This window comes from Dicentrarchus labrax, unplaced genomic scaffold, assembly GCF_905237075.1.
Source record: "Dicentrarchus labrax unplaced genomic scaffold, dlabrax2021, whole genome shotgun sequence".
Classification (NCBI taxonomy): domain Eukaryota; kingdom Metazoa; phylum Chordata; class Actinopteri; family Moronidae; genus Dicentrarchus; species Dicentrarchus labrax.
In genome coordinates this window covers 10,204,148-10,461,757 of record NW_026136711.1, presented here as the reverse complement: position 1 = coordinate 10,461,757, position 257,610 = coordinate 10,204,148, and the positions used below count along the sequence as shown (strand labels likewise).

Sequence of the window (257,610 nt, the reverse complement as noted above, 5' to 3'; positions counted from 1 at the left end):
GGAGAAAAGAGGGATTCTTCTAAAGCTCCAGCAGAGGGATGATGTAAACAGTAGGCTACACAGAGAAACAAATTTTCAAAATGTGGGGGGAAAAAAATAAAACTGCCAACAAAGCTGTTCTACAAACCCCTATTTGGCCTTCATATAGGCTGAATTTAAAAGGATGGAGGCGTCCCACTGAACTGCCTGCGGGTTGCAGGTCCAACGCAATTTGAGTTTTCAATTTCCTGCCAAAAATGAGATTCTACAAAGCCACGGGAGAGCACGAGCACAGAGCAGGGATGATCTTTTTCTCTGAGTCAATGTGAATCAAAGGAATGCTTAATGACGACTTCAAGAGTGGAGCTAGGCTCCACACTGCTGCTAAATCAATAATCACTGTTGATTTCTGAGGGGAGTGGGGGAGTGGGGGGGGACTATAGAAAGAGACTTCTTTCAAAGCCGTGAAAAGCTTTCCGGGAAGTTATGTGGCCTATAAACAACACATAGAATAAGGAAAACACAGGGAACATCAATATGGAAATCAAAAGCAATAGCTTTTCTCATGAAGTACTGCAAACAAGCTAAAGACAAAATGGCACTGGACCAGTAAAGTAAGGATGGAGTAACCTCATCAGCCAACTCAGACCTCAAACCAGTGCCTCAACAGACAGGACAACAGACTCTCCCACACTCTGATGAAGATTATATGTGTGTTACAGATGTCACATTATAGATGCAGATCTTACTGAACTAATAGTAGTATCAAACATAATGCCAGAAAAAAGTATCTTAGAGTAATTATTTAACAAATTTCACAAACAAAAAGAGCCTGTTGTCCATAACAGAACTTAGGCCATAAACAGAGCACCTGCTGGAGTGCCACAGATCATTCTGAGTTACATAATGTGACAGTATAGGCCTACGTGTTTTATATACTGGACACCTGTCTATTATTCTTCCTCCTGTTCATTCCCCAAATCTCAACTGCTTCTCTGTTATTCTCACTGTGTTCACTGTGACTATGTTACTTGTTTGATCTCTCTTTGGTGTTTGGAGAATTGCTATTTTTTTGTCTTTGTACTTGTTTTTAGCGGTTTATTCATAGATGGAGCTCACTTGTAAAATATACTTCAGTCTCAGAGGAATTGCTTTGTCAAGAAAAAGGATGAATAAACAAAAACATCTCTTGGATGTGATGCAACAATGTGACACAGCACTGCAGATTTACTTATTTTAGTTAATATAGTTACCTAATACCTGTGTAATACAGACATGTACTTAATGAAAGCCTTGCACTGACAACCTTCCAGTGGTGAAATATTTATTCTGATTTAAAATATGCCAGAGGTTTCTGTCATCCTTGAAATTGCTCAAACACCAGAAAAGGATTAAAAGAGGATGTAAATGGCATTTTCCCACCCTACCCACCATAACGCCTTTATTTAATATTTATCAAAGTTCCAACCTATCTGTCAAACACTGTGAGGATTGTTTTTACATATTCTTGTGAGCATGAATTTATCTTTGTTGAATCAACCTCCCACTCTTGCCTTCAGTGTGCAATTGTGTTGTTCTTGGCTGGATCCCATCTCCTGGACTGTAAAGTAGTGTAGATAAGAAATGACCAGGAGGCATGACTACGATACCTTGCACGGCACTTCTCTGTGTGGTGCTGTGCCAACAACTGGCCTACTGTGGGATCCAGCAACACGGCTGAACATTTCACCGCGAGAGGGGAAATTCTTCAGGTTGCATTCTATGATTGAGTCATGCAGACAAAATAATTCTTGAAATCTTAAAATTCTGATAATGTGCACAGTTACGGGAAGTTATATCAGACATTGTACGTTCAGGATAGCAACTGTTAAATGTTGTATGAACTGGCTATACTGCCGGGTGAATTGCTCTCATGTGACTAATAGAGAAGAGCTGCAAAACAGACATTTAATAGGATGTATATTTTCATGATTATAACATAACATCATTTTCAGAACCTGGATGGCTAGACATATTTGTAAAATTGCTCAGCAATATATCCATGGCTTTTTTTTCAAAACTCTTTTTATTAGCATTTTTTCAAAAACAGCAATTTTCAGTGCATTTGTGATTTGTGTAGAGGACAAAAAAAAGAGAAAAAAAGGGAGAATGAAGCATGTATAAAAGTAAGACGAGTCCAAGTATGTGCATGGGTACATATATACGCAAACATACATCCACACACACACACACACACAAACCTAAACACACGCATATATTCACTGCACTTACACAAAAATATGATTGTATAAAATCACCTCTCACCCGGGAGAGCGGTTATGTGGGCCTTGCTTTCCCCTCTCTCTCTATCTCTCTACACACCACGAACGTACCTTTCGTGTGTGGGCAATGAGCCAAAGCTGTGAGTCACTCAAAATAGTCCTACGGCTCCCCAAGACTCTGTGCTGCTTCATCTTGTCTTGCCTCTAAGATATCTTTGCGAAAGCATTGGCGTCAGCACAGCACTGAGTAGAGGATGTATCGCCAGAGAGCCACAACGGCAAGCAAATAACACAGCCACAAATGAACCTTGTCCTGGCCTCCAAGGGGCGAGGAAACAGAGAGCTTGAGGTGTCGCTGCTGTCAAAGAACAACCAAAGAACACAAGTGAAAAATACGTATGTAAAGTAGCTGAGAAACACTCTCCTTCCTGCATAGAATTATTTAAATGTGGATCCTAATTAATACCTGGATGTGCACAGTGGATGTGAGGCACCAAGCTGCTACAAGGACTTATCAGCCTTCAGACACTTTTACACCCATTTTAACAATGTCTGTTGGCATTAAATTAAAACTCAATTAAATATTTTAAGCTCCTGACTATCTCAGGAAAAAATCAAGAGGATGTACTAACTGCCTGTCACACGCTACATCTCACCTCAAAAACTTTCCATGATGTGCCACACGATCAGAGCTGATAAAGAGTTTGCACAAATCCACTTAAGTGTTGAACCCAGCCTTACTGAAGCCTCAGTGTCACCAGGGAATAACAATTATATGCTTAAATCTTAATTCTAAGATTTGTCTACATTCATTCAACAATTTTACATTTTTAATAGCATTATACCTCAATAAAAAACAAGGTGACATTTACATTAAATACATTTTTAAACTATGGTTCCAAATGTATTAAAATGGAAGAAATAAACATAGAAATCACTGTATTAAAACACTGTAAAACATCCCATTATGCAGCAGCTGAGACTTTTGATAACAGCTCATGGTCGCAGTAGTCACAGGAACTCGGCACTTTCCGGCACAAGTTTTCCTGACACATAGAGGTTGAAAATAGTGACTGTCAGAGCAAACTATGGAAAGATTTGTCACACAAGAAACACCAGTACATCTCACCACTCAACCACAGTGTGACATGACGAACCTGAGCCAGGCAGCTCGATGCCCCGCACCTGAAAGTCTCACATGCAAGAATAAGCTGTCAAATGCAACAGTGATGCAAAAAGCACTCATATTTCACAGTAAGCGTACTTAATATGTATTTGTTGTTAAGTTTAAGTTAAATAATTACTGTATCTCCAAATTTTCACTGCCACATCAAACATCTGACCTCTGTACCGACTGTATGTTGTTTGATTTAATGTTAATGTTAATTTATAGGTGTCAAATGTGACATGAGGTATAGGGATGTATGGAGGGGTGCCATGATTTTAAAAAGTTTGGGAACCACTGGTCCACAGAATATTAGAATAAACCCTAAAAACCCATTTGTTTTTTCTACAGAATGTTATTTCCTCCTCAGGTGAACAAAACCCCCAGATTTACAGAAACAATACCAAGGACATGACCTTGGCATTCTGAGTGCTGCAACCCAGATCAGTAATATTGTAATGAGCATGCCTCATCCACCAAGATCTTGCACCTGAGACCTGAGGTTGTGTTTGAATGCTTTCAGCCTGTCACAGTGGGGTTGATGGGGGGAGATGAAGAAGCTTCTCTGTGGCTGCCACACACACACACACACACACACACACACACCTGGATCCCATCCTCCCAGCCCATAACATGATGGGAGGACAGGAAACTGAAAAGAGCCTCTTAAACATTTATCACAAAGTGACACTCCAGCACTCACTTTCTCTGTGAAATTTCATGTGACGTTACCCTCCAACACTGATCCTCAAGCAACCTCTGCTACACTAGCCTTTACTAGACAGTGCACGCCCTTCCTGGCACCAACTCTGCCAGCCAGGATGAAATGTTTGATTTGCTGCCACGCTAAAAATTCAAGCTCTCGCAGAACTCCGAGGTACTTTGAATAAAAGCAACCACCAAATGGCAGCGTGTTAAGTTATGTCCACATCGAACAGAGGAACAGCAGCCGGTGTGTTGCATATTTACTCCCTGGAAATTTCATGTTTCCTTAATTGACTTGGTTTCACAGCTTGCCTTACAGCTCCAGCTGACGCCTTCCACCACTTACAACTGACAAAGATTGCCACCATCTCCATATGCTGCATTTGTGTGTGTGCGCGTCGGGTTAACATGCATGAGATGAGTGCATATGTGCGGCTTCTGCTGCATATAGTTTCAATGCGTGTATGTGCACATTTTGAATGCTGCTGCTGCTGGTGGTGGTGCACGCTTCGACAGAGAGCTGATTCTACCTCAGAGGCAGCTCAGCCAGTCAGAGAGGCAGAAAGCAGGGACAAGCAGGGGGAGAGAGAGGCAGGGAGAAAAGCGGAGAGAGAGGGAGAGATGAATCTGACTCCAGGCAACAGATGCCCAATTAACATATCCCCATAATTAGGATGATGTGGAAGGATGAAGATGAAGATGTAAGGGCACAGCTGTTGTTGTCCATCTCAGGCAGCGTGGACGCCTGAATATTCATGTGACATTTTTATGACTTTTCAATTTCTTGCTGCACACGACGACGGGGCTATGTTTAACCAATTACACGACCTTGGTGCTTATGTTCAATAAAGATGAAGAGGATCTTATTAGTGCAAAATGAAAGAGGCCACCGTGTTGCATTGCTATAACGGGGTTGGATCGTGCAGCGATAAAACACAAGAGAAGGCAGGTCACCAAAAAACAGAAAAGTGTTTTGCTTTTGTCATAGGAATATACAGTACCCCCTGTGTATAGTTTCATGTTTGCATTGTCTGCAGAGTAAATGTTTGAGTCATTTACAATTCCCCCTACAGCAATTTAATATGTGCAAATGTGTGCAAATTTATACCAATGTGCCAGGGTTCAAACATTTGTAATAATGTGGTTAAATGAAATTACACTACAGAACAGTGACTGTGATCTTTAGCACACACAGGGGAGAATACTGAAGAACGAAAGGAGCCAACCATGAGCTCCAAATAGCTGTCAGCTCAGCAGCAGAGAGCAGCACAGAGTGCTGCACTCACTCTTTCGTCTTTGTCAGAAACTTCTGCTCCAGTAACTCCATCCAGCACAGCTAGCAGGCTTTTCTTTGTGCCCTTGTGACGCAGTAGCCCAGCTACTTTAACTTCCAGATCAATTATTCAGATGGTTCTCCTATAAATATCAGTCTGTTAAAAGGAGGAGATACCCATCTGAGGGGCTTTGGAATGCTGTGTGTGCTAAACTTAGCCCCACAAATGAAAGTATTTTAATATGTTGCATGACATATGGCTTTTTGAGAGTCCACATTTAAAATTCAGTACGTTTAAGTTCAGAAATCTAAAGGCTAAAACCGTAGAGTCATTCCTCACTTATTTTAGGAAAGGCAATAGTGACTTAATGGCGTGCTCTTGCTGTGAATTTTAAAATACTTGTAATACAAGGGATCCCTCTCCCAGGATGAACAGACATGCTCTAAATGCCGTGTACAAATAGACTAATCTGAATACTGAAACATGCCTGAGAGTCCACAGGTATGCCAGCAGCTCTATGAGGCTAATTAGGTTCAACAGTGCTGAACTTCATTGTACATGTACTGGTTGTAAATCTAATTATTACACATGCACAAATATATGTTTGACCTGATGATGGCGTTAGAGGAAAAGGTAGGGGATCACTAAAGTTATTACAGCTTATCTTAAAAGGGACACGTCTGTGCCCAAATTTAATGATACCCCATCCATAAGAAGCATTTAATTCAACATGGTCTTCACCCCTCTGGCTCAATACTTTAGTTAGTCACTTTACACAGGTTTTCCAGTAATCAGAGAGTTGTTGGTTCAATTCCCAGCTCCCCCTGTCCAGTCGAAATGTCCTTGGGCAAGATATTGAACCCCAAATTGCTCCCGATATCTCTGCCATCAGTGTCTGTGTATGGGTGAGCTTAGTATCATCGTAAGCGTTTTGGACAGGAATAGCTCTATCACTCCTGATGATCAGGTTGGCACCTTGCATGGCAGCCTCTGCCATCAGTGTGTGCATGTGACGAGTGTTGTACAGCACTTTGAGTGTTCAGTAGACCAGAAAACTCTATTTACCAAATGGTTGGTCAGAAGGTTCCTACAATAACAAGTGTTGTTTACTGTATATACCAGCATGATGTGTGACAGGTTCATCTTGGGAACATTGGAATTACATAATGAAAGGCTATTTTATGTCATGTTAGAAAGGCAGAATGTTGAATTTACTATGTATAATGCAGCATCACTGCAAGCCTTTTTTTCCCCCTCCTTTTTAGAAAACAGGTGGCCAGTTGTAGCTTGGACATTTCCAGCAAAACTGGCAGAAAGGAGTAGATGGACAGTAGGTGAAATGGTACTTCCTCTGCTGGTGAGAAAAGCAAAGAAGATGACAGGAGCCTCTTACAGACAGAAACCTGCACTGGCTGATGCTCGACCACCAGCTGAAGACAAACCCTGCCTGGCACAGTGGAGTGCCTGTGCTGGTGCTGAAATGGAGAGACGACTTTAAATAACTTGCTCTGTCGCACCGTGACAGACTTAAGGAATCATCTTTATAACCAGTGGCACCCGAGCAGTGTTGTTCTTTCTGGAGATGCTCAAATATTCACAGCCTGTTTGATATTATGGTTTTGATGATGAGGCATGGATCTAATCAGTGAGTATGGGGAGGCTCAAAAATGGCGCTGAGAAAACTGCACCATCTGACAGCAGCTCCGGTTTAGTGCCAGAGTGCTGTCGACAGACTCATAAGTGGCGCATAATTATAATTAACACGCCAATTAGACATCTGCTGTGTTTCTAAGGCTGTCTTGAGAATAATGTGTTTACAATTAAGAGAAGAGCTCAAATGAGCAAAGAGGCACACATCACCCCCCCCCCAATGGCCGGCATAAACAGGACGAAGGACTCTGGTGCGACGGGACGGCCAGTCGTCTGTGATTGTTTTGTAAGTGGAGCTTGTCATATCTGATTAAGTGAAGGGAGATTCAGGGGCCAAATGAGCTGGATGGAGCAGCAAGCACCAGGAGCGACACATTACCACTGGGTGTCACCACTGATCACATCATATCATCACTCCCCTCCACCCCTGACAACTCAATCAATGGCCTAATTGACTGGGACCAGGGCCGCTGTCACAACAGGTTCCAGCACTCGGGGGAAAGCCAGGCTGCAGCTCTGATTTATGCTGGGATTAAAAATGGTTTAAAGCTCAGACGCAAGGCTGAAGTTTAAGTGAAACGCTTCTTTTTACTTTTAGTTTAACCACAAGATGGCACAGTTGGACTGTACAAAATAATAGGCTGATCATTCTTTTCCTGCTGGGTGTTTTCTGCCTTTGTTTTATCTTATATCATAAAGTTTTTACCATTCCTCATCAATCTGAATCTGAACCTGAAGAAAAGCAGCAGGGGTTTCATTTTTTCTTTTTGTGGAGAAGCATTTCTTAGCATAGTGCCTTGTTAAAACTCACTCAGATTAGATTTCTGCTGGCCTGCCAAAAAAACACCAGTGAATGTTTTTCCCCTTAGTTCTTATGGAATTTAGAAGCATTTTGAAATGCATTTGAAAGGGTACTCTATAAGAAATGTGTGGCTTTCTTGAAAAGTGTCCAAAGAGTCTGAATTAAAACTGGAACATCTACATTTCCATGACAACTGGGGGACTCCATCTGCTCAGGAAAACTGGGTGATGTGATCAAAAGCTCCAGAACAGCTACTGAATGGACTGTGTGGAGAGATTGTTTTTGCCAGTTTCCATCACTAATTCTGGCCATTTTCCAACTTCAAGACTAGCTGAATTTAATGTTGTTGCATTGACTAACACATTTCCCAGCACATAGAGCTAATAAAAGTTTAACTGTAGTGTCATCATCCAGAACAACAAGGCTTTTTTTGTTTTTACTTTTTTTGTTACTTTTTTTACGTTTTTAAGTGTAAAACGTGGAGATACAAGATTTTCACCTGACACCAGAGATATGGTTCAACAAAATTACTGGCTGGTGAAACGACAGAGATGGGAATACTGGAATTTTCAATAAAAATTGTCCTCTAAGATTACTCAGACTACACTGCTGGAGGCCAGCCAAGTGCAAACACACATGTACACACACACACATACAGACACACACACACACACAACACACACACACACACACACACACACACACACACACACACACACACACACACACACACACACACACACACACACAGCTCGACCAGTTATAATCTCTGGATCTAAATTGGTCAAAGGTGCACTGAGTCAGTGGGAGTCCTACATTTTAAAAATGTAACTTTTAATTATTTTGTAAAAATGTCTTTCCAGTCATGTTCATCAGTAGGGGGTTGATTTTGATGGTTTTCACTGTAAATCATACGGTGAACCCTAACTTGCTTCTTGCTGGTAGTGAATGGGCAATCTGGCTCTGCTTACAGACTAAGCCCAAGTGAGTGTGTTTCCAGCTCTCCTGCTGTGCGGGAAGGAGATTTCCACTGGCTGGCAGTGAAACAGATACACAGTATTTGACTGATTGAGCCTTCCCCGTTTCTGTCTGTATGCTCCTTGACGGGCAGAGATCTGCCAACAAAGTCACATTAAAAAAACGCCCCATCTGCCAGATACTCTATCCGGGTATGCATATGTCTTTAATGATGGCCAAAATACCAAAACACAGACACAAAGGCACATACGGGCACACAATTGTATGTCTAGAAATCCAACTGTCACATGTCTACTTTGCTGGTATGAAAAACCCAAATCGTCAGTCTCTTTGCTGGTTAGCTTATATCATTTCTGTTGATGTTAAGAAATTATTTATTTACATACGTTTTGTAAGACACAACATAATACATATGGAAATGAGGGAATTTGCTGAGGTAAACATACATTGCTGCTCTATCTGTGACTGCCAAGCATTAATTCTTCAGGTTTGCCTGTCTTTTCTTCAATGACACCCTCATCCAGGGATCACACTCTTCAGCTTCCACGGGCAAGCAAAAGTGCTGCAACTGAGACTAAAATTTGCACCTCAGATTCAGCAAAAATGCAGAGTAGACCAGCTTTGGATCCACTTGGATAATGGAGGAATCATGGAAGTTTACTGAAACACTTCACTATGTTTTGTGGGTCTGCTTCTGCAAGGCATTTGGTCTGTATCACCTCCAAGTAAAGAGTTTTGTTTTCTGACATCAAGTATCCTGATTTGAGCCTCTCTGCAGCTTATTCATTCAGAATATTCATACAGCCGGTCAATATGGAAGTCAGTAAGTCAGACTCTGAGGTCGCTGTTCTTTGCAAGAGAACAGCAACCTGTCCCATCCAAGTAAGAGGGGAGCAGTTGGGTTAAGGGGATGAATTAAGTCTTAATAGTAAAAAGGGATTGTTAGGTGCTGTGACTTCACTACTACTGGCATTGTCCCAAACAAGCAAAGCTCTTGATTTACCTTTGACCTACTTTCAGCCTTGACCTACTGAATGTTCCTGAGTCCTGGGTACTAACTGGAGACTGAGGAGGCTAATACCTGGCTTCACACTCAGTGGCAGCGTCAGATAGAGATACATAAGGACACATTGCTCCCCCATAGTTAGAGGCGACATGGTTCTTGCACCTGGTAAGGAGATCCCTGAGGGTGTTTCCATTTGTAGGTATTCCAGGCAAAACCTGCTGGGAGGTGGAGACCCTAGAGCAGGCCCAGGAATTACTGAAGGGACTATATCTCCCAGCAGGCCCACGAGCAAGTTGCCCTTTTAACCTGACCCTTGTACTCCCGAAAATAATGCATGCGTGGATAATCCCTGCGGATAAATCTGAATGCTGGGTCAAACAAAGAGGTGAAAGGGGAGATTAGATGAGGAAAATAAGAAAAAATACATTGTATATTGAACGTATTGAACGTATGAGTACATAGAATTATAGTGAGGGGAATTAAAGGACTGTTCAAGTGAAACTGACACCACTGCAGAGGGGTGGTTGGTTGGTTCAGTTCCTGGTATCTATTGTATAACCTCGTGAAGTTAACAAAGAGAGTAACAAAGATGTAGATAAGGTGATCAATAATCAATCTCATAATATGGAGTATGGAGCTGGAGCCGGAAAGTGATTAGCTTAGCTTAGCATAAAGACTTAAAACGGGGAGAACATCTAGCCTTGCTGTCTGAAGTTGAAAGAAATCACCTAACAGCACCTCTAAATAATATGTTTTATCTCATTTGTTTAATCAATATTTAAAAACCCAAAGTTGTTTTTTGCAGTGACTTCCTAGAGTCTGCGCTGGTTGCCTGGCAACCTCATGAACTCCAGGAATTTGTGTTTGTGTACATTTTAAACAAATGGGATGCAACATGTTAATTAATCAGCATTATATATGTTCAACTCATATCATTTTAGAATCTCTTACCATTGGCAAGCTGTTTCCCCCTGGCTTCCAGTCTTTATGCTAAGCTAAGCTAATCGCCTCTTGGCTCCAGGACCTAACAGAAAGATATATGAGTGGTATTGTTCTTTTAATCTATCAGCAAGAAAGTATATTTTCAAAATGTCTAACTGTTCATTTGAAAATGACAAGGACACCAGTACAGAGAAACTGGGCATTCCAAAATAGGGAGGAAACCAACCAGTGGACCCACTGACAGTGACATTGAATGACATTGCTGGCAACCTGTTGATGAGTCAACAGCTGCCAAGTGCCTAATACTACATTATCTTTTCATGAGCATGGAGCTAAGGAGGCAATCTAACTACAGAATATAGAAATACTATCAAACTAGAGCAACTGTACATGTAAAAAACACAAAGCATTATAGTCACTGTGGATTCAGTAAACTGACTAAGATGATGGGAGTATGTTAATGATTTTTGGTTAAGTGGCTATCTGCCGTTGCTGGCTGCCTTTCTGTTTCCACGGCAGCACGAAGCAGCAGAGGTGCATAACAGCACAGCAGCCTGCTTTCACATTCATAGAAATCCTAGCCATTAATTCCCAAGAATGGAGGTGAGTTCCAATGCTGATGAAATATATGAGAGGAGCAGAAGCAATTTCTATCTTTAAGCCAACAGACACCCCCTCCACTTCATTCTGCCATGGCTGGTTGGGGTGGTGTGGTGAGGTGTAGTGAGGTGATGCAGAGAGAGTGGACCGATCTTTTTTTTTTCTGCCTGTAAGTCCCCTGCATCTCAATCAGACTGTGAAAACACCAGTCTGACTGAGAGGAAAGAGAGCGGGAGGCTGCTTGGTGGGGGATGTAAACAAAACTGCAAATTCATGGACTGCTGCAAACAAAGCTGAGCTACGGTGTTTTCACTCTGCAGATATATTTGTCTTAACCCTAAATCTCCTTACAGTACATCGCAAAAAGTGTGTCATACAAGTGTTGGCAAGTTCGAGCGAGAACATAAATGATTCACTGGCTCGCTGACTCCAAGGGGCCCACGATGCTCTGTGGGCGCTGCAGGAGAGACACTCAATATGCGGCGCCAGTCTTGCCAGTTGGCAACGGGGCGCCGTCGGTTGGCACCGCTCACAGCTCTTGTAGGTACTGACATCTTCAACAGGATTGTAACATCCCATATGCCCCCCCCTCCATTCTTCCACCCCCGCTCTTGAATCCAGACAACCATCCTCACCCGAGCCTGAAATAAGACTGGGGCTCATACATACTGCGCTCTATCTCCTCGCAACATCTCATTATGCTCCCTGCTGCAGAGAAGAAGGGTTTTCACTGTTACGTGTAAGCTCTCAGAAAATAATCAGGCACTTCACACCAGTGCATCACAACCACTCACTTGTGAATTAAATGTCGCAGCAGAGGCACCTTTATTTTGCCTCCCCTCAGATTTCAAATCCCCCCTCCTCCCCTTCTCCTTCTCCTCCTGCATCGCCTTCATTATCTGTCGCTGTTGGGAGCTCTGCAGCTGCAGCAGCGCAGGCAGCAGCTGCCTCGCTCATCGTCGCCTCCGTGAAGATCAGAAGCCACCGAGTCGCTGTGTAGAACCTGTACACAGATAAACATCAGGGTGTTATCAGCAACTTCACAGGAACTGACAGGTAAAATCCCTCACAGATTATGTTATCTGTGAGGTGATAACACTACACACTCCTCCTGACATCAGGGTGTTTTATGAAATACTCTCCTCATGTGTCAGTCTCTTTCAGACAGCCTTTGTCTCCAGCATTCTTTCACAATAAAGAGGTCACCAAACAAGGCAAGTTGGTGCCTTAATCATAACTAGAAACACTGGAGGTGTAGTGTAGTGACATTCTGTGAAGATGCAGATTTTGAGGTGTTGCAAGTATTTCATTTGACAGCTGTAACAGAGGTGCAGTTGCAAATGTACACTGGTGGTACGGGTTCCCCTGTTAGAAAAAGAGCTGAAAGTATTGCTTTCAGCACTTCATTATCTCATCTCTACATCAAACACCAAACAGCACAGCTGTCAGAGTGTGTTCTTTGGGGCTAAGTAATGGCGTTGATGGTGATAGAGTACATTTCAGAGAAACAGTTTGACATTGAAGTGGATTCCTTCTCCTCCGCTGTGATATTTGGATTCCGGGGGAAAATATTCTCCTGAAGCCCAGGGTCGTCCAAGTGAATGAGTTCAAGTTAGCCCACCTCCAGTTCCCTGGATCGCTCATTAGGAGCTTGGCTGAGCACTCAAGGTTTTGTTTGGATGGCTCCCAAATGGAAACACACATTTGGAGTCGTGCCAAGCTGTCAGCCTTGTGCATGATTTGCAGTGTGAATGATGGCCGGCTGCTCGGATAGAGCAGTCCTCCGGGGCTGTCAGTGGAACAAACTTTGTGTCCAAATGAGTAAAGCACTAATCACTCAGAGCAGCTTGTTTCTACTCAAACACTCATTCAAGTTTGACACAAAACAACAGCTGAACATGGGGGTTTTCAGATATTTTGTTAAATGTCTGTCTTTCTGCTTTCAACATTCCACAGACAGGTTCCCTGTTTACAACTGAAGATGCACGCACAGCAGTAGGCTCATCTTAATATACGGGCATTTGATGTATTTAGAATTAAGGGAACTTCCTAGTAAAATAACTGGTTGGAGATAAATCTGTCTGTGCAATTCCTGGCATTTTCAGACCTTTTTACGGCATACTTTGATAGACATCTGTCTGCTGTTACTGTATCTATGATGACAAACGGTGAGGCAGCTAGATGCAGAGATAATGCTTACTAAGTTAGCTCTTGCAAGTAGAGAGAAATGACTGTCTCAATGAGTAACTAACGGGCAACATAAATTAAAAGCACATAATCCCCTCTCAGCACAACAAAAGTAATGTTAGTGTAAAAAAGGAACATCAGTACATTTACCGTTATGTATTCTAAGAGCATGAAATGAGAGTCTGCACACCTGTCTGTTATTTTATTTTCTCTGAAAAACCATAAGCTTAACGATGTGATGCATTCTCCCTTCAGAGCCATCAAGCTGCACCTCTATCACCATGTCCCACGCTCAAACCTTTAATGCACATCAAACTGATCACCAAAGCACTGATCAGAAACCCTGATGAACCCCTGTGATATTCATTAAACAGCCATAAACACGCACTGACAGCATCATCTGTCTTACCCTAAAGCAGGTGTTTCCTCCTCACCAGTCTCTGTGCAGATCTATCCACCACCTTATTAAAACCCAGGGCTCTGACCAGATCGCTAGATGCTAATAACAAGGAGGTTTTCATCTTGGGATCTAGGACATTTTCCACATTACTTTTTATTACACTTTTATTACGCCCCCCTCCTGTGTGCGCATCTCACAATAACGTAGCTCGGAAACCCGTCTGTTTGGCAGGAAGAAAAATGGCAGTTAACATCATTAACATGTGGAAAAGGTAGGTTTTTACCAAATATTATCTGGTTTTTCCATACTTTTATGTTTTGCATTGGACAGTGCACTGCTTTCTACCACATTGTGCTATAGAAGTCTGCTTGAATCAGCTCTGCCTCTCATTGCTTCATCCTGGCTCCACTTCATCTCCCTCTTCCCTGACTTCACTGGGCTGTGCAACCGCAGTTATTAGGAGCACAGATTAAATAGATGCCGCATCCCACGCAGTTTGGTCCTATTAATAATTAAGCGGGGCGAATATTATACAGTTCACATACTTAAAACATGGAGTTCACTGAGTAGGTCAAGAATGATTACACACTGCAGGCTGACAGGCAGCGAGAAACCATTTATTCAGCAGTAATTAGCCTAAATGATAAAGTAATGCTCCCCCATTAAGGGAGAGAAGACAGAGCATTCAGGAGGAGACTAAAACTGCCGATTAACCACAACAACACAGGCAGCGACGCGGATCAAGGATTTATTTGCATGAGGACAACATCGTCTCCTCAATTCTGTGTTTACTCTAGAGGCCGAAACACAACGCTGATTCATACATGTCTTCTGATCTAAACAAAAACCTACACTCAAATGAAACCCGCAGCAGTCATGTTTAATGTATTTATTGTCTAAGTATGATGTCTAAATGGTGTCAGAAAGCAGCGAGCAGGCCCTGAGGGCGATCTGTGACAGATATCACAGGCTGAGTTTCTGACCTCCAGGTGAAGCTGCTTTACAACCCTCTCAAGGCTCCGAAGTTCATCAATAATTTACTGCACCGCCGGTCATGTTAACACTATCCTTAAGCACGCTCATTATGTACCTCTGAATCGCACACACACATTCAACATGCATGCACTGACTCAGACATTTGTTAGTTCGCTCCCTCCTCCACACACGCAGATAGTAGACTGAGGTTATAAAATGTAGAGTTGTGACATTCACGAACTAACCGAATCTATTGAACGGCTCTTTAACATGAACGATGGGAACCGAGTCGCAATTGAGAGCCATTCGTTTTCTTTTTTTTTCTTTTTTTTTCGTGCTTTTTTTTTTTTAATCGCTGTCACGCACACAGCATGCGCACACAAGCTCCTCCTTTGCTACTCCACTGAGACGGAGAGCATGCACAACAAGGGGAGGAGCGCAGCAGAGTACACATGGGGTGCTAATTTGATATGCAAATTTTGCACTGCCTTCACGTGAGTGCGGAGTGTCAGTACTGCAGCTACTATGAGTCAAAGAAAGCGCAGCAGTATTTTGGATGCACTTAATAATAAATATAAAAATGAGCCAGTCTTTTGAACGGCTCTTTGAAAGGAACGGCTCCTTAAGATCCGGCTCCCTTCAAAGAGCCATAAATCCCATCTCTGATAAAATGATCATCATTATCTTGCATCAGAGCTGCAGATAATAACAAAGAAGGCAATAGCTCTCACAGTGTGGTCCATTCACAATGAATGGGATTTAATGTTAAATATTCCAAGATGCACTGGGTTGTCTGAAATGAGAGTTTCTTTTTCTGTACAGCTCTTGGCACAAAATGGGAAGAAAATATGCAGCAGCTGTAAAAGGAAAAAAAAATGTCCTCCCACAGACATGCTGGGAAAAAAAAGAGGTAAAGTTCTTCAACAGAGATTTACTATTCCACTTTATGAGCACTGAGGTTGCTGCTCAATAAATCCTTTATCATTGTGCTTTTATTGGGAGATTTGATCTCGGCAGACAGATGGGGGGCAGCGTTAAAAATCCGTCTGACTTCACTCTGGTTCTGTGTTGTTGGGGCAGACGGGCACAGGAGTGTATACAGAGCACTGGTTCACTAGAAACCTACATTGATTATGTCGGTGTGATGGCGCTGGTGGCGACGCTCACTCATGTGGTAAGTAATATGAAACTGGTGCTTCCCCGTGGACCTGTGAGCTCCCACGGCTTGTGTCTGAGCTCCATCGGGTTGTTGTGTCACACGGAGCCTGATTGAGACATCTCCATCGGCTTTATCATAATCACGTCAATAGAAATACAACACGGAGCCCTTTAGGCAGATGTCTAGCCATAAATACACATCTCTGAAATGAGCCATCATCACCGCCTTGCCACAATTATACAGCACTGTTTGTAAAGAGAAATTCATTCCCTCAGAGTAGAGGTCGATGTCATATTGATTGATAGGCACCAAAGAAGTGGGTCTCTCCATTGTTTACAGCTGTAAAGGTTAAATAAGGACTGCTGAGGTTTATGTTTCGCAGTATTCTTTTTATATAAAGTGTTTCCTGCTCTCATGAGCCTGAGAACAGTGTTCAGAACATCAAGTTCAGCATAAAACAACCTCTCACAATCATTATTTCAGCAGTTTGTACGGCTGATGAATGAATGTTGCTCATCTTTTGAGAAAGCCTTGTTGCTATTATAGTACTTGCTGAAGGGCAGATCTATTGACACAATAGGAATTCATCTTTGTGAATGTTTAAAAGATGATTGAGTATAGGCTTATTGGATCACTGCTGGTCCATTTGCTTCAGAAGGAGAACTTGTGGATGTTTTTTTTTCTTTTGATGGTGTTGTCTGCTGAAGCTCTAAACCAAAATAAAGCTCTGATTTTCAAGGTGTACACACACAGTATACACAGACTACAGTACAAAGCTTAACTAACAAGCTGCAGGCTTCTGCCACTCACTTATACAGTGAGTCCACTGCAGCAAAGAGTTTGAGCTTCATCACTTATTCCCCCAAAATATTGTCTACCAGAAAGTGTGTCTATGCAGAAACACCAAGGAGCTGGGCTTAAGTTTAACCTAGTTTAGTTAAAACATAAGTGTCTACACATTACTAAATTAAAATGGGTTGCACCACACAAACTAGTTCTTACACAGAGATTGTTATCAAATATTGGCATTTAGCCAGGTGTAACTGCTGCGTAGCTAGCTGAGCTAACTGACAAAAACCATCGACAAATATGAAGATGGACGGCGTGACAACTCCCTAACAGTGAAGCCAAAACATCCAGATCTGCCTCCATGTGCCTCCGTGTTAATACGAGACATGGGCCTAACCAAAAAATTCAAAGTACACGTAAATTTACACGTAAAAAGTGTTCCTTTTTCTGATAAGCTTGGTTTTAATTAGTTATTTGAAGATATGAAAAGGGGTTTCAAGTCTGACAACTGAATCCTGCTCACGACTGAGTCGGCCACGCCAACTCCGATCCCCAATGCGCAGACTCTGGCTCTAAATGATGTCACCAGCCCAACATGGCAACATATCTGGGATAGTTTGACGTCATTTTTGTACAGTGGCAGACTTCAGCATCCAGACTGCAGCATCCATCTTTATACATGTCGATGCAAAACACTAATGTTAGCTTGATAATATATGACCTGTTTATAGCCAAGAGTAAAAGCAATATGGAATGAGGTCGTTTGGTTTGACAGTTAATAAAATGCTGTTTAATATTGGTAAGATTTTAAATTACATTTCACAGAAATAACACAACAGAGGCCTACATAAAATTCCAAAACTAGCCCACAGACTCATGCACATACAACATTAGCTAGATTAGCATAATTCTCCACTCCTTCTTCACTGCATGAATGCTACTAAATCAAACAACCATTTCTACATGAATGCATATATATGTATAAATAAGATTTAAAAAATGTCTAAATTGACTTTTAAACTAGGCAGAGCAATTTTACTCTCAAACTTAGTGATGGATTTCCAAATAGCTGGGGCAGGCCAGTCCTTTATTCTATAATCAAGTCAGTTGAGTCACTGTAGTTCCAAACTGAAACTAAATTGATTTTTTATCATAACTTGCTTTTTTTAAATCAGAGGTAGAGTGGAATTGAAACAAAAGACAGAATCTAATTTCAATTCAATTCAATTTTATTTGTATAGTTCCAATTCATAACAGAAGTTATCTCAGGACACTTTCAAAAGCTCTAACAACCCTTATAACATTTACAGAGCCAAAGTACCACCAGGAGCAAGGAAGGAAAAACTGCCTGTTACTGCCTCCAGGTGGGTGGTCGTCTGCCTCGACCAGTTGGGGTGAGAGAGAGAGAGACAGATAGACAGATAGTTGCACAGCAACAACAGTAGCAACAACTACACTAATTGTAGTGACTGATGATGATGAACATGAAGAAGATGATGACGACGACAACAGCAACGATGGGGGACAACGAGCAGCGACAATAGTCATAATAATAATAATAGTAACTGTAGTAATAATAATATTAATAATAATAAAAATAACAATAATATCAGTGATATTAGCAATGGCAGTCAAGTAGGACCATGGTAGGAGGCTCCACCAGGATCCATGAGAACCTGCAAGACGAGAAAGCACAAGAACTCCGGGGAAGAAGTAAAGTTAGTAACATGTATTAATGGGACATGAATGAGTGCAGAGAGGAAGAGAGGAGCTCAGTGCACCATGGGAAATCCCCCGATGGTCTAGGCCTACAGCAGCATAACTAAGGGATGGTTCAGGACTCACCTGATCCAGCCCTAACTATAAGCTTTATCAAAGAGGAACGTCTTAAGCCTACTCTTAAATGTGGTGAGGGTGTCTGCCTCCCGAACCACAACTGGAAGCTGGTTCCACAGGAGAGGAGCTTGGTAACTGAAGGCTCTGGCTCCTGTTCTACTTTTAGAGACTATAGGAACCACAAGTAGCCCAGCATTCAGAGAACGCAGTGTTCTAGTGGGGTAATAGGGTACTATGAGCTCATTAAGATATGAAGGGGCCTGACCATGAAGAGCTTTGTAGGTGAGGAGGAGGATTTAAATTCTATTCTAAATTTTACAGGGAGCCAGTGCAGAGAAGCTAGTACAGGAGAGATGTGATCTCTTTTTCTAGTTCCTGTCAGTACTCGTGCTGCAGCGTTCTGAATTAATTGGAGCATTAATGGACTTATTGGGGCAACCTGATAATAAAGAGTTGTAGTAATCCAGCCTAGAAGTAACAAATGCATGGATTAGTTCTTCTGCATCTGTCTGTGATAGGATGTGTCTAATTATTGGAATATTACGTAAATGAAAGAAGGCAGTCCTAGAGGTCTGCTTCATGTGGGATCAAAGATAACTCCAAGATTCCTGACAGTGGTGCTAGAGGCCAAGGTAATGCCATCTAGAGTAGCTATATCTTTAGACAATGAGTCTCTAAGGTTTTTGGGGCCAAGTACAAGAATTTTGTTTTTTTCTGAGTTTAACATCAGAAAATTGCAGCTCATCCAGGATTTTATGTCCTTAAGACATGTTTGTAATTTAGATAATTGATTAATTTCATCTGGCTTGATCGATAGATATAACTGCGTATCATCTGCATAGCAATGAAAGTGAATGGAGTGATTCCTAATAATGTTGTCTAAAGGGAGCATATATAAAGTAAATAGTATTGGTCCAAGTACAGAACCTTGTGGAACTCCATGACTAACTGTAGTATTTATGGAAGATTCATCGTTAACATGTGCAAACTGCGAACAATCTGATAAGTATGACTTAAACCAACTTAGTGCGGTTCCTTTAATGCCAATTTCTCTGTAAAAGAATATTATGGTCAATGGTGTCAAATGCAGCACTAAGATCTAATAATACAAGTACAGAGACAAGTCCATTGTCGAAAGCAATCAAAAGGTCATTATTAACTTTAACCAGAGCTGTCTCTGTGCTGTGATGAACTCTAAATCCTGACTGAAAATCCTCAAATAAACTATTGTTATGTAGAAAGTCACACAACTCTTTGTCGACTACTTTCTCCAGAATCTTAGAGAGAAAGGGGAGGTTAGAAATCGGTCTATAGTTGACTAAAACCCCTGGGTCAAGAGTGGGCTTTTTAAGAAAGGGTTTAATTACAGCTACTTTAAAGGACTGTGGTACATGTCCTGATAATAAAGAAATATTAATCGTATCTAGTAAAGAAGTACCAATTAAGGGTACGACTTCTTTAAGCAGCTTAGTTGGGATGGGGTCTAATAGACAAGTTGATGGCTTCGATGAAGAAATATTGAAGTTAACTAATGAAGATTAATAGCAGAAAAACATTCTAAATATATATGTGAGTTTACATTAGTTAAAGTTCCTAAACTTGGAGAGCCAGTGATACCTGTTGAGGGCATTTGGTGACTAATTTTCTCTCTAATAGTAATAATTTTATTATAAAAGAAGCTCATGAAGTCATTGCTATTTAAGTTTGAGGGGATATGTGGCTCAATAGAGCTGTGACTCTCTGTCAGCCTGGCTACAGTGCGCAAGAGGAACCTGGGGTTGTTCTTATTTTCTTCTATTAGTGCTGAGTAATAGGCTCCTCTGGCATTACAGAGGGCCTTTCTAGAAGTTTTAAGATTATCTTGCCAAATTGAGCGATATTCTAATAATTTGGAAGAGCACCATTTTCTTTCCGATTTCCTTGTTTTTTGATTCAGTTGGCGGGTTTGGTGGTTGTACCACTGTGCTAGTCTCCTATGTTTTAATAATTTCCTTTTTATAGGAGTGATAGAGTCTAATGTTGATCGTAGTGAGCCTGCAGCACTATTAACAAGAATATCAATTTTGGAGGGACTAAAGTTATTATAGGACTCTGTTACATTCAGACATGGCATTGAATTAAACTCTGTTGGAATCTCCTCCTTAAATTTAGCTACAGCAATGTCAGATAGACATCTGCTGTAGGAAGTTTTGCCTAATGGCTTATAATCTAATAATACAAATTCAAAAGTGTTTAAATAATGGTCAGATAGAAAAGGATTATGTGGGAAGACTATTAAATGTTCAATATCTATCCCATATGATAGAACAAGGTCAAGAGTGTGATTAAAACAATGAGTTGGTTTATTTACACTCTTTATTAATGAGATAAATACGTTACTAAGACTGTCATTTTCAACATCCACATGAATATTAAAATCACCCACAATAATTACTTTATCTGATTTGAGGACTAAACTTGATAAAAACTCAGAGAATTCAGATATAAAATCAGAGTACGGTCCAGGAGCGCGGTACAATATAACAAATAGAACTGGCTGCAGTGTTTTCCAGTTTGGGTGAGAAAGACTAAGAACAAGGCTTTCAAATGAATTATAATTTAGTTTAGGTTTAGGGTCCATTAAAACACTCGAATCATATATGGCTGCTACTCCACCTCCTGGGCCAGTGCCTCGAGGAATGTGAGTATTAATATGACTGGGGGGGTGGATTCATTTAGGCTAACATACTCTTTGTGGGACAACCAGGTCTCAGTCAGACAAAGTATATCAATATCATAATCTGATATTAATTCATTCACTGAAACAGCTTTAGAGGACAGAGACCTGATATTTAACAGCCCACATTTCATTCTCTTATTTTGTGCTACTGAGGAGTTGGTTTTAATTTTTATTAGGTTTGTATGTTTAACTCCTCTTGTTTCTATTTCTTTAAATAATTTAGGTGGTCGGGGGACAGACACAGTCTCTATGGGGTTTTGGGTGGGTGACTGTTCTAAAGGAAGAGCAGAGAAGTGTGTAAGACAGCAGCTCTGCTTCCTGGTCCCAACTCTGGACTGTCAGGTTTTAGAAATAAACTTTGCCATGTTGCTAGATAAGAGAGCCGCTCCATCCAAAGTGGGATGGATGCTGTCTCTCCTAATCAGACCAGGTTTTCCCCAAAAAGACTGCCAGTTATCAATGAAGCCCACATCGTTGTCTGGACACCACCTCGACAGCCATTGGTGGAATGTCCGACATGCGGCTATACATGTCATCACTGGTCACATTGGGCAGGGGTCCAGAGAAAACTACGGAGTCCGACATTGTTTTGCATAATTACACACCGACTCCACATTCATTTTAGTGATCTCCAATTAGTGTAATTGGGTGTCATTACCGCTGACGTGAATAACTATCTTATTATATTTACGCTTATCTTTCGCCAGCAGTTTTAAATATGATTCAATGTCGCCCGCTCTGGCCCCAGGGATACATTTAACTGTGGCCGCTGGCTTCGCTAACTTCACGTTTCTGATTATGGAGCTGCCAATAACCAGAGTTGGTTCCTCAGTGGGTGTGTCGCTGAGTGGGGAAAATCTATTTGAAACATGAACATGAATTTGATGCGGCCTTTGACAGTATTATGATCTACAACAATATATTTTCTGTTCTCAACACATTTTGTATCAGTCTGTTGCTCCAGGTGTAAAGACAAGATAACCAGGTTAGCTGGTGCTGCCTCCGCTCCTCAGAATAAAAGAAATGTGTTCATACAGCAGGAACCAAGCAGTATGTTTATGGGGTGTATGTATTCTATAACTGTGAGACAAGTACTGATGCACACGCGTTAGCATGCCTGAATATCAGGCACATGAGCAGCGTTACTTGACAAACAGACTGTAAACCCCCAATTGGGGGTTGGGCTCACCCATAGAGGCAGAGGTCAGATCAGTCTCGTGAGGAATATGGCCACATGGTCCCATTAAGCTAAACTTCATTTGATCCAGAGAGAAATTATCCTCAACCTCTCCTTCACCAGCCTGCAAGCTCCTTTTAGGACATGGCTGATTGTGAGTGGAGGGAAAAACACAACTGAGCTTTGGCAGCCGACCTTACTATTGGGGAGTCCTGCAATCAGGGAAGCAGAGCCGAGACAGGAGTCTTGGGTTGACCACATGTTGAGTCACTTTAAAAAGTGTTTGAGGAATAGGGGTCAGTGCTGCCCTTTTACAAGGGCACCCCAGCACGGTTGAATAGGCAGATTCTGATTGGCTCAGCATGTGCATGCAAATTTTGAGTGTGCAGATCCTGATGTGCCCACAGAGTCCCATTAGAGAGCTGTGCATGTGTGAAATAGAACATCATTTTTACCATCACTTGCTGCCAAGGTTTCCGGACCCTCCATCTAGAAATGTTAAATCTTGCCAGCAAAACCAGATTGGACCGGTATGAAGAGTGTGTGATATTTTCTAAAGCTTTTGAATAAGCGACTAAGTGGACCTTGATTTGGGAAGCTACACTTTAAATCAACATAGATGAGAAGTCCTTGTGAAGTTCAAAATAATGGAAAGTTTGAACATTTACAGTTCCATGACAACTGAGCAAACTCCATCAGCTGATGAAGACTATGATGATGAAGACATAGTCAGAAGCTCTGGAACAAGTTTGTGAGTGAGTGGAATTCTGTTTTTTAAAGTTGTTATATAAATAAAGTTATTATTATTGAGAGTTTTGTAAATTGTACCTCATATTTCATACATTGTTATCTATATATACAATATATATATATATATATATATATATATATATATATATATATATATATATATAAACATAAATATTGCACAGATGCTGAATCTGACTGCAGAATAGTAAAATGATAAAAAAAACTAGCTAGTTGACAAGCACTGCCAAACTGACTAGTCTGACAGCAAGAAGGCTAGCTCACTGTTTGTCTGCAGCCTTTTATTTCAACAACTAAAAGCCAGTCCGTGGTTTGTCCAGCAGCCTCATGCTCAATCACTCTTCTTCTCTTCTTAGCTTCCTCCATGAACGTCCTCTTTGGTCTCTTCGCCTCTGTCATGATGTCCGTAGAGGCTGCTGAGCCCGGTTACATTGGCTGCCCATCCGGCTCCAGTTCCTGATACTGAAGTTACATACAGAGGCACAATTCAGCTATTACACAACAGTGCAGCATGGAAATGATTTCGAAGCTGTTGTTTTAATGTAGAATAGTTCATGTTGCCTGAAGTCAACAGGTTGAAGTTCAGGTGTAGAGGCAGTATTTCTATTTTTTTTCTCCCTCAGTGTTGCAGGAGCAATCTGCACTGGAAAAATGCACCAACATAAGCTACTTCCCCTTTTTAGATGAACAGTTGGGATGTACAATGAATGTAGATTCATGTAGCCCAATATCATTTTACAGGAAATGATGTATGCATTTGTGTGTGTGATTTGTGGTTTGAGTTTTCACAGTGCATCTTTACTTCCTTTTAGCAGCTACGTTTTCCTCTGTAAAGCACAATGTGTGAAACATGATTTTTGTTAACAAGATCAGTCTGATACTGTACAGATGGAGGAGTGTAGTAAATAAAAACTGGATTTAATCACTCACTTGAATTTGACTCTTGATGACTACAGCTCAGTGGTAAAAATAAACAGCAATGAGCTGACGTCTGTGAAGATGATAAACAGCTATTTAAACAGCACATCTTCCTCAGTACTTCCGGATCACAAGCACAGGCACCACAGCAAAGATCACAGAAATTGTGGTTTGAAAGGAAACATGGCTCGCTTCACCCTCTGCTTCGCACATTGCCGGTGTTCTGCATCGAGCTTCTTGATTTCCTTTTCACATTAAAGTGGTGGTTTCTTATCTGCAGATGTTCAGTCCTTCCTTAACATATGGATCTGGTCATGGTATGGCGGTCCAGGCTGGCAGAGAGGTCGATTGTAACGGAAGGCTCCCATCTGGTTGGACCCTGACCTGAACGGAAACGATCCCAGAGACGCTTTTGACCGGTGCGCTCTTTGATAGAGGAAGAAAAGAAGAGGGGTTGCTGTTTGATGAACAAGAGCCACCAAGATGTCCTACATTTCACACTCCTCCTCGTAATTTTTTCATAGCATCCCAAAGAATGCACTAATGGATTACTGAAATCCTGCCTGCTCTGTTTGGATATACTTGCACAATATTTGAGGGAGGACTTTGAGAAACCTTATGAACAAACATCATAAAGGCACCTTCAGAGCAAATGCCAACTTGTTCCATTTTTACTCCCTCCCACGACATGGCAATTTTATTTTATGGCTTTAAAGTCGCCTTGTATGTTAGGTTTTTACCCTTGCTACTTGGGTAGTGACCTGAAGGCAATTTTCTTTTTATGATATACTTCATTTATCCCTCAAGGGGGAGATTCTCTGTGCTCCCTCCTCAGCAGCCCAGGAGCAGATACAGGTTAAGTATCAGGGCTCAAGGATACCTCGGAATATATAGCCAGAGGTGGTAAGAATACCAAAATATCCTGCTTGGGTTGAGGAACTGCTACTTATATTTTACTCGAGTACATTTACTCTGAAGCAAAATTCATATTTGCTTGTTCAATTGTAATGACTCCATAATTGTTGACTTTAAGGGGTGGTAGATATAAATGCAATAAACTGTTTTATTTTCAAATCTATCTACAAATCTATCACTTAGTATAAAATGTGTAATTTCCATTTTTTAAAACACTGTATTTTTAAAAATTATCTAAATAAGTGTGGCAAATTTGACAGCATTTGACATCGAACTGGGGTGGCAATTTTAGGGGTGATCTAGATCCGCCCCTGTCAAGCTTCAAAAAACATTTCCTATAATGCAACACATTAGACTTTCCCCAGCTGGAAAATGCCTGTCTTTCAAACTCCGTATGAGTATGTATTGCAGCATATTCAACCTGTGTCCAGGACTAGCTCAACATATAGTCAAGGTGTAAGATTAATTCCAAAATATGAGATCTTAGCCACTTGGAGACACAAACAGCTCTTCTGATTCATTATTTATTTAAAGAAAAATCTTCTGATTTATTATTCATCAAAAGCCCTTATTTTGAAATATTGATTGGTGAATTTTAAGAGGAGGAAAAAAATCCCCAAATCAATAAAAAACTTTTTTTTTTAACAAAAACCTAAAATGTTAAACCACAAAACTGTGGCGTTTTGAACACTAGAGTAAAATGGAAATTTGGACAAAGTGTATTAATGCATGAACCAGGGGGAAATGGAATAGGTCCACCCAGTGAAGCATCTCATCACTCATGTGAATCTACTTTTAAAGCGAATGTGAGCATCAGCTGTTCTCTGCTCCGGACTTTTATCTGAATATCTGTACAGATTATCAGTGGCGACAGAGGAATGCAGTTGGAGCTTTTAGATGGCGCATTAGTGGGCTGCTAACCAGCCTCTGGAGGGAGACATGATTGAAAGCTGCTGTCAATATGAGGGCTCCCTCATGTCATGTGTCACTGCACTGTGGAGGCTTCCTGTCCTGCCAACACACACTCTCCAGGACATCTCAATCAATAGTCTGCCGTCTCAGATCCAAACCCATTTCCGGTTATCTGATAGTGTAAAGCAAATGAAGATCTGAACTTGCATGTGTGTGTAAATACATGTGTATGTGTGGATGAATAGAACCAATAAAGCACACAGAGCAGCCAGAAAATAGATAACTTTAACAATTTTATTTGTGAAAAACTACAAGCAAAATTCATAAATAGACATTTCTATTTGAAGCGAAGGAAAATGATCAGGTTAGCCTATAAGCGCAAAGTCGTGCACATGCCAGAAACATGTATTATTTTAACATTATAAGCTAGACAAGGAGCCGTGATCCGCTGAAAATGCTGCGTACATTTCCACACCAGGAACATAATGTGACCATTTCACAAGGGGAAACAATGACACATCAGCTATAAGTTAAAAAAAAAACTAAAACTGGATTAAACAAAGAATGGATTATTGTACTGTCCCTAAAACTTTTTTTTCATATTTTTTTTAAAACCCAGCAATAACTTTAAAAGCATTGTACAAGACATTGTTATAGGAAGAAATGAGTTTGTATAATACACTTAATTGGAAATTCACGGTTAAGGTTATACAGTCAGTAAACAAGCCTTCTATATTTGGGTCTCTGACAAACAAAGCTAAAAAATGTAACCATCTTTACACAGTAAATTAAGGTTACTGGTCGCACACAAGAACAGAACTGCTTGCGCGGAAAGGAAACAGGAAACAAAAGACTTCAGCTCCAATGCCATTATTCATAGTGTCTGCTTTTGCACCTTGTTAAAATTCTATATACAAGCAATAATTCATATATTCAGCAAATGGCCATTTGTCAATAATTTAACAATGAATCTTTCTGTTGGAGTACTCAGTCAAGTGAATGTGGTTGCAGATAAGGCAGGTGAAAAGATGGCTTTTTAGGCCCATTTCTAATAGATTGCATTACAAAGCAGGCTTTTATTCTCAGTAAAAATTGAACAAAGCATGTTTCCCCTCTGACCCCACAGTCCCACTTCTTAAATTGTATTCACATTGATTTTCCTCACTTTGAACACTGATTCCATATTTGTATGCAATAAAGTACGTAATTACATATTAACCATAGCTTAACAGCAGAAAAACTGATGAACACATATCTCTTGGGCTTCCAACATTACTTCCAACATGTGATCATCTTCCCTACGTGTGAAACTGCAATGCTTTTAGTCGATACAGATCAAAACCTGCCCCTCAGATCCAGACTGTCTGGGAATAGTTAACCTCATCTAACCTGGTTTTAGTTGCTCTGGGAGCGGCTCAATTGGCGAGTTGGGGCCTCTGTTAAGGGAGCTACATGTACTGTGGTAGTCCAGCAGAGTGAAGAGGGGGCTCACTAAAGCCAAAGGTTCGGCCCAGCAGACCCAGAGCTCTTCTCAGCTACCCACCCGCACCCAGCCTGCTTCTCATCGCATGCACAATGAGGCAAGATCCACACCACTGGGTGCGGAGCCGGTAGTGTTCTTCGACTCGGCTCACAGTATTGACAGTTCTTTGCCCCAATTTAGCTGTGCACAGAGACAAGTGGACAATAAGAACACCATTAACATGGATTATATTAGTCTTTATTTAAACTGTTATTCATCTCACACATTAGATAATTGCATTTCAAATTGTTATTTATCTGTCTATTTATCATGTCATTATGAAATTCCTTTGGTCCTTCAATAAATAAAACTAAGATATCATATACACATTTATTCTTTATACAATTTCATACAGTTAAAAAGGAAATTATGTTGGTCTAGTATCAGCTAAGGTGAAAGTGAATTAAAACCCTTAAATAAGCCTTGCTGTTCTAAAAATTGAAAGAGCATTTGTGTTCTATTAACTACTGCAATATTTTTTGCCTTCAATGACAGGAGTCTTAAATTAATAAAAAAAGAAAAAGAAAAAATTAAATTGAATTGTCAGTCTCTTCAAATTGTTCATGTCTTTGCACTTGTTTTCAGGTTGAGAGAATGAAGATTCAAAGTTGTCTTCAGGACCATAACAGAAAGGAAAATGAAATCGATTCACAACAGCTTGACACAACAGGTCTATTTAACAGTTCGATATGGTTTTACCAAGTGGAACTGTGTGTAACCATCCTTCAGTCACAACAGAAAAAACTCTGGCTCAAGAGCTGAGAGGACAGCTCTACCTTCAGCCAGAAAACTCAATATCGAAGTACGGAATGCAGAAAATATCAACAGCTTTTAGTGTTTTACACAACAGCCTACACTGTACAGTTATGGACATAAGATACTGTATAAGAGATTTGCTATAGCATACTAAATCATAGACAATCTAGTTGAAAAAGTCAGGTGTGTGAACCTCAAGTGACCTTCTGAAGCACACTGACCTGTAGAGAACAAGTAGACGGACCTGGTGGAGGTCCCGACAGTGTTCAGAGTGAGACAGTGTTGTTGAGAAAAGTGAACGAGAATTTGATTCATCAGCACTTTGTCACATTGACTGAAAGAGCAATCCCAGATCTGCAAAACCGCTTCACAGTGTATCTAGCACCAGTGTGTGTGTGTGTGTGTGTGAGAGTGTGTTTGTGTGTGTCTGTCTGTGTGACTCGAGTCTTGTCCTATCGTTTTCAAACTGTAATAAAAACACTGAAGGAATGATCGATCGGCAGAGCTACACAGCAAAGCTTCAACATAAAAAGGAGAACATCAAAGTATACAGGTGCAACAGGTAATAAATAAGGGTAATAATAGTTTAAAGTTATTGAAATGATGGTGGTTATTGTGCCCAGCGGAGAATTCTTCTTTACAAAAAAGAAAAAAAAAAATGTCGACTTGGCCTCACATCCACGTACGAATATAAAACAATACATACAAGTGTCTGGATGCTACCGCGGGGGAGGTTGGGGTTGGGGGCGTTACTCCTTGTAAAACCCAGCTCTGCTCGCCTGTTCCACGGGTGTAACCACGAGGGAAGTTCCTCAACAGGCGCATCACAATGTTCCTCTCTGCCAGCCAGCCAGCTCCCTCTCAGCATCCAGGGGTGGTCATGGAATGAAGGCAGGGCAGCGATGGGAAAGGTGAAATCTCTCCCCCTATGGGATCCATAGTGTCCAGAAACGTGGGGGAAAGGGGGGAGTGGAGGAGGGCGAGGACCGGGGGTTGTGGGACAGGGATAGGGGCAGGACCTCAGAACGACTCGTCGTGCCCCACAGACAGATCCCCTTTAGGTGTGGAGGCGCGCGACGAGCCCTTGTCCATGCTCTCGGAGCCGGAGCTCTGGTGCTGTTGTTCGGAGCCCGCGCTGGACGTAATGGTGGACGAGGACGTGGAGGAGGAGCGGGTCTTCTCCTTAAAGTCTGTTATGATCACTGTCACGTTCCCTACGGTGATAGCCAACTGCTGGGCGGTGCTCCGGTCAATGTTCTTCAGTTTGGGCCTGAGTGACACAGACAGAGGAAAAAAGAAAAACAAAACAAATGTTAATAACCAGAAATGGCAACCACAATATGTGTGCCTCAGCAACAACAAGGGGGAGCCAGCACTGCGGGGGCGGTTACACTAAATTGCTCAATTCACTGGGTGACACACGAACAGTCAGAACAAGTGTACATAAAGTGAGAGTGGGTGTTTAGTGTAAAAGATCATTTGTGAATCATTTGAGGTTTCCCACTAGCCTTGTGCTGCATGAGTTTCTCTAAAAAGGCGTACTGTGTAGTCAGAGATGCTAAACCATGTGTTCTGCCAAACACTATGAGAAAGTGCTACATACCTGGAAATGTGAGAGTTCTTGTTGGTCTTGGTTGTTGATTTGCCAGACTGTATGCTGTGTTTTTCACTGGGTGGGCTCTGATGGTTGTCTGATTTGGGTCTGGAGAAAAACAGATACACACCTGTTAGGATATCTGCACAGACAACATCCAGAGACACAACAGAAGCCTCGCCGTGCACACTGACCTGGTCTTTTTGCTGCTGGGCTTCTTCGTGACGGCTGGGCTGATGTCCTTCTCTGTGTCGGGTTTGTCTTTGATTGGCTGTTCCTTGTCAGTATTTTCCTTCTCAGCAGTGTCTCCCTCTGGCCTCACTCTCTCTGGACGCTCACCCTCTGGGCGACCCTCTCCATTGGCGCGCTCTCCTTCGCCATCGGGGCGCTCCTTGTCTGTGCGCTCACTCCTCTCCCTCCGCTCCTTCTTGGGCGGGGGAGGCATCGGGTACTGCTGAGCCACCTGCTGGGCAACCAGCTGGGAGTTGATCCTGGGTTTCCTGTGGGAGAGATCCAAGGCACAAACATGAATTAGCCTCATAGTGGCAACATACCAGCACAGTCACACTACGGCTGACAAAGAGAGGTGACTGAACCTAGAGGCCGGCGAGGGAAAGGAGCTGATGCTCCCAGCTGCTGCAGAGGTAGGTTTACGCAGCCGCTTCCTGGTGAGGCAGCTCTGTTTTGAGGGCTAATCTCATTAGCTCACGGCTGTAATAAAATGAATGCACAGGATCACAAGGTGGGACATTTGCAGCACGTCACTTAGGTCCTCTAATCTGATTACTGCAGGGTTGGCCCCATTTGTCACAGACTGAGATTCAGTTGGACATGGTGTAGCTGCTCTGCTCACTGAGCTCACCAGCAACCATAGAGCTACTCTGTCCCCCTTTGACTCATTTACAAACACAAACATCTCTTTGACTTTGATCATTGTTAATCAGCGAAAACAATAACAGCAAGTAAGATATGTAATGCAACATACCACTGATTTCCAAAAATCGGGTGCTTCACATAAACCCATGCATTTCTGAAACCACCTTTACCACTGTGGTGTATCACCGCTCAACTGTTACAAACATGCACGCAACAACAGCAGCATCTTGCTCCATCGGCTGTGCAGATGAACACGGCCTTAAGCTGTGAGGCAAAATGCTAGCCCAAAGTTAGACTGCTTGAGCAAAAGCACACACCTGCAGCATAATGGACACCAGCTGGCAGCATCTAGGGGGGAAGCAGAAGACCTCAGGGGAGAGGAAAAGATGACTGCAGCCTTCCAGAGGCTCCGACTCAGCCGAGACCAAACTGCAGCCAGCAACACAGATAATCACAGGCCAGCACTGGGCAAGCATGGTGAGGAGTAAACCACAAGTACACTCACACACACACAAACACGCACTTGAAAAGCTTAGCGTGCAAACAAACAGCCTGGCACGGCTCAGTGGCTGCTCAGGAGACCTTTCAACAGGAACACAACAAGTTATACTAGCTAGCTGTGTATACCTAACTCTTCCAAGTCCAATTCTAGTCTTGGCAGGAAGATATTGTGATATCCCGGCAGTGGAGAGGAGGTCCCTTGATTCTCAGCTGCTTTAGGAGACCTGCGGTCAAGTAGGCAGCCTTGAAAGTTGTAGAAACTCTGTTGGTCTTAGCATGAGGCCAGATAAACAAGTGGTACTGCTGGAATATGAAGCTCTCACAGTAATGTTTTTAGGTGTGCCATGGGAATGGGCTGTAGTGAAACGGGTGTAGAGGCAAATTCATGTGGCAAAACAAAAGAAGCTCAATAGTGCATCAGGACTGATGACGCTGATTTCAGTGGCTTGCTGTGGAGAGTGGTTTTCAGACAGCCGCTTAAGTGGTTAGCCTCAGGGTTTCAATTTGGCAGCATCATATTGCCAGTCCAGTTACTCTCGTTTCTGCACTTCCATCCTCGCATGTCTTTCACAACCGACACTCCGCTCCCTCAGTCCCTCTATCTTTAAGTAGCCAAGCACTTTAAAACTCTTAACAGTCCAATTCTTTGGTGACTTTTTTTCTCTACTGCTCCATCAAACTCATTTAGTCTCCTCCTGCTGCAGCCCATTACAGTCAGAGAGGGCCTCTTCTGATGAGGGGGCGGCCGATCAGAAGGCAATCAATTGGTGCATAATAGAGCATCATGTCGTGATGCTCGCACTACGCTTAAATCAATACACCAGCTGTGGCAAATGCTGAGGACCCTGGGCTGTTGATCCAGTATCCATTAGCTGTCCTGGTTCTCTGGAGCCTGGGGCTCTTTCTACCTGCTGCCCTTGTGTGAGGTACCTTCTGGAGACCTTCAGTGAGTGCGAAATTAAAGACTGATATGGGAGTGGGATTTTCTTCCCATCCTATCCTAGCTTCATAACTGCCACCTCTGTCCTGTTCCCATCAATTTGATCCCAATTCCATTTCAATCTGGAGTCATCACTTCCCATATCGGGTAAGGGAGCTCCGATTGATCGGTCAGCGATTGCAATCGGCTGAAATTCGTTCTAATTAGTTCGCCGATCTCTACAAATGCCGACCAGAAGAGCCAACCAGCCGATCAGCTGACGCATTTATTTTATTCCACAGGAAGGTTATTCAGTCTTTGACAAACATAGATTTAAATTGGAAAAAACAGAATCGTGGGTGAAAACATTCAAAACGTGTTGTGTTTCTTGGGCGACTTTATAAAACGTAATGACTTACAAAGTATATGGAGAGAGGAGCAGAGAGAGGCGGGTGTGGAACAGAGGTGTAGGCGTGAGCGTACACTATAAACATAAGGCTTTAAATAGAAGCAGTGACCGGAAATCGGCCGATGCTGCGTCTAGTGATCGGTAATGATGTTGGGTTTATAGCATTGGACCTCCTTGCCTGTACTGACAACACCAATTTGTCAAGCAAGCCCAAACTGTGTAAGGTTGTTTTTCTAAATCTATAGAGCAAATAATACATGCCATGACTCAATGCTGAATTTGCTGTGAAATATAAACCAAATGTTATTAAAATACATTTATCCTCTTTTGATGACCCAATGCAGCCCATCCAATGGGAACCTTGTGGATTCCTGATCTGATGTCAACATCTGGTGGGGAAGCGTCAACATGCCACTGAGAAAGTGTGACAAAGAACTCAGGTTTTGAGGAGGCTTGAGCTACATGAGAAAACAGCAGTGAGCAAAGCTTAAATGATGACATGTGCTCACCCACACATAGCCCTTGTGAAAAAATAAATCTCTAACCCACAGCCATGAGTAAACAGATTGTGAACGCAGACAGCATCCAACAGGACCAGAAATCATTTTGTTTGGCAGTGAGAGCTGTTAGCCGAGGAGGTGGTGAATGAGTGATTGATTGACTGATAAGCTCCACGCCTCTTTGGCCTGTTGCAGAGCTGAAGCCCTGGTCGGAGCCTGAGATTTGTGTCAGCAGTAGCGGTGGTGGCAGAAACAGACCCGGTAGTTAAACGCTGATTCAGTGCCAGCTGTAAGTCAGCCATGAGTTGCTGCTGGCATGACAGAGCCACCACTCTCTTTGCCCCATTATTTATTTACTGACCACCCATCATGGCTTTGCACAGCAATGCTCTGTGGCTCATTAATATGGCTGGAGATGCATGACACTATATGCATGTGTGACTTGCATTTATTAAATAGCGATGGTCCTTAACAGCTGTAAAAGTCTGCCTCTGCTTAAAAATATATTTCAATATTTAAAATGCAGCTCATATTTAAATAATCTGTAGATGTTGTTGAGCCTAGAATGTACTAATTAAACTACAACACTGCTAAAAATGACTACTGAACCATATTATTTTGCAAACACCTAATCCAAACAAGAAACATCTATATTTCACAAGACGTACTGGAAATGATCCTGGGAGCAGGACCAGGAGTGAACCCCAGGGTCCAATTGCAGAAATTGCTCCAACCTCCCACTGCTGCCAATATATTCCTAGGGAAACTGTGTGTGTGTGTGTGTGTTTGAGTGAATGTGTTGTAAAGCCTGCTGTCGAATCATTTCCCACTGTGAGGGCTCACAGCTTATTACCTCCCCTTCGCACAACAATAGGCCGTGATTGACAGCTCCTCCTATGCTTGCCCCTACATTCCAGTGTCTGGGGGAGGAAGGAGTGGGGAGACTCCCTCCACGGGATGCCCTGAAATAACTATCATCATGCTTAAAAGCTCCTAATTCAGTCAGACTGACACCCATAGTTAGACTGCTCCACTCAGCCTGAACCATCCCGGAGACAGACACATCTCTGCTCAGCTGGTGCTCTCGCTGGCCAGGAGCAGCCAAAACTGCAAGCCCAGAGCAAAAGCTGAAGCTACTATTTCAGGGGGGACTCTTTCTAGAGAATGCAAAAACAATGAGCCCAAGCACTTCACGGAGAGGCAGAGTAATGAAGAGAGTGAGCGAGCGATGGTGAGTGTGATAGAGTGAGAGAGAGGCGCAGGAAAGCCCTCATTAACACAGCTCTTTTATTTGAAGTGCTGTGTTGAGGACAAGCAATTATTTCCTGCCAGGCTGAGTGAATGCAGTTGCAGACAGCTGAGCGAAGAGGAGACAGAGAGTGAGACAGTCAACAGTATTATTTTACCGTGGACAGCCCACGGAGGAGCTCCGACTATTTAACATCACCCACTCTCTAATCCAGACTTTGTAAATAACCGCATCTACAGAGTATGAACGTGGGCTCCTTGTCCTCAGTGACGTACAAAGTTGTTCAGAAACATGAATCCTCAATTCATATGCATTCAGCAGTGACCTGGTTTCCCCCCCACATAGGACTTTGAGACCATCACAGCCTCAGCCTGGAGCACATCTCTCAGATCCAGCATGAGCATGCCACAGGGCTTTAGTTTGATCACAGCACCTCCCTATGACGTGCTGGCAACCATGTAATCAATGATCTACATGCACTCGTCTGTGTGCAGACACTTGCTGCACGCCTTGATCATTATGTAGAAACATGTGATGCCCCAATTCATGGGTCACATAAATATTTGCTGGCTTTGTTGTCCATCACAAGTTCCCAGGCCAGAGCCTAAGGTAACATCTTCACCCAAAATCTTAAATTTATCGTTGTAGTTGGAACCAGCAAATGTTTAAATGTTGACTTGTTGACAATTCATTTTATGGTGATCAATTGTTTCAGCTCTAATAGAAATGTGTATTTTATGGCTGAACCAGTTTGGCACACTGAGTCATGTGCAAAACTTGCGTTATTATGGTATTACTACCAACATAAACATATAATCTCCTCCTCTCCCCACGTACTTCCACGACTCATTTCTGCTTGTTCTGGCGGGGGTTTTCTTCCATTTTTTTTCTTCTTCTTCTATGGTACGTATGCCTAACTTCCTGTAATTGGTCCAAAAGTCCGAACCATCCAAAAAGTGTTTTCATACTGTAAACGAGCCGAACCATGGTTCAAGTTTGATCCGGACCGAGACCACCTCTTTAGTTCGGACCGAATTTTGGTCTTTTGATCCGGACCGTGGTCCGTGGCACCTTTCTCACCTACAATTTTGGTTTGGACCAAACTGAAAAGTCTGAAGGTCCGGACCAAATGAGGTATGTGTGAAAACGCCCTAAGTCAGCAGGTCAAGTTATTTACAAACCGTCAGTTTTAGAAGAAAGAAGAAGAAGGAAAGAAACTCATCTCATCAACTTGTTTTGAGCCTCGTCTGTATGACACATGCCTTAAAATGTACCCATGCCTCCATGGACAGCACCAAATTCTGGATCCTCTCGCATATTATGTTTTCATTGTAACTCACTGTCACTATTCCCATTTTATATTTTAGGACGGTACAAATTATATCTAACTACAAAAAAAGCCTGAGAAGCCAGCAGTTAGGACAGAGTACAAAGACTTGTTGCCATAGAGACGATACACTGTCTCGTCTAGTTGCATTGGTGTAAACTGGCAGGTTCTCAGAATGTTACAGACCAATGCATTGCAGGTAGCTGCAAGTTTTAACTTGCCTCATTGCAAATATTTGGCCTGAACTGGGCTTAATACTAGTATAGTCTTTTATAAATGTACCACCATCAATGCACATGAACACACCTATTCATGTGTTTACTTATTGTTATGTTAAATTGAAAAATAAGAAATACCACTTGACTGTGGAAGTTGGGAGTTCCTGAGCAGTCTGAGCCTGAAGTGACTGGAGCAGTGTTGTCACCTCCAGCCATCCATGGGTAAAGTGTGTGACTGAGTGAGTGAATGAGTGAGCGTGTTGTGGAAGCTGAATGAGGATAGCACCTGAAGAGCAGCCTGGGGCTACAGCGCTTCTCAATTCATTCCCACTGCCCACCAGAGGCATTAGGCATTCATCCCTTCATGAGTCCCTTCCAGTCAAGACTTTGAGGGCTTAACGTTACTGTCAAACCCCCCCCAACTCACACTCCTTGTGTGGGTCTGTGGATCCCCAACAATGTTTCATGTTTCACAATTTCTTTAGCTCAACAGTCAGGCATGACATTTAGTTCCCGTGATACGGAGTACTGGCAATACTGGACAGAGCAAAGGAATCCAGGCAAATCTTTCACAGATATCTCTCCTTGTCTGCAATGACTGTAAACCATATGGAGCAGGCTGGCTGCTGAGTGTCTGTTTTTCTGCTGCTCTTGACAGGCTAAAGGACTCTGGCAGTCAGACATTCTATGTGTCTGAGTGAGACAGCCACGCAAGAAGAAAAGGAGGTCTATAACAGAGGAATTAAAAAAGGAAATGTCTAAGTTTATGTCTGCTCATGTGTGATAGACACTTCATCTTCACACTGACAAGTATTTCCTTTCCAAAACTGACCTTTCAGGCTACAAAATGCCTGGCATTGGGCAGACTGACAGGGAGTCATTGCAAAGGCACTAAGCACATATGAGCTCCTTCCATCAGCAGCACTGTGTCACATTGCTCAGTATCACTCATTTGTTTTCCTCCCCTCCATTGCCTCTCCATCATTCTCCCTTTTGTCTTTTTGCCTGCTCTCTCGTCACTTTCTCACTGTGCATTATCCCCCACCACCCGCCCTCTGTCCTGCTGTTTGCCTCTGTTGTGTATGAGTTATCTGTCAAGTGGACCCAGTCACCCGATCTTGCTGCTGTCCCATCATCTTCTTGCCCATTTGCTTTCGTATAAACAGAGCCTGGTTTAAATTTGCTCAACAAAACATCAAGCAGCACTGCCGAAAGGGATACTGCATCGTCACAGCATGGTCTCATGTTCTACACCAGGGGAACAACATCAAGCAAGCAAACAAAAACATCAAGTGAAGAAACCTGACACCAAGAGGTCAAACACAAAGCCTCTACGGACTACTGGAGTCACGATTCAAAACTACCAAACTACTTCCATTTTTGATCTATAGCTTCTTGATAATGCTCAGACAAACCATAGCACAACTGAATCAAAACTCTAAGAATGACTTCAACAGAAGTTACTTTAATCTACTTTACCTAGAGAAAGGGCCCATTCTGCTTTCACTCTTGATCTTGTCTGTAGCGAATGACATGCCAAATGTTGCTGTTCTTTCCCCCCATGCATGGATGGTGTTGCTGGTAGAAACAGAAGAGGCTGTCCAGTCTAGCTCTCTCCCTCCCTGGGTAATGATGTGCTTCGCTCTGCTTTAGCCCCTGGAGACTCTTGGTTGAGTGAGCACATCCCCCTTGCAGCCATCCATGCTCCCCCTTCCTTCAACACACACACATAAATGTCCAGACGCTTCACTCCTCTCTGTCCCTTCTCCGCTCTGTTTCTCCCCTTGTCCTCTCTTGCCCTCTTCTTCTCCTTACTCCACAGCGAGCTGTGACTCCATACCAACTCCCTCTCTCCTCGTCCTCATATGCCTTTCTCTATGTTTCTCCGCGAGACTCCTCACTGTCACGTTCATTTGCTTGCCTCATCTTTTTGTTGAGTGGGAGGAGTCCCGATTCAACAGCTCTCTCAACATTTCTCTGTTTTGTCAGATTGCCAAATTGGCTACTGTATTTAATCACTCACACTCTGCCAAATCCCATGAAGTAATTAAGAACTTTTAAATCCGGCAATTAACATGTAAAGATTAGGGCTACCCGCTCGTGCTTAGGGTTTTAGTGCAGATGCTGATAATGCTGGATAAGCAAAAGCAGTTTCCTCTGAGCGGGGGCTGATGTGGGGGCGGGGGGTGGGTGAGGAAGTGCAGATATAAATTGAGCGCCAGCATGTCCTTCTTATGTAATTCCATTATCCCAGACAATTTGCCTTAATGTGACAGTGGTAGAATCCACGGATTATAATGACTCTATTCCATCATTGTTAAAGACAGAAAGGCACACACACCGAGACACACAAACAGACACACACACACTGCAATCATTTTTTAATAATTGTGCAGCCTGAACACTTACAAAGACAGAGATGCACTTTTACTTTTTGAGCCCCACTACTAACTCATAGCTTTAGGGTCGGGTATCCTTTTGATTTTATCCATTCTGATTGTGCTGATCAATTCTGGTTTAAACTGTTATTATCTGGGGTTAACCATGGTCTTATTACGAAACCACAGACTAAATGCAAAAGACATTTACTTAAGTGCATAAACATCTGTAAATATCTAGAGTCATGGATAAATTAGACTAATTGTCTATGGTTGGCTTATCTAACTTTACCACAGTAAATAGAATAAATATAAATATCTTTTATTGTTACCTCAAAATCCTTCATCCTTCATACTTATATAATAATATTTGTGCATGCCATTATTATTATAACGTCATCTTGACTCCACCCATTAAGATCTTCTAAAATATAAATAGATAGATAATAAAATTCTTTAACCTCTATCTACATTCACTGTATGTTAAATATAACATTACACCACTGTCTGAACAAAACAAGTTTTTTTTATTTCTGTTTGTATAAACACTTACTAGTAAGGACATTCATACCTTTACTATTATCCTTATATCTGACATGTATGTGAATAAAGCCCTATATCTCACACTGCTGTATATATATATTGTATCAGCTGCTGTAGTTCAGGTTTTATGTGTGTCTGAGATTCAGATAAATTCGGGAAATTGGGGTTAGTTTAAATTCAGTCAGAGAACTGCATTTTGCTAACAAGTGAGAGATATGCAGATGGAAGCTACTTGAAATGGTTGACAACAGAGCAACATCGCACAGATAACAGCACAGCAGTCAAAGACTGAGGTACCTCAAGACTTCCTGTGATCCCCACCATCAATCAACTTTAGAGGGCTCCTAATGGTTTCTCCCTGGGCCCCGGGGCATGACAGAGGTGCATACCAAACACCACCACAAAGCAAACTGATGTACAGCAACACGGTGTCACGTTCACACAGCGATCAGGTTCAGATGCCAGAAACATTTAAATATGATAGCATGCACCTCACAGGGGATGCTAATGCGAGCCCTTCTCCAATTACCAAAGCAGCAGCAACTGAATGCAGACGCTGAACACTTTGGCTACTTGGACTTTTAGATTAGCAGCGAGGTCAGGTGCAAAAAGCAGAGTGCATTCTTGTTTAAGAGTCAGAGTGACAGAGGCTAGATTTAGCCTACTTGGATATCATGTTACATCACTGAGCTGGACTGGGTCAACAGGTTCGTTAGGCTGTGCTCGGATGGGGAGAACGGGCCTCTCTCCCTGCATGCTGATGCCACAGCCAGAGTTTTGCTCTTGTTAACACACATTCTTCCTCCATCTGCACAAATCAAAGCTGCATGACCCACAGCTACCTAGCTTACCTACCGCTGGCTGAGGACAAAGTGCAACTCAAGCCTCACTGGAGTATAAGCCACTGGCTGTCAATCACCATCATGTTAAGTGTGTATTCTCCTTCAACACCTGTAGAAACAGCTAGTGTCGAAATGACTCAGTGCAGACTGTGAGGGATGGATGCATCACGCTCAAGGGATGGAAATATTCATCTGATTGTGAATTTCACTTTGGACAGGTAGGTAGATCCTGTATGACTCAAACTGCAGCAAGCAATGACATCACTGCACTAATATCTGCAGACTGCTACCTCTGGTACAAACAGCTTTTCAGGAGTGGATGGGGGTATATGTAAATGGCTGTGATACTGCCCAATACTTCAGCTGCATCCATCTTCCCCTTACTACTTCAAACACAGTCAACACTGACTGACCTTTGTCCCAGGACACAGAAAAAGACAGCTATATTTGGTGACCAAAACAAGCTATTTCAAACATAAACACAAATCAAACTTCAATGCTGAGAAAAGAAGTGTTTTGACTCCTACCAGCAGCGAGGAGCTCTAATTAGTGAACACACGTGTCCTGCTGCACAAAAGCACATTCAAAGAAGAGCCTCAGATAAAAGCAACGAGACAAACATCCACACATAGCCTTAAGTGTGAATCGTTTAGCTGAGAGCATGTTGCTTTGTCACATACTTTGCTGGAATACATCAAACAGTGAAGAAAAGACAGCTAATTAGTACTCATTAGAATAAGACGCAGCCCCACAACTATACAACTGCATTAATCAAAGGTTATCTATTCAGATCAAACAGGAATGTGTGACAACCACTCCTGCGATGTCATGTGCTCCCATTTACCAAATAGAGGCAACTGGGCTGTTGCCAAAGCACAGTGGCAGGATGGCTACGACATGCTCGTCTCTGCTTCCTGCTTTCACGCAGCAGGCTCAGTCTGCATCATCAGCTGTGGTATTAAGCGACACGCTGCTAGGAAAAGATCATAGGGGGAGGGGAGCCAGACAATTAAGACTGAGCTCAATCTTTTGGATTCTCAGTTAACCAGCGTCAAGTGTGTTTGTGGTGCACCAGGGGTGCTAGCCGAGCCACTCATTCTAAAACCACAGCTGGAAAGGTTAGAGTGCAGGAGACTTGTCAACAAACCCACAAATGACTCATCTATCTCTCCATCTCATCATGCAACTGATGACACGAGTAAACAAACTCACACTGTGGCACACGGAACTTCTCATCAAAAACATTCCCCAGAAGAGAAGGAGGAGGCGTTCACACACACAAAAGCGAAAGGGAATCCCGTCATGATATTCAATTTATACAGTGATTTCATCTCCGTTTCCCATAAGATGCTGTCTTCTGCTGACATCAAAAAACTGTATTCTGAGTTAAGGTGAGGGGAAATGTTATGACTAATCTGGAGAAATTTGGTGATAGTAAACATGAATTCACGTGTAAACAGCTCCGGGAAGAAAGCAGGTTTGTGGCAGATTGAGATTTGAAAATGATTATTGAAAGACAAATGGGTGGACTGACATTTAAACATTTAAAGATTTTTGGAACAATCGGGGTAAGAAACTGGTGAACCTCCCTTGAACACATACCAGGTTGGGCACAAAATGACATTGGCTTAAAGTACACGCCACAAGGGAGGAAAGTCTGATGGACAGAGAAATATCAAAAATGCACATCTGGGGTTGATACCTAATCCGGATTACAACGACTTTTCTTAACCTGAGAAATATAATAATCTCCTTACTGTACATCCACCTCATGCACAATAAATCTGACTTGCCAGACCATTTAAAGAACCTCTGCAATCCTACAGGTAGGTGAAATGCACACACTTGTTTCGCTCCGTGTAAAAAAAGCAGCCCGTTCGCTGTTTATGCACTGTAGCTGTACAGCCATCGTGAAGTATGGTCCCTCTTCCCCACCCCACCCCATTCCCCCCCTCTAGCTAGTGAAGCAAGCAGCCAGCCTACCTAGACGAATGCATAAAAGCAATGCAATGTTAGTCGCATAAAATGAGAAAACTACGGACAATCCAGACAACGGTGGGAGATGTTTGCAAGGTTGTCCATCAACAAGTCCTCATTCGCTCACAGATAAATAGGCTGTCGATCAAAGTTGTCATCCCCATAAATTGCGATGCAACGCTGCTGCAGCCAACCAAGCAGGGGAAAAAGGAGACGCTCAGACGAGAGGGAAAGAGAGAGAGAAGAGAGAGGGATCGCTACGTTACCTTGTGGATGTGCCCTTCCTCACATCGCAGATGCTGCATTTGAAAGCCTCGGCGGTGTTCCTGAAGGTGCAGACGCTACAGTCCCAGTACCCGTCATCAGCGGTCTGTTTGGCTTGTCTTTTTGGCCTTACAAATTAGACAAATGTTAAGGTCAAGTTAGTTTTTGAAATAACACCAACATAATTCATGAATTAACAAGAAAGGAAATTGTGACAAACATAACACGCTGTGTAATACACAAGCTACTTGGTACAGCACAAATCATGGTGGTGTTGTCATTAATATTGGGTTCGAGTCCCGGCAAGTACAGCTTCTTGGTTAATAAATCCCCACAGTGGCGAAGCTCCACACCGTCCGATTGTATCGCCAGCTAGGCTAGCAGGCAGGCAAGCATTGCTAAAATTTTCGGCACCGAAGCTTAGCATGTCGGCTAACAAAACCAATATCAAACAATGTCCATTTCGACATTGACTCTCCAAAAGGCTTCATCGAGGCGGAAGAGCGTTTCAGGGAATGCCAGGCGTATCCTCTGAAAAATTTCCCTTTGTCTGTTAAGTGACTGGGTTATAGGGAGCGAGAAGCCGCCATAGTGACTGCACTAGCTAGCTGTGGCATACCAACTGAAAAAGGGAGAAACGATCCCTGTGAGAGGAAGACGCATCCAAATATCGAGCCCAAAACGCACAAAACAACTATAAATCGACAGTGGGTGGTCGCATTACCTGGTAGGGCTCTTTTTGTCGCCCATGGTGAAGAATAGTCCTCGGAAATAAGAAGAAAAAGGGGCCTCCTTTAATTGTCAGTGAGTGTAGTGGGTTCCAGATAGAGCCGCTGCTGAAGCTGTTGGCAGACAGGCTCCACTCAGCGCTGGCTCGAGGCACGGCACAGACTGACTGCACTACACCACGTGACCGCCATCCAGCCAATCAGAGCGCGAGTCGGTTTAAAAGTCTGGATGGATATTTAGAAGCTATTTTAATAACTACGAGAGATATTTGACAGACCTCACCTCAACCCACGCACATACATACATTCATACAGATGACACTGCTGCAATATCGATAACACTCCAAATGATTTTAATAAAGCAAATGGAGATGGGATTTTTGGGAAAACAAAGTGCTTTACAGGGCAGAAGAAGAAAAAAAGAGCAAAGGGGAGCGATATACAAATAGCAAAAGCAATTAAATGAAGGTAACACAGAAAAGTAATTGAAAAGAAACACATTGGTATGGGGTTGTTAAACGTATTAATATGTCGTTATGACTAAAACAAAATCCTGTTACAAGTGCAGCCAGCACCAGGTCTTTAGACAGGAGGAGTTCTGATAACGACAAAGGGGTCTGCTGATAACCACAGGCAGCGTTCATGCTCATTTATGATTAATTATAACACTATCATTAGTTATAATACTGTCACAGGTGTATTCATGATGGACCAATAAAAGAGTTATTTGTACACCAGCATCACAGGAGGAATCATACATACTTCACTTGTTGAGCTTCTCTGGAGCCAAAAAAAAGGGAACATCTCTGGACAGTTAAAGAGTCTATGTCCTCACAGACACATTTGCAATCACTTGCACACATATGGGCAATTTAGAGTTTTAGGTTCACCAGGACTGTGAGGCAAAGTCCGAGTACCTGGAGGAAAACCAGTGAACATGCAAACTCCATACAAAACACCAAGGCTTTGATTTATTATTTATTATAAACACATACTCCCTTTAGGACACTGTGGATAATTTAGGCAATGCCTCCTACACTTTAACTTCATAAAAGAAAGGTTTTCACTTACAGTAATGTGACACGCTTTTCATTTGTTCTGTATAACGTTTTTGGGGTTTTTTTGCATCGAGGATCATATCACCATTATATTTTTATTCTTTCAGTGTGAACAGTCATATTCAAAAACATCACCTATTAGACACATAGCTTTCTGGAACATCAGATTGTATGGGGAAGATACAGCATTACTGGACACATTGTCCTCCTCCGTTTACTGAAATAAACATTCAAGGCCCTAACGAGACACAGAAGCCCTCCATTCATCCAGTATTTGCTAGAGAAACTTTTAATCGCCCCCTTCACCCTTCCTGGCTCTGGCAGGCTGCGTCATGGAATGTGTTGGAGCAAGCACTGCACCTCTTGTGCGCCTCCACTCTGCCCAGGACAAGGCTCTCGGTGGGGGAGACCAAGAGTGAATCATGTAGGCTCATTAGCTGCTCTCCACGGTTCCAGGTCCTATTGTGAATCCCTCGCTTCTTCTGTTCAGGGCGAGAATCCGTGCCTCCACATAAGTCTGCATCCGCCAAGTGATTACCTCTGCTTAGCTCATAGCACGCTGCACTAATTGAGCTTCATCACGGTGGCCTACTGATAACTACAATTCAGTCAAAACAACATTAAGCCTTGCCTCGCCGGTTCAGTTACGAGTTCCTGGGAAAACCAAACTTAACTTGCAAATCATGCAGCACTCGCATAGAGTGGAGTGAGTGGAGCTTCTCTGTATTCATGGGTAGGATGAGTCCTTGCAGCTACAAATGCTTTTTTGTATTTTTAGATACCACGATATCTGTGCAGACTGGTTAATTCACTGTTACAACAGGGATGAAAACATGTTAAAGGAGGCATTATGAAACAACAGCTGGCTTAAAGGTGAGAGAGGTGCACCTGTGGGGCAAATGTTCCCCTCCCTCGTCAGCTACACCCTTGAGCAAGGCGCTTACATTACTCGCAGACGATTTCACAAGACTAACAGTTAGTGCTCATTCATTATTTATGAGAGGTGAGTAGCCGAGTTTGAACAGCATGACACTAAGGTGGTGAAACAAATCAGGGGTGAGATACACTGAAAGAACTTTGAATAATTTCATACGATGCGAAGGAGGATGACAGTCATGCTAATCATGTTTGTGCAAAACTGTGAAAAATTTCATTCTAGTAGTTTCAAGTGAGAGTCCCTGTCAGACTGTTGGTTTACCTACAACACAAAACTGCTCAGACTAAATCTGACTGCATCCATCGTCTCAAACAGCACTTTGTTTGAGGCGTGCAGCAGCCTTGAATTCCAATAACTCCAGAGGGCTGCTCGGTGTCTGACAGTAGAAGATTGAGGTTGTACTGCTTCTAGGCATGAATGTGTAAAAACTGAGTATTGTCTAGTGTTTGGAGAAATCACCTATCTCTGCAGCAGCCAATATGCCCATCAAACCTCATCATCACAATGTGACACCATGTACACAGACGTGTTGTCCAGTGTGTGCATCTTTGTTCTGAACAGTCACACTCGAAAGTTGGAGCGAAAAATAAATGGATAACAGACTTTTTCACGGCAGCCATTTTGACATGAAATAGTAGGGTAAACACGGGCATTACCAAGGAGTCTAAGCTTCCATTCTTAGGTTCCTGAATTGAATGGAACCATGACAAGTCTATGGCACACACTTCTCCTGGAAGATATTCTTGGCATTGCAATCAATTGTTCAAATATCTAACTTCAGATCAGAAAATATACATAAAATAAACGTTCCTAGTCCCAGTCAGTCTGCACGTTGAATCACCATTATTCATTTCTCTGTTTTTTAGTCAGCATACTGTGAGTCACGGTCAATACACCCCTCCTCAGTAGAAAAAGTGAGCTCCCCCGAAAGCCATTGTATAGTTTGCACACTGCCTAAAGCTTTTGATATGCTTGAAGACAACCAGCAGTCTAAATGGACACAGGATGCACAAGGTAGCCATCACACGTAGACACATAGTTCAAAGTAAGTATACCTCTGGCCTTACTTACCTATTTCAACATAAGGAAACGGAATGGAGCAGTGACTTTCCAAAGCTATTTGACCATCCAATAGGTGGCCTTATGTGCCCATACTGTAGAAAGCAAGGATTTAAAAAACATTGGCATTGGACATTCATTTTTTCTTTGACTGAATGTAATCCAGGGCTTTGCAGAATGTGTACGTGTAGGATTACCATAGTAACATATGAACACGTTTCAAGAAAAAAAAAGAGGAAACAATGTGCCAGGGAATTCAGTTATGAAATAGAAAAATAATGACATTTATTTAAGGACTAGGGTTAGGGTCAAGATGAATGTCGCCCATGATGGAATGGTAGGGAGAAACAAATGAAAGTCAATCCGTCTTTTTACTTGCAAATATAATATGATGTCAGGAAGTACTTTCTGTGCAGTGATCATAGCACATTTAAACTGAGGGATTAAACTGTTCAGCAGGATCAAATTCTCATAGATGAATCTCTTTCAGACTTTAGGACAAAAACAAATGAAATTTCCAAAAGGATCCTATTCAAAGCTCGAGCAGTAAAATACAAGAAATTTGAGCATGTGGCAATTAAGCTTTGTGCCGGATAAATCTGTTCAACATCTTAAGCACAAGTCCTCTTCTTGCCTCTAGCACTTCAGTTTGTATTGAGCATCCAACATTTGACCTGAATCTCAAAACTCCTCTGCAATTTTACCAGAAGAGCCCACTCTGTAATTTCAATATGCCACTGAATCATTTATGTGGGCACACAAAAAGATGCTGTGCCACGTATCTGCCTGGTGAGTACAACCACCCAGGAAAGGAGGCAAGAAATCAGTTTCTCAGAATCTCGGTCTGGGCCATTTCGTTCTGTTTACTCTTTCCTTGAAAACATTCAGAAACTGAGGAGTGGAGATAAGATGGAGAGAGCGGGGAAGAAGTAGGAGAATTGGCTGCTAAAAAGGCAGTGGGACAGTTAGACTGAGGGCACATCCTCTCTCTCTCTCTGTGTGTCTGTTCTGGCACTGATCCATACGCACAGAGGAGAAAAGTGACTTATGATTCATCATCTCTCACAGAATTCCCCAATAACGTTCCCCAATCGAAACCCTCGCATGCCAGGAGAGAAAACACAGAGCTTATAAATAAGATTTAAAATGATTTAAAGCCTTCCTTTGCCTGTCTGAATCCCAATTTTTGTTTGACTTTTGTTCAGAAAAAGCCTCCCATGGTTTCTTCCATCTATGCCTACTAATTACACAGTTTATTTTGTCCTCACAGTGATGCTGCCTTTGTCATTAAGAGGACAAGTCATCTCTCAGCTTTGTCGTGACGACACCCACACTGCTGTTGCGTCTGTCCTGCTTCCACTCTTACCATGTTTAGACCTTTCGACCTTCCACCCGCAGATGATGCTCATGTGACTCTGCCTCTTCTGTCTCTCTGTATCTCACCACATTTATCAGAATTAACAGAGCAGCTTCGCCTCTCTTTTTGTGGATTTATTGCTTTTACCCAGACCTGCCGTCTGGTTTCAAAGAGCCCTGTTGCAATGTTAAACAAATTTACTCTCCTAACAGGCACATAACAGCCCTCCAACTGCTCTCTCAGTGCTCTTCACAGTGATGTTTGCGTTTCAGCTACGGCTTTCATGGATTTCCAATAAAAAAAAAAAGGTACAGTAGAAGAACCTCTCCAACAACTTATGGACAAGTGCAGTGAACAGGCACACTTAAGAGAAGATGTTCATTTAAGAGTCCAAAAGCAAAAAGTTTAATGTGACAGCACATGATGATAAATGAGGTGGAATAAACTGATGATAGATTTCTTTACAAAATTAATATCCAGTCCTTATTGTGGACTCTCTCATACATACCCATGCACACATACACTCTGCCTCCCTCTCACAAACACTATTTCTCCCACTATTTCTCTCCCTTTCTCACACTCACAGCGCCACAGCCATCTTCATTTCCATGTCCATGGCTGTGCTGAGTGGCCTTATGTGTCTGTGCATGTTTTTGTGTGTGTTTATGCGTGCTGATTGTCCAGTGGTCAAGCCCCGGCGGAGCTGTGTGGGATGTGTGGAAGCGTCAAGGGGGGATTGGAAAAGAGGGGGAGGGCGGTTGAGGACACTGTTTCCTTCAGCGGTGGAATGTCTTCATGCGTGTTCCTGTTTGGAGAGGCTGCTCACGGCTCCCAGAAGTTGGCAGGAAACCACATGCTGCTTACACTGGGGCCGATAAGGAGGAGGAGGCGAGAGGAGAGAGGAGGGAGGAGGAGAAGAAGTGGGGTTGTGGTGGGAAGGGAGGGAGGGGTGCTTTAGCAAACCTTCAGGAAGGTAGATTATCCCACGAAATGCTGGCAAAGCTTCAGCCTTTGTGCACGCCTCTGTGTGTGCGTGTGTGTATGTGCATGTGTGTGTGTTGAGAAGAGAATGAGGGTGTGTGACAAAAAAGCAGCTCCTTCAGCTCTCTCAGCAGCGGAGAGTTTCAATGAATCCGGGGCAGGCTCTACAAAAGGCTGCAGAACAAAAGGCCTGCAAGCTGAGAATGTGCAGCGTAGAGGCTCGGCCCAATCTCACGCTTTGTTAACTCTCAAACATAACACTGAATAAAGACTAAAACAATCACGCCTCACTTGTCAATTACCTGCCTGTTGATTACAAATCTGACAGCTCAACACCTCAGACTGCAGGAGTCGTACATGACTTCCTGTTGTAGCCTCTCGCACATTAGTACGTGCTGCATCTTCTTCTTTTTTTATATTAAGTTTTATCGAGTTATATGAGGCATTTAAGCAAAGATTAGTTTTTCGTGTGCAGATGTAGCACATATATATGTGTAAGATATATAAGTAGGATCAAGCAGTATCAAGAATAAAATATTCAGAGGAGAAACTAAATAAAGTCTAGCCTTCATGCTCTCTAGCTCATTTTGGCTCCTATCCAATGGCCAGTAGGATGATCGGTCAGCAGGGAAATAGTAAAATCTATTCTGTGCTAGTTAGAGAGCACAGAGCGGATTAAAATGATTCTTTTCCTGATAATAGTTTCAAAATATAATTTATTCCTTTTTTGTGTCCAAAGTGCCCTGTGCCATGCTCAGAGCTAAAACACCAATACACAGAGTTCAGCTTCTTGACTCATTATGACTACACTATACTTTATTTCGCAGTTTATTACTGAGGATCAAGTGAGATAATGAGCATAATCTTCATAACAGTTGTGCATAAAGAGACGTGACAAATGAGATTGAATAAAAGGGTCGTCATGGGTCACCAATTTCCTTCTCGCAATGCCGCTTTCAAGAGAGTGGATGGACCAAGAGAAATGGCAGAGACACACAATTCAGTCCACTTTTGGATCATTCTTCTCTTGGTGTGTGAGCCCTTTTACCCCTTCAACACAATTGCATGGGCTGAGCACTACATGTCCAACCACAGTACATAGTAATTCCCACAAGTGCACACACACAATCCAGGGGATTATAAATCACAGGCACTTGGGAAAGGTTTCAGCTGACTACGGCTGGTGTTTATGGTTTTCTATGACTGAATCCAGCTGTTTGGAGCCGCACAATGCTCCAAGAGGCGCAGTCAATTTGGCAGATTAGCGTATTGACAGATGGTGCGCCATCCATCCTGCAATCAATATGTTTTATTTTAATCCCTTCGAATGTTTACTCAAGAATCTGGACTCAGAGCGCCTCTGTCCCCAGGCTCTGGTGGCTATTATACAGTATATCCCCCCCTCCCTCCCCCTTATTTTCTCTCCCGTTAGGAATGACTTTCTGACCATCCAACCAACACTCTCCCCTCAGAAAGTGCAATGGGATATGTTCCCCCCCTTCTCACTCAAGTAGGGCAGCCAAATCGAGCAATCAGACAAGACATCCATCACTATCCTGTGGGGTGGAGTAAATGACCTTGATGCAGTCTTCACACTCAATTTCAGATACCCTTGGGCTCCATTATGGGGAGATTTAAGCAGCGAGAGCACGGCCGGCCTTCACATTTGATTCTTACGATACTAGATGTGATGAGTGTGTGATGCAGCGCAGAGAAGGAGAGTAATATGGGAGGTGCAGGGGAAAGGGGGGCTGAGACAGAGAGGGTGAGTCAGCAGGTGATGAAAGCACGGGAGAAAATTAAGATGGAGTAAGAGGGCTCCAGGAGATGAGGAGCGGAGATGGTTGAAAATATCTGGAAGAGCGAGCAGGTAGGATGTGGATAGAAAAGGATAGATTGCTTTTCTCACCCCCCTGAAACAGAGCTCTACCTCAGAAACCAACAGTGCTCCGGGTAGAGCAGACACAATATAAGGGTCATTACAGACAGGAAAAAAAAGATTTCAAGCGTGATCCATCACAACGGCAGCACATGAGTGAATTTAAGCATCTGTGAACGTAGAAGCCACAGCGCTCTGAGTCTCTTTTCTCTCCACCAACTGGTTGGAAGACAGTCTATGAACGGATAAGTACTCCCCCTCCCCCTCTCTTAAACTCTCTGCGCTGGCTGGTGGGAGGGAAAAGAAAAGTATGCACACATGAGCGCTCACAAATGAAAACCTGTTTGCACACCAACACCACACACAGGAATTTAGTGCAAGACATCAGATGCGTTCTGTCAGAGCAACAAAAAAGTGACTCAACAAAAAAGCTCAGCAAGCAACCGCCAAATTCTGACGATTTGAACAATGGTTTCCTTTTATTCTCACTTTTTCCCGTTTGAATGAGAGCGTTTTCTTCCTTCCTCTCCTACCAGTCAGAAGGAATGAGCCGCTTTAGTGCAGCAGCAACGCACCCTGCTCCCCTGGGAGTTCATTTGAGAAACACCACCTGCAGGTTTGAGTGGCATCATTAACAAAGGTCAGATGTGCTCACTGTGAAATTATACACACATGAATTTCTCATTGACTTGTTAATACACCTGATTTCCTTGCCCAGGGTGACAGTTTGCCCTTTGCTGTCTTCCAGTGGGAGAGTTAGACAAGAGTGCGCCAAGTGGGCGCCATGCATTTGATTTAATTAAGAGGCTGCTGATAACACTTGAGTTAAACAAGCATGTAAATAAAATCAACATCATTAACAAACCAAGCGGCAAAACAAATCAATATGGGATATTCAGAGTGTTCAGTGGATTGTGGAACCTTAATCCCTGACTGAGGCTGCAAGGCTCTTATCTGTCCTTTAGGAATTGAGGAATTTAGGACCGTCAGTCATTATGCTTTGATGTTAAGCAAATAAGCTCTTTCTATTAAATTTACAGTTAACATAGTACTCATTTTGTTCTAAGCCAAAAGGGTAGTAACACAAATGAATTGTCTTTATATCCGTTGATACAGGGGTCAACTTGGATGAACTAACCCAGATTTACATGATATTAGCCAGCTAAAATGAGCCTGTTAGCTTGCTAACAAACTCACAATGACATTGCTGACAGGTAAAATGTTTACTGTGTTCTCCATCTTTTTATAGCACACTAACATTTGTTCATTTGCACCAAACACAAAGACTATGGGAATGTCATTAGTTTTGCAGGTATATAACCATAACCAAACCAAATTTTATGACAATCTACTGAAAACCACAAATGTCAACCTTCTGGTGGCGCTGAAAGAGAGGTTATGAAATCACCAAAGTCATTTGGATTCATTCTCTGGGCAGTCTCAGAACCAATCGGCTATCGTCTGATGAAAATTTTGCCTCTTGGGGCAACTGCCAATGAGTCCAATTAGCAACTTGACACACAGGAATGACGACTTTTCACATTTTGGCTAATCTCTATAAACAGATGTTCTTAAATGCAGATTGATTTTTAAAAAGCATATAAAAGCGAAAGCCTTGTCGTAGATACTATAGCCGATGGGTTCCAGCATTATATTTCGGTCAATGCGTTATCCGCCTCTGTTGCTCTCCACATGGACTGTCTACCTGCACACAACCAAAGCCTGCTCACATGTGATTGGTCAAATGTTGCTTGGACTACAAACAGAAACCAGAACATTTCTAATGACAAAATCTTGGTCCCTTGCCAACAAATTCTGCATTCATGTTTTTGGAGATTATTTCCTACATGATAACATAAAGTAACATGATTATCTGAACCAAATTTCATGGTAATCTATCTGATAGCTAGCAAGACTTAATAAAAAACAAACAAACAAACAAACAAAAAAAATTGGTGGGTTCGATTTATCCTTTGTGAACCATGAATGTCTGTACAGAACATCATGGCAATCGATCCAAAAGCTTTTCAGATATTATCATCTGGACCCAAGTAGTGGACTGACAGACCAAAAAACCTACTGTACATTGCCAGATCATCCATAGAGCCATGCCACTATCTTTACATTAGAAAAACAGGTTTATTTAACCAAATCAACTCTGTTAACCACATTCAAAAAACAGAACCCAGGATTTCTGCAGTAGCTGCTCCTACTGATTTAATACAAGGGGAAAACACACCAATAATCAATTCACACATTTCTCATCACCGGAGAGGTCAAAGAGGCCGTCCCAGATACATCCTACATGTGCATCCCTCTAATGGTTCCACATAGCATGAACAATTTGCCGTCATAACATTGTGAGAAGGGCTGTCATGTGAGGAGAAACACACCATTAAGAGTCAAGCAGCTGTGTCAGATCAGACTTTTACACAGCCCATTGCTTTGTCATGTCAGAGAAGGTTGCGGCTTGTCCTTGTCCACTCAAGCGAGTGTTTGCACAGTGGAAACAGGCCCAGGGCAGGTTATGTGTGCTGCACTCATCCATGTAACTGTAACGTATAAAATACTGCACGGTGCTTCTATGTTTCTGCCTTGTGAGTAAGTGTTACATGTGAAGGCTCATGTGGCTGAGATGTGATCATGGTAACTCAGTGGAACGAGGACAGATGCAACTAGCGCTGTGTGTCATCGCAACCACGCTTGTGTTGAGCACATGACATATGACTCCTCCTGCAGATGACAGAGAGAGCACTGTCACAGGTGAGAAAAAATGCATAATTAGAAGATGTAATAACACAGGAAAAATATGGGGATGAGTCCACAATGTTTTCCTAATAAAGGGTTTAAGAGTTGTCTCGGAAATCTCCTAGCAACGAGGCTTAGGGCATCTAAGAGTTGGGGTTCAGGTCATGTTAGGGTTCATTAGGGTCAGGATTATAGTCTGTCCACTCAGGTTTCCTGGAGGGCAGGATGGCTGTCCTGCCGAAGCGCGACCAAATAAGAAGGCTCCATGTGTTACAACAGAAAAAGAGAGGCGTGCATCCACCTTTCTAAAACTGAACCTGATCAGGATCATATTGTAAAGGAAAAATAATGGGCTTGCAAACGAAATGATGCATGGCTTCCCTCAGTTCCCTCAATACAACGATCACATTGTTTCATGGGATCATGCAGCAATGTCATGTGATTGCATTTTTAGCCATGGCTCTAGGGATGGCAATGTTGGTCAGTTGGTCAGTCCACCACTTTGATCCAGACTAAAATATCTCAACAACTATTTGATGGATTGCCATACAATTTTGTACAGACATTCATGGTAGAGGACTGCATTGGGACTGGAACGCAAATCTCGAGGGAGCAGGCAGTTTAATGTAATGGTCAGAAATCCAGTGAGAGTGGGAACAGTGGCATGCAGGGCTCTAGTTCGTGGCTGACATTTTTGTTTTTTTTGTCAATAACAATAATAAGCTTGGTATAACCATCCATGTTCCACTGAGGATGAATCCTAATGGCTTTGGTGATTGTATGACTTTCCATCTAGCACCACCACAAGGTTTGTGGTTTTTAGTGCAACGTCTTAACAAATTGGGGGCCACTCATTATGTGGTCCAACACTTTTACACAGACACACCTACATACACACACACACACAGCAGCAGCACTCTACTTGCAACAACTGTATCGAGTGCAACAACCCTGCGATATTGCAACAAAGTTTCAATTGCCTACCGAGATCCATCACTCAAAGGGAAAATTCCGCCCTTTTCTTTGGGTATTATATGAAAGTAGGTGTTATACTGTTACGCACTGCTGGCCACGGATGCACAGTACCCTACTTTATGTAGCCCTCCACTAGTGGGACTAGTTTGGAGGTTGTAAATCCAAAAGCATGTCAGTCAGTCCAGAGGGAAATACTCATTACATTGAAAAAAAATCCTTATTTGTGATTAAAATAATGGTTGTTGACAATGTATTAGTGACCCCCACAGATGTATGATTTCACTGTTTTTTGAGACCCCTTCACATAACTTTAACCCTGTTCCAAGTCTACAGATCCTCCAAATGTGTCATGTCTCACTCGACTAAGAACCAGCCAAGTAGCCTACATAGTTACAGTAAAGCTCACATGTCATTCTGACTCAACCTGTTCTCACTTGTTCATAGTCAAAGAATGTAGTGTAGGCTACTCAAATTCAAACGTGCGTGTCCTCAATGAAAATCAACAGACAATATGGATATAAAGTCGGGCAAGGAAAACAAATTGAGAGGCTGGAGCAGTAGTCTGTTCACAGTGTGATTTTCATCATGATTCCATTCTTTAAAGTAAGAAGTCCCCATTAACTTGATTTAAAGTGACAAGATATTAACAAACATGTAGCTAATATGTATCATTGATGCCAACAGACAAAACAATAGCAGACAAGTTAACAAAAGCACAGCATACTTTCCCCATTAGGTTCTAAATAGACATCATCTCACAGTTTGGAAGATGACAAGATGCTCATTTTCTCTCGAAACTGGTGTCCAGAATCAAGGTCTGTTCTCGATTAGAGCCTGTCACGATGCCTTCTGCCACATTCCTGCTTCGTCCAACAGGCTGCGTGGTTGTGAGACTGCCAAGCTGTACATTTCCATGGATGAGGCTGTTGGCACCAGCCTCTCTGCTATATGTTATTCTCTATCTCTCTCTCTCTCTCCCTCTCCCTCCGTCTGAGAGAAACACTGAGAATCTTAAACTTTTTGATTTATTCGCTGCAGCTTTTCTGACGCTGAGAGAGAATGTTTCATCAGTATGAACGCTGAGCTGTTGTCAGGCTCCTTGACATGAACACAGCGTTAAAGTAAAATAAAATCAGTGAGGTCAGACGGGTAGCTTAGCCTCTCTATTGGAAGCAGAGGGAAAATGCTAGCCTGGCTCTGTGCTAACTTCCAAGGTGAAATATATATATGTCTATAGGCTACCAGTCCCTCACTAGTTAGCATTCTCTATCTTGCTGGTTTCATTTATACCAAAAATGAAATGTAAAAAGACGCTGTGGTTTTATGGAGAGTTATGTGCTGGAACTGTTTGTTGCCACTTATGCTAGGCTACGCTAACCACCTGCTGGCTGTAGCATTGAACTATCTTTCTCATCTAACTCTCAGCAAGAAAATGAACACATGTATTTCCCAAAATGTCAAACAATTCTTTTGATGCTACTCATCATGTGAGAACATTTGGATAGTGCGCCTACATATAGTCTATAGATCATAGAAGATTTAAACAGCTTACTAGTTGAGATTCCACAACCGTTTTCTTATATTACACCACTTTGGTTAAGGTTTGGTGAGGGTATGTTCATGAATTGTCACTTATGCTTTATAAATAATCTGTTAAACAGTTTTTTAAATGTTACAAATACTTTTTAAACTATCTGTAGGCGGACCATCCAAACTGAAAATCAGTGCATTCATGATGTAATGACCTCATTTAAATAAGTGGTTATTTTGGGGTGAGTAAGGTGGGACAGCACACTGTTTTTACTTCCTGTCAACAACAGAAAACATGATCTCTCTGCACTGCATATTCTAATAAATGAGTTAAGTAGCTTGTTTGCTGAATTATATAGTGAGCTCCACTTGACCCCTTCAGGCAAAATGACATATTTCTTTACACAGGTCCTGTTGTCTCTTGATAAGATTCATAACTGGACGTGCAGCGTGTCCTGATGTTACCCCCGTGCTGAGGGGAGGTGTATGAGTGTGCATGGTTTGCCGACACACTAGTAAATCCACGAGTGATGCTGACATCCCACAGATGTGTGAAGGCTGGAGTCTCCTGACTCAACCGCAGAGATGAATGTTGTGTGGGTGGGCGGGCGCCTCATTGATTTTTGTGTTGGAGAGATTAGTGCACATTAATGTTACACACTCAGGGCTGGGATATATTAAAGAGGAACTTACACTTTTAGCATGCCGGAAATCCCCCCACAAACAGATGTATTAGCAAAAGTATGCATCTCAAGTCTTTTCTTTTGATCTGATTCTGAATGTTAATGTTATTCAAGTGAGAAAATCTGGTATGAAATGAATGCACATGTTTCTGATTCAGATCAAGAGAGTTATTTGAGGATAAAGTTCCTTCTTGACATTTGGGAACAGTATACAAAATACTCAAATGTCCACTTTGAGCTTTCAACTTTAAGTCTTCATTCATCAAATTGAACTGGCTTCATTATAATTAGGTGACACAAGTCAGGAACTTCGGATCCTCTATGTAAATGAGGTGACATCACATGTTTGGGGGTGGATATGAATGGTCTACTTGGTTTTCTTGACTTTCTCATGACTTTGACCCCTTCCTAGCCGATGCTGTGATCACTTTCGGTCAAGAGTTCACTGACAGCTAATGTGTGTATCCTTCATTCAGTCTATTGCCTAGGTTCCTTGGGTTACCCTCAGAGTTCCCCACAGCTGTTGCACATGATTTCTTGAATCAAGCATCATTTTCTTAGTTGAATGATTGTCCATATTCTGCTTTGTTTCAAGATATTGGCACTTTTCTGGGTTCTGGAAAAGTCTTTTGGAAACAGGAGGTAGGGTATGTCAACTCACTGGCTCAAAACTCTTCAAGAAAACCAACATTTCAAACAAACTAGCTTGAAAAAAAGTCTCATCAAGGGAAAAGTTTTGGGGCAAGGGAGCAGCAAGATGCACAAAATCATAGAACTGGAGATAAGAAACCCCACACGCCCTCAGAGGGCATTCATGATGTTGCACTTGGTTGTACACACAAAAAGTGACAGAAGTAGTGTTGTGAAGAATGAAAAAAAGAGTACATGTGAAAAGAAATCACTTCTTACTTATCACCTCTGAACACCTGGACATTCACTGGGTGAAATGGGAACACTTGTCAAATTGTCAGTTTTGTAAAAGTTACAAATCTTGTCTGGCGCAGCCCCCCTGATTCGGATGTCGGGAAGGTGTGAGGGGATTAGCAATTTGTTTGAAGCATACTGACGCCTTTACAGTGACTGACAGTGTTTGTTCATATCAGCAGCCTTAGCCTTCTTCACATACTGAGAAATATGATCAAACACTGAAATACAGCAAACCTCTACACAAGAAATGAACAAGAAGTGTACAAAAAATATTCATATTAACTCCAAAAAAACCCCCATGCAAACAACCTGTAAAATAATATCAGACTAAATCTGATAGCACACCTTCAGAGATCAAAGTCTCCACTCTGCACGCACAGGTATTCTATAATCATCACGTGCCATTTGAACCAGCTAAAGGTCAGTAAAAGCAGCCACTCTGCCAGCGTTCAAAGGTCAACAGCCTGCTTGTGTACAAGTAAATGGATCCTTATCAACAGTTAACCAAGTGCACGCTGGTTATCTGATAGCTTCCTTTCTCTTTACAAGTGCAGTCACTTAGCTCACAGCCAGCCTGCAGATAGTTTTATTCCACATTATCAGTTCTTATCTGATCTGACACTCTTTCCGCAGCTTGACACAGCATTAACATACAACATGCATAATCCATTGCTGTGATGTCAGGAAAAGCTGCCAGTCACGTTACGGCAGATGTCGATGGCAGAGCTGAGGTCCCACATTCTGTAGACCTGATGACACTTTAGTCGTTTTCTGATTCTTACCCGTTGTTAACATGCCTGTTGGAATGTTTTATTAGCCTCAAGTCTGGTTCTTTGATTAGAAGCAGTGTAAATCTTTCAAAGAAACTAGAAAGGAAGTATGAGCAGGAAGCCACCTTTTTAAAGGCTTGCTACACTGACAGTGGTTTTCCTCTCTTCTCCCCATAAGCCCACTTTTTTTACCCTCTCCGTTGATGCCGTGTGTCAGCTGGGAGGCACGGCGCTGTACCATGCAGATGTAATCTACACCTCTCCGTGCCAGAGAACAGCGATTGAATCGCAGCGGGCAGCCGATCCATGACATGCTGACAGGATCAGCATAGCGACACATGTGTGGGTATCTGCTTTCATGCAACACATCCCAGGGGGGAGGACTATGGTCGGAGGCCAACTTTTGCAAAATGCGTAGGGGTGAGAAGGAGAGTTTCTGGAAATGCTACACGACTTGGTGGGACGTATAGACAGGTTGGCTGACACGACGTTAAAGACATCTGGAAAGAGAGTGAATTTAAGCTGGGTGGAGATAAGAAAGAAGGCCACAAGTGTGAGGGTGGGGTGGGGGTGTGTGTGAGAGACAGAGCATGAAATAGAAAGAGCAGGTTAAAGAAAGTGCGGTGGCCTAACTGGGAAGAGAGCCGTGGAGGTGCTGCAGATGAAACATGGCAGGATGAAGCTGTGTTTTGCTCCAGCGGCTGCGATCAGGGTGGAGAGTCTGTGTGTTTGTTTGCTTAGCGCGTGTCAATGGAAGCACCACCAGAACTGACACCAAGAGGAGTGTGTTTCTGTGTTTACGCGAAAGCAGAAGCTTTTATCTGTGTCAAGATCCTGTGTCGGTAATGTCAGGGGAGCTTGTCTGCAGAGCGCTCGGGGAGTACGAGCATGAGAAAACCTTTGTTCACTGTCTGGTTGTAACACACTAACATCCGTGAGGCATCATTAGTCTGAGGCTCAGCCTGCTCTACTCTGAGCCAAGAGGGGCAGAAACGTGGACTTCATATGAAGGCTAAAGGGCACCGTCCCGTGGACACAAGGTAGAGCAAACATAGGCGATGCCTCCGAGGTTGGGCTCAAAGGTTTCCCCTCTTTCTCCCCTGACGAAGCTCTGATCTGCTTGCCTCTGAATAGGAAATATCAAAGAGCCAGCACGATGATTGTTAAATCTACCGCGGCTTGGAATGAAGTGATACACCAACAGCTTGTTGACACCAACCAGGAGAGCTTTACCCATTTTATTTTGACTCCCATCCTGCGCTACTTTCATAAAAGAGCCGCTCACTTCCATGAAAGCAGAGCAGGAAAGAGGCAAATATATACAGCAGACACAGCCGAAGAGGGAAAACGCCAGAAAGCAACAGCGTTGGTTTGTTGTTTCCAACTCCCCTAGCACTTAGAGGTTCCCTCCAGCACAGTCTCTCACTGAAATATTAATCGTGTTTGACAGCTGTTTTAGCTATGAAAACAAACACGAGACCGAGCTTTTTTGGATAGCGCAGAGACATACGCTCGAGCGTGGACTGGCTCAGATAAGGAACAACTGTTGTGGACAAAAGGAGAACAGGCTCGAGACAGCACAATGTGGAAGCAGCCTCATTAGAAATGTGCTGTTGCTCACCAGTGTGAAATTTTTTGATGAGCTGTACAGCATCTCAGCTGTCATGTCCTCAGGGGGTAGCGCTGTAATGTACTAAGTGGAAGTGTATAGAGTTTAAAATGTGCATTTAGATATCCGCAGGTCAGAGTATGAAGAAGTCAAGCCTCATGTGCATCTACTCTTCCAGGTGACTCTCCTCTACCCTCACACTTACCGGCATCCCTGCAACCCCAACGCACTTAACAAGGTGCTGTAATGAGAGGCTTTCTCGCACGCACACAAACACACAAACACACACACACACACACACACGCAGCGCTAGCATGGCAGAGGCAATTTGCAGCATTAAGCTGCCTGATAGCACATGTCCACTGAGAGTTAGGGAGTGATTTAACGGACATTGCTCACACCAATTAGAGTGAATCAGCCAGGCAACGCTACAGACGACAAGTGGATGCCGGTGCTGTCAACATGCAGCCACACACATCTACGCTCCCACACACTGCGGAAAGGGTGGTATTTCACTCTTTCTTTTGTGATTAAGAGCATGAAAATAGCCCATTTAGATAATCCCTCCCTGTCAGCACTGTCAGCCACTGACACATCCCATGCACTCGTTCCCTCATTACCATACGCCAGTCATTTCAAGAGGGCCGACTACAAAGCCCGAAGAATGAGCTGAGGGGAGCGGCCACCTGCTTCCCTTTTTCGCGAGTGCCGGAGCCGCTCCTCGTCTCTTCCCCGGCCAAGCCTGGAGCGACATGACACAGTACGAAGGCCACAAAAGGGAGAGCCGAGCCGCACCAGGCGAAACAGCTACGAGAGAAAGAAGGTGCACAATAGGGTTTCTATTGCGCGCCCATTGGAGGGGTCAGGCCCTGGAGAGCACCTGATTCATTTCTTCTTGAGGGCTATTAATCTTTTCAAGCACCAGAATCACTTTGCCTCTCAGGAACGGGAGAGGAGATTGAGTTTTCTATTACAATCAAGCCGAGGCAGCGTGTCGCAGGGAGAGGGGGCAGTGAAGGCACTGTCCTTGCTGCTGCCTTTCCCACTTACAACAAAAAAAAAACAAGAGAGGGGGGACCCGTGATCACATTAGTGAGATCATTTTTAAATTCCTACTCAGAGTGCAAGCAAGGTCACAGTAAATGCACAGCTTCTTTATATCAAAGGACCAAATGGTTCACTTAATTTTCAAAGACGTAAAACCTGTGATTTCAAATTAAGTGCTTGTGCTTGTGGTCAAATTTGTCTATATCCACACAACAGATGGCATTTATAGTCTAAAAACTCTCATATACTACTTACATTTAGCTATGTATTGTTTTTTGGTTGTATCTTCAGAAATGAACAAGGCACGTCTGCAAGATGCAATTAAGACCCCACTATTACTTTCATATTCCATATGTTGGATATACGGTGCACCTTGATTTAAAGGCATACTTTTGCTTGCTTTCTCTGGTTAGATCAATCTTACTCTGGCCATTAAATATGAAGCCACAGCCAGGAGACAGTTCGCTTAGTTTAGCTGGAATCTGACTCTGTCCAACGGTAAAAGAAAATCAGCACCTCAAAAGCTGACTAACATGTTATATCTTGTTAGTCTGAACCGTGCACAAACTGAGGTCTAAATCATGTGATAAAGTGATGTTGTTTTATGGGGGGATTATGTACCAGACTAGGATTACAGAAAAACTACTGGCCTGATTACCATGAAACTTGGTGGAAGGGAAGCATGGGCCACGGAAGAACCAGTTAAATTTTGGAACGGATCCAAAGATTATTTTTCGATTTCCTTAACATTGCAACATAGGTCAGTTGTAATACATACATTGTGGTTGTGCTTGCAGATTTGCACATGATGGAACGCTGGCCTATTGGCCCTGGCAGAAGTCTGCGCTCTGTGATATTCCTGTGGAGGCTAGAGATGATTTGAGCTGTCCCCTAGTGATCTTATGGTTTCGTTCTCTGGGTAAATGAATGCTACACATTCAGCCATTTGCCTACGCATATACATTGCAAATATATCACAAGCCATACTAGACTTCCTTATCAGACTGCTGTTGCTAATGGGCTACCACGGTGGCTCACAGGAGTCCTGAACACATTACTCCATTTCCTTAGACCCTTGAGGGTCAAAGGGCGCACTCGCTACACGAGTAAGGGTCTGATTTATCAAATCTGAGTCAAAATAGAGCATAGACATCACATTAATTACTGCCTTGTATAATTTATCAGTGGCCTTCATTAAACCAGGCTCTTGAAAAATGTCAGTCAGGGAGGGGTATTAATTGCAGAAGAACCTACTGAAGTGTCGAGCTTGGCCACGGATCCCCCCGTCAGGCTCAGAGACGGCTGCACTAATGGGGGAATATGGAGGCCACTTTAAAATGAAAAACGGCAACAGAGCCCAGTGTCACTTAATCAATGTGAAACCCCAGTGGGGAGAAGAAGCCACCGCCTGCGGGGGCCTCGCAGTCCCTGGACTCATGTCCCCAGAACGAGGAGGGTTTTAAATGGGCTGACTTTCACAGCGCAACTCATCTCAGTCACAGCAATGATGGCGCTCGCTCCCAATGGGGGTGTTTCAAGGAGGTTGTCTCTTCTTGGGAGGCGCTTAACAACACCATCCATCTTGGTAACACAATAGTACAGACACCGCCAACCTAAGGAGCTATCATCACCGGTGGCTCCTGAGCTGCTTTCACTCACGCAGGATGAGATTCACCTTGAAAAAAGCCTGAGGCAACACTGCGGCTGTGCTCGATCAATCTCTCCCTCAGCCAGTTATGACCCATTAGGATCACAAAACCCGAGAAATTCTGCTAATTTGGGTAATTTCTGTATCTCATCTTTCTCCCTCAATTACAGTAATCAACGCAAGTCCACTCAGGGGACACAAAGTGTATTTTATTGCAGGGTAAGTGGATATTGCTGCCCCCGTTGGATGTGTCTCCACGCCTGAGCCGGCCAGAGTGTCAGTTTGTCTCTGCTGTCCCTCCTGCTCCTCTATCTCACTGCTGCCTCGGGCCCTTGGGTGCTCTTATCTCTCAAACAAACGGCTCCTGCGCCGCTGCCTCGCTCGCAGCCCTCATCTATCTGCCTGACATGTGCTTCCTTGTTTGTTTTCTCTCGCCTGCTAGACGCGGCCGATGATATTGAGCTGTGTTGACGGCGCTCCTCCATTCATGCCAGATGAATCAATCACTCCTGCGTGCTCCGCAGCCCTGTTTAGTGCCGGCAGTCTTTTCCACTTCAATCAATGCTGGGGCTTTAGGAAGGGGTTAGTGCTTTTCCTACTATTTATTAGGAAAAGAATAGCTCTCTAAAAGTAGCTCTGCCAGGCACTTTGGGCTGAGTGATGTACGACAATGAACAATGATAAATGTCTGTCAGCTTCCTGGAATGGCATCCCGGTTTTGTTTATTTGAGTCCAACTTGGATCACACAAATTTCTTCATTTCTTTTTCTTAATATGGGCATGGGAATATACATGGCTACTAAAGATGTTATACACTATTAACCGATGTCTAAATCTAGTTTTACAAACTGAATTTCTTTCAACAATAAAAAAAGAGCTGAAATAATTCATTTAAAAATCAAAACACAGTATGTTCAGAGAGTAACAATATATTTGTATAGCATGTAGGCAGCTTGAATACAGAGCAGCAGTAGCAACAAAGTCAGATAACATGAGGCAAGACAGAATAAGAAAACAGGGCTGCCTCTAATTCTTCTTCTATCTTCTAATGAAATGAGAAAAACTAAAAGCATGCTCATTAAAAAAACATAAATACGAAATAAGGATTTTAATGAGGCTTAGCAAGTTCATAAATTTACAAAATATCATTCTTTGTATGAAATGAGGTCCTTTAGAGAAGGGTTAACGCACACAACTCATAGCTTGGTATTACAAAGAAGAGGAGCAGAAAATTAAAAAGATTACAAAATTATTAAAACCAAATAGTCAAACCCATTTTCTTCCATCACTTACAGTTAACAGTTCAAAAAGTGTCTTTCAGGTTCCACAACATTCTCTGTCAGCAGATAAAGTCGCTCTCATCGAGGTCTTCCTGCGTTTGGACGATGAGCAGAGGGTTTCTCCGAGGGCTCGGCTCTAACAGAGTCCCACTGCTGTTCCTCCCAGATGTTACTTCAGTTTTTGCTGCAGCTCTGCTCGGCTGGAAACAGTCCCTCTCCGCTCCGTAGCTGGAGTCTTGGGAGATTTTCAGCTCCTCTGCCACCCGCTCCCCCAGCTCCTGGATCAGCTGTCTGGAGCCTGCTGAGGCTGAGGGGAGGGCGTCCACTTTCCTCTCCTCTGAGAAGAGTGTGCTGGTGGGCTCCTGGGGGATGGGAGAGGTGGGTTGTAGCTGTAGAGGGTTGTCCTTACACATCTCTCCTCCTCCTCCTCCTCCTCCTCCCTCGTTGGATTCGGTGCAGCCTTGCCCTTCAGCCTCAGATTCCTCGCTCTCATCAGACGAGTCGCTGCTGCTGCTGCTGTCACTGGAAGGGCTGCTGCTGTCACCATGTGATATCGGAGCGCTCTTGGAAGCTCCCTGCTCCTCTTCTTCTTCTTCTTCTTCTTCTTCCTCTGCCACCATTGTGGCTGCCTCCTCTAGCTCCTCAAGTTCCAGCTCCAAGTCTTTTTTCCGCAGGGAGGCTTTTTGCAACGTTGAGGCCAAGGCTGCCATCTTCCTCGACCTGGGAAGAGAAAAGAGTGGGAAAGTTAGGAGAGCAAAAAGTTTCTCTTTCCTCATTAAACCTGGCGGGGGAGTGAGGAAAAAAATCCAACTACAACTTCATCAGTGGTACCCCGAGAGAGAGGGAGGCACAACGACTGACTGATGGACTGGCTCTGCGTACTAAAGACATAGCCACAGGATAACCATCTACAAATCTAATACCCATTAACCATATCCCATTCTCATCTGAATGCTAAGTAGACCGCGATTTGCCGAGGCGCGGGGGGCTCAATGAAATATGGAAATATGGATGTTTAATAATGTAGGGAGATGAGCAACGCTGATACACGCGGCTCGGGCTCCTCTCCTCCCCCGCCGCTGCTCTCCCTGTGAGAGCTGATAAGAGACTGAGAGGGATTACAGAGAGAGGTGGACCCCTCCCTCCTCCACCTCGGTCCGCACATGCAAACACGCGCACGCTTTCGCCTTGGCATTCTGAGAGGCTAAGCCGACAGTTAGAGGCTGCGAACAGGGCAAGAGGAGAGGAAGCTGTGGCCGGTAACAGTCAGACAATGCTTGCAGAGGAAGAGAGAATGAGGAAAAACCTTTTTTCCCACCACACAAGATGTGATTTTAATATTCTAAAGAATACATTTTCGCTCTCTTTTTTTAATGATTTCAAGAGCTACCAACAATTCCTGAGTATCTGACTCGATGCATGCCAGAGAGAGAAAAAGATCATTATAGTCTGATTTGAACTTTAAACTGGATATTTTACCCAACAATCTGGCTGTGGAGGGAACTAATAGAAAGAACACAAGCTCATTGTGAGAATAAATCCTCTAGAATAGAAGCAGGGCAACACTGAATGGCCCAACAGACTGCAGTTGTGCACTAAGTCTGACTGCAATACAGTCAATAAAAGTCTGGTCAGAGAGAATGGCCTCTGAGCTGCAGCCCCACAGCTGAATGTCTCCAAAGATTAAGATTAAGAGAATGCCCTCATAAAGCAGTACATTAAACAATGTTCCTGTCCCGTAGCTTCAGTTTTATAGTTGTGTTGCCACAGAAGACACAACAGACTCCTTGAAGAGAGAGAAGGTGTTTTATTGCTGATGAATGTCCTCCTACAAGGCCCCATTTGTGTAAAGCCATCAGATTGTTGGGAGGCCCCCGCCTGCACATTATTCACACTGGGAATGCCTGCCATGCTGCCAAAACTTTAAGTGGTTGCTATTCGTCCCCCGGTGCCGTTAGGGCGTGTGTGCCGCCCCCATTGCCATGGTGATTACAAGGTGACCTCTGCGGGTCACTGTGATTCAGACGGTGTCCATTCAGGGTGGGATAAAGTGTGTGAGCTGTGATGTTGGGTGTGTGTGTGTGTGAGAGAAGGGACTACTCTTCCGCTGCCATTCACATTTTAACACTCGGCTCCCGGTGCCCTCTTTGGCCTAATTAACCCACTGCTGAGCACCAGGATGGCTCCTCATTACCGTGCAGTCCTAATGAGCTCCCGATTCTGGAGAGTAGCGTGTTTATGGAAGCAGCGTGTAGAGGCTGTGGATTCATTTTAGAGCTAAGGTAGGGACTGTGTAAAGAGTTCTTATGGTGCACTGTATCATATGGACGCACATTCTCCTCTGTACACTGAGAAACAGAGAGGAATAAACTGGGGGTGAGGGAGGGAGGTGTGCAGAGACAGACTGGTCTTTCTTACAGGCACCTTAGTCCAAAAATTTTTTTGGCAGTTTTCTCTGTCGTAACGTGGCAGAATTTGATCCTAAGATGCTTTGGCAGGTTGCCAGCTCAGAATGTAGAAAAATTCTTCAAAAATCTTCCCCTGTGGTTTCGGTCATGGAGCTGTGAGGGCCGCTGAAATGCACGACTTTCTCAAGCTAAGAAAAAAATCTTTAAATCCTATCAAATGTGCCCAGCTGTTGTAGGAAATTATTTAGCATTCTTCAAACTATGGAAATACATACTTTTGACCTTTGTTGAAAGCCATCTTCAGAAGGAACCAATGGGCTTGAGGCCACAGACAGGGAAGTCTAAAAGTACTGAGAGACGGACTAATTGTCAGGATATGTTGACGCTAATAAAAACATAGAATTATGCCAGACTTATTCTTGAACTAGACTACGAGTCTACAGCCACACTAGCAGCTCTGTGAGGGTTCAAATGGGGCCACGCTGGTGGTGCAGTGAGGGTGCCAACGCAGAGCACTCCCGCTGCAACGCAATTGACGTCATCCAGCAAGGCGGCGTCTTTTGCATCATATACATGCAAGCGTACGTTTGTGGTGGATTACTTTACAGCACGTATTTCTAGCGCTTTCCTCGCAATCAGCACAAAAGACAATAAAGTAACTGCTGCCATGGTAACTTTCCGGTTGTATAAACCGCTGTGCAGCATTTTGGCTTCAAATTTGACTATTATAATAATATAACAGGACTATTTCATGTCTCATTGGTATTTGAAACAAGGATTTCAAAGACCTTTTTATGAACATTGTTAATGAAATTTAAGACTTATTTTATGCCCATATTGGCAATAAAAGAATGAAGGATATGGAGGAAAATTGGTATTAGGTCCATGTTGGTTGGGATGGGAATGCCATTACTTTAGCAGGTATTTGATCATAAACCAAACTACATGACAATTTAAAATCTGACCCAATGACCTAAATGGACAGTGAACAGATGCAGGATCAAAAAGGTTATTGCAATCTATTCCGAGGAAAGCCTGAAAGTCTTCATGGCAATCCATCCCAAAGACATTTCACTCAAAACCTCAAATGTCAACTTCCTGGTGGCACTCCAGGAAACAGACACCGTGGATATCTGCACCGAATTTGGTTGACCGCCCGACCAACGCTGCCATCGCTCAATCATGGAAATTAGTCTGCTTAATGTCTGTGTATAGGAAGCTGATTTTCCTGTTTATACAGTAGCACACGAATGCATCACGCTGGCAGAGCTTCCAAATCATTCTGTGTGCTACAAACTAAAGATGAGTACTGGACACACTGTCTCATGTGAGGAATGCTTAATCTCCATACGCAATCATGTCAGCACACAGGTTGTCTAAAGAGGTGAAAAACACTGAGTTCTTTTGTGTCTCCATGTATGAGAATCAATAAAGACAGGCACAACATGAGCTACTTTCTTAACAATGACAAATAACATTTTCCCACAATGACTACAGGATATCAAGACATTAATCTAACCTCGACTGATGATGATGAGTGTGTGCAGGCTGTATGGAGCCTGTTTAGGTCCCAGGCTCTATAAAAACCCATGTGAGAGCTTCCTGTAGAGAGGCTGGGGCAGAAGAGCCTCCTGCAGCACAGCCACTTCAAAGACTGCCCCGTATTCTCTTTCCCCTGTGGGAAGTCATTATTGAGTTAGCGTTGGGGAGGCGCGCTTGTTTTCTCTCCCCTCCCTTGCTCTGTGGTGGGAGAAGCTCAGCCTGAGGTGAATACAAAGGCTCGGTCCAGGAGGGGGAGGGATAATGTTGTACACAATCCAGTCATTACTACACCGCTGTTGTGGCTTGCCTTCATTAAACTGAGGAAGGGGGGTGGCTTTTTCAAGGTTGGAAAACTTCTGCAGAGACAAAGACGCCTCCATCTGCCAAAGTCTTTGGATGAAAATGGGAAGAGAGAGTGTATGTGTGTGGGTTTGTTTATGTGTGGCGTCGGTGTCTGAAAAGAGCCGAGCTAAATTACAATCTGACATTTCTTTCATCAGGCCCGTGTTCGTTGAAAGGGCAACTCATTCAGCATGTCTGTGCTCTTCAAAACATCTCAGATAAAGCTTGTCTTCAGATGCATAAATCTGTGTAATATGAGCACCAGATTTCCTCAGTGTACCTCGCAAAATGCATCATTCACTAGCTGAGGGGGATAAAAGCTGAGACACTGGGAGATGTGATCCGTCAGTGTGACTGAATACTGGAACGGTCCGAGGCAGTGGATGCCACTTTGATTCTAGAAATGTGAAACACAGATGTACTTCGAGTTCGAGTTCAGACTTATAGCTGCCTATGAGAGACATTTTGGACCGCACCAACACTGATATTTCATAAATATGTCATATATATAATATGTTGACTGTCAGGTACAACATTTTGACAGATATCCCCTGGTTTTACACACTGTGGATCAGAAAACCTGGGCAGCTACTCAAATTGTTAGCCACTGCCTCTGTAAATGTCAACTGGATTTTGCTGACTTCCTGACTCTACGTACTGACTTACTGTACTTACAGCAGTTGCACAAGCGCACAGTATTTTAGCTTTGCTAGTGGTGATGGCAAGCCCACCACTTTGGTCCAATATTTTAACAACTATTGGATGGATTGCCATCAAATTTTGTACAGACATTCATGGTCCACTCAGGATGTATTGTAATAAGTTTGATGATCCCTTAATTTTTCCTTCTTTCTTGCACCGTCATTATGTCAAATGCCAATACTTAAATTTGTTGTAATAGTACTGCTATTCCCATTAACTGCCGTTGTACTTTGTGTTTACTGCTAATTTATCATGCTAACACACTGAAGTAAGATGGTAAACCTTTCATCTTCAGGGTGCACTCATCTTTGGTTTTACTTCAAAATGAGTGGTGTAGATAATGGTTATAATGGTTAAACTGGTGGTTTGTTCCTACCCTGTTGGGCTTCGTTGAAGAGATGTTGCCGTGTTTCCAGATCTGTTACCTAGGTGAGTAAAATACTATCCTAACTAATAGAAAGAATGAACAAATGTACAAAAATAATGTTGAAAAAAGAATTTTCCTTCAAGGTTTGGTACAGCGTAAGAAGGAATGTGGGAGGATTCCTAAAAAGCCTCAACTGATAAGGTTATGTTGTATTTCCCACATCATCGCTTAAGTTTAAAAGTCGAGATTAAATATTTATCAGCTGACAGTATCTTCACCACTGCAGGTTTTGGTGTGGTCTGTGCTCAAAAGAGCCAAAGCCCTCAGGTTTGAAACTGAAATATATATATATATATATATATATATATATATTTTTTTTTTTTTTTTTTTAAAACAATGTTCAGGTCTGAGTTACCCTCTACTGCTGTGATCTTTACAACAAACTATCTTAAGTTCTTTACTACTTTTCCACATTTTGATTGATGTAATCCCTGAGAAATTGTATTAATAGTTATTCAGTCTGTCTGCGTCGTATTCAACTGTTAATATATCATCTATATCTCTAAAAGCGGCAGAAATGACGAGGAGTTAATTAATTAGCGTCCGTTTGGATGCACAGCCCTTTGAGGCTGAAAAGACAGAAAAAATCCCTACGCTATAATTGATTGTAATAACTAGAGTGGGCACTCCAAACACGGATAGAGGAAATTATGCAAAGTCTGTGTTTAAGATGAGCTTGTGTACTCAAGACAAAACGCTGGAGTGGCTGCCTGCTGGGAGGAAATCTGTACTACTTATCCCTGTGAGCTGGGAGACATTTGTGTCTTTGTTCTCCCCAGCGGGGCCTCTAGGATCTCCTTCAGTGCTGAGGCTAACATCAGATAGAGCAGCTCCATTATCTGTTTCAAAGGCTTCAGGACGGGCGTTTGACAGTTGCGTGACGCTGCCTGGTGGTCCTTCCCAGCAAACATCTGGTTGTAACATCAGCTGTGTGGTTGAGGGGGAACACCAGGAAGCTGCCAGGCTCGGCTACCAGACAATCCTCATTTTCTTCCACGCGAGGAGCGTCAAACCACAGACACAGCCTGCAACACCTAATTTTAATTCTGCGGGAAAAGCCCCTGAGTTCAAGTAAAATGAAAACACCTATCACATTAAGTAGCCGATGGGAAAATCTGGGTAATAAGAGCTTTGTGCTTTATAATCACACAGAGAGGTGCACTGAGGTGAACTGACCAGCCATGCTCTACAGGGGGGGATGGGTGTTGACACCATGCCCAAGTGCATTTTCAAGGCGTTTGACCGCAGGTCTTCGCCGACACGCCGACACGCTGACCCCCATGCTTGACCTTGTTGCCCTGAGACGTTCCCAGTTGTTTGAGCTGCAGATGCTTTTCCCTGCGGGGGAGCGGCTGTCAGAGATGCCGACTCTCCCTAACGACCATTATCATGCACACAATGCTGAAGACGAATGGGACAAGAGAGGAAGAGAGTATGTAAAAGGGCTGGTCTCAGAAATAAGTCTAGAACTTCATTTTTGACAGTTTGCTCTGTTATTTTTTATGCAGTGTGGCACACACTATTTCTTGAGTGAAAACAACACCCTGCTCACTTCACACTTCCCTTTTACAATTGAGTCGGTCCATTCAGCTGTTATGGTGCGAGGCTTGGCTTGTCCCAAACCCATTTCTTGTCAATTTTCCAGTGTCTGGATCAATGTGTGATTGTCCAAGTCACACATCTTATAGACAAGTCACAAATTCACTCCACAAAAGTAAAAAAAACATGCACGAGCAATTTTTTCCCTTTCCACTAATGACTTCATATGGAAACATGAATCTCACTTCACTGCCCTCCTCTCAGACGAACCCTGGAGCACATCACTAGTACGCTGCCATGTTTTTTTTTTCCTCCTGGAATCTAATTGACCCAATTAATAAGGGTGGGTGGGTGGTTGGTTGCACGTGAGCCAGCGCTGGAAGAGGAAGTTGCAGCCCTTCTGATTTAACTGAGGCAATGTAACACAACACCAGGCTTACAGGCTTTGTCTGTGCTGGCTGCCGTGAATCTACGTTGGCCTCTCTCCAAGCTTTTTGATAAAGGGAAAGACGACAAAGAGAGAGAAAAGTGAGGCGACTCGCGTTTTCTCTGCAGTCCAGCAGCTCTGCAGGGGCTTTGGCATCTGAGGACCTTCAAAAGCATACCCTGAAACTAATGGACTGGAGAGGCTGCTGCTCCATTTGGAATAATACTCTGGGCTAACAATTCGGAGATAATTAGGATTGGATGGGTGTGTGAGGCTTTAAACACAAAAGAAGCGTGCGTTAAATTCTGGGATGGTGACCACGGTGGCGAAAAAATAAAGTTCCACATCACTGAGACAATGTGTATTTATTTTGGGGTTACACTTTAGATTTCAATGTGCAGGGTTTTGCCCTGACTGTGTGTGAGAGAGTAAAGGGGAGCGCCTGCCCTGTGGCTTAAATCACGGTGAAGTCTTTACGAGGTTGTAAATTTGAGACTGATGTCTCGGCAGTCAGACAAACTTTAGGAGCAGAAATGCACGTGGGACAGCGAAGAGATTAAATAAATCAACCCTCCAGCCAGCAAACATCCATTAATCGGTGTGTCCATCATGCGCAGCTGATGGCGTCTGCCTTGTCGACTGCGAGAAGCGACAAGATACAGGGACTGCACCAGGGGGTATAGATTACATCTCATCTTACCGCTCGGCTCCCAGAGACGACTCACTTAGCGAAGGATGACAAACCCCGCACAGGGGAGTATCTCGCACAGAAGAAAACAATGCCTACACGATCTGTCATCAAACCTGTCAGACAACACAAGAGGGCTGCCACAACAGACGGCATGTATGATAACGAAGGCTGGTCTGTGGAAACTGCAGGACTAGAATCCCCTGTGTTGCTTTGCATTTGGACTGTAAGCTCCTTTTAACATTACACTCCAAACATGAGAACAAATGGAACCACAAGCAAAGACTGAATGGAATTTCTACTGGTTGCTCTTTCAAGTGGTAGGAGGTGATAGAAGTGGTTTTACTACTCCGAATGTCTTTTTTACAACATGGCAACTTACATGAGAAGCTTAAACAATTGTAAACTTGATTTCTTTTATTGACAGAAAAAAAACCAAACAGAAAACGGAAACAACTCAATCGCAGGTCAGTGCTACGAGAGCAAGGACTAATCCATTAAATGATCGATGCAGGACGTAGTAAGAGTCAGCATGTTAGGTCAAACTGACATTTAGTTCCAAAGTACAGCGGAGGAAAAGACAGGAGGAGCAGGGAGTACGAGGGAGGCAGTGCTCTGGTGCTTCTCAGCTGAAACAAGACTGATTGAGTTTTTCAGTGAGTTGACAGAGCTGCAGGAGCCCTATGTGCTTACACAGTAAGATAGAAAGCCTTTAAAATTGTGTCTTCTCTGTGATCCCACCAACCTCAACAGAGCTATTGATTTTCACACCCATTAAGATCACCAGCGTCCGTAGCATTTTTAGGAGCAGAATTCAAGATTTCTGCTGGAAAAATGTAGAAATGAGAATGTATGTGGGGGTGTGGATGTGCATGGGGAGGGGAAGGGGGGCGCTAAATCCCTGCAGACCTTTTATCGTGTCTGCATCTGGGCGCCGAGCCTACAACATCAGGCACACATTTTTCAACTGGGCTTTTTCCAGACGAGCACACCACTTGGCTGAACTCTGGCCAAGAGTAAAACAGAGCTCATTACTGAGTAATGTGCTCGCAGGCTCACATTTGAAATGTGTAAGTAATTGCAAAATATGTACGAGGAGGAGGAGAGACCCATCAAACCTATATCATTTGGAGAAAAGGTGCAGGTTTTGCATGTTTGGCTTGCGCTGCTATGGTGGAGGGCTACACCCACGGAAGATATGAGGGGCCTCAGCACACACGTGTGCGCTCTTAAAAAGTGTCATGCAGAGTGAATCTGCCGAGTGCAGCTGGCTCTTTTAAGACTCACTGATGGTACTTTTGACACAGGATAATGGAGACGAGGGAGATTGCGTCTCTCGCTGGCTTGGTCATTCAACTGGCCCTGCTGTGACAAATGACTCGTCCAATCCTCTCCTCTAAAGCATTGATGCATCACAGGGGCCTGAGTGGCACTTCCCTTGGATCTAAAGGTAATTCTCTGAAGATGAAGGTCTCTGAGGCGTGTGCGCATGGGTTTATGAGTGTGTGTTGGTGAACTTACTTGACTCTCTGGATCCAGATGCAGTAATCTGTGATGTACAGATCGTTCAGTATGTAGGCCGGGTCGTTCTCTCTGAAGACTTTGTGAATATCCAGCAGGCATTTGAGGACGCAGGCTTTCCCTGGGCACAGGAACACACCGTGGCAGGCAAATGGAAAAACAGTGTTATATTCGCGCTCAGTATTAAGGATGACAATGCACTCCAGCTGCTGGCAGACACAGCATGCATCTAAAGGCTCGCAGTCATTGTTCCATACATAAAAGCCAAGGTACAGGATCAGAGGAAAATCCCAGCAAGCTGCAGAGTAATTTGATCCATACGGTTTAAGAAGAGTTCCTGGTTAAGAAGTGGTTCAACTGAGACAAAAGAGCCAAAGAAGAGAACTCTATTTTTGGCATTCATTCTGTCAATTTAATGGTGGCTCTGCTCAGACTTTCTGTCAGAAATGTGTTTGCCTTGATCTGTCAAAAAATAGCACTGAATGTTTTTGATGATTTTCCACTTGACAGCTATTCAAGTCTGCCCATTCAGCTATTGTGCATCATCATTATAGTCCTAATCTGAATCCATTTTGCTTTCGATCCTACAAACCTGAAGCTCTGATTCAACATTTTTACAGACATCAATGATTCAATCCAGCAAAGTAATAAACTGGAGTGTTTTTTTCCAAAACAGGTCACTTAACTACACAGCTTGAAGCTATAAAACGCTCAAGAAAATCATTTTCTAAAAACCCTGTCCGGTCTTAAATGGAGAGTATCAAGCTGTCAAAGCTTTCTAGGGTAGAAGTCTGTTTTTTGTGAATAACACTGCTTTAATTTTGCCACTCTAGTGTGAATACACTACAGCTCAAAATCTGCTTAGAATAGGTATGTGGTCTGAAATATGGACAGAGCTACTGGTGGAGCCTGCTGTTTGAATAAGCCATTGAAAACTTTGGAAATGGCCCAGCTAGACAAATGTTATACTACTGGGCTTAAGCTTGATTGGGACTCATGACTTTGACTAGCACTAATTACTCGTGGTGCTGTTAACGGCAATAATTACAGTCTAAAAAACAAAAACAGCTTGAGCTTGTTCCCCCACTCTCAGGCTGAATGCAAATGTCTTCTGCCAATGAAGATGTATTTGTGCGGTTTATGAAACTCCATTGTTTTTGCTTTGAGCACCACAAACCAAATTCAATTCACCTCAATGGAATTGGGCGGAGGCAGCAGAAATCGAGATGAATATCTCAAAACCTTGGCACATAAAACCGCAACTCTCCGCATAGTTAGATACCACATACATGCTAGTGAGGAAATATGTGCTCTTTGGGGACTGGGGTGAACTGATGTCTTAACAACTTAAATACACAGTGCAGATTATAGTTTTGTTTACACCCACCAGAAGTATACAACACTACATAGTTTTAATGCATATATACATCTACTTATCTTTGCACTAATCTTTATTCCATTTTTAACTTTATCTTTAACTGTCTCAAGTTAATGTGGATTTTGTGTGCAGAATTCCCTGTGGTATCTGTCAGCATGTGATGCAGTATGCAATTAATTACACAAGATTTGAGCTTAATCATAATTTAAATAAATCATCTGCCAGCCAAAGTATGTAAACTATCAAAAATGTGTATCTATTAAATAGTGGGAGCTGTTTGTTACGGTTCATATGACATGGTTTATGGTTGACACCCGCACTTTGGAAATATGTTATGAGATCACTTTAGCGAGCATGCTGCAGCTTTCAGCGCCACGAATGCATCAGATGAATCTCCATTTGTTATTCTGACAAATTACGTTTCCCCAGAAGTGTACAACAAGCCAAACTGCCACAGCACTTCTCCTTCCAATCAGGCATATAAATAGCTTTATGATGTGGCCAACAATCCACTGAGGGCAAGAGAAAATGCTCCTCTCCACCTCTGCGGAGCTGGTTGGCATTGTCCAGAGACATTCCAGCCCAATCAAAATAAACAGCGCACTCGCAGTGGGGAAAACCTTAAACAAACATTTGGTTCTCATTTAAGCATGGGATCGTATGCAGGGAACTCTGCCCTCAAACTCAGAACTTGGATCATGTAAGGCAAAAATATACTGGCTTCCAAGATCTGGCTTCTTTTTCACAAGGAAGATTCATGAGTGGTTTGCAGAAAATCAGAGGAAAGGTTTCTCCCTGCACCAGTTGAACGCTGATATTCTTAGTGTGATGTGAGCAAGGTGTGTTAATTGGGCAAGTGCAGGTCCAATGAGGAAAGAAGAATCCAAATTAGTGAGATCCAAATGTAAAACAGTAATTCTTTCATGGCTGCTGAATGAGCAGGCTTGCATAGATGTAGTGGTGGGTGTGAAGGGGACCAAAAACAAAGCCTGTTGTGTCTACACAAAAATGTAGAGATTCCAAAAACAGCAGATGCAGCAAAGTGAAAATGACAAACATTTTTTTTCTCCCTATTCCTTGCTTTATTCCTTGCTTTATTCCAACACATTTGTATAGGTATAATCATATTTGTCATATTTGAGAATTCATAATATAATCAAAAATGATACTGACAGTATATATATAGTATACAGTATAACATTAAAGATCATCCAACTTGGAATCTGTATCACATGATGTCATTTTTCAGCCTTACACCAAATATCTGCTGAGCGTGTTAGTTTATATGTTTTCGATTTCATTTTGAGATGTCTGCATTTCCATATGAACTGAGAGATTATTTTATGTAAATGTTCCCAGTGCTTTGTTGGAAAGGACAACAACAAGATGGAACTGTAAAAATCTTTTCTAGGTAGAATATTAATTTTAATGATTGGAATCCTGCCTCTGCTACCCACATCTCTTTGAACAGCATTCGTTATTTGAGTAGAATTCTTTCTAACAGTGTCTTCTAAAAAGGAATATATATTTAAAATGAGAAAGACTGGAATATTGTGGTTCATACCCACATCACACAGATTCTGTCCAGTTGAGTTTTTAACTTAAAAGTTACACTTTTTCAAAATCTCACAAATAATAGGACTGCTGCACCTCGGACAAAAATAAAAGTACATCATCTGCAAAAAGACAAATGTGATGATGCATAGAATATATTCTTATTGGTTTAATGACTAAAGACTACCTTACTGCCTGAGTTGTGGTTTCCATTGATAAAATAAATAATATAAGGAATAGGGGATCTCCCTTACTTGTACTTTCCTGACATGTGAGAGCTAAAGGTTTTTGATTCAGGTGAGTATTATATTCTCTCCTCTCGCTTTTCAGCTTCTGAGAGCAAGAACAGAGGTAGCTTTCAGAAGTCAGGAAAAGCAACAGGAAGAGTCCTGTGTTTGTCTGATTTTACCACTGATGATAATGTGCTTGAAAGGTGGGAGAGGCACATCTTCATCCAGTGTCTGGTCTAATGTGAAGCAATTTAGTACATTTAGTTAAAATTAATGCACATATTGTAGCATTCATTAGCAGAATCTTTTTATACTATACCAGGTTTTCTGCAGGGTTCAACAGGTTCAATTTAAGACCTTTTCACATGACAGAATGATCAACGCAAATATTTCTCAGAAACACATTTAAAAGCAAAAATGAACAATGTAACACGTAAACACGTACTTCATTAATTCAATTAAATTGTAAGACCAAAATTATAGGAAGTTGTAAGGCCTAAAATTAAGGATTTAAGACTTTTAAAGACCCTACAGACACCCTGCTCTCATTCAGTCTTTTCCTTTTTTTCTCTGTCACACATACACAATCCATGCACCACATCCAATAAAACACCATCACTACCCTGAATCTAAAGTGTTCACACCCTGCCCTGGTTGTAAAATACTCTACGTTCATTTGCTGTAACTAGGTCAGAGTGCTTGACTCCCATAGATTAAATTGCCAAACTTTCCCTGCCCTCGCTCTCAGATTTCCTGAAGAAATGCCACTACCAGCCTAAAATGTGCCTGAATGAATGACAGCAGATGGAAGCATGCTGGATGGATCTGTAACAGAGGACCACATCTGACATTTCTTGTCTTGTCCTGACAGTCCAATCGTGACAGCGGCAAGACCCAGAGGTCCTCCTCCACACTTCCTCACTCCAGGCCCCCCTCTGCTCTTCTGTACCTGCCCAGTAGCTCTTTAGTTACAGCCACTTAGGAGGCAGGTGGAGGAGCTCCTTGAGAATACTCGCCACGCTGCCAGAGGGCTGTTCAAATATTTACCCCCGGATAACATTTCCTCCGAGGCCCTAACCTGTTCGCTGCCATTAATGGGTTTGTTTTGCTAATACCTATGACTGTTTGCTTTCACAGCCACTTAAACGAAGTGCCTCAAACATGGAGCGTGCATTTCCATTTGCTTTATCCTGACAAATTAATTAGTGTGTAAAGTAATGCTGAGAGGAAACACACCCTCAGACACACGCCAGGCCAAATTACTGTAGTGTTACAGTTCATTAGGGAAAAGCCTTATTACTCATACTTCCCTAATGCTTGCAAATAATGAAGGTTATGAGTCGTGAACATTATAAAAAATAATAGTGAAATAATTAGCCTGTCTCCTTACACTGACAGCATACATAAACATATCAGTTGGCTGTTTTTGGACAAAGAAGAGCCAAATTAAGATGTTGTATGAGTTGTCATAAGCACTGAAACTATTTCCAGGCTCCGGATGAACATGAGAAACTTTTATGGCAGAAAAAGTGTTTCGGAGGAAAGAGAAAGAAGGTGAGAGAAAGGAGCGGCTCCAACTTCAGTTTCCCTGGCTTTCCTGATCAACTAATTTTCCTACTTAATGAGGCGCAGAAATGCTAATCTGGAGCTTAAAAAGGCCTTTAATTTGCTGTCATTTACCACCGTTAAAATCATCACAAGCTGGATAATCGTAGCCCTCACACATCCTGCGTGTGTTAACACTGCAGTTTCATCTGTCCGGGGGGGATTTTGATTTAAAGATTACTCTGGGCTTTGAGATATCAAAGTCAACAGTCCGTTTTCGGCTAATCCGCATTTCGCTCCCTGAGGAGGTGGGAGTCGGGCCACTCTTGCTTAGCTGGTGGAATTTGACTTTCAAACACAACGTAGCAGTGTGCTCATGAACCACTTTCTCCAAACTCTGTGTCTGTCTGGCAGCCTACCATGAAAGAATGCTGGTTGTCTTTTTATTAGCAGCTTACTCTCAACAATGTGTGTGTGGGGGGTTGGTGTTTTAGTGCTTCTAGGAGACTCACCTGACTGCAAAATCTTAGCTGTGTCACGAACAGCCGCGGAGACCATGGCATAGTGTCTGTAGAGGGGGTAGCACAAAACCCTCCGTCCAAATGACACCAGAACGTCTTGCACAGAGCTGTACGTCTGAAAAACACGAGAACGGACAACTCAGAAAGCTATCCAACACAAAAAAATGTTTTATTCAATAAGAGAAGGAAAGGGAAACTTTCTTTACTCCTCTATGGTTTGTGGACAAAAGAAGACAGTTGAGGCTTCACCTTAGGCGAAACAGTTATTGACATTGTTCACAATTTTTTGATATTTTGGACCAAATTAATCGATAATGAAAATAACTGCAGCCGTAAAAGGCTTGGTTCAGCCACATATTTCCACGCAGGAAGGATTTTTTCCCCGTTTTCCTTAGGTTGAAGACTGGCCCCCATTGGTGTGCATTGCAGTTGCTGGTGTGCTAATTACTCCTAACAACTCCTCATTTATAGAGCTGGCAAAATAGGGGCTCACAACTCTTAAACACCTCTGCAACCCTGGCCTGTTAATTGCTGCTTCTCTTTAATCACAGCCTTCGCTCTCAGATTTTCTCTGCACTAATGGACACACAGCCTGGAGACAGAAACAGAGATTTTTATCCCGTGTTTTCTCTTTCTTTTCTTTTCTTTGTGGCTTGTTAAGGATGTGTTGCGAGCTTGGAAGTGCGTGTCATCGGGGATCATGCTCTCCCTTGGGCTTGTTTAGCAGGAGTGTAAATAAGGTCTGCTGCTGTGGAGGGGGGGACTCACAGTCACACCAGCGCAGTCGACTGAGGACAAGTAAACATGCAGCAGATGGAAGGAGGGGGAGAGGGGATGACGGTGGGATAAGGTGGTAGGGGGAAGGAGAATGTTAGGCAGAAGCGAGGCGAGACAGACAGACAGACAGACAGACAGCAAAAACATAAAAGAGAGATAGTGGAGAGGGAGAATGGAGTGAGGGAGCAGAGCTGATTTTAGCTGTGACACACAGACAGACAGGCAGTCAAAGACAGAGAAGAATCTATTGTAGAGCACAAGGTGAAGGGAAGAGGAGGAGGAAGAAGAGGAGTAGGAGGGGGAGGGGTAGACAGGCATTGAGCGAGGTGGCCTGTCAATAGGAGCTGACAGCTCTGCTGACTGACTGACGAGCAGTAAAGGGATGCCAGGCAGGTGAAGACTGTTCTTTACTCCACTGTCACCACAACAGGAAACAGTACTATCTCTCAAACTGTGGCCACGGTGTAGGTAACCAAACTCCTTGAAGCATCCTCTTCGGCTTGTTTATAATTAGCAACGAAATGTGTCTCCGGTGATTCGATCAGTGGTGACCATGTGTGCCTGACATGTAATGAGGACACTCTGGGATGCTATCACTCAACAAATACTTGTAGGTGCTCTGGGACACACTAGTGTGAGCTCAAATGTGTCCCTAACATTAATGAAGGATCGTCTATTGAACAGCCTCATCTGTGTCAGCAGATGTATGTGTTCGTGCACAACTGTTGTCACTGAAAGCGTGAAAGAACTGGCGATGACAACCCTCTTGAGCACCAACAATAATAGAATAAAGTACAGCAGAGGTCCATATTGAGCACCACGCCTGGGTTGTCAGTCAGTCGAGATTTAAGCATGATTGACGGTATTTGTTGGCCGACATGCACCTACTCACAAATGTGACTACAAAGGAGTACGAGCAACGTCGGAAAATATCTGCTTCTTTGGTAAAAAAGACGAAGGTACATTTTGAGGTAGACCTTAAGTGTGACTCTCAAGGTGCATTTTGGCAAGAAACATTTCAATCAATTAATTCCAACATTTTGTTACGTGCTAATGGCAAATGGAAAAATGAAAACACAATCCGTCACACTGATTCCTAAAAAGTTAAATAATTCAAACTGATGGCCATACCATGAACCTGTATGACTGAATCATCCGAGAGTCCTGTGTTTCTATGATCAGTAAAATTGAGGCAATTGTTTAAAGAAAAAAATAAAATGGGAATACAGAATGAGAAAAACTACAAGAACTGTGATTGGCTGCTTGTGTATCTGATACCTGCTGAGATTGTTGATAATGAAGATGTTACCATCTTTACTGAAAACTTATGTTGCTCTGTATCACAGTGAGTAAATGAACATAAACATAGTGGGCCCTATCTTGCCGATCTGAAACGCAAGTATCAAACGCAAAACGCAAGTAGCTTTGTGGGCGGATCTCGGGCGCTGTTGCTATTATGCCAGCGGGATAAATGACTCTTGCGTCCGGTGCAAATCTAAAATGGGTTGGTCTGAAGTAGCTACATTAGTCATAGGTGGGGTTTGGGCGTAACGTGCAATAAACCAATCAGAGCGTCATCTCACATTCCCTTTAAAAGCAGGCGTGCTTGTTTCATGGCGGATTGCTATTATAACGGGGGGGGGCGGGGGGGGTTCACAGCCGGGGAGACCGACGTTCTCGTCAGGGCCGTGAAATACCGAGAAGTGACATTATTGACATGAAATAAATATAACACAGCCATACTATAAATCCAAACAATGTAACGCAGCTTCGCAGGAAGAAGCCCCTGGCCTCGGGAGCAGTGCGCACGGGCCGAGCAGTGCGCAAGGGCCAGCTGAGGAGGGAGCAGCGCAAACACCAAGGTGCAGAGGATCCAGACCCACTACACGCCGGAGGACCACCCGTTCCTGCAGCAAACCGGGTCTGACATGCTGGAGCGGGAGCTCTCCGGGATGCGGCAAAGTATTAATGCCCGTCTTGACCGGGTGGCGATGTTGCTGCTGCCTCTCAGGTGCATCCCCTCAAGTCTGCGGCCTTAAATAGCATCTGAATAAGCGCCACTGACTTTAGACTAGGTTTTTCCTGGTCTGTGGCGGAATTGTTTTCTGAAACAGCAAAATAGCACCAGGGAACGTTTGCGCCGGAACACGCCTCCTCTTTTCGCTGAACCGCCCCCCGGAGCGCAAGTTCATTCCCTAATTTAAGGACGTGCGTCGGTGGAGGGAAAATTCCAATGTGCGTTGAGTGCAAAATAGGAATTATACAAGCGCCAGTGTACAAAGTCAATTTCGCTGAGTGCAAGATAGAGCCCAGTGACTGTAAGGAAGCAGTCTCTTAGTCAGTAATGAGACTTGGTGAAATAGTCACCTGGATGGAATTCCAGTTATACAAGTACGTGCATAGCCCACCATTAGTCTGTATCACAAACCTATAAGTGAAACACAGTCACTGTGGGAATAGCAGGACGCAACCGATCATGTGTGGTACATCCTTCTAGTCATGTGAGGGTGCCATCAACATTTGAAGCAAACATGTGCCATGGGTATCTGCTGTGGGCCTCCAATTAACCCCTTGCTTCCACTACAAATCCAGCTTTGCATGAGATGCATTCTGGGAGTGTGACCCACAGTTTATAGTAACTAGATCTACGTGTAATCTGGGTGTATGTGGATACATACAGAGCTCTGAAGCCTTATTTGCCACAATGTGGTGATTAGGGGCTACCACTTCCTCTACCGCTTCCTGCAAATGCATAGCTTGCTCTACAATCTGAGCTCCACACTAAACCGCCTAAAGTGGAGAAATTTGAAACAACACCCCAGCGATGCAGCACAGAAAGAAAAACCACACTGTTTGACAAAACTACACCTGTAAAGATACTATATCTCAGAAATGGTAAGAAGCCAAATCTCCCTGTGATCATTCATTTTGTGTGTCAATATATTCTCACAGTTCAGGGCCCTGTTCCAAGAAGCCCTTTTCCACAGTAATCTGGATCTGAATTTAATGTAAGAGTAAGAGTAAAATGTGAAACCTCCTCAAATCTAGAACAAGGGCTGACATGAAACAAACCTTTTCCAGGTTTTACTCAGCAAAGTTATCTGAATTACTCAACAGAACCTGCTTCTTGGTATGAACAGTCAAAATTGACCTGTATGTATGGTTACAATGAAGAATAAACCTTTATTTTTTACTTGTGCAGGCATCTAAAAAACAGCTAGAATTACCACCACGCAGTTGAATGCCTCCGCCAAACAGTCAAGACTCATAATATATGTATATATATATATATATATATATGTATTAAGTGTATTTTCTGACAAAATGAGGTTATCACTATAATGACAATGGCATGATTCCAGTAAGAAACTTTTAGACTACTTTCATAGAATACAGAGGACTCATAGAGCGCTTCATCAACGGTGTAGGGACAGTCACCTGAAGCTCAATATCAGCTAAATCAGACATTTGTATTAAAATTTGTCCTAATTATGGGGTGTTTTTTGAGGCCACAGTGACCATGACCTTTATACACCAAATTCAAACCAGCACATTCTTGAGTCCAAGTGAACGTTTGTGCCAAAGTTAAAGAAATTTCCGCAAGACGAACGGACAACATATGGGATGGACGGACCTTAAAACATAATGCATATAGCCCTGGTTGTCGGTGGCACAGAGGCATAAAAACAAAACTGAAACCATGACAACTGAATTGGTTGTTTAACAATAAAGAAATACTAAAAATCAATCACTTGCCCTAGATGCAGCCATCACCAGCTCCAGGACAAGGGAGAGATTTAATGATTTCCTGCTGTTTTAACATGTCAATGTGGAAAGCAAACTTAATTATCTGACAACATCAGTGTGAATGGAACCCAGTTGGACACAAAAACTATTTTAAAACAGTGTTCTCCTATCGTGAACATGGGCCAAGATGTTCGACAACATCAGCAAACTCCTATTTCTGATGCCATTCACGCACACCACACACTCAACTGATTGTCTGGTGGCGATTGTGAGCAGACAGACCACACACACACCCTATCATTTGCTCTTTGAATTGGGAACACCTGTTACTGCTGTTGTACAGAACCCAGGTCTAACAATTAACTCCCTGTAATTCTCACTGAAAGCCCATGTTAGTGACATGGATAGAGCATGGACATTATTTCACAGAGTCAGTGATGGGAATTTCTTAAAAATCAGCTCGTGCCTATAATGTGTCTTCAAATCACTGATGCAACTGTCAACATATTTAGATGGAAACCATGTGTGTATGTGTGAAAGACACCGGTATTCACCTCTCTAATCACTATAACACATCCAGCCTACACGCCAGTCAAAACAGGTTTGTTCAATGGATGCTGAGCCGTGATCAGAGGCAACCGCAAGTCTAAGGATTACAAGAGGATAATAAAAGAGGAGCTGAGCTACTGTTTCTTGTTATGACATTCTTCGTCATATTCACATTGTTATTTTAAGATTCACACTTCAGTGTTTTTATAAAGCTTGTCTGATTGTCTAAAATACAAACTGCAGAAAATAATGGCAGAATAAGGTAGACAAACTCCTTGTCCTTTGGTTTATAAAATATTTTCTTTGCTAGCTAAAGAAAAGAAGACACACTCACATTATTAAAACAACCTTGTCTTACAAGCAGTTCTTTGCCAACATAAACCGTAGTTAAAGAATAAAATAATTGCTTCTGTAAGATAAAGAGCAAACCTCTGTACTCTGTTGGACTTCTACATTCTCAAAAAATCTTATGTCTGGCACTGACATGCATTTCAATTCCCTGTGTCCATGAACTGTCTACATATTTGTCCCCCTACCACGGCAACTGGGCATGTATTTAGTCCTTATTTAGATTTGCTGAAATCTAAATGATGGAAAATAGCAGCCTATAAAACTCGGGTACAGAACAGGTTCAGTTCCCACAGACAGCAGAAATCTTATTGCCGACAAGAATGGTTGATAAAGACACTCCAGACAAGGTTGCGTGGTCAGAAACAGTGGCATGCCAGCTCTCCTACCAACCTGTACTCAGACTACATATTTGTAACTTGATGGAAACCAGTTCCATCTGTTGGATCTCACCCTTAGTGGTCCACAAACTATTTAAAAAGCACAAGGTTAAGGCTGCTGGTCAGTTGCATTATAAAACAGTAAGAGATACTTAGATGCAGCAAAAATACATACAAATTCAAAGTAGAAATATGAGCAGGGGGGAACAGAAGCGGATCCACACAGTGCAGCATGAAATAAAAGAGAACTTTTTATCTAAATCAATGCAGCACAACCACAGATATCATTTTTTTTATTCCACATTTTTCTTATTCCTTGTAAAACTTGACACCTACATTGCCCACAATGCAACTCAACTGCGGAGTAGTAGCTAGCTAGCTAATGTAGCCTCAAGCTGCTAGCCTCAAACAGAGGTGAGAAGCAGACTACAGAGGTCTGGTAAGCTTTCTTCTTTGTACTCTACACCTCCAGATATTTTTCATTTTCAAATTTGTAGTCTTCAGCCCCAACTGTCGCTGACTCAAGTGACATCACTCGAGGCAATTTATCAGCTTTCATACAGCTCCTTCTAGAGCCACAAAAGGCACAAAAGCGAGCCTGCTAATTCCAGCACTTCCACTGTTTAAGCAACGTAAAAGCGCTGTAGGCGAAGAGTCAGTGGACATCTGATCAGGGATGGCAGATAAAAATGTGCCTCCTGGCTAGTCTTTAATTAGCGCTCTGGCACATTTAAAATAATGTTTAATTAAGTGCACTGTCCCTATTAAATAAACAAGTAAGTAAGCATGTGAGAGTAAATCATTCTCTGCAGTTCATCTAATTTCGTTGAGTAATAACTGACTCACCTCCAGCCAGCAGAGAGTCCCGCTGAGCTTTCTGATAGTCCACGGTGACTCTACCTACGGGGAGGAAGGGGAACAATTAGAGACAGGAAATACTACAAGAATATACAGTGCAATTAATTCTGCTTGGACAAAAGCTTGGAGAGTAGGTGCTCAGATGACTGTTCACAGTAAAGAGCGGGTTACACACGAACTGAAATAAACCAGCAGACTTCCATATTACAGTATCCCATATAGAAATTCAAAGGTTCGCATATGATTTTTGTTCTTTAATTCAACATTCCGCTGCATCAAATCTTTACTATTTCATTCACACATGCTGTGAACCGTCTTTAACAATGAAATCAGCCCCGCTCACCTTGCCTTTCTGCAGCTACCTTAGGGGAGTGACACAAAGAGGCCTGGACTGAGCTCTCGGATCTGCTGGTAATCTCTTAAGGCTCTGAATGAAATGGAAGGGGGTCTAAAGGATTTGAGGATAGAGGGCTTTGTCATCCAAGGCTAAGTGCTGCTCAGAGGAGTTGCCTCTTCACACACACACACACACACACACACACACACACACACACACACACACACACACACACACACAACACACACAAACAAACATACACACAGACACTCACACTCACTCACTCACATTGTGCTCTCCCTCTGTAGAGCGCACTTCATAGGAATGAGCCAGCAGGATGTCCACAAGGCTGAGCCACACTTGGTAACGGGACGCCTTGTCTAGCAGGTAGGAACGGTTGGTGAATTTTCTCAGCTGCTCCTTCTCGTCGTCGGTGAATGATACAGCTGCACAGGGACATGGATTTTACAGAAAGGTGTTTTATTTCAATTTTTGACATAAGGACAGAGAGTTTATTATTTTTTACCACCAAAACATCATCATTTTAGGATGCACTTCAGTCACAGGTTGGAAATACAAAGCACGATTTTCATCTTGTTGCATTATGGCAGAGCTGTGATAAAAACAGCTTTAAAAAGTAGGTTTAGTGTCCACTTATGCTAAGCTGACTAAATCAGAAAAAAAAAAATCATAATTTTCCCTCACTGTTGGCCTTCCATCCACACTAAACCAGTGGTTTCACACCCGAAATTGAACTTTTAAAGACTGGATCAATTTAAAACCTCACCAACCTCATGTTTTAGTGGGAACAGGAAAAACAGATTTAGGTATTTCTCACCATGTCTATCTGGGAGCGCCTGTGTGCTCACAAACTGATGATTACAGTAATGCAATGAAACGGACGCCTTCTCCAAATCTCATGAACGCTACCAAGCAAGTGTCACAGTGTCATAGTCCGACCTTGAAATGCCATTACTATGGTAATATAACTGTATCAATTGTCCAGCTGCGGATGAGTTTCAGTCGGACTGTGTGGCATAATGTTGTTGAAAATAAGCGTGAACAAACTGCGAGGAGCGTAAGCAAAATAGGCCTACATTAAATTAGTAAAGCCAATCCCATTTACATGTGTTTGACAGCTGAATGGCTTTGCATTCAGAAAATCTGAAGTTCTATCATCAGAAAATATCTCAAATCTGCGTCTCTGCAAATTCACTAACTGTTGCCTTTTGAAAGAGGCATCTGCTTAATGGGGATCTGTGGCAAGCCTAATGGGGCGGCACAAACAGACTTCAATCCCATTTAAGCTATCTGCATCATTCAGTATTGAAAAGGCGTGCTGAATGTCTGCAGGAACATGCTGTAAGTCAACAGTTCTTTTTCATCCTCCCAGCAGCTTATAAAACAGCTGAAAGCAATTCCTCTCTCTGCATGAGGAGAGGAGAGTCCCTGCACTGAGCCCCTGATGTGCAAGAAGCACTGGTGTGTATTGGCTGGAGCACATACACAAATACACAAACTCGATACATTTATACACACACACACACACGCAGCGCTTCGGAATGATCTCCCTGGCTGCAGAGGGAACTTGGCTCTGCTGGTAGGGAGATTCCTGCTGCATTACGTCAGGTTTAGCTCCCCGCAGACGCTACCTGAGTCCCTCGTCAGTGCAGCTGCAGTGGGAGAGCACAGCCGAGCAGAACACACACAGATGGACACACAGAGCCCCACATGCGCGTGCACCCACCCATCTGCACCCGCTCTTCTTCAAAACAAAGGACACACGCGTCGAGAGATGAGGTGAAAATATTTCTAAAAGCATGCCTATCGTGCTGACTTGCAGAGTCACAAGCAACAGATATGCAAGCAAATGTGCACCCAGTGTCTCTCAAACACACACACACACACATCACAAATGCCAGGATGCACACTAAAAAATATGAGCACAGGCGTTCAAATGTTGACATAAGGCAGTGTTTCGAAATGTGTTTTTGTGAATCATCATTCACACAAAAGTGATCCTGGAGATTTCAGCAGCTTCCAGGTGCCGTCTGTTGTGAACACGCTCAGATCTTGCAATTAAAAACTGATATTCACAACAATGCAAAAGGTAAATGGTTAATGGAGCACAGACTCTCTTTCAAGGTGGTTCAATGATGCTCATATTTTTTCTATTAGTACTGCAGCCAGAGCGGTGAGGTGAGGGGAGCAGACCTGATAGATTTACGAAAAACCACATTCATTCATCTCCTCTACGGAGCCAATCAGTTCTAATGGGCATTAGCAACACAGTGTATGAGGGCTTCTGCTGATTGCAAATTAATTTCTGACCTAATTCCTCCAGTTGGAACGGCAGCCTGGCTCTTCACTGCTCTCTACAGGTCCAGATGGCCTGATGGCATGGAGTAAATATGCTTTGTTGAAATACTGCTGAGGGTTGGAAAACGCTTCCAGAATTTCACAAACGTTAAGAGGCCAACATGTGACCTTGGATGGCAGACGTGGTTCATTTTGCGCACGCACACACTGTGATCGTGTCAAGTAACAAATCAAAGGGACATTTAATGACACAGTCTGCTCAAACTGTAAACTTGGGTAGTGCAGTAGTACTATGTAACTTGGTCAGATTTCCAACCCAGCCATAACAAAGTGCGGCAGGTAGAGAGAGGCTGGGCTGTCAGGACCATTTAGCTGGACTCCAGTGGACAGCTGTGGCCTGTCAGTGTGCTGGCCCTGACACTGGAGAGCACAAAGGGGCCAGTTTCTACTTCATTAGCACTTGTGTCCACATCCATCTGTCAGGTGACATATTTATCAGACTTCGCTGAAGTGAAGGGTGGGGGGTAGAAGTCTAAAAACCCACATGTAGGAGTTGTGGTCGCCATTTTAAAATATACGACAAACTGTTAAAATCATGAGTGCGCTTTCAAGATTTGACGGCGAGCTGCTTAAATCTCCTGACCGACGCCATCATTCACACTCAGCTGGGGCTAATGCTATTCGACCTGTCAATCAAGCCATTAAATTTAATTTGGCCCATTTATCTACGCCTGGGCTCCCGACTGAGGCACTCTGTCTTAGAATGCAGAATGAGGCGAGGGAGCCTGCCGGGGGATACGAGGAAACGTGGGGTTCTTCGGAGGCTAAACTAATGGCCTTTGCATTGCTGATTGATGGCTGCTCGTCAGCGATCGGGCCCTCGCGCTGGCGGAGACACGGCCAGTGGCACTCCCTCCTGTGATAATGCTATCTGTTTAATCTAAATCCTCTCTCAAGAGTACGACACCCATGCACTACACGTAAGCCGTGGCTGTGAGCCACACGGCTGCTTAAACAGTGGAAGTGCTGGAATTAGCAGGCTGTTAGAGAGAGCCGGATGGCACAATTAAATAGTCTCTCACAGTGCCGAGGCTTCACGAGCTATCACTGCTATGCAAGAGGCTGCGCGGAGAAATGAAGCTGGGAGGCTCCAGCCAACAAGCAGTGCGTCTCAATCAGAGTAAATGGGCCATTGATTTGAAATGGATGGGAGCTGGTTGCAAAAAAGAAAACCTGAATTTGAAAACACAAGAAGGTATAAATGCCGGCCTTTTTTGAGTTGTCACGTTCTAACTCAGCAGATGCTCTTGTTTAAATTGGTCAACAGGCAGCAGAGAGATGTAGTGATTAGGGAAGGTCCAAGTTCAATCTCTCATAATGGCAAGTGTCTTTCCTGCTGAAGAGCCCTGAGGCGCTCTGGCAGGCAGTGTGGCTCTCTAGCTGACCTTCCACTAGAAAGGGGCAGTGAAAAGACTCATGTGTCCTTTGGGGATTAATATATTGTCAGAGAACAATGTCAGTGCCTTGCAGGCACAAGTCCCAGCCAACAGATTCCTGTTTGGAAAGCATATACACTATTTCACTTCACAATACTACGAGTGGAAGTTTTGGAATGGCACTACTGGGGATAGGAGAAAACAATCGACCAGGGTATTTTAATTTAGTCAAATAACATTAACAAACAATGCATGATTGCCTTCTCAATTTTTGCAACTTCATGCCACCTCCTGGTAGCCTTCAGTCACTACTTTGCTGGTTACTTTTAATTGTGCTATGTATCTCACAAAAGGACAAATAAAGGTCTGTTTAATCATTGAGCTGTATTTTGTTTTGTGTTTTTATTACAGAATTTGTCTGTTCACTAGAAGAGTTTCATAAAAAAAGCAAATTCATGTTACTGTTCTTTTTAAAATCTAACTGTTAGATTGATCCTAGGAGCACAATTCAGATTAAAACAAGTCTATAGCTCCCACCTTTAAAGATTATGAAGAGTTGATTGAACTCACCAGCTTCCTCCTCCTGCTCTGTGGAGGGACTCAGCTTCGTCCACCATGGCCTAAACTTCAGCAGCCCCTTTATCTCATCATCCTCAAACAAATCAGCCCTGCAGTGACATACAGATGTTAGCACACAGCTGACAGCATGTTTTAGGGTGTCAGAGGTTTTGCCTGATAAACTCACAGGTAATGGTCAGCAGAAAAGGCAGATGCCTCTGCCTCCAGCCGCGCCCGCCTCCTCTCTGCTGCCGTCGTTCCGTCTGGGTTCTTGACATCGGTCACATCACTCAGTTCCTCCTGTCAGGACAAGACCCAACATATGAAATCTCCTTTTCATCTTAACTGCATGATTCGAAAGTATCTATTCAGCAGGTTTTTCTGATCAAATGCAGGAAGTAATCATCATCTGTAACCTCACCTGTAATCTTACAAACACTCCAGACCTCTGATTGCCGAAGCCATATTTCTGCAGGGCTTTCAGCTCCTCCTCAGAGCTCTCCTTGTACACCTCCTGCTCAACCTGCCAGTCGTATTCTTCCTCATCTTCGTCTTCATCATCTCCCGCACTTTCCCCGCATCCTTCTGAAATGTTATGAAGTTATAATTAGCTAGACTAATACTGAACCCTCCTGTGTTATTTTTCCTATCTCCATAGTCTAAATGGTTGAGTTTCGGTTCATGAACAATGACTTACCTGTGCTTAAGTCCTCTACCAGTGGTTGTGCTGAACGGGAGCCTTTTGGGGCGAGGAGGCTTGTCAGCATCTGAAGCCCTTCAAAGTGCTCTCCAGCGGTTTCTTTAGGGACCCGGAGGGTGAAAAGACCTGCAAGATATGACAGGAAGTAAGGGAGGGTTTTCAATTTCAACCATTACAGGTCTCCTTTCTAAAAGATCACTCCACACAGTCCGGACGCCTGTTATTGAATACACTGTATATCTGTAGTGCTGAAAGGATTAACTAATTACATGTCTGACAACAGATCAACAACAGTTATCATTTTGATTATTTGTCATTCTTCAGAGGTCATTTAACAATGTATATGGTGATTACAGTGTCACAAATTAGAGGATTTGCTGGCTTTATCTCATTATCAAATATTGTGAACTGAATACTTTAATTAATATTTTTTTTAAATTATTTTAAAATATGTTTTACATTTAGTTTTGACATTTTATACAAGGCTATTAATTCAAAAATAACAATCAGAAGATATATGGATAATGAAAATAGACCCAACAACAGATTTCAGACTTTATTTCCATGAAACATATTAACTAAATATCAATTATTAAACACTATTGTACTGAGAAACAGTAGAAATTACTAAATGCTCTTTATAAACTGGCATGTGATATGTAAAAGATCTCACATTGATGACTCACAGTTACTGAAGGCTACTAATTTTAATCCTAAAGACAAAAGAAACTGTGATTGATCACTTTTTGTAGAGTCATAGATTTTAATTTGAAAGTATTTATCTCTTTTTTAACAATTAACCTGCCCGTAATCTAAGTCGTTTCTTTACATATGCTATTAGAACTAAACAATACCTGAATGATGAATTAGACTGATTTGGCCACATCAAAGATATAATCTGATGTTCGCCTGAAGACCTTATAAAACTTCAATGCACCGAGTTTTAAAGCTTAGACGTGCTTTACGAGGGAAGCTGACTAATTGCTTGAGTTGCGGTCCTTGCAGTATGGAGAGCCTGGATCTTAATGATTGCTCATTATAAGTCTAAACAAGGACACTCATTAGCAGAGCTTTATTAGCAGATGTTACGGGCTTATTTGGACACAGCGTGTTAACTGGGGCCATGCTGACAGACGGGAGACAAGGTGTCAGAGTCCATAAGGCAGACGCCTCCATAAAGACAACTTCATTAGAACTGATTATGTGCAACAGAAAGTGAAAGACAGATCACAGTGACAGCGAGTGGTGTATAGATACTAGTGAAAGTCAGCCCAGAAGTCATTAGAATGTTTGATTTGCTTGTTATATTTAAAAGAAAATCCTACACAAGCTCTCCGTCACTGTCAGTGTACTGTGAAGAGAGATATTACAGGCAGCCTGCAGGCTGTAATCATTGTGACATTACAGATGGTTCCAGTGGCCTTTTAAATGGGATGAAATAACATTATCAGTAGGTTAATTTACCCTGCCTGATTGACTGAAGTACAAACTAAAGACACCCCAGGGATCAATCACTGACCGCTAGTAGAAACATGTTTCAGTCAGTGCCTTGTAATCATGCAAAGAAAACAAGCACAATGTGTTAGTGTTGAGTATGTATGTGTCGTTGTCAAATACCACTGTCAAAGCTGTTTAGGGATGGGAATCAAGAACCGCTTCCAAATGATCCAATCCATCGGATCCATCGTATGCCACCAAGTTTATCCATTCCTTTGACAATGCCGGCATGTTTTTCATACATTTGCACATTGCAAAACAATGACGTCAAACTCACACACCTACACTGCTGGCAAGAAGGAGTCATGACGGAAAAGAGGAACTGATCCAAAGCATGGCTTCATTTTATAAGCGACACACTCAAACTACACTCGCTCTACACTGTGTTCAGACTCAGAGATAATATAACAGTTGTGTTGACGCTGAAAACCTGTGTAGGTTTACTTTTTCAGTAAAATCTTATCAATTCTCCATCCCTAACACTGTTTTTTTTTTTTTTTTTTACCAACTACACCCAGAATAACATGCCAGATGCAGATCACACACCTGCACACACCTGACAACTCTGACTCCTCACCCTAATTTAAGGTGCTGTTATCACAATAGGCTCATTTGAGATAAGCAAAGCCTGCACAGAACCAATCCCTGGCAATCGCCACACAACACACGCCGGTTAGATTTGTGTCCGACTTGATCCTGACTTGCTCTGATGCCATGCACACACGGCGTGGGCAACAATAACCTCACAAGATCGAGGCGGCCGAGGTTCCTCTACATCGACTCTAAGACCTGGGGCATGATAGGAAACGCCTGGCTCTCTCCTGATCAAAGAGCTGATTGGCTCTTAGTTTTGACCACAAACATCTTCTGTAAGACTTAACAGTCTCATGTTGCACCATGACGGTTCACAAACATATGCTGTCTGATTGATGATAATAACAACAATGTCTTTGTACATCCAAATGTGGTCTGCAAACTACAGCTAGCCTACAGATGGATCTAACAGGATGGAAATAGCTCTGTGACTTCCTGTACATTCTTTGAAACTTTCAAATTGACTGCAGCTTTGTGTCACCGCCTCCTGCTCCTGATCTCATCCTCTTTCATGGCGAGGCACAGTTCATCTCGAACGAGCCTAATAGCTCTCCCTCCAGAACTTTACTCTCCCTCCCTCCGATGTGATATCACTGTTAACTGTAAAACCTTGTTTACTGAACCTTCAACTTCTCATAAGGTGACAGAATAAGGACAAGAAAACCCAGTCAAGTTGAAACAAAGACTTACTGTGTCTTCACTGTGAAACTATCTAATAAAGGTTACACTGCTTTTTACAACCCTGGTTCAGCATACAGATTACTGGAAGGTTGGATATGATTCTGTGGTTTAGTGTTTGTGTGTGAATGAAAAATAGCTCAATATGTTGAGATAGCATTTGTACGACTTCAAAAAACAGATATTGGAAAACAGTTTTTCCCTTGTTGAAAGAAAGGTCAGCGCATTCTGACAAACACCAGAGGAAAACAACAGTTGGTCCAACTTAGAAACAGATACTGGAAAAAATGCGTTTGCTAGTTTCTCAGTCATTGTGCTGACAAACATGCAGAAGAAATAGAATTCATGGAAGATATCAGATCCTCCAATAGAGCTTCGAATGGTTTTTTATTATGTCTCACATCTGGCTTAGTGCTGACAGAGTGCTGATATTTTATGCTGCAGAGGGTGACAGACATCCAATCACAACAAAGACTTTTAGACAACAGCAGTTACTTTACAGCAAACCGAGCAACTAATTGAATCCTATGCAATCCAAGAAGGAAAAGGTAGTTTGAGTTTAGGAAATGTGTATGAGGAACTGCTTTTTCCTCCAGGTGCTGTGTGTGCTAAAGGTATATTGCTAATGAGAAGCCACATAAATTGGGCTCAGTTTGATGCAACAGCTGTCCATGCCTTTACTGAAATACCTCAGCAGGCATTTTGTTTTGTAACATCACCACACAGCTGACATGACAAGTCACGCTATTTTACAACCATTGTATGCTTTATCGTCATATAATAATGTGACCTACCTTTATCAATGTCAAATTTGGCCTTTTCTCTCCCATCCTCCACTATTCTTCCAGGAAGAGATAATCTGAAAATAACATACACAGACTCAGATTGTTATAGTCACTAATAGCAAAGACAACATTTTTAACTGATATTGAGATTAATACCATGTTGGGGAAATAAATGACTAGAAATTCAAGTCTGAGGTAGATGGTGCTACTTGATAAACCCACGAATGAACTGCTTACATTGCACCCCTTCTAATCCAAGCTAGGTTTCAACAGAGGTACATACAGTCGCATCGGTTTAAGTGTATTGGTTTCTCACCTGAGAAAGTAGGGTTTGGCATAGAACTTGAAATCTGTTCCATCAATGTAGATGTCAAACTCTGATGTTCTGGTGTAGGGAACACGGATGTTGAGCATCAGGTACCCGGGATCTTGGCTCAGGTCAAACGCAGGGGTTATCATTGTGGATCCTAATGTAACACAGCCCTGTAGCACCAACGACAGGAATAATCACAGGTTACAATGTGAAGGATCGCATTCCACAGCTGAATGAATGACGGCCCGGCTGACTGTAGCATGCCACCTTGTGGTTGACTCGAGTCGTGGCTCGCGTCTCCTCAAGCAGCAGCAGCAGCCCACGTGTGCCACACCGATAGCGAGAGGTGTAAACAAAGCTTGTGTACAACATAACGACTAGCTTCCTACTGCAGCAACTTACAAAAGATGCCTTTAGTTTAGCTTAACATTAGCTTGTAACCAGATCATTTCGTCCTCTCTTGTTTAGGAAGACGTTCATACCAAACTACATTTGAAAATCTGGACATTTAAAAAGGTCTTCCTTATTGACGGACTTATGTATGTTTCAAAACATTGCTTAACCCCTTTCACTAATCACAACGGTCTATAATTATGTCCGGCATTACCCTCATCTACCAAGAAGCATCTTTAAAAGACATTTACTCACGTTAACGTACACTCCTATATGGCTATTTCAGCAAAGGAAGTTAGGGACTTCACGTGCATAAAAACTCTCAAGGTCTAAATTTCGTGTATATTAGACCTTTTTATTTATCTACATGCTTTCCGAATTAAACTATGGATTCTAAAAAACATAACATGTTCAATAGTTATCCATGAAGCGATCATATTTGTCGATAAACTGTATGTCACACTGACTTGACATGTTTTTCAAAGGAAGTTTCGTTAGATGGTTAGCTCGCTATTAGCCTGTACATTAAGCTAACACATGATTGGTCTCCTCGTGTTTCGGCTAACACAGCACAGCAGCAGTGCTAGCTGGCTACTTGACACTACTTTTATTCCAGTGCGTACGGTGGAAATGGACTGTTAAAGTCACTTCAGTGACAGTCACTAAAACACAACACATTGAGGACACAGTTAAGAAGCATACACACTCACCAGAAAAACACAGAGGTATCCTAAGGAGCTTTACAGGCAGCTCATGGGTGTAGCGTCCATGTTTTACCGTAATACAACGTGTAAGCTGGCAGTAAAATGTTCTGACAGAATTCACATTTTTCTTCCACAAGGCAGATGCATTTATTGACAGTCCACATATTTCAGGATATGTCAGTGTAGCAGTAAGGGATCTTTTTATGTAGTTTACTAGCGGTAAAGTGACACACAATTGTTCCCCAACAGAGGGTCAAGGGTCTCATACTCGAGGAGGTGACAGGTGGACAAAGCCTAACATTACTCTTAGGCTACGCTCACACTGCAAGCCTTAACTTAACTCTGATTTATTGCTCAGGTCTTTTTTGTGTGTGTGTTTTTTTGTTTGGCTCATTTCAGATTCCAGTGTCAATTCCAGGTCACAGTCCTGAAGTGACCCATATGATGAATGTCAATAGAGTAAGATAAATAACATGAGTTCTCATATGACTGTTCACACTGAGGTCACATTGCAAAGAATCAGAACCTGAATCTGATTTGGACCACAAATGAAAGAGGCCCAAATCAGAATCAAGAAGATCAAATTCCATGGGATTGTTTGCACTGTCATGAAAAAAATCAGATCTGAGTCACGTATGAACAAATGAATCAGATTTGGGTCACTTTAGCCTTCAGTAGCCTTGGTTTAGTTTCCTTGCTGAAGTTAATGCATGATTTAAAAATACTTTATTAATCAAAGTCATAGATAAGCAGTGGTGGCGTAACTGTGCATTTACTAAATTACTGTACTTCAATACAATTTTGAAGTAAGTTTTCTCTCCGTTGCATTTATCTGACAGCTGCACATCTATAGCTGCTACTTTGATTTGATTCATTCCTAATTAAAGAAAGCTTTTATGAGCTTGTAAAATATTAAGCATTGTTGTAGATTAAACTACCAAACAGTGGACGTAGTTAAAATGAGCTACATCTCCACTAGCTACAACATTAAAATGTTGCTTACACAATAATGCCTCAGTAAAACTTCCAATAATGCTGCTACAGGCCATCCTGCTGCTTAATGAGTACTTTTAGTTGAGACACTTCAGACAAGATCAGACACAGGCGTCAGGGGTCCCAAATCAAAGCCTCTGGGCAAAGTTGCTGTTAAGATTCCTAATTGGAAATACAAGGGCTAAAGTTTTCTTGTGAAACGCTGAAGCAATACCCTGAACATTCCCTTTGAAAAGACACAAAAATGCCATTATGATGCCTTCAAAGTGAGTGTTTGATGCCTGCACCAAGATATCAAGCAACAACTCTGCAACTTTGTGGTCACTTGACAAGCAAAGATTGTGGCTTATTAAGTCATACATGCTCATGGGCCCACCATCTCATAATGTGGCATTGCTATGTTTAATTAAAGTAAAAGATCTGAATGTCTTTCACCACTGATTATCAGATGGAGGACTTACCGTCTTATTGTTTGGTAATAATTATGATGAACAAATCACTAGTTGTTGTAAGACTGTAGTCAACTTCAAAGATAAATAAGATCTTAAGGTAATTATTTTTTTATGAATATTTTTATTGTAGGAACTTCCCGTATAAAATGTAGGGGAATATTAACATGACAACACAGTGTAAGTTGTGTAAATGTGTAGCAGCAGTGCCGAAAATAAAAACATAAATCAACAATACATACATCCATACCTCTCTTACTACAACTCTTACAGTGTTACTACAGTATAATAGCGCGGTAATACCGCCGTCATTACGGTACTGCCGGAGAAGCCACGCCTCCGCTGTGTAATCCTCCATGGACGATGAGGAGCTCCTCTCCGCTCTCCATCATCATCTGCAGAAAAATGCGAGCTGGGAGCGGTAACAAAATGTCAACTGGGGCTGCTCTCCGTCACCCGCAGACATGAGCGGAGTCCCGTCTGCCTCTTCCAGCCGCAACAAGTCGCTCTCACCATGCGGATCCACGGCAAAGTAGTTGTGATCGCCGTGTGTTTCGGAGTTTTCCTACTTTTGTACTTTTTGGGGGGCAACGCCGCGGACGACCCGCTGTTGAAAGAAGTTGTGGACGAGGAGGAGGAGCAGGAAAGCAAGTCTTCTCCGTCGCACCCGGAGCTCGGACGCGATGTTGCGGCAAAGTTTGCGAAGAAACCACCCGCCGGGGTCGGCGTGCGTGCGGAAGAGCCCCTTAAGAGACGCAAACAGGGCAGAGCGAGCAACAGAGGGGCCGGCGTGAATGCAAAGAGGTGAGTTTGTTTCTTTCTCCTCTGTCGATTTGCAGCCTTTGGCGAGCTCTTTCTCCTCCATTTGCGCACACAAAAGCGCCACTAACTACTTTGTTCTTGCTGTATCTCATCCTTCCTGTCGCTAGGAAGTTAAAAGAGTGAGCCTGTCAGCGTTTCATTTGGCTTTGGCTCAGACGTGCTCCCTCCATCAAACAGCCTACATTGTGCTCAAGGACGCTGGCTCTACAATAGCCTGATCTGTCAAGGGACACTTTGAACGCACACATATGGACATCTGCTTGGCATTTCTTTCCATTTGTTGGACTGTGAATCATGCTGTTGCAACCAGGGGCTGCTCAAATGTCTAGCTGAAATGTGAGCAGGGAGCATGACTAATGTGATCATGTGGAAATGTTGGCAGTGTGTGCAGAGAGGGCATCAAACAACGGCACAACTGAAGGATCAAGCTTTACCTGACCTCTAAATCTACATCATTTGACCCCTTGGGGTTTGTAGGCCTTTTAATTCAACCCTCTGCTGCTTTAAAGGGGTAAAGGTCACCTTGAAAGACATAAATTGCAATTAATAAGGATTACAAAATGAGCACAGAAGGGTTCGGCAGTCTGTTAAAGAGTTGCACTGCAGTAGTGGTGAGATATTACTGGAAATGGCAGAAAAGGGACACCCATCCTGTTGACCGTTCTCTTGTCAAAGTCTGTCAAAACAATCCACGAGGGACCGAAAAGTCTGTCAGGTGTGATTCTCCTCTCCGGGTGGTTAAAGAGACGCTGCAACCCCGGCAGATGATCTGATTAAGCCACCCTCTCTTCCCTCAGATGTAGACAAAAGGCAGAGTTAGTCAGTTGCTATTTCTGTTCAAGGATGGAAGCGTGTTTTATTATGTCTTCCAGCTTTCTAATTTCAGCCTCACACATCCCTGGCGTTTTCCTCCCGAGCTGAACGCCAGGCGATGCCATAATGGGCCAGGACGTGGTCGTGGAGATACCCGCTGCGCCGGCAGGCAATAATATGTATTCTACTCCAAAGCCAGACTGGAGGTTTGGGACACTGTTCGGTAGATAAAAGCCATCAAGGCGTTACATTGAGAAAGGACCTTTGCGTCCTCCCAGAAACACACACTCCTCCATGTGTGCTCAGTGCTGATAAGGGAGATGGGGTGGAAGGGGTCAGCAGTGGCCGTAAAAAAAAAAAAAAAAAACACTAACAGGTTTGGAAAAGGCTCAAGACTGACTGCTGCGATTAGGGGAAACACATTGAGCATCTGGCCAAAGCCGCCCAAAAACTTTCTTCTGTTTAATTGCATGAGCTAATCGGGTGGATGTTTGGTTTACAGCATAAAAGCCAGAGGACTGTGAACAATAGGGTGCAGTTTTCAATTACACATACAACCCTCGGCTGGTAATGTGGTTCATAGGGATAATAACAATGATAAATAAAGACACATAAAGGGATAAATAATTGATTTTAGGGAAGGAAACCCTTAATGTGCGAGGGCTGTCCACTGTCGCCTCTATAATTCCTGTTTTCCTCAGTATCAAACAGACATTTTGTCATACAGGTGTGTGTATCTTCACACAAACTGGCCTTTCAGGTCTGTTTTTTTTTTAAATATCTGTTGTTCGACTCTCTATTCATCTGTAAATCTGAGCGGTGGACAGATTTCCTGTGCAGCATGCCTAATAGACAAACATCCCTGTTTTTCCTAATCATATCATTTCCTCTTGACACATCACACTACTTCCTGTGTCCAAAAATAGACAGAGGAGCTTCAGCTGCCCAAACATCATGCACACATACTGTGGGGGGGGGAACAAATGTAGACACCATTTTGAGACAAACATCTTTAGTTGAATAATCAAACAGTGAAATGACAGAAATGTAATCCACAACAGTGTTTGTAATCAGGGAGTTAGGGTTGTGTATTTGCAAGAATGCAGTGATACCATACGTATCACGATACAGCGGTTACCGTTCAATATACTGCGATACAGTAAGCAAGGTGATATACTGCAATTTATTAAAAAACTGTCGTTTAAAGTTTAAAGAACACACCACAAAACAAAAATATCGTAATACCATACTTTTGATATGTCTTGAAACCCGTACCAGGAATTATCATTTACTAAGTAACAATCATCAGACATTGGCAGGTTCCAGATTCTCAAATGTCTCATTATAGCTTGTATATTGGATATCTTTGGGTTGGTCGGACAAAACAATTGTTTTGAAAATGTCACCTTGGGTTCAAGGAAATTCTGATGGAAAGTTTTCACTACTTCCGAACATTTTATACACTCAGCATATCAATTGATAATGAAAATGTTGGTCACAGCTCTAAACATCAAAACCTGTGACTTATAATCATCACAACAGAGCCTTTACCTAAGTAACACATTCCCTCAGTCTGATGTCTTTACTACTTTCAGTATAAACCTCTTGAATCTTGAACCTATATATGTTTCCAATGCAGAATAATAACAGATTTAATGCCTCTGTCTGCTTTGTTACATTGAATTAAGGCCTGCAACTACAGGATTGAATGGGTGTTGATGCTTTGTGTTGAAACAAATCCCTTGCCTTGTCACTTCAGATATAGTTATGCAGTGTTCCTCGCAGTAAAGAAGTCACTCTCTCGCAGTGGCATTATGCATAGCTATAAAAATGTCATCTTGCATGACTGAACGCTCTCTCTGCTAGGAGTGTTTTGAAATCTCCCTCCTTGCCTGTGTAGCCTGACGTGGTTGGAGAGGTTCCCTTGTTTGAGCCCCATTGGGGCAGTTAAGTCTGTCTGTTAGACCTGGCGAACTGACTTTCAGATTACTAGCGAATGAGTCATAGAGGGTGTGGAAGGAGAAACTAGAAACATTCATTGGGTAAAAGCCCACATTTCTTGGGATGTTTCCATGGAAGACAGTTTTACACAGTTATCAGTTATTAACTCAGACTTAATCATCTACAGTGTTGATGATTGATTCATTAAAACATACAGAAATTGACATTGCAGCCAGTTATTTTACATTCTGGACAATGAATCTCTTGGTGCTGGTGATGCTTTCAATAATTAACATTTAGTCAATATTCAAATAGAGTTCAGTTGGAGTGTAGCAGTACACACAATTTACTTTAGCCTGATCATTTCTGGACAATTGCTAATTGTGCTTGTTTATACTGAAGGCACAATAGGGCTAATGGGGCTTGTGTCCTGTATTAGATTTATTCAAGTGATGCTGTCACCAGTGCCTAAGCACATTTTTTGATTTGCAGAGACATACCCAGCTTCAGTTCAAGTTCAAGCCAACACACACTGGCCGCGTTTGCAATGCCAAAGACACTCGCTAAATGAGCTAACCCAACTACCCTAACTGTCTCACTGCCCAAACCTTTCTGGTAGAGCTCTCACTTTACAATTTATGTGTAATTCAAGTGTAACAGGCAAATGTGTACTACATTTTGGATCACATGGCGAACCGAAGAAATTCAAGCACCAAACCAAATGTCTTTCACCAAGTTCTTTGTAAGGTATACTTTCTCATCCTGAAGCTTTTGGTGCATTGCTTGATGAATAAGTGACTGGTTTTCCCCCATTTTTAGATGTGTGATGGTTTTTTGGAACATTTTTCAATGGTATGAAATCTCTTTTTCAAGACATTCATATAAAATGTCATCAGGTTTAATGAGCACATCTTGGTTGAATAAAGAGTTGGGTTGACGCACATTGACGAACAGACATCCTGATGATTGCAAATCATCTCATAGGGTCGAAGGAAATGAAAACAGGTAATCTGGTTTTCATGAAAGTTTGAATCAGCTGGCTCTGTTTACCTCAACCGCTATTTTCAACCAGTCACCACAGATTTCCTCATTTTCTCTGCTTTGCCACGGTTTCGCAACTTGTAGTAATGAGTCAGGGTAATCAGTCTGAAGAAGTATCTGTAGGTTTCACTGTCATGTGGTCTTACATTTGGTGCCTTTTTTTGAAGAGCCGAAATCTGTTCAAACCCCAAATAGAAGAAGGGCATGATGGGAACATGTTCTGTTTCATGGTTTTGATACACAATGGTTTAACCCAAAGCGAAACACCTTGGATACGAGTCCAGCAAATGACCCAGTTATATGCTGATTAATTAAATACCTTCAAGGTGTTCGTTGGTGTAGTTTTTACTCTGTACATGCACGTTTTCTTTGACATTATCTTTGAAGGTGCTGCTTTTTTCTCTCCTTACATGATCTAAAAGGCTGTGGTGCTTTGTAGGCAGAGGGCTGCTCTCATGCTCACTCTGCAGCCAGTAATGAATTCACTCCTTTTGTACCTCTTCTGTGGTTTTTGACTGCTTCCAGATGTGGGGAACAGAGCCACGACAGAAAACATCATGTGTGCAGCCCATGCTTTATGCAACTAAGAAATATATTTTTTTTGTTTTTATCAACCAATTTTAAGCCGAAATCATTTCAAGGGCATTTATTCTGCATGACTAATTGCGTACGTAATTATACTCGTGTTGGAGATATGGATTGCATTTTCTGCGAGAAAATAGGAATGTGTGTTCAACAACCCTGACAGAGCATCAGCCTTCGAAGCGTGGCAGACAGATTTCTCAGCACCTTCTCATTCATCCTAATCTGCGGTTCATCATTGTCCCTCAGCCATGCAGAAAACGAAGTGTCACGCTTGGAGACTGCCCTGAAACCCACCTGTCAAATTTCTCTCTTCTCTCCTCGCATCCGTTTTATGGTAGACTCTTTGCTTCCTCCAGGCTCAGAGGAAATCCATGTCTTTTGCAATATGCAGTCTTTAGCTGTAAAACCATTTGCCTTCCACTGTTCTCCCAAATAACGCTACACGCTGAAGAAAAGGTTCTATGCCATTCTTTGTATGCCAGTCTTCTTCCCCTACGGCTCTGACAACATTTATGCTGAACATATTGTAACTACAACCTGCCCCATGCAGTGTGTGTATTTGGAGGACAAGTAGATGATGTCGGCCATAGCTTCAGGCTCCCCCATTATACTAATGTCTCCTTATCGTAGAGGGAGATACTCTACACCGCTGAGCGTGTTTTAACTCTACAGCAGCGCTGGCTCTGCAGAGAAAGCACATTTTTGCATCAGATAAAGGACCTCCTTGCTTTTGAGCATGTAAAAACAAAGTGGGAACTCACAGAGCTACAGAAGAAAAGAAGTAGTTGAGTGTGTGTGTGTGTGTGTGTGTGTGTGTGTATGTGTGGTAGTGTGTGGAGGTGGTGTTGAACAATATAGGCACATAGGCACGGATGTCTTGTCCTTGAGAAATGATCCTTGACATTGCCCCTCGTCTATCTGACAGGAGAATGAATGTGGTGATCTGCTGTTTTCTTGAATGGTTCACCTGTTTCCTCTTTCTTGATTCTCATAAAGCCCAACATGAATATCTGTGCTGCTGGAATGTTCATAAAGTGGCATGGTGACAGGTGAGGAGAGCTTACATGTGCTGGTTTTTAACGTGTTAGCTCAGTATGCGGGCATAATATTACCCTGATAGGTGCATTTTGGTCTATTAAATATTTATTGTACAGTTTATCAGCATTCAGTATAAAGGTCTCAGCCTTCATTGTACTGCAGCAAAATGCACAGGCTTTAAAGGGAGACATTGTAACCTCTACAAAATATTCTTCCACTTGCAAATGATAAGTGAAAAACTTACTTAAGTGAACTTCTAAGCATATATTATCATTGTTTTAGTTTTATCTTATTTAAAGCAGCTGGTGCCATCAGTCTGTTAACGCAAGCGAACGATAGCTCAAACTGACACAGAGATGTCAAGTCAGTAAGATATCAGAACTTTAACATTGTCAGAGCTGACCTACATGTAAACTATCAATATGAAAATGTTTTTTTATTATTACTGAGTAATGTGGACTACAATTGTAATACCATACTACTTACTGTAAGGGTGAGCTGAATTTGTCAATTTTCCTGTAGAAAACGAGTCAAGTTTACTTAAAAAAAAACTTCAAACAACATAAATGTGTGATTACATTATATTATGTAGACAAACAGTATAGTTTAATTTCTTTATAAAACATAAATAAAATATCTCTTTTTAAATTTTAGTCACAATATTGGTCTGAGAGAATCATACTTTAAAAACTTGCAGTAGTTCAGCCCTACTTCTACCCTTTTAGCCCTACCACTGAGTCTATAATTACAACTGCACATTCAGCAGCTGAGCTTTCCTCAGATACCTAACTGAAATTGTCAGTTGTCACGTTGTCATTGAAATATGTCAGGCTGGAATTTCAGAGAAATGTGTATCAATGCACAACACATCATTTCCAATTTAATGGAATCATGCAACCAGAAAAAATGCTGTCTTGGATTTGAATGTTATCTTTAGTACAAGCACGATATCACTGCAATGAAGCAGATAAATTCAATGTTTCTGCACAGTGAACAAAGCTTTGTTTAACATTTTGGAGCATTTTTAGGGAGCAAAAGGTTAATAACTAGCCCAATTACAGAGAAGGGTTTAAGATGTTTAAGGGCTGTTTTATACACTTGTCTAAGTATAAGCAGAAGTGCTGTATTGCCATATAATTTGGGGGATTTTTGTTTAAATATATTTATGGGCATGCATGTGTAGGTATTAAATATTACCACAAACTATCAGAATGTGCTGGCCTAAATAAATAAAAAAAAAATGATGGTTATCATTATTCTATATTGGTCAAACCTAAAAAAAAATATCAAAGTCTCTTTTTCAGTACTTTCATTTTGTTTGTATGTTTTGACTCATAGTTCAGTGCACATTGTTCCTCACAAACACCGCAGCACACGGGCCATTTTACAGGCGATGAGTGAGGGAAAAGAGGTTTGTGGAATCACTGATTGTCAGCAGATCCAAACCCTCTCCACTTCCCCCACACATGGTCTTGGCTCATTTACATCTAAAAAATAGTTTTGCACATTTTCTGTTTTTTTTTCTCGTACAAGACTTTTAGCAGTTTAGTACACTTTTCATCCCTGTCCTTTGCATGTCTTTTTTAGTAAACCGCGGAGTAATGTGGCCCGACCTATGTTCAAGCGTACGCGGGCTGAGGAGGTCATGCACCTGGCTGTGGTGGCCTGTGGGAATCGTCTGGACGAGACCCTCACCATGGTCAAATCAGCCCTCCTGTTCAGCCTCAAGAGGATCACATTTCACATTTTTGCTGAGGACCCTTTGGCTCCACAGTTTAAAGAAAGGGTAAGAATCCTCCACTGGCCTGATGCCCAAATGTATACAGTGCAGAATATTAGAAAAGAAAAGAAACAAGATCAAACATGATACCACAGAAACCTCACCTATTAGCACTCTTTTTGGTTTACTTTCTCTGTATACTTCCTCAGTGAGTCCTCGACTTCTGATTTAATCCGGTGCATGTTAAACATTTCTTCTCTCTTTGTGATAGATGATATCAAGATCAGAGCAGTTTTAACTCTGCCTCTCTGACTCACTCTAGTACAGACATATAACCCTTTTATCTCAAGGCTGGGGCGTAATATATCACCAAGACACCCTGCTTTTTCTCCAGTACCGTATATCACTTCAAAGTCACCTTTACAGAGGTGTCTGGCATGATTTTGACTTCCACCCATATTGTAAATTATAGTCTATTAACATCATTTCACCTAATGGACTCTGAATGGCACCTAAAGCACCTTAAACTGCTTTAAATCCAATCCCTCGAACCTGTGAGCTCGCCTTCATGTGTTGAAAATCCCCTTGTGGAAGACAGGGAGTCGTGCTGGTCAAGGCCTAGCTAATGTGGCACATATGCTGGGTATGTACAGCAAGGAGCAGGGTTAAGAGACATGGTGTATGTGTGTTGAGGGAGTTAAAAATGTTGTCTCTCTCTTCGTCTTTTTGTCCTCGTCAGCACAAACCCTGCCAGTTGCTTGCAGTGCTCTCACTCTTTTCAGGGCCAAACTGTTAAACTGATGATTACAGAGGGAGTCAGCGCCTAACAGGTTGGGTAACACCAGCTTTAGCGATACGCTGTGGACTTTAAGAGGGTGCCTTCCCTTGTTTAGACTATAGCCTTTTAATAAAACAACAGCTGTGGGCTGCATGTGTTCCATGCAGAACCGCAGCACAGCACCACGAGACATGACTTCATTGTTTTAAATGGCGTCTTTACGAGCCATTTTATGTTGATAAGTCTGTGAAAAGAGAGGGAGAGAGATTAGCTTTCAGGATAATGATTGTTTATAATTTCTCACACACTTTCCCTTGCTAAACCTTTTAAGAAGTCCATTAGACACGTCCTCTGCGTAATATGTGGTGTGTTGCTTCACTTCCAGCTGAACCAGTGGCCTCGCTCCATCTCAGCCAAGTTCCAGTACAGAATCTACCCAATCACCTTCTCTGTGGGGAACGCTGACGAGTGGAAGAAGCTCTTCAAGCCCTGCGCTGCTCAGAGACTCTTCCTCCCTGTAAGGCTGCGGCACTTATCTCCTCCCATATCCTCGCCGTGCATAATGTCATTAACTGGTGTGAAGAACAAAAAAATGACATTAATCCATTTCAATTCTACTTAAACAGCATTTCCCTACCCTTTATTTTATCCCAGTGCATGGCTCTAATTAATTACGTGTGTGATTATTGATGATTTCACACCTCTTCTGCAGCATTTACTTAACAAATAAGCAGTCTCCAGAGACGGAATCCAGTAATTTCATCAAGTGAAGGCTGTACTTGCTTATTGATTTCCTTTTTTCTGCTGGTGTTCATTGAAATAAGCCAGCTTACTTAACCATGTAATGAACATATTGCAGGTCTGACAGATCCATAGGTGCTTTCTCTTGCTGCAAGGCAAACAATGGACATTCACTATTGGCTATACCTAGGAATACCTTTGGAGAACCTCGTAGAAGTCTTTCCTGCCTCTATAATATCTAAATTATGTGTAGGCTGGATTGGTCCGTCCTGATTGAGTACTACCACATCAATGTTTTGCCAGTTATGTAACCATTTTCATGGGTTCTGTTTTTGTTCCCACTGTTCTCCCCCTGCAATGGAGACAATTGAGGATTGGGAGACACGGCAACCGCAAATACTCCAAATAGTCCAAAAATTTTTTTTTTTTTTTTTTTTTTTTTTTTTTTTTTTTTTTTTTTTTTTTTTTTTTTTTTTTTTTGTTTGTCCTTATACTGTATGCTGGGAAGTCACTTTGGCTGTCTAAAATATGGTTTAAACCCCTGAAAGTTTCTCAGCTCTGTGTCTGGCTGGTGGTGAAGAGTAAAAACTAAATCTTATCTCAGCCAAACTCGCCCCATCATTTTTCTGCAATGCACTGACAGCACAACTCATCAGTGGATGCAGGAAGTCATTATCTCAGCTTTAACTCATCTTATTGTTCTTAGCAGACAGTGGAAGTCAGCGTTTTATTCTCCCATTGTGGCCCACAACTTCACTGTCTAATGGTATATGAATGATCTTCCATGGATCACTTCCGTCTTGATACTGGCTTTTTATTTTTCTGTTTTATCACACCTTTATCAGTAAACCCTAGCAACGGTGATGGACAAAAATCCTTGGTTGCCAGCGCTTTCTAGGGAAGTTGTTTAATGTTGAACTACATTCCAAATCCATGAAATAACGCCTTTTCCACACTCAAGCATGTCATTGATCTGACCTGGACTGAACCTCTTGATGCTGTCTTCATGGTTTTATTAATATTAGAGACGCACCGAATTTCACAGCTTATGATGATAGTCAGTAATTATCTGTATTTTGTGGCCAAGACCAATATGATAATTATTAAGATTAATCTTACAAATGCAAAACTGTGAAGCGGAAAATAGATATATATTTTGGGACAAGTTTTCGAATCAACACTGTGACATTTTTGATTTGAAGTGTGTCAGAAACTTGGCTCAGGGAATGTGTCAAGGAGGGTGTCCACCCGAGAGATATACTTAAAACAACATCAATGAACAATGAGGTGTGGATTTCAGCGATATCAAGATGTGTAGCATCCCATCAGCCTTATTTGTACTCGCAGTTTTGTTCTGATTATGATATGCTAGCAAACTAACCCAGTGCACATTACACTTGTAAAACATCATTATGTTAGCAATGTCGCAGTGAGCATGTTAGCATTTGATTCAAAGCACTGCTGTGGAGCCCCCAGAGCAGCTAGCCTGGCTGTAGACTCTTCGTTTTGATGAAATACTGAAACTACAGGGTTTGTTTGATGTCTTTTTCCCTACTCAGACCATGTAGTTGATCTGATGTGAACTGAGCCTCTTGATCTTTTCTGCATACTTTATAGTTATGTTTTTATTAATATGTGAGTCGCTGTCTGGGAGGACATGCTGTCTGGGAGGACATGCTGTCTGTGCAAAAGGACAGGTGCACCTTACATGGTAGAGACAGTGTAGTGGTAAAGAAATGGTGTATTTTTCCATTTTTTTTTTTCAAGTATTTTTGGGGCTTTTATTACCTTTATGATAGAGATAGCTGAAGATAGACAGGAAAGGGGGACAGAGAGAGGGGATGACACGCAGTAAACGGCCGCAGGTCAGATTCGAACCCTGGGCCGCTGCAGCAAGGACTCAGCCTCGGTACATGGGTCGCCAGCTCTACCCACTGAGCTATCCAGGCGCCCCATGTAATGAATTTTGACTACATTGTGCAATCATGCCCATTCTAGTTCTTTAGATGAAAGGTTACTACAATAACTACAATGATGATTATTTCCTCCCAGGTCATCCTGAAAGACGTGGACTCGTTACTCTACGTAGACACTGACGTGCTGTTCCTGCGGCCCATGGATGATATCTGGAGTCTCCTTAAGTCCTTCAACAGCACCCAGCTGGCAGCAATGGCCCCAGAGCACGAGGTCCCAAAGATTGGCTGGTACAGCCGCTTTGCGCGCCACCCTTTCTATGGAGTCACAGGGGTCAACTCTGGTGTCATGCTGATGAATCTCACGAGGATCCGCAGCACAATGTTCAAAGTAAGGTCAAAACATAAGTTGGTTTTCCTCACACTGTGATCAGAAGAAAAGCTAAAGTGGGCTGTGATTTCCCTTTTGCATTCTAAAGGGTTTTTTTCCTATAAGCTCAAGTCACAGGCAGAGTGCTCTGAGTGGGCCGTGATTGAAGCTTTCTGATTACCACGCTGGCATCACAGACTCCTGCCCTCAGAACTCAATTTAGCAGCTCTCCAGCTCTTAATACTGCCAGCAGATTGCAAATGGAAGTGGGAATGTAAATGTGCTCCTCCTTTGATGATGTGTTTTTGTGCAAAAAAAAAAAAAAAGGCTGCTCATGAGCTGTTTGCGAGTGAAGGTTGTTTGGTATTTCAGAATAGTATGATCCCCAGTGGCCTGTCATGGGAGGATCTTCTACATCCACTCTATCAGAAGTACAAGAACCACATCACCTGGGGAGACCAGGACCTCCTCAACATTATCTTCCACTACAACCCAGGTAAAGTCCTTTTTACCAATGTACTTATGTCATCTACACTTATTATAGAACATATTATTATCACACTGAAAACTCTTTCTTTATCGCCAGAAAGAGGCTTTAAAATGATCTAGTGAAGGTCCACAAAAGGTAACAGAACATCAAACTGTGTATATACCGTACATCAAACTGTGTATATACCGTAAATCCATTTTGAATTACCATTCTACACACATTCAGTACAGCGGTTTCACACTATCAACATGTCCTCATACATTGTATCTTATTGCACTGTTAATCCACCAGTCTACATTGTGAACCGGGTTCAGTAAACACATGAGGCCATGGCTGTAGGCAAGCACAGACTGAGTTCCAGCTGCAGCTGCCAGATGTGGGCATTAAGTGCTCAGAGCCATCGGTAGAGCTGGCATCGCCGACGTTTGCTTGAAATCACAGCAAATGAAGTGTTTGTTTGAAATGGTGCGTCTTTGAGCCCCCAGCTGTCTCCAGAGAAATACTCAAGTTAGTCTTTAAGCATTGTTCTGACTCCTTTTTGCTTGTAGTGCAATCTTCTAAAGACTGTGATCTCGCTTCAGATCAGGATTCATGTCACCGTCAGTATAGTTTTATTTATTTTTAACTTTTTAGCCTATGCATGCCATACAACCACACAGAGCTTATTAAATATACTACTGTATATGTCACAAATATATATATCAACATTCATGCTTTCTTTATTTGATGTTCATACTGTACATACAGCATGTACACATCCCCCCCTTGCAGCAGTGGTATAATAAGCATTGGCCATTGAGCTGCTGTACTGGAGCAGTTGGAGGTTGATTGCGTTTCTCAAGCGTTCTTTGCAGTAAAAATAATTTAGTGTGCTTTCAGAGGTCTTCATATTTTTTAGGTGCAAGTAAATAAATAAATGGGAGGAAAGAAACAGCACACGCAGACTGTGCAGAAGAGGATGATGACATTTTCCTTCCGTCCTCTTATTCTTTTTGTCTTTATATTATTTGTGTTGTTTACGCGTGGGCAACGAGCCCTCTGGAACAGAACTGGGCTGTGTTTACCGCAAAATTTACCACAGTCACAACAACATGTCACGTAACATTCGGAAAGATGTTTTTCCATTGCTGCGAAAAGACAAAAACACATCAATGTTTGAATGCGTGTACTCTGAATTGCATTAGAATGAATGGGACTTTACCCTTGAACACTGTATTCATGTTGATACATCCATTGTGAGACAACATATCCTCCTACAGCTGGTGTCTACATTTTCCACTGTTTTGGCTACATATTCAGTTTGCCCTTCAGAAACACACAATTTGTGCACAAACCACTGTTAACATTGAGGAAGGACAAATATGTATGTTCTATACTGCAGCTGAAGTTCTCCATCCAGGTTTATTTCCAGGTTTCCTGTGGAATCAAACTAGCAATCTATCAGTCACTAACCTTCATGAGTTCTTAATGCTTTGGCAGTATTGCCTTTGTTACACTCATGCCAATAAAGCTAATTGAACTGAATACTGTCCTGACTGTATCATATGTATCATATATAGCATCATATTCACATAAGATAGCGTTGGTGTCACAAAGCAATCATGTGTGTTGTTTTTTTTCCCCCAGAGTGTCTCTTCATCTTTCCCTGCCAGTGGAACTACAGGCCCGATCACTGTATGTATGGCAGTAACTGCAAAGGGGCTGAAGAGGAGGGCGTATCCATCCTCCATGGCAACCGCGGCGTGTATCATGATGACAAGCAGCCAGCGTTCAAAGTAGTCTATGATGCAATCAGTGACGTAAGTATCCACGTGGGATAGGAACGCTTTACTGACACAATATGTCATAATAAAAAATGTTAATCCCAATGCCCGATTCATTTCCATAGGCCATTAACGCCTAATAATGACACTGTTTGTATTTTATTGATAGAAATGATTACATGAACATAAACAAACCTGTAATTGAGATTAAAGAGATGTATTCCCAGAGTGGCTGCAATAATAGAGCCGACATTTTGACACATTATAGCAGGAAAGCACAGGTGCAACTAATCACATTAACGATGGCTGCACTCCATTTAGGTGTGTCAGTTCCAGCGCCCTGGTGTCATCCATCGTTAACGTTATTAGTTACACCTGTGCTTTTCCTGCTATGGCACAACCAAATATCTGCTGAAAACCAGGTCTGCTGAGACCTATACAGCTAGTTTTCCTACGCAGTCCCTCAGACTCATTTAAACCATATATGGACAATGTGAATATACATAACACATAAAGGAATAGATTATGGTTGGTTGGCACAGCCGGAGCCCCCTCGAGATACCGAGTGAAAAACCAAACAGTCACCGACTCTGGTGTCTAATCGAGTTAGATGTGAAAAATATTCTGGCTCTACGCGCTGTCACTGCCTCTCTGATGCCTGACCTCCCTGTCGCTTCTCTACCGCTTCACGCATCTCCTCTCCTGGCCCTGTCCCTTTCCTGTCCCAGCCTGTCCCAGCAGTGTCCTCACCTCCCTGGAAGTCCTGGGTTGGAGGCTCTGTGAATCACCTTGTTACTGCATTTCCTGTCATCAAACTAGTCAAACTAAACCCTTAATTGACCGCAGTTAGATGTGAATAATTCTGGCTCTACAGCTGTTTTTCTTCTCACTCATTCTTTGGCTCAGTGTCGTTCTACGGAGGCAGACTGTTAAATTAGCAAAATGAAATGACAAAAACCAGCCAAAAAAAGGCGATAATTGCCAATAGTCAATATATTTGTCCAGTCGCCCAACCCTAGAACAGATACAGTCTGCACCATAAGAACATTTTGGCAAGTACACTTTAACTAACTAGAAGTCAAAATTTAGATACATGGATTTCCAGCATCATAAATCCCACACACACAAACTAAATGAGCTAACATTAGCTGGCACAACCAGTTAGTAACGTATAAACAGCGTGGGTTTTTTTAAGGCATTGTTCCTTCAATAAAAAACAGCATCACTTTCGTGACGTTTAGCCTAGCTTAGCACAGAGACTGGAAGCAAGTCTAGCCCTCTCAAAAAAAAAAAAAAAAAACCTAACAACCGAAAAGCTGTTTAATTAATCCTATCTGACTCTAGGTATTGCTCAGAAACATATTTTCCCATGTTCCCATTGTTGGACTGTTCCTTTAATGACTTACAGCTCAGAAAAAGAGCATCTTTGTGTATTTTCTCTGTGATACAGATTCTCTATGGCTTGCATTAAACAATCTGGGTCAGTTTTTAAATTTAGAATTTGTTTTCTGCGGCAGCAGAGTCAGTCCCCCCCTGCTCCACGGAGATAAGCCTCTTAAAGACGAGCTGGGTCGTAATTTATGATTAATACAAAACACCACCGCCCCACCCCAGCCCTGCCGACGCAATTTGTGAACACCATTTAGTCTGTGATATGTTCCATTAAAAAAACGATCAAACTGAAATAGCTTTTGGGATCAGAACTGACACAGGACAATGTCTCTGTTTCTGCAGTTCCCCTTTGAGGACAACATGTTCCAGTCGCTGTTCTACCCCATCCAGACCAAGTTCCTGGACACGGTCAACACCCTGTGTGGTCGGATTCCTCAAGTCTTCCTCAAGCAGATAGAAAAGACCATGAGGAAGGTGTTTGAAGACAAAGTGGTGCGCTACGTCAGACCCCACAAATAACTGATGGAGAAACTGACTCCCTGTTTTATCTGACAACACCGAGGACCAACTCGCTGTGGATTATGTGCCATACCAGCATCTCCGAGACTGAACTGTTGGCTCTGCGTTTGCAGTCTTTTCAACACATAACACTTCCTGGAATGGTCCTATGAACATTATGAGCCTCTAGTGATGGGATGGACAATAAGCCTATGTATACAGTGAAGCATACAGTGCTGGTCAGTGATGCCGTAGAATAGGTTTGCCTTATTGCCGTCTTAAACCTTTCACATCGCAGTCATGTACGATGATGAAATGTTGGAAAACTAGAGTGAAAAAAGACTGCATGAAATCCTTTTTTCTCAAGAACTATGAACATTCATCTCAAGCGTAGGCTCAAAGCAAAATTGAAGGCATGTTTGTGTCAAGTGAGCGTTTAACAAAAGTATCTACCTTCTGTATTTTTTCCTAGTGAACACGGTATACACTAGACTAAGTCAACTTTGGACTTTGGAAAGCTTTACTACTTGAAGTAGTAGATTCATGAACCACTCCTCTAAAATCATGTGAATGTTTTACCAGCAAATAACTTGAAATGTGAGCCAGTGTGAATGAGAAGAGTTGCCAGTTCTTGGTCTGTTGCCATATACCACTGACAGTATTAAATACAGCACAACAGATGACATTTTATGTTACATACCGAATGTTAAAATGCACTTTCAGAATAATATTAGGACGGGATGGTTGTTTGTACACAACTTGTCCACATTCGATGCTACACTGTCCGAGTGAATCGAAACCAAAAGTGTTCGCATTTAAAAAAATAGTGACATACTACAGCTGATTATGTGCCATATAAATATTCATGTCTGCCATGTTTACTGCTACAAAATGAGTGGTATACACGTGTGTGTTTGAGTCGGTATCTTACTTTGTAATATGGTCTGTTGTGAACACATGGGTCAGATGTCTTCGCAGCGTTACTTTCATTGTGGTGTAATGTTTTAAATGTATCGTTCAAACTGGAAACCGAAAATGGCTGTACAGTCAACGTGTGTTTCTAAATAAATCAATGCAATGTACTGAGTCTCATTTACATATGTGTGCACTTTATGGGGATTTGAAATATACCAAAGCATTACAAATGGAGGAAATCAGAACTGTATATTAAATATACAGTGAGGTAAGATACATGTTAGGTATAATCTGTTGTAAAGGTAACTGCTGCATCACAACACTAAAGATTTGCCTTGACATAAGTATCTTCATTTATATTTAGTTTGGTTGGACTTAATGTGGTACTGTAACATAGTAATTTGCTAGTTGTTCTGAAACTAGATTTAAATTGGCCGTATCACTGTATGTGTTTTACCAGTGGCTTTAAATTTTATTTCAAGTCTTGTTTGATATTTTAGTCTTTGAGGGAAAAGTTAACAGGTCAGGAGTCCCCCAATTCTGTCCCATAAGGGGTTCAAACTAGTTCAGTCCTTTAAACCCAGTTTCAGTTCCTGAATCTATGTTGGGGGCCTTGGGAACAGCAGACTGGTTCAACCAATAAGGCAGACTTAAGATGAAGCCTGTAGCAATAAAAAAAACTTAATGTATAAAAGCATACAAAGTATATGAGCGTAGTATTCAATTCAAAAAGTCACTTCACCTCTGTTCAAATCACAAATGTTTCTCTACCAATGATTTAGATAATAGACAACACTGGGCAATATTGTCACTGTTATTAGCTGCTGTTTGCTACTCTGTAAGGACAAACAGTTGTTCAGTGGCACAGTAATATTCAACAGGTTATAACTTCCTAATTTGTATCAAATAAGCGCATCTGTAGTGTTGATCTTGCCTGTGTTTTTTTAATGGTAAGTACATCTAAGATACAATCATGTAATAAGTATGTAAGTATTATCAGCAAAGTGTACTTAAAATATCAAAAGTATTCATAGGGCAGGAAATGGCCCCTGTCTGTATTTTACTATTATATACAGTTTTTGAATTATTATTACTACTGTGTTGATGCATATACTGCATTTTACTGTGTAGATATGCAATGCATCATATTCCTTTGGATCATTGTATGTTTCTAGCATCACTGTCCTGTGAGAACCACACAGTATGTGTAAAAAGGCAACTTTCCATGATAAAGACAGTTTTGTTTAAAGCTTTGTGACAATGTATGTTCCAACTAATGGGGTTTTAAGTAATTTATTTACTAATAAATTATTTAAATTATTATTATTTACTAAATTCAGAATCACCAAATTTGGATAACAGGCTTTCACTGGACAGGAAGGGTATGGAAAATTGTCATCTGAAAAAAATAACTAGTAACTAAAGCTGGGCGGACAAATGTAGTGGAGTAAAAAGTACACTATTTGCCTCTGCAATGGTATTTGACTTGAGTGAATAAATGGAGCACAGAAGTATTACAGATGCGCGCCACCATGCATATTTATATCTATAGATCAAATACTCAAAAAACGCATCTCTTATACTTCATAATATCCTTAAATCCTTTAAAGAATATATATGTATATATGCATCCTACAGTTTAAATAGCTTTATTTTGTTTGGTTATTATCATTTACTGTATTACTTTAGATAGTAGGTAATAATTCCACATGGCTCTGTTGCTCTTCCCAGCGCAGTGTCTTGTCTGTTGCTGAGCAGGCAGTGACCTCACGGCGCCATATTAAAATGCTCCCTCCTCTTTGCCTGTGAGATCGTACGTTAGCTTAGCAGCAGCAGCTAGCCGCCAGTCTGCTTTTTACACCCACAAGACTGACAGAGGGCAACGACGTGATGGAAATTGACTCGCTTCAAGAGGCGCTCAGAGGTCACTTCAGTTTATTTCGATAGTTTCTGTGTTAATCTAGACCACCTGCTATAAGTCGTGCTTCCGAAATTGTTATAGTGTCAATAATAAACGGATTGTAGCCGAAAAGCTAATCTCGCTAGCTAGGTGCTACTCAGGACTAGCTAACGCTAACATTACAAGCGGTTTCACGGAAATGGTTAGCTGTCTGTCCAATTCATTAGCCAGGCAAAAAAAGCCAACTTAAATACGATGCGTGTCTTTGTCCGTGTTTCCGAAGTAACACGTATTTGCCCTCAGTATTTGACAACTTAATGAAATATGTTTTTGGCTGGGATTAAGTATCTGGTCAGTGTCACCACTGTTTGCCGGCTACGCTGTTGCGGCTAACCTAACATGCTAGCCAGTGCGCTAAACTTGAAGCTAGCGGTAGCTAACAAGCGAACTAGCTACATAGACAGCATCCGCTAGCCCGCTAACGCTACGTTATGTAAATAGCTAACGTTAATTAGACAATGTGATCGTCTTCAGCCAAAGTGTCGTCAGAGACCTGCTAACAAGCTTCATGTAGTTGGCTAAAGTAGGTAATCACTGCAGGTAGCCACAACATCCATGCTCCAGAGTAGAGTTATCACAACTGTGGGTTAAACTAGGTTAAATTATCAGGCTAGTTCAGAACGTAATGCTAATGTATGTTTATTCATTGCCTCCTCAGATTTTGATAAGAAAGCAAAGAAGGAGGCATGTCCTCTTCTGGAACAGTTTCTATGTCATATTGCCAAGACTGGAGAGACCATGTAAGTGAACATTGCAGGCCTGAAAGCTCCCCCCTCCTTACTCTTTCACACTCAAACACATTTTATTATTTCTTTTACGATATAGTTTTAGAACTGCCTATAGATGTATTCATACTTATATTTTATAGAGTTTGCAGAATTAATCTTTTCTCAATTTGTTGTGCGGTTTTGATGTCAGTGTAACTGTATTTTCATGTTTCTTCTAAAATAAAATGTTATCACAGTCTAGCATCCAGCCATAGTATTCTATGTTGTTCTATTCTAGGTTCTAAATGTTTTGACGCTTATTCTGTTCTTGACATTTTTCTCTAGGGTTCAATGGTCTCAATTTAAGAACTACTTCCTGTTTAAATTGGAGAAGGTGATGGATGACTTTAGAGCCTCTGCACCTGAACAAAGAGGTCCTGCAAATCCCAATGTGGAGTCAATTCCATTTGAAGATATGAAGGAGAGAATCCTGAAGATTGTGAAGGGATACAATGGGTAGGCATACATTTCTCTATGACAGCGATAGTGGCAGTCTGACTGATGAGATTGAGAAGCCAGATTGAGCAAGTGTGGTTTCCTGTGATCAACACTCGCCATGGATAGGTTTCCTCCAGCCCACCGCATTTGCTCCACTGATATTTGTAGTCTACATAATTATTACAGTGTTAGTCATAATGTTTTATGACTGTAAAATGCTATAGTGTTGCTGATTTGATCATTTTTGCCCAGTAGTATCACACACTCGATGCTTTTCATTGTGTCCCAAATTGTGTGACATGGTCCACATAGCGATTTGAATTTATCATTCAAATCTGTATGTGTTTGGTGTTGATGGAGTAATGTATTCCATTCTTTTTGCCTGTGAGATAAACAGCAGGAATGTATCCAAAATCAGTTCCACTTTACTATGTATTGTACAATATTTAACCCATTAAGTGTCCGAAATCTTATTGTGAATGTACACAGTGCCCTCTAAATCCCCTCAATCACTAACACTAGTAACAATCCTGCAATACAATGCGTATTGCATATTACAGTGTCACAAATCTCAGTTTACTTTAGCTGTAGCAAGTGAACGAGGAAGTGATTTTGGACACAGCCCAGGTTCCTGGAAATCTAAGCTAAATTTAAGGGGATTAATTTTTCTCACTGTCAGCAGTGTCAGATTAAATTTTAGGACACAAACTAGAAGTTTTCAGGGGTCCAAAATGTTGAACTCAAACTTGATCAGGGTTTTTAAGGGCCGATCACCAGAAGCAGTATTGGCTGATCCTTACGTTTATAGTGTATGCACACGCACACCTACGCCTGTCTCACACACACCGGCTGCCCAACCTCGTGCCTCTGTGCTCCTCTCTCCATATACAGGCTGTATGTGTCAGCTCTGTTAATGTGTTTTCACCCCAATTCCATTATGAGGAGGTGTTAATGACGTCGCATATTGAAAACGAAACAGTTGCTTTAACTGCTTCGTGCTTGTAAAACATCCACCAGATAACGTGTCTCTCTCTCTCTCTCTCTCTGCAAAATGCTAAAACGAGTCCATGACCGTTTATATACCGGTAAATCTATGTGTTAAAGACTGGAATAAAATAAATTCCTCAGCCGATCAACTCTTCTGATCTGTGCTTGTAAAGGTTGCCGATCAAACTAATTAGATCGTAATCAATCGTAGCACCCCTAGCATAAATTCACTTTTGAAATAAAGATATGACATCCAACCTGAGGACAGTCGCACCCAGTCCAAAGTAGAGGCAACCCAAAATGTGCTCAATTCAAAGCAACCCAAATAGCAAGAGAACACTAACACTAGCAGCAGCATATAAGCAGCGATAAAGAGCAGCAATTTCCCCCTCATGTCACAGTTCACCTTATTTAAAAAACACATTCAACGATTATGACGCATGACATGAGAAGCCTTGATTGTGCGTGTGCTCAGATCCGTCGCAGACCGCAACGCCTATAATTGGTGCGCTTGGTGTGTGCGTGCATTCTCTGAGAATGGGAGATGACTCATGCAAAATCCAGATAAGTTAATAATGCTGTTTAAGAATCCCTCTTCAAACACACACATACACATTCTCAGACAAGTGTGTCCTCTCACACAACACACAAACAGGCACATGTGGGAAGCTGCCTCGCTGCATGACATGCTCTTGTCTGTCCATTTCGTTTCACGGGTGGCAGGGGGGAGAGGAAAACAAGGAAAACACGGAAAACACAGGACAGATTGAGGAGAGAGACGAGGGAGAGTTTGAGTTTCAGTCGCCATTGTTTGAAGTACATGAAGAAAGTCAACACTGTGGCATAGAAACCTCACCACCAACTGGCGTTTTGGCGGTGTTACTTGCAGACACACCAGCGCACAAATATAAATGCTCTCAACGGCGTAGGTCACTTGCATAGGCAACCCTGTAGGCGCGATTTAGAGCCCAAGTACAACTATAAATCACCCTTTAGACGTGTTGATACACAGACCAGAGACCCACGGTAATAGAATGGGACCCAGTAACACTAAATATAGTTTGGACTCTGGTCTTGTTTACTAGGACCGAGCGGACCTGTAAAAACCTATCTACATAGATGTTTTCAAAAGGTGGATGGACATTAATGTAATAGAAACAATTAAGCAATCAACAGTAAATTGCCCAGCAACAACTTAGTAATTGATAATGGTTTGATTATGATTCGATTGAGTTTTTTTGTTGTTGTTTTGTTTGTTTGTTGTTCTTTGAACAAAAATGCCAAAAATTTCCTGGTTCCAGCTTTTCCAAAGTGAGGATTTGCTGCTTTTGATTAGACAAAACACAAGACATGAGAACATGACGCAATTAGCTCTGGGAACTTGTGATGGACTTTTTTCACTTTTGAACTTCAACTTTTTTCTAGTGATAGCTGTTACTGGGATTTCCCGCCCAATATCCTTGAGTACTCATCAAATAAAAGGATAAAACGCAATGTTAGGGGCAGTTTTTATAGAAGACCACCTGAATTTCAGTCTATATTGAGTCTGTTGCTTTTCCCCCTTTTAGAATTCCATTTACGATCCAGCGCTTATGCGAGCTGCTCACAGAACCCAAGAGGAACTACACAGGAACAGACAAGTTTCTTCGGGGGGTGGAGAAGGTAAGTCCTAAGCAGCAGGGCTGTTCTTTTTTGGTGTTTTTCCGTAAGTTGTTAACCTGCTGACACCTGCTTTCACTTATTTGGGAATTCTTGTTTCCCTCCAGAATGTGATGGTGGTGAGCTGTGTTCACCCAACCTCAGAGTAAGTGTCATGTCCAAATTAAACACTTTTTTGGAACAACTAAATTACGTAAGAAGTTTTGGGAATTATATTTTCCACTTAAGAGTTTTGTTTTTCTGAACTTGCTCATGCAGGAAAAACGGATGCAGTGCTGTCAATAGAATGAATGGAGTGATGCTTCCTGGGAACACATCTGCTTTTACAGAGAGGTTGTGTTGGGGACAGATTTAGTCCTTGATCCTACAATTTACATAAATTAAATTACAACTGCTAATATTTTTTTGTTATCAAAATGCTTTTTTAAAATCCTTTTTCCTCCTTTTTTTGTCTGCTTTTTATAAGGAAAGTGAACGGTCCCGGAACTCCCCGACCACTGAACCGGCCGAAGGTGTCTCTGGCCAACTCACTAGCAGCTAATGGCCTGCCAGACAGCACAGACAACAAAGACCTCAACACAGAGCAGGAAGACGACAAAGACTCCAGGTATACTAGAAGCTTTAACACACCAGAAAATCCATTCTCCATGTTCAACATAAACCCACTGAAATCACATCTCTATCTCCCATTTCTACTTTGTTTGTCAGTGAGGTTTCAGCGTCGGGGGGTTCCTTCGGGAGCTCAGTGAAGAACAAACACCCAGACGCAGAAGAGGACATGGAGGCCGAGCAGCAGGAGGTGAAAAGACTTAAGTTCAGCAAGGACGAGGAGGAAGAGGAAGATGAGGAGGACGAAGAGGAAGAGCAGGAGGTGGACACACTGAGGCCTTTACATGCCACCTGCCTCTCTAAAGAGGCAGAAGCCATGGTCCAGGAGGAAGAGGAAGAGGAGAAGATCGGGTACAGCAAGGAGAATGAAGCCTCCAGCAGTGCAGCAGTCACTGAAGACCAAGGTAAATTGGAAGTTGGTTTATCTGTGAAAGTTTAGAAAATGCTTAATTTTTTCAAGGTTAAAAATATGCTTGAATTCGTGGGACAGTTCTTGATTTTCAACATTATCTGGTGTTTAATTGACACAATCATTCATATAAACCAAAAATATTGTTATATTTGAAATGAAACGATCCCTCTGTCATATATTTTTGGTGTCTCCTGGCATGTTCACTTGTCATTCATAGCTAGGTAAATCCTGTTGATCCCTTACTCTGGAAATGATCAGCATTAAATTCTGATCAAAACATAATCAAAGTTGATTCGACAGCTGGTAAAATAGTGGCAATATACATTGATTACTGTAGTAATAAAGGTATAAGATAGGGATGCACCATATGAAATCTTTTTAGCCAGTACCAATCTATCAATAATTCCCTGCTTCTCATGGCCAATACTTTATTCCAATATTTTACTCTAAATAGCTGTACAAACCCTGAAAAACAGGGGTTATTAGTTTGTTTAGGTACACCTAGGTGAAACAATTGCAGTCTAATACAACAGTCGTGCTATAAACCCTCCCTTCATGAAAGTTATAATGTTCAGTTTTTGTTGAAACTCTTTTAGATGGCTGTTGATTCACATGTATGATCATTGTGGAGGTTGTAGTTTGTGGTACTGTTGAATTGTATTGCTTTATACAGACAGGTGTATCTACTATTTTGTCCACCCTATTTTTATTAATGTAGGTAGCTAAAGAAACAGGAAAACTTCTTAAAAATACCTTCATGAAGGTCGGATTTATTGCACGACTGTTGTTAGAATGCATTAGTTTGGGTAAGTGGTGAAAATATCCGACCTATCAATGTCTCCACTGAAAATCAGATGTGTATATTCGATTTTTCAGTTGCTCAGAAGCACTCTAATTATTTCCCCAGGTTGTAAACATGCATCTAAACGTTCCCACAGGAGAAGCAGAAGGATGTGCTGAAACTTGAGCAACATTACTTGAGCTTGTCTGCAGAGAGTGGAAAGTGTGATGCACTATGCTATCATCTGTGTTACTGCTCATTATGTGTTATTAAAGTTATTAATTTTATTTAAATTATTATGTTAATGTCTTCTACTGCCCATAGATAACTATATTAGTGGGTAACTGACCGTATGCTATGGCACACCAGTTAGAAATCACTGCTTTAATCCATTCACATACAGGCACACTACTTGGAGAAAGTTACTTATATAACAACATATATGCCTTAACTCTGAAAGGGTTTTATATTGTAATATGAAGTCAGTGCTCACTGTAGACACTTGCTTTCCTTATGATTTGAATAAGGGCATGTCTCTACAGGCAATCCAATGGCCTCGTGGTTGACAGTGTCACTGACTAAACAGAAAAAGATGCATGTTTTAAGCAATTACAAATATACAGCCAGTTTTCAGTTTCAGATTGTGACTTTAGTGTTGTGGTGATGTTCTTCTTGGTCCGTATTTGGCTGTCAATCCATCATTTAAACAGTGATTCTCAGCTGCGGTTTAGGGCGGGCTCACTGTGTTTTAGCATACAACTGCATGATAAGGTTCAGTGTGACCTGCTCTGTCAAAACAAGCACAAGTTCAGCTATGACTGTGGGTTTCGCTCCTAATGTGTGAAAATGTCAGCAAAGATGTCAGCAAAGATGTTCTTAAGGCCTGGAGTCTTTCTCATGGCCTCTATGCCAGATGGAAATGGAATAGATGTTGGCACAGACATGATTTGAATTCAAATTCATGTAGTTTATTGAGAGATTATCATTATATTAAAGCCTGTGTGGGCCACCTTCATACTATTATGTTAAGAGCCGAGTTACTCATGAGTCTGAAATTATCCACGTGAAATTCTCGACTTAAAATACTTCTGTAATGTGAATTGAATCTAGCTTTTCGTTAAAAAATAAAAGGAAAAACAGTGCATTTTGTAAGCTTGTACGAGCAAATGTTCCGTTGAATGACAAATTAAGTTCTGTGTGAAGGCAAGCCCACCAGTCTCTGTCTTCAGCTGTCTGGAGCAATCGTTTCACAGTCTGAAGAGGGTTAAAACAGAACATAAAACATACTCTGCCGTGTTTTTAACATGAGTTTCCACCTTTTCACCACAGAACCAACCAGCAGCACCCAGGCCGAGCTGTGTGCAGGCTCAGGCCAGGATGCCGAGCAGGCTGAGAGGGAAGTGCCATGCGGATCCCAAGAGGAGGGTAGCGACATGGATCAGACGGAGCAGCAGGCCCCCGCAGGCGTCCTGGAGAGCCCCGAGACCAGCAGGGACAGCGAGGAGAGCAACAGTGACCCAGTCAGCAGCAGCAGCAGCAGCAGCAGTAGCAGCAGTGGTAGCAGCTGTAGCATAGAGGAGAGTGCAGAAGCGGGCAGAGAAGATGTGGCTCTCGCTCCCTCCAGCAGTACGACTGAACCTCCTACAGAGGGCGCCATGGAAAGTGCCACCTTGAACACTGGGACCACTGAGGAGCCCATGGAGCAGGACTAAACTGAAAGGCCCCCTTGCAGCCATGTGTGACCATAAACCAGCTTGTCCTTGAATCCAGCGTGACTGTCACTGGGAATGAGGATAACTGCACCTCGTACACAAGACGAACGCCTCGTCCCGCTTTTGGACACTCCTCCAAAATGGCTACCTGGCATTGATGTGGGCATACAAATAAATTTTCATTTGAATTTTTTTTTTTTTTTTTTTTAACTGGAATATTTTATTGATCTTCTTATCCTCTGTTTTTAAGTTTCCCATAAAGGGGGTTAGTTTCAGCTGCCTTGAGTTTCTTGGCTGGATTATATCTTCTTTTTTGTGTGTCCAGTGGGGTTGTTCAGATGCTGGGGTGGTCTGGTTCTTTTCTTATGCCACTCAAAACCTTTGGACCATGTGACAAGATTGGTAGTCTACGTTTTGTACCCTTTAAGCCCAGTGTACCACACTATCAGGGTCAGAACAGAGCCATACCAGCCCCTCATTTATGAAATGCTATGAGCTCCTGACAGCAGCTCATTTCAAAATATTCTTTAGTGGAGCACTGACCTGAACACCCCGCCACCACTTTGCTGTTACTCCACCAAGTACCACCAGGCTGTTGAGAACATGCATTGTTTTTAAAGTTTTTTTCTCCATCCTGAGATGCGAGACTTTTTTTTTCCATCGTGTCCTTATATTCTTTTAACCATATTTTTTTTTCGCAATGATACACTACCAATCCCACTGAACAATACTATGACATGCTACCTTGTAAAAGCGTATTCTGTAAAATGATATATTTTGGATGCATAAAACCACCATAATTTATATGATCATTTCAATTCAATGAGTTATTTTGGAGTATGTTTTTGTTTCGTCTGCCAGTTGTAGTTTCCAAAACCAGCTGTAAGTACAAAGACGACTTCCGCTTTCTTTGTATCGTGATGTCACCATGTTGTCTCACCGACCGATATCCAGAGCAGTTTCTGGTTCCAGTTCTACACCTGTTTCTGCAGCTGTACTTTTTGATATTTAGAATTTTAAATTTCTGTAAAGTAGATTTTTGTAGATTGTAATACAGTATGTGTTCACTGCCTTTGTGAAACCATATATTATTGTATAATTTCTGTGTATACTCTGAATGCTTTTGCTTTCAGTGCGGTATTCAGAAACAGCAATAAATGTTAACATTTTTATGCGTGGTGGTCTTGTTTATTTTCACACAGCACCTAATTTATTCGCTTCACCGTGCATTACTAGTGTATGTAATGTCCCTCTTGAACATGCTGTTTACAGCTAGGTACAGTACTCGCAGTGCTACAGCAGACATTTTCTCTTGTTATAGCAAGAGGAGAAAACAGGTGTAATAACTTTAATCATGTATGGTATAGTTGATGCTGGCTCAGTGGAATGGCAACTGGGACAGTTAAAGGAAGTTAGTTCCACCTGTGCTTAAACATTAACATTCTGGAGCTGCCTATTTCCTGGACTACTATTTTGGAAATGAACTTCTAACCCCAGCTGTTCACTAGCAATGCAAACCTGTGCTGTGTCTGCATACCAAATGCCTATCGTATTTGTACCAGTGTACTTAACTGTAATTGTATTAATGCCTCAGGCATCACCACTGATAAAAGGCAATAATAGCCCAAAAACATATTACAAAAAAAGATCCCAGTAAGCCACACAATATGCACAATACTGGCTAGCAGCAACACATCAATGACCTAATAAATGCAGCCAATATTAATGTTAACACCTTTGTTTGAGTTGTTTAGCCATATTGATCTTCATGTAATATGTTAAGTGTTCCTATTAGCTCTGATGCCCATAAGCACAATAATTTCCCCAGGGAGCAATTGTGCCACAAAGATGTCTTGTTTCGTAAAATTCAGTGTACAACAGGCATTAATCAGTTGAGTCATTTTATTGTCCCAGGGAAGTACAGACAGAAACAGAAGTACAAAAATACAAAAAAACCCATACAGAACAGAATAATACAACAGCAACTATCTCTAAGATGCTAAATTACATGTGCACATTAAGCAGGGTTATTGCACAGGGTAAGTAGTAGTAGTAGTATAGACCTGGGCTTGTGGAGAACCAGCCACTATAACAATGTGATTCAGGTGGTTCTTACTCCTGTTGTTAAGGTTACCATACCAAGCAATCACAGATTCAATAAAAGAAAAGAATAAACCAACTTTTCGCTCCTTATTATTGCAAGTAATGAAGCCATTAGCACTTCTGTTGTCTCATCCCTGTTAACCATTTCAGAGAGCGAAGGAAGAAGGATTTGAAAAATGATTAAAGCGGCCCATTTGACTTGATTTTGAGGAGATGGTAAAACAACACAAGATCAAACTTCTTTCGTGGAGGCTCACCATCTGTTATGAGCCTCTGGTCAGGATCAGAACATACAGAGAGGGGCGAACCTTTGCCCGTTAAACAAAGAGGACTTTTCATATCAATTTGTACAGCAAGGCTCTAAGATGTTCTCCTATGGGTCAATTCACAATATGGTCTGCCACTGCTGTCTTTCTGACTGCTGAAATTTGCCCAGGCTCCCAGAGGAAATAAAAACTGGCCTGCATTCATACATGCGGCACTGTTTAAACAGGGGGCTTTTAAGATGGGTCTCCAGGGAAACAAATGCCAGGTCAGGAGGGATATTAAAAGCAGCTTGACACCAGATGATTTTTAATCTGACCTTGGCGGATGATATGGGCAGAGGAGGACGGTGGCTTGACAGTTTCACTGACTTTTTAAATCAGTGGCCTGCAAAAAATGGCCAGTCGTCTCTTCACACTTGTTCCACAGTTTATAATGTATGTGTCATTACTGCACTTGGAACTTTTGCTTTGGGCTATGTTATCTTTGCTGGTGTGTCTGCACCCGTGGGGAGCAGGACTCTATTAGCAGGGGATAATACTGTAGAAAGGTAAATACACCAGCCTGTTGTCAGATTTGCAATGAGAAAAGCTGCCTCTGGCCACCCTGAAAAAAAAATCAAATTAAATTGAAAATGAAAGAAAACACACTGCAGGGCTGTATCTTGAAAGTGCAGCAGCATCACTCTGCTTTGCATTCGATTTTTTTCTGAATAGTTCAAAAGAAATGTATGAAACTATGGATGTTCGTGGTTTTACTCACACATTTATCTTTAAAACCTTGTAGTCCAAGTCCTATAAACTGTCTCACTGTAAGCTGGTACGAATATATAATTATAATAGTGATAGCTGTGGTGAGTAGAGTGAAGCCTTTGATCAAACAAGTCAGTAAAATAACTATGAAATTAAACTCTTCCTCGTTTCTCGGACCCCTGGGGACCTTTTGGAATACACTTAAACCCCCCTAGGCTGCTGCATGCAGTTATATTTGAGTTTCATGCTTCAACGCCTGCCTCAGGAGAAGAACTTTTAAATGGATCTATGGTCAATAGCAGTGCGTACCAAATCAGACTAATTGTCAGTGCTGGACACACTTGGTGCCGTTGACAGGATTGAAGAAGGAAATGCATCAAGTCTGAAGAAAGTCATTATGAAAAAGGAGTTGCTCTTTTAGTTTGAGTGCATCATCTTGTGAGATTTAAGCATATTAAGTGGTTCAACAGGATTGAAAGTTCACAGACGGAGCAGCAGCAGCACCTTTCCCACCAGTCATGTCCCCTTTCTCTTTCTCTTTTTCTCTCTCTCTCTCTCTCGCTCTTCGCGCAATCTCCGCGTAATCCAATAGAGGGTACTGTTTAGTTTCCAAGCCAGACCAAACATGTTCAGCCTGCCCTGGAATCAGAATGCACACCCAGTCTTCCTGCTGGCTGGTGAATGCAGGCTGTGACACATTCAGTATGCCTCCTTACACACTGCCTTGAATCGGCCAAAAAAAAGCACACACAGACATCATGACCTCCTTCAGCGCTGTCCGCAGGATGAACCCTCGCCTGTTTAATTTGGTTTCTCCAGGAGAGCGTGATGCCTGCCAGTGCTCGTGAATGAATATGAGATGACTTAACCATCTTTTTTCTTTATTGTACCGATGCCAGTTAGACTGCTAGTTTCAGCTCCTGCTTGGTGTAACCTGTGACACATTTATCACGCCTCTTCAAAAACCACAGACATCAGATCAACTCCCACGTGTCTCAATTTCGAGGGAGAAAAAAAAGCTTTTATCAGAACGATCTTGAATAAATACTAGCTTCTCATCTCGTGGTGAATTCCAACTCATGCAATATTTGTCAAGAAAACAAACAAGGTGAGACACTGAAATTCTCTGCTTTGCGTATTATGTTTGTTAGTGTCTCTGTTGGAGACAGGTCCGGGATCAGGTGGGGGTCGGTGTCAATGTCAGGTGACATTATTTGGCACACAGCAGGGTCAAACATTCTGAGCTGCTCTGACAAAATGGCAAACACCAGCAGTGGTTGGGTTGCTGTTGAGTGTGTTGACAGACTCAAACATTTATTTTCCCCCACTTCAAGAATACTAAGCGCGCCTAAAAATGGAGTCAGCAGGGAGGCTCCACCGCAGGAGGCCTCCAGACTTCACAAGTGGGGACAGTGAGAAATACTGTCTAATGTTCTGAAATCGTCAGTGGAAAAAAAGGGAGAGATTCAATTATTCTGATGTCCAGGCTCCAGTGGGTTTGAGGAGTGGATTTTTTATGCGGCTCAGTGTGGGGGCTGCACGCTCAGTGGGCACCAACCTCAGGTGGCTGCTGTTTGAATTTCCACTCCTCTGTCAGAATGGCATCATCACACAGAAATAGAGACAGTAAGTGGAAGACTGCTTTGATTCAGCCTGGGATATTTGTGCCGTTGCCTATCAGCATCCTCTCTAAGATTGGCCTCAAGTGCCGTCAAAAATGCCAAGCTGGGAAATTCGAAGACATCACAGATTACATAAAGTGGTGACATTTATGGTTGGCACTGAACTGCTGGCTGTAAGCCTGGCTGGGGAGGTCAGGTCAGTGTTAAAAAAATCTGTATACAAAGAAGTGAGTGTGAGTTTGACTCCTACAGGAGCTCTTAACCTTATGTTTCCAAGACAAGCATCTTGGTCTCACAGACACAAAAATACTATGCAGTAAATAGGAACTAGCAGCTTCATTAACTTTTGATTGAACCCTCAGACCAACCAGAAGGCCCGATCACCTGAGATGTCTCATAAGCAGGTCAGAGAGGTCCTGTGGAGCCTGGTCATGTAGGGCTTTATAGGCAAGAATGAATTCTGAAACCACATGGAAGGCAAAGCACAGATGTCAGAAAGTATGATCAGATCAAATTAGCTATGTGTTGTCAGGACAAGAATTATTATACTATTATAATATTATATTTATAGCCTAGCCTATTGGTTATTGGCCTCTGTTTGCCATACAATGCGTAACCCTAAATTAACAATGCTGCACTGTATACTATGTGTGGTTCCGATTGCTGTGAAATTTTATACAGATACTCATCGTGCAGAGAGGATGAAGCCTGACTGACTTTAGTAATTTGCTGACTGGGTAACATTTTTCACTGTTCCAGTGTAATATCTTATATGGGTTATGTCAGCTGACATCCACAAAATCTTCTAGATATTCTTGGTTCCTAGAACGTATCCCAAAGAATTTTGTGGTCCCCTGAACTTTCTTCTCATTTAAAACCATCATCAGCTAAAAAGTGTCATCTGAGTAATACTTTGGGCTGTGACCTAATACCTGCAAGACTATTGATTGCACTTTGTGTTTGGTGCTAATTAACAAATGGCTGCATGCTAACATGTTAAACTAAGATGTGATAGAATTAACATTATACCTGTTAAACATCAGGATGGTAGCATTGCCTTTGGATCGGATGTTAACATTCATTACTGTGGGTAAGTACAGCCTCACAGACTATATTCTAGTCTTGTTAGATGTCATGTTGATGACACAGCTCAGGGAAAATGAGATCAGATGCAACAATAATTACCTGTGCGGTACTTTCCGATGAGAGAGGACTTATTTCCTGTCACAGGAGCTTAGCACCAATAACAAGAATTTCTGTTTTGTCACTGTTAAGTTGCAGGAAATTGTGTGACATTCACTTGTTTATGTGTTTAATGCATTCAGCTAGGGAAAAGACGGTAGGTGTTGCCCCTTTCTGCAACAATGTTCTGCACTGCCTCATCATAACTAAGCTACCTCTGACTCTTTATAACCATAACAAGGTGTCTAGGTCATACAGTATCAGAAAATGCTCTATTTCTCAACATTTTCTAAATTTGTAATGCTTAAAGAGTGGCACATATTTTATTGTATTTATGTCCATACTAAAATATCCATCTAAAATAAGAAACATTGCCTGTATTCACTGGGTTATGGCCTTTGTGCAACTTTACTACACTCTAATGAAGTACACTAATTGACTTTACTCGCATGCTTGCATCACAGGGCCTGTGTGCCTCCCCCCTAGCCACTCAGTCTAATGGCACTGAAGAGTCTTGTTTATAGCAGCCTCCATGCTTTTAGAGGCCATTTCCAGAGATGCGACCTGCTCTTTGCGCCAGGTTGTAAAAAGTGTGAATGGGAGACTAATAAAGGTACAATTACAGCTATTGTGTGTGTGTGTGTGTGTGTGTGTGGTGATACCCCTGTAGAGTGGGATTGATACGTGCATCCTGCAGCTGAGGAGGTGGGCTGCTTGGGTGCTTTATGGTGATGATAATGGATTGTAAGCCTACACTGGAGAGTTTCAGTCTGAGCTGCTGCTACCTGTCCAAGCAAACGCTGACACATAGTCTTTCTTCAGGCCTGTGGTCCGAGTATGTCTGACAGCAAAGACATAAATAAATAAGGAACTGACAAGGCTAGTAACTTGAACTCTTTACACCAAATACAATTAGTTTTTATTTATTTGAGCCCCTTTAGAATAATGAAATAGACTCTTCTGAGATGGACACTTAAGCTGTATTGATTTGACTTTCAGCTGGTGGAACATAAAGTTGAAATGTAGCCTGTGAGAACATGCCATGGATGGTTGAGAACTGCTGCTGTGGGAAGCCAGAAAAAATTTGTGTGTCATAAGCGCAGTCCATTCACAACCACAATAGAGCCTTTGTCACATTCAGAGCTGCTTGTTGTATTCTAAATCAATAGGCAGGAAATAAAAGTTCCTCACGGAGCCTGCCACACAGCCGAGAGGTCTAGAGAGCAGCGTTTTATGTGAATTACTAGTGATACGTCATGGCACATGCATTATAAATGAACAAGAAAGGTGGACATAGTAAATATTAGGCTGACATCTGAATTGTAAGAATCAAGTGCTCCTAAATATGTGAACTTCAGCCTTACCTCATGCTATCCAGGGACATTAATAATTGCTAATGGTCAATGAAACCCCCCACCAAACACATATGCCACAAATGTGGCCACAAATACACACAATGCCTTCCCGGCTCACACGCACAGAATACACATTTTGCACATTTCTGTTTTTTAACATGAATGTTACAGGATAATGTTAATTTTATCTAAATCACTGATGTCTTTTCATAATTAGGCTGCAGTTTGAGCACGTTTTTCTCACTAAATCTTTCAATTATAACTTGTATCACGCTGAGAGACTAATTCCTTACTCCAGAGGTTCTCAGAGTGGAGCCCTTTTGGGGGGATCCTTTGAAAATGAGGAACAGTTTAATTTTGCAATCATTTCATTTAGCACGTTACATCATTAATTTGTAGAACTCTCAGATGTTTCAGACTGAAAGTCAAATGCCAATATAATCCTGAGATTAACAAAAAAAGTTTGACATGGTCAGATGAATCAGCTAGGGCTCTGAGAGGCTTAACGCTGCATGTGTTTAAAACCTAACCTTGGGCTAGGAGCTGAAAATACCCAGCAGCTATATTTATTTCCTGCAAAGTCCAAGTTACTGCATGTCATAAAGAATGGACTATTTTAGATTTATAATTTTTACATACCAAGACTAAAAGTCTAAACTTTGCTAACAGCAAGGCGGCCGTGTACACTCAAGCCACAATAAATAAGTGTACAACCAACAACATACTGACAATTTAGCCATTCAAAATAGTAGTTTGTCCTGAGGGATATAAAAGCAACTTTATGCTACTAAAATCACAGCTTTAGAGTCATTCTAATGACACTGACTGGTAATAGGGTGAATGGTGCCTGTGTCATTCCCACTCTGTTCCCCACATGCCTGTTCTCGCACTTTGTAACTTTTGGGCTGCGTAGCGCTTTACAGCAGTATCATGCACCACCGCCTATGTCACTGATTCTGGTGAAATTGGATCCGATTTTATAGATTTCTTTTTCTGATCTTCCGACTGATGTCCTCCAAAGATGTCCTCCAAAGTTTCCTGGAAGTTACTCAACTGCTAGGCAAGTTAGGGATGGGAAATGCTGGTTGGAACCAAAGCCGGGCATGCAGGCAACGTAACCGGGCTCAGCAGAGTCTACGGACATCATGGCAAATCATTGCCGCTCCAAAACTAAATGTTTCAATCTGATAGTTCACCTATGCAGACCCTCAAGCGATGATAAATCCTCTCAGATGGTTTTAGGGGGGGAGAAAAGCTTGGCTCTGAAGTTTCCAGTGGTACAAACAGAAAGCAGGACTGTGTCTCTTGCATTATTGGCCCCATTGGGCTCCAGATCAATATTAATATGTGAATTAACGCCTGTAGTCAGACTCTCTCTCAGAAGTGCTTCTCAGACAGTAAAGCGCTCTGTTGTCTTGTTTGGAAAAGGCTTCTCTTCATGTATATTTTGTAACTTTCCAAAACTAACAATCTAAAAGTTACACCCATGCTGGCAGAGCCTCCTATTGTCTGTGGAGGCTGTGTAACCAAAACTCCAATCTGCTCATCTCTTGATGGCCCTGACACATTCATGCAGGCAGCCTGGTGTGACAGTGCTTTACTTAACACTTAATGATGCTGCCAATATGGAGCACCGCACTCTGCAGAGTCTCTTTGAACATGAGCACCGATACAGTCTGCACACGGGTGAGGTAAATCCTTTGGATCTAGAGGGAGATGTGGAGATACAGAAGAATGACAGCACGTCTTTCCCTTTCTTTCCCTCTTCCTCTCCTTCCTTGTTCTGTTGCCGCCATCCTGCTGACTGAAGCCTATAATTTGGAATGTGTATAATGGATAAATTAGCTGTCAACCAATAAATCTGCGGGAAAGGAGCCATAGAGGTTCGTGCGATCTGACCCAGGAAACTGCGCTGTGAGAATGGCTGAGCAGAGAGGGACGAGCTGTGGGAGGACGGACCGCCTTGAGTTATGGCTCAGACGGGCCATAAACAAAACACAAGCAAAGGGGCCTTTGAAGCTAACAAGACCATGCAAGGGTCAAATACGTAGTTAGAGACATTTATGTGTCTTTGGCATTCAAAGAGTTGGCTCGCATTTTGCATTCATCTGATGGAAAAAAATGCAAGACGATGAGACAAAAATGTTTTTGAATGAAGAAGGAATGTTGGGAAAAAACTCTTATGTGGTACAACATTCCATACAAAAACATCTCATACTTTTTGCTGAAATTATGTTTCCAGATTCTTCTGTTACCACTGGTGTCATTTCAGTGTCATTTTTAAAAGTCTCCCCTGTTCCTGCCAGGCCCACGTCTGGTTAAGGAGAAGGTTGTGTGACACACCCGCTCTTCTAGCCGACCGGTTACTTGCTGCCTTAATGCCTGTCCTGACCTTTAAGTCAAAGTGCAAAGAAATGACTCAAAGACAGAAGCATCAGCATCCCACAGGCCCGACTGCAGATAATCATAGTGCCATCACACACTTGTTACAGACCACTGTGAAGGTCGCTCAGAGCTAATGGGGAACCTGAACTTTCAAATTGTGCTTTCTACTTTGACTTTTAAGTCCGATACCTTATTTTTCTTTTCTGTTACTTGTCAGTGAGGTTCTTAAAAGCCACATATCTTGTTGCTGTTAGTGTCTTTGAATTTCATCCATTTCTTTGGTTTATGACCAAATACCTAAAAAACTAATTATAGAACTTCTCATCAGCCTCAGCTGTAGTTTGTTTTACTCTGTTGAGCATGCTATTGTCTTTTTTTTTTAGAATCAAATGTTTTTTATCTTCAGAGGGAGCAGGTTTCCGCCATGTTTCTAAAATAGCCCAGAATGGAAAAACCCAAACTAACAAACAAACAACTTTTGCATTTTTTGTGAGTTTCGCAGCCTCCGTAGTTTCTCCTGTGTGTTTGGAAGGCTGAGCTGGATTCAAATGCTCCATGCCACTAAATCCTACTCACTGGTCCCTTAACACATAACCTAGATTCTGTACTTTCATATAAAATACTGTGTAGGTTTGTTCTCCAAATTGTTTGAATTAACTGGCAGCTGAGAACTGTTCAAAGATTAACAAAATTCCATTGAGTTATACAAATCACTGCATTGCAGGTGGCGGATGCTGAAACATATTTCTTTTCTTTTTGATGCTGCTTTTACCGGCACTTTTACACTTTTGACAGCTAAACTGTGATGTTTAGGCTTAACAGGTATACCGAAATGTCCTCATGATCATCCAAATGATCAATATTTTACCTCTGATCATATACTACATTTGATCTGATAAGTCAGGTTCTTACATGTTGTCCAGGCTCATAGCTCCTGCAGGTAAACAATGTGTTCCCGTCTTCTCTTCCTGCCATAAATCAATGTAATGTCTCTGTGTTGTTCCATCTCACACTTGTGATAAATCAGAATAGCTTGTGGATTTTATTATTCATTTTATAAACGTGATATATTTAGTTACCTTTGGAGGCTTGCTCATCTATCCCGGCTGTCACATGCGATTTCACAGCAAACACATTGTTCTGGATTTAAGAGTGATAAAATGCTGTGAAATACAATGAAGTTGTAAAAAACAATCCCCCGCTGATCAGATGCTTGTATTTCATCGTTGTCTCGTTTGACATCACTGCAAGCAGCATGAAAGATGAAGTCAGTCAAGATACAGACAAGAGTAATTTACATCTCTTTACAGAGTTGTACTTAAGTACATGTTTGCACTGTTCCAGTCCATACAGTAGCTCATTTAGAAAATGTCATGCTTTTATCTCTATATGTTTTATTTCTATTTTAGTCTTTTGGGTTTTCAAAAAACATATTGGAGGTAGTGTTCTATTCTATAGCATAACAAGGTTCTAGTTGGATTTTTATTCACTCAAACTGTCAAATTTCTTCACTTCAAGGGGAAAGTAACAGTTTCTATAAAACCATGAATCCATTGCTGATAATATCTAACAAGGTTATCATGGTAATCCTAATACCCTGGACTTAAACCACTGATCAGTCATGCAAGTCAAGGTCAGAATGATTGCTCTAGATACAAATATCCACTAATTAAATTAAGGGATAAAAAAAAATACATCAATTGAACCTATTGAAGATATGTACAAGATTCCAGTTAGTAATGAGAGCTAGAGATTTATTGCCTCAAGTTAGAAAGTAATATTTTGCGATATTTCAATTTTCCATGCCGAGCTCCTCTTTTACGTCAGCAATATGTTTTGGGTGCAGCCTTACGTTTTATTGTGAATATCACGTTTTTTAGAACACAACTCCTCAAATATTCAGCAGTCGGAGACTAAAAGGCTCCGAGGACATGGCTCCACATCTGAGTGCAACCTTTTTTGACTGATGTTCAGACGATGATGGAGAGCATGAATGTGTGCTTCAGCGTTTCTTCCTGTTTATCCAGCAGCTTGTTCTCTTTAATCCAAGATGTGAGACGTGCTAACACAGTCTCAGCACCTGCTGAACTTGCTGGAATGATGTTCAGCCTCTGAGGTTTATCACACCGAGTAGAAACCCCCCCCAATTGGTTATCTCCATTTAGGTCATGCAAAAATCAGACACTAGAAGCAGATTTTTACCAAGACGTGACACAATTGAATTCTGCTGTCATCTGTCAAATTAAATATTTGTGACTATGACAGCACTTGTAAACATGGCACTGTGAGGGATAATGTCTGGGCTTGTCGAGCAGGTTCACTGCTTCTCAGTCTCAAACGGCAAAACGGCATCAGAATCAGCAGCGCTCACAGGCAGCAGAGGAGCCGCCTCCTTATCAGTTAATGGATGAGTACACTGGAATGTCGGCCTGCTCTCCGCGCTGACATTTAAACTGATGAGTCCTGCTCTCCAGCCCAAACACAGGACTGTCAAACGGGTGGGGAGACGAACACTTTTATCCCAAAGATAATAAAAATACATGAGGGTAGTAAAGCCAAGTATGTCATCGACTAATCTCCCAGCATTCTGTTGTGGTGGGGAGGGGGGCATCCCTGAATTGATTGTTGAGCTTTTTGTTTGCCTTGCATGCCATATTGTTATCTCCCATTAAAAGAGTGTGTACAGGGACTTGTACCCAGACATAAATCACAAGGCTTGGGTTCGGTCAGGTTTAAGGAGGTGTAATCAATTATACTCTAGCAGACACAGAGGAAGAGGCTGAGCTTGCACCCGAGCCTGCTCTTATTATCATAAGTGATGTTAAGTGATGCAGAGTCAAACATTAAGACGAGAAATGAATGAACTACCAGGTCTGACAAATTACACAACCTGAAGACAGTACTTTGGATTTCATCAAGCATAAAAGAGGTTTAAGTTTAAATACATCACACACTGACAAATGTTTGTTATATGTATATGAGCTGCATAAGGGAGGGACATTTTGTGGTGAGGGGTAGTTGGAAGTTTGAATGTCAGTCAGTGACAGTGTAGTCAGACTTCCTCTGACGTTATTGCTCCACTGATTTTACATAAATCAGTTCACTTGTTATAGGGAGTACTACTCAGACTCTGAAAACTCTTGCAAACTAGGAAAGTCTGAGAAAAGTCTCAAGTGGCTTCAAATTTTTGAATTTGCAGTCTCCTTATGGGCATGGAGTTTGAAAGACATGGAAATTTATAATACCAGGCAGGGAAGGTTTCATGAAAGATGCTGTCACAGATTCACAGTTTTTGGAGATAATCATACATTAGACATATCTCAACCTCTGCTGCTTCAATTTCGACCAGTATTTTGCACGTGTCACTTGTGATTACTCAAATTCTATCAAAGTGAAATATTAAGTTGCTGCGGTGCCAATTTAAATAGTAGCCAATGATGAGGATCTAGACACTATTGTGTTCAAATAATTAAAAGCAGCATTAATTGATTTTTCTGGCCCCTTGTGGAAGCAAATCATGACATAAATATATTTTCTATTAACATAGATATGGCTAGCGTGTTAACAAACAACTGCCTTTTTACACATCCAGCAACATTAGCATTCATTTGGAGTTGTATTCTCTGCCATCCAACTATCCAAAGTCCAAAATTGACTCCTATTTGGTCTGTTTTGGTCTGTCTGGAGTCTTTTAGCTGATAAATGCTCCTCTATGCTCACCAGCTAGTCCCTCACTGTTATCTGTTGTTTTTTGTAGGTTTATCAGAGCTCTTTTTTGTTTTAGTTTCAGTTTCCTGTATTCTGTTGACACACATGGGAAGCTGTTGAACACGAGGTTGATGAAAAAGGTCAGAACCCAAACAGTTCAGTTGTGGGCTGTAAAACCGAACAGTGAGCTGAAAGATGTTAAAATGCTCTGTAGAGCTGAAAAAAGTCAGGTTGTGGTTCTATGTGGGTCTGTCACTACGATGGACGCTTCACTCAATTAACCCATGGTTAAAAAAACATATTGATTAGTGCAGCTTTAAGCTAAGCTCAACCGTAATTGAAGCATCACATTATGATTAGTGTGTGATTTAATAAAGATACAGGTCAAACTCCTCAATACTGAATTTGCAAATGCACTTGAAGGAACACACTAAATGCATATTAATGTCGCCCTAATTGGTGTTGCCTCATTAAAACACAAAGGATGGGTTTGATGGAGGTGACAAAAGTAGTGTATTAGCAGAGAGTCTGAGCTGCCTTTGTCTGCAGTAATGAGGCACTGAGCTGCTAATTGAAGGATCATATGGGACTGAGGGTATGAGGTCCCTCTAACAGATGGTAAGAGTCTTGAGTCAGATAAATAAACCATTAGCCCAGCAAGGAGATATCGCCATGTGAGGGAGTCTCATGCCAGCGTCAAAGACAACTTGGTTGACAGTGTATTATATCAGATTTCTATGAACTGATGTGTTTGGCTGAGAAAGGGCAATAAAAGATGATGGAGGGCTGCCACCACTGCAGTTTTCTCAGGATGACAAGAGAAAACAAAAGATAAAACTTTCTGTTGTTAGGCCTCAACTGTCAGATCTGGACAGCAGGGATCTCTGCTGATTGGCAGGTTTTATGTTAATGCCAGACTGACATGCTGTTGCCCTACTTGGGCTCTGACATGAAACAGCCAACAGACTTCTTTTTGCCTCAGGGCTTGTGATATCATTACTACAAGCTGGCAAGTTTACATGAACAGAGAGTCTGTGATTCCATTAAGAATGCATATCCTATATTTAAAAATGTATTCAACAAGAGATCAAGGGGGGCTTTTATTACCCAGTGTTAAACTCTGCCATAGTAATGTTGAACAAGCACCAAAAGGAAAATTGGATTGGAAGTGAATCCAGCTGTGTTATCTTCAAACCTAAGAGGAACATGAACATGGTGTTCTACATTATGAGCAATCTCACTGTATACATCAATGGACAATCACCCATTCATACTTATTGGGAATTGGATACAGTAGCTATTGGAGGAGAATAATATAATTTGGAGAGCAGAGGTAGCTTTTATAAGCACACATTTGCAGATAGATTCAATTGTTAAAGGTGGATTTCAATTAAAAGGCCCTACACAGCCATGGTTCATCCACCCACACTGGTGTTTCTACCTGCCTGATGAGACCTCTTCAGAGGCCTGTGTGGGAGTGTACAGACTGTGCTTGATTGAGATCTCTCTGACTCTCCTGCTGGGTTTGTTGCACCTTTTTGTTAGAGAGAGTAAAGAGAGAGTTTGGTGATCTCATGTAATTCCAGCCAAGCTACACAAACCAGTGCTGTAGTACTGGAGTCCAGACTTAAGACGTTTTTTCTATTGTCTCGGACTTGTCTTGAACTCGTTGGTATTTGCATTCGGATTTTGCCATTGGCCTAGCCAAATATTTTAGTTGGTCTTGAGTGAGTCCGGCAATCGTTTTTTTTTCTGAAGTAACCTCCATCAAAACAAAATGAAAAGGGGTACTGGTTGAATTCAGAATCCATCTAGAACGGGCATAGACATTGGCAGCCTGGTAACCATGTTAACCCGGCAGCGATTTGGACAAGAACCTCTTTGGACTCGGTCTCGACCAGCCCTGGTTTTGGACTTGGACTCAACAAAAGTAGTCTAGTCGACTACAGCACAAAAAAAAAATCTTAAAATGTCAGAGTTAAGCAAAACTAATTCCTTGACAACTGATTACTTAAACTGTGCTCGGAACAAATTATGTTATTTGTACATGATTGTGTTATTTGTTCGTGAGAAAATCAAATCTTAAAACATTTGACACTTATATTTACATTTCTATGATATGACTCATGCTTTTGAGCAGGATTATTAAAGGCAGGTTTAAAGCTGTGGTACTGTATTACACTAAATCCACAGGGATTTCTGCACTCAAACAATAGGCCGCATTCTTTCAGAGGAAGTTTCAGGCTGCAAACAGTGTTTCTGATGGACAAAAACAATCGCAGACTCCCACGGTACACAGATTAGCACAGAACACAGTCTTTTGATGAGTCTCTCTATAAAATACGCTTAGTCACATTATATACTGGGTTCATTTGGATTCATTTCTCCCTTGTGTGGTTGCCTTTTTGGTGATCCAACTCTTACAAAAGACAAATTCCAACAACATTTCAAAGCTCATCATATATAAAACAATAATTTATTATTTCTCTCATTTTACAAGACATCAAATTGTGTGGCTAACTAAGGATTTGTTAAGCTGTTATTCTGTTCAATACATGAAACCCTAAGAAAGCAAAATTGACTACAAGGTGTGCTTTAACAAACACAGACATTTAAATTTCAATGTGAGAAACATCTTTCTCTAAAGATACGTACATACACAATGGTATCATGTTATGTTGTTCTCTACATTATGTAACAGATGGTACATCGCTGGTGGTATTAACTTTGGGAAATCAGCACCATTAGAGAGAAATTCAAACTAAAAAAAAAGTGGATTTGTTACAAAAAATTTATTTTTTAATTTACAAAACGTCCTTTTGAAAAGGATTATGTGTTCTACCTTGCAGGAAAATATGGTTCCATAAAAGCATTAAGTATGCATAACAGTAAAATACTGATAAGAGATATATAGTACGAACAAAATAATGTAAAATAGTGTAAATGCTGGCTGTTTATGTATGGCACACGGTCTTTACACACTTTCAAAACCTTCCAAAAAACTAAAATATTGTGTTTTTGTTTCCAAAATTATTCAAAAGAGCAAGCACATAGGTAGAAAAGGTAATTGAAAGAATTTGAAAAAAGTTTCCAAAATCATCCTCAAAGCCATATTCCATCCATGTCCAACCATCATCTAAGGACCTTCCCTTCACCACAGGGGTGGAAAATGTTCTTCCAGAAAAGGCTTTCCTTATTTCCTATTTACAAAATGTTGCCACATTGAACGAGGCAGGAATCTCTACCCCAACTGGTAGTGTCCTATGTACAGTCCAGTCTGTCCTCCTCTGGCTGGCCTGCCACCTGAACTCAGAGCATGACTTAGACTGTGGTCACAGACAGGAGTGAGTTGTACACCCTTGTGCCATCAGGTGACTTGGTACCATGGGTCAGCAGTTCCTGGATGGTCATCCAGTTGTCAAATATTTTCTTATTTCTCTTTTTCATCATCTTTTTGTGGCTGAGTTCGATAATGTTGGGCTCCTTTTTGTCCTCTGTGCCGGCCTGCTCCTTCAGACAGTCGGCTCGGCTCTGCTTCATGAACTCACGGCGCTGCCTCTGCTCTTTGGCGCGGACTGCGTGCTGCTTCCTCTCCTCCTTGCTCCAGTAGCGGCCCATCTTCAGCTCGCTTATGGCGTCATCATCTGTGGTCATACCGCTGCGCTCCTCGTGAATGCGCAGGGCGCGCTCCCTCAGCAGCTTGTCTCGCACAGGCCGCTTGGTGATGTAGCGTGTGCCGTCGCTGCGGATCTTCACCTTCCACTCCATCTTGGGGTCCAGGTCACTGGGGCTGATGGGGTCCCGGTACATGCTGACCAGACTCATCTGGCTCTGGGCGTACTCCACTGCAGATTTCTGCTGGATCAGTTGCATGTAGCTCTGGTAGTGCTGGGCGTGGGCGGGGATGTGGGCGTGCTTGTAAGGTGAATGTGGCTGGGAAAAGTTCCGCCCAGACTTACTGGACTCCCCCTGCTTCCTCTCCTTGCTCTCTGTTTGCAGGTCTCCATCTGGATCCTTGGAGGAGCCTCTGCTCCGACTGGGCGCACAGGCTTCCTGGACGGGGGACAGGAGAGGTTTGAGCATCCTGCCGTTAGAGCTGGTGGAGCCGGATGCCCCACTCGGACCCTGATTCTCTGCGCCTCGGCGGAGAGAGTTGTCTGGAGACAGCTCCAACGTGAGAGGGGTGCTGCGGCAGCTCTCGCCAGTGTTGTAGGCACTGGAGCTGTCTTTGTCTGATTTCTCTGGCAGCTCTGTGATGTCTGAGAGCTCATGGCGGCGTGCGTCGATGCTGGTATTGTAGTTGCGGAAGCCACTGTTGTGGAGCATCCAGGACTCACGGCACTGCTCCCTCAGCAGCTGCATCTTGTGAGCACGGACAATATTCAGGCACTCCAGCTCGATGGTGCGCAGCTCCTCGTTGAGAAGCTCAAGCTCTTTGTCCACACCGTCTTGGTCCTGACCTTCTGCCCCACCACCCTGGCAGTACAGACCCTGGGCGCCACTGTTCCTCATCTGGCACTTCAGCTCCAGGAGTTCCCGGAAGCGCTCGCACTCATCAGCCGTGATGCCCAGGAAGTCGGCATCAGCGTAGTCTGCAGAGATGAATGACTCGCCGCTGAAGGGCAGGTCGGTACTGCCGAGGGTGTCCTGGCTGTAGGTCAGCTTTCTGCAGCTGCCCAGCGTGTTGGAGGCCGTGGTCTGGTCGTCACCGAGGTTCTCCTGCTCCGAGCTCTCGTCATTTCGCGTACTCTCGTCTGTGCGACCAACTCCGCTGTCCTTCTCATGGTGGTTGGACAGCAGTGTGGCTGTGTCTGTGGTGCCTCCATCCTCCTCTAGCTTCTTCTGTAAAAACAGAAAATATTTGTTTGTGATTGTGAGTGGAAATACAATATTCAGTATTATTGAACATAATAATGTAATAGTTATGTGTTACACACTATATGTAATGTATTACACAGGACACTGGTGTATAATATATATAGTCTTCTTTTAGCAGGCATAATATAGTTTTGATAATTCCAATACTGTGGTAAGAAGCAAATACACTGTTTTATAAATAGAATTGATCTACTTTTACTACCACTACTAAAATGTTGCTTTATTTAAAACTACTTTTAATTTGAAATGGACCTATAACAAAGGCTTCACATAGTTTGTCAATGAGCTTCTGCCTTTCCGTATAAGTCTCCATTTTCTGTAAAGGGAAAAACCATGGCTATAAACAACTGAACAGCTGCTACCCTCAGCAGAACTGGCTCGTCCAAAATAATCTATATATGAACATATGCGTGAGTGCAGATTGATTGTGCTACTTTGCCTCTTCACGCTGTGTGTGTGTGTGTGTGTGTGTGTGTGTGTGTGCGGTGTGTGTACCTGCTGTAACATGCTGGCAGTGAACTGCATGGCCTGATGGTGCTGCTGCTCCAGCATGTCCATGTGGAGGTCATCCAGGAAGTCGTTCCTGTCATCATCCATCCAGCCCTCGTCCAGCTGAGACGCAGAGAGGAGATGAGACGCCTCATTAGATGCAAATATTCCACTGCAGAGTTTTACTCAAAAAACGGATCATCCATTATTGAAAGTCCTGCTCTTGTTTGTTCAAAACAGAGCTCGCCTTGAAGGACACACCATATCTGGTTCCAAAATCGACCATATGAGGTTTTGAAATGAAATATTTTGTTGTCATTAACCTTTACTGAGAACACACCCATAATGACATCCTAATTACCTGGATCTCTGGTCTGGCCACCAGCAGAGAGATATTCTGGTTACCCTCACTGGTCAGCAGCGTTACAGCATCCTCCCGGTTCTGGATTTCAACACCATTGATCTTGAGGAGTAAAAGGAAATATTGAAATACCTGATCTTTCTTAAATTAAATTAAGATATTTGTACCCTTGAAATGTGCTACATTAAACTCCAACCACCACTTCTTAAAGTTTGCAGTGAGTACAATACTTTTTTCCAATATTAATTTACAAGCAAGCATGGGTCACAGAATAGCAAAAAGACATATAAAATGGATCTTACCTGAATGATTTTGTCTCCTTCTCTAATTCTGCCGTCCTTTGCAGCAATGCTGTTTGGATCAATCTTAAGAAAAGAGAACGAAAGAGTGTGAGCTTACTACTCTGACATCACCTTTCTGTGTTGTGTTTTCACATTTTTGGGGATATTTGTTCAATATCTGAGTTAAAGTGAACATCATCACTGCTGACAGTCCTAGCAGCTGCTATTTACTTACTGCTGAATTAGACTTGAGAGCTACCCTGCACCACATACCTCACTAATGTAGATCCCAGCCTCATCCTCATCATCAGTCCTGTAACAGATCGTCAGGCCGAGCTTGTCTTGAATATTGGCTCGGTACAAATCCACTTCCTGGTGAGACACATGCACAAATTAATATCCCACACATGTAGAAATTATTAGTCTTTTTCCCCAAGATTAAGGAGAAAATGGTTGTATATTTTCTCATGTTTTTCTGGACGGACTGAATATATTGACCACGTAATGGGATCATGGAGCAGCAGTGATCCATCAATCACTGTAATGAATCTTTCAGCTGGACGCAGGGAAGCTGTTGGCTTTCCTAGAGGCCCACTGACAGAATGAGAGATGATGCAGTGGACTGCAGACGGGCAGAGTCCCGTTTTTCACGTGTCAACACCTGTAATCTCACAGATACAGATAAAGATACGAGCAGTGCTGTTCTTTGAGGGCAGAGGATGGGGCTCTGTTAGGTTAACCCCCCAAAACAGAGTCGCAGTCGAATACTGAACACTGTCTCATAAGTAGTTTCCATTTATTTTGAGAAATACATTTACATTTGGGAAATAACTTTGCAGAGTTGGGGGTATGTGCTGGACTGTTTCTTGGCCGGCTGCAGTGACTTCCTAGATTAGCTTGAGCCAGCTATTTGTAAATCCATTGCTAAGTTTGTGCAGTCTTTCCTAACCTCTTTTCCTAACTTCTGATTTGTTCCAAACTAGTGATTTACTTAATCAGTCTGCACCAACATAACCTAAGGAATATCTTAGCTATTAAAGTGTGGTCAGTGTTGCATTCAAAAGCTGTAACAAAACTTCTCGGCCAATTTAGTGACTTTCTCACTAGATTTGATTACTTTTAAGACCCCTTCAGAGTCTTCAATCTTATATTTAATCTCCATATTTCTAAATAGTTTACGTTGTAATGGATATGCAAATTACCGTGTGATGCAATCTAGTGACTTTTTGAGCAGGCTTTCCATTGAAAACACCAGTTTTAGCAGGACATACGATACAGTAACGATATATTAATCTTAAGTTGTAAATGTGGTTAATACTTTGTTTTATTCATACTTCTTATCATTAATATCCAATATCCACCATGGAGGAATATGTGTTTCAGAGTTGTAGTACTCATACAGTTTAGAATGCATGGGAAATATCCAAGCATGCAAACTAGCTGACATTATTTGGTAATTCAGTTTAATGTTAGCACACTACATTTTGTACTTCTTGCCAATACATGGCCCTACTTCTAAGTCATTCTTGTGACACACTGGGATTAGTCAGTGTTTGTCTGCTGTGCATCTGCCGTTAGCTGCCCTTAACTTTACCTTCCTGGTCTCAGCCTCATTGCTTCTTCAGGGATATTATTAATATTGAACAGTAGGTGGCTGGGGTGTAATGGGAGGGGGTGTCGGGGTTGGCAGAGGTCACTGAAGGAGCACAACAAAGGCTTGATCATGGCCTCATCATGGCCTCATCCAGGCATTGTCAGCGTGCATCATCAGATTCATCACTGAAAACCTATTATCTGAGCCATCTAATTATCCACCGGGCCTCATCTCCACTGCGTAGGAGCCGAGGAAGACTTATTAGGCCTTGTCACTAATAAGTAATGATGTCACCATTGTGCATCTGCTGGAACAAACCAACAACTCGATTCCTGTCTGGCCTACATCTCAGTGTCTGTATGTAGGGAGAGTGGCTCATCAATAACTGTGATATATCAGGACTTGTGGTCGCTAGCAGGGCCATTGGAGACAAAGAGGCGACCTTGGGTCTGCTTATGTAGCAATAATGCATTGCTGTCTGAATGTAGATCTTCATTGAAAGGAGAGTGCAGAAGAAGGGAGGCAGTTGGTTTTTACCTCATATTCCAGCTCCTCACGCTCGATGTCCTGCTGTATGCCCTCTAGGAAGTCATTGGGGTCAAAGTATGCATGTCCTGGAGGATGTCTGAGAAAAGACAAAGAGTGTAAGACAAATTAGAGGAAAGAGTGGAATGCTAATTTAATGCAAATTTAACTCACACACACACACACACACACACACACACACACACACACACACACACACACACACACACAAAAGTAATTTACTAACACATTTGTCAATCTGGATTTAATTTTGCCCCAAAGTTTGAAAATTAAATGAGAAGTAGAGAGGAAGTAATAAGAACTCAATGTAGAAATGACTCTTGAATCAGATATATTGAAGCTACGCCCGGAGGCTAATCACAAATGAACATGGTGTGTTATTAATTTGACTCAGAAATCAATTAAAGAAATCAAGATTATTCATTAAAGGGCAACTGCTGCTGCCACAGAGTATAACATGTAGACAGACTTTGAGCTCCAGGGCCTAACACACACACAGAAACAATAGATGCAATTTGGGAATATGCAAATCCGAATGAACCGATTCACCATTTTAATGCGACTGTGTGCCCCGGAGGAGCAGTCATCTCCAGTAAGTGACAGGGGCATTTTCAAACTTCAGACACATCCTGTGTGATCTGAGCAGTGTGGTCTGGAGAAGGAGATAATGTGCCGCTTTCTTAATTAACTATTACGGTGAAAGGTCTGATAGTGTCTGAGAGTGTAGTGACCTTTTTAATATTGCTGAGTCCTGACACCAAATAATTCCTGTATCTTCTCTTCCAAAGTGGACCTCCTGGAAACACGTTTGGTAATCTTTTTGTTACCATAGCGATACTGCAACTTAAAAGTGCCTGAAGTCAGTTTCAGGTCAATCAGCATCTTCTCTTTGCCTGGATGGTATAGAAAGCTTTGTGGTAAAAATAAGTGTCACCACATTTAGGTGCGTTCTGGCACAGCAGAACCAAATATGGCCCAGATTAGGCTAGATTTAGTGGGTGCAGATTGGGTTGATTTGGGCCCAAATTCAGAATCAGTCCCACTTTAAAAACACTCATTCCAGCTATGGCTCTGAGACAAAGTGGCCGTTCAGTACAAAATAAGGGGGCATTGTTGAAAACGATGAAATACGATGTAGAAGTGTTTTGAGTAAAACATCCATCAGTTTGAAGGCTTATGAGACACCAACACACTGCATGCACAGGGGGTTGTAATACTCAGACAGAAATTTACAACCAACAATCAACAACAATCATTTCGGTATTTGGATAAATAGCCGAAATATAGAATTTCTACTGTTACACAGTTACACTTTGTGCCCTTGTGCTGCTTTGCCTTGTGGCAAAAGGTGGAGTCAGGCAAAACTTTTTTTCCGGGGGCTCTCTTTATCAGCAACGAGGGAGCTGTTTGTCTGTTTGAACACAGTCTAATGCTTCATCCCTGGTCTGACAAGAGTCCAGCAAACCAGGTGTACCAGATCTAGGCCACTGTTAAGCCAATACATTTTGGCTACCTGGGCAGTCATATATTTCTATAGTGATGGAAGAGAATATTTCTGTGTTCTTTATCATCTTTCAGCTTGTTTGAAAAGTGGTTATTTGAATGTATGTAACACTGGTTGTGAGCTACACAAACAGATATAGGACACAGCTGCAGATACAGGACTTCATAATGGAGGAGGGTCTTCTTTGGAAAGAGTTTTCTCCCTTCTGCAATGACAGCCATAAATAAAATTCCCTGTTGACGTGTATAATGTGACAATAAAGACTATAGTTTATATTCTAGCGGTTCAATTTCTAAGCCATTTATTCTAATATCACTGTACTGTCTATAGATTTCTCTCTAGTTCTTCATGAACTCAGTACTTACTCCTCTGGAAGCAGATACTCCTCCAGCTCCGTCATGGGGGGTGAAGAGGGAGGCAGCTTTGTGAGGGCCATGATGTGCTGGAGGGTGATGTCAGTCTGGGTGCTAATGTCCGAAACCTGGGAGTCAGCCGGGCTGACCAGTTTGGGATGCGGGGCTCGGCGCAGAACCTGGACCATGATGGGCTCCTTGGCAGTGCGGAAGGCCTCCACCGCCTGGTCGTGGGTGGCCTTGGAGAGATCCTTGCCATTGACCTGGAAGAAGAAGCAGAAAAAAAACGGAATAAGCTACTTTTGTTGAGGGGTTCTGTATGGTTTGTTGATGGAGAAGAAACAGGAATGGAATCATGAAGATGCAACAGTTGCATTTTTCCTCAACTGAAGAGGATATATTCATTATTCCAAACGGATGTAATCCTTATCTCTGATGATGAAGCACTGTGCCCACACAAACTCAGCAGCGGTATTCTGTTTGAGAAATGACTCATTACTGCTCAGCTTGTTTTACAGGGTCACAGTCAGACCAAGTGGAATAAGACCTTAATTAGGAAGAGTCTCTCTTTAATTAATCAAGGTCATTAGCTGAGGCTGCATGGAGGAGCCCTCATTTAGCTAAGTAATTTCTCAGCAGAGGATAAATTTGACCTGCTGTCAGAGACAGTGGAGTGGGTGCCGCGCGTTAACCTGAGAAGATTAATTTGAGCAAAAGGCTGGAGCATGTCGCAGAGAAGAGGCTAATTAAGTTTGGTTGAGCCACTTAAGGCATCTGTGTGCTGATAAATGATGACTGTGGACTGTGGACTCCCAATAGAATGTGTCACCGGATCCAATCAGACTTGAAATTAAATAAAGAAGATTTAAGTCTTCCACAGATCTATGGTGTGCAAAATGTCAGGCCGAGCGCACTGATTCAATTATTTAGAGAGAGAGAAAGATTTTTCTAAATGCCATCATCTCTTTGGAAGTTCACCACAGCATAAAACCCAAATCAAGCAGCAGCTTGGTAAACTTAAGAGCTGAAGACCCCTGCAGCCGCTTGCATGTGTATTGCATCCTGGGTCACCACACAGGCCCTCTGCTTTATCAGGGTTTACACAGAGCTCCTGTTCCGCTTTTAGTCACCACATCATAGGGAATTTGTTGGTTTGTGATTCCTGGATGTGCTAAAAGCTTTGATAGGATCTCAGCCCGGGGCTCTTCCCATTTCACAGACTCACTGCTCCCTCCTCCTGCTCAAAGCTCTCTTAGAAGGAAGCTCCTCTCCAGCAGGAGCACGTAGTGTTGCAGGTGATTAGACGTGTCGTAAATCTTTAGTGTCCATTCTCACTCCTCCTGACATCTAACATACATGCAAGTCCGTGTTTGAAGATTAATTTTCTGATAAACATGTGGCTGGTTGCTGTGCCTGCCTCTGGCCATGGTTGTCTCATTCAAATTCATGGCATAGTTAGACTTAACTGTGGTGCTGCACACAAGGAGTAGCAGCGTTATTAAATTACCTCCAGGGAATGAAGAAAAACCTGACTTTGACCCAGACAAGGTAAAAGTGAGCACATATTTCTATAAAGGAGTATATACAGAAACTAGAGGCACTGGGCTTGTGTGTTTGTGTGTTTAGAGAAAGGATAAGGAACGCAGGAAAAGGAGAGAACTTAATGCAGAAGTTAGAAGAGGCTGTGTGCCCACTAATAACCAGAGTAGATTAATGCTAATCCTGGGCCAGCAGGATAATTGGATCATCTCAGCGGACTTAAACTTCTACTTCTTCTACATCAAAAATTAATAGCTCATCTACTTGCAGTTTGCTCTGAATAATTTGACACTGAGTTATCATATCACAGAATACTAATACAAGAAATCCTACAAAACAACCTTGAGATTTAAGACCACTGCCCTCTCATGCAAAGAAAAAATGGAAAACAGGACTGTGTGCTGAAACACAACAAAAGCCTGTGATTCACAACATAAAAGAACACATCTAAATCCTTCTATGTTGTAGCTGCTTGTATCGGTAATAAGCCTTCTTAAAATCACATGGGACCTCACATCCTCAGCCATCTTTGTTTCCCACAGCGAGCCATGATGTTGTACATCAGCTGAGGAATACAAGCGCCTTTGTGCTTTCTCCTCTCTGCATGCAAGCTCCAACAGTCAAACCTGGTTGCCAGGAATCCTGGGGCTACTTGAAGGCAGTGAACCAGAGACAAAGCCTTTAGCCCCCGTCTTGTTGAGCCCGGAGCATTCTGCCTCAGTGCTCTCAATGGGGGGAGTCTCCTCCCAGCTGTGGAGGGGGTCCCACGACCTCCATTCACCAGGCTCACCTCTGACACAGACCGGCCCTTTGCAGCACACTGGGAAAAAACACACAACACTCCCCTGACACAATACACAATGCCTCACCACTGCTGGGCTCTCCAGCTATGCTGTGTTAGCCGCAGTTCAGCTGGTTGTGAAGAAGTGAAAACTCAATCTACATCAAGCTAAGGCAGTAATGGGCCAAAGAAAACAGACTTGAACAGCCCTGGTACTCTGAATGCCTCCTTAACTGTAATCTGAGGCTAGATTTGCCTTTGCACACTTGAGCTGTTTTTTATGTTGACACAATGATGACAGATGTGCAGAAATGACTCTGTCAACCACTGATGCATCCTCCAAGAGGGGTCTCTGTTAAATCCATTTTAATGACAAGAGGGCAGCAAGGCCCTACTTAAAGGAATACTAATTAGGTTTAACTCACACGTCTGCTGTGTTGCTGTCTGGTGAGGAATTTACACAGCTGTGGCTTCGCTGCTCACAGCCCATTTTCTTTAATTAAAATATTACATCGGACCTCTAAAGCAACAGAGGAATCAAGGACCGGTATCCCTGCATAGGATTTGTTTCAGAGCAATTTAAGATTTTAGCTTTCCTCAACACCTCATGTGATAGCTATGTCAGACTTCAGCCTTCTGGGTAATAATTAGGGGCAGCAGGGGTGAGCGGTGCCGCGAGCCCTGGTGCGGTATCATCCATGGAACGCAAATCAAGCTGGATTGAGATGTTGATGGGGGAATGTATATGTGTGTGTGTATTCAGTGATTGCTAACCCGCTGCCAAAGATGCTCATCTGCCCAGCAGCGAGCTCAATCTCCTTCATTATTATCTTCGTATTACGGCAGATTGGCTGAGGCTGCCCCAGGTTTTGATTTATTCTTTATTCAATCAGGTAGCCTCATTGAAATTGAGCTTTCTTATTCATGAGAACCCTGATAACAAAAAAGCAATACAATAATTAGTATACCTTAATATAAAATTGAATTTTCCAAGTCAGCCAAACATCTAATGTAAGCATCCTCACCAGATGATGTTGATTGTACATACAAGCATCCAAAAATGTCGGAAAACAAAAAAACAATCATTCACACAGACAAAACTATCATCAAAAAAGCCACCGTGCCGGTACCACAAGCCCCTGTTCTAATCATTATCATACAGAAAAGCCTTTGCAGGATATTAAGTCAATTCACTGACGGTGTTGTGTAACATTAGTCTTTTATGCGACCATTCAATCACAACGTAATCCTTTAATAAAGAGGAGAACATCATTAAAGAGCCAGTGTTTCTGTTCCTTGGGGACGCGCAGTGAGGTGAACAGAGTGGAAACTCAGCCAGGCTAACGTTGCCTTTCAGAGGCGGGCAGAGGAAACCCTGGGAACTTCACTCTATAGACGAGCATTTTAAAGAGCCTTGAGAGCCGGGGCGCTCGCCTCCTCTTTCTGGTCGGATACACTTCTTAGACAAATTCTTCAAAGTCTGTATTTCGGAACAGAGAGGAGCTCTGACGTGACAGAGAGCATGAAGACTTGAAGGCTTATTTTCCGGGGGGCCTATATAACGTTTGAGTGGCAGTCTGAATGTGGGTCACTCTACTTGAAAAACACAGTTAATCCCCCTTTTATTTCACTTTTAACCATTTTCATAAGAAAGAAATCAAATTCAAGGACCAGCCAATGATTTCTCAGTGTGTGCGTGGATGCTGCGCACACTTCAAAATGTGTCTTGAAATCTGCACATATTGTTCTTTTAACCGACTGGACACGAAACTCCCCATGGTGTGAGGCTCGAAAACACAGCAGTCTTTATTTACCACAGTGTGCGGGCTTACTGAGGATTACAGAACAAACAGCTAAAAACTTAATGCTGACTGAAAGAGACACAACTGTTTACTTTCACCTAATCTGATTTAAGCATGGGACATTGTATTATCCACAGTTGATCAATTATGAACTTGAAACACTTCCGGCACGGTTTCTGCTTCCTCTCTCCGGTCTAATGAGTCCAACTAAAGGTGTCAACTTTCCTTTGACTTTTAAGCCCTGTTTCATCCATTGTGTTTTTGAATAAGCTCTGTAAAAAAATAATGTAAATCTGTTGAGGATGGGATGATTTTCTCTGTCAGGGATTTAAACTCCTCAGCCCACCTGCTTTTATAATTCATACCAATAACAGCGATTCAGACTCAACGCTAATCTGCAAAAACCTTGAATTGAAAGCAGATAATACTCCAAAGTTTTATCTGGGTAATTTAACTGAAATATCTTGAATGAAAGCATCTTTACAAGACGGAGGCTGGGAAAGACCACCTGACCAGAGTGCAGCTAGAGCACATCATTGTCTGCCCCTCAGTACAGATATGAGAACAGAGGTATAGAGTAAAAATTAAAGGTGGAGTTGGGGAAGGTAATATCAGCAAACGGGCTGAAACCCAGGGTTGTGTCATGCTTCATTAGCCCTGTTATCTCACTCAACTACCCCAGGATCCCCTCTCTGCCCAGCCACAGCAGCACTCCACACACACAATAGACACACATTTTCCCTTTGAGGGCTGACAGCACATTGAGCTCTATGCCGGGGCCAAGTCTGTTTGTTCAAGTCAGCAAAGTCGGGTTTGCTCCAACAGGGATGAAACAGAGCTATACGCCACCGGAAGGAGAGGAAGCATTCAGCAATCACACACACTAAAAACTAAATGTGATGAAGCTACATTAAGTCTCCTGGATGTCCACAGAAGGACCTCAGCTCTTTCCATGCAGGTGGCCTCCACAGTTGAGTCTAAACACTGTTCCTGACACATACTGCCAGACTCTTAATCAGAAAAAGAGCTCCTGGTCAGCACTCTGCTGGGAGAGGCTCCCTATTTACAGCCTGATAATGAGAAATAATCATCCTCAATCATTCTGATGTGCCCAGCTAGTTGGAGCTATTGAACAACTGCTCATGCCACATGGGCCACACATGTTTTATTCATTACTGGGTGTGTACACATAAACAAATAGAGCACTTATAAGTTGCACATACACTAATTTTATAATGAGCAAACCCTTAATCACGTACCTGCAGTGGAAATGCGCTTTATGCATTGCTGCTCTTGTAAAACCATTGCTAATTAAGGCTAATTAAGAGCAATGAATTATAGGAAGCAAAACTCTTGTTTGAGAAAGTTGATTTCATCCCATCCCAAAAGGAATCAGGCTGACTCATCTGTACCACAAACTAACATCTGTGACTCCAACATGGATTTGGAGTTGTGCTGACTCTGTCCAATGAGTTTGCAATCTACCAAACAAATGTAATACTCACTAACCTCAAAAGTGGTGTATCTTGCTTGTTGGTGGAAGACCTATGAGTCTTGTTCTTAATAAAGTGCTCTAGTTTGCAACTGGACTTGATTATAGTGACACTGAGCCTTTTTTTGTCCCTGACATTGACATGTACACTGAGTGACAGCTATATGTGATATTGGTACTCTTCTATCAGGTATATGTAATTCTATAATGTGATAAAATTGCAAAGCCTGATGTGATGGTTTTGGCTAACCCAGTTAAATACCATTACCAAAATTTTAAAATCCTGTGAATCCAGAGACAACCAGGCACAGATGTATCTTGATTAGTGCTGTCAAACGATTAAATAAAATATTTAATCGCGATTAATCGCATTAATGTCATAGTTAACTCGCAATTAATCGCAATTAATCGCACATTTTTATCTATTCTAAATGTCCCTTGATTTCTTTTTGTCGAGGGGGCGGAGAATTTGCATCAGCTGTGTGTTTGGCCATCAAGTGGTATTTCAGACCGGATGTGCTGCGATGATAGCTCAGTTCACGACGACAAACACACACAGATCACTTTGGTCTTGTCAATGGAACCATTTGGCAACTTTTTAAAAGTAAACTTTCCATTCAGAATATTATTGGCATCCATTTCGGCGTCTTGCGCTCGCCATCCACTCAAAATTTAACGTCTACTACTCTTAAACAAATGTGTTGCAGCGTGCCTGTTTCCGGTCTAGCTAGATCCGGTGTGGTGTTGCAGTTTTTCTAACGTTACTAGTTGTTGCAAGAGCAGGTGAAAAAAACAACGAAGTGTACTAGGCCAAAAATAATAATAAAATAAAATAATAATAATCTTGTGATAACAAAATGTACGCCTTTAAAATGGGTTTGCGTTAGCGCCGTTAATAGCGTGTTTAACTGACAGCACTAATCTTGATATAAACAGTCTGGTCAAATCTTAGCCTGATTCCAGACCTCTAAATCCCTGCTCCAGCTTCGATCAGTTCAGTAATAGAAATAGTCAGTCTACGGTTGGGCCCATTGACAGCTGGCTGGAGTAACAGTCAACCAATCACAACTTTGTAGTCACATTCCTACATCAGCCAGACACTTACATGCATGTAAAACAGCAACAGGATGCTACAAGTTGCTACATGACAAACAATAAACTGACTAAAATAGACACAATATATGGCTGAATGAATGAAGTGAAAATAAATGGCAATTCCGTCTGATTAACAAGCTTTGCACAACCACAATCACTTTTCTCACTTGTGTCCTGCTGTACTGTCATGGTGTTGTTATGTCTCTGTTGTGGCTGTGATCCCCTCTGTCATTTGCTTTGGACTGACAGTAAGTACACAGGCTCCTGTGAGTGCTCCCCGGTGGCAGCCAGCCACCTGCTCCAGTGTTTAACAGATGTGACGGCACACCAGGGCTCATCCTAGCCGTTATTAAAAACACACAGTGTCAGGCTCCAGTGGCCGCGCTCACTAACTGGTGATCCCAGCTTTGTCTCTGTACGCCACCTTTGTCAAGCCTCATTACAGGAACAGGGGCTAGGGCTGAACGGCCTATCTTTGCTAGTTCCCCTTTTCTGGTGACTGCTTTGATGACAGGGGTCTCTGACAGCGGGACGGGGGGGGCAGAGGATTGAGGGGATGAGGGGCTGTCTTGTACAAATATTTCCATCTCATTTTTCTATGTGTCTCGTCCAGGAGATGTCATACTGAGACCATCTGGCGCTATGACAACTTGGCTTCTTGAGCTGAGCATTACATCTTTGCAGCCTTCAATCAGAAAAATGGCTAATTAGGCGGTGGCACTTGGAAAGACTCAGACAGGAAATGTTCCAGCAGGCTCATTTGTAAACTTCTATTGCTCAGCAGATCAATCGTTTTTGGTTTAAGATGCCGTTCCTCTGCAGGGAACAGAGAGAGACAGATACAGAGAGACCTAAGAAAGCAAAGGACTTAGCAGACAAACAATAGTCCAGATCAGTTCAGCACGGATCAGAGCCTCAATAGCCAGCTTGTGCTGAAGCTCTAATTAAGCTCTGGGTCTTGTAAGAGCCGCAGCACGGCGCCACAGCCATTACAGGGTGCTTCTGGAGAGATTTAGAGCCCTAGGACTGTCAAACAGAGTTTCCAAGGCCTCTACCTTGAAGTCCCTGACAAAAGCAGCTGAGCTTACATCTCCACATGATGCTTACCTTCAGCTTTGAAGAAAGAACCGAGGGGTTCACCGCTGTCAGAAGGGTCAAGTTTAAAAGGGAGCAGCGAGCTTGCCGCAGCTCGGGCCTTTGATGATCACAACGAAACGAGAAAATACTGATCTAAAATGCCATGTTGGCTGTGTTTAATAGACCTTAACAATGTTTGGTCTCCAGTATGGCTCTATTGACACTCAGAGCTGCAAACAAAAATGTGCTTATTCATAGAGAAAATAATGTATGCAGATACCAATGCTCTGAATAATTCTATCCAAACCAACTGCTGAAGTTACCACGTCAAGTGAGCATTTCTAATCCTGCCAGGATGGATAGAAATGCCTTCAGGTAAAAAACTAAATGTGCAGTCTGTTGACTCTTATAAAACAGTGTAAAACCATATTTTTCACGCTTCCAACATGGGAGTTAGAGCTAAGGTGTTTAATGAACTGGAAAGATTTCAAGTGTTCATGGATTATTAAGTCCTCAGAGAGAGAGGAGTGGGCGATGTGCGATCAAGAGGATCTGCCTGCTGTATTATCAGTAAGGAGAAATAAGACCTTCCGTATTCCCCCCACAGGTACAAGCCAGGGATGTGCCCACTGCAGAGATTTCATTCACCACCATCTACTGTACCGTGGAAAGGCACAGCACTAAAAAAGCTTTATGAGTGAGTCCTGTGCTTCATGATGGTCTCATCAAGAACCAGTGCTAGTGTTTGATAGTAAATGAGCATTCAGTCATCATCACTGCCTGCCAACAGAGTTGTTTCTGTCAGAGCAAGACAAATTAAAGTTGTTTTAACAAGTATTTTGCATACAGCTGACACCAGTCGCTTTAGTGCAGTTTGTAAAACCTATAGAAAATATAAAGATTGTTTTACAATCAAACCACACCTGCAAAAGCTTTACAATAACCTACAGCACTCAGATATACATAGTGAATGCAGGCAAAATGAGCCTGAACTCAGCCACCATTAACCAGTGCCACTAGTTGCAGGTTATGAATGCACCTTCTAGTAGGACATAATGTAATGATTACACACACAAAGTGTGTCAGAGGCTGGAATGGTTGTGTCTGCTTCATAATATGTGCTGTCTTAGATTGGTCATTGATAATTGGCCAAAGGCCACAAAAAATAATCCCTATTTCTCATAATTTTGGGTAAACAGACAGGCTATTAAGCTCACAGTTGTATTTGTACTGTATCTGTCGCTCTTTGGAAGATTTGGCCTTGGATCTTTACCAGGCCAAAACCCATCAAGATTTTGCTTACAAGTCCTCATTTTGGCAACTTCATCCTGACTCAAATCCAAGTCTCCAGTATACATCTGTGCCTGATGATAGATGTCCAAACAAGAGCTGTGCCTCTCTCCACCTGGCTGACAAGAGGAAACCCTTCCTATACCTTTCAAGCTTTCCTTTAAAAATCAAAAACAGAAAAGTAGAGCTGCAACAATTAGAAAATAGATGAATAAGTTAACCAATAGAAAAATAACCACAACTATTTTGATAATCAATTCATTGTTTAAGTCATTTTTAAAGCAAAAATGCCAAATGTCTGTACTCCCAGCAAATATGAAAAAAAAAAAAAAAAAGTGTCTCAGCCAAGACTTGGATGGAATAACAGAATATAGATTCTTAGTGCACCAGAAATCATCTGTGTAATCTTTGTGGGGCAGCAAAATGACAAATGACTTGTCATGTCAAACCCAACGCACTGACGTTCTCTACAGAGCCTCAGAGGCAGACGGTAAAACTGACAAAAGTAGAGACTGCTGCGAGACAAACGGAGTTGAACGGCCTGCCAATCCAGCATAATTGACAGGCAAGATGACACTGTGACCGAAGAGAAAGCAGAACAAAAGAAGTGACAGTCCTCTTCCACAAACCATGTCTTTGCTGTTATTAGTGGTCGGTTGGGGGTAGAGGAGTGGAGGGCTTTCTGACCACAATATTAGCACCCATAATCCATTTATTATGCCACTGCATAACACCCATCTTTCCTTTGAGACAAGCCAAAACCTTTTAGTCTTTTTTTTTTTTTCCCGAACAGACCTGATCAAAGCCGAACTATTTGCAGGCACAATGTCTATCTTCCCCTGACAGGAGGGAGCTGTTTTTCAAGGGAGAATAATGAGCGAGATCCACAGAGAGCTTGATCATTACGTTCATTTAAACCAGCTACTAGGCACCCGGCACCCTGTGCAGTAAATGGAGATGTAATTTGGTGTGATAGGAGGGTAACACTTGGCTGGGGTCCATTACGGATGAAAAGAAGGAGAAAAAAACTGATTTGAGTGTGGTACAGAAACCCCAGCCTCAAAGATGTACACTGTCTGCTGTCAGAGGGGTCGGTGTTTTCACTCATTACACCGGACTGGCACTTGAATCCAAACACTCTGAGTGTGTTGTCTCAAATAAAGTTGACACCGCAGCACAGCCCGCAATGAACAGAGAGGCAACATTCTGTAGGATTTCTTCTTCTGTCAGAGAGCAACTACTACACATGTTCTCCACTGAAGGAATATATAATAATTCAGTCAGCTTAAGTTTCATTCTGGCTTCAATATGAAGTGCTCCTCCTTTTTATGCTTCAAACGATAATCAAATGATTTTTAGAACAGAGCTGGAGATGGTGGGTTCATACTGAGTTCATCTGAGGGCAGAGGAGATTCAGACAGCAAGGTAGGAGACTGTTCACTTGGAAATTGTGAACAAAATTCTAGGTAAAATTGTATCCTGAGTGTGCCAGATGGTTGGTTACACAGAACCATCTGGGAAGTTATTGTTAGAAACTGTCTGGAAAAGGGCAGGAACTTTCAAAGAATACTTGACAGGTAATTGGATGAAGCACCTGTCTATCACGGGTGAACTTAAACCAATCAGATATACCACAGTCAAACTCTGAATCCAGTCAGGTCATGCTAGCAGCATCTCACACTAACCTCTATGGGAGCTGCAATCGTTGTTTAATGAACAGTGTCTTCTTGCTGCGTCACACCTAACGCCCATCCCCTGTGGCTGCCACTACTTCCTCAAAGGACGCTGATTGGGTCAGTACCACTGTACTAGCCACAAACGCATAGACTGAAGCCTGGCAACATGGATTCTTACGTGATCTTGTGAGTTCAGCTGGCTGGCAAGTTCAGGGACATTGGCGAAATCAAAATATTTGTATTTGATCATTTCAAAATCAATAGACAAATAAAATCAATTAAATCCAAAATGCGAATTAAAATCTCCTAAACGAATAATATATTTCATATTTCATTTAATATTGAATTCCAGGATTGGGGCAACTAATGACTATTTTCATTATCAATTCATCTGTCCATTTTTTAATCATAAAATACTAAGTTCACAATCTCCTTAAATCTATGTTGATGTCTTGAGAGTGTAAATTTTGTCTGACAAAGCGTTCAAAACCGACAAACATTCACTTTAAAACAGAATTTTTTTACATTGTATATGTTTCTTGCTTGATAAATGTCAACTGATTAATAATTGATCAACTAATCAACGGGTTCAGCACTAATCAGGATTGCACCCCAGTACTGTTTAAAGACACTTAAAAAAAACAATGATCAAACCTGTTCTGTTATTGCTCTTGTTAAAACATTCTCCCTATGTGTTAATGGTGCATCTACAACACGCCTTCTCTGTTTTCTTTGGTGGAAAAAAATGTGCAAAACAAGCACCGGAGTGTTAAATATAAACTTTAGTGAAAGTCAAACAGGGGTTAAAGCTGGAAAGCTCCGTGTCAGCATTCAGTTGACAATGAGGAGGTGGGCAGTGATCGGCGCACACACTAGCAGACACATTGAGAGAGCTGTCACCTCTTCATCACCCCCTCCTTTAAAGCACAGCGCGCCACCTCTCCCTGACCCCTGCGGCCAGAGTTCAGGCTGCTCAGCTGCAGGAGCTCCAGCGGGCAACAACTCCACTCCACTCCCACTCAGCCAGTGACCCCCGGAGACACAAGTGGAGCAAAGTCAGAAAAACCCGATGAAGTACTAAAAGTGACTGTGGCGCCAAGACAGCAAAAAAAGTACAAGAAAACAACCCAAAAAGAGTCTCAGAAACTCTTCCTGAGGCTTGGTCACAGTACCTGGCAGACTTCGTAGAGTAGTTTGTATTGCTCCTCAGGCTTCCGCAGGGTACAGAGGCTGCATCCCATGGTGGAGGAGATCACACCATCCAGGCTCTCCCTCCAGCCACTCAGACAGGAAGAGAGGAGCAGCAGATATCTTCTTCCCTCTGAACTGACTCCCTCTGTCCGCCCTGTGTCTATTTTCCACCGCCACACAACGACTTTGGCTGACAGGACTGACTTCCCCCAGCTTGTGGCTGTATTTGTCTGCTAAGCCTCGTCTGTCTCTCTCTCTCTCTCTCTCTCTCTCTCTCTCTCTCTCTCTCTCTCTCTCTCACACACACACGCTTCCCCCCAACCTCCTCGCCTCACATGCTCCCTCCCTTTCAGACGCTCTCCCAGCCTTCTGCTGAGCTTACGGAGGGCCAGAGCCAGAGCTGGGATACACACACCCCCTCATGTTTATTAAGTGACCCGCTCATTGATTATTCATTAGAGAGGGGGGGACTCTTTGGGGTTTACCAAAGGGGCTGACAATGCGAGATGAAGTCTTCTTAATTTATAAGCATCATTGGATCTATTGTGCAGAGACAAGTTGAGTGACAGAAAGGATTTTCATTTCATAACAAGACTAATATGTTTCTGTCAAGGGGTCCCAGAAGCTTGTTTGTTAACAGTTCCAGACTTTTAATTTGAAATCCAAAGTGTGACAAGAGGACATCCATTTGTGACAACGGATTAAGCACTAAATATTTGTGACTTCTACATCCAAAGCTATTCTCTGCAGCTTTGTTGCAGCATACCCCTCTTGTGCCCCAGTTAAATTAGCACTTGGTGACCTCTGGTATACTAATCCAGCAGAAAGACACACTGAGCATTCTTTCCTCCTGTATTTCTCTCCAAATACACAGGCGCAAAGCCAGCAAAAACAAATAAACCAGATAAATATTTATGCTGGCCTTCTCCAGTGCAGCCGGAAAAACTTTACCCAGCGGAGCATCTTATGCGTACTGCCATACACTACAGTTCTATGGGTCTTTCTTGGTGTCTGTGTGCAGACAACGGGTATGGCTGCATAAGTCAGACCTGGCATCTATCCTGTTATTTGCTCTGATGCCACACAGCCACAACCAAAGATGAATGTCCATTATGGGTAAGAGGGACAACTGTTCCTGGTTACAATCTGTTGGTTTGTTGCGGTCAGAGATGGAAAACTTTACATTTCTAGAGGAAGAAGATGTGATAGTGTCAGTGCCACTGCAGCTGGATAGCAGTATCTGGTCTTTGTTCGCCGCTTCGCGATCGAACCCGCTCTTGTTGTGAAATACGAAGGACTGCTTCCACGGCACTAAGCCACATACCTGGATAGATTTCACGGCAGGAGGGGGGTGGTCCTGTGGGAGAAACCCTGACTGCTGGTGATAGTGGTATTTCCTCCAGCCAGATGTGTCCACTGATCCCTATCTATCAGCACGTCCACAGCTCCAGCACTTTTCCAAGACAGCCACGTTATTAGCGAGGCACCAGTCAAATGTCAAGCAAATTTTATGTACATTTTTTCAAATGCTACAGAAAACAAAATGTGAAGCCTGAAGGTGGAATAAAACTACATCAGAAAAACCAAGCTAAAAAACAGCTGCTCTGTGATGGCAGCTAATGTTTCAAACTGTTATGGCATAAATTCATAGCCGTCTTCAAAAGTTGCAACTCATTGGTGTGGCACTGTGCAGCATTTCTGGAAGGTTTTGGTAGACTCATAACTCACAATTTCCGACCACAAACACTGCTACATTATTTTGTTGAATGCACTGCCACAAAAACACTCCTGCTTCAAGCAAAGTTTTTCTTTCTTTATTTGGTCAAAATTTTCTATTTCTATTCAGCTTTCCTAATTTCTAATATACATAAAAAGACTTGGGGAATTCGGCTAATGAGATTTCACTTTTCCATTTAATCTCTCTGTTTGTATTCTGTCCAACAGCTATTAACCAAAGGCTGTCTTCAAATAAATTATCTTCTTTTTTCCCACTACCTTAACCACACACAATACTGCACAATCTAAAAAAAAGGGATCTTAAAAGAAGATCCTTAAGGCGGAAGACCTGGTGGTGACAAAAAGTTGCCTCGGGCAAACTTTGAAGATATCTGTGTGAACTTAACAATCAGTCATAATTACTGCGGGCATTGCTTGTCTGGGTGCTATAGGCTCAAACTTTCATCCAGTGTAGCATGAAAACCAATTCTACGCTCACATTAGCTGCACTGTTGTGCCCGGGGCTGGGATCAGCGGAGAGTTTGAGCCGCCGCTCTTGCCCGGCTAATCTTTCTTTCACACTGAGATTATCCCATTCACAAAGTCAAAACGGAGACAGCGGTCTGATACGAACAACTGCACTAAAGGTTATGGCAGCTGCTGCAGACTAAATATGCGTATTAATGAATAATCAGCAGCAGTCCAATGTGGAGCGGCAGAGAAGTCAACTGAGGACCTGTTCAACCACAAGCAGCTGATGGAGTGTCTGCACACTGTCCGTCATTGTGTTCAGAGATTTAATTTCGTCGTTGCTGATTCAATTTCTTGCCCTCGCTGGCGACAAAACCTGTCTCCTCCGTCCCTGCGGTGTGGTTTCATCTCAGCAGAGAGACACACACACTTCAGCTTTTATTCATTACTGGTCTAGACAGTGACACAGTGTCGGAGGTTCCTATCTCAGCGGGAGTGAGACCAAACGATAATAATGTCATGTGGTTTGTTATAATAAACATCAACATTTGGGTTTTTTTTATGGAGACGAAAGGGCTAAAGGTTACCACATCCCCTCCCAATTAGCAATGTGGTGTTTGGGTCCTGTGCATTTGATCCATGCTTCGTTGGATCATTCATATTCATAGAGGCTGCCTGATGTTGTTTCTGTGTCCCACTGGGCCCAGTTTAAGAGTCATGGCTTTAACTAGAGCCACAGTGGGATCAGGTGGCGATCGCTGCAGCGCACACCGTCCCGTGTGGTTTATAACTCTCGAACACGTCGTCTTCCCTACCTCTGAGCTCTTTACGCTCCTCACATGACTTAGAAAATTGACCTTTTCCCCTGAGGAATATTGCTTCTACAAATAAAGCCTACAGTTACTACCTGAGCTGCAAGTAATTGCTGTTTTCATTATTTCTTACAATAGTGAAATATTCTGAAACAATTTCCCAGAACACAAGGTAATGACTTCTAATTGCTTAGTGTCTCCTACTAACGGTCCCAAATGCAAAATGTTAGTTGACTATCTGAAGATTTACAGTATGTGACTGAGGACTAACTGCATGTACATGACCCTCACTGTTTTCAGTCCACATGATCCACTGCAGATCCAGTGAAATTATTGTAACCCGACTTCAGCATTTCAGCCTGCCACATGGCAAAAAGACCAACCATTTATCAGTGCATCGAGAGACGTGAGATCTCAGTGATCAGAACGGATGAAAAAGGTGGCCCTAACAGGATGTGGAGGCAGAGTCAGCAGAAGGTGACAACGTGGCGACAACATGTGAAGAAACAAGACACCGATGGCTGACAGTGATAACACAAGGAAAACGCATGATGTCCAGGTCCTGTCACACGACGCTAATGCACTGTCCAGACGGCAGGATGAGGGGAAGGAGGAGGGAGGAGTGGTGGAAGATGAGGAACGATAGAGGGCCGGGGGAAAACTAAATTGGCTACATATTGTAAGTCTATGAAGTATAAAAAGTCATTGTCCTGTGCATCAGCAGAGGCTGGATTAACGTCACTTTACGTCACGTTACTTGAGGTCAGACGAAAAATACAGGACTTTCCACTGTCCTCAGCACTTCATACTTTTGTGGGGTGAAACCACAAATGGTGAATAACATAAACAGGAGGATGCTTAAATTTTCCTTTTTTTCCGACATGACTGGATGGACAGACTCTTCAAAAGTCTGGGTTCCACTTTCCAAAGATCCCTGTTATAAAGGGCTTATAAATTGTGACTAATAGAATTGAGGTTTTTTACACTTTAATAAGCCATCGAGTCTGTACTATAAACATTAGTAGATAAGTCATTAAGAGTGAAGGGTTTCGCACTTTCTAATAAGCCACGAGCAATGGTTAGTGAGTCATATGTAATTGTGTAGTTTTCTTGCAAACAAAGTTTCTGTTTAAATTCAGTGTTACTCACCAAAACCCATTTTGTGTCTCCTTGAGGTCTAACAAATGTGTTGAATGCATTTCATTCCTTGTAATCCATAATGCATAATGTTTTTACATTTTGGAAACTCCATTGTTTACATCCATGTTTACTAATATGAAACCATTGACTGGGAAGTGTATGCATGCTTGGGTGCATGAATGTGCATGCTCGGAGGAAAAAACTTTACTATATCTACTAAAAACATAGCGCTATTTGTGGTCAAAAACCCCTAAGAGGGGGAGCCCTGGTAGCTCACCTGGTAGAGCTTGCGCCCCTTGTACCAAGGCTAAATCCTTGCTGCAATGGTCATGGGTTTGACAGCAAGCTGTGGTGCTCGTTGTCCACTCTCTCTCTCTCCCCCTTTCTTGTCACTCTTCAGCTGTCACTGTCATTAAAGGCAATGAAGCACCCAATTTTTTTTTATTTTTTTTTAAACTGTTCAGAGTAGGCCATCAAAGAAGCATTCTTACTATAATTCATCAAGTCTGCAGTTGTTATTGAGTTATTAATTAATGGATTTTGGTCTGAATGCCATGCAGTTGTAAGGGGTTCCACACGTGCAGTTGCATGCTTGTTGGCGTGTACAGTTTGAGTGGCCACAAACTTTGCTGATAAATGTTATATCAGCAGCACCAACGCTGATATATAAAGAGCAGTATAAAGGGTGCTCTTGATCGAAGGGCCACTCCACCGATTATACACATTAGTTTACTCATCCTGAAGAGTACTCGACTGGTAAAAACAGTTGTATCATGTCTTCTGCATTACAAACTGGAGGTAGCGTTCATCAGGCATGGAGGGTCTTGCAAAAGATGCTATTAAGCTGTATTATGGGTAATGTTGGATCCAACATTTTTGGTGGTTAAATAAGGATCACAAGCTATCTGGACCTCTGCTGCTTTTATTTTGAGTGTTGTAAAATTATTATTTTAAGTACAAAACTAAATCCCTAGAACACCCCTTTCATTAAGGAGCTCACTAAAAGAGGAAAAAGCAAAAGTGTCATCTTGGAGTAGGATAAAAGGCCTTATAACTGATATATAAATAAAGTATAGCAGCTCTTTAAAACATTAGTAGTTATTTATTTACCACCAATAAAGCCACCAGTTACAACTTCACAAAGGGGGCCTCATTAAAAAGTGGTACCAAGCACAGTTTGCTTCTTAGCAGACCACACATAAACGATATACTGGATGCTTTCTCTCCTCTGACAACTTTCTGAGGCATAAATGTTCTCAGGCAATAGTCAACAGGTTTGGTCCACCACGGACGGAGATTAGAAGGCCTCCACTGAGTTGATTTTGGCCATGGCTTAGTCCCCTCCGAGCCCCCATATCAGCCCTCTCATCTGTAGAGGATATGAGAGGAGAAGGGAGCTACAATACCGCCGCGTTAATGGAGATAACAGATGAGCCAACAGGACCGGCAAGACGGAGTGAGAGCTAACACAAGGGATGTTAAAAGAAGGTGTGAGGAAGACAGACACACGAGACAGAGTGACACGCAGAATCCCTAAAGGAGGGAACGGGACAGAAACAGAAACTAAACGTGTGGAGGAGTGTAATGAGTCTCTAGCTCCTCTCAACTGTACCGCTGGGGCCTGAGCGTGCGAGGATTGTGTGTATGTGGGTGCAATTGCGAGCGTGTGTATCCACCTCTGAAACACTGGGCTGTGCATAATTTATCAGACAGCTGTCAGCTTTGTACTTCTATTTACTCTGCGAGCCAGATCCTGTGCCAACAGGGAGCCCAGCCAGCAGGAATGACAGCCACCGAAACAGTTTAATTGGAGACTTGAACAACTAATAATGCCATTACTATCACTTCAGCATAATTACGGGGATGTTAACTGATATGCTAAAATTCTATGATAATACTCTTTTCACACACTAATGCCAATGTGTGATACTTGATACTTTTGTGATTTAAATTTGAGTTTTTTTAGTTAACAGAAAATGTAAATCTGTAAACCGGTTTCCGTTTTTTCAAGCACCCTGAGGCTGTTTCCCATTATCAACAACCTGAAGGTAAATTGCACAAAATTTTGCTGTGGGCTGAATAAAATGACTTTCATTTTTCGGGGCTTGGGAAAAAACAGCTCCAGGCATTTGTTGTGGTGCGGTCACTGAGGTGGTTTACACAAACATTATGACTCAAAAGCAATTATCAGTTTTTGTGTGTGTTCATCAGAGTCGGACTCTGCCAACTTGTGGGAACGTTACCCACTTTTCAGAGAGAAAATCCTGTGCAGGCTCTTCAAGTAAAAACAAACATCACTCAAAGCAGTATAGAGGACAGCTTTCTGGCTTTCCAAATGAGCCAGTACTGGCGCCAAATGGATGCAGGCATGGACAGGATGAGTTTAAGTGTAAATTAATTGGTCTTAGTGCAGACAGAATAGCCCTTAGTATGATTCTGTTGGCTTGGTCCCTGGCCGACCACGCTGAAACCCACCACAGAGACTTGCATTTAGCTCCATAATAAGGCTAGCAAAATTACCACCTAACCTTTGCTACTATAAAAACGTCTCGACTACTGTATGATGGCGAGGTATAATAAAATACTATTTACAGCTAATTATCCAAATGCCACGACATTCCTGCAGAAGGTAACTCATGGCGCTTGTCAACACAGTTATTAGGTGGGATATTAAAAGGAGTTCATATTTCATCCCCTCTCCTGTATTGAGAGCAGGGCTCGATGATGTGACTCCACTCTGAGGCTCCCCGAAGGGCTCTGCCAACTCCAGAGTCCACACAGAGTTCCTGTCACCAGCTAATTCCCCAAGCCTTCATCACTCCTGGCTGCTCCAGCATGTTGGCAGCCAAAGTCACCAACAAATGCCTCTAGCTACACTGGGTGCAGAGTGAGGAAAGCGTGGGTAAACACACTGCTGATACAGTAGTGAAATGGCTCTGGACTGAAACTGTATAGAGGCAATCAGAAAACTTTTTTTAAAACTGAGTTTTGAGTATGGAGCCCTTTATTCTTTAAAGATAACTTTTTACAGCATTAGAGCTGTACAGTTGAGCTGAGAGTTGAACCCACTTACGAGTGGACAGCAGGAACCAGGGATCAAACCACCAACCCTGTGATTGGTTGTCTGATCCCTGGCTCCTGCTGTCCACACGTTTTTGAGCAAAACATGTGTGAATGGATGAATGAGAAGCACACTGTAAAGTGCTTAGGATAAAAGCTGTATAAATCCAGTCCATTTACCTTAACAGGAACTTAACTTGACTTTCTGTCCAATAATTTAGAACTTTGCACCCATTTAATCCAAACAGAATTGTGGTTAGAGGTGAGTCAAACCTGTTCACTGTCCACTCATGAGGGACAATCATGAACATCCTTACGACTAACTTGCAACATGAAGGGCCAAATTGCGAGGTGGAAGGTAGGTCATATATTTATATTTTCCAAAGTTGCTTAAGAGATTCAGTATGAAATAAACTATGGTCATGGTATTTAGACCTCTACTGAATGGACAGTCAAAGTTGGAAAGAAACGGCAGTAATAGCTGCCTCCTGGCTGCGTTACACTCCCATGCTGCCCTCTCTTTAAGAGCTCTGTGTCTTTTAGTTCACAGTATACTGAGCCCCTAACTTTTCAGCCCATAACACTTTCTATGACCAGTTTCAACTTTAGATTTTAGTTGTATTTTACACACCAGGCAACTTTGGAAATTGTAAAGTGCATCAAGTCACTTTGATGTTTTGAGATTTGCTCTGCTATGACCATCATCATCACTTCCTTGTCCTAATTTATCATGTGGCATATCTCCCATTCCCCCAAATTCTGCAATATGCTTTGGTGCAGTACACATTCAGTTCACAACGGACTCCAGTTCCCCCTGAATGCGTTGCTTCACCAATTGCCATTGACAGCACTGCTTGCACTGCAGAAGGAACCTGCAACTTATTATCACCTCCTGAGCAGGGCTGACATTTTGAGGTTCTCCCTAAAGCAAGGAAATAACTGGAAATGGAAATAATAGCAGACCCCTTGCCAATGTGTACATTTTGTTCAGAATATGTCGACCTGTTTGAGTGAAAGGTTCCAAAGAGTGAGTTATAGCCAGAGGCCAACAATCAGCCCTCAATCTCATTACGTTACAGTGCTCTTCCAAATGAAAAGTTCTGAGTGAGAGCTGAGGTCAGTGAGAGGTAATTGACTGACATGTTGGTTGACATCACTCAAATGTCCCAGTACCCAGACGGATAGCGGGGTTTTAACTGCCCACAAGTCAGCTGTGATAAATGACACTCAGGTCTTAAGCACTCCACGAGAATTTGATGAAATTGCTAGACATGCTAACTGGATGTCTTGACCAGTCAGTAAATCTCTCTGCTACGTGACCCCTGGCCCATTAGTCAGGCCGAGGCAGTGACCTCAAAGGCCTTACGGGCAGTGAAGGCCGATTCATAGTCTCCCTGTTGTTTCTGCTGAGCCAGTCAGCTATTTCAAAGAGAGATGTCCACGCCTCTTCAGATGTGTCAGGCTCCAGTGGCTGCCTGATGACACTTAATCTAAACATCACTTTGACTGATAGTTACCACTTCATTTGTGGTTGAATAAACCTCTACATACAGAATAAATACACAGGCAAGATGTAAGAGCTTTTAGCCATGTCACAGTTCTTCATCTTTCTTTGGCAGAGAAAAAGGGTTCCAGCTATATAAGGCTTTTTAAGATTTTATTATTTATTAGAAATATAATTATTATTTAGATTATATTTCCCAATCAAAGTAAAAAGGCAATGAGGTAAATAAAAATATTGGAAGCCTCCAACATTAATGAAATAGCTGGTGACATTGTGGTTTAGATGGACACTGTCTCTTTAACAGTTCCAGGATTTTTAAGAGGTGTGAAATGACAAGTTGTACACGGGATATCATCATTAACCAAGAAATCCCACAGGATACCTGACACAATCTGGTATGATGAAGAAGACTGACCTTTAGGATTACACAAACTACAAAATTCATTTTCTCTGTCACTGGCACTTTGAAAGTTAAAGTGTCTTTGAGCAACAAATTTAGCACTGATAGGATAGATTCAGCTTATCTGTCCTTGCTTTTTATCCTTTATCCGTCCATATAGCCATAGGACTTAAAGATTACATATTGCAAGAGTGCATTAAGCTCAAACTGCAATTGGTTAAAAAATAGATTAGATAGATCAGATTGTAAAATGTAAGAAAGGTTTTCTCAAAGAGATTCTATGACTGTTTTTTGGTGCAAAACATCACTCTCAAAATTACTGTTTTTACCACAAATCTGTGACCAGTAAATATGTATATTTCCTTTTGAAGCAAGTAGCAGTTTGAATGTTGCAGGACTTTACTGATTATGCGGTCAGAGTGGTATGTAATGAATTCGATTTTGCCAATAAACTTCTCTCAAATGCTTCCCATGACACATCTGCTCATGACAATACAAACGAGGTTTTCCCAAAGTAAATTTAATTATCAACTCCCAGGAAATCCAAGTGTGCACAATGGCCCCATTCTCCACTACTGATCAAATGATTACCCAAAACACTGGAGCTTTTAACGAAGGAATGCTAATGCCATTAGCCCGAATGGAAAATGATTTTGTGACATGTGTCAATAAATGCACTGAAATGGTTGTGCAAAGTGGTTCTTAGAGTGCAAATAAAAGCATTTAGTGTGCAAATGTGTTATTCAGCATGTGTCATAATGCTATGTAAAGCATGCACAGAGTTGTGGATTAAAATGGGAATGAAAGAATGAATGGCAACTGCAAAAAGATGTTCATGCTGTTTATTTTCCTGTTTATTTTCCAAATAAACAAGGGTATTAGAGCCATTACCAAACAACTCAGTGGATCATAATGAAGCTTTTTTTTTATAGCATGTACGCCTTTCAAAATTAAAGACGTTATATGCTACAATTATGGTGACACACTTGGCTGCCAGGACAACAAGAAAATGCCAATGTCAATATGAGGTGCTGGTTAAAAACATTCCATTTCTGATTCAGCCGATGGGCTCAGTGTACTTCACATCAAACTGGGAATTGGAAAATGGCCCCAAAGTGCAGGTTTCTCCTTTGATGCTCTGAGCATCATTAACCCAAATATAATTTCTCGAGCACTGTTTCCACCAACACATCCTCAGAAGGAGCGTGTTTGATTGAAAATAACAAGAACTGTGAATTCAGCCCCCAATTCCCTTCCAAATGGAATGGCAGAAAAATAGACGCATGCTTTTAAGGAACCCAAGGCTGTAATTTCCATCTCGTACCACCTTCATTTCCACTAAAGTACCCAGCAAATGCTGCCTTTACAGAGCACAATGCTGCGGTGATGCTAAGAGGACCCAGTCCATTAAGAGAGCTGGGAGAGAGAACCATCTTCTTTTTCAAGAAGAGCAGGAGCAAGGGGAAACAGAAAACAAAAGAGCAACAGACAGAGGGGAATGGTGGATGGAGGGAGCTGGGACTGGGGGTGTAGATGCAGAGAAAAGGATGGACAGAGGGGAAGGATGGAGAGAAAAAGGCTGTGGTTTAATGAGTAGAGAGTGATTTTAGGAGCAAGCAGGGGGGATGGTTTGATCTTTGACCTATCAGATCCCTCTGTGCGTGTGACAGGCCTGAGTTCAGACGGAGGATTAAGGTAATCAAGGGTAGTAATGAGAACAGAGCACACATTCATGAGCCTGGACACTCCCCGAAAGCAACAATTATGCACCTTGCCCCCCTTTCTCCTGAGTGTGTGTGTGTGTGTGTGTGTGTGTGTGTGTGTGTGTGTGTGTGTGTGTGTGTGTGTGTGTGTGTGTGTCTGTACATACACATCATCTTTGCCTGTGGTGGTTTACTTCATGACAGAAAGGGGCCATCGCAGACAGATATAGATGAAATAATGCCCAAGGATAACCCCATCCCCCGATTAATGGGATACCTAGCCTTTGTCCCACTTTACGAAGACACGTGTCTTTTAGCTGGTACAGACAACACTTCAATCCAACTTGACAGGAATGAGTTATTGGAAAGTGGATATTTGAGGAACAAGAATCACCTGGTGTCATCAGTTGAAACTATGCTTTGTAAGTTTTATATCAATATAAATTGAACATTTTACAGCTGGTTGGACAGAAATTTGAAGACTACACAAAAGAATCAACAGATTTAAATAAAATACTTGTTAGTAGCCTTGAAGCAACTAATGATTACTTCCATTATTGATCAAACTGGCAATCATCTTCATTTTCATGTTTAACAGATTAACAACCAATACAACAGAAAATAGTGGACAGTCAAGTTACGCAATGATGAACTGATTATAAAACGGATGACTGGGTAGTTATCTGCTGATCGACCTGCATGACCAATCATTGCCACTCTCTGATGTCCAAAAGATCAAACACTATCCCTTCCATCCAAAGGTGGGTAGACCGATGTTAAAATCCACTCCACTGTCATTACGTAAGGGTCAAATTTGAAATTAAAATGTTTTTTTTTTCTCCTGAAAATGTACATTAAGTGTCTCCATTACTCCTTGCCAATCAGAAACTTGCAATGTTGAATGTACACCATGAGTTTAGTTGTAGAGGATGTAGAGAAAAGGCTCAGTTAATGTAGAACATTTTCTGCAAAAATTGTGCGATAAGCTACATGGACAGGAACAAACCAACCCAGTGTTAGAAAATTCTGAAAACATTGTCTTGGCACTTAAAATTGGACCAGTATCTGTAGTTTGGGTAGTTTTGATAGTAAGGATAGAGCCTACAATATAAAGAAATAAGCTATCCTAAAAAATCCAACATAAATAACAGTATTACAAAAAGAAAATAACTGGACTTTGTAGAGCTTTTTCAAATCCTTAACTCAAGTACAGTAGCAAGAAGTGGTACAACAGCCTTTCTGTATCCCGGCACCCTGACAAGGCCAAGAGTGAGGAGGAACCTTAAAAGGCCACACTGTCTGCAGCAGACTAGTGGAACATGACTTCATTTTGAGGTTGGCACAATCCTTTCAATCGCTTCAAAAATCCCGGCTCGGCTCTTAACACCTACAAAGAGGACGTTTAAGTCCTCATAATGAGGATGCCACATGCCGATATCATCTTTCACAGGCTCCATTTGACCGGTGCTCCTGTTGGATGGAGTCACGTTCAGTGGTGCACATCCCTGCCTTTTTTTTAATCACATGTTTTCAATTACTCTGGGAGTGCACAGAACCAACTTGTGCTGTAATTCAATAAGGACACAAAGAGGCAGGTCAAGCGGGTGGGACAGTTGGGCATTGTCCTAGGACAGCTGAGTGACAGAGGTGAGTATAGGACCTAGGAGCACACAGTGGTTACTTTGTACCTGTCACTCAAGCTGTGACACCGACAGCCTGTCAGGGGACTTGGGGGACGCCTCTAGAGGCGAACGAGGTGAGAGGTCCATGACCACAGGGCAGTCCCCCAACAGCAGGTGACCCCCACCCTCTGCCTTGGAAAATTTTCACATAACAAAAAGGAGACCGGAGCAGCAACAGTCGAGTGTGTAGGGATGAATCCATGGATCTTTAAAGACCTTCAGTGATGCTACAAGGGTAGCTATGCACTTCTTGTCATCCCTTGGTATTGAGAAAGCATATTTGTAATTTTGTTTTCACAAAAACTTTTTTTCTTTTTCCCCCCAGAACCTTCCAAGGTGTTTTCTCAAGCCATAATTGGCTGATTTAAATTCACTGTTTTTGTAGACACTGGCAAATACACATGACTAGTAAGACAGCAATGACTGACAGGTGGGGGATTTTTGAGTCAGAAACTGATATTGGTATTTTGACAAGAAGTGTTTACAATTAGCAGTTGTATCTGTATCAATCTGTATTTAGGCAATACTGACAATGTTAATAAATATATCTATATAATATCTACCATATAGTCACCGTATTAGATTAGCATGTTGTTGAATGTCGAATCTTAACCTGTTGATGTCACTAGAAGAAAAGTAGGAGGATCAATAGTGACATTAGGATTCATGTATGTGCATAATTTCAATGTCAATTCAATAAGCAGATGTAGAGATACTGAAAAAACTTGGAAATGCTGGTAATGCTAATGGATGGCCAAAGTCTTGAAACAAACAAATCAACATCATGGTGGCACTAAAATAATGTTTTTCATGGTCCCTTTGTTCCAATTTAGGGAAATTATTTATGTCCAATGATTTTTTAGACTATAGTGTGCTTCCAACTTTATGACAACAGTTTGGGGATGGACCTTTTTTTGTTTCCATGTTTCCTGTGCTCAAAAGAGCAATAAAGAAATATGTTTTTTGAGTTTGGTGAGCAGCCCAATTTGGATGAAGTTGAACATCAAATGAAGACCGGCCAACAACTTATCTGCCAACACAAATACCAGACCTCTAATGCTCCGAAGGCTGCAGCTAGGTTCCACTTTTTTGTGGATTGTCTCAGTGGATGCTGTTATAGCAGCAAAGAGACAGCAAACTCCATATTAATGCCCCTGGCTATGAAATGAGATGTTCAACAATATATGGATGTAATGGTTGAACGTCTGCATCGTTCAGTGGTAATTACAGCACTGCACAGTCCAACTAAAATGTGCCAAACACAGAATTCTTAAGCAAAGAACAATCTAATTAATATTCTATTGCTGCTAAGACTCTATTTGCAGTATCCAAATGCACCACTCTATGCCAGAACAAACTCGGATTTCCTTTCCACCAATGCTCGCACTCCAAGCTCTTTCAGTCCCATCTATCTCTGTCAAAGCTTCTCACTACAAAGTACTCCTTCCTCAGTCCACCACTGACTACTTCCTTATCTACCACTCTCAGCTAACACACCATCATTCAGACTGCTTCCGAGCCAGTGGACGTTCCTCCAGCCAAGGAAAAAAGATCGATTTTTGCAGCTGAGTGGTAGAAGGTAAAGAGGTATTATGTGCCAGTCACGGCTGGCTGTGCTGCCAGTTGGAGTGAACGGCTGCGGACAGCAGATCACATAGACTGAGGCCGCTGAATAACACTTACAAACCTGAGGATCAACGCTGAATTCAGAAGCAAAATATAAAGCAGAAAAGTGGAGACAGGAAACACTGACTGATTTACTGTTGGATATTCCAGCAAACAAGACTGTGATTATTCAGGCACAGAAGCATGATAACTGAATGTGATAACAGTAGTTGCAACCCGGGCTGCTCATGTATTTATAATGACACTAAAAAGCTCAATGGAAAACCCAAAGATCAACACACGTCTTTAAGTGGATTTTCTGTTCTGTAGTTTGGACTGTGACTGAGATATACAGGACCTGAAGTAAACCAGCAACTTCTTGATTTACATTTGAATTTTCAGTAAACAACATGAAATCTGAAAAATACAGTAAAACAATAGTGGTTTCTGAAGACTGAAATAAACACTAGTATAGGGTTTAATATCTCCATCTTTAAATGGCAAATTCTTTTCAAAAAGGGCTTCATGGTTTAACTGATTAAGCTGATCAGGCATCAGCCATGACGTAACCGGTCCAAATCAAATACAATTGATTTGTTAATGTCGTTATGAAATTGAGTTTTTCCATTTTCAGTCACATTAATTCAGTCGTAGTAGGCTGGGGTGCCACAGCAGTCCCTGGCCTCATGTTACCTTACATAAAAATGATTCCACTGACTTCAATGCAGTGAGGTATACATTACTTGATATTGGCAGATTGGAATTGGAGAGAAAAAAATGTATTGGTTCATCCTTAAGTTTTCCCAGTTACTGTCAGGGAGAACCATCCTCTGCCGCAGCTCTCCAGACCATGAAAGCGTTGCACTGTAACAAACTTTAATTCTTCAAGTGTACACAGAGAGTGTCGACCGACCCGCTGACTTTAAATAAAGAAAAAAAGAAACTCAAATGAATAGATGTGCAATTCAAATAATGACCGAAATGGACAAATGCCCAAATCCAAACCAAGCAAACCAGAAGCGGAGAAAAAGACAACTGGATTTATGACTCAAACTCCCCACATGTCTCTTCCCTCCTCCCCCTCCCAGGTCCCAGTGGGCTATCATTAGCCCTCCCTGGGTAATATCTCCCCGGGTTCCTAATTGAGAATCACAGGTTGACATGGTGTCTCACTAACCCCTCCGCTTTGATGTTGTTGTTTCTCCTTCATCTCACCACACAGAGGCTCGCAATGGGAGAAACTGTTAGCAAACATCAGTTTTGCTCTAAAAGACGGTGTCTCAAAAAACAGATGATGGTAAAGAAAGATAGACTAATAATCTAAAAACAAAGAATTGAATAGGATAGAACCAGGCTATAAGAAGGAAGCTTAATGACCTTGATGAAAGTTTTTTTTTTCTCCAAGAACACCTTTGTGTGTGTCGGTGTATGTGTGTGGATATGGGATGAGGAGACTGTCAGGCAGGCAGCATCTGAGAGGACAGTAACAATGAAGCTAATGCACACACCAGCCAGGACCCCAGTCGCCAAGGAAACACAACCTGTTTCTGACCATCGCCATGGCAACCTGCTTCCCAAAAGTGTCAAGGGCTCTCTTCAAGGGGGCGATGTCCCATTGTTAAAGATTTCTCTCTTGAGGTTATCTGGCTTCATCAGCAGGCAACAGGAGTGTGAGTTACAACAGAAAAAATAAGCCATTATCCAGTAAACGGATGAATGAATGAGATTTTCCTTCAAAATGATCCACGATTAAAGATTGTGCAAACTCAGCTCACCCTCTGAGGTCACACCATCCTTTCAACTCAATAATAATCTGAGATTATCCTTTCCAATCAGCAAGAAAAGAATTCAGATGCTGAAATATTACTGAATGCGCCAAGAAATGCTAATTCAGATGTTTTTCGTGTTACACTGGGAATGAAAACTGATGCTCATTGGCCAGTCAGTCCAACCTTGTCTACATCAGCGGGCTTGGCCTTGAGCTCCGGCTCTGGTGGCTGTTCAACAAGCTCAGCTACACTCATAGTCATATTATGCAACCTGAGCTGGGGCCGAGAATGTGATTTTCTCCGTCCAGCGGGCTCTAATGCTACTCTTGATGTGTAATGAGTACGAGGGTTCAGGTGAACTGGAGCTTTTGTTCTCTCTCGTGCGCTCGCTCTGCTAATGAGATTATTGGTTCAGATGGGAGTTGGAGGGGCTGAAGGATGGCAGAGCTGCAGATGTACGGAGTATGTGTGTTTGGGGGGGTTGAGGTTTACATGCATGCCTGGGTTGACTGCCCTGAGGGGCTGATCAGCAAGCAACAGGGCAGAGATTAACTCCCGATTACATCACAAATCTGCCCCAAGCCGCTGTCCTCTGCCAATACATGCAGCACTGAGATTTGGATTGTAGAATCCACCCCTCCATCACATACACACCAACACACACACACACACACAGACACACTATCTGGCCTGCACATTCACTCACATTCCACCACCAATGGGGAAAAAACAAACAGCTCTGCTCCCGTGAAACATACATAATAAGTGAAACCCTCAGAGAGAGAGGCGAGGCCACACAGAGTTCAGCTGCCGCCCTGCACTCCAGACTAAACAACCCTCGCAGAGCTGTGATCACTTGATCTACTTTCCTTCTCAGAGAGGTCATGTACTTTGAGGGGGGATAGAAGGAGATGTCCACCTCGGGGTTACGTCCACAAGGTCAGAGCATTCACAGACAGCAAGAAAGAAAAGAGAGCAAAATGGATTAATAATGGGCATCCCGCTCAGAAACAGTCTCCTGACCTTTGTCACATCACCCCCCTGTATGCTTTCTTCCCATTTGTATCCCCCATACTTCAATATCTTGAAAGTAGCCTATATATTAAAGGTTTCATATCAGGTTATATAACCTGCCATATAGTTAATCATCTGGATTCTCAGAGGAAGCAAAGAGCTTCTTTGGAATGAAATCTGTCAATACAGTTGCTCTCTCTCTGCAGAAATGCGGCGAGCATATTGCACTATACTGTGTGCAGATATGCTGCAAATAATTCAGTGAGAAAGAGCCAACAGGTAATTTGTCCACAAACACAGCTGGCCTCCTCTTCTGCTGCTCCCTGATGACCAGCAAACCATCTTTTATCCTCGCATACCACCAACATTTCCAAAGCTTTAGGGAATGTATGTGCACCACTTTCAAATACATATTCATCTATCTCATTACAAGCAGAAAAGGAAAAAAAAAAGGGAATCAAGCAGCTGAAAAAACTGACATCCAGGTTTTTTTTCCCCCTTAAAAATCACACAAAGCAGTAACGAGACATTGTTTTGCTGAGGGGATGTGGGATCAAACAAGGGCAAGGAAGACAGATTATTTATTAAAGAGAGCTCGGAGTGAGATTTGGAAGAGTCATGTCGCCACCTACTGGTGATATCTGAAAAGTCTGTGGGGTTGAACACATTGATGCTGAGAGGCAAAGGAGCCTCAAAACGTTCAAAGCTTTCAGTTTTCCTTTCATGTTGCTCAAATGTCAAACAGAGACAATGTAATGACTTTCACAGATGTTCAGTCAGAAACCAAAAAATGAAATGAGTGGAGGGGATGGTAAGGGAGTGGAAGAGAAAAACGTAAACAAATAGAAAGACATGAAGCGAGAGTGAGAGGGGGCGTGTGGCTTTTAGCAAACTGAGAATTTGTGGAAACAGCTTCAACAAGTGGCCTAATCCAGAGCGCTGTCCTGTGGGGGAGGAGGGGCCACACTGGTGTTTACCTGCTAGATTCTACAGCAGACCATCAATCTCAATGTGGGCCTCACACCATCCGCCCCTACTCCTTCTGGCATGTCATCACTCCTCCATCCCTACGTCTGTCCTCCCATCAAGTAGCTCTCCAACGTGTGTGTGTGTGTGTGTGTGTGTGTGTGTGTGTGTGTGTGTGTGTGTGTGTGTGTGTTTGGATGTTTCAGGAGCCCAGCTGGTTGTGTCGGCAGTGGGAGGAGAGGTAGGAGGAAAAAGAGGGAAAGGAGCTTAGGGAGCTGGAGCCATGGCTCCAGTCTAGCATGACTCAGTCTGGGTGCATCTATGCCCCTGGGGAAAACATACAAAGCATGTACCAAAACACACTGCTCTCACCCCTCTTCACCCTCTGTAATCAGCGTGTTCAGATGCTCACTTTCCCCCTTTAACAAGCATTTCCATGTCTCTTAGCTCAGCTGCTCGGAGCAGAAATAACTGCAATGACAGGAGGGCAACTGGAAAAGCATTAGTGCCAGAGTCTGTTTGGGCTTTCCTGCAAAAGACAGAGCTGGGATGCAAAAATCTGTGCGAGCACTGCTTCCCTGTTCCAGAGGCTCTGCTGTACTGGACTGAAGAATGCGACGCGCAGGAGAGAGCACAGACTGGACGACATGAGAGGGGCCGGAGCATTTACAGCCCCAGGGGGGATGGCCCACCTGTTCAAACAGCCAGAGCTATCCTGAGGAAATGAAAACTTCCATCTCTGTAGAGCTGTGCAGATCCTGCACACCAAATCCCTTTCACTTCCTCACTGGCTCGCTCACTATCTTCTGTTTCCACAGCTGGCTCCAGTGACCGTCTTTCCCTGCCTATCTGCACATCTAGACCCGGCACAGAACCAAATACAAATCCCTTTTCATCATTAAGGTGGAAAATTGAAGTCTTAAATGACAATGTTTTCTGCAGTGCGTCACATATATGTCTATAAAAGTTATGGTATGCAACTTAGAAGTGGGTCACAGTTGCCTGCCCAAGTGCAACCGTAATTATTCACCAGACCTCTCGTACTGAAAGACCCCATCGGAGCTTTCGGTGAACCGGCTGAACCTCTGCAGTGCGGCAGAGGGCGAAGTCCTAAACCGAGTGCGGTGGACGGGTGGTAACGAGGAGGACGGGGACAAACTCTGACTGACCTTGGCCAGTCACTGTTCAGGTCACTGCTCACACCAAGGCGTGGGAGGACTCTCAGGGTCAAGCTGAGTACGACCCTTCTGACCTTAAATTACCGTTGTGTGTTTGCTGTTGTTGGACAGTAAAGAATAGGTACATTATGCAGCACTGACAAAAGTATAACCCTCTGACATTTTATTAAAAAAAAAGATTAAAATGGTTGTTTAAGAGATAAAAACTGCTTTTTGTGGTATGAATGATTTATAAGTTGACTTTTATGATTCATTAAGTGCTGCTGTCCCTGCTATAAAGTAGTTCACAAGGCTGTAGGGAAATACAGTCATTTACTTTGCTGTTAAAATTGGACAAATGGGAATAAAGTTTCTAATGCACAACTTTACCCCAAAGCAAAAGCAAACGTCTCCCAGACTGCGGGTATTAACCTTGAGTCCCTGTCTCTCCCCAGCCAGTCTCGGCCTTATCAGCAGACGCAGACTGCTGGCGTCGGACGGAGGTACCTGGAAATAAACACCACCTTAACTGCACCTATCACCATGGAGAAACCCTCAGGGGGGAGGCCAATGAAATACCTGAAAATGGGGCAACAGCCTGCCAGTGAGTGCCATCAGCTCTTTTTTACGAGGGACTAATGTACTCCCATGCCTCTGTCAGGGCTGTCCGTTATTACTGCAGTTCACTTTGTCCTCTCTCACAGACTCATCTGATGACTCATGCTACGGAGCAGGAGGCGGCGGAGGAGGAGGAGAAGAAGAATAGGAGGTGTTGTTAATGTATTCTGTCACCTCTTCCCTTCACCACTGGTTGAAAAGCCTGAACCTCTGGGTGTCAGAGGGGGGAGAGGGTGCAAGTGATCACAGCTGGCTGGTCCCTGCATGATTTGACAGCGAGGAGACACCCAGTTTTTTTCCGGCTTCCACAAGAAACCTCAAATTACACCTTTCAGAGGAGGCATAAATCAGAGCTTGTTGGTTAAATGCTTTTGTGTCAGACATAAAACATAAGCATGACAGGTGGGGAAAAGTGAGTCAGCTAGTAAAATGAAGGGAATGGATGTAACTACAGTGGAGAGCCATCAAACTAAAAATTCACAACCACCACCACAGACATACTCCTTTCACTCAGACTTATAATTTCTGACACCCTGCTTTGAGGAGTGAGATGGCTCTGAAGCTGTAAGTGCACACTGAAGCCACCAGGGGTCACTCCATCCCTCTAGTGTTGTGTTTTACAGATTAGGGCAAGGCCAGCTGGACAGGAGTCAAGAATGATCTTCACAGAACTGAGCCTCTATTCAGATACAAAACCCAGCCTGCAAGTAGCACGCAGCTCCAGCAGGTCAACCTGCACTCTTTTAACAGACAACAGCTCCAGTTACATATAAAATGCATATTTTAGGGAGCATTAAAATACTTTATAGAACTGCCACAGCTGGCACTAAAACTTGTAAATCCTTTCTCATTTTGTGAAAACATCTGCCAAAATATTCTTTTGTCCTGGGATTATTACTGGAGTACAACTCCAGGGCTCTTTTGGAGAACAATGAAAAAAATAAAGCAAACACAGAACAATACACTGTCAGGCTAAATTAGAATTTAAGTATAAAATCTGCTTGTTTTGCCAGTGTAATGGGCCACACCTGAGAAGAGGGAGAAACACTCACAAGAAGATGAGAAATGCAAAGCTCTCTGCTTAATATTTAACTCTCTCTGCAGATGTTGGTGACAAATTTATCTCTTTTATTACAAGAGTCCAAGTGAACAGCAGAGAGCGTGGGAGGTGGAAAAATAGAAAAATAGAGAAAGGGAAAAAAAACAGTTGGATGTTTAAAGCCCTTTTGCTGGTCCCACAGGGCATTGCAGAAGCAACATCAGCGCAAGGCTCATGGTTGACTTGGCCCATCATGGGTGCATTCGTACTTTTCCAGCAGGCAGACAGGAAGCACCTGGGTCCAAGGGCCGGAGAGTGGCGGCCCCCGGCCCCACCCAACGCAACACATCATCAGCTCGACTAGAAGGATCCTGTACAGGCTCCGTAGCTCTAAACAGCACTCCCTGGCTGCCTGTGTGTAAACAAACATACCTCCTCTGTACGCAGCAGCGGCGGCACAGGGGAGTACGTTCTTTCATTCTGCTTCAACCCTCAGGCACAGAAAACACAGAGGAAAACAGCATGTGGTAGAACTGTTGGCTCTGAGACGTGCCTCTTTACACTAAAACCTTCAACGAATTAAATTGTTTTCCCTCAGCTGGGCTGGGAATCCAAACTGTAGCGAGCTGCCACTAGAAAGAGAATAGAGGGTTCTGTGAAGAACATGACTGATAGAGCTCTGTAGGGTTTTGGGCGGAGCACAAGTGGCTGGGTGGGAGCCTGGGGGAGCCGGGCTTGGCGGGTTCTGGGTCGCGCTGGGTTGCGTTTGGTGACTGTGTGGCTGCTCCTGCTGGGCTCAATGGGGGATGAGAGGCTGGCCACAGCAGCCAGAGGCAAGTGGCCCAATGTAAACAGCTCATTCTGGCGGTGAGGCTGAGGGGCTGCTGTAATTACGGCTCGTCATGAGAAGATGAATAGAGATTTAGAGAAAGGGAGGAGAAGGAGTGGATGAGGAGGAGTAGGGAAATGGGGGCACTAGTGCTGGAGCAAGGGGTTGGGGTGGGGGGCATGGTTCCAACCCTCACATCGATCTTTATCTATCACAGATTCCCAGGGAAAAGAATTATACGGAGAACAGGCCCAGGGCAGGGATTGCAGTTCACACCAGCTCTGCACTCTGAAGCCAAACACTTCTTGTTACATTCTCCGTTCCAGAGGCCCTTGGCAAATCAACTCGATGCTACTGAGAGCCAGAGTGCTGAAAATGAAGTTCGTGGAAAATTCATTTTCCTGTTAGAATGGACTTACATTAAAAAAAGAAAAGAAAAAAACGACAGAAAATCTTTTCCAAGTTTCACCTCCTGCTCTCGTTGTATGCCTGTGACCTGATGTGCCTTATCCATGTGGGCTTACAGTTAATACATCCTCAAGTATTCCCCGAGCTAAAATCAGGAAAAGAACATATCCCTTGCAGGAAACGGGAACGTAACTGCGCTGCATATTGTCAGCTAGACCTAAAAAGTGCATCGACTTTTGCACTTGTGTTGTTGTTGCCGATGTTTTTCTGCTCGTCCTTCCCTTCACATAACAAAGGCCTCTTAACAAACCCCACAATGCTAGCCAATTAGCGCCTGCTTTCCCGCAGCATGCAAACCTTGATCTGAAGTGAAAAACAAGTGAAAACAACTCAGGGGGCCTGCTATTCTTTGAAGGAGCTCTTACAGACGACGATTACGGGTTACTCTTTAACTTTGAGTTACAAGTTACAACTTCTGTGTGAATGATAAAAGAGCCCTTTTGTTAAACATTCCTCTGAAACCCTGAGTGTTATAGACGACTATAGAAGACCCAAAAAAACAACACATTGCTGAATTCACATTGAAGCTGCAACCAAGGATAACTTTAAAATTCCCATCCAGATTTTCCAGAGAACAAGGTGACGTTTCACTTCAACTCCAACCCTCCAAAACTCAGTAAGCCAACTAAACTGATCTTGCAACTAAGCACAGCAGCAGTTAACAGGTTATTTTTACCATATGTCTTTCTGTTTCATTAATTCATGACTAAATGTGTCTCTGTATGTCATACATGCCCTCACGCAGGTCGGAGGCCGTAACTCTCCCTCCGGCTAACTGACTCATCCTCTGATCCCTGCCAGGCCTTTCCTCTAACCCAGCTCTGATTAACAAATTAACGAGCTCGGGAATTTATCCAGGCTTCAGGTGGCGTTGTAGGAGTACACGACCCGACTGCTGAGGATTAAGGCTCTTTTATACCCAGATTACACAGCATTTAGCCCCCCTGGCAGAAAGAAAAGATGGGGAGGGTGTGCGTTTGTGGGATTCGGAGAGGGGAGGGGCATCAGGTGTGCCCTCACAGATTAGCGCAAAGCTCCTGGTAATGAAAGAAAGGATGACCGCCACTCACTACGTCGCCTTTGAAGTCTGATCAGACAGGGGAATAAAAGGGACCCCCCCTCAAAAGGAGGCCCCAGAAGGTCATGATCCACACACAGCCTCTCAGAGGTCGGCACTGATAAGGAGGATCGGGATTAGAACCATCCGGCCTTGAGTTCTCTCTGTCTCTCACTTTCCTTTATGTGACTCAGCCCTATACAGTCTTCCTGCCCGCACAGCCACTAATTGAATTAGATTTCTCATATTGGAGCGGAAGCCTCGCCAACAGCCAAAGGTGACGAGGGATGTCTTGTTCTTAACTTTTCTCGCTCTTGATTGAGTTTGCCAGTTACAGAAGGTCAGCCACGACTGCTGAGGTTTAGCGGTGCTACTGAAAAAAAAAAAGTGCTAGGATGTGCAGGAGGGTGTGATACAAACTTTGAGTTGAAGCATTTTTTTTTTTTCAGCAAAGCAGACCAAAGCTGGCAGGAAGACAAGGTCAGGAAGGATTCTCTCACTGCATGCTCATACACATTAAATAAGGATTTAAAAAAAACAGTGTCAAGACTGTGAAACCCAGGGATGCTTTATAATCAAGTTTAACTTGCTGTTAAGGCAAGGATGTGGGGCGGGAAGGGTAAGTTGGAAGATGGGAAAAGCCAATTAAAAAGAAGAAGCCCAAAGCACAGAGACGAAGAAATGGGGGGTTAGGAGGTAAACAGAGGGAGAGGTGAAATATGCGTCACAGCAGCGGCTTGGGGCTCCCCTACGGAGCAGCGAGGGATGTTACTGATGGACATGTCTGACATTGTGCTAACAAGCAGCCTGTGGATTGTGCGGCACACACATATGCATGTGAAAACATACTGCACAGCACACAGATGCATTATTGTATTTCTATCCTTGTGAGAACCCTCCATTCACCACTGTTATCTCCCAATACTAACCTGTAAATCAATATTTCATTTATAATCATCCAGATTTTCACTGTATCAAATCCCAAAAACATAACGATTCTTATTTTTATTTGAGTATTCACTAATGAAAACATAGTTATTCATTATATATTCCATTTCTGCCAATATATCCTCCTAAATGTTACACACTGGACCTTTAAAGATTATAACTTGAACTTGTATTTCTTATTCTAACTACCAATTTTACACATAAGATCAGTTTACTCATCATGGGTAGTACTATTCTAACAATCTTCAGGGTTACCTCAGTTTGGGCTTGGAGACCATACATTTTTAACAGAAAGCCTGCATTTCTAACTGAGTCTGTGGGGCTTGAAAGATATGGCAGTTTACCAGGCAGGAGGGGTCTAAGGAAATATGGTATTTAGTTGCATTAAGGGAAATGTAGGAGCCAGTGTTTTTGGAGCTTTACCCATAGGGACTAAAAGTCATGAAATGTTGGCCTCTGCTGCAACAGCTTTGACCATTCTTTCTTTAATATGTCTCTGGTGGCCTCCCAAACCTTACAGAATCTTAAATTGCTTGATTGTCTCTTAAACATAGAAGACATTTTGCTAAAGAAATATAAACAAATTCCAACTCTAACCTGTTTAACACACGGTCCTAACCCAGGAATGACCAACAGCAATGAGAAAAGGTCTTCAGTCTGGTCAAAGTCATTCATCTTTCCATCTTTGCAGCGACTTATGGTCCTCATAAAGACAGACAACAACAGACACACACACAAACACATTTTTCTCTCTGAGTAACTCCCATCTGATCCTTGGTTCAGTTGCTACATGAAGCTTTTTAAATAGGGTGAAGGATTCTCCGACCAATCCCTGCCCTGGGTAGGAGGAATGCACACTCTGGAGGGGGGTTACACAATACACTAACAGCAGAGGATTTGTATCCATCGAACAAGGCTCCCTCCAGCTGTGCTGCAGTCCAGTGGGGTTAAATTAAAGGCAAGCTACACAGTTCGCTGTGTTGGCGCTCTTGTTAAACCCAGGATCTCTTAGTTACAACACCCTGGCTCATTTTCAAATGATCTTCTCCCAGATAAATGTCAGTGACCCCACATTCATTTCCAAAAGGCTTGAACTAGAGACGCTTCACTGACTCTCGAAGCTGGATTTGGCAGTTTTGAAGGGTAAAGTGGCATTTGAGCCAGATCTGTCAGTATGCTGCCAGCCAGTTACGACTTGCTGTCATTTCACATTGATGCCCCCCCCCACCCCACTTCTTCTCCCCCAGACCTACAGATGCCAAGGCGCTGCCATCATTCACCCTGATGAGCCGGAGCTGCTAGCTCATCATGAGCCAGAGCTGTAATCCCTGTTCCTCTGACCCTTTGTGAAAGTCATCAGCTGATCAGCGAGTGCCCCCCTCGGCATCTTCACTCGACTCTGGGCTGATTGAGCGGATTTGGAGCGCACAAAAGAGAGAATAAAGGAAGGAAAACTGATAACAAATACAATGAGTGGAAGGAGAGAGGTTGATGAAGAACACGTGCTTGTTCACAGAGACAACCCAGACGAGAGGAAGGGCTGGCAGCCAGTTAGTCATTGGTACCTCAGAAGCACAGTCAGGGCAGCAGATGGCACTGATAGTGTGGAAGTATTGGGGAGGGGGAGTGTGGAAGGCTAAGACAAGGCTCATTATCACCTCTCTCTGCATCCCATGGCACCCCCCCCTTCCAGCGCCACCCGTACCTCTCACTTCTCGTCTGCTAACGGTGCATTGCTCTCTCAGCATAGACTCTCGGCTTCTGCGATGAGTAGTGCAGAGCCTCGACACACCCGCTATCACCAATCCTTTCCCCCAAACCAATTAGAATTTACTGAATCATTTCGAGATACGATTTGCACCTTAAGAATTCATTGTAGAAGTCTCAGTATTGTGGGAGAGAATTTTTAAAAAAATGACCTCTGTAAGAAATTGAGCATAGCGTTAGTTCAGGCAGGGCACGAAGTCAGGCTTAGCTTTCAGTTACAGCTATATCATACGAGCACAGCTAGTCATAAACATACATCAGCTGATTCCTCTAAGCTTCCCATTGGATACCATACACAGTCAGCTGACAGCTCACCTGATTTCCTCAAGCATCCAATTGGCAAACATCATGCATGGCGCATTATTTAAGCTGCTTTAGCCTGCCTGCCTATCTCTGCTGCTTCCTCTACAAGCCTTTTGCACCCACCTCCACCCCAGCTCCTCCTTTTTATGTTGTTTCTAATTAATCAATGTCATTTTCTGATTGCCATTGATGCTTGCTCTGTTCTGTACCCTGGGGGGTCTCTGCTGCCGCTCTCCTTGTCTTAAACTTTTCCATGTATGCACATGGAAGGGCAGGGAGGTGTGCTCTCCCTGCCTTAAGGTTTTCCACGTAGGCACGCGGAAGGACAAGGAGGTCCCAGAACAGAGCCATACCGCCAAATGTAAAATTCTGCTTGGGATATAAGATATTTTGTCAAAAGTGGTCCTGACTGAATTTGTTGTCTTTTCTCTTATCTGAAACTAAACTCACCCATCTGGTTCTGTCTTCACATAACCTTAGCAATTGCACTTCATTGCTCCTCACAAGGTACAACTTATTTCTAAAAGCTCAAAACTTGCATGCAGGAATCTCTGATTCCACCATGACCTCCTTATCCAAGCCTATTGTGGCCACTAAACACCCCAAACAGGCCTGGATTTATCAGTCCTAGAAGGGCCAGGCTGTGCACTTTACCAGCTGCCCACATGATGTTTTATCACGGCTGCTGCAGCCCTTTGTAACCTCCTGCTCAACCCATACGCTGTGCATTTTTACTGGCAGCCCAGCCAACACCAAACCACATAAACAGCACGAGTTTAGAATATGCAGTGCAAATTCGGTCTACTTGACAGCCACGATTCTGTTGACCCTCCAGAAAAATACTAATTTCAGATCATTTCATTGAGCAAATGCGATCATAACTGTTTATAAATACTGAGGGGTACCTCAGGCTCTGCTCGGTTGTAAGCCCTAAATGCAATTGAGGGTAGTTAGCAGCCAAGCGAGGCTGAATGTGATCCCTATCTGAGGTCGTGACTGCGCGGTTGTGTGTAAAGGAGAATATGAGCAAGCCAGCAGAACTATCAACGTTTAAGGATGTGTGGTCTGGCCAAAGTGGATGAAGGTTTGGAAGGGAAATGAGGTTGAATGTGAGACTGCACAACATGCTCTGTTCCTCAATCCCAACGGTCGGGTTGGCTGGCCCTCTAGAGAATCGAGTTCAAATGTTCTATTTAACCGAGGAACCGAAATACACCCTTAACATGGTCTCTGGGTGACGCAGCTGTTTCTTCTCAAGAGAGGCAAACCTAATGGGCAAAACAGTGATGATGTCAGCCATCGTAGGCAATACAAGGATAGAGTTTGGTCATGAAGGAATGTCCCTGGGTTTGAAATGCAGTGAGATCAGGGGTCAAAATGTTGAATATTAAAAGTGGTTCTCTACAGTGCAACTGCCTTCCTCTTACTTCTGTACTTGGCACCTTCGTCCGAATGGAAAGATGTGTTATGGTAACACAGTAATTTCCGCTTCTGCTCTTGAGGTTGTGTAAAGACGGCACCGTTGGGATTTACCGTTCGGACTGCGATACACCACTACGTCATCCTTGCATCTGGACCAGCCGTGCTACTGTGCTGTGCAAAAACGTTGTCTGCCAGTTTGGGAATGGCTTCAGTTTGACTTCTTCCCAGTGGTGCTATAATGAACAGAACTAAGGGAAAACTTCATGTAGGCCTGTCACTACTTTTGTTGGACGATATGTTGCCCCGGAAATAATTGCGATAAACAATATTATTGTCATTTTAAGACAATTTTATGCCACTGATGTAATGATAAGGATAATAATTGAAATACACTGTTTTCAAAGAGCAATTCACTTTTATTCTTTAATATTTAACTACATTGTGTCTTCATGTTTTCTTGGTATGTTGTTGTCAGATTCTGAGACTGTTGCCAATACCAAAAATGAACCTCATCCTATTGTTGACTTTGTTCATTGTTCATGATAAGGATGTCTACAACTTCCCCGCAATGTTAGAGTAAACATGCTTATCTTTAACAACCCCCTTGTCATCCACCCCTCCTCCGCCCCCTGTTGCTCCCAGGATGTGGCGGAGGTCGGGGAAAGGCAGGTGGGTTATGTAAGCAAGAGTTATGGGTTTACGGGGAAGTGTGTGAATGTGCCCGCTGATAGAGGTGTGTTTCAGTCTGACATTCTTAGTGGTCTCTGTGCTACTACAGAACTCCCCAGACCCACCCCTCTTTGACTCTCTAGAGCTTCCTGTCCCGCCTGGACAGATTCAAACTGTGTTCCTTTTGCATTTCAGACATTTAGATGACACTTAAGAGGGTTCAACAGAAGAATTACATTTCTAGCTAACGAAAAGTGGTATAAAGTAAAGTGTGTAAAGTGTAAAATAAGAGCTACAGGGGAAAGACAATGGAAGGAATTTCTTCCTGCTGAACATCTGGGTCTACACACATATTTTTGAAGGACAATATAAAAATTGTGTGTTCTTTTATTAATTTCTTAACCTTGTCTTCTATCTTTGGGCCTGAGCCCCTTAATAAGGATTACAGCCAGTGTCACTCATCTGTTTACCTCTGCGCTATTAACTTGTAATAATCACACGCTCCCCACTGGAAGTTACTCTTTAGCACTAGCTTAAGGATTATGCAAAGGAGTAAGTCAATACAGGTTAAGTCTCTATTATCGCACAGCCAATACTCTCCTCCTGGCGCTAAATTGCCACCGGTAAATGGCTCCTTTTGTGGCGTCTGCACAATAGAAAAAGGAGGAGAGATAGCATCGGCTTGTGCCTGTAATCAGTGGCCAGGTTTGACTGACGCGCTGCATTATTAGCATGACACAGGCTAAGGAGTGGGAGCACCCAGATTACAATTTATGCGCTATCTTCTAACGCCGCTCAAGTCAAGAGCCTGTCACAACAACAGGTACCCTGGGGATATCACCCACACACACACACACACACACACCAAATAAACACACGCACAGGGAAGGGATGGCAGGAAAGAAAAGGGAGGAGGAAGGGACAGGGGACCTAAAATTGTGACACTTTACTTACATGGCAGAACACCAAGGCTTTTTTGGCACAGGGAATCTTTCTTACCTGCAGAGACAAAAAAAGAGAGAAGACAGAGACGGAGAACGTTAAGTGTATTTCTTAAGCAGGGTGTTCATGTCACTTGTCGGCCAGTTGGTTTGGGCTCATTCTTGTCTCCCTCAGAGAGACCCAGTGGACGACTGGATGTCCATATTTGGCTGTGTGGGCGCTCCTCTAGACGGTCTCTGTTTAATAACACAGTGCCTGGTCTCAGCTGGTTGGGCTGATGGGCATAATTCCTCTCACTCCACAGTTAACTCTTATCTTCAACAAGCCCATACTCACAGACACCACAGGCCAATGTAGGGGATTCACATGAGTAAAGTTGGTGGCAAACACTACTGATGCTGCTACAGATACTGCTGCAGCGGTTAATATTACTGCTCTTTTATAGAAGCAATGCCAGCAATTACCATTATTATACCATATATTATTATCATCATAATACTATTATTGTTACAACACTACAACTACTACTACTTCTATTAAGGCTAGTGCTGCTATCAGTGATATTACTTCACCTATATCACTGCTATTGTTATTGCTCCCAGTATAACTACTACTACTTTTTTTCGGTTATTATTGCTGTTACTGTACTTAGGAGGCACTGGATGGAAAAAAGCAAGACTTCTTCCATTTCTGCTATAAAGCATACTTCTGTGAAGTAATATATCTCTGTAAAAATCTGGTTTAAAGACTTACTGACTTATTAAAGCTGTATATTTATAAACTATATAAATATTGCAATATTAGTCAATATTTTTATATGAAAAATGTATTTAATATCTATGTGTACGTGAGAGGGGTCTCAGAGAATCATCACTTCACACCTCAGTTCCTCTGAGCTCTACAGAGTGTTTTAGAGCTTTTCAGCTATTTGTTTTGTTTTTGTTTTATGGTCTGCAGCTTTACTGCTCTGGTTCACTCTCGTTGCTCCCAAACTCATTTCCAGCAGCAGCAGGCAGCAAAAAGTCTCTGATAAACCCACTGGACACTGCCCCCCCCCCCGCAGGAGGTTATTAGAGAGGAAAAACAAAGCTAAAAAGGAGAGAGAATATTCGACTTGGATTCATCAGTTGACCAGGACCATGAATTCAAATGGTGTCTGCTGGATGTGTAAACAGGCAACATTTGCTATACCAAGGAGATAACATGCAAATGTTTACAGCTTGTTGCGTTTTATTAATAAAGATGCTTTTAACAAAAAGTAACATGCTACTGCTATGAACTATTTTACAAAATGAATGGTAACAGCATGGTTCTAATACAGTACACACAATTCATGAGACAGACAGAGTGAGGGGCTGGGCTTCCTCTTAATTCCCTGTCTAATTACTCGTCCCTGGCTCACCCCAGGTCAAAGACCCTGCAGGTCCCACTCTAATCCGTCTCCCTGGCCCACTTCAAAGGGCCCTGATTACAGGGAGGAAAGGAATGAAGTGAGAGAGGGAGAGAGAGAAAGGACAGGATGGAAAGACAGTGGGATGAAAGGAAGGAAGGAGGGAAGGAAGGTGGATGGAGCCAGAATGGAAACATATCTTGTCTGTCTCTGAGCTGTCTGGCATGTGAGGTCCGTTTAGCTCCCAGCTGATGCTCCTTCGCTGGTTTTAGCTCGGCCCTTGGAGGCCCAAGCCATGTGGGACTCTGCTGCATTTGAGACTACGAGGCACACGCAAGCATATACACTCAGTGCCTTTTTTCCATTATCACATAAACTCTCAGTGTGGCAATAAAACAAAGTAGAAAAATGTAACATAATAACAGTACAGTTCTGCGAACATCTGCGTATGCTTTTGAACTTTTTCCAATCTTCCATTGAGACTGTCTAAACTCTCCCATCTATTACATGATTTGAGGAGCCAAAGCATTCAGAGGAGAGATAAGGAAAGGCTGTGCAAGTACATCAGGAGAGTGAGCCAACGTTTCCCAGAACAACAGACTACTATTATCATAACCCCAAACAAGTATGTCCAGTACAACATGTCTGCCTCTACCTGTGATCAGATAAATATATCCATTTACTAAAGATTCACTAGACACACGCCTCGTCAGTGCTTTTTTGTACATCTTATCATGTCTGTTCCTTGGATTTTCTCTTGGTTCTAGTCTTTTCTTTCTACAAACATGGTGACAATAACTGCTGTTTCATATTTTAGTTACTGGTATTACAAACAAACCAATTGTGCTGCAGCTGAAACTATAAAATGCACCACTTCCAGTGTGCCTGAGGATTCTTTTTTTCTGGGAAACATCCTCCCAGGTGTTCATAAAAGCAAATGAAAACAGTTTTTCTACAAATTGAATCACTGTTGTGTTAGATCCATCAACAGCGTGAAAGAAGCAAGATGCATTTGTTGGGAAATGTTGTGGATAATTGGTTAAAAAATAACAACTTTTCAAAGCCAGAAGACAGTCCTGAAAGGACTGAATAGTGAGTGAGTCCCACTGCCACATTATATTTCACCTCAACAATGCACTAAGTACTCTAATATATACAGTTTTCGCCCACTTCTGGAGAGTCTGGAGGCTGGCGAACATAGCCGAAGTATAATTTCAAAGCAGGAGTTTAAGGAGAAGCGAGGGAGAAAACAGACGAGGGAAGTGAAGGAGCGCAGGGGAGGGAGTGAGAGGAGTAGGAGGACAGACTTGAAAGGCCCGAGGCTGACTCTCTCTGTCTGTCTGTCTCTCTCTCTCTCTCTCTCCACACCGTGGCCAATCAGTGGCTGGAATGAGGCTGGCCGCTGGCTAGACTTGTCTGTCCACAGGTTTAAATTTAGGCTGGATCAGACACGACGCCTCGGCCCTCGCCCTCGCAGCCAGCCGGCGAGTACCTCGTGGAAGCCATCGCTGACCGCATTATCATTTCTTCTCACCTCTCAGGGAGGAGGACGCGGCCACCCAACGTTAAACTTCACTTGATGCATGCAAAGCTCACGGGGTTTAAGGACCCCATTCGTAATGTGTGCAGCGACCACTTCAAGTGGAAGCATTTTCTCTTAACAAAAGCATTACCTGAACTTTTGCCGCTGATAAATACGTGTTTAAGGACATCTGTGATGTTTAGCCCTCGTGTCTCATCTTGAGTAATTGTGGTTTAAAATTGCAAGCATACTTCCCACCTACAAATCAAAATCTTAACATACTGTATACATTAAACCCTTAAGTTCTAGACCACCAACTAAATTTCCACTGTATATATAAACAGAGTGTGGTTTCATTGCCATTTTTTCTTTGAGTTCACTCTAACAACACGGAAAAGCATTGACAGACTACAATGAACAACCCTCCATCTGATTCTGCAGTGTGCAAACAACAGTTCAGGCAGAGGTAATGATAATAGTGAGATGTCTTATCAGAGCTTCTGATGTGGAAAGTCTGACCAGCATTCAAATCAGCAAATAAGGCGTAATTGCGGACGGGCTCATTCAGGTCTTTGAGGTACACATCTTTTCCCATCAAAGAATACAGGCCGGAGAGTATCTGTTTACAAGCTATTACTCACTTCCCTTTCTTGCCGGCTTGTTGTCCACATTGCTCTATCTTTTCTGTAATTGCGCCTTATTATGCCGGAGTGATAAGGGAACGATGAAACAGGGACACCGCCTCTCATGTAAACATTTGGATGTGATTTTGGCTCGCGTTATCTTAGCTGTTCTCTCTCAGTGTCTAATGTGTCTGTGTGTGTGTGTGTGTGTGTGTGTGTGTGTGTGTGTGTGTGTGTGTGTGTCGGGTGAGGGGGGGTGTGTGTGTTTAAACCTCCGACGGGAGGCGAGCCGCGACCTTCTCGACAACAACTGAGGAGAACAGACAGCGTGGAGTCTCTGCAGCTGTTTCTCCGCGGCCGCAGAGGGGAGCTTTTAATTGAATGTGAATGCAAGTTGCAAAGGCTTTTAATTTGGCCTTGGCTGGAGAGACACACACCGGGGGCGGGTGGGGTAGGCTGGGGGGAGAGAGGGGAGGGGGGGGTTGAGGGGAAGACAGCCCCTGCCTCATCCCCACCATCACCTCCTGATTCACCTCAGTCCACCCCCACCCCCCCTCCCTTTTGTCTTTTTTTTCAGCCCACACATCACACGCCTCTAATTACTAGCCATGGGAAAGCTGGGAAAACAACAACATTTTACAACACGCAACAACAACAACAACAACAACAGCAAGACATTGTGATGTGCAAAGATCAAGCCGTAACATCCGCTGAGCCTGAAATCAAATTAGGGAGCACAGACCGAAAAAAAAAAGTGCAGGAAAGGGGAAAAAAAGAAATGGAGGCTCAGCTGTATCCTTGCGTAATGAGCAGAGGGAGGGACACGTGATGGCTCCAGTGAGGCGGGCGCGGGGGGGGCGGGAGAGGGGCCCGTGGTCAGTGTGTGTCGGCTACATTACAAGGCATGTCTATGTACTTAAACAGCTGTAATTGTGTGATAACTCCATCGGCTGGGTGGGGAGAGTGGTGACGTGGAGGAGGGCCTCAACTCCTCTTTCAACCCCCCGCCTTCCCTATCCATCTCTCTGGAGCACACTAGCACCTCAGTGGAAAACACTGCACAAGGAATAAATGGAAATCCATGCATATAGGGTCATTTTTCGATTCAGTAACTCACAATGCCTGCGCGACTGGCATATGGGTTTCATTTGTGCTCTGCTGTAGGTAAGAGAGGAAGAAGGACAGAGGGAGGTGGAGAGTTAATAGCCCGAGATAACTGAACTTCCATCAATGACTTCGATTCTGGATTTAATGTCCTTGTGGGAAGGGTGCTCCCTTGAAGTGCTCGGCTGACTTGCATGCACTTGTAATAAGTGCAAACGCGGAGCAACAGCCAGTTCTGTTTGCGTTTTTCCTGAAATATGGGACTGTTTAATGTCACCGATGAGCCCAGTTTGTTGTTGTAGCACTCCCTCCCCTATCCACCCCCCCTCACCCCCCGTATATGTGTGTACACACACATAACCACACAAACACAAGCAGACAGGCGGGGGGGAATGCGAGCCTTGTGTACCCATCCATGAAAAGCACACATACTCAGCTCTCCTCCACACCGCTGGGCCCTGAAACAGAGCACCTTTTCAACAGACAGCACTAACTCATGGGTTTGCAGTTAAACTGCCCCAGGCCATGGCAGTGGTGTGAGGGCCAATGGCATGTAAACAGCAGACGACAATGAGCAGACTGACCAGAGTGCACGCTTCTGTCATTCAAAGCCTCTTTACAACCCTGTTCCCACAAGCCACAGAGCTGCGCTGGAAAACAATACGCTTACTTTGCATCACTCACATTCTGTCAAGCCGAGGGGATGGTAAAGCTCCAAACTGGAGGAAGTGAAAAAAAATAAAAAATCCTCTGTGTGAACTCAGTGGAATGCTGCCCTGCTCGACAAAGACAGGCCTTTGAGGAGTTTGGGGCTTTTTCAGTGTCAGAAAACGAGAGCAATTTTACTGTAAAACTTATCTAAAACATGATGCATCGCTCTGCTGCAGAGAGAGAAATATCATCTTAAAAGCCTCATGAGGCATTTGTTTGGACCTTTTTCAAATTACATCTGGAGATGTTTAAATGTCATTAAAATATGTGCTGGCTGAATGGCTTGGGCTCAAATTACAGCCCCAAAATGGCTGGAGAAACATGCAAGTCTAGCATCTATCTTAATCACGACTTTTTCAACACTCAAAACGCTCTACCTATCGTGAGCTATCGCACACAGCTTTATCTGTCAAACATTTAGTGTGAAAACTGGTTTTGGGGGAGAGCAGATAAAGACCTTGTTTCCTTGTGAATTTATGAAGAAGAGAGCAGAGGTGGAGGGAAGGAGCAAGGGGAAAAAAGAGAGCTTGTGATGGTGGGTGGAAATGGTCGGGAGCCTCAGTTCTGTGAGTGTCTGTGTGCGGCCCTTGCCAAGAAAAACAAGGCCTGAGCGACGCTGGGATCTGATTTCAGCATGGAGGCATGGCAGGAAACTGGTTCCTCCGAGGGGGGTGGGGTTGAGAGGTGGGGGTTACACTTCTTGTCCTCTCAGAGAAAAGAGAAAGAGATTTAGAGACAGAACAACTGTCCTCTTTACTCACCACCCAACCAGCTAAATGATGGCTGATGTACAGTCATCATTTGTGTCAGTGGCATATTTGAACACGATGGCACGTCATCGATGCTGCTCCTGCCAGTAACACTTTCACAGAGATCACCGAGTTGGGCACGAGTCCCTGATGCAGATCCTTGTGCCACGGAGAGGTCAGCTCAGTTCAGAGCCTTGTATCTGCATCTGGATCGCAACTCCACATGCTGGAGAGCCGGAGGGATACTACTCAGCACATGTGCAGAAAATTAGCGCTGGCTACGCAGCATTCGGAGGCTTAAAAACCCTTTGTTACTTAGCCTCCATGTAACACGCTACTCTGCATGTGTACAACAGTCTTGATCTTATTTGTCCCTGGCTTTGTTTTTACATGCTTCCAGGCAGCTTCACAATGACAGCGACTTCCAGTGCGCTCTGTGGTAGCAGCAAAGCTGCTGGCACTTCACTGCGGGGGCCGAGTTCAACTACAAGTTGTACAAAAGGGAAAAAAGGAAATGGAGATGATGGAAAATAAAGGTTCTGTGTCTCACAGGGTGTGAGGTATGGAGAGGCTTCTCCAGAAAAGAAGAAACTCTTGTATGAGGCAGGAGGAGAGAAGCCTGTGTCAGAGGCTTATGTCAAAGGAAAGTTATTTCCCACATAAACAAAGCAAGTAGTCTCTTGCTGTTGTTATTCTTGCACCATATTTTATCAAAATTCTACCAGACTCTCTCAGTCAGAACGTCTAGAGTTGCTACAAGTTTTAATTTCTCTCACTTTAAAGATAAATTACAAAATACAACAACAAAAAGCTAGGACTGGGTATCTTTTGAATGACTGAATAATACTTTTACTGATAGATTCATTACCAATACAAAAAACTATACTTTTTTTATACCTAATTTTTTCTCAACAAATGTTGTTCTTAGAATGAAAAAAGTTGGACCAATAAATCATATATTATAAATATAAAAAATGTTTATGAGATGAATTTATGTTCAAATAATACCTTTTAACTCTCAATACGATCTTTGTTGGCCTCAACAATCCAGTATGGCCCAGGCTATATATCAGGAACTATTTGATCAAAGAATAAGTAAACGGGACTATGAATCAGAGCAGGTCCTTTTCAGTACTCTTTGCTACAACCCGATATATTTGTAGAGCTGCTACAAAATCTCATTTTTCTCACTTTGGAGTGTTCATTGGAGGCCACCGTCCATCAAGGATGAAGAAAGGTTTAGACTTGATGTTTTCATTGCTTCACTGGTGCTGGGAATTGTTCAAATCTTTTATAATAGTTCATACCTTGATAACTTACTTTGAGAAATATAAAAATGTTTCTACAAAATCCCTTTTTTTTTATTTAATAAAAAATGCCGAATGTCCCAAATGGTAAATGTTGAGTAAGCAACAGGATTTTATAAATCTTTGCCTAAATACCTCTGGCAAACTTCTGGGCCAGGAATACTGCTCATGTCTGGTGGTCATGTTTCATCCAGTATAGAGGTTTAATGCCTAGCTAGTTATATGCATGGAGCACTGGATATCTACCAAAGATAAAATCACTTTCAGCCTTTGTGTTGTCATCACTTAACACTTAAGTTGAGCGAGTGGCAGTTTCCCAAACACTCTGTGTACCGCTGAGACCACAGGAGAAGACGCCTCTGAGTAAAGAAATAGTGCTCTACTGAACAATTTTCAAGTCCAGTGTGCTGGAAGACCTCGAGGGCACAAAGGGTAAAAACAAACACTGGGGGCCCAGCCAGCAAACACAAACAGAGCCATGTTGCTTTTAGCTAAAGCTTTACATCCAGTATTAGGCCCCCAGGAGCCCACTCCAATCCAGACCTACCCCTGTCCACCAATAACCCTGCCCCTCCTCCCTCATCCCTTGTCCACATTGGACAACCCCAAGGTGGAAGTAATGATGCCAGATGTGACCAATCAAGCTGATAAAGAGCAGGGTCTGCTGTGGACCGACACACAGCTGTGGGTGCAGCTGTGCACCGTTGTCAGGCCAGCACGCTCAGAGAGAGAGAGAGAAAGAGAGAAATGGGGGAGGAGAGAAAGCATAGAGAAACAGTGAGGGAGAAGAAACAGACATACTGTCCTAAAATAATCTACTTAGATCAAAGCATCGACACCTCCGACAGATTCATCTTCCACACTCCTGCCACTTCAACCCCAGCAAAGACTTTGTCATTTTATTTCTCAACTCTCCTTTTCTATCCTGTTCTCCTCATCCCTTTTCTCTTCCACGTACTCCGTCTCTCTTCCTCTCTGCCGAGACAGGGCCTGCTCAACACATTAGCAAGGTATCCTGTTCTGACAGCAGCTTTAGCCCAAATCCAGCCATCATGAAGAGTTATGCCATTGTAGCGAGCTGCGGATTTGGGAGATATAATACAAATCAAACCTAGTGGGACCTGGGGGAAGGAGAATTGGGGGGGGCACTCTTGTAAAAACAGCAACAATAACGGAAAACTGGAGGAGCGGCACATTCGGAGGCACCGTGTGCGACGTGCCGACTAGGTTTGCATGCATTCGAATCATTTGATCTTAATCTGATTAAAGATTGAGGCGCCGTTTTTTTTTGAATAATGTATAAGTTGGTGGAAAATATGCATGCAATACGAAACAATGTCTCACAGAGTTTTCATATTCAGTCCCTTCCCACAGACTTTACTTTGAAAATTTCAGTGAAAAGGGTCAGATAATTCCCCTATGCCCGATGCAGTGTCACACAAAGCAGATGACTTCGCCAGTATTAAGAAAATGTCACTTGACTCAAACAAGTTCTTAAAATAAGTTTGCACTGAGGGAATTTTTCGAGTGTGTGAAGTCTACACACTTGTTTTATGAAGAAATATCGGATTTTACAAGTCAATACAAGCTGAGATTTTTTATCTTGCAGTCTGCTCACATCTTTCCCTGGCCTAAAATGGAAAGTAGCACAGCCTTGCTTACTTTTCCTCCTTTGTTTATTTTCCTCTTGCCTTTGTCCGTCAGTCTCCCCTACTGCTTTCCCTTCCCTGCCTTGGAGTTCAGCCATTTTATGAACGATCTGACCAAATGAAGATACAGCAGCAGCAGGCTGACAGCAGCATTTCACATCGAGCTATGTGATCCTGAGTAAAACAAATGTTATAATAAATAATGTATTGCCTTACTTTATGTGGGGCGGCCATAACTTGTGTTATGTCTTGGTTGGGACTTGGTTGGGCAAATTGAATCTGGTTTGATTATTCTGTCTCTCACCTTTACATGGATTTACTTTCCAGCCATAAAAAGCGTGTATTTTATGAAGGTGCTTGCCACAGTATGAGGTTTTCAGTGTCCCAGTTTCCTAAAAAATTAGAGAGTAATTATGTACGCCATCTTCAAGGCAATTACGGTGATTGTCATGTCGGTGCTTTAATCTAAGTAAGGTCATTATCGGTGTAAACACAACCTGATTAAAAACATCTCACTTTCTGCTGCATCTTTGATTTTCCTCAGGCGTGTAAATAATTAGATTTATTCAGATTACCTTCCGTTTTCTTGACAACATGGCAAGTGGTGACAACCAACATCTCTGCTGCAGTAACAAATGTTCGGTTACAGTGGATGAAAAGGAGAGATCAATGACAATTTTTGGATTTTGTAGCCACTTTGAAACATGTAAACATTTTAAATGAGATGTCAGCTTAATCTAATCAATCACGGTAATGATAGCATAGCGGGCACGCAGATTTATAAGATGCTGTGTTCCTTCTTGTCCCGAGGCTCGGTGGCAGGGATGAGTGGTGAGGCAGCCTTTTAAAACAATAAAAGCCTCTTTAAGGCTCAGAAAACTCCTCCAAAACAAGCACCACTATTATGTTGCAGGCTTTCGGCCAGTGTGTGCATATGTCATTCAAATTGCTCATGATTGACTCTGTACCATCAGAATCCGAGCTTAGGGAGGGCTAAATGTTGCATACAGAAATTGGATTCTTGACCGAGGCATTTTTTAACGTCTCTCCCAAAAGGAGCTGACGCAGCTTCAGACCAATCACACAACAGGCGCTCTGTTGTATGCTTGGCGAGCTGCTGGCCACCACTGGGCCTCACTGGATGAATGTGGACCTTTAAGAGAAAACCACACACACACACACACACACACACACACACACACACACACACACACACACACACACACACACACACACACACACACACACACACACACACACACACACACACACACACACACAGGCATGTAGGTACGCAGCGAGGTTGGAAAACAGTGCGCACATAAAAAAGGGGCAGCTACGACTTTTCATAATTAAAACCCCGTGTCACACGCAGGATGTTTGGATGTGAGCAGCACGCCGACGATCACATAAATAAACAGCACCAGTAGAACCTGAGTGAGCAACCACACGCCATGTCTTTCACTGCACAACGAGCTGGATGAGAAAAGTCTTCAACCGTTTAGATAGAGCCCTCGCTCGCTTTCAGCTAAAAAGCAGGCCTCCAAGGTGCAAGGATACAAATGACCTAATCCAGGATAAACATATAGCTGGGCGGTAAGAGAAGGTTTATATGTCTGCGCTATGGAGTGAACAGCATGCCAGTGTTTTAGGAGGCAAACAACCCAGAATACCTCCTGGTTGCTTCCCGTGCAAATAGAATACCAACATCTGAATGTGCCGGCTATTAATAAAGACTGTTTATGAGTCGTCGCACTGCCTCTTGGATATGTGTGTTTTTATGCACTCTGCACTACTTTATGCAGGTGGTTATCAGCGTAAATCCACATGAAGGCATGTGCAGGCTGGAGATGAAGTTACACGGCTATGTGCTCATCAATGCTATTAGTTTCCACCAACACTGATTGCTTTGACACTTCATGCCGTCCAAGTGTGACGATAAAACAGATCGGTTTCGCTCATGCCAAATTAAAGGCTGATATACAGCTCCTCTTTCGTGGTGAGCTATCAATGCCAGCCTGAGAGCGTGCGAATCAGACGCAGACTTGTAATTTCAGGATCCAAGGAGGATAACTGACGTCTGAAAATGACAAAAACACGCCCAGGGACTGATCGAGTGCTGTGCCGTAACATGCAAGACCCATCGTGACGGAGCAGTGAGTGAGTACATACTGACAATAGTAGTGACACCTGTTAGACACCAAAAACAGGACTGCACCTAGAAGTCACGCTAATGTGACAGATAAATGTCATGTTGCTGTCAGGTCCTAAAGCACGAACATGCTTTACAATTACAGATAAAAAGGCTGAATTAATAATCAATAAGACACACCCAGGCGTTTCGCTGCTACAACCTTCATTTATCTGGTATGCCCAGTGGTTAACAGTGGCTAATGTTAGGTCATTCTAGCATATTTTAAGTAGATATTGCTGTGTGATTGTCATTTCTGGGTCAGTTCACTGGCTCGTCTCGTGCTACACTATGCTATCGTCTTAAGTTTTATCAGATTTCATTGACAGTGGCATCTCAACACAAGCAAACCACCCATCAAGTGTCACCAGATACTAGCTCTTACGTTGTTAAATTCTGATTGTTATGCGGCCAGCCCACTTCAAACCAGTGAGAAAAGCCCTGGCAAAAATGAAAATACAGAAATCTCTTGTGAATAGACCAGTGTTGTTTTAACTTTGGCAGAAAATTGTGTTTTAAAGTCAGAGCCCATCACTTATAGTAAGATGCTGATTAAGATTAAGGCTTTCGGGGCCTTTAAACAGTCTTCATTTACACTAGGAGATGAAAAGAGCCAGGATTTGAGCTCGCAGCAACAGTGCTAGGTGTGCAGAAGTTGCGTTTGTAGCTATGAGCATAATCTGAAGGGACAGTTTTAAAACCATTAAAGAGATTTAGGTCATTACTAGAGCCACTAAACATCGCTCTCCTTGATCTGACTGATGATGTCTAACTCCAACAATGTGACCACACAGGGCAGAGAGATATTAATGATGTCTGCAAATATACCTCTCCCTCCCTAATTCCCCCCCCAAACACACACACACACACACACACACACACACACACACACACACACACACACACACATCATCTGCTTCTTCGCTCAGGCCTGAGTTCAGGTCCAGCTGGATGCTGAGGCAAGCTTTAACTCAGTCAGCCTCTCCCCCAGCCCAGCACAGCTCAGCACAGACCCGCACTGCCAAGTTTAACATGGCTGCCTGATACAGTACCTAAATCAGAGCGGCTCTAAATCAACAACACTCCTGAGAAGATGCAATATTTCATTTGCATGTTTCCAGCCAGATTGGATACATATTCTGCTAATGAAATTAGAATGGCTCATCTGTGTGGACGTGAAAACCACGACAGTACACGGACCTCGGCGAGCTGCCCGCGCTCCGACTGGGCCCGGCTTTAAGCAGATTTATGGTCTCCGGTGGGGGAATGGGGGGATATTCGGTCCAGACCTAAATCATGCCTGAAACTATGAGGAGCTAATTACTAGAGGAGTTGAGCAGCGGCCTGGGGACTGTGTGGTTTTCAGTAGGTCCACCGCCACTGAGTATTGTGCTACATACAAAACACCTCACTCTGCCTTACATGGTAGCTAGCAGCAGTGTAAAGTGTGCTAAAATCCACGCTGGGTTTTGCTTGGAACTTGAGTGCTGAGTCACCTCCAAGTCAGATTTTCTGGTGGTAGTGAAGTAGCCATCTGGGCAGCTTTCAGGAGGCAGAGCACTACCTAGGGAGCTCAGAGCTACTAGCTGTTCATGGTTTTGACAAATGTGTAATGTGCTCTGGGACTCATCGCTGCATAATGTTAAATGGCAATGGGCCTCTTCTTAGCTCTGCTATTCTACTGAGACGAGCAGAAAACTGTTTTTATCTGCACTGCGGCAGATCTTGCAGAATCATAACAAAGTCTTCCAAATCCACAGATTTTCTGAGGGGAAGCAGCCAGTCGATCAATGACAGTTCTTTTTAACAATAGCTTTGCAAAAAATGGTGCAAATTAAATGATAAGCTGTGTGTGTGCTAACAATCAAAAATAAAAGATATTGATTGCACCTCAGCGAAACACTCCTGCTCTGAAGAGCGCTCATCAGTCAGTCCCCACCTCCTGCAGCAAACTCAGGCTCACACCCTGCACTAACTAGGCAGCATGTGTTGGTAATTTGCAAGCAGTTGATGTTGATTAGCTGGGTTATGACACCCTGCGACCTCGGCTGTAGCCAAGTACATAGACACACATTCTCCAATTAACCCTGTGGCGTTTGGCTATCAGGCTTTACGGGGCCATAAGAGGGAGTTATGTGAAAAGTCTACAGGGCTTTAGTTAGACTCTCTCTCACTCACACACACACACACACACACACACACACACACACACACACACACACACACACACACACACACACACACACACACACACACACATAAATAGAGATAGTTGCACACAGAATTCATGCATGGAAGCAGTAATGCTGTTATCTGTTCAGTTATTTACATTGATGGAGAAGGCATCTGAGCAGCTAGTTTAACTTCACAAAGAACTCCATCCAGACAGCTAATGATGTGCACAGCATAATGCGCTCTTTTTCTCATTACAAGTTTCACAACTCCCCACTGAACTGCTGTTATCCCGTACAGAAACTAAGTATGAACTCATAACAGCAAAATTGTTCTTAGGTAACTTTGTTTTAGCAGGCAGTATGTTGCTGAGAGTGCCAAGTAATTCAATCTGTCAGTTGGAGTAGTGGTGTGAAACAACAAGGACACAAGGCAAAGCTCCACCTGATACCACTGCTTCACTACTACACTAGCCTTTTGTATACTGGTGGTAAGTACACTCCAATATATTAGATGTAACAACTTCTTTAGTGATATTAGTTAAATATTAAGTTAAAGTATCTAGGTTATATAAATAACTTTAGATATTAGTCAAATGGAGGGGCAGCACGATGGTGCAGTGGTGCCGGTCGACTCGGGCCTTTCTATGTGGAGTTTGCATGTTCTCCCCATTCCTGTGGGAATTTCTCCAGGTGCTCTGGCTTCCTCCCACAGTCCAAAAACATGCAAGTTTAGTTAATTTGCAACTCTAAATTGCCCGTATTGTCCCATTTCCAAAATGTTTCAAAAGCCATGTTTCCTCTTTAAATTCAAAGTGGTATGAACAAGACTAAAAGTCTACAGTGCTTTGAGCATAGTCTCCCCACCTTGATTCACTCCCTCAAAATGAATCCATTACCGTGACAAGGGGCAATATTCTAGCAACAGAGCTCAATGCCTGCTTGGCCAGCACTGCGAACAAGTGACAGATTTAGTGCTGTTCTTGGTTCCTATGGGGCTGAAATGACTTAATAAAGTGAAGCTGACATTTTGAGTATGAAAGTGGAAGCCTGAAGTTGAAAGGTTGGGGCAGGGATGCCAGGACTGTTTCCTATCCAGTCGGACTTATGCGTGAGCGCACAGAGCCGCTGAAACCACCAGAACCTGATCTACAGCGGTACATGCAGTAACTGTCAGGACCCTCTTCTACTGGAGGGGAACTGAGTGGTAATATTACTGTGGAGACAACCTTGGCAACCACTACCAAGTTCTCAAGTCCGTTTCCTGTGTGGGAAGCCTGAAGCAACCAGAGCGACCAATATGAAAGTTGAGATAGTCGTCCACAGGAGCCACCTCAACCGTTTTGGGACCTGAATATTACATCATGATGTGAGAGCTTTCTTGTCTGGGTTGATGTTAACAATAACAATTGATTGCTAAAATAATAATCAAATTAATTCCCCTGTTCTATGGTAAAACCTAATGTAGGTTTAGCCTTGAATGTACATTCAAGGCTAAACCCAATGCTTAATCCTAAAATAGAACCTCGGTGAAGTGGGAACCGGCCAGAATGACTTCACTCCACAAAACTTCCCGACTCCAAAGGTCTAAAGCTCAAACTGGCTTTCACAAAGAAAACCCAAGAACACACACAGACATAAACCACACACAAAGAAGATTTAATTCCTTACAGTTACAGACAAACACAAAAACAGTCCAACAGAATAATACCAAGCCAGTGCTGTGGGTTTTCTCAGCTTGCTAGACCAGTTCTTTGAGTGTGTGTGTGCATGTGTGTGAGAATGTACCCCTCACCCCAACCCCCTTCTCTTTTCCCACCACTCCTCTCCCTCCCAGACGTGCTCTGATGGAGAGATAAGTTGAAGGTCATCCTGAGAGAACAGAGGCTCCGCTCAGGAATGTGTGGAATAACATTCTCTTGTTCTGTGGACAAAAAGGATATCAGAGGCTGGTATGGTGTCATATGGGTCTGTGTCATCACTGTGGCCAATATGAGCTGGGGACTGATGACTTGATTTGGGGGAGCATGGAGGGTGTCAGCAGCTAGTAACAACCCCAATTTTCTTTTTTTTCTCTTTTACTATGTGAACAATTCTGAAAAAAAAAAAAAGAAAAAACAAGGGAACGGCTAAACAATTGCTACACTGGCAAACCATCAATCCAAAACTGAAATAATTCCCAAACTGTGTCTTGTGTGCAGCTGCAACCAAAGCAGTTCTTATGGTGCTAAAATGCTCCGAAAAATCAGGCAAACTAGTAAATGAAATTGGACTAAAAATTGGGACGTAGTTCTGAAAACAGATCTCTTTAAAGAATCTTGTAAAAATTAAATCCCTTTTATTTCATGCCAAGGTGTCTCTTTTCCAAAAAAACAAAATACCAGATCCTGATATCACATGAACCCCGACATCAAACTGATGAAATATGAACACTTATCTAGTTTGAAAACTGATGTTTGGATAGGCAACAAAAGATTATTTTTTTTCCCCCCGCAACATCCATTAGTCTGAGGCTCATTACTCATAACTATAGAGAGATCCAACCAACACATCAAGGATATGGACATAGTGGTAACTGAGATCTCTATTGGCAATGTTAGTCTTGCTCTACACATACACATTAATAATGTGTTAGCGACATGTGAGCCTCCCAGCTGCTCCCATCCAGAGCTGTGGAGGCTTGATGAGTCAGCATGTGAGCTGGAAGAAAATGAATATGGCTGCAGATCTGTCACGGAGCATGAGAGTAACCTTGCCAAGTTCACCGCTGACATGTTAAGATCCAATAATCACCAAAATGTACAAGCATGGACGTTATCACGGAAATCAAGTATAGAAGGCTTCAGGCTCAGGAAGTACACATGATATGTCATCATTTATGTATGGTTTCATTAGCAGGGATGAGATCAGCAGACCCACGTTTGATTTAGGACGATAAGTATGGGTTTATTTTAATGATTTTTTTCTGCCTGTTGTGGGAGTTTTGACCATCAGGGGTGCGATATCACAATGTTTGGATGAGCGGGACGTGTGCTCAACTAGCATTCACACGAGGATAGCGTAAACATGAACAAGCGCGGAGGAGCGAGATAGACATCCTTGTGTAATGAATGCATTAAAAAGGTCCGGTGTGTAACATTTAGGAGGATCTATAGGCAGTAATGGAATATGGTATTCATAGGTATGTTGTTAGTTTTGTGGCCGCCGTTGTTTCTCCTACACACTTGGAACAGTAAGGGTGAAGCAAGGGAGTTGCAGTCTGCAACTTCACCGCTAGATGCCACTGAATCCTACACACAAGAAACAACACCTGGGCGCTGCATAATGTCGCAATAAAATTTTTTTTTGTTTTGTCCTGTGGTGCCTAACTGATAACTTCTACAACGTCCCATAGAAGCACGGAGCACTGTAAACATGGTGAAGCAAAAGAAAAATAATGCTGTTGGTGCAATGGAACAGTGAAGTCAGTCCCTAGCACCTTGTCTCTAATCACACATATGAAAGACAGCAAGGTTAGTTGGATATATATACTATATAGTTGGATATATTTCCATTAGCAGGAAACACCTAATTTAATTGTATCCGTCTTGGTTTTTTCTAGGTTACATGCAAATGAGGGTAGGCCCATAGGGGGTAGTTTTAGTTAAATGATTTGTCTCTAATGCATCTCATCTGCCCATGATGCACAAATGCTCATCTGCACAAGACACACGTGTCTACATGTAAATATAGTGCATGTGTTTTGGTGCTAAACACGGACAGAAAGATGAAGAAAACTCCAATAGGTACCTTTCAATATTCAGAACATACCTGTTACTAATGGCTGACCGGCCCTCCCCTGCTGATTGAGGCCAATGGGCCTTCTCTTCACTTTGGTGGTCCCTGTGCTGCCAGCCTTTTACCACACTCACAATGGACCACACATCCAGCTCAAAGGAGGAAACATTGGGGCTGAAAGTGAGCAGTGGGTCAAAAAACTGGACCAGACTGGATGTGCTTAGATAAGCAGAACTGGGGGGGGGAATCTGCCCTTTAGACCAATACAGCAGACAGATCCAGCAGACAGCCTCCGGGCACAGCAGCTTTTGAATTAACCAGCAGGACTAGGAAGATCCTGTTTTAATTCCACTCCCCTCTTTGTGTCCTTCATATTTTCTTTCGCCAATATGGTTCTGTAGCTTTTATTCTGTCCTCCAGATGGGAAACTGTACAGGGATGTTTTCTCAAGCCTTCTCTACAGTGACCAGACGTACACCATCCCCTCTTTTGTCCCTTCTTGTTTTACAGCATACAAAGCTCCTTTCAGTAACTCAACATAATCTTTGTACAGACTTGACAAGCTGGTGATGTCACACTTGCTAATCAGTGTACAACTTTCCCATTTAGCACAGTCGTTCACAGCAAACATGTTGCACCTCAAAAAACCTGTTCCTGTTCTTCCTGAGGAAGAGCCAAGATCTTTGAGCCAACACTGCAACCCATGTGAGGTGTCAGAACTTTATTCCCTTATTTCTTCTTCCAGAACTTCTCCATTCTTTTAACATGTTAACAAAGAAGAACATTTTAACAAGTTGCCTTTCTACAATCCGCAGATTGCACTCTCCAAATTTTTAGTTCATAAAAAATATATGCCAAAAGTGTTGATATTCCAAGTGCACAGAGGGTGCTTTATTATAGAAGCTTGCAGCAGGTCAGTAATATTATCAGAGGAGAGAAGTGCCATTTGAAACAAGACTCATTTCTACCATTGCTGGCACCTCTCTAATGTCCAATCTCCTGTGCCGAGCATGTTGTGCTTGGTCTAAACCATCAAATTCTACAAACCTGAGCCACACACACAGGCTTCTTTATAGTTTCAAAAAACCAAGTATCTAAATTATACATTCCTTGAGCGTGCCTTGCCACATTATTTCCATACTGTGCTCCCTTGGGGTTAAGATGTGGACAAATGAGTAATTAAGGTTGACATGCTAAGATTTTGGCACCAAGACTTGGCACCAAATCAAAAACTTGATTTTATACACACAGTTCATGGTTTATGGTTAAATGGTGTCAGTTATAAATGGACTTTGAATAATTTATGTTCCATCTCAGGTCCTGAATCTTAGCACCAAGTTTTATCCTCTTGAGCTTCGGGTGTCTTCTTGATCACTTTCCCTTGACACGTCGACTACCTCATTCTTTTGTCAAGGCCCGGGGCTTCTCCTTTAAGACATGCTTGTTTACAATTTACAGATTATGCTCTGGAATGAACACCACAAAGGCAAGATATTTTTGAAGAGGTATAAAAAGCTTTGTTGAATGAACAGGCTAATTGACTAAAGTGAATCATATGTTTGCTGGTGAGTGTTCCTCCTCTGGTTCCAGCTAGATGACTCTTGCTCTTGTGGTGAGGGGAGTACAGTTTTACTCTGTATAGGAGATGGACAACCAGCTCAGTCAGCTGTGAAAGCCCATGTAACGGTTTCCTCAGGAGACACGACAACAAGGGAAGTAGGGTGACACTACAACCAGGTGATGCAAGTTGAAGATTACCGTAATCCCTGTTTAAGTGATGTAAATGATATGCAGCTGAGCAGTGTCTTTCCCCAAATGAACCTTCTCTCTTCAACGCTCGCATGCAAGCTTGACTTTTCTTTCCCACAATATGTAAAACAGTGAGTTTTATGGAGAGTCCTGAGGTGCTAGCCCACAAACACATGCTGGGAAAATCACACTACGCTGCACTTCATTACCAAGGTATACTTTAACTTGTATGTCATGTGTCTGTCAAGCTTTAACTTGGTGGTCTTGGTTTGGTTTTACTGTGTAATTCAGTATGATTAGTAAGAACAGCTTGAATGTAAGATTACAATGATACCATTCACGATGGACAGTAACTAGGATGACATTCAACCCCCCCCCCACAAGTCCAGACTTAATATTTAGCTCCAAACATTCCACATTTGGACATCACCAACAAGAAACGAAGCATCAAAACCACTGGGATGCATTTTTTCCTCAGAGAGTCATACTTGATTAATCAGAGGTTGGGGGAAGAGAGCACAAAATGTGTGCTCAAGATGAGGAGAGAACCATCTGAGAAAACACTGAAAGAGACACTGAAGGCTGAGAGACAGAGTGAGCCCGAGGCTTTCAAAGTCAGGAGCATGCTACTTGTCATTTCAACACGATGGCACAGAATCTTCTTGGAAAAAAGGCAAACCAGGAGAGTTATTTCACCGCCCCTCACCGCTGAGTGAGTGGAGTCTCCAGTCTGGCCCCCTAGAGTTTCTGCATCATGTAATTTTATTCATGGGCCGCAAAACACAGCCAAGTGAGGCTCAAACAGGACGAAGACACATAACCACAGCAGCCATTTATGAACGACGGTGATTTTGTGTTTTTTTACTGCCAGACAAATGAGCGCAAAAACATCTGAGAAAACATTTCCAGTGATTCTAATAGCTAACTTGATCCCTAGTTTCTAGTCTGCAAACAAGGAGTGCTAGAATATGAGCTATGTGTGAGAGCTTATAGTTAGCTCTTGCCATACCGATACCAGTGGTGGCCATTTTATAGCCCTTGACCTCATAGTGTTGGCATGCTCTTCTCAAAACAAAAGGTGAAGATTCGTTTTTCCAGTCCTGCAGAGCCACGTCTTGGCTATTCTTAGATACGTTATGGTTACATAAATGGATTGTTACAGTTAGAGGCGTACAGAAAAAGAACTAAAGTCAGCTTCAACTGCCAAGACATACTATTTGCAGCCGTCGTATGTGAGGCAGCACATTATCTAGTTGAAAAACTGATTTGGAAGCATTTCATGGCCACACCGAAATATACCGCAAAAAATCTGGGTAGAACTATGTGTTCTCAATGGATTTAAACACTTTGATCCTGCCCCCATTCTTTCCCTCCTGTCCCATCCTTCATCCCTTGTTAGGTGCTGGACACTGAAAGGAATTTTACTTGTGTCACTGCAATGTGTCAGAGGGAAGTGAAAAGTAGAGTCCAGTCGGCTAGTCCGGGGGGGTTGCGCATGTATAAAGCTTGGCCCATATGTATGAAGCTGTGCTCAATTCCCTGGTGAACACCCATCCCGACATCTGATTACCCCCCGTCTGGTTAGAGGCTTCTGTGAGTCGAGTCAGAAGAAGGTCATAGATGAAAGAAACGTTTGATCAGAGCTCCGTCTACCCGCCCCTAATGTATATGCTTACATAAATATTGACTGGATTTCGAGGGCCATGTAAATTGTACGGCATTAGAAAAGCAGGCAGATAGCTGAAGCGTGCTCGACAGAGTCCTTCAAGCTTTGAACATGTTTGAAAGTGTTGACTTTCGCCACTTGATGAATCGCTCACCCTTCAAAGAAATCCTGTGATAATGAACTGTGTTTGCCCACTTGAATGGACGTGTTACGTACATGCTGATGTCCACAGTTTTAATGCAGCTGCGGCGAGATGAAAACCAAATCCACTTATTTAACACTTGCAAATGGATAGTGATCGATGAGAAAGGCATTTGTCAAGACACATTTTGAAAGAGCCTTCAAAAGGTTGGCTCAAGTAAGGATTTGTCTAAAAACCTGCCTGATGAATCCCTGACGAATGATGTTGCGCAAACAAACGTATGTGCAGTTAAAAAGCCTGGCCTGTGCAGAGCCACGTTGTTACTGTTGGAATGTTCTGCCCGAGTAGAGCTTAGGAGGACAGCGATGGTGGAAAAAAACATCAATTGTCGCTCGCAGTTAGCCACTCTGCTCGGTAAGTCTTTCAACAAAGGTCGCAAAGCGCAGCACATTTGGTTCAGATCAGTAAGGTCGTGACCCACACAGGGTTTATTTGGACCTTTGCACTAAAATAATCACAGGGCTCTGACTCTGCTGTGACAGACATTAACAGTCTGGAACCACTTCTCCTTCTAACCCCTACCTGAAATGTGAACTTAGGGGCCAGTCAGTGCCATGAACATTTCCTAATTATTGTTTGAATTATGTGAGTTCTGGAAGTGGAAATGTTCCTTACAAGAGGCGAAATGCTTTTCTGGGGGCAGGAGAGTATGTCCATATTATGAGCTGCGGTTGTGGTTTGTCTGCAGGAGCAAGTCGGCTACTTGGAGGTAAGGGACTGGGAGGAGGTCCAGATGAGACAGAGAAGCTTTCATTTTCCTTAACCTACACGTTTATGTACAGAAAATGGCCAGACATGTGGTTCTTATGTTCACAGCAAGCTTAACACGTGGTGATGTGAATGTTCAAAACTATTATTGCAAGTGAAGGCAAGTTGTGGCATACAAAAAAAATAATCTGTATCAAAATGTTGACAGAGAAATTGTGGTCATAGATCTGGTCCTACAAATGTAGGGGAATTTGTCTTTGTTGGTGATCCCAGTGGCATCCACCCCATGTTGTTGAGGCTGTTGTCTGAACAGAGTAAGCTGCGGCAGTAGTGTTCACACAGCACCAACTCTAACTCTCCAAAAAATCAGATAAAGGCCTTGTCTTGATGTGCCATGGGACAGCTAGGAGAAGGCTTACATTTCTTTGGCTCCGATTCAAGGAATTTGAGTCGTGGAGCACAACGCACACCCTTTACCTGAGATACCTTGTTTGAATTTTCAACTCCTGTGTAAGACAGCAGCTATGCAGCACTGCAAATACTATAGCTTATCCCAACACTCAGACACAAATAAATGTTTTTATTTCTTCTACTAATAAAATCCAAGATAGAGCTGGGGGTGTTTTTTTTCATAATCCCAAAAATAAAGGGCCTTGTGTAAGATCCGGTGTGTGTGGAAGCCAAGCCCCGGCAGTCAGCATGCCTTTGCTGAGAGACAGCAGCTGTTGGCCTGATATAGCATGGCTAGAGAGCAGAGGGGCCACACTGGCTCGCACTATCCAACCAGCCTTGTTCATTCGCAGGCTCTCTCTCTCTCTACTTTGATGATGGCAGAGGAAAAAAAAGGAAATTCATATTCTCACTCTAACTACTGATGCAAAAATTAGACAATTCTGGGATCAAAAGTTAAAGAATTAAGTCAAAGGGATTTCTAAGCCAAACACAGCGATGCCGTTTTCCCAGAATACCGTGGCCCAATTCTACTTTATCTACATCAGTCCTGCTTCAGGTGGGCTGGATTCCTGAGCTCTCATATTTTCCATGTTGTGTTTTTGTTCTGTTATCATCGAGAATGCGAGTCCTGGCAGAATAAGGCTAGATGATGCCGTACGATATGAACACAAAAGAGAAATAGATATCTGGTGTAAATCTAGGTTCGTATCTGATCTGACCTTGTGCTTAGCAAAGCTAGACAGGGCAGAAGTCAAGAATTCAAACAGGGTTAGCATGCTTAAAAGCTAACTCTGACCCCAACCCTAAAAGACATTGCAAAAGGAAAAGGCTCTCTGCAGGAAACATTATATTGAATATTCTGAGCAATTGGACAACCCCATTCAGTCTCCTTTGGGAATATAGAAGTAGGATGCAATCATATATGTGGCACCAAGATTAGGTTTTAAAACAAAATGAATAAAACTAACTTCTTTTTAGCCCATGTGGACTCTCCCATGACTTTCACGGGTGCATAAATAAAGCGGAACACCTCAGCAGTTTGCAGGAGAAAAGGCTCCCTGACTTACCCTGCAATAATTTTCCATCTTCCCTCTTGGCACTCACTGCCTCCTTCCACTTATTTTCAGTAAACTGTCGCAGAAGAAGGTAGTGTGGAAACTGCAGTGACAAAAGGCTTAATTTCCTTGTATTTAAAAGTAAGCCCAAGGCAGCTGGGCTTATGGTGTTATAAGCGTTAAAGAAAGAGCCTAGAATGGACTTACAAAGGCCTATTGTCCAGCCAGGATAGGCATGACGTTAGAGACATTAGACGTTAAATTACATTTCTTTTTCTTTTCCAGGCCTGCTCCGACTTTCTGCTTTGAGACTACTGTTTTCATAAGATGGCAAGGAGGGAAAAATATTCTCTTTCAAGTTAGCTAGGAACTCTTACTCAGGGGTATATCCTTTACCACCTGCACATATCAATCACGCTGAGCACTCCGCCGGAAAACGGAGGGAAGAAGAGAGAAATCTCCTTGGATCTCACTCCAAGATGCGGACAAAATGGCTGCCACTGTGCGTCTGCTGGTGTGCCTCTCTGATTAAATGCCACATCTTCTTGCTGAGGCTCTAATCAAAGCACCCCTCTGTTAGTGGGGAGTAAAGGTATCTTTATTGACACCTTGGCGTTGACCTTGGCACAGGGCTCTGTGCTCTCAGCCGGTGGTCCCGGGCTTCTCCTGAGCCTGCCAGTTATTTTCTCTGCCTAAGCACTATCGTATGTCATGATCTACAGGAATTTGTTGACACAACCTATTCAACCCCAGGTACAAGGTGTCCCATTTTAAGGAGAGGACAAAATGCAGAGTGGATCAGCATGAAGGCGAGTTATTAAACATATGCTTTTGATAAAACTGAACTGCAAGCTCATACTGAAATATAGAAAATCATTCCGGTTTTTCCACTCTGAACAGCTACTCACAGGTGGGGCCCTAAATAGTATGACTAAGACTGAAAAACTATAGTAGCTTCTTTAAAGCTGCTAAAGATGTTTTTTACTCAGTGACACAGAACATATGGCATATATCACTGCATATATGCAGGTGGAATTAGAAGACAGAGAAGTGTGCAATTGCAGGGAGAGCCCCTGTATATTCTCAGAGAAAAGAGAGTAGTGGGAGAAAGCACACTTTGCCTCCCACTATAGAATAACTCATCCTCTGAGGGGAGGGAAAAAAAGTAAGACATGAGTGGGGATGTCTGAGGGAGGCGCCTGCAGAACATCTCTCTCTCTTTTTCTCCCTATGCCTGATAGCTAAAAAGCTTGCTCAATGAGCCGGCTCTGGCCATTCCTCCAAGCTGTTTGTCAAAAAGGAAGAGGAAGTCTTGAATGAGACAGAGAGGTAACACTTGAAAGGGAACATCTCTCTCGAGGGAACAAGAGAAAGGCCAGAGCAACGCGGCGTAACAGAGACGGAGACCCACGCTGATGAACAATGTTTTCTATTTGCACACATTTGCATGAGAAAAGGCAGCGCAGCGGCCACCAGTTCCACCAGTTGGCTGGTGAATGGAGGGGAGCTCTAAACCTCCTCAAGAGAGGCTGCAGAGAATGGGAGCGGTGGCGACTCTAAAGCGGGATGTGATTAGTTGGGAGAAAGAAGAAAACATTCTGATAGGGACACCTGGCTGAGGCCCATCACTGCCAGTCCAACCATGGCTACCAAACCCAAGAACCGCTGAACATCACTAGTGCACCGCTCACTATACAGAGACGAGATCCTCAACTTTTAATGTTGAAAAAGAGCAGGTGTGCGTATCAACTTTGCACTGCAGGACTACTGTACATAATATGTCAAGATAAGGCACATGTGCAGTAGTTCTCTCAAGAAAATGTGTGCTGGTGTATTCCAATTAGCTTAGATATTACTGAACATCTGTCATGTACAGGAGGGACAATTATGTACGGTGGTGTCAACCCTGTGTGTTTTGCATCTGTTAAGTCCTAATGAAGCCTTACAAAATGAAGCCTAACATCTGTTGGCAGCAGTATGGGCCGTGGCCGCAGTACTGCAGTGTATACAGCCTAATTAGGCTCCTTCAGAACAGCTTCAGACTTGTTCTGAAGGTCAGACTGGCACTTCAGATGTGAAGGAGCGATACATTTCAGCAAAGTCATGTTGCTTTTTCATATTACGCTATGTGTCCGAGGGGCAAGGGAAGTCACTTTAAGCTACAGAAGCCAGTTACCTGTAGATGAACTGTACTGTACTGTAATGACAAATGAGAATTAGTTTGTACCTGTCTAATAAACAAACAAATACAGCATAACAGAATGTGTAAAATGCTGCCAACAGGGGATTGGATGGACCTTTCAGGCAAGTAAGTTGGTTCAAGTAGCAAAAACATCACAGCCTACACATATTCCACCTACATAGTTCATTCAAATATGCTAGTGAAAACATTTGGGGTAATCTGTATTTACATTTGATCTGAAATGACTACTCTGACAATTTGATAACATTTCTGTGGCCCAAGCTCAGAGCTGAGATGGCGTCCACAGGGCTGCTGAATGGATCGCATAGCTTTCCTCACTCATGTGTGTTCGTCATCGCCTGCTCTACAGCGAAGGCGGCAACCTGAGGCATGTCCCCTCACCTCGCTGAGAATGTACCTCCTAGCATCCTGTTACAAGTACCTGGATGCTAGGAAGTAGCTAGCATTAATGCTCATTGCTCACCCTCCTCCCCTTGCTGATAGTCACTCTTGTAGCTCCTTAAGCTCTGAGGAACCGTTACGTTTCATGAATTTAGAAGTTCAGATCGGACAAAGTGGTACAGAATGGAATATATCAACACATCAAGGGCAGACTAGCGTACAAAAGGCTGAGAAACTGGTGCAGTGGTGATGTCAGCCTGTAAAAGAAGAGTCAAACCTACTCTACATGATTAACAGCGAGTTGAGATTACAGAGATACAGAGCTGTGGGAAAAGAAATGAAGTCCACTTCATCACATCACTGGAGCAACAACTGTAATGCTTCCATATGAGATGAAGACAAGCTTTCCCATGGCATTTTGATTGATGAGGAAAATCTATAGCCTATAATCTACAGAAGGACCAATGTTGGATCACACAATGCCACACAAACCATGTTTAAATCACTGTCTTTCTATAGCCATTTCCATAGAAACACATACACGTGTCACAGTGTCTGCCGCCAACAAGCGAGAGATGGAATTTGTGTAATAAAACAGGAAAGTCCCTCTGTGTATCATCATAATGCTTATAACTGGTCATAAAAGAGACTCACGAGAATCCAGTTCCTGAGTCAAAAAAGATACAACTGTATGCATTGTTCAACACAATTTCTACAAAAAACAATTTTCCTATAAAATGTAACAGTAAGGAAATTCTACAAACAAAGCTGGATTCATGTCAACATCTTGTGATTTATGTTTAAGTCTGCTGCTGAGGCTTGGCAGGCTGTTTCTCCACTTAATTGATTCCACTGCATGGAGCATTCCCTCAATCACCAGTCCCCACTTTGTTTTTATGTTTGCCATAATGCCTTTATCTATCAGCTCTAAGTGGAATAAACTACCTCTATATAGGCCTGATGTTAAGCACTCTTAGTTTATTTGCCAAACCCACCATGGTGAAATATTTTACTGCCTGGAGTCACTTCTGCTGGCTGTCCCTAAAGCTCAGACAGAGATGAGTAAGAAAAGCCTTTAAGATTTCTGGCTCCTCTGTAGCAGGAAGATTTACAACTCCTTAAAATGTAGTAACCAAGTTTTAAAGTGTGGTCTACACAATGGAGCGTACATTTGGTGAAAACTGTCAACGCTTTCATTAAGCTGATGGTTTTAAGACTGTGCCACTGTTTCCTATTTCTGTTTTGTTCCCTTGTGACGTTCCTACTGTGATCATCTCAAATATTGAGAAAGTGACATTGACATGCTGTGCTACTTTTGATGAAGTTGAACAGAGGATTGGCGTACGACTAGACTGCAGTAGTGACACACATATTAAACTGTGGTACAGTTTCTCCGCCTCACATTGTTTTGTTTTTTTTGGAATGTGGACAGATTGGCAGTTTGGCAGAAAAATATTGGTATTTGTTATATTTTCTATCTAAAATATGTACAGAAATGGCAGAGGAAACTGAATATTTCCAGTGTGTAACATTTAGGATCTATTAGCAGAAATGGAATATAATATTCATAGGTATGTTTTCATTAGTGTATAATCAAATAAAAAATAAGAATCTTGTGTTTTCATCACCTTAGAATGAGCTGTTTTTATCTACAGAGGGAGCGGGTCCTCTTCCATGGAGGCTACCATGTTGAACCGCCATGTTTCTACAGTAGCCCAGAACGGACAAACCAAACACTGGCTAAGGATAGGGCCTTTTGTGCATTTGAGCCTACACACCTGGAAGGCTGAGCAGGGTTTAATATGGTTGTAATCTGCAACTTAACGGCTACACACTTGCAACAAGGCGATTTTATTGTCTGCTCTGACTTCAGATTTTGTACAAATTCCCAGCCACTTATTGTTTGATATGCAAATCTAAAACTGATCATACAAGAGGAAATGGAGAATGATAAGCCGCTATATCATATATTGTTTGGGAATGCGTTAGCTAATTACATTCTTCTTTTACTTTTACTGTCTGTCTATAAATCTATTAATCTAAAAATGGCTGCAAACTTTTTGTCTCTGGAATTCAACCAGATGGAAACACACTTGTCTCAAGCGTGCTAAGCCAGTCTCAGCTTTCCTAGAGAGCGATAATGAGAGAGAGGGAGAAAGAGAGGGAGAGAGAGAGAGAGAGAGAGAGAGAGAGAGAGAGAGAGAGAGAGAGAGAGTAGGCGGTGATTAACATGCTGCAGTAGGGATGCATTTCAGAGTGGCACTGGGAGGAAACGACGGGCCATTACAGCACAACTAAGGGTCTGTTAATCAGCCTATTAGGGTTTAATTGAGGGTAGTTAATTAGGAGTTGGTGGGCAGTCTGTGCTTGGGGGTCAGGGGCTGACATGAGAAGCAGCTGGCAGAGCAACCTGAGCCGATTGTTACTGATCCATTTACACAAGGCCAGTGATTGATTGGCAGGAAAATTAGCCTTAATTACACCTGTCTATTTCTGCCCCCTTTAAACCTTTTAGGAGCCATAAATTAACCCACTAGCTCCAATGAACAAGGAGCCGGGGCGAGACTGTGTTGGAGCAGAGCAAACACATTTACAGTAGGCCCAGACTGTATGTCTCCACAAAAATCATCAAGTGGCGGCCTGCCTTTGAGGACGCAAGCTGTTTAAACTGAGTGGAAAATACAATATTCTGTGTGTGGTGAGGGACAGAGACAAAAGCAGCCTTCTGGCTGGAGCGAGGCATAAGCTCACCTCACACCATCTCCGGACTGAGAGGACTCCACATCTTAAAAATCTTTTTTTTTTCTTCCACCCATATAGAGCGGTGGAAAACAAAGGTGTGCTTGTCCTCACTTCTTAAAACCAGCTCTGAATAGGGCAGCGGCTACCACCAGAAGCTGATTATGGACTCTTTAAAGTTAGATTTGATTTAATGTCCTGCTCCTGCCTCAGCTGGACCACGGGGCACAGGAATGTGGCTCGCTGCTAGGATTGGCCCGCTTAGCCTGGGGTGGGTTCATCCTGTCTAGGGCAAGACAGGAGAAACAGAGCGGGGCCACATTCAGCTTGCCCATCTGGGGAATAAACACACTGCCTGCACAGGGGCCAAAATCCAATAAAGAGCCTGACAAAGGCCTGCTTCTTGCCTCAGAATGCCAAACAACATGTGATCCCCCTTAGGGAAATAGCTTCTGTGTCTGTTCCTCACAGCCCTCCGGGTCAGAAATAACGCCTGAGGAACTTTTGGCACATGTCCTGCTGAGGATGCCATGTGCTGTGACAACTTATTAGTGACAGTGGGGTCCAGCCAGTCACACAATTCAGTTGTAATCCGACATGTTTTCTCTAGCAGGACTGATGACATGCTAAATACACCTTTAGACATGAAAACTGCTGTCAGATTCAGTGACGTTACAGAAAGCAATAACCATCAGAGGAGCCATCAAGTATAAAGTTTCAATCAGAGCGTACACACACTGAAAGTGTTTGGGTAAAATTACACTTGAGATCAGCGCCGTACAACATGCCATAAAATGCATAAAGAACATTACTGAACACTTACTGAATCAACTATAATGACACTAAGCTTTTTGTCATCACTGCCCTCCAGGGATCAGAGTAATCTCTGGAGTGTCCAAACGGAAAAAGGGAAGCAGCTCATTTGCAGCAAAAGGCAGCGTTTTGTTTCCAATTTCTCCCCAAATTGTTCAAATATCTCTTTCCTTCTTGCCTTTGGATGGTGGCCCGGACACCAAGAAGGAATAAAGGCTCATTGACATGCATGCTTCAGACCCGCCTCCAACACAGCTCACTTCAAATTTCTGTCAGTCACTGCTAAGTGCTATCTGGCTGGGCTTTTTAAGCTGTCTCTGGCCTGTGACTTGATACTTAAGTAACTGTGGGGAGGTTTGAGGTGTTTAGTGGCTCTCTGTGGGTAACCTCGCAACTCACACAGCTAGTGACAAGTAAGAAACTGCAGATGTGCTGCCTTAAGGAGTGTCACAGTTTCCTTGTTTTCCCCCCTCAGTTTTTAAACATCTACAGTTGAGTTAACTTTAGTCCTAAGGCCAAAAGCCCATCAATTCTTTGATTATTAGTATAAGCTGTAGTAATACGGTCATGGGAACAGGTTGTATCAAACACAGTAAAGCCGATCTAGGTGTAGTGAGTTACAAATTCTCAGGATGAGTGTTCAATTTTATATCCTTTGCTAATAAAACAGTATTTAGAGCAACCTATTTTGCATTTCAGACACGCTTGATTGTGACCCCTGGCATTTTTCCACCACATTCCTCCGCCTGCTTTTCCTCAAGCTAGTCATGCAAAAGTACATTATGCATTTCAAACAGGTTAAATGAACAGTGGTAACTGCCAGCTCATTTAACTTGCATCATCTGTTACAAAACTGTGCCGGCACAAACACAGCAGCTATATTCGGTACACGTTTTTAAAGGGACTTTATCGTATCGAGTAGTTGCCACCGACTGAACAGGTTGTTCTGTTGAATTTTAGCTTTCCAATCTCCACTTTTAAATTCAAATGACATGCAGCATATACATTTATATAAATATTGTCTTAGCTGGGACATTCCTGCCCGCTAGCCCCCCCTTCTCCATCCCAAAACACACACGCATCCTCGTCCTCCATATTAGAACGGGCTTCTCCCGGTGTCAGTTTATTTTAAAGTAGTTGTTGCTGTTCACCCTCTGCGACCTAAGAATGTTTGCTGAGGATTTACAAGGCGACATTTACAACAGCAGCCCAGGCGTCTCCATTCTCTTCCTATTTTCACACTCAGAAGCCCACACAGAAAACATCCCCTTCACTCTGGGAGCTCAGGCACGGCCATTCTGGGATTGTGACATTGGCTTAGTCGTGTTGCACAAGCAAAGCGGCTTGAAGAAAGTGGAAGGTCATTTTTGTAGGAAATTACACAGTGACTAACTCTTGTTGGAATTCCAGCATTGCTCAATGTGAAATGACACTGAAGGAAAATAAAAAAAGGCTGGGATTACATTTGCACGGTAAACATGTAAACATTTTCTAAATAGCAATCAATCAGCTGTCTAAAAACATGATTAGAGAGTAAGCCAGGGCTGCAGAGCAGAGCCCTTCATACCAGCCCGATCCCACTGTAACACTGAATCAGAACTTATTCATCAAATCCCGGCGGCAAACACAGGCAGATCCTAACCAGAGTGCTAAGATTTTTCAGCTTGCGGAGGGGCTAGCGAAAGCAAACACAGCTCGAGGTTTTTATGAGAAAAATGTCTGGCTGAACAAGGAGGCATTCATGTGCTGATTCATACCAGCCTGTAGCTCAGTTAGAGGACAGCCATCTGCTATCACACTCCCCCGCTAAGAGCCTGTTATAGAAGGACGAGCCGTGGATCATCATGTACATGTTACGTCCATATAGACTTACTGGAACTAACACCTCTACTACAGGAAGAGAAAACAGCTCGGCGGCCACGGTTCTCTGCCTCCTCAGGTGAACTTGCTTTTCACTGCTCGGTGTAATATGATTGTCCTTTTACAGAGCGGTTGATCCCCATAGCAGCGTTGTGCTATGCCTTGTGAATGGCTGTCAAAATAATCACCTCTGTTGGCTTGTAGGCATGTGTTAGCGTTGGTGTGTTTCCTTTCCACTGTCACGGAAAATGAGGGTGGTGATGGTGCAAATGTAACACTACCGGTTTGTGAATTTTATCGTTAAAGCTGCACTAATCAATATTTTTACATTCAAAGTGGATCCAATGGCTGTGGATTTAAATGAGGTTGCCAGTAGTGGCAAACATTTCTGAGCTTTACCACCCATCTCTGCAGTTCCCCTCAGCTCCATGGAGCGTTTTGGCCCGTTTTAGCTCATGGTTTCAGTTTTCAAGGCTCACACCTCCACTCTCATCAACCTTGCTTCCACCTGCAGCAGGAAGCTATTTTCAGTTAAGAGGTTGAGATGAACCCACTGAACTCTACCTGGCCAGCACCAACCAACAGGAAAAGTCTAAAACTAGTGAACACTGTGAACACGAAGCAACCTAAGAGGAGCTTTAGTCACAGAGTTAAATTCAACTTGTGCTCAGAAACACAACCTGAAATAAATGCTAATGTTGCTTTATGTCTGCTGGACATGTAAACAAACACATTCATAATACCAACTTTATAATAAGATAATGTGTCAGTGTTGTGTTTTCAGTTTGTTCCTGCCCCCAAGCCTCCAAAAAAAAAAAATCAATGAAGTTTTAAGAAAAATGTGTATAACATGGCTGACAAGAAGGTGGTTGACAGAATGTTAAGAAATACTGGAGCAAACACCTCCAAGGTAAACCTTTTAGAATGCATTATGAAATAAGCCTCCTGACTTTTAAGATCATAACTAGTGCTGACACAATTACTTGATTAAATGCTGAGTCGATGAATCATTTTCAACAGAAAATGCACAACAGTCTTGGTAATCAATTTATTATTAAGGTCCGTTATCAAGCAAAAATCCCAAACATCTGCTGTTCAAGCCTCTCAGGATTTGCTGCTTTGATATCTTTTACTGTCATAAATTGAATATCTTTAAAACTAAAATCTAAAACTATCTAGTTTTTGGGCTGTTAGTCTGACAAAAGGTAGTTTAACAAGCGAAAATATGACCCTTATATCACCCTTGGGTTCAAGGAACACCAGAAGATGAATCAGAAAAACAATCAACAGGCAGTCTGTTGATGAAAATAACTGTTGCAATCCTAATCAATTTAAAATCATCTATGGTTTCTGTAAGTACATCTAGTTTTCAACCTCTCTTCCTGTAAACATCCCCACCTATGCACTAATGTGTGGAAGCCACTGATGTCATACAGTAGTTGTGGGAGAAAAAAAAGCTTCCTGAGAGGTGTGATGAGAAACCAGATTAGAAGGCTTCTGCTTTTCTAACGCACTGCGTCCCACACAGGATGTTAAATAGGACAGAGTTATGAGCTGTTGTTTTTCAACCCACAAATTCAAAACATGATCACGAAACTGCCTTTGGGCGCTCAGGATTAAATTCCTTTGATTCACCCGTGTAGACCACAGAGTTCACAGACCCAATCACCCGAGGTGAAAGATGCAACCCACACAATTGCAAACATGTCATTATGACGATGCATTTCGCTTTATGGTCTGAAAAATCATGACATGGAAGTTTTTGCTTTAACCAGCTAACAAAGAGGGAGTCTTCGAAATATGAACCACCTCCACTATCGGGTTTCCCAGCCCATGAAAAGCACCAATGTGGAACAGCAACTCTGAACTGTCTATACATTTCTTTCTTCAATGGCTGAATGATTTATTTTGTGGCTTTTTGTCTAGTAGTCCCTCACCTCTTGAAAAGAAAAGGTCACTTAATAGGGTGCTTTGCTACCTCCTTAGGCTCTTCGCGTCCTCTCTGCTAATGTGTCCTCCTCACTGGAGAGATTTTGTGACTTCACCCCACAAAAGCTCAAAAACAAGACAAACACAAGTGCAGCATTATCCTAAAGCAAAATCTGTACTCTCTCTTTTTTTTTTTTAAAGCTGATAAAGGGTGAATGGCTATGTCAACACAAAATCCTACACAAGATATCTTCTAAGTAACCAAATACAGCAACATCTGGCCCATTAATATGATTCCCCAGCCTTCACACACGCCCAGGCAAACACATGCACAAAAGCTCATAAAAACAGACACTGCAGATGCATGCGAAGACGCACATTTGAGCTCCACTTGTACACGTTCATGTGACATATGAGCTAATCTCTCTGCGCTCATCGTCCGAGTGAATCGCTGGTTCAACCTGCTCATTGTGAGGGGGATCTCAAGACAAATCTCAGGTTGCTGAGAGCTTTCAGACACTTGATTGTGTTACTTGAAGAGATTATAACTGAGTACTAACATGTCACATGTTAGTTATGGCGTTGCTGTACTTACAGCCACAACATTTAGAACCACAGCGCGCTGTGCCAGAGGAGTTGTGGCATTTTTGCATTGACTGCATGAAGGACAGGATAGAGTGATCAACAGGGTCCAGATGTCGGAGTCTTCTTTTCTTGTAAACACTTTCCACAAACATCTCTGTGAGCAATGTGCTGGTCAAAATGCTCTGGGGCAATTTCACTGAGGTTTGACAATAAAGCCTGCGACAAACCATATTTGTCATCTTGCGGCACGCGGTAATACACACTTGTAATCCACACAAACCTCTCCATTCAATGCAGCCATTGTGTAAGATTCTGGTTGACAACTGTTCTATAAAAGCAACCTTTGTGATGTTGAGTTTTTCAACACATCCCTCAAGTTGACCTTAGGGTGAGCTGGCCTTTCCACACGAGATTCTGTTTAAAGGCGAGAGGAGGATGCTACACGGCAGCTTTGTCATAAGGGATTTGTCAGCTTGGAAGCGAACACAGGGCTCTTTCTCACTCAGCAAAACCAAAGACAGACAGCCTCGCCTCAGGTTTATCTCGGCCTATCTGCAGTGATGCCCCACTTAACAAAGCCTTCCCTGAGTGTTGATTGGCAGAAGTATATGTTGAAACTTGAGCTGTCTGCAGGATTTATTTCCGTGAGCTGAAATAAAAGCCCAAAATATAAATGCACACTCGATGTGTCACGTTTGCTGCTTCCAGCCGGAGTTTCATTTTCAGAAGTCACAGGAACATAAATATTGAGCGATGGTTTCGTGCTTCCTCTGTGTCGTCATCTTTATGGGGCAGACAGCAGCTGTCACATAATCCAACTTCACCATCACACTACATTACATCAACGTCTGTTTTTTTCCTCCTCCATTTAGAACACAGCTCACGTACCTCTATTATTCTGTCGTGGATTTGAAGTCCTCCTTCCTTGTCCGCCGGACCTTTCTCCACGATCTTGGATACAAAGATCCCTTCATTCGAAGTGCTGTCATTGTCGTCCTATGGAATAAATTACAATTATTGTCTGGAGAATAATAAAAGCACAGTGTTAAGGAGAATGTACAAGTTTCTGTCAAAATCTTTTAAAACCTTGTTAAATTTAGTGCTGACATCTAAACAAAAGAAGTGTTAGGAACATTCATTCATCTCTCAATAAAACTTTTATTAAACCACTTTTAAAAACCCTGGAAACACTACGCAGACATTCACATGGTTTGGCTACATCAACCCCTCAAGTTAAAGGGTGAGTTCACTCAAATAACAAGCAACATATTTTAATCAGCCAACCGAGCGGTATAGCCTGCAGATAGTTTCAGTTTTTGGTGCCCACGTTTTGAGTTATCCCCTTCAGAAACTTCTGCTGCCACTCCAATAAAACTAGGTGGACTGATTTTAGTTTGCACTGCTCAAAACACAAAAAAGTACACAAGAGAATGGCACTGAATAGCAGCATGTATTTCCAGGAGTAATTTACCAGTTACTCAGACTTATCCACAGATTTCACTGTCAGCAGTTTTCATAGTAAGCAGCAGTTTCTGAGGTGGATATCTCAAAATCTGGGCACATGAAACCAAAAATATCTGGAAGGCTACATACTGGTAGAGGTAAATGGAAAAGTATGTCTCTTTGGAATTTGGCTAAAGTGACCCTTTAACCCTACCCTTCAGTGTGGACTTGGGTTGGCTTCAGCATCAGATGCTTTCCAGGCCTGGAGGGCTGATCCTGGCCCACATAGACATGGTAACATGTTTGATGGCCATGAGGTAGTCTACAACTAGCACTGTGGCCATGACACCAGATTCAGAGCTAAAGCTGGATTAAAAAAGAAAATTGCTGCTCACATCTTCGTTAGCACTCTTTAAAACCACATGAAACATGTTCTACACGCCTGCTGAGCTCTGCAACACTACTACAGTTTAATGGGATACTTAAAGAAACCTCAGAAGTCACAGAGCTAACTCTAATGAATAATTTCTGGTCTGCTTCCTCTTTCCGGGGCATCATGTACAGTGTTAACACAGCAATGCTTTGCTACAAATTTTTCGACAAGCTTACTACAACTACCCCGCCTTACAACTACTCCTATCTTGAGAGTTGTAGACAAAGTAGCGCTTCTAGAGACCACAAAACCTGGCAGCTGATTGCTCTTACCAAGCCATGCCAGAATAACAGCCACATGAAACACATGTGTCAGAGGCTACGAGGATATTAGCTATTTCCATTTTAATGAATAGCTTCTTACACAGACTGCTGATTTGAGGCTAGCAGTGAAAGCAAAAGCCAAGTATTATCTCTGCTCTCTTATGGTCGAGTTTGATACATGGTTCTGTCACGGGAGCGAGACAGGTTGCAAATCTACGAGACCTTGGGCTCGGGTAAAAAACACAGCTTTTTATGTGTAGATCTTTTTATAGTTTCCCGCTGTAAAAAAGTTTTACTGTGATAATGTATGTCGCTACAGAGAAAGTGCGTCACTGTGGCTGTGGAAAAACAGCCCTGCAATAGTTGAGTAGAGTCCCGATGAATCAGATACGGGGAACACCATTTCAGTAGGACTCCTGCTGCAGAAGAAGCTCTATGTGTCGCAGATGGAGTTGTAACCAGTGTTGAGATATTTTCAACCCTTCACTCAGCAGAGCGTGTGGCATCATTAATGACTTTCACGTCGGAGCCTCCAGGCAGAAAACATAGTGGCTGTGAAATGTTCAGGCCGGGATAAAAGACCCTTTCCTCTCCTCTGTGTTTACCTCACCACCAAAATCCCCTCAATTAGAGACAAAACAACTGCGGTCAAAGCCATAATCCCAGATTTAACTCTCATAAAAGTAATTATAGTTTTTTTAATCTGTAATGCCAAATCCGCTAAACCAGACCAATATATAAACACAATAAAACTTGATAGATGCGGTCCATCTATCCGCAGACTAGAAAACACATGCATGACTGTCTAAGCTGTGTCAGTCAGTGCAGAGAAAGCTTGTGGTGCTTCAACTATGTGCTATTCATTCCTGGGTTGCCATATGACACTTGGCTGATCACCGGGGGAGATGAAACCTCCGAGACGCTCGGCTTTCAACCTACCACGCATGGCCTTCCTCCTATGATGTTAAAACCCAGAGATCCGCCCTCACGAAGAAGGACAACCGTCACGCTTTTAGTCTCGCCTTCCTACAGACAGACAGAGGAGAGACACGTGAACAAAGAGATGGCAGGAGGTTATTCATAATAATCCATTATTAACTCCAGGGTGAGCGACAGAATGATAAAACTGGGTACTTAAATGGGAAGAAGAGGGCAGGAAAAAACGACCAACAAATGATCTACCTTATTAGCAGACAGGTGCTCAAACACATACAAGTACAAATAGTACAAAGGTGTAGGAGTAAGAGGAAGTTAATAATTCCCTCCTCTACACATTAGGGGTTGATGTAAAACTGTGAAACATCTGGCTTAATGGCACCTCTGTATTCATATCTTCCCTAGGAATGAACATTTAATTGATTTCAGATCAGAATCGCAGTTTGAAACAAAGCAAAGCTATAACTTAGCATAGTTTACAGTGTCTTAGGTGTAGGACATTAAGGTTTTACACAGAGTTGATTTCACCAGCTATGACAACTGTTGCTACGTGATTCTCCTCCGCTGTTGCTACGTGAAGGAGCAACTTGTTACCCGTTCGCTAGTTAAGAAGCTGTCTCCGTGCCTGTGTGCATTATTAACGTTCGTCCAAAGATGGCTTCGTCGAAAGATAACGTAACTACCCACGAAAAAATACAGCGAGTTCTCTAAATACAACATTCTAGGTGAGACAGGAAGGCTTAGCTAAAGGATAACGCTAGCTCGGTATGTGTCGAGTGTAAATGGCAGAGAGCTGGTAGGTAGAGTTGTTAATAATGCCATTGTTAACTTTTTTACGTATACATATTTTAAGCTTATCACTCAAACATCTCTGAAGCTTCAGGACTCGGGGCGATGAAGCAGCTCAAACTGCTACAGCGCTGAGCTGTCACCGGTATCATTAGTCAGGTATCAAAACACCGTCGGGCTCGGCTTACCATGTGTTTGAAATTATTACCATAGTAGTTGTTATTAATAAATGTAACACCACTGCTGATGGTCACACTTATACCTGAATGTTAATGAGGAAAAGTCACATACTACTAATGTAATATCTGAATAAATGTGGGCTCCATTTTTCACTTACTCTGAGAGTGAATTTAGGAACTCAACGTAAAGAAATTATATTTATTTTTCAGATTAATGTAGAACCAAGATAACTTTGATTATCCTTGAAATGATCTTGTTTAAAAATGTAAATAAATACAGTCATAACGTTTTATTTGTTTAAAAAAAATTACAAGTTCAATTCACAATCCTAAAATTGGTTTAAAAAAATCTTTTCCTCACATCGTTCACCCCTAACCTTCACCGGTCTCCCTGGCTTAGCCGGCTCAAAGACCAGAGGTGGTCAGTTCAAAGAGCCAACAGCCCGTCCCTCTCACAAACTGTTGTCCTATGTAAATGAATACACCAGAGGACCTCTTACTCAGTGGCAACATGACATGAAAACCTCTGGGAAACTCGCAGAGTCAGCTCTTAATCTGTTTTTTTAAGCGGGACTTAGAGAGGAGTTATGAGGTAACATAATTTCAGCTGCCACTCCAGTATGCTGCCTGTGTCACAGAGAGACTAAATATAAGCAGATATTATTGGCATGTACAGTGTCCTGACTGCCATATAGGCTAAAAAGACCATCATGTGCATGTCAGGCCATTCAGGAATGTGCGCTCCTGCACCGTGTCACGGCAGCATTACTGACACATGCTTCCGAATTATAGCCACTACAGCCGTTACTGTCAACAAGAAGACAGTTGGCCAATAAGTGAAAACTGAGTTGAAATAGACAAATAAAAGTGAAAAGAAAAGTAACAGGCTACTCCATCCACTTAAGTGATCCTAAATCTGCCACAAGCCTCAAAACAAATTGGACAGACTTTGTCTGCGAGAGCCATTAAAACGAACTCTCAGTAATTAAGGAGCGTTTTTTTCCACATCTGCGAACACTCTAGCAGAGCTCTAATCCCTAAGAAATGAAGTGAGTCTCTTCAGGAGGTTGTGTGTTTGCTAAAACATTAGGTATGCCTAGGTGATAAAAAAAAAAAAAAAAAAAGCCTTACCGCAAAACATGATCACACTGACATCATGGGGGGGGGGAAGGACACATGGAAGCTATGTCAAGTAAACAAATGCTCAACATTAACTTTAATGGAAAAAGAAGAAGAGGGCTGAGGAGAGAGAGCGCACACTGGCAGTGAAACTTTAGTCTGCTGCTCACTGGTGACTTGGCACACTCACGGTGAGCCTTCACCTCAGCACCAGTCACACTTTCCGAGTCTGTCCTCGATCAAACTGCTTCCCCTCCATCTGCCTCCTAACGTAGTGTGTCTAATTATACTCTAGGTAGTGTAATGCAGAATGAAAAAGGAAAATATTGATTCACAAACTGCTCAGGAAGGAGAAACTCAGTGACCTGGTCGTAGGCATTGGAAGATGCTGTACGGTAGATTTGAAATCCGTTAGAGGATTATTACTCAGTGAAGGAAGCAGCAGCCTAATCCCTTTCTTTTTTCTTTTTGAGGTTACTTTAAAAGAAAATAGTCACATTTTCAGTGACTTCTGGATGGCTTTCATTAGCTAATGTGAACTCTGTCATATTCAATTGACACCCATGCGTTGCAGATAACTAATGGGCCACATTATTCTGTTAAATGATCTTATAGATTCATGCTTTAAAATTAGACCACAATTAGCCTTATCAGATTAAGCCAATGATTACTCAGTTCAAATTCAATGGATGCTCAATCCGCTTGACGTCTTGTGATTCTGATAGATGCTCTTTATCGCATCAAGCAGCGGTAACACTGTCATCCGGAGCAGCTAAAGAGGAGCTCGGTTCAAATACAGAGATCTGAGGCTGAACGGAAAGTGTGACAGCAATTCTAGCAGCCCTGAAGTGAACCAGAGCGAGATCGGAGCTATTTTGTTTTTGCTTTGTTTTATTGCTCTTGCTGGCTCTCTGGAGAAGTTTAAATAGTGTTAGGACTATTATTGGAAACTCCAGTCAGTTATTCCACAGAGCCAGGTCACCGCGATCTCCCTCACAGTGGCTGCCGTGGATATTAAAAGAAGATGTTAAAATTCTCCATCTGGCTCAGGAAGCCTAAGCCGAGGAGTGACGGAGACTAGAAAACAAACGAAAGTAGGTTACTCGTCATGAGGGGGCCACGTTCCCTCTGTGACAAGCGATTCGAGGAACAAATATGTCATAACAGATCTGCATTAGACCATGCATCTCACAACGGAAATTTGGAATTGTTATAACGGATGCACTCCATTTAGTCATTCCTGGTCCATGGTGCTGTGCATGCTGGCTCACTAAGCAAGGCTTCAAAGCAACACAGCCACCATAAATGTCATTACCTGGGCTTTTCCTGCCATGACAAGTCAATATCCCCTGTGAGAAAGTTTTTTATATGGGAGAAATTTAATCAAATCTGATAACAATTGATCACTGGCATCACAAAAAGGAAATTAGGCTCTGAGAGAGATTCATAGCTAATCCTACTTGTGAAGCTCTGTTTCATATTGCCATGTTTGAGGTTCTCCCACCACACAATCCTGTTCACTGCCTGACTGGACCCAAAGAAAGAGCCTTTCTAGAATATGAAAAAACCTTTCCAACTAACCAAATCATCCACAAAATGTGTTTCTTCTCCTCCCGACCCGCTCGTTCTCTTATGTGGTTGATTTCCGGAACAATTTCCTGTGTCTTTTATGTACGTTCAAGGCGTTTCAGAACAAGGGACGTTGTATTCCTTCTGTTTACATTAGCAGAGTTGCGCTGGGGATAATACAGAGTGTATATCTCAGTGGTAGGGCTGAAATGCCGCTGTCAAATGAGCTATGATAACCAGCTGTGCTACAGGCCTAGCAAGCTTCTGTATACCAGCATGAGCGATTTCACCATTTCCCCCGCATCGGTGCTTTTGATGTGCAATTTACCAGTCTACCGGAACATATTTCGCTGGGAACTGAGCCCATAACGAACAAATGAAACCACCAAGCGACAAAAAAGACCCCAAAATAAATTGAGAAGCGGGAAGTCTTTGAAAGATGTCACTTTAAACGAGACGTGCAGTTGCGTGAGACACCAGGTAACTGACAAAACCGGGGAGTTAGGAAGAGTAAAATTAAAGAAGGGACATCCAAGAAAAGTCCCCATTCGTCCACATGACTTTATGTAACTGTGCGAAGTGCAGTGAATCAAAAGCCCCTCCTCCTGTTCTTGGACAGGTTTTATAACTAAGCCTGATTACAATCCGACCACTCCCCTCTGCTGATCACAGCAGCAGTGCAACCACCATACACTAATCCAATTCATTAAGTGACTTATGAACTCCTGCATCCTTTATGATGTTCATAATTAGCCATTACAGGAGGCATTAGGTTTTTAAATTTGAGCCATAAAACATCCTTACACCAGGGGTTTCCTGGACTTTTTTTTTTCTCAAATAGGAGCCTGTGTTAGCCCTCAGATTTAGACACAGGGACCTGCACACAGCTCCAACATCTTTTATCACTGTAGGAGGAAAGGAATAAATCTGTCTCATCATCACAGTGTGCAGCGTCCATAAAACATTGGGACTCTAAAGGCCTTTTCAGTCCTGCGAGCACGGTTGAGGCTTACACTCGCACAACTTTGATGCCAGTAACCCCTGCCACATCCATGATTCTAATTTGTTATGACTGTCACAGGGAAAGGGCGAACATCCGACGACAGAGAGCCTCAAAACAAGCATGCAAGGGAGGCAATATAACTGGAACCTGGCTCTTGTTGTGTACAGAACTGCAGTAAATATTTGGCCCTCCCCCATGGACTGCCAGCTGGCCAGAGGCACAGCTGGCATCCATGTCTCAGAGGAGCAGACAGCGAGGAAACAAACTTCTGAGCACCGCAGGACTTCTGACAACTCGGTTCCCAGAAGAAAAATCCTCAACAAAAAAAAAAAAAAAAATCCTCAAAAAAGGTTTGACTTCCATTTTCATCGGGGATGTTTCACCCCCCCCAAAAAAAACTGTCCAAACAACATGGAGGTCCAGTAAACTGAGATAGTAAGTCCCAGAGTGCCAGCAAACATGTTGAGGAATAGATTTTAAAAGCATATGAAGTTGAGCCATTTGTACAGCAGTCTGTAAAGATGACTCACAGTGTATGTCTTTGGAACATCTTAAGGGAGAAAATTAGAACACTATTAGAATTAACTTTTGGGAATCATTCAGAAACATACATATAATGGGGTGCTGGAGGTTTTCTTCCAACTTCGTGTATTTTACACTAATGGAATACAGGTTTTCCCTCAGTAACAGGGAGAGAAAAAAAACAGCTTAAGAGAGAGAGAAAAGTTGCTTGTGCTGCCTGGAAGTATGAACTGTGCTGCTTACCTTGCAGGAGAAAGCCACAGTCTGGGTGAGGGAGTCGATCCTCTCGCTGTACTCGGTGAATTTCTTCTGATATTTCAGAGCTGTCATCTGCAGCTCGCTGTGCACGGCGGAAAGTTGTGCCAGGAGTGACTTCTCCCTCTTGTTGGCTTTAATAGTCTGCTTCTTGAACTCTCTATCCAGGCTGATGATCTTGCAGTGCAGCGCGCTGTTGTGCGCCTTCAGGGCTCTCAGGCAGCAGTGGCTGTTTAACTTCTGCTCTTTGTGGGTGAGCATCAACCCGCAGCCGCTCTCGCACATCCCCACCGGTCTGTAGTCGCACGTCTCCCGCATGTGAGCATCCATGTCCCGCAGGGTGAGCACCTCGCTGCATCCCTTATTCCTGCACTTCGCCGGGGAGTATTCGCACATCTCGGCGTGCTCGGCCAGATGCTGCAGCTTCACCACCGCATCGCAGCCCCTCGCGTGGTTGTCACATTTGATCTCCAGCTTCAGGATGAGGTTTTTCAGGGGCAGGACGTGGTTGAGCTCTTTGGCGGAGATCCGTTGACATTTGACGGGGCAGCTGCTCTGCTGGACGACCCAGGGCAGCACGCAGCCGGAGCAGAAGACGTGACCGCACGGAGTCGTCAGCGGGTCCTCCAGGACTTTATTGCACAAGTTACACTTGAAATCCGGGTCCACGGTCCCCTTGAAGCGGTCCAGCTCGAATCCCATGTTTTTCGAAGTCCAAATCCAAACTTGGTGACTCCCCACCCCCGCAGGTCTGAGTCGGAGCAGTGGGGCGTTTTTAGTTGGTCATTGGTGGGGCGCTCGCAGACTGACTGCGAGCTCTCCTCACTGTCTAAACTCAACTAATTGACCGAGACTTTTGATGCCTTCAGGAGCGCCTCGTAAAGCCACACTTTAAAAGTTAGAAAAGTTTCTTTCTGTCAGAAAATAATAATTTCACTGAGGTTTTCAAGTTGAAACAAATTTTGTTGTAAAACTGCACAATGAAAAAGACAACATCTGGATGAGTTAGACTGTTGACACTAAAAAAAGGAAATCTTTAAAAAGAAAAAACATAAAGCTACAGTAGTATCCTGCAACGTTTTTTTAAAGTATTACACTTTTGGCTTTTATGTGATAGAGAGACAGCTGGAGATGAACGGGAGAGAGGGGCAGAGAGATGGAAGATGACATGCAGCAAGTGGTCGGATTCGAACCCGTGCCGCAACGTATATTGTTCACCAGCTCTACAGACTGAGCTAACCGTGCGCCCGTATCCTGCGACGTTTTATCCTTTAGTGTTGAAATCACACACTTGGACGCTGTTCACGTATCTAAAACTTGTAAATGCGACCATTCTGACAGTCAGTGAAGGCAGCATTTCTGGGGACGAAAGTGTGGAGCAAATTCACTACCGTAACACCTCTATTATCTGCGCATATGAAAGAAAGAGATTTGGTGGCTTAAACTAAATCTGTTCTGTTGTAAAGAATATACATGTTTTTATACAGAATAGAAATATCCATCTACTTATAACCACTGAACACACCATAGTTGTCATTTATTGGTTTAAATTGTGAGCAAATGACCTTTTGAGACTAATGTGTGACATTATAAATCTTAGGCCCTGATTTGTTCCAAACATAGCCTGGTATTTAACAGCCTACACTCTGTATACAGGGATATCATTTGGCAATGCAGACAGTCTATCATGGAGCATTACAGCTATATTCCCTTCCTGAATATTTCTAAGTGATAAACTGCCAAATTCCACTCAAAAATGTTAGACAAAATGACATGACAGTTAGATATTTACAACTCGGTGGGTGAGCGTTCAGGCATGCACAACACTTGTGAAAACAAGCAACTTTGGAAGGACACTACCAGTGCAACCACAAGCGAGACTTTCAAGTTACAACACACTTTGGAGTGAGGAGGAGATCAGGTGAAAGTTGGGGAAATCAACCTGGATCACAATGTGTGGTATGAAAATGAATATTTGAGGTAGCATCATGGGATTCATGTTTAAACACACCTCTCACCACACACCTTATGTAAAGAATGCATGGTTTTACACTGTTTTACCACTTTGACACTTGGATTTGAGGGCATTTTCAGTCCCAGCGGGAGGCCCTATAGTACTGAATGTATTTGAATTGTAAATGAAACTGCAGTGGGCACGGTGGATGGGCTCAGTGAAGGAAAAGAATAGCCTCTGCTGCTCAGGCAGAAACGCACAGCCTCTGTGGGTTCTGACCCTTCCATGATTAGATACCCATTCCTACCGGTTGCCTCCTCTTTCGGAAATCCAGTTTTATGCAATGCCATGCTCAATAAAACCTTTCCATATGTGCATTATCCAGAACTAAAAACAAGGGCTTATCAAAGACTTAATGGACAAAGTGTGACAGAGAGAGTCTGAGCTTGCGGGTAATCCTACACTGATGTTATGGGTTGTTTTAGATGGGGTGGAATAAAAACTCTGTGTGCAGTCACGTCAAAGGTCTTTGTACTGTGTATATACAGCCTGTTTCATACTCACTGTGTGATTACATATTTTTCTTAGCATGTATTTTTTAGGTCATGGCTGGAAAAAAAACAAAACCTTTAGAGAGATAAGAAATGTTTAAACAGATGTGGAAAAATGAACAGATGAGAAATGAAAGATGTACTTGTACTTATAACACCTGTTTCTTTGGTCAGTTTTCTCAAATTAATTAGAATTTTTTCATGCTGATGCACATCAGCTGTATATGGCCATATATAATTTCACAGTTCAGAGCTTAAGGTTGCTATCAAATCTGGAACTTTTGAACAGGGTACACTCCATGTTTTATCCTGGAGTATTGTGTTCAGTGCTGCAGAATCAAACCGGCAACCTACCAGCTACAAGCAGCCTCTCAACCTCTGGGCCAAGCCGCCGCCTGTGATTTATTATTTCCGTCGAGGAACAAACAACCTGCCCGTCTGCGTATGGCTGTTTACTGTGAGAGTCGGTTGTTTGTTCTGTCTCAGTTGGAGAAATGTTTGCTCTCAAAATGGAGCGAGAATAAATAAGCAGTTGTTTTTATAGACTGTGTCGGAGTTAGAGCGAGCATGAAGCTATAAGAGGCTGGAGCTTTTGGATTTTCCTGCTACAGTGCGTTAAAGGAACTGATATGCTATCTACCGTACTGGTCTGTTTAGGAATGTTTTCCATGTAGCTGGGTGAAGTGGCAACGGAGGCGGCTTAGATGAGTCCACGCTGGGTCTACCCCAAAAGACAGACAATGTCCCAGTGGAGATAAGAGTTAATCCCAGTCCTCCAACCTAAACTGTGAATGAAGGATCAGGACAGACCAGACTTCAATGCTCCCACCAGACCTGTAGGTCAAAATAGCATTAGAAGATAATTTCCATGTAAGAATCCACAAGTAAATTCACAGTGTATCATTTGTTTAATTGTTGTTCAAGTGTAAAAGCAACATGTTTTGGTTTTACAGGGGTTAATGTGCTGGACTGTTTCTATTAAGACATGATGTATTAATTATTAGTTAGCTGTAGGGGTGCTAGTTGGCATTTTGTTACCGCCGGTCATAGCCAGGATAAGTGTTTTCCTCTGCTTCCAGTCTTTATGTTAAGCTAAGCGAATAGCCTGCTGGCTGTAACTTCATAGGTAGCATACAAATAGTGAGTGGTGTTACTACTCCTTTAAAGCTGCAGTAGGTAATTTTTATAAGAATATTTTTTTGGCACATTTGCTGAAACTTTCACAATGTCATGACATTAGTACATGAGAAAGATAATCTGTAAAAAAAATCAGGTTCCTCTGGCTCCTCCTAGTGCTCCTAATGGGGTTTGCAAGAATGCACTGGGCAGAATGAAAGCAACCAATCAAAGCGGGAAAGACAGAAAGCCGCTTTGGGCTGGTGGCTTGAAGATAGTTAAATGTTAAGTCTGATTTCCTGCATTTATATTTGACGCCCTGGTAACGAGACTCAACAATCAACTACCTTTCTCTGCTCTGATTGGTTGTTTTCATTCAGCCCGGTGGATTCTTGTAAATGCCAGTAGGAGCATTAGGAGGAGCCAGAGGAACCTGATTGTTTCATAGATTATCTGTCTCATATACTACTGTCATGATATAATGAAGGGTTCAGAAAATATGAAGAAAAAAAAGTTAGCTACTGCAGCTTTAATAGAAAATCAGTAAAAGCCTGGTTATTTTTTCTCTATCACACAACATATGCACATATATTCTGAGCAAAAAAGTGTGCAGTGCTGTGAGTGACATGGACAGAGTGGTCCTGGGTTTCATTGTTGAACCTTCTTACTTGAAGCCTTTGTTGTAAGGCAACAGAGAGCTCTAGGTTTCAGCGTGTGTGATGAGGGTGTTTTGTGTATGGCTTTGGAGTTGGGCCATTTCGTAATCATCACCACTCTTCTTTAGATATGTCAAAGACATGAGGGCCATGTGGGAAACTGCAAAGATGAGTTATTGCACTTCAGGATGTCTTTTCATGTTGCGCTGAAACATGATGTACTTACAAAAGGAATACACTATCCATCTCTCTGTGGTTTCCCATGCGCCTGAAAGTCCCTTGGGAGTCAGTAATATTGTCAAAACTGAGTCTAGCCCCCAAATGATTTATACGCCAATAGTATGGTTTGTTTTTCTTACAAACATCAGTGACTTATTCTACCTTTCACGGGTGGGATTGGAGTTTTGTAGCTCCGGTGCTTTCAGTGAATGAGTAACTTTAAAGGCTGTTTGAAAAGGTCTTGGGATGACCTTATGGACGGGTTGGGCTTGTGGCTGGGAACCAACGAGGCTACACTAGCCTTTGCTAGCATGCTACTGACAGATGGCATGAACCAAATAAAGGCTCTGGCCCCGTCGGTCTGTTATGACAGGGAACAGCAGCTCAACCATCACAACATCCTCACAGGCATAAACATGTGAATGTGCGATTGGTAATGATTGCACAACACAGGTGTCGGCAGCGGTGTTGTTGTAATGCACTAGTGTACAGCTATGACACTCCCAGGTGGTTGTTAACATACTGTGCCAGTTTCATTAAATGCAACTGATGATCAAATGCAGAAAAACAAAAGCAGATCCGCAGCAGAGATAGTGAAGTGCAAAATATTTGCCGTTGCTATAAAGATCCTTATCGCAGACTGCTATGTGCAAGTGAAAAGGAGCCAATAAATATTTAGCTTCACTTCTCACAGCAGACAGCTCTGAATTTTCTCAGGGAGGTTAGAAACAGGATGTGGGTCAGTGGAGCCCAGATTTACCCAAAAGCAAAACTGCACAAGTAGGGAAAATCCCCATTTGATATGAAGTAAGTCAAAGTCTCAAAACAAAATCTGACCTAAATCTGCAGTCACATACAGTAGCTAATTAAATCTTCATGGTGGAGACTGTGCCTTTTGCCCTCTTTGGCTGAACTGCCCTTCTGGACCAAAGAAAAATAATAATTATCGTCATTACAAGTTTTATTGGTGTTGCCACTGCTGCTGTTGCTGCTATTATTATAATAATTATTGTGAGAGAGCTTGCCCTCTGCACTTTTCTCTCTTGGTTTGTGCATGAATGAGCAAGCAAGTTCTGCTATTTACTTATGGTTTGCTCTTGTTGGTTTGCATGTTTGCCTGAGATTAATTTATGACTGTTCAACACTTGTAATTTGTATTAGCAAAGGGATGTAACAGCACTCCTAAAGCCTTTTCCCAGGATCTGACAACCAACCAACCCAAAAGAAAAAAAGTGTAAATAGGAAGTGAAAAGCAGTAAATCCTCAGAAGCAACTGCCGCAACGCACAACAATAAAGATTCACATTATTTGTATTAATTAGTTCATTAATTAATAATTACTGACGCCCACTGTGTATCTAAGCTTACTGTAGCTTCATAAATGAAACTACATTAACAGACAGGCAAAGAGAGTGAAGAGATGTTAAAGAAAGCTCCTTTAGCATATTGAATCATCCAGTTTTTTACCACTGGTTCTTCCACATTAGTGTAACTCACATCTCCATTGGTATGTTTGTCTCTGCATCCTTTCTTAAAGTTGGTTGAAAGACGTAAACTAACTTAACTAAGTAACTTGGGTGCAGCTTTAACAACAATGTTACTGGACAAGGCTAATAGTAGTGTAGTGCGTGTGGTGATAATATTCTATGGTATACATTTCAAGAGGAGTATGTGTTCATCGAGACACACCAAGTGTGTATAATGAATATGATGATATAGAATATATAGAACAAACAGAATAGATGAATATTCTGTTTGTGGAATATTTAGTAGCATATACAGTGGCGGTAGACAAACAGTGACCCATGGGCCAAAAAAATATGTTCCCCCCAGATGAAAGGTACATTTTTATTTCATAGTTTATATCAAAGATTTCATGTGTTTTTCCATAAATCTACTAGATAACAATGTATATGCAAGGATTATGTAAATCCCAATAAATATGACCTCGTACCATCATCTAATACCGCCCTCATGTCAAGAGAGGCATGCACGCAGAGGCTGATGTGCTTTGTTCTGCATCAGGCGACTGGTGCTGAACTGAAGACTAATAAACTTACCAGATGAGTAACACAGATAAATAATCTCCATTTCACTGAAACAACCAGCTCTTAAACCATCACCAGTATGTGTCAATGACTGGACTTTTATTCAACCATAAATGAAGTGGGTCACAGTTAAACATTTCTGTATTCAGTATGAGTCTTTTTTTGCTAAATGAGTATAAAACCAATGGGAAAAACTCCAAAGTAAAGAAATAAATCGATGTTATTGTTAAAAGAAACAAACAGAACACATATGAATGAATTACAATGCTTGTAAAATGTCTGCCCACTAATGAAGAATACTGAATGAAAAACTGACCCATGGTTGAACCTAATTGCCAACCCTGATATACTGCATCCCACTTTATATTCTCCAGCGATGACAATGTGTAATCACAATGTTTTCTGGGTAAATATCTACCTGTATCTATCAGCAGAGTGTGATCTGCTATAGATCTTGCATAAAGCCTTCAGCATTTCTTCAGATGGACTAACATAATGCATTAGTTACAGAGGTTTCCAAAGCACAAGTGTGTAATATTAGGAACAGATGAGTCCCTCTGCAGGGGGGAGGAAGGCACTTGAAAAAAAGAAGTTCCTTTCTGAAGCCTCTGAAGCAGCGTTGATTTTCTGGAAGCTCAGTTCCCACCGGATCCATAAATAACATTCAAAGTATACTTGGCACATTTTATCTTTGCTTATTAAAAAAAAAAAAAAAAAAAAAACACGCTTGAAGAACAAAGTTTGTAGATAAGCCATTTAGAGTTTAAAGGCTATGATTTCACATCAATATAAAGCACATTTAATTTTTAATACTTCCTTTACATCATTTTTTTTTTTTTATTTCAACACTGGTCCTAAGGATGGCAATGTTGGTATGGCAACTGTTTCCAGCACTTTGTTCCACAGCAAGATATCTCCACAACGTTTGGATTATCATGGCTGACTGAATCTACATGGTTATATTCTTGGCCCCTGGTATAAGCCAATTTCTTTTTTACTTAGTGCTGCTGGATATGTAGTAAATAAGCAACTGTTTTGTTTTTCTTCAAGTTCCTACAGTTGGAAGTTTCAGCTTCACTGTGCAGAATGATGCATGTGCAGAGTTTGACACTAGAAGGGTGTTTTCACATTCATTTGCAAGTGAAAGTGGAAAGTTTCTTTGCGCTCACTGAAAATCAGACTTTCAGGGGCGGGGCCTACAAGCTTGATTTTTCACATCACAAATAGTCAGTCCTTTTCCAGTGTGCAACTTGTACAGTGTGATGTAGAAACTTGAAGCCACCAGTGCACATCCACTGAGAATAGAGTTTACAGTGAAGGAGGAGACATGTTGTGTCCAACAGGAAACTTTAGAAAATTAACTTCCATATTCATAGATTATGGTATTTTTAATTAGGTAGAATGAGTTAAGTAGTGTGTTTTTTTTTGTGGATTTTAATGTGGAAATTTTACTTTTTTTTTGCAGAAAAAACTTGTCAGACACACATTATTGTTCCAAGCAAACTATTTGTATACATGTCTTAGTATGTGTCTGGAGGGGATCTTTTAAAAAAAAAAGACTGCATGCATCTACTGTGTTTTCTAACACTGTATGGTATTCACAGTTTTATTTAACAGTGCTTTTCTCTTCAGTGAACAGTGGTGTTGGAGAAGCTGTTCTTTGCTGTACTCTAACACCTGGGGCAGGGTGACAGCAGGACTGGAGCAGCAGATAAAAGCTGCTATGCTGAAAGCTTGTTGATAATGAGAACAGCGACCATGAAGCAGAGAGCTGCGACTGTAGTGTTGACAGGTCAACCAACTGGCATAGTTCACACTCGCACACTCCTGCTATAACCGTTCATGCATGGTTGATGAGCGGGAGCACGATGTGAGCACAGTTCCTTTTTCTTTTGCAAACTCAGCTGGATGCACTGCTTTTTATACTTTAACGCCAACCACAAATTCTAACTGTTAGATAGATCGCTATAAATGAATTATGGTCACAGGAATCTCAAACAACACCTTATGTTGACTTCTCCATTACAACACATCTTTTCCCAAGATCCAAAAAAGCAGACTAAAGGGTTAAAACTAAGAGTGGAATCCTTATCAGTTACTTCAGCTGACCTAGCCAGGCTTTGAGTTCCTGCAGAAAGTAAAGCCAGATTTTAACTCAGACGAATCAGAGGCTCTGGCGGCGAGAGGGGAAGTCACATTTCTGTGCCACTATTGCTCACCACAAAGTATTTAGGCTAGCTGCTCAGTGGCCACTCTGCCTCCATTTGTGTCACATCATATGTGGGCGATTGCAGATGAACGTGACAGTGTATCCCCCTGTGCAGAGCACTCGGAGTCAACGGGATCACATGCAGATGCTTTTCTATTTTCGCTCTGGCATGCAATTTTAATGCATCTTCAGCAAACAGACAATTCTGAATATAGTTTCCCTGTCAACATTGCTCTGCTTTTATTACCCAAGTGTGCAAGCAGCTCATTAGATTACTTCTATTTTATATGATAATTGTAATACAAAAGAATGTGATAAAGCAAATGCTGAATATAAACCCTGACTGCAAGCTTCTGTTTTTATATCTCAAATATTAAATCTCTCTCTTTCTCTCAGGCACAAAACTTATTCCTGCCTGTACATTAAAGGGCTGTTTTTGCTTGAGTTCAATTCTGTCTCCCAGGTGTACAATCAAATAATGCTCAAAATAGGTCAGCTCAAGATTAATATTTGGATACTCATAAATCTAGAGTGTGGAGCGGTTTTTCACTGAGCTAAAAAGGAAAATAAGAATGTACAGTATATTCAGCCTGCTGGTATCTTTGGCTCCGTATATATCAGGGGAATACAGAGCATTTTTACACAAGAGTAACAAGGTGTGAATTTTTGTTTTAAAAGAATAATTTACATAGTGGTTAGGATTCAGACTGCGCTAGTTAGCCAACTAACTGGGTTATCAAACTAACGTCAGACACGGTGGTTCACAGTTTATTTAACAGACGTATTTGTCTCAGTAGTGCCTCAAACACGTGACTATGTTTTTTTCAACCCACCAGAAGAGGAGGGTTGAAAAAATGTATGTATGACTCTGCACTAGAGGTTTCACATAAATAGGAAATCAAACTCGAACAAATTCGAAATGACGTTCAATTTGTTCAAATGAAGTTGAAAAAATAATCTCAAAACACATATATGACACTACATGGGACAAAATAACATAAAGCTATGCTATACTAAGCCATTCGCCCTTACCACACTGATGGACCAAAATCTTGCTATCTTATCGGTAAATGGCATTTTTACATTGATTCTGGCATGGTGCCGGCTAAAACTGAGCGTGCTGAATAGTAGCAGCAGGAGGTTGAACACGCTCGTCTGTGGTGCCTCCGCTTCGGTGCCTCACTTGATGTGACCAGATGATAATGGGTGAAATTCGGGACAGGGGTGTTAGGGACGGGCGTGGTCACACTGCAACTTGAGTGAGGATGATATAAAGTCAGTGTCCTGGTTGTGTGTCTACAAGAACCATTACGCACAGGTGACAGGTATGTTACAGTCATTTTAAATGTCGAAGATTGTCATTAAGTTATATTTATTATATGTTTACCACAAATTCCTCCCCCAGCGGTGGCTGCAAGAATCAAAAACCATTATTCATGATAGCCTAATCTGTGCACTAGACACACTTACATCATTTACAAAAATTTGCCTTAGTAGTTATTATTATATTATGTTGTTAATTTTATTCTGGTGACAGCAGCAGCTTGTTGTGCATATCTCGTTATATCATTAATTATTCATGACAATTTGGCTCAAAAATACACATTACATACATACTGAGTTGAGCTGAAATGAAATAAAATGAAATCGCCATCAGTGAAAAATTTAAAATAATTGGCTAAAAATGGATACACAGCTTGATACAGCCACAAATAGTACAAATGCATGGTATTGGTTGCCATCAGACAGCGGGGCGGTGCTGTGGCCCGCAATTTTTGGTTGCGTTTTTCTGTCCATTTGGCTGTGTACAATGCGATAGAAAATCATGTGCAATCATCATATTGCTCATATCACTGTATATCATTGATGATGTAGTCAAGGCGGCAGGCGTGTGTTGCTAAGGTGGCCGTCTCAGCTGCAAAGTGCTGCGGGAAACCCTGATTTATTCATTTTTGACCAGTTTATTGCAACAGTTGGCAAACATCAATATGGCCCCAGATTATAAAATGTAAAATGACCACGTGGGTTCTTTTGGAAGACAGTGACAAATTGCATGATTTTATTAGGTATATGGGCTTAATTGTTCTGATGAATAAATTCAAACTCAGTCCCAAATATTGTGCTTACAGTGCATATATATTAATCTCAATTAATAAAACACAGTGTAGAGAAGAAGGCAGAGGGATTACAATTTCCATAGATAAGTGAGGCCAGCAAGCATGGTCACTTCTGCTCAGAATAATTAAAGCCATTCATCCAAATATCAGTTCTTTCTCCTGGGAGTTCCTCAGGACCTTTTCAGAGAAGTGATTAGTTAAATCAGAAGCATACATTAGGTGACAAACACAGGGATTAAAAAGCAAGAATAATGGACTGACAGTGTCATTATTGTGTATGTGATCAAGGACGAAAAACAAACAACCTGATTGGAGCAGTCAAACCAGTTATTCCAGCAGCACAACATGGCAAGAGGGGCTCACTGAGGGATAACTCAATATACACGGAAACAAGGCAATGGTCTGTGTAAGTAACATTAGGAGCTAATCGGAAACAAGCCCCTTCTAATTAGCCATTACCAAAATAACAGACTGAGGTCATAGTTATTGCTTTCCCTTATGGGAAACACTGGTCTGGGTTTGACTCCGTTTGAACGGTTGCAGAAATGAAGTATTTTTAGACTCTAAGTTTTAAATGCAGCCTGCATCTGAACAGACGCCCACATTATCAAGTGATTGTTGTGATCTTCTCTGATGTTATTTATTGTCATGTGAGAAAATGCAGATTAAAGAGAGACTTGACTGGTTATTATTGTATTTTTACTTATTCTTTTCTCCATCTTAGCTGTGGTGTTATGAGAGACTTATCAGGCAATTAATATGTCCAGGAAAAAGCAATTTTCTGATGGTTAAGTTTTTTAAAGGCACTGATATCCTATTTTCTCAATCAGCTTCTTGCTATAAGCACTATGAACATACATTTATTTTTGCCAACTTTTACATGAGAGATTTCTGTATTTATATAGTATATAGTACACCATGTACTTCCATGCACCAAGCAATGTTTTAACTAAAATGTTAAGTTGCCTGTCAATTAGACCTGACCAGACCACACCCATACAGTCCTGATGAAGCCGACTACTTCATGTGACACCTAAAGATGTTTTTTTTTTTTCAAAACTTTTATTGTTGCTTATTTAGTCATGAATATTTAACATTGAAATCTGACACAAAGTTTGAAGTTTTGTAATTGTCTTTAGTCATGCTGGCTGTCGCTGCAGATGTTATTCTTTGGTTTATTCTTGAGAGAGAAAGCACTGTTGCTGCTGTCATAAACAAAAAATACGTGCCAACCTACGCAAAAGGGGAGCTTGAGCATATGTAAAAGCATATGTCAATGTAATAAATTATTATGTGTTATTACCTTAAATTATTCTTTTCTGATGAGCAGTCTGTTGCAAAGAAAAGACTTAATCAGAATCACATGATTGCCAGGCTGATTATACACCTCTCACCATCCTACTTCAGATGCCTGAGAGGCAAATACCTTGACTTCATTTGGTCCAAAGGAGTCTGCCGGTGCTGCTGCTGCTCTACCTGGCCCGATCAGATGGGAATGAAGATAGCGTCTTTGCTTATATTCTTTGGAGCGGTGTGAAAACAAACACACCTCCACTCCACAGCTGAAGACAACCTTCATATAAACGCTGTCCAAAAAAAAAAAGAAAAAAAGCCTACTCTCTTTTATTTGTCTATTTTAGATGCTGGTTGTTCTGCTGTGGATCACGGTGCAAGATAAATCTCACAAAGGGAATAGTGTGTGGGCTGAGCTCAAAATAACATGCAGTAGCTTTGGTTTAAAAATATTATGTGCAAATATATGTTAATTTTTTGTAGAAAACACAAGTATGCTATTTAGCATTCTGGTTTCTGACCTACTTGTTACACACAAATGAGCAAGGCTTGGTTAACTTCTGTATTTTGTAGAAGAATATGAAAATATTAACCTTGAGGCTGTCCTGGTTTGTGTCTCTGAACACACACACCCTTTCTTTTGGCTGCTGTAATGACATAATACAAAGTAAATGTGTAGTGGAGTTACTATTGATGGGCAAAGGGCTTCAAATTCAAATGACAAAAGCGAGAAAGAAAAACTGGGACATATAAAATGGAAGAAAAAGAGGATAAAATTTGTCAAGCTTATAACAGTAAAATGAAAATATTATGGCTAATTAAAAATATGGCCCCTTTTAGGATGCCCAGGTAGCTCAGCTATCAGAGCTGGCACCCCTTCTACCAAGGCTGAGCCCTTGCTGCAGAGGCCATAGGTTTGAATCCTTTGCTGCATGTCATCCCCTCTCTCTCCTTTTCTTTCACTCTCCAGCTATCCTATCCAATAAAGCCAAGTTCAGTCAGTTAGTTCTGAGCCACTGTAAAAACACGGCAGTTCAACATGGGAGACACCATAGAAGGTGACCCGCTCCCTCTGTAGGTAACAAAAACACGATTCTTATTTTCAGGTGATTCCACCAATGAGAACATAGAAATGTTGCACACTGGACCATTAAGAGTGAACAGTCTGAATTGCATAACCAGGGTTGGGAGGGTTACTTTAAAAATGTAATCCCAAACATTTACTATTTACCTGTTAAAAAATTTAGTCAGTAGCCTAATCCAAGTATCACAATATTAAAGTAACGTAACTTGATTACTTTCCGTTACTTCTGGATTACCTCAACACCAAATGTGCAAATAAAAACAAAAGACATGTCATTAAGAACCATTGATGCAAGTGTATGCTATATGACAAAATACCAATGTAACCTTAGAAAAAAGGAAGGAAACAGCAACAAAAATGTGTCCTCTGCTCAGTGTATTTTACATTTACATGTAACCCATTACCCCCCCAAGTCAGCTTATAACAATAATGCAACTATAATGAACCCAGACTGTGATGAATTACACAACTCAATTACACAAAAGCAAGTTTTAACAGTCTGCATACTGATTTTCATCCTGTAGGAAATTAAATGGATGGAAAAATACATCTAAAATTTAAATATTGTAATAATATCTGGTTTAGGAAAGGATTGTGGTTTGGGTTGAGATGAGTACTTCATTAAGATCAGGGGACCTTTGTCGTCATGGCTGCAATAATACCATGTTGTTAAGGTTCAGGAAAAAGGATCGTGGTGCTAAAAATAACACAAAACATATTAAAACATAGTAAAAAAGAACATCAACAGCCTTACTGTTCATAAAAGTTTATGTTTGACAGGTAAGAAGAAATTGAGTGGGGTCCTTCTGATCTATTGAGGCAGGTTGAATGCTGAGCTCAGCTCAAGCAGAACTAACACTGCTCAGTCCATCGGGACATCATTAGTAACTTTGAGAATGGCAGCCCAAGCACAGTGATGCTTATTAAAACCAGACTTATTTTTAAACGACGCGTGCAGCACTGAATCAATAATACACCATTCATCACACTTTGATATATATGACACCTTGTGGACACACTTCAGTGGGTTTGTTTTCCAAATGAAAATTATGAGCATGTAATGAGCTTGATAATGATCATTCAGGAAACAGTCTACTCTTAAGGAGTCTCAGTACTTTGTTTTTGCATTTTGTGCGCTTGAAATTAAAGTTCCAACTGACTTCTTTTTGTTTTGATCTCAGTTGTGCGTTATCTACACATTCATATTCATGATCTTGCGATGTTAGTTTATACTTGAGATGTGTTTTTATCTACAATAAGAGATCATATGCTAAGTCTTTGATGCTCGGTATCTCAGAGATAGTGATTGCTCAGAATTTGCCGTTTGATACAAAGCCATCAAGTATGCACTGGCCTGTGAGCTGTCCATCTGGCTGCCCCAGTGCCCTTCGGGTCAAATGTTGACTCTGCAGCAGGTCCAAATCAGTGATCTTCAAGGAAGACTAAATAAACCGTTGTGCTGTAATCCTTTCATGCCACATATAATAAAGCTCTGAGGCTGCATACACAGTCCTCACACCAGATGGGGCTTAAATAGCTTGCATATCCTGCCACTTTTATCTGGACGTTCTCCAGCATAGCTTTAAGTTAGTCCATGATGTCATGCTTCTCAGTGTTGTGGCCAGACAGGCGCTTTTGTTTCAAAGAACTATGTCAATATCTTTGCTCATGAGAACACAGTAAAACCACAAGAAAGGTATGGCTTTGACATAAAACAAGTTTTTACAAAGTAGAGCAACCTCCCATTCCAACTTACAAATCTGCTTAAATTCATTGACTTTGTTCTTGGGATATAGTAGCAGAGAACCACTTGCTGTGCTCGAAAATCAAAACATCTGTGGAGAATTTACCGTTTATGGCCTGTATAATATGGAGCAAATTCCCACAATTAAATCATCATGATTGAGAAATGTAACAGCTGATGAGTTGTATGTTTTGACCATACATGCATGTTAAAACAGCTGTATAATGTTGGTCTGTGTCTGTGTCTGAGAAAATAACCCTGATGATGTCATTGTAATGTCAGCAGGATCATCTGAGTTTGGAGACAGCAAATGTAAGACAGAAAGTTAGAAACTGGGAGTGTGGGCATGGGCATGAACCAGGCAGGAAGAGCCAAACAGAAGATGTTATCAAGTTACATTATGGCTTTTTGGAGTTTGACCCGTATACTGTATGTCGGGATAAGGTCGACGTCTGTTGCCTCCAATGTGACTTGACCATGCTTGTGGCGTTACCCTGTGGGGGTCAGTGTTGTTTGGTCTGTCACTCCTTCCACCACTTTGGTCCAAACTGAAATATCTCAACAACTATTAGAAGGATTGCATGTTGGATTTCTTAGCAATATTCCCATCAGCCCCAGCTGTACTTGATGGTTAGAAAATGTTAGAAAGTGGACACAGTAGAACATATTAAATCATTACAAGCATGTTAGCATGCTGACATTAGCATTTAGCACAAAGCACCACTGTGCTTATGTACAGCCTCACAAAGCATGGCTGCCGTTCACACACACAGACTCAAAAGCTGGGACTTGTTAAAAGTCTCCCAACTTTTTGAAAGTACAATATTAATTTGCTGGAATACTCCTTTAAGTATGCTGTTATTGTCAGTAGTTATCACAAATAATACATACATAGTCTATTGTAAAAGCAGCTTTCATATTTGTGGTGCACATTTATTTGCAGTGCCACCTCATGACAAAAATCAAGCACACACTCACAAAATGGCAGACCCTCCAATACAAATCTAATATTACCCATCACAGACCGCGGGTATGATTATTCCACCACAATTCCTCCAGTGTTGATGTTATTCAAATAAACATTCTTGCCTCTTTGATACTAAAAAAATCATCATCCAGTAGTTCAAGTAAACCATTTTGCTTGAGTGTGTCAATAATAATAGATGAGCTGACCAAAAAGATAGAGAAGACACATCTGTGAATGATAGAGTCACATTTGGTAAGCAAACAAAGTAAGATATCATATGATGTTTGAGATGTCAATGCCAGGACCAAAAGATGATCATTTTTCCAGTGATTTCAGACTTGTGGCTTTCATGATTCACTGCAGGGAGAGCTCAGCCGGGCTCAGAACACTTCTACATGACGATAGCATTCACACACACTTTTAAGGCTCTCATTATATGATATTAGTTCACGTAAGCCTGAGTACAATCACATCCTTCTCCCTGTAGGACATGCCAGCATGCCTAATATACCTGCTGGATGCAAATCAGTGTTTTCTCGCAACAGAGAGGATTTACTTTGTGGAATCCTAATGAGGTCATCAAGAAGATTTACACACATCCAGGGACACATGAGATTGTATTAATAGTAAATTATTGTATGTTGAACACGCCTGGAGAAAATTAGAAAAAAAAGGGTCACACGTTATTCGACCAATACACATCTTATTGTAAGGAACACTGGTTGTCTCTCACTCATCAATTTAAATATCAGCACCACAAAATCAGACAACTGCTGGCACAGTTCTTCAGTCACACATCAGTTCTCGAATCAAGCAGTGAAGAGAAAACAGGGATTCCTGCAGAGCGTACTGTTCTTAAACATAGATGCTAGTTTCAGATTTCCCCCCCTCCCCCTTCCACCTCCCTCAGTTCCTTCTTTAATCTACTCGTGCGCGCTGTAACCACTTCAGCATTAAACCACAGAGGACGTGCAGGGAAAGATGTGGAATCCCCGCGGTCAGAGCCTCGTCATTAACCTTCTGGAACGGCACCAGCAACAACTGAACGCCGCCTCGACTGTCCACTGTTGCTTAGCAATGGACAATCAACTACACAAAACAGACGTACAAATCAATAATAGTTGGTCCCACATTTGAGATGGACTGGCTCTGCCTTCCCCCAAGATGCTTTGTAACCAAGACGTTTTTTAAATGAGCTGGTTAAGGAGCTAAATGGACAAATAAAAGTGTAACACTGAGTGCAAGAGTTGAAAAGGGCAAACATTTGTAACCATTTTAGAGCTGCTGATGGTGGAGTGCTCTGCAGTGTACGTGCACAGTGCATGAGATAAGAGGCTATTAGGACTTTCCAAAAAGTGATTTGTAAGTGGCGTATTTTCAGAAATGACTCGTTTGTGTATAGCTTCACCGGCAGCGTGTGGAGTGTCTCTCAGATGTACCCAGGGTTAACCAGACTGGTGAAAGCACCAAACCTCCGGCCCAAAAGTTTGTAAACTATCCCAACCACACGTGTGGAGCTGGGCATCTGCTGCTGAAATGTAGGCCCTGCCATGTGCTAAGCCCCAGGGTGATAGCATAATTAAAAGGGCCCTGATGAACACATGACATTGGTTCAAAATATCGTCCACAAATCCGCTAGAAAAATATACAGAACGGATGAAGAACAGCGTTTTTGCTCTGCGTGTCACACATGTTAGCTCCTTGCTGAGGGAGCAGGCAGTGAGCAGTGTGGGATGGAGGGCTCCCAAGGACCTCTGCTGCATGACATATGTCTTCCATTACAGTTCAGTTTCAAACATTTCTTCGGGACTTGTGGCTTCACAGTCTGCTTGAGAAGGAGGATTAGGCCCTCCTGAAATTGATTTATTTCTGCGCCCTAACTGTTTATTAAATATAATTGACCATCAAAGTTGTCACAGAGAGGAGGGGGAAAAAAGGAGCTGCTACATGTACCGCAAAAAGGGGAGCTTTCTTTGAAAAGCTATTTATCTGAAGAATGTCTTAGTTAGAGGCTGGACTGGGAGGCAGAAAATAGGTCATATTTCAACCACTAATGCTACCACACTTGGTGGCTGCAGGATTAATTAGAGCCAAAGTCATAATAAATGTGATAAGTTGTCTTGAGTGAAATAGTAGGCTTACACAGTGCTCACAAAATGGGCCTAAAATAACTCTCCCTAAATATTCAATATGAAAAATCCCAGTGTATCTCACAATACGGTAAAGCCAATTCATCTTCAGCTTAATGAGAATTTGACCCGATTTACATTCTCATGAACATTTCATTACCTATAAGGTCACAACGTCAGTCTGTCTGTGAGCGTGTGAGGGGATGGTTTTACTGACTGACATCAACCATATCAGCACTCAGAGCATGTCACAGCCATGGTGGTCGGATCGCCATTATCTGTGTCTTAAACAGACATATGTCTGGTGTCTTTTAAATGCCACACAGATGTCAGGCACAATATAAAAGGCCAGATTGCATTTTTTTTCAATCCATGTTGTAAACTGACAGTTTCCCTCTTTTATCTCTCAAAGGCAAAATAATAAAAGCTGTAAACAATTAATGCTAATTATGTTCCTATCATATCACAGATTGTTATTTTTCCCTTCCCAATGTGTGAATGACAAAACACTTAATTACTATTATTAACTGAATACAGTTTTTGGTGCAAGAGTGCAAGTAAAGACACAAACAGGCAACATGTAATTTAATTTTAACAGTAACGCTTATGTTAAAATGCTTGTTAACTAAAGTTGTCACTGGTTTTCAGCATTAAAAACAAAAACAGCATTGTCTTGTGCTGACACATATTTCTGAGCAACACCCTCAAGCTGCTATGCTGGTGCAAGTATATATTTTGGTGTGCTACTTTGCAGAGTTTGGGGTATTTGAAGTGTAGAAAGTAGGAGGGATTTTCTGAAACATTTGCATAATGGAAACCAGTCTAACCAAGGTGCTGACATTAGCCATGCTTTTACACTGCTAACATCGGTGCTACACTTAATCAATTCCAAGCACATTTTCTGATACCAAATCACACCACGTCCCTACAAAAAGAGAGATAAAGTTAATAACAAAACATTTATTCTGTTATAGGATAGAAAGTACACTTCTATTTTGTTACTGGTACAAGCAGCCCTTGCTTTCTCCTCAGTGTCCCTATCTATTAAGTGAAGCGTGCAGTGCAGCTAAGAAATGAGGGTACAAAGCGAGACTATCTTTAAATGGCTGCGGTCCATTAGCAATACCTCCCCAACTCACAGGTAAGGTCGCTTAGATATTGTGCTTTTTCTTTTTTGCGTGTCTGAGTGATGAAAGCTAATGTGCCTTTGGGTCACATTAAGAGAAATAGAGTAAAGCTACAGAGAAGCAGCACTGTTTAACTAACACAGGTACCGGTAGCTAGAAATAGCCGCAGTGAAAGTGATGAATTGGTCATTACGTTTTTGATGTCGTTTCGGTGCCCATTTAGCCGTGGCTCCTTTTTTAAAGTATTGATTTCTGAAAGTAGAGGAACGGAGTCTCAGCACAGGTATTGTGTATATCAGAGTGCCTCTGTGCCATTGTGGCTGGTCAGACTGCAACAACTTGAAAAATGGTCCTGTCCTGTATTTGATCAGTAATGTGGGTTAAATTGTTACTGGAGTCCATTACAAGCCATAGGCCTGTGTGTCTCTCTCTCTCTCTCTTTTTTTTTACCTTGTGAAAACTCATAAATTGAGTTAAGGTGAAGCCAGGCTGCCGTTTGTAAGGACTTTCCCCTCATTTTCCGTTCTTCCTTAAATTTCAACTCTGTGTCACACTTGAGTTGAGTTTCTTTTGGCCTCAGAGGTAACAGGAGAATATATCTAGGCTGTCTGTGCCTTTGAATAACACGGCCGTCTCTATGGTCTTAATTACTGCATTTAGGACACATGACCAAGAGCACGGCGTCTCGTTTAGATCATCATCACTGGCTGTTCTGATGTGGTCAAAGTGAGCTGCTACTCTTTTAAAGAATCACCCAAGGAAGTCACATTCAACTTCTCACAATGATGAATACCGTTTGGACTCTGAAATCTGTTGACAGCAGGGAAGAATCAGTGTGATATATCCTTATCCATCATCATTATCTAGTTTACCGATTTATGCCTTTTGAGTCGACAGCATCCACTCCTGCCGTCGACACAGTAGCAAACTGAAACTGTAATGATCTGTGTCATTGATGAAAGCTCCCCACATAACTGAGCTGCAAGCGATTTCTCAGAACACTGACTCTCAATCATTTCCAACATCTGGAACAACTATGGAATACATAAACAAAGAGCTGGGGTGGGGGTTGAGGTTGGGTGCCATCATCACAAGGAATTCAAAGGAGCGCGGGGCAGTTTGAGACAGAGTTAGTAGAGAGTTTACATGATGGAATGTAAACAGTACTGACGGATGGGTCAGTAAAGCTCTCTGTTGTCCTGAGGAAGTCTGGTCAAGAGCTGCAAGACCCCCGCTAACAGGCCTAGATCATGTGGAAATGGGATCTCTGCTCTGGGGAGAGCATTCTTCTGCTCATGCTGTGCTATTACAGTGAATGAAAGTCACATCTGAGGCTTCCCCTGTATGTTTTCTTCCCTGACGTTCTGACCTATTGCCTCGCATGCTGCTGGGTTTGTAGATGATGTACAAGTGATGTTCAAACAGAGCATTCCTTTTTGCAAAGCCTATTTCAAAGCTTTCTTCACTTACCAATGCTCAGGGTAACTGCCAGGGGACTTAAGTCAAATAACGGTGGGGAGAGACATTTAAGCCTGTTGCCAAGTTGGAGATGATGGATGGGAACATGTAATGACAAAGGGATGATAAAAAATGTTTTTGTGGTCCTATATGTGCAGCTTCAAAGTGAATAAATAAAGCATATAAGGAAATCAAACAAATGTACAGGTGCTGGTTGCTGGGGGAAATTTTAGCGTAAGTGAGAAGCAGAACAAAGAAGAAATGCACTTAAATCCGTGGCCATACCAAACTATAAAAAATGCATCAAAAATAAAGCAATCTTTAAAGTACTTTCTATCCAAGGTTTGATATGAAGGTCACACTATGGTTATTTTACAATGCCTGATGAAGATCAAAACATTGCCCTTCTAAATTAAATTTGCTGGGAGCTATCAGTGCACGTCTTTTTTCTCACTTTTGCTTTCAGTTTGTTTTTTGATCCAGCACCGGTAGACGTTTTTTGGATGTGCTAATTCTGCACTCATGTCTGGAGTGATCTTTTTTTTAGCAATCTGGCGTCAAAGCTCAAGGGATGCTGGTCGATCAACCACTTTGACTCAGACTGAAATATATAGACAACAACTACTGGGTGGATTGCCTTGATATTTGGTACAGATGTTCATGGTCTCCAGAGGATGCAACCAACTGACTCAAGTGATCCCTGGGGGTCCCTTGTCTTTTCTGGCACCACCAAGGTGTCCAAATTAGCACTTGTCCAATTAAATATCTTAACATCTACCATCTTTTGGATTATACACAAAACATCAGACTTCAGTTCGCAGTTTTTTTCCCCATTTTCAACCAACACTTGATTTTGTTTTTTAAAACCATGACCACGATTGTTCCCTAACCTTAACCAACTGTTTATTGCTGTTACTGTGACAATGAAGTCCCCTAACCTTAATGAAGTAGTCATTTAACAAAGTTCTCAATTTAACCATGATCTTTCTTTAAAGTTGTTTCTGTGCCTTTAAAGTTGTTTTTGTGACATCATAAAATGTATTTTTTCCCAATGGTGTTGGAAGACAATGCCAAAAGATTCTATTCTTCATTCTAGAGGGCATGGATAAACAACCTAATTTGAATTTTAATTTGGGCATCTTCTTGACTTTTTGTTTAGTGCTAATTTGCTAAATCTTTCAATCCTATCACACTAAGCTTAGTTGGTGAATGTGGCAAACCTTATACCTGCAAACCCTCAGCATTTTAGTATTCAGTGTCATAATGGGCATAATAACCAATATTAGCTCAAAGCATTAGGACCTACTGTGCCTAATGGAAGCCTCACTGAGTTGCTGGCATGGCTGCAGACTCTGATATAATTCAATTCATTTTCAAATTCAGTTTCTCAGACATACAATATTCTGCTAAATCTCCTACATATCCCTCATATTGAAAACTTGAAAATTGTGACTTCCCTTGTAGCCAAGCGGCTTCACATTAGCACCTGAATGGAAGGAGATACATATTTATATCTTTGAGCTCAAGGTGCTATTTACATACCCAGGAGACAAGCTTTTATGTAAAAAGCTAATTTCCCCTCCAGATCTAAATCAGTTTGCAGGGTTATGTAAAATCTAACCCTCAGGATGACATATTAAACATCAAGCTCAGGAAAAACGGCATGCTGGAGAGGAATCTATCGCAATTTTCCTTTATTTTTTTTTAATGTGGCTGCTTCTTATTATCGCACGTCCTTATCACAGCAGGGTTTTTGAGAAACATCAACACTCACTTGTTCCCAGGCCAGAAAATCAAATGGCTTATCTGTATGCTGACTGTATGCTATCCACACACGGATGCAGGGATGCATGCGGGACAGTTGAGGCACGTCTGCTCCTGCAGCCTGAAAGCTGCTTGTCAAGAGAGATCTGGGAAACAAGAAGCCATCAGTCAGGTCCTGACCTGTCTAATAAGACATTTCTGCTCCTGAGAAGTGTCACTGGAGTGAATGATGAATAATGTTAAGTGTCACTGCCCTATTAGGTTGGCCTTGTCATAAAATGTAAAATGTGCGGTGCTTCAGATTTACAATGGAAGGGTTTCTGTTGACTTCCCTGTGTAAGACACAGATTGTCTTTTGAACATTATGGACATTTACGATAAAGCTATAGTTATAAATCACTGCAGAAATGTGTTTCCTGCTGATTACTTGCCCTTTATAATGTAATGGCAATTTAACATTTGTATGTATAATCCTGGCATTTGTTCTATGTCACATACTCTGCTCAGAGCAAAAATCCATTCTGAAACGCTTCCTGATTGTTCATTTTTTTCAGTCAAAATTTAAAAAATGAACAACTCTCTACAAAAATTAGAAACCAAGGCTGTTATCTATGAGACAAAACCTGGCGCTCCTCTACTCCCCCCCAAAAAAAGAAGGAGAAAAAAATAACAGTTTGTTTGAATTTCGACTTCAAACCCAGCTTTACTTTCTTGCAGAGATAACAGTTATGAGCAGGATGTGTTTGCTTCCTTGTAAAATTACAGTGGCTACAACCACTCTCTCCACAAAGCTCTTACCTCCTTCATTAAGCGTCGACTGTCAACAAGGAGGTCTTGTTGATGTTGTTTTCTGAAAATAAATTATGGAGTCCATACAACATACACACATTCTTTTCTTTTATTTACATTTCCAATGCAAGAATCTACAGAGATTATTGATGCACATAGATGAATCAAAGCTGTTACATGACATTCAGGAAAATGTTTTTTTTAGCCCCCCACTTCATATTGTTGTATTTTTGTAAATATAGTGTCCAGTACAGATAATGTACTTTTTAAGTATCATCAGAGTAAAGTGTGTCCATATCTGTACTCTGTAAATATAGCAACTCTCATTAAAAAAAAACCTGTTTTGCAAACACACTTTTGTGATCAAAAATATTGCTCTGAAACTCAGAGCAGCTCACAGACCCCTCTTGCCCCTCACACAGACCACTATTAGCTAATTGCTATCATCAGCACGCTGACGATGCTAATGTTAGCAGGTATAATGATAACCATCATAGTAAAGCTTGTTAGTATGCTAACCAATCCCTAATCAGTACTAAACAGCATAGGTTGATGGGAATGGGAGTGTAAAAGTTTTGGGCAAATTAAAATGAAATGATGATCGCCAAAGTGAGTATGTTTCATCCTTTGTGTCTGTACAAAATGTAATGACAATGCATCAAATAGTTATTTAGATATTTCAGCCCGGACATAAATGGCGGACTCAACATAAGCGACAACTTGACTGATGATAATTTCTAGTAAAATGTCTAATTTTTCTATTTCAGACCTTCTCCACCTAAACCTATAACACGCACAGTATGTAGCTTACATCATAAACGATCTCCTGTGCCAAGAGGGAGGAAGCGATGAAGATGAGAAACAGATGAAGCTTGAGAGAGAGAGAGAGAGAGAGTGTAGTTGTTGTTGAGGTGGTTGGCAACAGCACTGTACCTGGCATAAGGTACGCGTAGACTGACGTACATTCATAGTGGTAATAAGCAGAAAATTAAGACAATATCTTCCACTGTCAGAATGTGTTATCCTATATGAGTGAGTGTTTGTGGAGCTTTGCGGCTAACGTACTGGTCTGTTTTTGTGTACTGTAAGTCAGATGTGCATGTCAGCCATGAAGCATATGCAGTCACATTATAATGTCCTGGGGATTTGGGTGCAATCAAAAAAATCCAGTTCCTAAAAAGAAAAAGCTTTGTCTCACTGTATTTAACTAAAAGAGACCAACAGTGTAAATATCTGAAATTGGGGAATCAAATGTAACAACAATCCACAGTGGGCCATCTAAGTTAAATATAGACACATGGCTTTTGTGATTGCTTTTGATCATTTCCTTGATTTGAGGAACGCCACTCATGATCAACACCCTGAAGGGTAATCTTTAGCAGATGTTCTCTAATGCCTTGTCCAAAAGCATTTCATTTGGCGCTTTGACAGAACTAAAATAGAACATCTATTGCTACCAGTGCGAAGGGTGGACTTGAAGTTGTCATGTCTTTATGGGAAAGGTTTTTAGAAGTACTTCCCTTTGATCAGACATCAATTCTTCTCTTCATTCTGCAGAACGGAGTCATTTCTCTCCACATTAAATTCCATTTTCTTGCAAAGTTGAGGGCTTGGAGCCAGAGAGGCGTAGTGAGAGGAATCAAATCCGTATAATTATGTAAAAGCCCTAGTGGAGATCTGTGTCAAAGCACAAATCATCTTTTATGATTGATTTATATGAAATTTATGTGAGATTACAGTTTGTCCCACTTTGTATTTGCTCATTGGCAAAGTTTGCATACATCTTGAAATGTTTGCTCTGTGTGCTATGGGCTTTTTGATTTTTTTTTAACACTAGTGGCAGTGTTTGGTAAGTCCCCACGTTGCTTGCATTGGGCAAAGGCATTTACGCTTCTGCCCATAGTTTCACATTATACCACTGATTAACAGTTGGTGGCATTAATACTCAAACAAACTTAGTAATATGCAAAAAAGTGGGGAAGAAATGAACTAAAGCAAATGCTTCATGAGGAACGAAACAAAAGGTATGACAGGTATGATTTTGGCTGTTCAATGCGCTACAGTTAGCTAGTCATTAAGCTATCTTGCATGCAATATTATCGTGGCAATGCACTTTTCCAAATCCACATACAAGCTTTTTGCTAGTTAAAGGAAGATCTGAATATGTGATTGAATGCTCTTGAAAAAGCTTATGAATGGACTTGGTCAATCTACTGTTTGAAGGTCAAGAATAAACATTCACATTCAATAACGAGACACCTACATTCTTGTAGATAAGACGTAGACATGTTAGCTGTGGCTCAGATTGAGGCTTAAATTACATTAGTTGATTGGCTACATGAAGAGAATTTCTATTTTTTTTAAATTCTATGTAGAAAAAGAACAAACAGAGGCCATTTTAATGCTGTATTTTGTTTTCTAAAAGGTCAACACAGAATACAATTTACAGAGCAGATTGGTGTGTTGTTACCTTGTGAGGCAGCTGGACTCGCGAGATAATGCGAAAATCCATCTTGCCAGGCTTCAGCCTATGCACTTGTGTACAAACCACAGAGGTTCGGCCCAGTCAGCGTCCTTTGAGGAACTACTAGCAATGGCGTGAGCTACAGTTGAGGTTAATGCTAGGTGTATGTGAGATGATGTGTGTGATGGTTTGTTGATCTGATTGGTTGAAGTCCATGACAGGCAGTGATAAGATGGTTTATCTAATCACATGCCAAGTGAGTTTTTAAAGTGCTAGCCCTTTTCCAAGTAGTTTCCAATGACAACTTAAAGAATACATGAAAATTCAAAAAAGTCAGTTGTACTTCAAATGTAAGTTGAAAAGGTTTCTGTGCTCTTGTCAATGAAAACCTTTTCCATGTCCTTAAGGAGTTGCTTTGATCTGTAATAAGCGGGGATACCATTCTAAAAATGTACCAACCTTCATTTTAAACATAAAACATCGGAGGCCAGATGCTGAGGGTTTTGACGCTGCCCAGGCAGGTTTACTTCTGCAAGGTGATGTGATTCCCTTGGGCTTAACACCAGTATGAGTCTGCTTCCTGTGTCAGCTCCTCAGACCTCATAGAGCAGCATCTGTTCCTGTTTAGCATCAACACTTGAAGGCTTCCATCAGCCATTTCAGAATGTTGGCTACCTTAAGACCTCCAGGCTCACCATCTTTATCAAATTTCAAGTTCCAGAGAAGTCAAAAAAGGGAGCATTGAAGGTGTCACTTGACTTCATGAGTTAGATTCCTTTTTTCTGTTTTAAGTTCAGCCTCACTGTGTCCGACACACTGTACTACAGACTGTACTTGTGCATTGTTTTAAGAGGACATCTTGATCCTACTATCTTTTCCTCTGTTCTGGCACAATACTCAAGTTGTCAAGGCAAACATTTTGTCAGCCATCAAACTGGTAAAGCAGTAATGCAAACTGCTATTCTGTTATTTTGGGGTTGTGTGTGGACATATAATTGTCTTGTATTCTGTTGCACTGCAGGTCAGTTACCCACTAAGACTATAACAACAGCTGACCCGAGAGAGAGGTACTGACCGTGGCCCAAATATGTCTCTTTGGGTTTGTCTGACCTGACACGTTTCACTGCAGGTCATGGTGCTGAAGAGTTGGAGGCAGCAGGAACAGAAAAGAGCCCGAGAGATGGGTTCCAAAATTCCTCTGTCCTTGACTGTGTCTCTGTCAGCTTTGATTCATTCTGTCATGCTAACTCCTATCATGACGTAAATCTCCAAAGGACAACTATGCTGCTGTTCTGTCTCAGACGCCACCTGGCCCGTGTCCTCGCTCACTTTCCGACCTCTGAGCTCAAGCTGCCAATGGGAAGTAGACAGAGACTGCTGTGTTTAGAATATACAGTATTTTGAAATATGAAAAGCTGTATTAAAAGGCCTGGGCTGGCCTTATGGCATGTGTTTCATATATGAATACAAATTTGAGTTGAAAAACAAGCAGCATTCTTCATGAGCTGAACAGGCGCATTTACCAGAAGCCCTTTGTAGGGTTTTTAAACCAAGAGAGGCTTAATCAAAGAAGATTTCCTGCTGTTACTTCACTAAGGCTTGTACATGGGCATCCAGGTCAAGTCAGTTTCTGCATCAAGCTCCAGCCACCTACCCTGAGCAGCTCGCATGTGAACAGAGATTGGACAGAGTAAAGACAGCTAAATTAGACCCTGCAGATAGCGGTGGAGGGACTTTCCTCTCCGAATCAGCAGGGAAATGAGGAGTCAGAGAATCAGATGGAGTAGATTAGCGGTCCAGAAGCCAGTGCGGCTGGGGAAAAATGTGCCTCTGATGATAATGAGTCTAACAGGGCATCCACTGCACCCTGACCGCTGCTCTGCTTCCTCATGATGTTGCAGCAAAGGTATTGACTAAGGCAGGCAGCAACCAAAACTATATCCTACAGGAGTCATGTTGTCTCAAGCTCAAAGACATCTTTGTGCATTGCTCAGACTCAAACAGCAGGGGACTGACACCAGCCAGGCGTTGTTTACACATCTGAGAGCCTCCTATCAGATGGAGGAGGGTGAAAGGAGAAAAGACACAAAAAGTAGAGCTTATCAGCAAATGTGCTGTGATTGTGACAGAGCTCGCTCTCTCCCGTCCTGGAGAGCTCTCAAAATAAACAACTACAGACCTAAAAGCATTCTCCCTGCCATCTCAGACATCACATGGCACAACCCAGCACAAGTCCACAAACCACTAAATTACATACCTAATATTCCCTCTGTAGGACTGTTGAATGGGAATGTGTTGTAAGTGAAAAATCAGCGAGATGTTGAGAGTCTTAGACAAGCCGGCACCAAATAATTGAACGTCACGACTCAATTAAACGTCTAAGTCATGTCAGTGTAGGTTAGCAATCTTTGAACGTAAAAAAGAACATCTGGATGAGCCACTTTTTCTTGTTAACATGGATTCTCCAAGCAGGTCTTGCCTTCATGTTGTTATTTACAAGACAGTGTCAAAGTCACAACAACAAGTTTTGCCCAAGCCAGCATGAGAGTGCAAGCCCCATAATTGGCAAACCACTGGAAGAGGAAATGTAATCATATACAGAATACAAATTATGGCCCAATAAAGATTAGGTAACAGCATGAACAAATTAAAGCGCTGTGAAAACGGAAGGATTAGCGCAATTACACTCATTACACAACATCCATCTCTCTGACCTGAGTCTAGGTTGAAAAACACTAAGAACAGGAAGGCGGAATCCATAAAAGTGGAGGAGGGAAAAGGGAGGATTGTGAGGAATGCTGGAATCTCTTAATGCACACATCCCGGTCGGAGGCAGAAAATAGCAACATGTCTGAACAGCAGTTGGAGGAATCCTAAGTGGACCTAAAGACACAGTCGCGG

General features: G+C 42.3%; 5 protein-coding genes across 8 annotated transcripts; 2 read left to right on the top strand and 3 right to left on the bottom strand.

Annotated features, from left to right (window-relative positions):
- Positions 1 to 26,397: 26,397 nt before the first annotated feature.
- Positions 26,398 to 42,875, bottom strand: rybpb (RING1 and YY1 binding protein b). The gene is made up of 5 exons (XM_051414151.1): positions 42,717 to 42,875; positions 41,995 to 42,120; positions 30,184 to 30,489; positions 29,999 to 30,097; positions 26,398 to 29,665 (listed from the first exon to the last, which is right to left on the bottom strand). Exons 1-5 carry the CDS (start codon positions 42,740 to 42,742, stop codon positions 29,416 to 29,418), a joined length of 807 nt encoding a protein of 268 aa, XP_051270111.1. The 5' UTR covers positions 42,743 to 42,875; the 3' UTR covers positions 26,398 to 29,415.
- Positions 42,876 to 62,617: 19,742 nt separating this feature from the next.
- Positions 62,618 to 96,826, bottom strand: shq1 (SHQ1, H/ACA ribonucleoprotein assembly factor). Of its 2 annotated transcripts, none has more exons than XM_051414130.1 (12): positions 96,698 to 96,826; positions 93,912 to 94,078; positions 93,605 to 93,669; positions 90,039 to 90,167; positions 89,763 to 89,926; positions 89,529 to 89,641; positions 89,354 to 89,451; positions 85,317 to 85,474; positions 84,680 to 84,733; positions 78,024 to 78,147; positions 72,805 to 72,925; positions 62,618 to 63,928 (listed from the first exon to the last, which is right to left on the bottom strand). In XM_051414130.1, exons 1-12 carry the CDS (start codon positions 96,803 to 96,805, stop codon positions 63,268 to 63,270), a joined length of 1,962 nt encoding a protein of 653 aa, XP_051270090.1. In that variant the 5' UTR covers positions 96,806 to 96,826; the 3' UTR covers positions 62,618 to 63,267. The 2 variants fall into 2 exon arrangements, with proteins under 2 accessions (XP_051270090.1, XP_051270091.1); XM_051414131.1 differs by lacking the exon at positions 96,698 to 96,826 and adding an exon at positions 95,012 to 95,109.
- Positions 96,827 to 96,961: 135 nt separating this feature from the next.
- Positions 96,962 to 113,434, top strand: gxylt2 (glucoside xylosyltransferase 2). Its single transcript, XM_051414141.1, has 7 exons — positions 96,962 to 97,251; positions 104,275 to 104,473; positions 105,571 to 105,702; positions 107,979 to 108,230; positions 108,582 to 108,705; positions 110,326 to 110,498; positions 112,197 to 113,434. The coding sequence occupies exons 1-7, from the start codon at positions 96,962 to 96,964 to the stop codon at positions 112,371 to 112,373; spliced, it is 1,347 nt and encodes a 448-aa protein (XP_051270101.1). The 3' UTR covers positions 112,374 to 113,434.
- Positions 113,435 to 115,041: 1,607 nt separating this feature from the next.
- On the top strand, positions 115,042 to 123,764 carry ppp4r2b (protein phosphatase 4, regulatory subunit 2b). Its single transcript, XM_051414142.1, has 9 exons — positions 115,042 to 115,191; positions 115,886 to 115,967; positions 116,280 to 116,450; positions 118,988 to 119,081; positions 119,186 to 119,223; positions 119,337 to 119,411; positions 119,545 to 119,685; positions 119,787 to 120,091; positions 122,210 to 123,764. The coding sequence occupies exons 1-9, from the start codon at positions 115,158 to 115,160 to the stop codon at positions 122,590 to 122,592; spliced, it is 1,323 nt and encodes a 440-aa protein (XP_051270102.1). The 5' UTR covers positions 115,042 to 115,157; the 3' UTR covers positions 122,593 to 123,764.
- Positions 123,765 to 138,408: 14,644 nt separating this feature from the next.
- pdzrn3b (PDZ domain containing RING finger 3b) lies at positions 138,409 to 229,884 on the bottom strand. 3 transcript variants are annotated; one of them, XM_051414117.1, is made up of 10 exons: positions 229,010 to 229,883; positions 223,589 to 223,675; positions 221,399 to 221,506; positions 145,982 to 146,232; positions 144,104 to 144,191; positions 142,246 to 142,344; positions 141,994 to 142,056; positions 141,692 to 141,793; positions 141,337 to 141,453; positions 138,409 to 140,805 (listed from the first exon to the last, which is right to left on the bottom strand). In XM_051414117.1, the coding sequence occupies exons 1-10, from the start codon at positions 229,721 to 229,723 to the stop codon at positions 139,285 to 139,287; spliced, it is 3,150 nt and encodes a 1,049-aa protein (XP_051270077.1). In that variant the 5' UTR covers positions 229,724 to 229,883; the 3' UTR covers positions 138,409 to 139,284. The 3 variants fall into 3 exon arrangements, with proteins under 3 accessions (XP_051270077.1, XP_051270078.1, XP_051270079.1); XM_051414118.1 differs by lacking the exon at positions 223,589 to 223,675 and having other exon boundaries at positions 229,010 to 229,884; XM_051414119.1 differs by lacking the exons at positions 221,399 to 221,506; positions 223,589 to 223,675; positions 229,010 to 229,883 and adding an exon at positions 157,894 to 158,180.
- Positions 229,885 to 257,610: the final 27,726 nt, after the last annotated feature.

What these genes read in the sequence shown, in the direction of transcription:
- gxylt2 (XM_051414141.1), top strand. Translation starts at nt 96,962, where the DNA reads ATGCGGATCCACGGCAAAGTAGTTGTGATCGCCGTGTGTTTCGGAGTT. An exon ending in TATCTTCCACTACAACCCAG is followed by an intron (nt 108,706 to 110,325) that starts GTAAAGTCCTTT and finishes TTTTTCCCCCAG; the next exon opens with AGTGTCTCTTCATCTTTCCC. An exon ending in TCTATGATGCAATCAGTGAC is followed by an intron (nt 110,499 to 112,196) that starts GTAAGTATCCAC and finishes CTGTTTCTGCAG; the next exon opens with TTCCCCTTTGAGGACAACAT.
- rybpb (XM_051414151.1), bottom strand. Translation starts at nt 42,742, where the DNA reads ATGGGCGACAAAAAGAGCCCTACCAG. An exon ending in AGGAAGGGCACATCCACAAG is followed by an intron (nt 30,490 to 41,994) that starts GTAACGTAGCGA and finishes TCTCTCCCACAG; the next exon opens with GAAACCCAGGATCAACTCCC. An exon ending in AAGAACTCTCACATTTCCAG is followed by an intron (nt 29,666 to 29,998) that starts GTATGTAGCACT and finishes TGTGTCACTCAG; the next exon opens with GCCCAAACTGAAGAACATTG.
- ppp4r2b (XM_051414142.1), top strand. Translation starts at nt 115,158, where the DNA reads ATGGAAATTGACTCGCTTCAAGAGGCGCTCAGAG. An exon ending in ACATCTGCTTTTACAGAGAG is followed by an intron (nt 119,412 to 119,544) that starts GTTGTGTTGGGG and finishes GCTTTTTATAAG; the next exon opens with GAAAGTGAACGGTCCCGGAA. An exon ending in GAAGACGACAAAGACTCCAG is followed by an intron (nt 119,686 to 119,786) that starts GTATACTAGAAG and finishes TTTGTTTGTCAG; the next exon opens with TGAGGTTTCAGCGTCGGGGG.
- pdzrn3b (XM_051414117.1), bottom strand. Translation starts at nt 229,723, where the DNA reads ATGGGATTCGAGCTGGACCGCTTCAAGGGGACCGTGGACCCGGATTTC. An exon ending in TCCACGACAGAATAATAGAG is followed by an intron (nt 146,233 to 221,398) that starts GTACGTGAGCTG and finishes TTCTTCTTCCAG; the next exon opens with GTCAATGGCAAGGATCTCTC. An exon ending in GTGAGGAGCTGGAATATGAG is followed by an intron (nt 142,345 to 144,103) that starts GTAAAAACCAAC and finishes GTGTCTCACCAG; the next exon opens with GAAGTGGATTTGTACCGAGC.
- shq1 (XM_051414130.1), bottom strand. Translation starts at nt 96,805, where the DNA reads ATGGAGGATTACACAGCGGAGGCGTGGCTTCTCCGGCAGTACCGTAAT. An exon ending in CTACAGAGGGAGAGCACAAT is followed by an intron (nt 84,734 to 85,316) that starts GTGAGTGAGTGA and finishes TCCTCCCCGTAG; the next exon opens with GTAGAGTCACCGTGGACTAT. An exon ending in AGCTAAGATTTTGCAGTCAG is followed by an intron (nt 72,926 to 78,023) that starts GTGAGTCTCCTA and finishes TCCTGTGCCCAG; the next exon opens with GGAAAGCCTGCGTCCTCAAA.